This window comes from Lytechinus pictus, chromosome 12 (assembly GCF_037042905.1).
Source record: "Lytechinus pictus isolate F3 Inbred chromosome 12, Lp3.0, whole genome shotgun sequence".
Lineage (NCBI taxonomy): Eukaryota > Metazoa > Echinodermata > Echinoidea > Temnopleuroida > Toxopneustidae > Lytechinus > Lytechinus pictus.
The window spans coordinates 9,250,468-9,500,000 of record NC_087256.1 but is presented as its reverse complement, the minus strand read 5'-3'; the positions used below and the strand labels follow the sequence as shown (position 1 = coordinate 9,500,000).

The following is a 249,533-nucleotide window of genomic DNA, read 5'->3' as shown; positions in this document are numbered from 1 at the left end:
ACGCTTATTTACGACGTTAGTTGATTTTAGAAGAGACTTTTGGGCCCGTCGTCATGGTCTTAAAACTCTGTCCTGCAATGCAAATTGTGTGACATGAGATTTTTTTTTCGTTTCGCATCTGGAACGGAAACATTCAATTTGCGTTTCGTGTGCAAAACTCTGGTTGCTACTATGGTAACAGCGATATATCCGATTTAGGACGACTTTCCAAATCTACATTTGGTTCCTCCCAGAGCTCGAGAGGCCGCCCGGGGGGGCCACTTTCATTGAAGAGTGGATACCAGGCGCAACAACGCGTAAAAAGGGAAAGAGTGGGTAAGTACGTCACGTATAGGCCTATGTAACGTTATAAAGGTGTCAAAAACGATGATTAAAATACTGAAAAAAGGGATATATTTCCAATTTCACAAGCCAAATAATTGTTAAAAGATGCATTTTCATAATCTGGAAAAGACTTGCTTCCCTTGTTTAGGGTACTTTTGGAAACCCCATGGTCGTGCCTGGTATCCACTCATCAATGGAAGTAGTCCCCCCGGAATTTGAATCTAACCCCCATTTCTGGGGAAAGTAAAACATAATACCCTTTACATCGTGTGCTAGAGTCGTATCGTTTGTGTAAAAGGAGTGAACAAAAGAAACAAAAGAAACCCGCATGCAAACGTATTGCATACGATGTGTACATATGCGAAATGGGTTGGGCTAGAGAGGTGATCTGACCCATGGAATCAATTGCCAGTCATCCACCAATAATCCACATTAAATGCAATATCGATTCGATGGACTGTAATGATCTATATCTAAGCCTTAATTTAGTAACTTTTTCCTCACTCAATATGTACTCGATTTGTTTGAAAAACCACTTTCTTATCCATGTCATATTCAATTTTAGGTCCTGCATTTCGAATATTTCCAGCCATCAGTCGTAATACATGCATGTATGGCGCGCGGGTGTCGCGGGAAAGAATTTTGCACACGAAAAGCAGATCTGTAGGGCCTGTAACCCCCCTGTAACACAAATCTTAGCATTGATTGTAGAGCAGTTTTCTACGTTTGATTCTATTGACTATAATGTACAATCAATCTTAAAAATCAAGTGTATGATTAAGCGTCAACTTTTGTGTTAGGGGACCCTAATATTAGCGTCCGTGATGATTGCGAAAGGTGGCAATTATCTCTAATCGAAGAATATTTTGTACGTCTAGCCTCAAGAAAGGAAAGAAAGACTTGATTCCTTGGGTGTTTTCTTTGGAAAGAAAACACCTTTAACCAATTTCAACATGTTCAATGGCTGTAGGAAATCTACTCGGTGGCCATTATTCTCAATGTCGGTAATCAAGGCAGTGTACTTGCCTGTTATGTATTGGTGCGCTCTGTCAATTGCAAGTTCAAAAGACTAATACAAATAATGGACGCTGGAATGAACAAAATGCGTGAAAATGTTTACTATTTTTACAGACCATGTTGTTCTGCACATGCGTTCAATGGTTACCAATCAATCAAACAATAAATACATTTTGGTCGGACCATTCAGGACCTATTAGAGATGAACATTCTTAATGAGAGCATACAGGTGTTTTGGCAATAGCGACTACCAAGGCGTATCTGCTCACAAAAGATCTGTTTTCCTGGGTTTTTTCTTCGCTGGTGCCCTGTATAATGATATTCCTTACAATCAACTTCTTCAGATTTGGACCAGCAAAAGTGAGAAGCAGACGAATTTTGTGACCTACTGACATACAATGTGCTATAATTCGACCCGCAAACTCCCGCACACACATAATGAACTCAGAGCTCAATTTTGGAGAGATAACAGATCTCTGCTCGCTATGCCATGTTACCTTTCGAATACTTGCGGGAAACTTGGAAAAAATGGAATATCGCATCCGTCTTAAATAAACGTACATCTAAACAAATAAAATACAGGCAATAAGATTAGTAAAGGTAAACCAGAACTGCACATACAGTTCTGACAATATCAATGTCTAATCACAAACAGCTTCTTTAGGAAACCAAATCCCAAGAAGAGAAGCAATATTATTTGAAAGAGTAAAATGAGAGGAGCAATATATAACAAGTTTCATCCAAATCGGTTTATAAATAAGCAAGTTATAGACGTTTAAAAAGTCTTGTTGCATTTCTATTAGCCACTGCTTCAGAATCGTAGATTTTGTGGACAGCTCTCCATTTGTTTTGTACAAAAAAATCCACACTTTCCCCATTATCAGTTATGTTTGAAATTGCATCTTGCATCTTTCTGAGCATATGAACTATGTCATGGGAAAATATAATTCACACCACATAATGTCAAGTTTAGGAGATAATATACAATATGTAAAATGAAGGGGAAAATCTGAAAATTTGTGTACAAAGCAAATGGGGAGTTGTCCACAAAATCAGCAATTTTGAAGCACGTATGCCAATTTGAGGATCTCCATAGAAAGTACAACGAGACCCCTAAATTTCCACAACTCGCTCAATCTTTTACCGATTTTGATGGAACAAGTTTTATATTGCTTCTCTCATTTTATTCTTTCTGATAAAATGGATAATCTTCTTAAATGTTAGTTTCCTTTAACAGCGTAACACAATAGTGTCAAAGAAGAAAAATATGAAGAGAATGTTATTCAGAGGACAATGCAGTCAGATGTTAGTAAATTCATTAACTAAGCGATGAATTTATTTATGTTTCTAATCTAAGCTCTTTGACGGCTATGTTTTATTTTGTCTTTCTCCCGAGAAACATTGATCGTTGATTTTTTTTGTTTTACCTTCGCCGCATCATTTCCTCATTTTATTCAGTTTGCTTAATTTGTTCAGTTTGTCAATTTTCTTACATTTCTTCATTTCCTTTAATTTCTCCACTTCCTTCAGTTCTTTCATTTCTACATTTTCTCCCATTTCTTAATTTTCTTCAGTTTGGTCATTTCCTCTAGTTTCTTCATTTTCTTTTATTTGTTCATTTTCTCAATTTTCTTCAAATTGTTCATTTATTTTTTTCAATTTCTTCATGTTTTTTCCAGTTTGTTCATTTCCTCCAGTTTGTCTATTTTCTACTCTTTGTACATTGCAGTTTGTCCATTTTCTTCCATTTCTACATTTTCTTCAGTTTGTTTATTTACTTCCATTTCGTCTTTATCTTTCATTACTTCGATTTCATCTCTTTCTTAATTATTGAAAATTTGTTCCTTTCCTTTGGTCAGTTTGTTCATTTTCCCAAGTTTGTTTATTTTCTACAGTTTGTTCATTTTCAACATTTTACAATTCCATTATTCCGTCATTCATACCGTTATTTCATTTCCCCAATTTCTTTTTTTTCTTAGCTTCTTCATTTTCTTCAATTTCTTCATTTTCTTCATTTTCAACATACCCCCCCCCCTTTTTTTTTCATCACCATTCTGTCATATAATCATCCCGTCATACCAATATATCAACATCAGCTCACTTTCACCATTTCGTCATACCGTCATTCGCCACACAGCCATTTCACCATCCGTCAACAACCTCATTTCGTCACTTCCCCATTCCGTCATACCGTTATTCATTCCATTATACCGCCCTTTCATCATTACGCAAACCATCTTTCATACCGTCATTCCGTCATACCAACATTTCGCCATCCCGTCATAAAGTCATACCGTCATTTCGACATACCGTTCCGTCAACGGCGTCATCGTTGCTGTAATAGAAATAATGCGACCTCAATATGCGTATTTCGATATGACATTTGCCCGTTGGAACGAAATAAAAGACAAAACTTCCATTTTCAGCTCATCATTTGCAAGTTTGAATCCATTGCGTCAACATGAACACTCGCGATACAGTAAAGCGTTACGGGTGTTAACTGTGTGATAGGTCGTATAGTCGAAACTACGACTTGAACAGGCATCAAAGAGATGCACACCCTGAAATAGAAGATGATGGTGATGTGACTGAAAGTGATTACAGTGAAGATTCCAGCACTTTTTGAGAAAACGACGATGAAAACACTGACACGAGTGGTTCTGATACACAGGAAAGAGAAGATGAATCTACAAATACAGAGATCCACGACAAAGACGAACCAGCGGATAACCTGGCTTATCAAAATGGTACGAAGAGGCGATGTCAGCCACAGAGCAATTGAGGGATGAAAAGTACGATAAATATATATCCAAGGGCATGCGTGATGACGAAGCTAAAGAAAAGGCTCATGTGAAAGCACTGTGGGCTATCAAATGCATCTTTTTCGAACGCTACTCCAACTTCTTACGACAAAACTTTTTTCTTGAAGAACACGACACCAATCAGGAAATCATATCCGATGTCAACGAAAAAGTAGAAAATGGTATGAATGTGAGGAAAGCACTTAAAAGAGTCTTAGCCAGACATGGAACAAAATTTGACGGACTGTTACAGTATGAAGCTGAAGAGAATGATGATGGTGAAGAAAATATGGAATTGACTGAAGCAAGCGATAACTGAGACAAGAAAATGGATATAATCAATAAATACTCTTCTGTAGAGGATCTATTTATAAATCACATACCATGTGATAAATATACTTTATGTTAATTATGCTTCTAATTATCAAGTAACTGTTTATATTATCTCCGACGATTACGTTTGTATCTGTATAGTACAGATACTCCAAATAAAGAAATGTCCACATCCTATACATCGTATATTTCCAATAAGGAATGTAATAGGTTGGAATAATAACACATTTGATACATCAACATCATAATGTATTCATCATGTTCGTATTTTTTGTATTATACCCGAGTATATCATATTTGCAAAAGACCATGTAACATGAAATTTCGCAGACCCCTGTGACTAAAAAAGAAATATGTGGACGAAATGTTGAAATAACGCTTTGACGATTTTTTTTTCATTTGTCGGCATAACGAGTTTTTATATGTTGATATGACGAGATATTATGTATTTGTATGAGGGCCTGTGTGACGAATGACGGTATGACGAAATGGTGAAGTGACGGTATAAAAAACGGTTGGCGCAATGATGAAAGGGCGGTATGATGGAATGAATTACGGTATGACGGAATGGTGAAATGTCAGTATGACGTAATGACGGTATGAATGGCGGTATTGACTGAATAGTGAAATGGCAGTATAACGTAATGACGGTATGAATGGCGGTATAACGGTATGAATGATGGTATGACGGATTGTGAAATGGCTTTATGACGAAATGACGATATGACGGAATGGTGAAATGCCTGTATGATAGAATGATGGAAAGAATGACGGAATGGGGGAGATGACAAAATGACGCCGTTGACGGAAAGTGAATGGCTGTATGACGAAATGACCGTATGACGGAATGGTGAAATGGCTGTCAATGACGATATGAATGGCGGTATATCGGTATGAATGATGGAATGATGAAATGGTGAAATGGCTGTATGGCAAATGACCGTATGACAGTATGACGGATTGGTGAAATGGCTATATGGCGAATGGTGGTATGACGAAATGGTGAAAGTGAGCCGATGTTGATATATTGGTATGACGGGATGATAATATTATGACAGAATGGTGATGAAAATGAACAAAAATGGGAACCAAATGTTGAAAATGAAGAAATTGAAGAAACTGAAAAAAATGAATATTTTACATCAGATTTTGATGAAATTATCAGTGTTATGCTTGTTTGATTTTCTTCTTTTTTTCAAATCAACTTTTTGTTGGGGTGGACTTGTCCTTTAATCAACAATTATTATTTTCCCTTAAAATTCCATTAAAAAGTTGCTTAGATATCTTCCAATAACAAATTTTATTTTCCAGTCATGATCCTAGTATAAAAGCAATTAAAGTAACTGGTAAACTAGCCGCCGATTACTTTTGTATTTCAATACAAAAAAAGTCTATGTATTTTCCCATCTATATTGCATGTCGAGTTCTGTTTTATAAACAATGACTGAACTTTGATTTGGACCTTGAAATGTGTTTTTATCTGCATATGAACCTTTCCAACGTTGATAGAAATGACACTTGTAATTGTATTTCATTACTTGCGCATTGAGTGATAATAGATCAAAAAAAAAAAGAAATATGTATAGTATAGGAGATAGGGGGCTTTATTCCAATTTTGGTGCGGAAGCGGCCCCCTGGATCCGCCTATGGAACAGTATGTTTGCGTTAAATAGGATTTTAAAACTAACAACCCGTCATGGTTCCAAGTAAACAGAGGTTAACAACAGTTTCATGTACTTATAGGTAAAACATTTGGACCTGTTGCTATCTCGCAATCCGCGCGTCGTAAAAAAGTCTTAAATCTCTGAAACGACAATAAGTTGGAAAGGGAGAAGGGAATAGCCCAACATTCATTATGACGTCATCGAAACGGAGTATCATCTCAAATCTTTCATTCTTCATCTTGCTGTTTGGTGCGGTTGTGGCGGCTCGTCAAGCTCCTTTACTCAAAACACAAGAAGCCATCAAAGAGCAATATATCGTGGTCCTACAGGTAAATGAACGTGGAACATACAGTGGTCATGATTATGAATATACAGTACATGTACTATGAGCTTCGCCTTAAAGTCTCTTTTAAGTTTTGGGAAATCCCCCAAAATGGGTGTCATCAATGCAGTTCATTATTATAAATGTGCATTTCATAAAAGTAACGTAAATCAGATTATTTGAAATAGTATCGTATTTCATTGAATTTTTGGTAAAAACACCCAAACCACTCGAAATCATGGAATGGCTGGCAATTTGACTATGCAAATTTTGCTTCATAGCCTGATAATTTATGTTAAAATACTAGAGGGCATTTTTTGAGGCAAAATAAACCCATTACTGAGAGAGGGTAATGGAAATAAAAAATGGAGAAAAAAAGTCAAGTTAAAATTCTGACAAAGAATCAACAGATGGAAATACATATTGTTACCTTTGCCACAACACTCTTATAAACTTGGAAAATTACATAACACACGAGTATAATTCACATTATTGAACCTAACACATTTTAAGCAGGCTTCTAATCCATGCAATTCTGCTTCATAACTTTATTTACAAGTTTTATTCCAGCAAAATTAGTGTGTAAGATCCTCGGAGATTATATTATTCTTTTTTATCTTTAACAGAAATACGCGCCACTGCCAGCCGTTCTTCAATCCCTTCGCGAAGAATTCAACCAGAAAGTTATTACCGCGAACAATCCATTTAAAGAATACAACAGGGTTCTGAACGGATTTGCCATCTCACTTTCTAAAGAAGCATTAGCTGTGGTAAGTTACCCTTTTTTACTCTCATTCTGTCGAAGTAATTAGATAGTGAATCCATAGTGAAAGACAAAAGAATCACTCAACGAGTCGAATAAATTGTAACACATTAGATTACCCTAATCATTCAGTTCACTCTGTGGTTAAATCGGAACCGCCGAAGTATCTTCAGCTTCCATTCATCATTTTTTCATCCATGAGACTTATATGGAAATTTACACCACTCTCTCTATCTCTCACCCCCCCCCCCTTCTTCTTCTCTCTCTCAGACTCTCTCCCTCTCCCTCACTACCTCTCTCCCTCCCTCTTCTACATCTCCCCCTCTCTGTTAAGCTCTATGTTACAAAAATACATGTTTTATTACGTGTTTGGTACAAGGAAATTGATACATTAGTTAAAACATTTTTGTTCCATTTCCCAACATGACACTCCTCTTCCTTCTCCTCCTCCTCCTACTTCTTCTTCTACTACTCCTCCACCACCTCCTCCTTCTTCTTCTCCTCCCCCTCCTCCTTCTTCTACTACTCCTCCACCATCTCCTCCTCCTCCTTCTTCTTCTTCTTCTTCTCCTCCTCCTTCTCCTCCTCCTTCTTCTTCTCCTTCTCCTTCTCCTCCTCCTTCTTCTTCTTCTTCTTCTTATTCTTATTCTTCTTCATCGTCATCATCTTCTTCCCTTTTTATTCAGGTTCGGGGCCATCCATCAGTGAAGTACGTAGAGGAAGATGGCGTCGCCTATGGCTCGGAGACATGGGGTCTTGATAGGATTAATCAAAGAGACATTCCTTTAGATGACAGTTTCACGCCTATCGGTGCGATTAATTGCTTTATTTCCATCCTTCAAGAAATATTTAACACAAAATAATAACACTGTTTTTTAATGCAAAACATATTATTTCTTTCTTTCAACTTTTCTGAACGGTTTTCACCAACGAAAGTCGCCACACCATTTACAATCCACCACTTGTTAAACCAATTTTGAATACCTTGTACAAATGCGTCTGGCATGTGTAATTGATATGACAAAGTACACCCCCACTGCACTATTTTCACAAATTAACTTAAATTTAGGCGTAAGTTATACTTTGATAATAATTGTGGAGGCCGCCATACCACTAATATTCGTCTGTGGCATCTATGGATGTACATCTGCATGATCTATGCAGGGAGACAATTATTGACACTCAATTCTATACATGGGCAAAATGTAAATGAATGGAGCCTCATGGGTCTTGGTTCACGCTGGTCGTGCTGATTGACCATAGTATAATATTTTGACACCTCAGATAAAAGTAAATATTTGCCATAGCTTTAGAATTATTGAATCATCTTTTTCAGGTAATGGCAGCGGTGTGAATGTATACGTCCTTGATACTGGAATCAGAACTACCCATGAGGACTTTGAGGGCAGAGCTGAGTTCGTCTATGATGCAATGAACTATGCTATCGTAAGTGATCTTCCCTTTTTTAAGTCATAGGTTTTTTATTACTTGATTGCTAAAGTAATAAGGACGAAGACCTAAAGTTATTTCCTACTGACCTGGTAATGATGTTAAATGCCTCACTAAATGGCACCAGCGCAAGCCGTTTGCGACTTTATTTGGAGCAAATCGCATATCTTATCAGCTGGTCATAGCCTCGTGTCTGTTGGTGCCACTCCCTCGCCGTAATAATCCGTGTCATTTTTTTTAACCAGAATGGTTACAGACCCAACATGCCCAATTTTCATTCTTAGAGTGTGTAGATATCTCGCATGGTCAATCGTAATGATGAGACAGGTGACATCTTTACAACTGGATCCAAGGGACTACAAGCTAGCTAAATGGAACAGTCCCACTAAAATGATGTCATACAATAGCAAAATACCAACATACTGGAACGAAAAAGATGCTCAATGTCAATACCTTTTTTTTGGTTTCACTCATGCTGAATGCAAATCACTGAGACGGTAATAATTTGTGTTTCGTTTTTCTTCACCTATTTTATGTTAGAGGTGTTTATCTCATAAATACAGAAAATGATGATAACTCCTTATTTTGTTTTGGCAGGGTAATGATGGTGACTGCCAAGGGCATGGGACACACTGTGCTGGTACAATAGCTGGTAGAAGATACGGAGTTGCCAAAGCTGCTAAAGTGTATGCTGTACGAGTCCTAGGTTGCTATAATTGGGGTTCCTGGTCTGCTATAATCGATGGTCAGTCATTAAGAATCACTCCTCGACTCCCTTTTTTATGTTATAGGTGGAATTCAAGATGAAAGGTCAAAACAATGTCTTAATTAGAGAGTACTTATGTTTCGTCTCTGCCATCTTTAGTCAGTCACATTTACAAGCAATGATCATGTTTATATTTTTTTATCATGTTTAAAATTGTACTAGAACTTTAAAACATAACACCTTACCATCATCCCCCTTGAAAACAATGTTATTCAATTCATTATCATAATTAGGAATGCAAATTGATTTATTTATCCTTCCGAAGACCAGCCACTTTGTATAAAAGACATATCGTTGTTATTTTACATGTTTTTGTTTTATTTTGGTCGACGATTCTCATTATTTTTCGCTCTATTGACTGAAAAAATCTCGTTCTTTTGGCAGAATTGGTCTGTATATAAAACTCATATTTATTCAGTCCCAATCAGATTAGTATTTAGCAAGAACCCTGAAGCTGAATAATTGTTTACCGTGTTTAAAGTGATTCCACTTCCGGTATACGAAACTTCGTCAGATCATTACATTCAAGCTTTTTTGTAAGATCTTTCACTAACCCATTCCTTTCTCCTCCGATGCTTAGGTATGGATTGGGTCGCTAGCAATGGTATACGTCCTGCCATAGTGAGTATGTCACTTGGTGGTATAGGATCCAGATCGGTGGACGAGTCGTTAAGAAACCTTCACAGACAGGGCGTCACAGCAGTGGTAGCAGCTATGAACGAGGATATGGATTCATGCGCATTTTCTCCTGCGAGGGCCCCAGAGGTACTTATGTTGTTCTCCTTTTTATTTGCTTGCTAAGTGAAATCTTCAGGTAACCAGATCATAAGCTAAAGGCGCATCCTGAAAATAAACTTTGGTGAAAGATTTAGTTGCAAAGTCATGATTTGACACCCTTTTTTACTCCCTATATACATACATTTTTTCTCAAGATATGATCATGGAGCTCTGCAAGGAGTTATCGGATTGTGAAGTACTGTATTACAGTCATAACTTACATGTGTGAAAAGAGTGTACGTTGACGATCCGCGCACACACCCAAACTCACGCGCAAGCATGCACCCTCACTAAGCACAAGAATTGTACGATAATGAATTTTCTAATATTTCATTGTCTGATTTTTCTGGTTCTTCCCTAGGCCATAACTGTTGGTGCTATCCAGGATGACGATGCCAGGGTCTACTTTTCAAACTGGGGCGCATGCGTGGATATCTTTGCCCCCGGGTATCGCATTTTGAGTGCAGACTATCGATCTGATGACGGATATCGTTTGATGAGTGGAACCAGTATGGCATGTCCTCATGTAGCTGGTTCGTATTCATCTCCATTCACATAATGACAACCTTGTAACTGGGAGTTTGGAGGAGACTCCCAGCTTCACGTGCTTGTGGTTATAGCCAACTGTCTTTCTTCTTTCTCTCTCTCTCAATTGTTGTACAGTTGCAAATGGGAGAGGGCCGTTTCGCCCCCCCCCTCCCCCCCCCCCCCGACAAAAAATGTCACGAAGGCATCTCGGATGCTTAACACAAATATACTATAACCATTACACTGATCTATTTCATCTAAAAGAAAATCAGGTATGATTTCCATTGTAAGATTTTATAATCAAATTAAAAGTCGCCCTAGAAATATCAGTTTGTATCGCATTACTTGGTGAAATTCATCTTATTCGCTTTTCTCTGTGGACAAGTTTAGCGTTCGAATTGATGAGGGTTCCATGCATGTTAAACGTAAGATGCCGAGGAAAATGACAAAAACCAATGTCAAGGTTCAATCATCCTAACTCTTAAAGTTTGAACATGGATATATTTTTTTTCTTTTGTCAGGTGTTGCTGCCATCCATCTTGGTTTGAACCCAAACCTGACCCCAGATAACCTTCGTGACGTCATCCTTGGATCAGCTAGCAGAGATAAAGTCACGAATCTACACGATTCGGAAAATCTCCTTCTCTACGTTCCTAGTGAATACTAAAGTATTCAATAAGAGCAGAAAAATAGGGGAAATAACATTTGCGAAGGTTTAATTAAAATCCATCAAAGAGTGAGAGAGTTTTTATTTATTTCTTTTAATTTCTGACGTCATATGCAAGCAGCTCCCTCATATTCATTGAAACAGTTTTTAATGGAACTTTATGAATACCAACACTTATAGAAGCTGGGATGAAATGATGTGTAGGAAGATATACCTACTACACTAATGAAAACACTATATACATGTATATATTTTTTTAGAAATTACATTTTTTTATCACACGACATGATCTCACAAACTCAAAAAGTCACCAGAAGACCTGTGCAGATATCGCAGCATACAAGACATAAGAAAATTGCTGAAAATTCCCGGGAAGGGACGGTAAGGAAGAACATATCAGAAAAGCATTCAAGAAGGTCGCATCAGTAATCGTTTTGTAAAACCTGAAATTATTTTCAACATTTCGGAAATTAATAATCATATGCAAAATGTGAAGGGGATTTTATCAATAAATATACAGTATGATATAACCGTTAATAGAGATTGTTCGTGCCTCCCTGATAAATGTCAATTTTGGTATGTCTATATCGCAAAATATGGAGACAAAATTCGGAGAGAAAAAGTGACTAATTGAGTGAGTGGGTGTGTGTGTTCACGTGTTTGTGAGGGTGAATATAAAGACGAAGGAAGAAGGAGGGAAATAGATAGGTAGGCTAGATATCCACCTATTTACTAAGAGAAAAATGATAAAAAAACATGATTAACGTTATTTCTACTCATCTTTATTCCAGATAATGATACAAACCAAACATATTGACATTGACAATGAGATACATTAATTCACATAAAAACCGTTTCCATCCACTTTCACTCCAGATAATAACTTTAGACATATCAACGTATAAAGACTCTACTTATTTGACATTGGTCCCAGTTCAATGTATTTTCAAACATCGTCAATAAAAAAAAATGAAATGACAAGGATGCATGCTCCAAGATTATTTCATTGTCTTCTATTTCATATTATGCACTTCAAGTACAACTTGCGATTCATTTATATTTGAATGTACAGGATTGTCATTCTGCATTTATATTTTTATTTGGGCCGATGTTCCCTGCATGAAGCATTAAAAAACATGCAAAATCAAGAATATACAAACATTACAAAGTATAGAAATGAGACATTATACAAATTACGTATCACACTTTAAAATAAATGCAAAATACTTCGTTTTATAGATACATATTACGAAAATTGGATGCCCATGAAAGCAGTATGCTTGTAAGGTTGGGTCACCCGGAAAATATATGACTCAGTAAATAATAGAATACATAATATACAGTTATATGGAATACTAAATGGATAAAACTTCTATCAACGATAATGATATATTACATATTTATATGATACTTCATAACTAAAAGCCCGACCCACCCACCCACCCACCATGCACGTATGTTAAGAACAGTTATGTAAGCATATTAAGCTTTAAGGAGTTGCCTTTTTAACGGTTGTTTAAACGAAGATAATAAACATGATAAAGAGGAGTTTCTAACATCAATTGGCAAAGAATGCCAAATGTCTGGACCTGTGTGGCGAATAGATTTATATGCTGTGGTTGTGATTGGATTTGCTAAATGAAAATTGAGTGAATTTCTTGTGTCGTAGGAATGAATATCACGATTTAGTGTGAACATGGAATAAAAAATTTAAAAAATCTAAATTTTAAGATGAAAAAACCGAATATAGATTCAGTGACTCCAATTGGCAGTGTCGCTCTGTTCTTATTATCATTATAGTCAGGAACAAGAATGTTAACTCTCTTCAATGCGACAATGCTTTATCTTATCATCACAAGTCATGGAGAATAAAGCTGAGTGAGTATTTGTCAAGGCCTGATTGTAATGTTGACTCTCCAAATAGGCTAACAGGATGCACTTTAAGTAACATGATGTAAGTTAAGATGAGACCATAAAATTTAGTAAAAAAAAGGAGTTTAGAAAAAAAATGTTACCGTGGTAACGTAACGTTTGCAGCACGTCCTCACTCGACTTAATGATATAAATGCAAATCAAAATTAAGCCAACTAACATGGTCATCAACTGCGATAGCACAATTTAGTTTTTTTTTTAATAATGATAATAATTGGACAGTACGTTACAGGTCCAGCAAATACCGATAAGTTTAGCTCATTAATCTTATTGATCTTCGACCGCTGGTGTAAATTATTGATAAGTATTAGCCTAATCGCTTTATAGGGGTAAGAGACGAAGCCGGTATGGTTATCAGCTGGTTATTGAACATGTTGAAGGTGTTCGGCTATTCTTGAAGGCAGCGGAATCCACGACCCGGTTTTTCTGACTCAGTCTTATTCCAGGTACAAAATGTAAGTATTACGATATATTCTACCCGTGTACTGTATTATGTAAAGGCGACAATAGCTTAACACGATATTACAATATTCAATACAGGAGGCAATTGTTATTTTGCCACATTATTGTGTGCATACCTTTTAGTTATTTATGTGAATACTAAATAGATAACCCTCACAGTTTTTTCCATCTATTTGTACCAACATCAGCTGTGCTTGCCTAAAGATCAATGCTGATTAACTTTATTCAGCCTAGGAATTACTGTTTTAAGATAAATGTGATAAATGTGAGAAAAGCTACGGATTTTTCTTGAAATTAAATTTTGGACTTATTGAATGAGTACTAAAAATAAAGAGGATTCACCTAGATTTGCCTTCATTTGCACTAGAGGCGAAATCATAAAACTTACATTGGTACTAATTATTAAATGGTATTAAATATTATGCTATGAAATGTGCAGTATTGCCGTTCAAAAGGTTGTTTTATAAGCTTGGTGTGATCAAATATAACCGAAGGATAATTAGGCCTAATCATTTTGTTTAAGTAATAAATGGCAATTATCGCGTTCGGACTTTGGACCTTTGCATAAAGGGCAAACGCCCCATTTGAAATTTGTTCATCCAAAACTCTGTATTGCTTCCTTAATAAAAAAAAAATAAGCAAAGGACTGCCGTCAGAAATAATGCAAGAGAAGATATTGGGACTATTACACGCCTTAATTTTTTATTCATATAAAGTCACAATGATAAGATAGCGAAAATCATATCGGTGAAATTCGGGTGCGGCGCGAGGGAGTGCAAGGCGACTTTATATATGACGATTTTTTTTCTCAATAACAGAAATTATAGTCACTCAAAATAGACATCACTTTTGATTCTCTTCTTAGTTTCTTCTCCTCTGCCACTCACGTTTTTTTCTTCATTATTTTGAAATCATAATGGCAGTCACCTCCTACCCCCTGGATTGAGGAATCAATAGAAATGTTCAAGCATAAGCATACAAATGGGTAAAGCTTCCTATCATGAAGGTTGTTAAACCAATTATTAATATTATTAACGGACAATTCCCCTCTATACTTCCTCATAGCCTGGTTTATTTGTATATTATATTTACCCTGAATTTCTTTAGTAGAAATTCAATTCAAAAGATTTTAAATAATCAAGAATCCGAATATCGGCCGAAATATGATAACTATAATTATATCGATAGAATATCAGTTTGATATTTAAAGCAAGATAAGAAATCAAGGATTAAAAAATTATTTTTATCGAGTTCTATAATTTAATAGCTCATGGCAAAAACAAAATAACGGAAGCGTCTTGTGTCCTCGGGCAAAAAGCGCTTTATAAATCCATTTATTATTATTAATTTCATTTTCATCATCATTATAATTATCATCATCATTATTATCATTATTACTATTGTTGTTGTTGGTGTTGTTGTTATTGTTATCAAACAATTGGAGAAGACCATCCAACAACCTGTACACAGATACCTGATCGATAATATATGGAAGAATCCATGTCTCGAATGATTTTTAGTACTCTTTGTTACTAACTTCATCAACATTTTATTCATTAATATTATATAGATTAACCCGATGACGTCAATCATGCGGTGCATTGTCTCCATCCTCTCATTCTCCATCTTGCTATCTGGTGCGGTTGTGGCGGCTCGTCGAGCTCCTTTATTCAAAACACGAGAAGCCATTAAGGAGCAGTACATCGTAGTCCTGAAGGTAAGTACTGGGGAAATATATAAGTATTTCCGATAAGTAGACGAAAAGCATAATATTAGATTATTAGATAGTCTCTTTTTGTGTCGTTCGGATATTAGAACAATCATATACCTTATTGAGAATATGTTATTAGTATCTGGGTGACTTTTTACCGAAAAAATTGAAATGTATAAAAGCACGATTATCATTTGAAATTATGTAAATCTGATTTGATAAATCTATAAAATTGTCTTTCACCTGGCAGAGGAATGCTGTGCTTCCAAACGTTCTACAATCTCTTCATGAAGAATCCCGGCTGAAAAGTATAACATTTAACAACCCTCTGAAAGAGTACAACAGAGTCCTCAATGGATTTGCAATATCTTTATCAAAGGAGGCCTTAGCAGTGGTAAGAGTTTTTGTTATATATTTCATCAATTTAAACTGAAACATAATCAATCATTTAGGCCAAAATGCTTGAACATTGGCAAAACAAAACAGGTCATGTTGCGCTTTTAACCCTCTCAATGGGTAGCATTTCAATAATAATAATGTATTTTTTCCTGTTAGACTGGCACATGAAATTTTAAATCATTGTTGCAATGAATTCAACCCACACACCCCTTTTTTGGCACAGATGCAAAATAATTAATGACAGGAAGCGAGGTATGAAGCATAAAAAGAATAACGACTTTGCCTTACATCGAAGCTCTACATCTCTCTCACACACACTCTCTGACTGTTTCTCCCTCCACACACCCCAAACACTCTGTCACCCTTATATTCACCCACCCCTACCCCCACACACACTTACCTGTATTTTTTGCCACGCACAAATCCGTACTTACACACATACACGCTCACCCAATCCACTTACATCCCCACACACACACTCACACTCCCACGCACACCCTAACCAACACAGGTGCGAGCCCACCCCTCTGTGAAGTACGTGGAAGAAGATGGCCTAGCACACACTACAGAGATCTGGGGACTTGACAGGATCAACCAAAGAGATCTTCCTCTCGATGATAGTTATACTCCAGTCGGTAAGATATACCCATTCAATCTTTCATTGTCGTTTTGAAATGATTCAAAATTACCTTGATGTCTGCAGGTTTTCTTATTATACCAGTCTGGGATGGGTAGCTGTTGTTTTTGTTGCCAAACATTTCAAAAAATCATGTTCGACATTACTTTTATTCCTTGATGTTCATGATAAACATCGGTGGTAAGATCGCTGCGTTGTATTTTGTTTGGTGTATTTTTTACTGACTCCTCCATAACCATATAATCTTGATAGGTAATGGCAGCGGTGTGAATGTATACGTCCTTGATACTGGAATCAGAACAACCCATGAGGACTTTGAGGGCAGAGCAGAATTCGTCTATGACGCCATGAACTACGCTATCGTAAGTACCTTATATATCATAGACATCTTTCATGTCTTAAGAGTTGATAAAGATTCTAGAAAAAATTATGTTCCAGAAAAAATTCATTTCAGGAAATGATATAATAAACATAAAGTCAGTTTCCTTGAGGTGAATTATTATCTAAAATATAGAGGGGGGGGGGTAATTCACATAGATCTTCAACTTTTTCAAACTACATAGAAAATACCATGGTCAGGATGCGGCTAGAACCATTCGATACTAAAGATCGGCATTTTTTTATTTAAAATTCCAGGATTGTTATTCAGTATGTCCAAACGTGTTACTGAAATTACGTCGACATAAATAACATCAATGGATATCATGACTATTCTATAATAGGGTAATGATGGCGATTGTCAAGGTCACGGGACTCACTGTGCAGGGACTATAGCGGGTAAAAGGTACGGTGTGGCCAAGGGTGCAAAGGTGTATGCCGTCAGAGTTCTTGGGTGTTACGGGTCCGGTTCATCATCATCTGTAATCGATGGTGAGTTTGTCTAAAGGTCATAACCGAAAATATCCACTCTTCCATAAATGACAGGGCAACGATGGTGATTGTCAAGGGCATGGGACCCACTGTGCCGGCACGATCGCAGGTAAACGGTACGGAGTTGCCAAAGCTGCTAAAGTCTACGCCGTACGGGTTCTTGGTTGTTATGGGTCTGGGTCATGGTCAGCGGTCATTGACGGTGAGTGTTGGGTAATTTACCCACAAAATATAGGATGCTTTCTCTATTCATACCGACAACTTATATTCTTGATCGGCAGGGGAACGAAGGTGACTGCCAGGGACATGGCACTCATTGTGCAGGTACAATCGCAGGCAAACGATACGGGGTTGCCAAGGCCGCCAAAGTATATGCCGTGCGGGTTCTTGGATGTTATGGATACGGCTCGTGGTCTGCCATTATCGATGGTCAGTATTTTATACCATATCAATTAAAGTGCATTATTGCACAGAAGTCCAATGATTTCCCTCTTCAAGTTGACTACTACATGTCCTTCAAGTTACGGAGATTTTTCGCGTCACGATGAACCAAAGGCACGTCTTCCCAACTCCGAAGACTAATCTGCTTCGGATGATACACTGGGGATTTTTTTTTTTTAGATTTTTAGGATGAAGACTTACTCGCATTGACGCATTGAAAACATTATCACGTGACCCAAAAACTCTTTATTATGTTGTCGTTTTCAGCAAAACGCCTCGTAGCGTCGATTCATCCCGGAAACAGTTGTAAAACGGGAGGATCCGACGAAATTTCAAATGTGCAGATGGTTATGGTCATTTTATGGTCGTAGAAACATCTGTCATGTAAATCGAAAGCTCTGTGACGGATCGACATGACTTGTATGTCGACTCTAAAATGGTCATCGATTGTTGTTTATAAGTTTTTACACAATCACCTCAAGTTCAGTTTGCTTACTCTCTATATCTCGCTCTTTCCCTATTTTCCAAGTCAGTTACTCATTTGTTTACACTGTCCCTTTAGGTATGGACTGGGTTGCCGTCAATGGTATTCGTCCAGCCGTTGCTAGCATGTCTCTTGGAGGCGGTGGACTTCGTTCTGTAGACGAGTCACTGGGAAACCTTCACAGGGCAGGTGTGACGGTGGTGGTAGCGGCTGGTAATAGCGACTACGATGCATGCCGCGCTTCTCCCGCCAGAGCACCTGAGGTATTGTTGAAAGATCTTCTTCATGTTTCCTCCATATCTAAGAACAATTTTTTTTTCAAAGTTGCCTAGACCTCTAAAATCAACTGTTATGATTCCTCAAGATCAAGAGAACCATCCTAATTGATTTGCCGATTGTTTATTATGGCAGATGATAAACTACGGAGCTTAGAAGGTGTAATAAAAGGGAACCGTCCTAAAAAAGTGATAAACACATAGGTCAATTATCTTACTCCATACAGGGAACAGTAGATTGTGTGGAGGAATAGTAATTGATTATCAACGACTCATTCAGGGGAAATATTACAAATCTATATTGCTAGATTGCCTACACTCTTAAAACAAATCAGTCAAATTGACTAGACAAGTAGTCACCTGGGTGCAACTGATATGACAGTCACATTTCTGACAAATTAATATTCTAGTCAGAAATAACTCTGCTCTTGTAAAATACGACTAGAAAATAGTCAAATATGACTAGAATAACAGCTGCACCCAGCTGACCCTATTAACTAGTCATTTTGACTGATTTGTTTCTAGAGTGTAATTAATCTTATAATCACATAAAAATAATTATCATATTTTGTTTGTTTCAATTCTAAAGGCAATCACAGTCGGTGCGATCCAGGATGACGATGCCAGGGTCTACTTTTCAAACTGGGGCGCATGCGTGGATATCTTTGCTCCCGGGCATCGCATTCTGAGCGCAGACTACCGATCTGACGACGGATATCGATCGCTGAGCGGAACCAGCATGGCATGTCCTCATGTAGCAGGTTCGTTATAAATGATTTAAAATCTTGAATTATAACTTTTGTATTATAATCACCCTTGACTTTCTAATCAATCCGTTGGCCGAGGTTTCATTCTCACTTGGTGCGCTGGTTTCCTTTGATAAGACACATGTCCTCAATACAAGAGGTCCAACAGAGAGGGTCTCGAGCCTTCCGTTCCCTGGTTGTTTGCTTACAAGCATCCTAACTTTCTTGGGGGAAATAAATCACCTCCGCTACCAGGTGGAATCAGACTCTGTTGTATGCACATGTTCAAAAGAATTGAAATCCACTCTCATTTCAGTGGTATTACTTATATTTGAATGTTTTCCTATAACTTGAAAAGCTATTAGGTCTGTTGCCTATATATCGGTAAATCAATTTTGATATCAAGAATTACGTACGTCAAAAAGAAGACAGAGATGGCTGTCACTGGCATTTGTCGGCTACCCTCTTCCATATGGAAAGGCTATTAAGAGAAAGAGCCCGATTTGTCTTACTTTCCACTAACACTTTACTACTAACACCAATTCATATTGGTTGAACTTCTCATTTTGGCAGGTGTTGTTGCAGTCCATCTTGGCTTGAATCCTGACCTATCACCAAATGAAGTTCGTGACGTCATCCTAGAAACAGCTAGCAGAGACAAAGTCACCGAGTTGCACGATTCCGAAAATCTTCTTCTCTATGTCCCCAATGAATCCTGATTTTCATGCTAATTTATGAATTGTGCATTAGCGCACTACGTTAACATTTACAAACGAAAAACTCTTTTTTTATATATATTATAAAGTTAAAAAATTATAATTATCTATCTATTAATATAAATCAACTAATTAATATACATTTTATATGCATTGCAAAATAAAGCTATAAGCCTCCATCTCATTCCATGTTGTTCCTTTCTAAGTAAACATTCCTTTATGATAGTCCCATTCAACATATTTTTTAACATTCAGATCATTAGCTAAGTAATGAGTATATATAGTTGGTGTAGAATTTGAAACAAGACGCAAATACAGCTAGAAATCAACAATGAAAGAAAGTTTTAGTGCTACTTTGTTTTATGCTTTACCTTATGTGCCATGTTAAACATTTTATTGAATATTTTCTACAGTTTCAACGCAACTTCATGTATATGCGAAAATAAACTATGCCTACAAATTTCACATTCGTCTTACTTCCTTCTCAAGACTATTCGTTAAATTGAGTTAACTATGGTATTTTTGAGATGGGATAATACAAATTCTTCAATCAACTACAGTCTACATTTATAATGTGTTGATATCCACTTCCATGTGTACAATATGTTGAGTACTTTTGTTTCTTTACTAATGGATTTTATACCAAACAACATTTATTCCTGTTTTAACGATAATTGAAGTCTAAATATCTTAACATTGATATTTTGTCCCATCAAAAAAATAAGAAAATAAAATCTTGAAGATCAACTTGGCAAACCGGTCATCGAAGCTTTAAGGATTTCAAGTCAGAAATCAATCTAAGCCTGGTGAAGTAAATCATGTTTGCATCATACGTGGGTGACAGATGAATGATTGTTTGCGACAATATTTATCCTGATAATGAATAAATGTTGCTAATTTCTGAATGTTGATCTGAAGGAAACAGGTGCCTGATGAATTGTGTGGGCTGCGGAATTTTGGACCACCTGCATCTCAACAATGGCCTCAAAACCTCTTTGAACTGGTCGTGTTTTAGGCAGTATATTAAGGGATTGACACAGGAGTTACAATATACCACGACAGCGAAGTAGATATTGACGATGCTTCCACCAGGAATGGCAAGGCTTATGGAGAAAGGAACTAAACACACCACAAAAATGAAGAACACCACAAATAAGTTCTTTGTCAACTTTATCTCCCGCTTCCTAAATTGCTCCACCATTCGACGCTCTGTCTCGCTTTGATCTTGTTGATGATGCCCATTTTCCACCATATAGGAAAGACTGCGAGTGGGAAAATGTGTATCCCCCTCTGTCTTAGATCCTTCCTTTAAGTCAGAGTTTAATTCATTGACACGACATGAGTCGTTCCCATGGCTAAACCTCTGTGTAAACTTCCTGTCATTCTTGCAAACGAATAAGAATATAGAAGTGTAAAAGTAAACGGCAAGCATCACAAGGATGAAGGACCCGCAGCCTTGCACCATGCTGTAATATTTGACTATAAGATTATCATCTACGGTACAACATTGCTTATAGGTGATACTATAACCCAGGGTTCCTATTCCTAGACCGGGTGGAAGCAATGATACGATCAACGAGGTAGTCCACACAAAAACTACCATTGTTGCAACCTTCCTAGTAGTGTGGAGTCCTGTATGACCTCTGATGCTGTGGGTTATGACGTACCAACGCATGAAGGCAATCAGTGTCAGCGTCATCAGACTACAGGTAGTTCCTACGAAGGTGACTCCGCTAGCCAGGAGGCACAGAGGACGCGGAACCAACCTGAGGACATGGTCTGAGTTCAAGAGAACGACGATTTGGATGAGAAGAGACCAACAGGTAATAAAGTCGGTTACACTGAGATTTACCACCAGGATGTTGGTGGGGGTGTGAAGCTTTCTTGAGAACAGTACAGCCAAGATGACGCAAGCATTTCCTGTTTCAAAAGTCAAGAAGATTGTTCTCGTCATGAATGCCAAGCTATTTTTTGTTAACAAATACACTCATTTAAAAATATTTAGCCTAGAGGGCAATGTTTTTTCAAAAATCATTCTTTAAACTTCAAGTCTGCTGAAAGTATTTTTGTTGAATATAAAGACAATTGGAATAATGCAAGAACAACAAAGAAATATTCTTTAAAACTGATATAAGATGTCTAAATTACGTTTATTTTCTAAACTGCGATAAGCATAATAACGGCCGATATCCAAATAAGAAAGCATATCACGTCATGCACCCACCAAAGTATTCAAATTTAAATTTTTGAAGGGTCATTTATTTTTTTTCAAGGAATGATAAACTTTCCTGTTATCAAATCTAGATTATATTATTTTTTATTGATTTTCCGTCCAAAAAATACAAACATACATTTTGAAGTCAATTTGCCAACTCTTTTTATTCAGATATGTTGTGGAAAAAATGAGGAAAGAGAATAATGGTCAGCTTAGCATCAGAGTTCCCCAGAGCTGCACTCCATTTTGAAAATTAATGTATACATATATATATATATATATATATATATATATATATATATATATATATATATATATCTATATGTGTGTGTGGGAGGGTGAGGGTGTGTGTGTGTGTGTATATACATGCACACAAACACACACACATCATATATCGATACGTACCTGTGACACCTACTAACACAATGAGACAGTAAATAACAGAAACGCCTATCCTCTGTTTGAAATCAAAGGCGTACTCCTCACTTGCTGTTTCATGAGTCCATTCCTGACTGGCAGTATACCAGGTATTCAGGTCAGTGCTGTTAGCCGCCATGGCGGTAAATTGCAAAATGTCCGCATTTATTCAAAAGCATGTTTGGACAGAAGAAAAGTTGCGAATTGTCCATTAGTCATGTTAGTGTTGGTGTGATGAAGAAGATCTAATTTCCGATCGACATCAGACATCCAAGACAAGCTATTTGCCTCCATCACCTAGTCATGGATCCAGTAAATTTGTTGAGTAATGTCGCTTAAATTCGACATTGCCCTTAAGTTGAGCTACCGAGATCGCTAATTCCGCAAAGCCATTAGGACAGTTGGTTATTTAAGTGAAGAGTGGACTCTCGTGTTATGAATTACGACGTATCGCCAACGATAAAGTGAATTCGTGGCTAATTCGACAACAGGCCAAGCTATGAATCAGTCAGGCATATACACACTTTCATTCTATCCACCTAAAGTTCAAAATCATTTCGGCGGTGTTCAGTTTTCCATATCATATTCGAAGCCCTATATTGTTTCAAATGGCCTTGTGGTACCAGATTTTTATTGGTTCATAGCGTGTGTCACGAGTTTCTGTTAGAATAAGTGTTAATACAGCCAAATGAGTGGGAAGGAATACATGCAAATAGATCGAAATAACAAAGTTTTCATGATTTTAGTTTTTCGACCGTGGAATGAAGACAAATATTTTCTAATCCTTTTCTAGGGAACTGCTGCGATGAATGACCCCTGTGAAAACAGCTTGGGGGAATTGTACCTACGGTTCCACGATTAATATGCATCAGTATCTGAGACCGCTGGACCATTATCATTTTATTTTGGTTTTAATGCGTATACCATTCAGTGGTGAATAATCACGCTTATGAATGATTATTCATATATTTGGATCAGAAATTAATACATGGATTTGTCAGGAGTGCTTTAAGAACAATTCGTAGAAGGCCGCGACAGGCTGCTCATCACAAATCGTTAATTGTGCCCCTGTGATCCATGTGAACCATTCCTTGAATAAATATCCTGAATGATTTTTGTTTATTTTGTTAAACGATTTGATTTGACATGATAGCAAATTTATACAGATACAGGCTACTACAATTACAAGTACACTCTTAAAAATGTTGGGCAAAATACTGTCCACACAACAATTGGTTAATACTTTATCCAATTCTGGGTGTAGTTTTAAACCGATAATGTGTGCTTTGGGTGGAAACTATATACACAGTACTGGTTGAAAACTACCCAGAGTTGGATGAATTCTTTAACCAATTTTTGTGTGGACAGTATGTTGCCCAATATTTTAAGAATGTATAAAAAAAATATAAGATAGAACCACATGTTTTGTCACAAGTTTTTCAAGTTCTCTTTTGGAGTCACCGCAAATACCATCCTGTGAATTGAAAGTGGTGGGGATGCCGCCTTAAAAGAAAGCTTGTGATGACGGTTGTCACCGCTCTTTCCGAGGGTCACCTCTGAGCCTTTTTGGTTATAATATTAAAAAAAACTTCAGTCATGTCGAATGGCCAATATGCTTTACACCGCCCACAAGTTCCACATCCTTTTTTTTTCTCCCTCTCTTTCTTTCCTTACATTAAGTGCAATAAAAAATGATTTAAAAAAAGTGTACGTAAGTACCGAACCGGATACTTTCGAATCTAACTTTTGCTGGCATACTTCTCAAGCAACCTCAATGAGTCACGTTAACTATATCCTTCACACTCTAGACAGTTATCGTTTGAATGCTCTAACCAGCTTGTTCAGAATACAAATCGAATATCAAATTAATCAAATGTAGTAGTAGCAAAATAGTAGTAGCTTGGTGGCGGTACTTGTAGTACTACTATACACTCTAAATTCAATGGATTAGATGCAAATCTAGATTGGGACTATTTAGTATCCAACGAACATTTGACATTTAACAGTTTCATAGTGTGTTTTATACTGGAAAATCAAAATTTCTATTCTATTTCTTGTTCTAGTTGATGTCAATTATTGTTTATGAGTACATTAAACTTCTTGAAACGCCATGAGCACTGAAAGTTAGACATGTGCGCTATATAAGTAGCCACCGTTAATATCATTATTAAAGTTAAACCTGTAAGATTTTTATTTTAATCTTTAAAATCGATTCATTCGTTAGATTTAAGAACGATTTTGTTTGTATATTCACATGAAATCCAAAGCTCGGCTGTTATATATATATATATATTTGGCTACACGTCACAGTTAACTTTTGTTATTTTTGTTATTGTTGAAAATAAAGATACTGCCTCGTTTATGACTCATGCAAAATCTCGTATATATCTTACACTGCAAATACTCCGGTGTTGATTTACCACCAGCCCGCAATCTATGTCCACACCAGAGAAGTATTGAAACAACACCAGTTTGGAATCAAACCAATGCTGTTTTAATACTAATTGGTGTTGTATAAACACCTATCTAGTATTAGACCAAAACCAAACTGGTGTTCTTTAATACTTCTCTGCATGGTGTGAATATGTATAGATATCGGGCTGGTGCATTAAATCTACACCGCGTTTTATTTTGTTGTTTTTTGTAGTGTATCCAATTATTTCAATCACATTTTCCCTCTACATCAATTCGGTAAATTTTCTACCGGCAATTATTAAGGGGTGACCTTGCTCTACTGTCAGTGTTATAATGCAGACTAATTATTTAAAAGCCTGGCTCTGATATTATCTACCATCAGCAGTGAATCCAGGATCAAGGTAAAGGGCTGTGTTTCATGTATGGGGCCTAGAAAGAAAATAAGGCGTTTTCCTCCCCCGAATAAGCAAAGAAAGAAACACAAAAAAGGGCTATCAACAACAAAAATCGTTAGACAATGTTTTGAAATTTTCCATCACGAAAATTTGACAAGCAAAAATGGAAAAAAAAAAGCAAAGGATCTATCATGACCCCTGGATCCGCTACTTGACAAAAAAAAGAAACGTTGTCTATCACTTATATCACTTAGTTGATAAATTGCAAAATTCAAAGTAAATGGGTACATCAAGGTTTAAGATTCTTTTATTTCGATAAAAATAACATCTTAAGTAAAATTATATTAACCATAAGTGCCCTTATACCCCCCCCCCCCCTCTGACGTTTCGTACACTTGTTGCGAATTTCATGACTTCTCTATTTGTAGTCTCGAGACACAGACTGTCACTCCTCATTTTTTTTTTTACAAAATTTAACGGAAGATGGAAACTTTGAAGGTTATATTCCCTTTGATCTGATTAATTAATTCAAGGTTGAATCTAGTTTCAGAATGGTTTGTACGATTACTATTGAAAAAAAAAATCTTTTGAGATAAAAAATTACTTTCGCACTACTAAAAGTACTACGTGACCCCATCCCACAAAAAAATGCGGAAAAAAGGATTATAGGGGAGTCGTGCAGGGACTGTTACTGATGATTTAGAGATCTGTTGCAGATAACAACAAAAAGTGCATTTCTGTTTCACATTCTATTTATGAGTGCACTAGTGGAAATTTTGAAAAATATACATTTCTGCGCTAGTCGTGCAGGGATCGTTACTATGATTTGGAGTCAGGAAGCAGACCAAAAATGTATTTTCTATTTCACATTCTTTTTATCAGTGCACTAGTGGAAGTAGTAGTGGGAGACTGCAAAACGCGATCTGACCGATGGAAACAGAGTCTGAGAAGCTTGGTAGGTTGTGGAATGTTTGACCACCTGCACCGTAACATGGGCCTCAGTACCTCCTTGAATTGGTCATGTTTCAGACAGTACACAACAGGGTTGATACAAGCGTTTAAATACAACAACGCAGTTGTGTAGACATTGGAGAGGCTTCCTCCGGGTATTGCAAGGGTTACGGCGAATGGGATGAAACAAATTAAGAATATGCAGAATACAACAAGAAGATTCTTCGTGATCCTCCACTCTCGATCCCGAAATAGGGCATCCATTTGACGACGTTGTTCGCTTTGCTTCAATCTTTGTTCATGACAATCTTTCACTTCATCTAGCTCTATGTTTGTTCTTGATTCATGTACGTTCTGGATTTCTTCAGTTCTGCTAAGCCTTAACGAAAAAGCCCTGGTATTCTTTCGAACGAACAGATATATGGCGATGTAGAAAGAAAGAGCAACTGCGACAAAGGTAAGACATCCACCGCTCTGCAACATACTAAGGTACGCTACGAGTTTGTTTTCGTCGATCGTCAAGCATTGATGGTAGGCCGCGCTGTACCCTAGAGTTCCTAGCCCAAGTGCCGGTGGCAGTATCATGGACACCAACGAGAATATCCAAGTGATGATTATTAACGCTGCTACCTTTCCAGGAGTATGGAGTCCTCTTTGGCCTCTGATGCTGCGGGTAATGACATACCACCGCATAAAGGCTATCAGCGTTAGCGTCATGAGACTGTTAGACACACCCACGAAGTTGACTGCACCGGCTAGGACGCAAAGCTGAGTAGGAACTACCTTGAGGAACTTGTCTGATGTCACAAGAACTACACTTTGGACAAGAATACTGCAGCATGCCAGGAAATCTGTGATACTGAGATTTACCACAAGGATGTTTGTTAGCGTGTGGAGCTTCTTTGAAAGAAGAACTGCCATGAAGACACAAGCATTTCCTGTGGATTGAAATATGAGAAGGATGGATGATAGTATAAAGAATTGCTTGCATTTACTTACATTATGATACACGAACGAATAGATACCCAGTTAAATGCTAATGTAAATAAGAGATCATTGTCTCTAGCTTTCTTTTCGAGAGACAGCTGTTATGATATATGGTTCAAAGTATTCTATTACGGAAAAAATTATGTCGTGACGAATTACCAATTGCACTGTTCCTAGCGAAGTGAGGCATCTAAAATAGGAATTGTGTACTCTGGTCTCACGATATATGAATGACAATGGTGGAAAAGACAATATGCCCACACCCACTACCAATAATAATTTCAAGTTATTAGACCTATAGCCCTAAAAGAGAAAACCATTGATAACCTCCTATTCAAAATTCGAAATTGGTTGAAGGGGACAGTTTTGATCGAAAGGATTCGTGCTCATTAACTATAGAACCTGATTAGTTACTAATGGTTATACCCGCACCTTTTCTGTCAGACGTATCATTTTTGTGTCACTTAAGTCATGCCTCTATGGAGGACATAGGTAGATACTCTCTCTCCCTCTCTCTCTCTCATTCTCTCTCTCTTTCTCTGTCTTTTTCTTCTATCACCCTATATATCTCTCTATCCGTCTGCCCCCTCTCTTAACCCCCCCCCCCTTGCACCCCCCTCTCTCTCTCTCTTTCTCCTCAAAACCTGTAATTCTTATTTGATTACCTTATTTTTTTATTTGATATACATGTACTGTCGGTCTAATTACGACGGAATGAAAACCGAATAGAATAATAGATGAATAAGAGGAAACTATTTTTGTATGTAAATTGTCGATAGATTCTAAACTAAGGTTGTTCCATACCTGCTATTCCCGTTAATGCAATTAGACTGTAAACCACTGAGATTCCGATTCTCTGTTTGATATCGAAGCCATAGTCTTCGAAGACCGTTCCATCTTGGGGATCAAGATCGTCGATGTCACTTTTAGTGAAGTTGATAGCATTGGTTCCCATGGCCCGCGGTGGGTTATCAGTTCATGGAAATTAAAACAACTTCGTTCAGGTCGCTTCTGCCACTTCTGCATGGCTACACGTCACACCACGGACAGTCTGAGCATTTTGCTCGGTAGACTGACTAGGAACCAATCAGAATTGTTCTTTCAAATTACCGATCAATCGCTAACATTTGTGTTACGGGGCCCTCATGTCCATACACCTGTAATACCAATCACATGATCATAATACAGAACACTCCCCTTATAGAAAGGAGATTGCTATAACACGTTCCTGGTGATACGTCCGGGATTTATAAGAGGTTATTCGAGTTTTTAGTTATTGAAAACCCTGAACTTGACGCACTAATCATGCTAATAATTTGTGAGAAATAAGGGTAGGATTATAATATGGCGTCTCGAGTGAGGAGTATATACTAGGTAAAGAGTGGGGTTCAGTATCATGTCATTACAGCATTGATCACGAGCGTTATTGATGGGTTTTTATTTCAATGACAAGCATTGAGGGTGTAGAAGCAAGTTTTCCTTTATCTCTCAAAATGTTATTTTCCATTTTCTTTTCATTCCACAGGATTCCACACGACTACCCCCTTTTTGAGGAGCTGCCATACCTAAAGATTTTAACCAGCTATGCCGATTTACGTAGGCCATAGCAAGTCGCTTTCTTTGTCACATTTCTTGAAATGGAGAATTATCTTTGATAGACATTAGAAATGTTTTTATTCAAATAAATAATTTGTATGTTGTTGTATAAAACGAAAAGGAAAATTGATATCACGAAAATGGGGATGAAGACTGCTTGCCATATGAAATGTACGTCGACATACACCGGCTAACACGTCTTGATGTGAAAACATTTTTACAAACTTTCCTCACCCCCCCCCCTTTCTTTGTCGTTTTCATTTTTATTTTTTTTCGTAACCTCAAGTTACAAGTTAGCTGCGTTTGACATAGACACGTGTATTAGAACTTTAGTTCAGCTTTAGTACAAACAATTCATATTCATGTAAATAACAATTACCACTATATTTTTTTACTTCGGTATATTGCTTTATATGAATTTATAATTGATAAAAATATGACTTTATATGTTAATTTGCCATCATGTATTGCACAGGAGAATTTGATTGCACTTGTATCTTACATTAAATAATCGGGTTTACAACTTCTAATAATATTATCATGCATCTAGGCTTAATTTGCAATAACATTTCTAATACTTGACATTCTGTTCAAAATCAATTTAATTAGCACAGGTCCTTTCTTCGGAAATGCCAACATCTTTTTTTCTGTTAAAGGTAGTCATTAAACCCAAATTTGAATTTAATTGATCTATAGAGTAAAGCTTGAAGGACCTATATATTAACCCTATGTCCAGTTCAAATGTTTCATCATCCAAACAAATTACAAATTAATATTCAACCTCAGTAAGATCAAACTCAATAAAACTTGTTAAATCTATAAGATGTTTATTGAACTTTCCCTGTAATTATGGACCTTTACCCCTCTCCACCAACATCAGTACCTCTTCCTCACCCCCCCCCCCCCACACACACACTAAGAAATAGGGTTTCAAATTTGAACGGGAGGTGTTGGTACAATAGCATCAGCCCAAGGAGTGCTAATGAGGACAATTATGCTCATTTGTGCACCTTTTAGGGTTCAATTAGCTTTATTAAGCACCCTATAGGGTGCAGAAATTAACCATGTAATTAAGGTTCAAATTTGAACCTTTATTAATGTCAAGTATCATGCACCTTAAAAGGTTAAAATTTGCAGCTTGTCAGGGTGGAAACGAGCATTTCTTGGTGCAAATAATGATAAAGAAAATGTGGATTTTTGCACCTTTTGCTACTAGGTGCAAGATTACACTCAAATAGGTTGGTACAAGTGTTTAATTTAGGGTTAACAAATTTCTTAGTATGCGCATAAGACCGTTCACGTTTTACTGGTTTGGCACGTAGAGGAGTAAATTGGGTGAGCCCATCGGGTCAGAGACACAGTCTTTAGTTGCTCCATTGGATAGTACGCTGCGGACTTGGAGCGGTGTCAGGGATGGGTTCTCGCCAAGATACAAAGCAGCTGCACCTGATGGTTGAGATAAATCAAATCATTTCATTGGAAAATATTTATTTTTTGGAGTGTAACCCTCCGAACATCAGGAACATGCCGAAGGCAGGGTCGTCGTTTTAACGAAGTGGTAGGCAACTCTGCGCCTGGCATCTGACTTTAATTGTTCAACACGGATATAGAGAGTCAGTTGTAAAGTGGTTTTAAAAAATATTGTGCCACTTTTGGAATGTTGATATAATGATCTTGCGGTAGTGGACGAAAGTGTTTTATAAACATTTTTGTATAATATACCTTACTTGCCATCATTTTCTTAATGGGGGATTATTAGAAATTTATAATGAAACAAAAGGTAATTCCATTCTCTTTTGAATTATATAAAATCAATTACGAAAATTTTACAGTCTATAGACTGGGTTCATTCTTACAGCAAACTATGTAAAAACAAATTTCCATGAGATCTTGATCTTCGATTGAATCACTTATTAGAGGCTTTAAATGCACTTTATTATATCAATAGCCAGTGGTGATATGTAACATGCCATTACGTCGGAAACACAGTCTCACGTTATTTGGACATCATCAACAACACTTGGGATCTCATTCCTTTCATTTTATATAAGTACATGGCATGGAGTCATGTGCAAAACAAGTAATAGCTCCTCGAGCCTCTATAATGCATATATCAACGACTCACCTGCGACATGAGGCGTTGACATACTGGTTCCACTCTTGGAGGTATACTCGGTATCTGAACCGATGCCCGCACTAACGACGGATCGTCCAGGGGCGAAGATATTGACGCATCCGCCGTAGTTGGAAAACGACGCCCTCGCGTCGTCTTTCTCGGTGGCTCCAACTGTGATAGCCTGTAGGAACCATTATAAAAGGAAGTATGGTTTATTTTATTTGGCGATTAATCTCCTGGCAATGATTGTGATCCTGGAAGGAGGACGGGAGGAGTATAAACCAGTATAAAAAATAAACATCTTAACTCTTCCACCATGCCCATAATTTGGATATGCTTGTAAATAGCTGTCTGTCACTCATATTAAAAGATCTTCGAGAGTAAACCAAGATCTTGCTTCCTTGATTCCTATCACCTCCAAATCAATGACACCGGTACCTCGAAACGACTCTGAAAGTTGATCTTAAAAAATAAAGTAGTTCTATCATGGTGTTGCTCGATGGCGCCTGGACACGATGTGAATTGTGATTTTATTGGAGTAATTAAAAGAATGCCTCAGAGACAAAGGCATCTAAATTAGGCAGACAACTGAGTTTCAATTGATTGCGCCATATGTGAAACAGGCATAGGGGAAACTTGGACAGTAAATGTGTTCGTCTTTTCGAAAACAAAATTGTATAATGTTTCCTTTCATTTCCAGATTTATACGACCTCCCTTAAATTTGCAACAAATTAAACCGAGTCTGTCAGACCTACTACAACCATGGTCCGACCAATATAACAAGGTGTCGTTTGTGCGACAGACCACTTAAATGAGAAGAATATGGTCAAACAAGTACGAGATGGATATGTTCGGATATGTGGTGGCTAACTCACTTAACTTTGCCGAATTCGAGGCTTATATTGGAAGATTTATCTATATAGCCATCGGCAAGATTGAGTATTGTTTTTCTTGCTTTATTATATATAATTTCGTAGCGAATCAAGAATTACTTTACCTCCGGTGCTCTAGTTGGCATGCGCTGACAAGCATCATAGTTGTTGTTCCCAGCTGAGACGGTCAACGTAACACCTGCAGCCACCATATTGGCTACAGCTTCATCAACAGCAGTCCCATCCGCAGGACCGCTGAGAGACATGGAGGCTACAGCAGGTCGGTTACCATTACTCGCTACCCAATCCATTCCTATACAGACCGAAAGGCGGAGAAAGAACAAAATAATTCCAGAGACTGATGCGTTATAAGCCAAACAGTGTTTCGTTCATTTAGAAATTCCTTAAAAGAATGAAGACTTTAAGTGGTAGTAATGATGATGATGGTGATCTGTACGATGATGTTCTCGGAGAGGGATAGTGGTGGTGTACTGGCGTACGGTATCTCGGTAAGTTCGAGGGAGGAGATCCTCCCATAGACCTAAGAAGCTGTTCATATGATTTAATGTATAATTACTCAATATATACCCCTGTAATCATTTTTAAGGGGCATATAAAGGCGACCGCACACCTTACGATTGATCTGCGACCCGATTTCAGAATAAATGTAGTAGAATTTGACCTTTGATGCTAATATTGAGACTTGGAATATCTTACTGTGTAATGTTCTAAATCATCGTACGAATACCTATGTTCAAACTTGTGACTATGCTATCATCCTTCTTAGAATAAAAGCGAATTTAATATCTAGTCGTAATGACGTCATAGCAGTCGTACGATTGGCTACGATTTGAAACTAATTTGGCCTTTACATCAAAATAAAGGCTAGCAATCTTTTAAAATGGTTATATAAGTATTCTTTCAATTTATTTTAATCTCAAATAAAATGATATGTTCCATTCACATTTTCAGAAAATGAGCAAAACGCGATTTGTTCCAAAATCGGATCGCGAACAGTCGTAAGGTGTGCGGTGGCCTTATTTTATTTGTATTTCTGGGAATATGTGATTCCAGGCCTGCTTCTTTAAGAAGATCCGCTTTAAAGCTGGCTTACTCCATTAAAAGGTAATAATCAAGTTGACACAATATGTACACGTGACATTGCAAAACTAAGGAAAATAAAACCCACTCGCATCTGGGGCCCGTTTCATAAAGAGTTGCAACTGTTGTAACTCTGTAATTATGGCAACTACCATGGTAACCTTGATTTTGATTGGCTGCTGAGCCATGTTGCCGTGGTAGTTGCCATAATGGCAGCTGTAACTCTGTATGAAATGGGCCCCAGAACTGGGAGACATGCTTGGGAATTGCCTGACAAAGCAACAAGTAATATGTCTGAGAGGTGAATTTGAGGCTTTGTGGCTCAATGGATGTAATTTGTTTAAACACAGTACATGGTGTCCTTCAAAAATCACCTATGATCCAATGTATTCGGTGTTTTTTTAGATGGCGCTCTCCAACATTTGCCTCTGGGCGAAGTCAAGCTCGAGTGCATTAAAAGGGACAGCCACCAAACAAATACGTGCATACGTTGGTATCAACAATGCCTGCACAAATTTCACTTCATTTTGAATAAAAGAGCATTAGAGCAATGTAGGCTTATGATAAATGCATTGGTCAAGGGAAGGGGGATCAGGGAACAGAACCCCGGGCTTTCACATGTGTCGCCAGGCACCTTTGATCATGCGGCCACGAGTGCGCCACAGACCTCTACTTTGATATTAATAAAAAAAAGGGTGACGTGGATCCCAATCAAATAATTTGCTGAAGTCTATCACGTGACCAGTCACTATAAATGACAATTGAGCGGTTATGTCTTTAGATGAGGGCGGTTTATCAAATAACAATATAAAAATCTATAAAACCTACACCTGCATAATACATATAATTTTGCTCGGGAATTCGAATACTATTACATAGGCTTAGTACTTCTAAAACCGTGACCGTCAAAACGCCCTCGGTATTAAATGCCAAGGGAGAGTTAGAACTGATCCATATATATATCACGTGTGTGTAATTCCTTATAGTACTCTCGATGTTGTGTATTATTTGTATACAAGCTCACCATCAATGATTCCAGACCAAGCTCCAGATCCCTGGCATCCTAGAACCCTGACACCATAGACCATGGCTTTTGGTGCTACACCGTAGTCTTTTCCTGCTGCTGTCCCAGCGCAGTGGGTCCCATGGCCATTACAGTCCGTCCCAGTGCCCTGCAACACACAACCATTCATTCAATTGACTTTTTAGGCTCTCTCCTGTCACTCATACTGCAATCAATTCAACTAACCAGTAACCGACTCCACACGGATTGAAACTACTACGTTATCTTCAATCTTCAACATACCATCGGTCGGTTTGGAGTCGGTTTCGTTGTTTTGACTGAAGCATAACCGACTCTAAACCAAACGATGATATGTCAATGAAAATAGCTTTAGTCCGTCTTGAGTCGGTACACCAGCATATCCATAGGGCCTCGGATATTAATTTGTATTGGCATCTCGTTACTGTATAATAATTTGCTCTTTTGATTTTGAAATGAAAATGAAAATTTGTTTGTTGAAAGGAAAATAAACTTTTCACTTCAACAAAGAAAGTTTTTTTTTTCATTTCAATAAAAGAGCAAGTTATCACAGAGTAACGAGGTGCCAATACAAATTAGGTTTGTTACTATGAAACGAAATGAGGATCATTTATAGTTACATGCACTTGTAAGTATAAAGAACAATGAAAAGTTTTTTTCCCATTACATAAACAGTTGTTACAGTATGATTATACATGCTATGTACTTGTTTCAACTTAATCAGCTTAGATAGATTTCGAATAATGAACGATTTAAGTGGCATTCCTCCTATACAGATTCCCGATATCTCAAAGCGTGAGAAGAGAGCAGATGCTTCACCTAATCTAGCCATAATCACAAAAGTTTGTAAAACCTTCTGATAGGCTTGTTTGCTAATTTGATAACCGAAATAAATTTCATAACTACGATCCACATGTACGTGTATTACATCATTTTTATCTGAAAATTTTCAATGTGGTGAGATGTTGTCACTCAGAACGTAGTATATTGTTAAGATACATTTTAAAAATCTATGTTCCACTTTAGAATAAAACAAGATAAAATAAGACTAATAAAATTGATTATATTCATTTATCAATCATATACGTACGATCTCTCTATTTGTTGCGTCATAAGCAAATGTCCCCCTGTCCTCAAACTCGGTGTGAGTGGTCATGAGTCCGGTATCTATAATATACACATGTGCCCCTTCTCCATTTGCTATTGGGGGGAAAACAACATCAATCTAAACTTTAACAAGAATTGTATTTTGTAATAAAAGAAGGTATAGTAAAATATAATTTTTATAATGCTTAAACATCAACCAAAATGTATGGATAATATAAAGTATACACATTACGACACTGTCCACACTTCGACAAAAGGAAGCTGTAAAACACACAAATTATGTTTCTGTCATTTACTTAGACACCAAGGTACGATCCGTTGACCAACCGTATAACTCAAAACAGGATTTTTCTTTCTCTCTCTCTGAACATTCGCACAGAACAAGATATCAAGTACAAGCTCATTAAAACTCTATTTGTGTTATTATGTCACTTGTTGCCATTTGATAGAAAAACATATTTCGGACAATACGAGCCTATTCGTGTTATGCCATTGCTCTGAAAATCCAAGTTTTAAATATTGATCGAATATGGAAACATCTCCTTAAATCTAGATTGTCTTACCAAAAGGGATGTAAGAATCGTCCAAAGGTAAATTCCGCTGATCGATTCGATCCAAACCCCAAGTTGCCTCGTCAATGTACGCCATGCCATCCTCCTCCACATATCGAACAGATTCGTGCGAGCGAATCTAACGAAAAATGCCAGCAGTTGAGCACAGAGTTAAAATAAGAATTGAATGGGTAGAACATGGCGTATGAAACAACAAAACAAAAACAACCAAATTGCCGTGAGACAGCAAAAGTCTTTACTTCTTTTAAATGAAATAGCTTTTGACATAACATTCAGAAATAGTCTTTTATGTCACCCCTCTTCTTTATCTTTTAATTTCTCCTTTTTATTCTCAGTCGCGGAACTCTTTTGGTGGGGCGAGTGACCCAAGCCCCGCACCACCCCATTCATGCACCAGTGGATGCAAGATAATTATATTACTTTGAGAAAGTAAAGTGTGCCCTTGGTACATACCCAACCACATACCTGACAGATGATATTCATACATAATAAATGTCACAATACAATCACTGAGTGAAGATTATATTTTTTGAGGGACTACTTGGAGGATTCATGAGAATTCTTGCAACAGAACTATAATTATGGCAAATACTGAATATGATTCATAGACAAAATATAACATTTTTTAATAGAAAATTTACATTTCACTCTTTTCAATCTTTGTCTTGAAGTTATAATGAGTCGTTCGTTCATTTGATAAAACTGGAGAAATTCTAATATATTAAATTTTTGTAAAATTATATAGGTGAACCTAGCTAATGCTTAAATAAGTCTAATGACTACATTTGAATTTAGTTACCAATGATAGGAGTTCCTCGTTACGCAGAGTCACAGAGAATCCATTTAAGATGGATCTATACTTGTGGGTAACATCAAAAGATAGGCCGGATGCAGTTGCCGTGGTAACAAAAGAGGAGGTTATTTCATCTACGTCAACCCCTTCCTACAAAGTAGATTAAAGATAAAAAGAGGAAGAATAAGTAAAGGAAGATGAAGATGATGAAGAAGAAGAAGAAGAAAGAGAAAAAGAAGGAGGAGGAAGAAGAAGAAAGAAGAAGGATAGGATTAATAATAATTATATGATGATGATGATGATGGTGGTGGTGGTGGTGGTGGTGGTGGTGGTGGCGGCGGCGGCGGTGATGATGATGATGATGATGATTAAGGAGGAGGAGGAGGAGAAGGAGAGGGGGACAAGAATAAACAAATCAATAAACAAAAAAATGATGAATGAGTTATGAATATCAGGGGATGTTGAAAAGAGAAAGAATATTGAAATAGCATTATAACTTATTTAACTAAACATCCTATTGTTATTTGAAAAATCAAATACACATGTCGTTTTTGTTGTGGTACGAAATTCGAACTTCCCCCAATATGCCATTATCTTGGCGTTATGGTATCTATTGAACTTGATTGGACCATACATAATGCTGCCCAGTGCAAATAAGTTCATCATTCAGAGTAAATTGATGCAACGACTTAAAATATTATCAGACGTTGCTTAAAGTCAATGGATAACGATTTAAGATCCACCTAAGAAGATAGAGTTCCATTTTTGTTTGATGGTTGCTTATCGCCTCAACATTCACTGTAATACACTTGCTACATTAAGCCAAAACTATTTTGAATCTGATCATTAAAATTGCATAATTAAATTCCTATGTTAAACGTAGAGCTATGGGAATGTTTGAAACGTCACCTTTAGCACTATAATGTAGCTGTTTGGTGCTTTGTCGGCGGTACGGTAGAGTGGTGCCCAGGCCGATAGACACGGCATAAGTGCCGACAGCAAGACGGTGAGAACGCAGAATGAGTGCATCATGGAATACCTGGAATGTCGACTGATTAAAAGTAAAATAAAATCATATCAATCCAATCTATAATAATCCAATATATAAAGTGGATTCCTTCTGCATCAATGATAATAACATCATAATTACATAACTATGTTTCATACCAACAGCATGTCTCAGGAGTAAGGTGTCTCAATAATACTTTACTACTTCCAAACAAATAGAATCCTGAACTCGATGAATACACTTAAACAGTTGTACCGGATCAAGTTATTCACGTTTTCGTTTCTTATGAATTCGACATGTTGTCATATCTAGCTGATAGAAAGATAAATTCTGATGAAAAATGCATCAGTAAATAGATTAGAGAAACGCACTGTCTTGTAATTAAAAAAATATATATATATGTTTATCATCGTCTTATTATTATGTACAAGCACATAATGTTGTCCCTAGTTTGAAACCATGGCCCCCGAGATCAAAATCGTTCCCAGTGCCCTGCTTGAAACATCTCTTTATATATAGAATTCGATGATATCATGTTCAAAATAAAGGATATTCAGATTTGAGATTTATTCATTTCCATCCACAAAATATAATCAAAGTTACAATACAGAGTCTAGATATTACAATCGGTTCAACATTCAATGTCGATCACAAAAAATACAATGAAATAGAAATAATAATTATAATAATAGTAATAATAGTAATAATAATCATAATGATACAACATAGGCCTTATTTTATGGTGTTAGTATGAGATAGGAAATCATTGTTCATAAGTGAAATTGACAAAATGAGACTGAGATATATCAAACATATAAATTTATATTTTAAAAAAATGAAATTGAGCATGTCTAAATCATATAAATTTCAAATTCTTGCACTCCGAAACTCCATTACTGAAAACAGCATAAATGATTGAGCTGGTGATGGTAGTCTTACCTCCTTTCAGAAGATCTCCGTATTGTGATATTATAACAGATATCAACATCTTTATAACGCTGTATGGACTGTGAGAGCTGAACAAACTTCACCACCTGGTCCATTGCTCTCTCTGATTATCAGGGAAGATTACATTTTTTATCAAACTAAAATGCTAGAACAAATAGAAAATGAAAAATAAAATGATCATGATATAAAGGTTAAAAAAATGGTTTTGTTTTACAGTCATCGGATTCCTTTAAGTTCTTAAACATGATTTAAGAAATTATTCAACTACTAAATATTTTGTTTAAAAGTGACTAATTTGAAGATAGATCTCCTCTCCGAGTGGCACCAAAATCTAATTTCGCTCAAATTGAATTACTGACACTAATATTGTTAATATTCACAATTCCTTGTGTTGACAGAGGTATTCATTAAAATAATAAGATCGATCATGGGGGAGAACCATGGCGGTACGCATAACATTTGGCCGGGGGTGCAGGACACGTAAATTAAAAAAAAATCGAAAGCAAGAGAGCGAAGCGACCAAGCTTCTCATAAGGACGCTTTTGCATTTGCAAAACTTTGTGCATACTTTTGATGAATTTGGGGGAATTTTCAGAAAAATGTAAGTTTTCAATATTTATGCGGGGGAGGGGCAGCTGCCCCCTGCCCCCCCCCCCCCCATCTGTGTACGGCCGTAGGGAGAACGTATCCTATTCTAATAATCGATCCATATACCCTTACACCAATCAGTGGAAGTGATGTGAGTCGTTCTAATTCTTGCCATTCAATCAAAATTAATAATAAACAATATGATATTTTGGGGAGGCACATTTGACCACACATAAGCTCTTGTTGAATCCCGATTGGCTGTAACGATGGCAATTCTACATACTCATGGATGAACCTTGTTCCACAATGCAATGAGGAATATCCATTTCATATTTCATAGAACAATATAGAAATGAAATAGTTATAAGTAAGAAACGTCATTAGTGATGTCATCGGTTCCCTCATTGGCATAGGGCCTACCGACCAAGAGGTGCACATAACTGAAATTAAGAGGAAATATAAAATGTCATAACTTTCTTACCTTAAATCCGAGTTTGTGGAAGTTTTCAGCGGTATGCTTAATTTACTGTTATCTATTTAATCAAAACAGCTTTTTGTTGCGATGGACTTTCCCGTTGATTATATACGACAGATATTGTTGAGTAAGACATCATTACTGATGTGCTGAACTTGAAATGAATTGATTCGATTTACGTTGATATAATTGTCTGATATCATAAAATATCCACCGTAGCCTAAGGGCATCGATTTTCACAAGCATAAGGAAAGAATAATATTAAAATTAGTTGCTTTTATCACCATCAAACCTTGCATCATCAACTTTCATTCTCTTTATTTGTGTTTTTAATATTGAACATGATAATGGAGCAATGGAAGTGTTTTAAACTTTGTGTAAACCATCCGCTCCATCCCCTCCCCCTTCTCTCTTTCTTTCATGCACACATACACACACACACCCTCACTCACTCCTGCACTTCCCATATCACTACTTAAAAAACAACTGGTGGTGATAATGTTATCAAACGAACATAGGAAATATCCTTCACCTTTTATTTGATATTCAGCTCGTCACATTTCCTCATTTTCTACCCGGCAAACCAGATAACGATTATCAGTGACGAGATTTGCAGCCATCGATCTAGTAATTCTTATCAGAAATAAATTTGAACTTGACTTTGACCAGATTGTTAAAATCAATTACAGAAAACGTCTCTTGAAACCGGTGTGGACGAAAAATTCATTATGAATTATTATTCTTAAAACGTTATTCAATATTTTTCCCATTTCATTTGATATATTTCATGACTATACATGTAGCATGGAGTAACTAAAATAGAACTCCATTGTTATGGCGTTCATTGTATAAAGTATAGTGCCATTAAATGAAGACGCAGAGCAACTGTAAATATAAATATTAAATTCCATACGATTTCCATTATGAAGTGATTTAAAAGCACTGGTGTATAAGAGGGGGGGGGGGGAGGGCTAGGTCCCTCATGAGATTCCACAACCAAGAAATTAGAAAGAGAAAAGGAAAAGGAAAATTAGGGAAAAGTATGTAATATGGATTGTATTTTCTTATTATCATTATTACAAAGATATATCACAAAATTAAATGTTCATATTTGAAAAGGCAAGCATTTTCGCTCGCTCGCTAGTTTTGAGAGATTTTACCCCATACGTCATGTTGTGCGCTCTTTCGAAGTACATGTATTTGGCTCATTACGCCACTTAATCCCACCATGACCGAGGTGCCGTGGCCGAGTGGTCTAAGGCGCCTGGCTATACATGGAAAGTCCGGGGTTCGATCCCCGGCCACGGCACCTATGCTCTTTTATCCTGCATTAAAATAAATGGAAATGCTTTAAGCATTACTGGTAACTAGCTGTGCACTTGTTAAATAAAATCATGACCGACCAGATAGGAAGACGACATGTTGCAAGGGGAATATGAAATAGTCTCAGTCTTTTGTTTGTTAATTAATTCCATGACTTAACCTTTACTTTGAGATAATTATAATTTCGCTGTTAATCAACTTCATTCAATTCACATTTTTTCCCCTGTTTTCCAGGATTCAAACCTATAGCATATTCTGCTCATTGTTTTTTTTTACATTCGCAATTAATTAATGATCAAACTATTGATGGTTCAACAAACCGGTACCAATGTCTGGCTTGATGTTGACTTTAATGTGTCATGGAGCTAGCAAGTTTAAACCTGACTGCGCATGCACATTAGGATAACGGAGAAACTTAATTGATTTGATATTGAAGAGAGGATATTATTTTATAAAACATCTAGTTTCCTCCCAACATTTTGGTATTTCATTATAAGCATCAAGAAAAACACGCTTCATTTTTGCTGGATACTTTGTACAAACCTGTAAAGCACCACGACACACCTTAGTTACTACTTGTTGATGTTGCAGTCATACTAACCCAACCCATTCTATACGATCAGGGGATCGATCAAAACTTTTACATTATTTCCAATGGCAATGAAATGGGTCGGTTTGAAGTAGGTTTCGTTGGTGTGAAGGCGGCAGTAGTTTGCGTGCGCTAGCGAGAGTCGAGGATGGACGGGCCGATGTCAGCGCCCTTGTACATGTTGTTGGTAGTAACACCATGAAAACCATCAGATCCTGTGTCAGATTGTACTGTCAACGGATATGACACTTGGTCGAATGTGAGATAATGTAACCGAAAGATCACCCTTGGATTTACATGGATATATAAACCCGATCGCATTCGTCACAATGAGGTAAGTGATTTCGGCATCTTAACGGAGTCAAACAAAATTGTGTTTAAAAGTCTTTGAAATATTGACACAACGTGCGGTATATCAACACTTCGTTATTATGTAGGACACCTTTATTTGTTGTCGACCTATTTCTGTATTGGGACATGCATAACAACGGCCAATTGCCAAGCCAGCTAGTGCTGTATTTCGAACCAGAAAAATGATACACCGGGAAAGGCTGTGTATACACCAAGCGTCCACTTCCGAGAGTTAGACAGTGATTTTCCATCAGCAAATTTGGACGGAAACAACTGAAAACGGAGAAAGGACAGGTGACGAAACGTTCCAACAAAAAATGTAAAATAAATGAGAAGATTGTGACTAAAATAACAGAATCTGGCGCTAAAATGAATGCCAAGAATTGAAACAAGAAGAACTAGACTGATAACGTCAAGAAAAATGAAAACTAGGATACCAAGAATTACATGAACGATTAGATTTACAGCAAGAATATTATAGATCATCAACAAACGCAAGTCAATTCAGCAACTTGAAAATATACCAGTTCCCTACGATTACTGTACAGCCATTACTCTATATCCATACGAATCGATGTGCATTGACTCATCTAAAGATGTCTTGTATTTCGCATCTGCTATAAAAATGTACTTCAGTTTGAAAAATCTAATGACATTTTTCAACCTTCATCAAAATATGTAACCTTGTTGTTGGTTTTTGAAGATGTTATCAATCAAAGGAGAATATTTTCGCTGTTCAAAATCTTTTCTGCAGTGTATACTTTTGACTCTGCTATTGCTCTAGTGTGTTTTTAACTTCATTTTTAAAGATTGTTTATTCTTACCAGATTTATATTTTGAATAAAATGTCTTATAGCCTTTTTCTTCTGCAACGTTTTTGTTACTAATTGTATTTATAATTATCCAAACATTTTTTTTTCGTTCGATATCTATTGATCCCTAGCCTTGTTCGAGATCTTTTAGACGACCTACTGCCATCCGGACTCATGGAGAACAACAGTCTTTTCAAGAAAACGACTGTCCCAGGAGCCCAGGCATGGCAGAAACCAGAGCCAGATATCAATCGAATGTCTGCATACTACAATCGCATCAAAGTGAGTCATGACATGGTTTTGATATTGGTCATTTTTTGTTGTCTCTGCGAGATGTCAATATTGACCACAATGATCCAAGATTTAAAGCGTGTAGGTGGAAGAATTAGCGTTGCTTTTTCTTCTTGAATACATTACCACAATCCATGGACTAATTAATCACAGCAAAGACTAGGACTTGTAGGCCTAACCTCTTTGTGTTACAGTCATACCAATGAAACCGACTCCAAACCGACCGATGGTCGTCATTAGTAATTGAATAATATCCTTTGTCGGTTTGGAGTTATCTTCGCTGGTGTGACAGGTTATACTATACGACGGTTTGTGGGAATGGATTTCCGAATCACGGTATTTGATTTTCCGCGTTATGTACATTGAATCTAGATTTACGATATTTCCTGATTTCCTGATTTATGGTTTTGCTAAAAAGAAAACATGTCTTAAGAACGATGATAACTATACTCAATTGGCGTCACGGGATGTAATAAAATAATTCCATACAAAGGGCTAGATTAAGTAATCTAGAAATGAGATGAACTAAATGAGAATGGAAACAAGATTAACAAAATGGGTTAAAGGAATGAAATAAAGTAAATGAAGTAGGCTTGTGAGTAGATTGGTTGAACGATTCTGATTGGTTTAGACTAAATCACCCGACAGTAGTTCTTGACAATGGATAGTTTTTTTTTTTTTTTTTTTTTTTTTTGGGGGGGGGGGGTTATTCGAGACTTGCGCGCTAGCATTCATCACTTCAAGTCGAAGCATGTTTATGATTTATTTGTAAAGTTTAAGAGCATAACATTAACTAACAGACAACTTGATACTTTCCAATATTTTCATTTGTGTTCCCCTTTAGTGTTTCAAATTTCATTGCGAGGTTTTGGGTTTTATTCCTTGGCCTATATTTTGTCTTAGAGTAGAATGCAAGCCACTTGGCTGTGAAAGTGTCTGTTTGAAGCTTATGAAATTGGCGATACCACAAGAACATTGTAATTCCGTTACCAAGAGATTGTGGACCTGTCTTGTATCCTGTAATATGCCTACTGTCATTGGCACTCTTCCATTTTAAGAAATTTTCCATTTTATTTTAATGTATACACCGTTAGTAACAGATTTGCAGACCACAATCGTAATGATTATGCGATGAATACATGTTAAACATGAATTACTGATAAATGAATCGCTCTGTTTAAGTTTATGCCATTCAACAACATTTGGCTATATTACGGACTGTAAGTGTAATCGTTTTGTTATGAACTTAGACATGCGAGTGGGTTTCCTTTTTCATGTGGAATTCATAGCTGAATGTCTTACCATAATTTCAGGACCTGTGTTTCTATTCGTGTAAAATTATGCCCCACATGAATGAGCATGTTAGATTATTTTCTAAACTCTTTCCATCTGATACCACTTTTACTTTTTTGTGACGTTAGAAATGATTAATGTACATAGACATTGCTGTATATCTGGTACCTGTTTTTCACTGGAATGTGCAAAGTTGTTTATCACGCACAAAATAAATGTAGCAAGCGGAAATTATAAACCGGAAGCGATTCCTCTATGCCTAGGCCTCACATAAAACTTGGCCTGAACCTAGCTAGTCTTATTATTCCCTATTTTATATACGTCTTTTGGTGGAATCAAGTAACAAAAATATTTTGTAAGCCTAAGTTCTCGAACGGGGATACAGCTGCAAATGGCTGCAGCGTAATGATACCAACAACTCCCTCAAAACAATTGGAAGACCAAATATGCTTATTTCACTTGAATAGTCGTAATTATCGGTTGAGTTGTTCCTCAGACGTATAGTCGTTATCTTAAAGGACAAGTCCACCCCGACAAAAAGTTGATTTGAATAAAAAGAAAAAAATCCAACAATCATAACACTGAAAATTTCATCAAAATCGGATGTAAAATAAGAAAGTTATGACATTTTAAAGTTTCGCTTAATTTCACACAACAGTTATATGCACATCCTGGCCAGTATGCAAATGAGGGGACTGATGACATCACGCACTCACTATTTCTTTTGTATTTTATTATCTGAAATATGAAATATTCTGATTTTCTCCCCCATGTCATTTGAAATCGAGCTTTATTCCTCCCTGAACTTGTGGAATTAACATTGTTATGTAGTTCAGTCAAGTTTTACATTATTGTCAATTCTGTATAAATTGATATATTGTACAATTCAAACAATAAAAAACAAAAGAAATAGTGAGTGATGGACATCATTGACTCTCGCATTTGCATATCACTGAGTTGTGCATATAACTGTTTTGAGAAAAATATGCGAAACTTTAAAATGTCATAACTTTCTTATTTTACATCCGATTTTGATGAAGCTTTCAGCGTTATGCTCGTTAGATTTTTCTCTATTCATTCAAATCAACATTTTTCTGGGGTGGACTTGACCTTTAAGCATGAAACCTCAATAAACATTTTTTTTTTCGAAATGGGTTGCTTATGCAAAAATCTTTGACTTGCTTTGTATTCTATGATTATTTGTATACTCAATGTGAGAAATGAATCAACACATTTCGTCGAATTTCAAGCAACAAGATTTTGAGACATACTTCGATATACGTGAAATAAAATGTTGTTGGAAATGTGAATTTTATCATTTTTTTCTTTGAAAGTTTTTCTTATGTAATTTTAGTAAAAAAAAATCAAGTTCCCTTCATGTGAGTTAGGGACAACATTAAGGTAAGATACATTGTCAAGGAATACTCTTTAACTACCATCGTTACATTCGAATGATTTCCCCCAAAATGAGATGATCGGGTCAAAATATTCATTATTTGTGTGCAATTCAATTATTTAAGCAAGTGGATAAATTCCAAAGCCTTGCAAAATACATTATAATCAACAGTGGCCATAATCGCTTTGTGACAATGTCTTAACAGTCCAACGTCAATTTCTTCAAGAGTAAAAAAAAAAGGAATTACCTTTTACATGTTTAAGCGTCAACATGGTCAAAGATTGAAAATATATTCCTCTTGGGTCGATATGTTTAAATCATTTAGATTCGAGTAACAGAAAAACAGGAATTCCCTTCTTTCCGGGGCTCCTACATATCTTACGCAAATAGTGCAGTGACTGAAACCAAATTGTAGGTAATTGATACATAAACTTGTGTGGAATTAAATAATCGAATAAATATATTTATTCTGGGTTGTATTATGAATTAGAATATTTAAGATATCTATGGGCATTGGCATTCTGCACATGTGAATAATTTTGATTATGAATACATTTCTTTTTTCGTTTTTGTTCTCGTATGATTAGGAATATTGCCGACAAGTCTTTACAATCAACCAGTCAAGTGGACATATTAACAAAGATGTAAGAATGATGTTTTGCGAGGTTGGTACACCAAATATTTCTAACCCCTACCTATATTTACCCCGTGCTTTACCTTTCTCTCTTTATCCCCCTCTTCTCTCTCGTGCAATATCTCTCTCCACTTCTTTATCATCTCTACTATACTCTCCCCCTCTCTCTCTCTCTATATATATATATATATTTCTCTTTCTTTTCATTCTCTCTCTCGTCTCTCGCTGACCCTAACAAACAACTTTAAACTCCCTTTAATTTTTTTTTTCAAAGCAATACATTTTTATCCAAAACACACTTACCTATCCTTGCCCAAGATACATTTTAATAATCTTTTAATTCATTCTATCAAAACAAAAACATATATCATATTTCATCTTTCAATAACAATATAAACATGCATCATAATTATAACACAGTCATAATGGTATCATTTCTTACAAATAACGTCGTGTTAAAGTCATCACTCATAATTAGGCTTAAAATCAAACAATAACATTAGAAAATAAATGCTTACACCCACTTCACACACACACACGCACACCCACCCTTCCACCCCATCCGCATGCACAAACACCCTACCTCTCTCACAAATACTCCCTCACACACATCCTCACACACCCAGACGAGTTCACAACCATCAAACCAAAAATATACCTTCCCACACCATGTACACACACACACACTAGCACCCACACCCACATCAGACTCAAATCCCAAATGCAAACAAGCTCATCCTCACGCACCCCCACTAAATAATGGTCTTATATACACCATCAACCCCTCCCCTTTCCCTCCTCCACTCTCTCCCCCTTTCTCCTCTATCTCTTCCCCTCTCTCTCTCTCTCTCCCTCTTTATCTTCCTCTCCTCCATCCGTCTCCAGTCTTTCGTCTTTATTCCTTTTCATCGGATTTATTGTTCAATAAAGATCATATTTAGGCTATGATAGACGCCATCCTAACATAAAAATCTTAATGGCGTCTACCATTACATGCCATTTTTTACAACACCTCCCCAACCCAAGCACTTGCAACCATAAACACAAACACACACACCCATGTGCCCCGCCTTTCACACCCGTTCCATAATTGAATCGATTAATAAGTCCCATAAATCTGTGCATTAATATTATCCTACTAACATTATTTAGATGCGTGTAGAATGTATTTTCATAAAAATGATTCATATATTATGCTTGGGATTCGAAAGCAGTATTAAGGCATTATTTTTGTGCACTTTGTCTTTCGCAATGTAGGGTGCATCAAGCCATAGGGAGAACGAACTTCGACAGAAGATTTTAACCGAAACAAAGATATCTCTGGAGCTGGCGAGGGAAGATGCTTTCCGAAAAGCTGCCGAGCGACGCGGGAAAGACCCCATCTTATGCCGTGTCAAGAAAACAATGGGAAACTTTTCCGATTTTCGGGGGTACGCAGTGAAGCTGGAGAACAGACTCCGAGAGGAAAGGAAGAGGACCGGGGTTTTGAGAAGGAAGTGGGAACGCGAGTTTCACAGAGCAAACAAGTTCGAACGTGAAAAGGTAATAATAATAATAATAGGTAGATGAGCATTAAAATGGGGGGTAATCTTTCTTTAAAGGCCAAGTCCACCCCAGAAAAATGTTGATTTGAATAAATAGAGAAAAATCAAACTAGAATAACGCTGAAAATTCCGTCAAAATCGGATGTAAAATAAGAAAGTTATGACATTTTAAAGTTTCGCTTATTTTTCACAAAACAGTGATATGCACAATTCAGTGACAATCAAATGAGATAGTCAATTATGTCCTTCACTCACTATTTATTTTGTTTTTTATTGTTTGAATTATGCAATATTTCATTTTTTACAGAATTGACAATATGGACCAACTTGACTGAACCACATAGTATTAAACAATGCTAATTCCACATGTTCAAGGGGGATTTAATCGTTGTTTCACTTGACAATGAGGAGAAAATTAGAATAAGCCATATTTCATATAATGAAATACAAAAGAAATAGTGAGTGGATGAAGTCATCATTCTTCTAATTTGCATACTGACTTGGATGTGCATATAATTGTTTTTTTTAATTAAGCAAAACTTTAAAATGTCATAACTTTCTTATTTTACCTCCGATTTTGATGAAATTTTCAGTTTTATGCTTGTTGGATTTTCTCTTTTTATTCAAATCAATTTTGTGTTGGGAAGGACTTGTCCTTTAAATACTAGTATTATTTTCTCATCCCTTGGATGTATAATCACTTCACAATCTTTTTTATTAATCAACGATTCATTGCATTTTTATACTTTGTACTTCATATTTATGTGGTACCACATTTATGACGTGTTAATGAATTTCATTTCATTTCTTCATCATGTTTATGTCACACGCTAAACTCGCTATATCTTTCCTACTGTTCTTCAGAAAGTCCGTGACCATAAACTACGAAAATATACGATTTTTTCAATAAATTTAAAATATTAAGATATATATATTGTGAAAGAAATGGATGAAGAGAACAATGTTAGGCAAAGGGCAGATAGCTCTGGGGAACCTTGATTTAAGCTACGCCTACCATTGTTCTCTTCATTCATTTCTTTCACAATATTTGAAATAAAAAGAGTTGCCAAAGCTGTTGTACATGTATTATTTCACACACACACATATATATATATATATATATATATATATATATATATATGCAAGAAAATTTAACAATCGAAATAGCAATTAAGGATAAACATAGTCTCGAAGGAAAACATTTACAGATCAACTTGATACAGAAATTAACAAAGAAAAATATACAGACAACTTTCAAACACGAAAAAATAACAAATATGCCTATGCAGTAATTTATGTTGAATGTGAAGTGTATTTGAGTCTACCTGAATGATAATAAGGATGTTGTTGTTTTTCCAATTTCATTTAACAGCGAGAAGTTGAGAAGAAGATCAAACGGATGTCAGATATGCTTGTCAGGATGAGGGAAATGCTTGTCACCCTGGAGGTAAAAATCATTCCCTATTTAATATTTCTTTTCAATTTGTGTGACAATGTAATTTCCTTTGTCCGATTAAAGTAGCACTACAAAGACGGAATTACTTATATTTGTTATTCGCGAAAGGAATTACTACTCTTTCGTAAGCTTATATAGTATGATTTTTTATTGTATTTCCGTATTTCAATGTATGTTTTTTGTTTTATCCCCCTATACACTGTTAAAAAACCATGATTTTACAGAAAACAAAAAAAAGATTTTGCAGAAAGCAATAACAGAATCATTCTGTAAATTCATAAGACAGGAATTTTCTGCAATTTAACAGAACAGGTCTGTTTAAAAAGGGGAAAAGGGTGTTTTATTTAAGGAAATTTGTAATGTTACATACACCAACTGGTAAGATTACAGGTGTTCTCGAGACTCTGCTGCAGGAACTTATTTTATTTTAAGGATAAATTTTCTAGTGTATATTATAATTGTCACTAATACTACTTTATGATGACGGTAATTGTATTATTTTAATCATTACCATTATAATCATTGTTATCATATCATTTTAAAAATATTATTATCATTGTTATCATCGTCGTCATTGTCTTCAATATCAATCATCACTGGTGTTCATTAGAGTGTCGTACTAGTTGAAATAATAAGGATTTTTATTTCGCAACACTACGCAGACGCTTTCTGGAATGTACATAATCTATTGTCAATATCCCTTCATGACAAAGCAGTCTTTGTCGGAATTTGGTGAATCAAGACAGCAGTTTCTTCATTGACTCTGGACTAACGATATATTTGCAATTTTTCGTCAGCTTCGAATTTTACGACGATCCAATTTTCGACAAAGACCTCTCAGCTGTTTATTGTGATTTGACGGGTAGTTTTAAAGCATTTAATATGTTCTAGAATCATTTCTCTTGGTAACTGCGAAAACTCTCTAATAACAACAGTGGTGGGTAGTAACACATGTAGTTCTTTAGTTCAATGGAATGTAGGGGTAAGAATGAACCATCACATCATGATGCAAAAGAATGGAATTATCAGATTGTAGTTGGTTCAGGGAATTGCCTCACAAAATGACTTGGTATGGTTTCCTTCATACATACTTCCTCAATGACATGCACTGATACTCGTAAAGAGCTCTGCAAAAATAAAAACTTTTTCCGAATTTTCAACAGAATCGTTTTAGTTAAAGTCTCCGATATTAACGTAACTTAATCGTTATTTTCTTGTCCTGATTTCCCCTGAAGGAAGAGAATTCTAAATACAAGACCGATCTTGAAGAAGCTCTTCTGAAAGTACAAGAAAAGGAAGAAGACAACGAGTGAGTATTATGGATCATGTCATACAATTCTTTGCGACTTCCAAACTCCGGCAGACCATCGAATGATCGTAACACTTTTATTCATTTTAAAATCAATAATGATATAGATGCTCGATGAGCGTTCTGCTTCTTTTTGGCAGATGATAGAATTTTAAAAATGTGTAGGATTGCATGTATGTATTGTTTTTTTTTAATTCGCTTGTTTTTAATAGGTATAATTTCTTCGACAAGGCAATCCTAAGAAAATGAACCCCCGATTCTATTTTAGTGATGCTTCATTGTCCTATCCTTAAAAATAGTTTCAATATAAATTATGTAGTCACATTATACTGTTATATCTACTTCACAATAGGTTCCTAGAGGTTTCCTGGCATGAAGCCACTAAAGCAAAGGAAAAATTGGAACGAGAACTCATCAGGTATGAAATAATTATTATTATTAGTAGTAGTAGTAGTAGTAATAGTAGCAGAAGAAGAAAAAAGAAGAAGAAGTAGTAGTAGTAGTAGTAGTAGTAGTAGTAGTAGTAGTAGTAGTAGTAGTAGTAGTAGTAGTGTGTATTTATTGCATGGTTTATTTGTATTATGTCGGAAAATAAATATATGAAATTAAATGAAAATGAGGCTTTCCAAACTAACGGTCAGTGTGTGTTCTAAGTGATTCCCAATTAGGAAGAAGTCAACAGATATTATTTTTCCTGTGGCAACCTTTGCCAAAACTTAAACGAATAGTTATTCGAATTAATTGTATAAAATCAATCAATCGGTCAAACAAACAGAAACACTTAATTGCATATAAATTTGAAATGAGCTTCATTAAGTATTCAGTTGAATTTATTTTTTATTAAATTCCGTGTGTGCTTTTCAGTCCTGCTTCATTGAAACATGCACTTATTAATATTTCTTATTTCAGACTTTTGAAAGACACAGCGGACTGTCAGTTCAAAGACCTAAATGAAATTCATTTCGCATTACTCAGAAAGACTACACCCCTAGCGAAAGTGAATATTGCCGAGAAATACGAACCTATCGTTGACAAGACCAATTCTGTCATCACTCTTGGCGGAGGGGCCTTCGGGAGAGTTTTCGCTTACCGGCAGAAGCGTGGACGACAAGGAAAGACCGTGGCGATGAAGATATTGCACGCGACCGCTGACGACTACGAAGTACGTCGGCAGGAGATCATCCTCGAAGCGCGCCTCATCAGACTCTTCGCCGGCACCGGCGTATTTCCGCGCATGTACGGGGTCGGTAGTCTCGGGAATAATACTGCCATTGCAATGGAGTTTCTAGGTGATGATAGCACGTATAAGGTGAGGACTCTGAATACATGGACGCAAGAGGAACACGTCAGCATCCACCACGCAAAGACAGTGATGCTTGATATCCTTTCTGCCTTGAAGGCCTTACACTCGATGGACATCTTGCACAATGACATCAAGGGTGATAATGTAATCGTCAAACAATCCGACCACGACTTATTCAGTGGGTACCTTATCGATCTGGGTAATGCATCGACGACGCTCCTGTCCGCGATCTACGACTTTGGGCAGACCGAGAGAGATTATTATGAAGAGGATCCGTTGTCGATCCACTACGCACCAGAATTGATATTTGACAACGCAGCGACGACCCGAGCGAGTGATGTGTATCAGATTGGACAACTCATTTACATTATGGGATATGACTTAGGAAACGATGATCTTAAAGATATAGGAGAGAAATGCCTGTATAGGGAACCTTTATCGCGTATAAAGCTCTTGGACCTTATCGAACTGATATCTCAGTTATGACCCTAAAGGGAACTGATCTCCGATAATCTCTTCCTTTATCATTGAGAATAATATTAAAACATGAATGTATACCTTTCAAAAAGCAGTAGGAAATTATACTCAATGCTCAGTTAAAAAAATGTTCAAGTTGAAGGGTTAAAGTAAATATTGGTCATTGGATATGGGGTAAATATGACAGGGTATAGGACATGTGGTATATGATTTCTGGATAGTATGTAGTGCGCCACAATGGATTATAGGATGTGGTATAGGATATGGGGTACAGGATACGGTACCGGATATGAGGCAAAGGTTTTAGTACAGGATAATGGGGTATAGTATGTGGGGTTAGAATGATCGGATGGGGTAAAGGATATGCCAAAGGAAATGGGATGGAATGTGTGATTTTGGACTTGAGGCATTTAAAATATGGGGCAGGGTATGACATTGGTTTAGGATATAATATGGGGTGTATGAAAAAAGGGTGGCACTTTGAAATACAAAGGCTGAGATGTGGGAAAATCCGAGGAATTATAACGCTTTTCACTCTTAAATTTCTGCGACTCTTTGACCCTTTTGAGGGGTGATGCACCCCTTTCTACACTTTTATTTTCCAGAGTTCAGTCTCTAGGATAGATTTTCATATTATCATTATTATTATTATTATTAATTTACCTTTTTATTTGACCTCAGTTTAATTTTATCTAAACGATATAGAATTAAGACATGGGTTCTACGAACAAGGGAGAAACAAAATAATTTCGTGGACTGATATCATCGACCACTGCTTTCATTATGAAATTGTATATCATGGAAATGTAGCTATTCGATCTTAGTTGTAGAAATAAAAGATTTAAATTTATGTACGTAAGAAGAGATATTTTATATTCACTACAAATTCATATATAATACACTCTAAAACAAACTATTCAAACTGAATATGATCCAAATCTACTTGGGCTTGTATATTATTATCAAGTTTTTCAGATTCTGCTCAAATATTCAATATTCAGGCACTAGATTTTAGATTTTGTTCTGAAATTGATCTTTTTTTTAAGACAAAAGGAGTTGAATGTGATATGGAAACCATAGGTTGGTAGTATTAAGTTTGTTTAGTATGTTTCGAGAGGGTTTTATCAGACCATTTATACACTGCCTTAATTTCTCTTTTCAGTTTTGCGATTAGTTATTAAAGAGAAATGGGCCTGATTTAAAGCCCAATCTTATACAACGTATTTGATTTATTCACAATAGAGAGCTGCTGCCATACGTTATTCATCTTGAATATTATATCTACTAGTATTATTCTTGTATTATAATCACTTATCAATATTTTTTAAATCGTGCATATTATACCATCTTATAGGAATATGCTGATAATAATAATCACTGAAGTTGAAGCGTTGAGCCGTTATGATTTTTGTTTTATAACGATTAATTGCTATATACTGCTGCTTTTCTTGTAAAATCGTCACAAACTATGAACGAATATCGCAATTACACAGTGATACTAGTATCATTTATTGTAATACATCAAAAGATATTGCACAAACCTGAAAGTGAAGCGACAGCACGGGATAAATTGATCTAAAGACGAAGGTATATTGCAAATTGTTTTGAGCAGATATGAACTAAAATAGACATCTAGCCTATATCAATGTTGTGGTTGTCGAAATGTGAATTGCCCGAGTATATTAAGTGTATTTTGTCGTATTTTGATTGTCTTATTGTGTTTTGATACATAAAATATATACGTTCACCTAGAATCTCTACATATTGTAAAATACCATGGATCAGATATTGTGAAAATCTTTTGATGTTTTGAAATGAAACAATACTGTGTACATAAGATGCTATTATGTTCAATAAAGGATCCCCTGTAAAAGGGTTAAAAGAAAATAAAAGAGTGAGTAGGTTAACAATCCAATTTCAATTTATTTCTTGCATGAGAGCTAGAGATGACCCTGGGGCCGTTTCATGAAGCTGATTGGAAGTTATACGCGTGATCTTACTTACGACTGGTGACCCTTTCCTGTACCAAACATGGGCGGAAATCCCAGGGGGATACAGGGGACGCGTCCCCCTAGCCAAAATATTAGGGGACACAATATCAAATGTCCCCTACTATTTTTGGTCTTTTATGATGGAAAGAAATACATCATTCAAAATCGAATGAAACATGTATTTTGGACGAGATGACCTTACTTTTTGGGTGGTAACCTTTTTTTTTTTTTTTTTTTTTTGCTTGTCAAATTTTTCAGCCCCAGGTCCCCTACCTTTGTTGGAGAGAGATTTCCGCCCTTGGTACCGAATAAGATTCAAATAAAGTATAACTAGGGAGTTCGAGGTAGAATAAGATTGACCAGGGTTGCATAGCATACACAGATACAATCGACTGTATCCATATGGAGATAAGTTTCATATTTACAATTCATTGTATTTTACCTTTATCTCATTTATGAAAATGGAAGGAAAGAATGTGGTGTACTGTCAGAGGAGGGGGGGGGGCGAAGAGTCCCGGTGGCGAGCAAGAGACACAATACTGTTTATTCAACCCTTCAAAATAGTAAGCCTATGAGAATATATTTCTACAGAAATCGAGTTTCTTACAGCCATTGACGTGACTCAACATTTACGTAATATATGCATGAAAAATGTCTAGCCCAATCGGATACCATTTATCAAACAGTATAATAGTCAGATAGTAGAATGATCCTGCCCCAGCCCCCCCCCCCCCCAGGTTAGCATTTTAGAGCACTTAGTTTTTTATGGTTGTAATGTCTTTCTTTTCATTTTTAGTGAAAAAAAAATCGATCTATTCCCACACCCCTACTTCCAGGGCCTACTTCCTTTTTCTTCCTTTTCTACATGTTCTTCTACGCCTTCATACATATCTTCTTCTTGTATGTGTTTTTTTTTATCGCCATAACTTATTTGACTGTTGTATTTATTACCACTGACATTTTTTTTCTTCATATATTTTAGTAATCAAACCCACATTCCTCATCTATCTTCGTTCCAATTTGCCATCATTTTTGTCAAATCATAAGATTTTTTTTCTTTCCTTGATATGGTGTCTTCAAATCGGCTTATACGCTATACTCTACCATCGATCACAGAATAATCTCCAGTTTGACATGTAACGACCACCATTAGCTTGGGAACTTACGAAATCAGATAACCAAGAAGAAGTTCATCATTCAAATTCATCAGCCCTTCATTGAGTGAGTATGATTCATGTTTTGCGTTGAATTTGTTTGGTCTATTAGGCTACCAACCACGTACTTTTTTCTGCAGTGTTTTGTTGAAAGGGTACCAACCACAGCCAATAGGTCTAAAGAGATTCTCAAAGAGGAGAATTGATACCTCTAAAACAGAGTGGTGAAGCTCCCATCAGGATGCAAAACTTGGAACTACTTTTTTATTTTTCATTAAACATTAATATAGGTCTTTACTCAAAACGTAAATAGATCTGAGTAATACACTCTAAAAACGACATTAGAAATATGTATTCGGAAATGAGAGCAAGGACGTATTCTTACCCTCGTTTTTTGTACACGTAAAAGTTTTTCCTGTAACATGCCGAATCAAGAGAGGAATAAGACCATAGTTAAATGTTATCATCGTCATTATCATTGATTATTATTATCATAATCTTAGATTGACTTTTTATAAAAACATGGAAATAACGTACATTCAAGTAAAAATGTGTACTGTACATGTATATGTTGTGTATTAAGCAGAAAACACGTAAATATATCGAGAGTATACAATGGTCAACTCAGAAACATCATTCGAGTTAGCACAGCTAGCACGGCTTTATTGATCTTACTCCGTCTTAACTTCACAGAGGTCTTCATTGCGAAAGGATAACGATCGATATAATTCTTTTCATCATCGAACCTAGTCCAAAGAATCAATATTACCTCGAATGCTTTATGTCTGGGTTTATAATGCAGTTTGTGAACTTACGTGCATTTATCAACCTACCAAGTTCACTGTGAAGCCATTCCTGCCGTAGTTTCATGTTCAATCTTTAAAAATGTTAAGTGGGTCAACAATGATTTACACATCGCTGAATTTTTATACATGTATAAGCCTAATTACGCCTTCCATGATAACCACCACTAGCTCACTCGTAACTTAATGTACATGTATGTCTTTAATTCATTTTTATGATAATTGTATACGATGAATGACTGAATGTACTTTGAGTACATGTACAAACACTAAAGGGACTTTTTTATCACATTATCTGGCGTTAGGAAATTATACGCCATAATTCAATTCAATTCAATTGTTGTTCAATAGCGAGATAAATGGAGCCCTGTCTATAAAAAAAGTTGTAATCTAAGATGCATTTATAAACAAATTACGCAATTAGTGGTACATAAGTGGGGGAAATTCAGAACAGGTTTCTTCCCCGATCTCTAATCAAGAATTTAGTGGCTTTAAGGTAATTGGAAATTAGGAAATATTGGGGGACATCTGAATCAATGTAATGGTATTGACCTATCATTATTATTTTTAATTTAATATAACATGTATCATTTGTTCCGTTTGCAGACAATATACACGATATCATAAGCACTCGAAGCCTTCTCTTCTTGAACAAGCCACGTGAAGACGAATCGCTCGACCATTCAACATGCTGAAGTTAATATCCCTGCGGACAGTACTGAAGATATTCGGAGTTGTCATGTTTGTCATCGCTCTTCATCTAACTATTGAAGCTTACTCTCAAAGAAAAACGCATGCCGATTTCCAATACAACCAAAATAGTTTGACTGCCAATGAACAAGAGAGAGATGCAGGTGATACGGAGAAAGTTCAGACTTCCCACGACAGGCATGATTATTATGAATATATTCCAATATTGAAGAACCTCAAGCTCAGTTCCGATGCCCTCAAATTTGAGAGAACGAATCGTGAGATTAAGGGGGAACTGAACGATGGTAGGCACAGTAAATGGCTGGCAAATGCTTTGATAAGCATGAAGCACAATGTAACTTTCCAGGAAAACAGACTCTTGTACAAGATACACAACTCAGTAAGCCAGAGGCAGAACCACAAAAGCCCGAACACATGCGTCATCAAAGTTCTCCAATTATGTAGGAAGATGTGTAAACGAATGATCAAAGAAGAGAACAAAAGATGGACGAAATTTTACTGCAAATTTTCAAACTGCCACTTTGAAACCAAGGTTGGTGACACACTCGAAGACATTCAAGAGAGCGATGTCGTATTTCTCATTCCAGAAAAACGGGATTGGAAGTCGGTTATTGAATCTCGGCCAAAGGGACAACTCTGGGTTTTCCACTCAAAAGAAGCACCTATTCATACCCCGGAACAGTACCCACCTCCAGAATTCGGGAATCCATATAATATTTCAATTAGCTACCTGTCGAGTGTAGATATTGCTCCGGCGTATTACTACGTGGATTCCCACAACTCAGAAAAAAGTCCTATGGTTCTTCGAAAGAAGAAACTAATGTATTGGGCGTCATCTAACTGCAATCACACCAGCTGGGGAAGGACAAGATTTGTACACGAGTTGGAGAAGTACTTGGACATTGATACATTTGGTCTTTGCGGACGCTTGCAGTGCCTTCGCTACACGAATGGCTGTTATTCCATCCAATCGGAGTACAAATTCAACCTCGCCTTGGAGAATAGCCAATGTCCAGAGTACATCACGGAAAAGTTCTGGTACAATGCACTTCTCACAGGTTCTGTTCCAATAGTCTACGGACCTCCGAAGAAAGATTACGAACGTCTTGCGCCGCCTCATTCTTTCATCCACTTTGACGACTTCAAGACGGTCCAGGAGTTTGTAGATTACATCAATCTCCTGGATCGCAACGATGAACTGTACCTTGAATACTTTGCATGGCGGAGAGTCGGTCGAGTGGAGAAATCTTCTACGATGCTGACAACTCGTATCCAGACTGGGGATAGGTTGTGTTACATTATCATGACGTTGCTCAAGAAGTCTTTGAGACCTGGCGAGTATACATGGCAGGATGAACATCCAAACTTCCATGACTGGTGGACTGGACTGTGTCAGGAGGAAACCCAGAAGAAACGAATTATGGACATTGATACCTAAACATGGATAGGTTTCTTGCTCCTCAGCCTTATCTTTATTTGATGTAAGATTGAATTAATGTTTCAAGTCAAACTCAGCTCGGCAGTTTGAAAAAAAATATTGAAAAAAAAATTTGGGTTAGACATAAATGGTTTCGTTCCTTCTACATGTTCAGGGCAGTGTTTCATGAAAATCCAGTAAGAACTAATTTATCTCTCTTAAGTAAGGGTTTTGATATACACTATCCTGATGTGCGTTGAGTAGGGAAATGATGCAAGGCGTTCTCTCTCACACACACCTACATCCACCCCCACCCATTCTCTCCCTCACACACACACCCACACATCTCCGTCTCTCTTTCTCTCATAATTCTTCATTTTTAACCGAATCATTCTGATTCGTGCTTCGAGATTCGAAATTTTATTGAAATCAGTATCTGACTTCGACCGATCATGGCGAACTGATGCAGTGAAACTCAATTCTTCAACTATCATAGAATGATTTTTGGGGTTTGTGGTGTTTAATATATTTTTAACACATCAGTTGTTTCCAAAATCATGATAGCTAAGTTTCGATATTCACATTTCGACAAACATAATGACTTGAAATATAATATGGTATCTAAACATAAAATTATATACTGTATATATGCACGTTGTTATGTTGTTGTTGGGGGGATTCTAAATAAATTTAGCTAACTGGAATCATTACTCACTACTCTTACCTAGGCAGGAAAGATGTACCTTGGAAAATAAATGTCTTGGTTTTACTTTTTTAAAGTATAATATTACAGTATTCATCATAATTTTAGTAATCAATAAGTATTCAATAAAATCTCCGAAATATTGATAACCATTTATTTTGTTAATTTGTTTGAATAAGTGATATATCTTACGTCAAAAAACCTAATCGCAGAGGAGGAAAATTCTTAGGAAGGTAAAATAAAAAAAGGACCTGTATTCCACCGACATTGTTTTGCTCTGTGAATTGTACAACTGCAATACCCCCAAAACTGAGCCAATGAAAAAATATTACCTAAAACCAATACAAAGTAGATATAAGATTACAATAACAATTCCTATAAACAACCAATTTGTGTTATATTATTGTTATTTCCTTTTGCATCCGCTTGTGTGAGTTTATATAAAAGACGCACTGAAATTTGATATAATGATACAATGTTCTCAATTAAATATCAAACTACTTCGTAATTACTTAAGGCCTACAGGTGTATTTTTGTATCAATCTTCATTTCATTCATTCAGTAAAATGAACAATATGATTTTCGGTAGGATAACCATTATACAGTACCTAACATATTGAAATATAAAATATGTCCATACCATACACTGGGTCTGAAAATTGATTCTTAACCTTACATCTTAAAATTGTTCAGGCTCATAGGTTTAAGAATCGTGCATTTCAAGTTTTTCACAATAAACATTTGTAGTATTTTCTTTTTATTTTGAATTATTCTAATAAATTTGTGGAAATATACCAAAGCTATATAAGTCATTTATAATGTAAATCAGAGTGAAAATGGTGAAAAAGAACGATTTTCTTAAGACTTTATTATGACCAATGGACAGGTGTTGATGTATCAATATTGAGATCAGACCAACTCTCTTAATAAAATATATTGCGAAAGCAAGTTCCGCCCCCTTGACGTCATCAACTAATGTGCCCTTCTTCTGAACTCGAGTTTACCACAAATTCTGCTTTTAAAGGTCAAGTCCACCTCAGAAAAATGTTGATTTGAATCAATAGAGAAAAATCGGGCAAGCATAATGCTGAAAATTTCATCAAAATCGGATGTAAAATAAGAAAGTTATGACATTTTAAGGTTTCGCTTATTTTTCACAAAATAGCTATATGCACAATTTAGTCACATGCAAATGAGAGAATCGATGATGTTCCTCACTCATTATTTCTTTTGTTTTTTGTTTGAATTATACAATATTTCAATTTTGACAGATTTGACAATAAAGACCAACTTGACTGAAATATAAAATGTTAAACAATGGTAATTCCACATGTTCCGGGCGAAATAAAACTTTGTTTCACAGGACAATTAGGAGAAAATTAGAATATGTCATATAATAAAATACAAAATAATAGGGAGTGAGTGATGTCATTAGTTCCCTCATTTGCATACTGACCAGGATGTGAATATAACTATTTTGTGAAATTAAGCGAAATAAAAAAATGTCATAACTTTCTTATTTTACATCCGATTTTGATGAAATTTTCTGTGTTGTGCTTGTTGGATTTTTCTCTTTTTATTCAAATCCACTTTTTGTTGGGGTGGACTTTAAGTTATGGTTATACTATGGATAACCAAAATGTGACACAAATCTCTAACAGTGCAAAGTTCCTTTTACCAGGTAATCTAATAAACTAATTTAATTGATATACAAATTATTCATAACTGTCAGGAAGTTCCAATTGTATTTTCCATCATTAAGGCATGACGAAATAGCAAAGTAAACTTGTGAAACAAACAATGTGAACAAATATTGTGTCATTTTCGGCTGACCATAGTGTTAGCACAGAGTTAGACCAATGGACTAAGATAAGCCATAATTCAGAATACGGGCCATAGAGTTCTGGTGGGTGTTTCATAAAGCTGTTCGTAAGTTAAGAGCGACTTTAAGAACGACTGGTGATCCTTTCTTACGCGCAAAACCATCGCTAATGAATACCATTCGCCATAAGAAAGGATCACCAATCGTTCTTAAAGTCGCTCTTAACTTACGAACAGCTTTATGAAACACCCACCTGGTGATCGTTTTGGCGGGAAACAATGACTTTGATTCTTCCTCAAATTCGCTTGCTCAAATAATAATAATGCATCATGATTGCCACTCCTACCTTACATAATTATGATGTTTTCCGTGGTTTATCACATGGAAATACATGTGTTAGTGATTTAAAAAATTATAAGAAAAGGCGGTCAAAATTATTTTGTATTCAAAATTCAGTGCGGAGTACTTTATTATATAGAATAACACTTATTTTGATTAAAAAAAAACCAGAGTACTGAAATGATCAGATTTCCTGCATTCTTGTTTCCCTTTAGGAAATGAAATCAATTCAAAATATAACATAATAGATTTATATGAACTACTTGGAAATATATTAATCATGAGATAATTGAGAGTAAAAGAAGTTATGGTCACCTAAGTAAAATCAATATTATTTTTAATGTAGATTTATTCAATGAAAGGGAGTTGAAGTAAGCATTAAACTTGATAAGACTGTCAGTATAAGTGATTCCTTTCGAAATGCTGCTCAATATAGTTTATTTAAATGTGTGCAATTGATAACCGCAGGCGCAGATCCATTCACGGTATGTAAAGCAGAAGATTTGGTGACCCTGATTGGGGGTCACCAACTACATCAGTTGTTGCATCATCCAAGATCTTGCTCTTAAGAGCACTTGGAGTCAGGTTGTCGTCGTTTCCAAGTGCTATGGCTGCCGCTCCTAATTAATGACAAAAACGTAAAGTAATCAGGGACCCTTAATTGGGAAGAACAGATGTAGAGCCGATATGAAACGGATTATCCCTGCGATATGAATAATATATCTTCTATATTTTGTATTACGTTCATCGTTAGGGTTAGGCACTATCATGACTATTGTAACATAATTATAAGCATTTATATTTTGATCATATAATGTACATTTTATTTATATTTATGCATTTTAATGGTGGATAAAACCATACCAAACTATCAGTTGATTCAATCCATAAAGAGTAAGATATCAATTAAATAGTAAACACCAAGCTTTGCAATCTAGGTTTAAATTACAAGTTCAATATCTTTTATTTGACTCTGAATCACATGGCGTTAGAGAATACGAATACTTCCATGACTTGTATATTATTTCATTTTTCATTTCTATGATAATACTAACGAACTGGAGACATTGATCAGGGCTCGCAACCTGTATATTTTTATTTTTGAAAGAATATGGGCTGACAGTTTGGGCTCAGTTACAACTCCCCCCCCCCCGGTCGCCACACAGGAACATTTCCGAGACACCATGGACACAAGAAAGAGAACGTTCCCATTAAATGAAAGGGAGCATAGTGATCGAATATAAATTCGTCGTTTTTTAAGTAAACTTCGCACTTTAAATTGTTATGAACACCAAGGAGAGGAGAAGGAGGAGGGAATGTCTGTGACGTAACCCAGCAGGAAAATTTTGCAAGTAATTTTAAATGTGAATTTTAGAACACGTATTGAAGCCTTATTTTATCAATGACATTTGTCATGCTTTATTAATCCAAGGTAGTTGACGAAAAAAGGGGCTGCAGCCCCTCCGGTCTACCCAGTTCCGTGTCCCTGGTGATACAAACTTGAAACTTGATCTGACGCTTTTTTCCCTCTTTACGTTTTTATTCTTATTTGTATTGTTTGTATACTTTGATGATTGCTGATATATATATGCGATCAGGGGAAAGGACATGTCAGACGTTTATCCGACAAGTACCTTTTTATCCGACAATTACCATAGTAACAGTGCCTCCCAGTGGTCACTCAAAATCTAGGAAAGATGTCAGATATGACAACTTGTCGGCCAAAAATGTTGATGAAATGCTCCCCACATTCCAAAGATAATGATATTTTCTATATTCCTAGTTTTTTTTTTTACAAATAAAAACCCACCATAATTTCTGGTTTTAAAGCTGATCATTAAAGCACACAAGAGGGAAACAGAAATAGTATATACTCACCAGCTACATGTGGACATGACATGGATGTTCCGCTTATTGTGTTGGTAGCCGTAGGTTCCGTGTACCAGGTACTGGTAATGTCAACACCGGGGGCAAAGATATCAAGACAAGTGCCGTAGTTGGAGAAGTAAGCCCGTATATCTGATCTATCTGTAGCACCAACAGTGACAGCCTGTGTTGATAATGAATCCAATAACGTGATATGATAATGATGATCAGGATAGTGATGTTTAATAATAACATAAAATACGTATGATACCAACAGTGTCAAATGAGTCAAATATATATATTAAGGGGGTAGAACATACTGACATTACTGGAAAATGGTGAGATATCATATAGATGATTTTCTGAATATTTTGTCAGCTTGAAAATTATAATTTCTTTGTAAAGAAAAAAAAGAACAATTGCCACCCCCCCCCCAAAAAAAAAAAAAAATACCAGAAAGAAAAAATCTTATTTTGCGGTATAATTTGACATATCTAAAAGGATAGAGTGTTTCACCATATTCTCTTTACTATCCCCCACCCCCTTTATTTATCTCGTGGGGGAACTAATTTCTTGGTTTTCTTTTCTCTGTTTGTGTTAACGAAATTTATTTTACCACAGTCTCACATCATCCCAAATCTCTACCATGCCGTTTTAAACCGCAATACCAATACCTTTTCTACATATTCCACTAACAGCGTGTAGTTTTACTCCGACTTGGAACCATGTCTGAATATGGTGACGTCATGGGGTAACCTTCTTTAGATGTATACAAGCACATTAACACCCCATCCTCCCTGCTCCCAGGGGTCTGCACTTTGACCAAATGAATTAGAGTTTAATTGAACTATATTAATATTGTGTTTTCACCGATAACACTGCTTTGTATCCTCTGGAAAAGCGCTATATCAATCCAATCATCATTATCATTATTATTATCATTATTGTTACTTACTTCTTGGACTCGGGCTGGCGAATTATTGCAAGCATCGTGGTCATCGTTTCCCGCCGAAACGGTCACTAATACTCCACTTTTAATGAGCGAAGACACCGCCCCATCCAGCAACGGAGATACACCACCTCCAAGCGACATGGATGCTACTGCTGGTTTCTTTGCGTTCTTTTGTACCCAATCAAGACCTTTGTCGCGAGAAACCAATAGACATTACAATAAACAAATAAATCAGGCTTTGAGAAAGTATAGTGGAATTATTTATCCGAGGTTGGTCTGGCAATTACTATTTTTCCCGATTGGCGAAGCCCCGAGGGAAATATAGTAGTTTTGCCAGTCCAATCGAGGTGTGACGTCACCTTCATCATAGTTGAAATATATTTGGTCACATGATGAACCAATCACTATACAGGATTCAATCTATGTAGGATATAATATCAATTATCGCAACACATGATCTCAACGCCCCTCCATCACCCCTCCTTCCGCCCCAACTCTTTTAAATATAGGGTTGATATGCTCATGATAGTGATTTGTAACACATACGGATTCTTCTACGACCCGGATGATCACGCTTTCCTCAGATTTGCTTCGGAAAAGATAGTTGCATCGAGTTCACCTCGGAAGTGATAATCTACTCATCAACTTCACCATCGGTGATGATCTGCTTCATACTCATCAAAAATATAAATGTTCTAAGCTTAATGCGATGGGAAAATTCAAACATGACTGAAGTAATAGTTGCACCCTGAAAAGCCTTTTCTCTTATTATTTCACCAATCTATTCAGTTTGATCAAACCTCTATTTAAAAAGGTAAATCCGGTTCCATGATACTAAGAGAATAAATCCTTCTTTAATTGCTTAGGTTTACACATGGATAGAGTATGAACCAAAGCTTTCAAAACAGGCAAAAACAAGGAAGGAAAGAATGAACGTACATACCATTCATGATCTGTGTGGTCAGTCCGCTACCCAGACAGTTGAGAACTCGAACCCCAACCAATTCGGCTTTTCTAGCAATCCCATAGACATTAGACCCGATGGTTCCTGCGCAGTGAGTTCCATGTCCATTACAATCCACCCCTTCCTGGTTTAAAAGGGATATTATCATTTGAAAAGTTGTATAAGTCCGTAAGTTATCATAAGGCAAGTTATTCGGGAAGATTTGACATCCGATATGAAAGTGATCGATGATTTTGAAAGTTAATAGTGGAACTATAAAAAAAAACGGAGACCAACTAGTGTTGATCTTTGATATATCATAACTCAATAATTGAAAATACTAATAATAGTTACATTTATATAGCGTTTATAGCATTCTGTTTCTAAGCACTTTACATTGCAATTATTATTACCCGGTCATCGGACTGGCTTGCCCGCACACAAAATGTGCATTTTCTCCACTCACTGTGGAGCATTCCAACAAGAATTCTATTAGTCTCAATTGCTAGGCATATTACATAGGCTTTCACATCATATCGGCTATCAATTTAACACCTGGATGCAGAGTGGCAAAGAGTGGATTGACGCCTTGCCATTTTTACGCTAGGCTGCAGTGGGATTCGAACACATGACCCTCTGATTACAAGGCGAGAGTCCGATTCGCTACACCACGACGCTTCACCAAAAACGTAAAATAAGTTAACCTTAATAAATCGAATCAAATAAGCGGCTATCCTGATAAGGCGTCGAGCATCCAATGGTCGATTCATGAGTGAAAGAATAGCAAATACAAATTGACACCCTTTCAACTTCAGACTGTTCCAGAATCGAGCAGCGAGGTCATCGCATACCTTACGATTGGTCCGCGACCAGATTCTCGAATAAAAACGAGTAAAATTTGAGGCAAATATTTGAGACAGGACATCTTACCGCGTAAAGTTCTAAATCATCATACAATTTTTATGTTTGAATCTGTGATGATGCCAGTATCTTTACTAGAATAAAAGCAAATTAAATATCTAGTCGTAATTAAGTTTTGGCAGTCGTACGATTGCCTACGATTTGAAACCAATTTGGCCTTCACTCTCAAATGAAGGCTTACAGTCATCCAAATTGGTATAGTAGTATTCTTAGTTAATTTGAACCTCAAATAAACATAACATGTTTTTCATCATTCACTTTTCCACGGAGCTAACAAACGTTTTGCGAAAGTTTTGCAAGGCCGCGAATGCCAAAATATAGCAGAATGTTCAACAAACGCATTTCATGCACCGAAAGTACGTCAAACGTTATAGGTTGTCTTCGAAAGCTTTCGCTAATCGTAAGTGGGAGTCGTTTTTCGTTCGAAGAAATTTCTTTATAATAATGATTTAAACAAATCGTTAATGTTTCCCGCATCGTAGGACCCTTTTCAAGAAATGATTGGCTAAATAGAAAATGGAAAATGAGTAAACAGATAATTCTATAAACGAATAATCAAATGAATGCTTAACACATAAAGCTATAAAATATCAATCATTAGTTAGTTAAAGGTCAAGTCCACCCCCAAAAAATGTTGATTTGAATCAATATAGAAAAATCAGACAAGCATAATGCTGAAAATTTATGACATTTTAAAGTTTCGCTTATGTTTAAAAAAATAGTTATCAGATATGCACAATTTAGTTACATGCAAATGAGGGAATCGATGATGTCCCTCATCTGCTCATTCACTATTTTTTTTTTTATTGTTTGAATTATGCAATATTTCAATTTCAACAGATTTGAAAAACTTGACTGAACCATAACAAGTTAAATAATGGTAATTCCAAATGTTAAGGGAGAAATAAAACTTTGTTTCACAAGACAATGAAGAGAAAATTAGAATATTTCATATTTCATATGATGAAACGCAAAAGAAATAGTGAGTGAGTGATGTCATCAGTTCCCTCATTTGCATACGGACCGTATTGTGCATATCACTATTTTGTGAAATTAAGCGAAATTTAAAGATGTCATAACTTTCTTATTTTACACCCGATTCTGATGAAACTTTCAGTGTTATGCTTATTTGATTTTTCTCTTTTTATTCAAATCAACTTTTTGTTGGGGTGTACTTGTCAGTGGTACTTGTCCTTTAAGAAACAAAATGAACATGAGAAATAACAAACGTAGGCCTAAAACTGTTTTTTTTTCATTTTTCTAATTCGATGTGTGTATCAGGGGCCGCGGAAGCGGGGGGGGGGCTGGAGTGCTTCAGCCCACCCCCCCCCCCCACTTTTTTCCCAAACCGTGTACAAAAACGTAAAAATGACCATAGGATTGTGATTTTTTGCATGATCAGCCCCCCACTTTGAAAACCGTTCGGCGGCCCCTGTGTAAGGAATGTCATTTGTCAATTGACAATGGCTTGACACTAGAAAGTGAATTACGAAAGACAGGCAAGGATAAATCATACATTATTATTATTATTATTAGATTACAGAAATGTTAAATTCAGAACTAAAAAAAGACTATACCTGTCCTCCGCCTACAGCGTCGTATCCCACCGTAGCTCTGCCATCAAAGTATTCATTACCTGGGTATATCCCCGTATCTAAGATGTAGACCGTCACGCCATCTCCATCACCTTATACAGTACAAAGGATAATACAAAAGTAAATGCATTTATATGAATTAAATGTCTTTGCAATCCTCAGAAATCAATTGCTCTCAAAAATTGTAAAGAAATCCTCGTTTTCATATCAGTATACAGTGCGTATCAAAAAAACGGGACAGATTTGAAAAGTCTATAAAATTTTTGTTTCAATTTATGATGTCTATATTTTGGTGTTAATAGGTGCTCTGACGTCTTATCTTTCAAATGCAATTAAAAAAGATTAGTTTTGATCATGCTTGAGCGAACACGGAATGTTTTTTTGTCTGGGGTTAATAAGGATGCTTGCGCCAAAATGGCATAAAATAACAAATATTATGATCGGACTTCTTGCTAATCAGCAGACTTCCTCTTAACCTTTTCATTATCTTTGCCATAATTTTCGAATTATGCGGTCAAAATTCATTTTCAAATCTGTTTATTTGCTTGAATTGTTCTGCTGTTTTTTTAATATGTTCTCTTTTAGCTTTGAATATTCCTTCTTTAAGCAAAAACAAACTTTTTTCAACCGAAGTATGGGAGAGCGTGTATATTTTTCAAATCATTTGTGTGCTACAAAGGCTATGTTGCCTTTAAACAGACGCACACAGATGGGCGGGGGCTCGGGGGTGCTCCCTCCAATAAAAAAAAATCATGACCAAGAAAAGAAGTGGAAAGGAAATAAATGGAAAGATAGAAAGTAAAATATGATTTATTTTCTGAATATTATGTCAAAATCTATCACAAAATTTAATATCTTAATTAAAAAAGTGAAAATTTTTGCTTGCTCGCTTCGCTCCCTCACAACTTTTTAATACATTTTATCCGATCTGCCATACCTAGCTCCTTCAAAATTTACTCAATACACCATTGCCATTGAAAGACATGAATCCTTTCCTGTTTGTCTTGTCAAGCACATAACTTGGTCAAGGAATCAATAAACCCTTGAAAATAGGATTCATGCCTTTTAAAGGTACCATAACATTATTCGTTACACATAATAAAAGGATTTGAACAATTACAAGTTCAACCAATTAATAATGCAAATCTCCTTGCTCGGGATGACAAAAAGTCTTCTTTTCTTACTTATGAAGGAAAAATTAAAGGTTAAAGAAGGTTAAAGGAAAAGAGAATAATAATTCAAGTGAATAAACAAATTTGTAAATGAAATTTGACAGCATAATTCGAAAATCATTGCAAAGATAAGTCTGCTGATTAGCAAGAAGTCTGATCATCAAATTCCTAATTTCTACCATTTTGGCGCAAACCTCTTTTTGAACCCCCGACAAAAACGTTCCGTGTTCACTCAAGCATGAACAAAATTTATTTTTTTAATGGCATTTCAAAGTTAAGATTTAAGAGCATCTATTAACATCAAGATATAGATATCATAATTTGAAACAATTTTTTTATAGACTATTCAAAACTGCCCCGTTTTTTTTATACGCACTGTATAGACTATATACTGTATGGCTGAAAAAAATGATTTTCAATTTAGGATCTGGTTAGGATTTCAACTATGGTTGCAAAAAATATTTCAATTTAAGATCTGCTTAGGATTTTCAGGCTCACCTCCCCCCCCCCCCCATCCCTTTCCGCTATTTCTTACATATTACCCAGTATTATCATATATTTCAAAGTATTCACCAATATTTACCAGGTTTGTTGTTCTTTCAGAGAATATTTTGCCTATTCATTAAACAATGACAGAAGTTAAAACATTATCATGTTAGTACAATGACATAGAAAAAAACAGTACATACGACATACAAAAGAATGTATATCATAGATTCTCTGTCTTGCTTCGGTTCTCAAACTTAAAAAGGGACTATGAACAATGTGTCCAATATTTCCTGATATTTCCTGATAATTCTCAATACTTTATACATGTCTTTATATCTGCCAATCATCTTTTATTTTTAACCTGTGAATTTGGCTTCTCCGTCTAGCGGAAGATATCTCTGATCCACACGGTCGATCCCCCATGATCCAACTTCATGAGCTCGAACGATTCCATTTTCCTCTATCAAAGAAACCTCATGCGAACTGAGAAGCTACAAAGTGAACACACACAAAAAAAAATTACTAACTTGTCCTATTCTACATAAATAATACCAACTTCCAGTATAACACTAAAAAAAGGTTAAGAATATACACAATCGTAATCACCGATGTATCTAACGCCAGAGGTGAATCATGGGGCCCAATTATTAAAACATGTTATGATTACAAATTTCCGATAACAGTTAAAAACTACTGAAATCCATGAAATCCGTCAATACGATTGGATGATAGTGACCTTGTCATAGAAATTCTGCTTTGTTATTGTAAGAAATATTTAAGGAACGGGACCCATGATTGGCATGCAGTGGACCACGAAGGGTCCTATCTTTTATTCCAAAATTTAGTGACAAGCAAAACAAAAATAAGAGGGTTATCGATCCACCCCTCCCTACAGCTTTTCGCCGATTTCACATTTTCTATCCATGGGGAACGTTCGCAGACCCCCCTCCCCCGAATCCGCAGTCTGCTTCTATTTTTCTGTTCGAAAATTCACGTTATGCTAGTCAGATACGTTACGTTGAAAGTTTTGATCTAATTCTATAGTATCTTGCAATACTATCAATAAAATGATATAATTGTGTCTCCTTCTTTTGTGCAAAGCGGGGTGCACAGTTGAAAGCCACACATGACCCAGCTCAAACCATTTGATATTTACAGAAATCATCATCATAAAGTGAAAAGAAAAAGTAACGACCGATATGCAATTAGCGTAAGGGTATGCTGGTGTAATTGGAAAATGAACTACACCCCCCCCCCCCCTGCATCCCCACCATTTCCTTAATTCCCACACGCGCCACGAAAACATACTATTGTTTCTATTCACAAATAAATTAATTCAGAAACAGTGGGAATCTTTTTCGTTCTGCTATGTACTACAGTAGTTTTGTGGGCCCAAATTCTTAAGCATTTTCCACACAAGTAAACCTATACTTACTTCTTCTAGACCTTCAGAGGTAAGTTTGGCGGCGAATCCGTTGATGATGTTGTAGACGTGAGAGAAGGAACAATTCACAAATGATGGCGATTTTGCAGTTTCGACTCCAGAAACAAACGCATCAGCATCAAACCCAGGCTATATGAGTAACAAGAAGACACGATTTGAAAAAAATATATCTTAATCGCTCGGCAAACTCCTCAAAACAGGTATTACATAATGAGGCACGGTAGAACTATAAATACTGCGATTTTCTACTAAAACTCCTGAAACATACACGTAGTTCTAACCGGAGTTCAAAAAAGGCCACAGACTATATAATTATCATTCTGAATTTATATTTAACGCGTACAAGGTCAAATCATAAGGTAAAGGAAATTCGACTGGAATTATGATACTGAAAATGCAATGTAATATTTTGGGATTCTGTTAATTGCTTCATTTTTTCATCTTTGTACTGCAGAATGAATAAATAATTTAGTGGAGTGTGTTAGAGTAGTGTCTGTTGCAATAGCTTTTTCATACCTTCATTCCTTACAATCCACAATCCTTCTACGGCATCGTGATTGTGCTTTATTATTTTAGATTCCATGCATGAAACCTAAAAATCATCGTTTACTTGACTCGTGACAACGTTTTCTTTTTATTGTATAAAGCTTTAGCTGCTAAATTGATTGCTTTCTTCGTTTATTATATGTACTTCGAACATCACGAGATGTTCTATATTTATATTGCTTTCACATGGTCGTTATCTCCTTTCTTTTTCCCTGGGTGTAATAAATTGAAGTCAGTATACCAGTACTGTGGTCATCAGATACAAATTCATTCTCATTACAATCACTGATTATCGTACTAGGGTAAGAATCACAGCCGTACATGCCTATCTTTATTTCATTCATTTTTTGTTGAGGGTAGGGGGGGGGGGGCTTGTCAGAAAACCTCTCTAGGTTACGTTGTACGAAATTAATTTGGAAATTACGGTCTTTTTCAGAACAGAGTTGACTTCAAGCTGTTGCTGTCCGAAGCCAATATTTGATCAAGCATTCAGACATGGCAGAGTGATTAATTGATTTATACCCTGAAATAACAAACTTTCGGTTCACACTTACAATGCTTATCGGTTTTCTTATTCTTCCCTCTGAAGCCCCCCCCCCCCCCATTGGTCATGACCGCTCATCATAAAGGGTCACTCCAGGCTGAAAATAATATGATTTGAACAGCTAAAGAAAATTTCAGACAAGCAAAACAGTGAAAATGAATAACAAAATTATGGTATTTTGAAAATTTGTATTATTCGGGTGATACAGTTCTTCATGAATGTTCAAAGAGCAAACTGATGGCATATCCCCACTTGTTCTTATGTATTCACATTTATTTCCTCTAAGAACTAACAAAAAATGGGTTAATAACTGATTTAGTGCAATAGATATTCATTGCTGCAACTGATTTCATTGTAAGCCCAGAGTTACACCAAAACCGAATTCTCCCGAGTACATTTGGACCGATTCTTCCCGAATATGGCCTAATCCTTTCGGAACCTATTTATCTCTGATTCGGGGAGCTCCCCGAATAAAGACGAATGTGTCCCGAACAGGTCCCGATTCATGATAACGTCATGGGATTTTAATGAAATTTTCAGCATCTTGCTCTCTGAATTTTACATTATTAAGTGTGACCATTTTAACAGTGTGAATAATATGTTCACATGATTTAACGTATTCATTTAGATGTAAATATTTTCAGCCCGGAGTACCCCTTTAAATGACAATTGTCTCCCTTCTTCAACAGTTAGAGATGCATACATATTATATTCTCTGACGATCGAATTCAATACTGATTTTGTTGAATCTCTTTGAGAGAATTGAAGAATAATTGTATGTGGGGGTGTTGCCTCAGGATCGATTCAGCCATGGGCGGGGGGGGGGCAGGGGGACGTGTCCCCCTATTCTTTAGGCGGCACAATATCAAATGTCCCCCCTACTATTTCTGTTCTTTTATGATGGTAAGAAATTCATCATTCAAAATCGAAATAAAACATGTATTTTAGGACGAGATGACCTTACTTTGGAGATGATAACCTTTGCTTTTTTTTTTTGCTTGTCAAATCTAATTTCGTCGAAATGACCTGAAATTTGAATTTGGGGTGATAACCTTTTATTTTATTTATTTTTTTTTTTTTTTGCTTGTCAAATTTTCCAGCCCCTTGTCTCCCCCGACTTTTTGGGAGAGATTTCGGCCCCTGGATTCAGCACGAGTTGACGTTCTCTCTATGACGTATCAGCGGAACAACCTGGTATTTTTCTACATTTCCCTATTGGAAAGGACACAGTGTTCCACAGTGCATTCACAGTGTGGACCACTATATGAATCCACACTGTTAAATCTGAGCATGTCAACAGTGCAAATCACGTATTCACCCTATTCACTTAGTCTACTATGTGAACACACTGTGAACATACACATCATAGATGTAGCCACAGTGTGAAATTCTTTTTACATTTATTGAATTTGACAATTTTAATAGTGTGAATAATATTTTCACATATGTGAACACACTGTGATCACACCGTATGTGACACCCAGTTGTTTTCCATTAGGATTACTCACGTCGTAAAGATTAATGGTTTATCAAATGAGATCTAGAAAAAAACAAGTTATACCAACCATGTAAATTCTCCAACTCTTACTTTATTCAGAACCGAATGTAACTTTTCAATATGATTCATGAAATAAAGATGGCTTAATTGATAAAGATTGTTTCATAAGCATTTTAATTGCAATTACTACTTTTCAAAACTAAAGCACCCCTAAGCATGCTTAATATAGGTTTCACTCTACAAAACCACGAACTTCATAAAAACAACATTAGCTTGTTTTGTTTTTAGATATTTTTTTAATGTGTTTGCGTATACATATCCATATCTTTATCTTTGATTTCCAATAGAACTTTCTTCCGTTGGCACGTTTAGCTTCCTCGTTGCTCATGTTACTAATATTCGGATGGTTTCTATAGCAGTTGCGGAACAGGAATATGGGAATCCAAAAATAATTCTCTACACCAATTACTGCATCGCAACTTTTTTTTACAGACATGGTTTCGCAATTGCAGCGTTTGCCTAATGCTGTATCTGCATGTTCTTGAGCAAATCGGTATGTATTTTAATTTCACTTACATTACTCGTATTCTTTTGCGAAGAATGTCATATACCTATGTCAATTACTATGTATGAATTAGAAAGTCAAACTTCGCATTCAGCATGCAATGAGCATTGATGAATGCGGTGTGATTAATACCGTATCATGGTCATGGTGGACCTTTGAGTATGGAGTGCTTAATTTGTTTCACACTGCTCAGTACATGTGAGTTTTGAAATGCTGAGAGGATATGCATATTGTTCATTGTGCCCTAATTCACCTTAAAATATCCTGAAGAGTATATCAATTGGTTCATCATCCTGATAAAGTTATCAACATTACGCTCAAGATTTCAAGGATTTAGAGTAATCCCAGATCGTCTGTGGATAGTGGCCAATCGAAATTAGATTTATATTTAGCCTTGTGGATTTAAAGCTAAAAGATTTGAGTTCAAAGTTCTACAAATTTAAAGTTAATCCTGAGAATTCCTAATGGTCATCTGGTCATGATTGTAAATGGCCACTACCGATCTCAATTTATTTTAAATCCTTGAAATTATTTAGAGTGTACGAGAACATAACATAATCTCTATTCATTTAAAATGTTATTTATCTTATGACATTTTGAATGAATAGAGATTGTGTTTGATTTAAGAAGATATAAATATTTTACATGATATGAACAAAAGCAAGTGAGGTTTGATGAATCACTCCTACAGATATTTTCCTGCCATTTCCTTTTAACAATAAGAAAACCCACTCACACAACACACTCGCATGTACTACAACTTACCTTAAGAGAAACGATGTACTGGCCCGGTACACGATCATTTTCAGACTTCTTAAAGAGTTTATCCCAGTGTTTTGGCCTTGCTTCTACGGTAAGACCCAAAATCAGGGCCAAGACTAAAATCTGACATTTCATGTTTATTTCTCAGAGCCAACTTTGGTCACAGTAGCTCTAGCAATATGGAAACCAAAACTTAATGGTCGACACCAGATAGAGTCACGTGTGACATTTTAACACAAGGAAATGTTACTTAAATAGGTGATGTCAAATAAAGATTGTTTCAAAGTCAAAGATAATATTTGCAGTAGTTCAGCTTTATGGGTGACCGATAGATAAGAGGGGTAAAGGATTTGAAGTTTTTACATATTTATTGTACATAATGGAATAACCATGGAAAGTATTGAATACAATCAGGTGATTCGGGGCATTTACAATTGTTTGAGAGGTTATTTACCAATTCTACTATGATTTAAGTATCTCACTATTGTAAACCATGGTTCATCATCTCTAACAACAGTAATGTGAAAGAATGGGTGATTTCCTGTTGTTGTTGTTGTTGTTGATGTTGTTGTTGCTGATATTGGGGAGTTTTCACTCCACGACGCACGACAGATTCAAGAACACAGAAAAATGAATCCTGTCAAATGTCCTTCATGACAATGAGCAACCAAGAAGTCTTTGTCGAAAATTGTTGAATCAAAACAGCAGTTTCGTCCTGGACTCTGAACAAACGACATATTTGCAATTTTTCGTCAGCTCCGAAAACTAAGACGAAACTGCTGCTCCGGTTCACCAATTTTCGACAAAGACCTAATAGCTGTTCATTGTGATTTGCCTTGCGTTTACAATTAATTTACTGTGTTATTGAATTCGTTCTACATCACGGTACGAAAACTGTTTTCAACCAAGACGTTTTTAGTACTAAGTTAACAATAATGCTCAGGAAACTGTGGGAAGTTTCTTGGTTGGACGTTAGTTAGATTCCCCGTCCCCCGCCCCTCCAACCTGCCCATAATCTGGTTCTACGTCTGATCAAGGTTCATTTTCTGCAAACTATGTATACATACCCCATCAATGAAGGATGATGATAATCTAAACAAAACTTTGATGTATTTGTTTTATAATTATAGCCTTAAATGACCTAATATTTGCTTCCGCCCCTTGAACTTTGATGTTGTCATTAAAAAAATATATATTTCAGACTTGGCGTTGGTTTTATTTGCCCCCCCCCCCATTTTCTCTCTCCCCTCTCTCTCTTCTCACTCTCTCTCTCTCTTTCTCTCTCTCTCTCTCTTTCTCCTATCCAGATAGATGCCAGCCAATGCCATTTTCTTGAACAGCGCCCCCATTCTGACGATAGATGTCTGGACACAGAAAAACAACAAAAGTTTGTTTTAACTTCATTATATTGAAATGAATCTAGCAGATGGCACAGAGGAGGTGGATGAAAAGTTTCTTAAAATCATCATCATTGGGGACAGCCTTGTCGGGAAGAGCTCTTTCGTTGAAAGTTTTATTAACAGCAAGTTCAGACGCACCAAAACTGGTGGTAGGAACCTAAGGCAATCAAAAATATAACAACTATAAAATCAAAATATATTCCGATTTGATTAATTAAAAGCTATATACTAACGATATTAATTCATATTATTCATAACATATGCACCAACCTTAATTATTTTGGAGGCTGGAGAGCGGACTGGGCCTCCTCCCCTGAAGATATAGGGGCTGTTCGCACGACCGCGACTGAAATCAGCACGCACGTCACCTATGAAGTAATACGACATTGTTTATTTCATTTTTCCAAAATTAGTCAGATTCTATTCTAAATTATTCATTTATGCTAATTTATCAATGAAATAAGAATTTGGTCGTAAATGTTTTATATAAAACTCCTGCAATTTTTATTTTAACTGAAAAGCCTTGAAAGACAAGTCTCGAAACGACATGTTGCACATTGCAAAGATTTTACGTTACAGAATTATCGCGAAAATCTCGAGGGGGCCTTTTAGGACCCCCCCCCCCCTTTTTGTTCTCATAATCTTGTCTGTTGTCTGTCAATTAGGGATTAAAGGTTTCTTGTTGTTGTTGATATTAAGACTAAAGAGGTTTTCCATGCTCATTTTTTCTACTTAACAGTTGATTTTGCTTTCAAGATTGTAAAATTTCAGGATCAAGTAGTAAAGTTACAGCTATGGGACATAAACGGTAAGAATTGCCGATTCTTCGTCACAATTGAATGCTGTCATGATTAAGGCACTAGTAGATCAAGACTGCTTTGGGTATAAACCAAATTTATCCCAACGGGGAAGGCATTGATTGCTCAAATAGTTTTAATCAATTTATGGGGGTAATTATTTAAGAAACAGTTGAAAACGTACTTGTATCTAGGATAGATGTAGCTTTTTTTAAGTGTTGTAAATTGATCTACAGTGTAAACGCTATGATATAGTGTACTATGTATAGCGTTCCTAAATGCCTTATTATTATTATTATTATTATTATAATTATTGTTCAGCATGCAGTTGTTTGGAAGAATGATGATCGCATAGTCATCCCTATAATATAGAAGATTCGACAGTAGGCAGAGAGATCACCTGCTTTTTTATGAAATTCCATCATAATTTTTAAGACCAAAATTACCTCGACTTATTTAGTATTCCTTCCGTCTCATTTTCATCAGGTCAGCTAGAGAAATGCAGCTCCATCAGAAGACTTTACTACAGAGATGCTTCAGCATGCGTCATAATATTTGATGTGACGCAACGTAAAACATTCGACAGCGTCGTTGATTGGCGGAAGAATGTGACGATGTTATCCAACGTGAGATCCATACCATGCCTACTACTTGCCAACAAGGTAAAAGGTTTTAGATCACGTTGCTCATTGTCAGTGTGCGTCAGTCGATTTCAGTATTATGGCATTAGCGTATTTCAGCATCCACTTCGCAGGCGCTTTCTGCAACGTTCAAAATCTATTGAAAATGCCCCGCCAAATCACTATGGACAGATTAATGGTCATTGTCGAAAGTTGATGGACCGGGGCAGCATATCGTCTTAAGACTGGGATTCGAACCCCTCCCCCCCCCCAAAAAAAAAAAAATGCAAATATGTCGTTGGTCCTGATTCCAGGCCGACGCTGCCGTTTTGATTGACCATATTTCGGCTACTTTGCTATGAAGGGTTTTGACAAAGATTGTCTGCGTTATCAAAGGCGTCAGCGAAGTGATTTTAGACATCCCATATTATCACAGTGACTACGCAGACGCTTTATATGACGCAGAAAATCTTTTGTCAAAAGCCCTTTATGACAAAACAGCCTTCGTCGAAAGTCGGTGAATCAAAACAGCGGTGTCGTCCTGTATCGGCCGCACAGAAACGCTGTTAGCGTAACATTTCACTAACACTGCGCTAACGAATGGCCCTGTTACAACCGGTAATCTCGCCGCGATGGCTATAATGCATTATTTACATCTGGGATCAACGCTTGACATCACAATCTGTATAGTATTATCCATCAACAAATCAGCTCCTAACAACATGGGTAGAATTACCGCACAGACGGCACAGAAAGCTGTTGTTAGGGGATTAGAGTTAGGCAAAATCTATTATTTGTGCGTCTTGATCTAGATTTAACTTAGATTTAGTTATGATTATTTGCACATCCTACAAGTTTAAAATCTTGTCTAGGAAAGGGTAAAGGAATGTAATTCATTATCATAATTATAGGCCTACAAAATTGAATTATTATTACATTTTAAATATGAATTGGCAGCAGTTAGTAAATATATATTTACTAATTTAATTAAAAAATATAGAATCAGCTTCAAAAAGATTTTAAAAAATTAGCTTATCATGATATTACGATGGAGATTCTGTACAAAAAAAAAATGCAATCCCACTTTTCATCAGTTTCTTTTGTTTGAAAATGCTCTTCACAGACTTCACTGATCATGCTCATGATAGAGTATTTGCCAATGATGGTAATCATGCGATAAATTTCATCAGCTAATGTTCTTCTTTCTAATGTAGGGTCTATTTATAATAATGTCTTCAAACACCTAAATAAATGTTATATCTTGGAAGAAAAAAAATATTTGAAAAGGATCATATATCTTGGCACTAATCAACTCCCCCGCTATATACCTGTTCCTAAAGGGGTACTCCAGGCTGAAGAAAATAATACGGTTTGAACAGTAAAGTGAGACAAACAAAACACTGACAAATTGATAAAAATTGAAAATGAATACAAAAAATTATGGTATCTTAAAGTTTTGCATTAGGCCCTATTTCGGTGAAATTTATATTCATGTCTTCAGGAATATGCAATGAGGGTCTGTTGTATCATACAAAATTAGATTTATTTAAACTTTGTCTACAGAGAATATTGCTTCAAAGATCATCATTTTGTTACTCGGGCGACGTACACACATTTGTGACAATTACGAGTTCATTTCAATAAAATCAGAAAAAGGGGAAAGAGCTAGAGAATATGGCATTATCGTTCCATTTATTACATATTCATGGCCACATGCTGCACAGTAATACCAGTTGCAAAATACAGTCAAGAATATTCAATATTCAAGAATTTTGTTATTTTTTATAAGATTTTGATGAAATTTTCAGCAATTTGCTAATCTAATTTTACTCAATTTATTCATTTATTGTTGGGCCCAGAATACCCCTTTAATTCGGTCGAGGTATATTCTAAATTACTTGGTATAAGAAAGGGAGACAAGTTTTAAAGAGAGAAATTATTCACTAACATCGTCACTATTGGTGCCCTTGGCACTGTTAGTGATTTGTTTTAACATTAGCGCCACTGTTAGCTTCTGCTAAGCCTTTTATTGTTAGATTTTTAGGAATTCGGCTAAGCTTCTGTGAGTTTAACCATGAAGCTATGGTTTAACGATACCGGTAGGCCTACTTTTAGTGCTCTGTTAGTGAAAACAATGCGTCAAGGCGGTGGTCACCCGTGAAAGGTGTGACTGGCCTAATGTTAGCGTTTTGTTACGTTAACAACGCTTCTGTGCGGTCGCCACTGGACTCTAGACAAACGACATATTTGCAATGTTTCGACCGGTCCGAATCTTCGGACGATCTGCTGTCTAGGTCCACCAACTTTCGATAAAACCTCTCAGCTCTCCATTGTGATTTGACTTACATTTCAAAGGATTGGTGCGTTGTAGAGTGCGTCTGCGTTATTATTGCGAAAATACGCTATTAGTTACGCCTGCCTGAGTCAAGATTACGTAAAATGTGATTAGCGCTTGCGGTACCGTGTCCACCAATCGTCTTCTATACATACCCGTCCTCTAAATACACCAACATTCCCAATGAGAGATATCTCTTCAGAATCTGACCGACCTTTTCTGATTGTTTGAAATGTTATAACTCTTTGTTTTTGGCTACATCAAGTTTACGAAGAATGGGAGACAATTTCAGTCAACTTGAGTAGATTTGCTCACAATTTTCCTTCACTCACTGCATGATTTTTGTTTTTTTCACTCTCCATAGATCGATCTTCCATCACCAATTGTAAATGATGAGGAAATTGAGGAACTATGCAAACAAAACAATTTCATCGGATGGTGCAAGGTATCTGTTCCAGACAGGACCAACATAGATAAAACTATGCAGTAAGTCTGCAAATTATGATTTAAACAAGGACAGAGGGATGTTACTTGAGAGGGAAGGATGGGGAGGTGAGGGGTGGGGAAGAGGGTATGAGGATGTAGATAACCGGTTCCATAACATTGCTCCGTGACAAATTGTCTGAAAATTATTGGTCCGATGGAAAATATGGATGTTGAGCCAAACGTAAAATCCAACCTTATAAATGAAATAAACACTAATCATTACTCTTACATAATTCTGAACCAAAAGCTATATATACATTCCTAACTCTAACTCTATGCCCTCTGAGACCGGAGCATATCATGGCATATACTGGAGCAAAATGTCGCGTAACCAGAAATCCAAAGTTGATTGTAGCAGGTTTTCAGAGGGACTTACATGCATCATGGCGGCGCCACATGGGCAATGATGGGCCAGGGGGTACAGGACAAGCCAAGTACCCCCTATTCTTGTTCATGTCGGGGAAAATAAAGGGGAGGGATGAGAAAGGGGAATATAGAAGGAAGAAGAGCAGAGAAAGGAGGTGTCTGGGGCATGGTACTGTCCCAGGTAACAAGCCAACGTTGGCTCCACGTTGGAAACTTGAAAGTCGTTGGACGTTGGGAAAACTTGATGGATTAACGTTGAATCGACGTTGGAAACTAGTTTGATGGAAAGATGATGGACAATCAACAATGACACGACGTTGGCAACGTTGGAAACTTGTTAGTCGGAGAGTTGTTGGACAGTCGACAATGTCACAACGTTGGAAACACGTTTGATTGGATAGTTGTTGAACAGCCAGCAAAGGCACAACGTTGGCAACGTTGGAAACTAGTTCGCTGGAAAGTTGTTGAACAACCGACAATGGCACAACGTTGACAAAGTTGGAAACTAGTTTGTTGGAGATTTGTTGGACGGTCGACAATGGCACAACGTTGGAGACTAGTAAGTTGGAGAGTTGTTGGACAGTCGACAATGTCACAACGTTGGAGACACGTTTGATTGGATAGTTGTTGACAGCCAGCAAAGACACAACGTTGGCAACGTTGGAAACTAGTTCGCTGGAAAGTTGTTGAACAACCGACAATGGCACAACGTTGACAAAGTTGGAAACTAGTTTGTTGGAGATTTGTTGGACGGTCGACAATGGCACAACGTTGGAGACTAGTAAGTTGGAGAGTTGTTGGACAGTCGACAATGTCACAACGTTGGAGACACGTTTGATTGGATAGTTGTTGACAGCCAGCAAAGACACAACGTTGGCAACGTTGGAAACTAGTTCGCTGGAAAGTTGTTGAACAACCGACAATGGCACAACGTTGACAAAGTTGGAAACTAGTTTGTTGGAGATTTGTTGGACGGTCGACAATGGCACAACGTTGGAGACTAGTAAGTTGGAGAGTTGTTGGACAGTCGACAATGTCACAACGTTGGAGACACGTTTGATTGGATAGTTGTTGACAGCCAGCAAAGACACAACGTTGGCAACGTTGGAAACTAGTTCGCTGGAAAGTTGTTGAACAACCGACAATGGCACAACGTTGACAAAGTTGGAAACTAGTTTGTTGGAGATTTGTTGGACGGTCGACAATGGCACAACGTTGGAGACTAGTAAGTTGGAGAGTTGTTGGACAGTCGACAATGTCACAACGTTGGAGACACGTTTGATTGGATAGTTGTTGACAGCCAGCAAAGACACAACGTTGGCAACGTTGGAAACTAGTTCGCTGGAAAGTTGTTGAACAATCAACAATGACACGACGTTGGCAACTTATTAGTTGGAGAGTTGTTGGACAGTCGACAATGGCACAACGATGGAAATTAGTAGGTTGGAGATTAGTTGGATAGTCAACGATGACACAAGGTTGGCAACGTTGGAAACTAGTTCGATGGAAAGTTGTTGAACAACCAACTATGGCACAACGTTGTCAAAGCTAGAAACTAGTTCGATGGAGATTTGTTGGATAGTCGACGATGGCACAACGTTGGAAACTGGTAGATTGGAGATTAGTTAGATAGTATACAATGACACAACGTTGATAAAGCTGGAAACTAGTTAGATGGAAAGTTGTTGAACAACTGACACTGGCACAACGTTGGAAACTGGTAGATTGGAGATCAGTAGGATAGTCGACGATGACACAACGTTGGCAACGTTGGAAAGTTGTTGAACAACAGACAATGGCACAACATTGGAAACTAGTGTGTTGGAGATTTGTTGGACAGCCAACAACGTCACAACGTTGGAAACGCGTGTTTGATTGGATAGGTGTTGAACAGCCAACAAAGGCACAGCGTTGACTACGTCGGAAACTAGTTCGATGGAGAGTTGCTGAACAACCGACAAAGGAACAACGTTGGAAACTAATTTTATTGGAGATTTGTTGGACAGTCGACAATGGCACAACGTTGACAAAGTTGGAAACTAGTTTGATGGAGAGTTGTTGAACAACGGACAATGGCACAACGTGGACAGCGTATAATTGGAATAGTTTATTGGACAGTTAACATTGACACAATGTTGGAAACTATAGTTTGTTGGATATTTGTTTGACAGTCAACATAATATCCTGGTATAATATACACAGTGTTGAGAACGTTAGAAACTGGTTCATTGGAGAATTGATAATTGATAAAGTTGGCGGAGTACAGCAAGTCTGCATATGCCGACTTAACCCAAGACAAGACAAGACTACTGGCATAATTTCCAATGGGGCCAAGGGGGGGGGGGTCGATCAAGTAAGTTTGCTTGTCTATCCATGTCACCCTTGGTATCCCCCAGCAATAAGGGGAAAAGAAATCGAGAGAGAAGGAAAATAATGGGAAGGGAAAGAGGAACTAAAACTAAGTCTAAGGGGAAAACAAAAATAAAGATGGGGTAGAATAGAGAGGCTGCATGCACCTGGGGATGCAAATGTGTCGATTAATATAGAAAATAAAGAAGAAAAACAAGAAAAAAAATGTAGTTCAAGACCAGAATTTCCAGAAACGCCCTCGTCGATCCTTTGCAGCTGGCAAGGCCTTTCACAGTAAGTACGAGATATGTCATAGGCCTACCGTCACATAACTAGAAGAAATTGAAGAAGGAAATACAAGCATCAAATGTGCCTATTTAAAAATACCATACTATTCTGATGCGCAGAATTAGTCGCGACGTCGGACTCCTTCTGTCATGTCTGTGTAGTCTGCTTCCTTCAATTTTGAACTTGAAGAATCTGGCAGAATTTGGACTGGATAGTGGATATAGATAAGTAAATTCCAGAATATCTCGTGATCTGGAACAGTACTTATAAGCTGTATATTTAGGACCTACAATCTACAGTTGAATTTTCTTTGCACTTGCAGATAATCGGTAACTGCAACCATTGATCCCCTCCGAAAGATCCCGGAGTCAGCTTCTGTGTGCGTACAGTCCGACGCTAGTATATTCGTGTACTGTAAGTAGTAGTAAAGTAGTACTTAACACCAGCAGTCACTGCACAGTATAACATACTAACTAACCTCGTAATTAGCTTGTGTGAGTGACTAATACTAACCTCGCAATACGTGTGAGTGGGAACGAGTATGCGATACCAATGGCAAGGCAACAGTCATTGGATGATTTTCAAAATTCAAGTACGTACAGTGTTGAAATCTGGTGTTGGTGTAACCCAGGCACCCAAGGGTCCATTACATGCCGCCGCGCACAGAAAAATCAAGCCATAGAAGTCGTGTGTTGTGGACCCAAGAAGTGATACTAACCTGGCAATACGTGTGAGTGTAACCCAGGGAGCTCCGGCCCGCTGCGCGGGCCGGAGCCCAGGGGCTTACCATGTAATTCACCATACCCACGGTAGTAGCGTGAAGTATGGTCTAAATAATTATCCGAATAAATAGTTAAAACAGAAATTAAGCACTTACCACGATTATATGGACATGATGGATGAAGGTCTAACGAGTGGCAGCTTCCTGACATCGAGGCACAGACTGGAACCTAAAAAAACGAAAAGTTCTGTCGCGGTAGCTCTCCTCTTTCAGAATTCAAAACAAAATGGCCGATTGAGACCGAGACTAATATATAGCACTAGTGCATTAGTATACATCTCTATGATATAGACTTTGTCAAATTCGCGCATGCGCCCTACACCCTCGGTACCGGTCTCGAACGGCCATTTTGCTATGAATTCTGAAAGAAGGAGAGCTACCGCGACATAACTTTTTCGTTTTTTGAGGTTCCAGTCTGTGCCTCGATGTCAGGAAGCTGCCAATCGTTAGACCTTCATCCATATAATCGTGGTAAGTGCTTAATTTCTGTTTTAACTATTTATTCGGATAATTATTTAGACCATACTTCACGCTACTACCGTGGGTATGGTGAATTACACGGTAAGCCCCTGGGCTCCGGCCCGCTGAGCGGGCCGGAGCTCCCTGGGTTAGTGTTGGTGTTGTGACAACACCGTACTTGAATCAGGCTGGTGTTAAGATTGACCTCGGAAAATATGGTGTATTTCCGGCAGTTTGTGTTGAAGGCTGGTGTTGATTGTCATCTGCTGAACCCAACACTGCACTGTGGCTGCATGGTGTTGATGATCTACAAGCAATTTCCCCATTCAGCAACACCGACGTACCCCAGGGATTGGGAGAATCGTGATTTAAAGTTCAGTGTTGGTGTTGATGAACTGTAGCTATTACGAACAGGGGGCGAACACGACGAACCATCTCCGTAAAATTATCTTTTACATTTAAGATGAGAGCAAATCATTAGAGTTTTAATACATTTCAATGAAAAATAATATTACGCTTGGTGTTGGAGCTCAGTTCAGCAGCCCTTTCACGCTCTCAACACCGTACACCGTACTTGAAATCACCCAAATGACTTGCTACCTGGCATTCCTGCCTTATTTATTATACGCTGCCTTGAATTGACTTGGTCGGTCCTGCCTGGCCTAGCCTGGACCGAGTGTTTTCCAACTGCAGTCAAACCTGTAGTTGCTATGTGAGGCATGCTACACTTGACGCTGAAATATCATTTAATAGTTATGGCACGAGCGAGACTAGGCCATGGCCATGCATATTGAGATATCAGTTGACTTCTATCTTAATCAAAAAGAGGCACTCTTTAGTTACAGTAGGCAGTAGCTACGTTACTCTGAGTGAGGCCAAGTTACGCGACCTCCTTTTTTGATTTTGTAAATACTGAGAGACTGCAATTACACATGTGAGTTTTTGTGATGATTACTGACGTTGCAATTGGCATTGCATACCGAGTCATTAAACAATTGTAGACAGAAACAGAGATTGCAACTCGCAAGAAAATGTAATACATCTTAATTTTTATTACATATGCATATGTTTTTTTGGCATTAGTCTTGTTTGAGAAAAAGAGGATGTCAAAAAAGTTTGAATGCTACAAAGGCCTCAATAAATATCACACGTAATTATCTTGATTTCTCTTAATTATGTGAAGAGACTTGTAACAGAAAGAATGAAAAGAAATGAATAGCTGTAATAATAGTTGTAATGTTTTTTGATAGAATCATGAACAGATTACAGATGATGATGGCACAGTGTTGAAAACTGTTTGATGGAGATGGCGCATCGTTGGATTTGTTTAGAATTAGACCAACAAAGAATCAACGTTACAACAACATTTAACCGATATTAGACAAACATTGAATCAACGTTTACGCCAACGTTGGACTAACATTGGACTAAAGTTGAATCAACTTTCCATCAACATTGGACCAACATTATACCAACGTTGGATCAACGTCACCCAACGTTGGACCAACATTGGACCAACGCTGCCATACCTGCCTCATCTGGACAATGATTATGCACTCATGAATATTCATTACATCAGTAAATGACCAAAATTTTAGGTAATATTGCTATAATAATTAGAGTATTTATGTTTATTCAATATTTCCACCATGAAAAGTTTCAGAAAAGTATGTGGCTCCATTACCATATCATATATAATCAAAACATATTATTCTAAGTGAAATATTCAAGGTTAAGTGTGGAAAATGATATTAACTGTATTCTGCCAAGTATAGCAAAGTTGCTCTATATATAGGAGTCAATGACAGGTTACAGTGGATAGGTGTAGGATGATAGGAATAGGATATAGGATTAGGATGTAGGATTTTAGGATAGGATAAGACATATGATGATAAAGATTTGAGTGTAGAGTTGTAATGGTGGACTTCACCTTGAACCCAATTAATGTTTTGTTAATTACTGCCATACGTTGGAATAACGTTGGAGCAATGTTGGAGCAACGTTGTGACAACGTTGTAACAATGTTGGAGCAATGTTACCAGACAACGTTGGAGCATTGTTGCTGGACAGCGTTGAACCAACGTTGTAAACATAGTTGGACTGACGATGTATGCAAGTGCACGTCCATCGCTGCTTCAACGTTGCCCATCAACGTTGCAGCAACGCTGTTATTGATGACTCAGCCGACATTATACCAACGTTGGAGCATTGATGGTGGACAACGTTGAACTGACGTTGGAAATGTTGTTGGTCTGACGATGTATGGACGTGCACTTCTATCGATGATACAACGTTGCTTACCAACGTTGTAGCAATGTTGTATTTGACTATTTAGCCAACATTGGATCAACGTTGCCAGACAACGTTGAAACATTGTTGCTGGACAACGTTGAACTAACGTTGGAAATGTTGTTGGTCTGACGATGTATGCGCGTGCACTTCTATCAATGATGCAACGTTGGCCTGCCAACGTTGAGGCAACGTTGGGAAAAAAATTCCCAACGTTGATCCAACGTTGGTCCAACGCTGTATTGTTACCTGGGGTACCATTGAGAACAATAAGACGTCTCCCCCCCCCCCCACTCTATCAAAATATCCTGGCGCTGCCCCTGCGCGCAAGGGCTCTCGAGATTTGTATTATTTTTGCTATCCCCATGATCACGATCCATCAGCTTCCTTTGATGGCTTGTATTTTGGTTACTCTACAAAAATATAAATGAAATCTGTGAATTTAAATCGAGACGAAAATTTACAACGACCTAAAATTTCGCTGGTTGTGTCGAAAATTATAAAGAAATGAGCATTTTAATGTTAAGACAATATGCTATCTTTATTTTCTCCATTTGCTTCATAATCACAGATTCTTGGTGGAGAAAACTTTGATATCAAACGGATGAAACCCGGCTGGAGCTTCCTACAGCGGATGAATATACGGAAAACATACTTTCACGAATCTAGCACATGAACACAATATCCAAATTTGGCATGAATAGTGTTCAGTGAAATATGGCGTATTTGGCATAATTTATTGTTTAAACGCCATTTTTTAAAAGAAAATAAGGTCAAGTATTCTAATTCATTTGATTCCGTTCAATTCTTGTTTTGTCCTCGTTTCATATGTCTGTGTGCTTAATCCATACTGAATGACGTAAAGTAATAATGATGATAATATGCAACATTACACAGAGCTTAATTCATTGTTTCTAAGCGTTGCAAACGATCCCCCAGTTCAGGGGCGGATCCAGGATTTTTCGGGGGGCACATTTTTCCGAGGAAAATTTTGACTTGACGAAAAAAATTGACAAGCAAAAAAAAGTCGTCACTTTCAGAGGGGGGGCACACTTCTGTTTTAAAGCCATTTTTACATTACAAATTTTAAATGTGCCTCTCAAAGAGGGGGGGCACGGGCCGGGTGTGCCCCCCCCCCTGGATCCGCCAGTGCCCCAGTTATATAACACAGTCATCTTATCTGGCATTTCCTTTCTACGGGTATTCATTTACAACACCAGCATGACCAGGGTGGAAAGTAGAGAGCAAATGCAGATTACCACCTTGCCAAAGGATGCGAGAACTGCAGTAGAATTTGAATCCAAGACCCTGTGGTTCAAAGTCCGGAAACTTATCCACTGAACCACAACGATGTAATTGAATATCAGAGTTTATTATTGAGACATTCGTATATATGTACCACGTGTGCTAGATACCCCCCCCCCCCCGAAAAAAAAAAAAAAAAATACCGGACAAGGACAAGTCCATCCCAAGAAAAAGTTTATTTGAATAAAAAGAGAAAATCCAGCAAGCTTAACACTGAAAATTTCATCAAAATCGGATGTGTGTGTGTGTGTGTGTGTATTTGAGTTTTGTCAGACGTGTATCAATCAGATATGATTATTTACGTCTGGGACCGACCTTTAACGTCACCGTCCGAAAGACGTGACCAGGGCTCGAACCTCGAACCTCTGCATCAATTTGTAACTTCCCCACAGCTTGGATTACAGGCGCACGCCACAACCCCAGATGTGAAATAAGAAAGTTATGACATATTAAAGTTTCGCTTAATCACGTAATAGTTAAATGCACATCCTGGTCGGTATGCAAATGAGGAGACTGATGGCATCATCCACTCACTATTTCTTTTGTATTTTATTATATGAAATATGAAATATTCTAACAAGTGAAATAACGATTAATTCCTCCCTGAACATGTGGAATTAGCGTTTATCAATACTATATGGTACAGTCAAGTTTGTCCTTATTGTCAAATCTGTATAAAAAAAAAAAAAAAAAAAAACAGATACTGTATAATTCAAACAACAAAAAACAAAAATAAATAGTTAGTGGGGGACATCAACGACTGTCTCATTTGCATGTCACCGGGTTGTGCATATCCTTGTTTTGTGAAAAATGAGCGAAATTTTAAATTGTCATAACTTTCTTATTTTACATCCAATTTTGATAAATTATTCAGTGTTATGCTAGTTTGATTTTTCTCTATTTATGCAAATCAACATTTTTCTTGGGTGGACTTGACCTTTAAGAGCAAACGCCAATTTAAATGGTATAAATTATGTTGGTGTACTCAAGTGTAGTTAGTAAGTGATTCTGGAGTAAATTCACTATATTTTGATATTGACCGAATGCTAGCCATGGCTAACATGGTAATTCCTTCAAAATGACCAAATAACGTATGTTTATCGTATTTATGAATAAAACAGAATGATCAAGTAAAATTGCTGTCTACAGCGTTGTTTTTGGAGTAGGGGGAAAAGCTGCATGGTAATTCTAAAAATACATATGTATTGTTAAGTGAAACGACGGTGTGCTTAATTGATTTATCTTAAACCTTTTTACGTTAACATTTTTATTTTAAAGGACAGTTCTGTAATTCATCGCACTCACGATCTTATTAAATATTTTCATGGTAATCATAGGTTGGGGTGAGCAGGGTTCCAAATGACATGTTCAATGACCGAGAAAAAAGAAAGAAAACGAAGGAAAGGAAATGGAAAAGAGTTTAATACGAAATTATTTCTAGAAATAATGCTTAAATCTATGATGACAATCTAAAATTGTCACGCGCTCGCTTCGCATTCCTGCCACTATTCATTACCCCCCCCCCCCCCACCGTATAGCATGCATGTTCTGCTTACGCCATTTATTTTGATAGTGAATAATGAAACACTAAATTATTCGACAGTTTCAAAGTAACAATTCTCCTCGATCTCAGCCAATCAAATTAATCCAGGAAAGTTGTTCGGACATGTTATACAACAAATTGGTAAGAAATTAACGGTTACACTTCGTAATTCCGAAGGTTCGTAATTTCGAAGGTTCTTTATTCCGAAGGTTCCTAATTCCGAAACACGTAAATTGCCTATACCTCGATGTTCGTTAATCCGAAAAAGAAAAAGGGTTCGTTAATTCGAACATTTGTGGCGTTATTTCGAAGGTTCGTTAATCCGAAAACGAAAATAAGGGTTTATACCATTCAGAGAATTTTTTTTATTATCCCATATTGCAATATTCTTATGCGAAAATAAATTGTCACGATAAACTACCCTACCATGTGCAAATAAAATTGTGTATAAAAGAAATCTACCTGCCTTTATATTTTATTTTCTTTCAAAAAAATTACCTTTGTGGATCTAACCCCCTTTTGCAAACAAGCTGAAATGGATGTAACCCATTTTGAATAAAAGAGATTTTTCTTTGCCATTTTTGTCCACTTTTTAAAGGGAATTTTAACCTTTCTTTGGTATCATCAGAACGACAAGAAGTCTATACATTGAGACCAAAAAAATCAAATTTGATGAAAAATGGATCTAACTCCTTTTAGAATTGAGCTCCTCATGTAAAAATTGGCTTTTTGTTGATATTTTCGCCATAAGTGATGTCGTTGTGTATTGTGTAGAAGGCCTGATTAAGTTACGCAAAGCCTTTTTGAATTGATTTATGATTATTATTCTATATTTAGCCTTTTTACGCGGTTTGGAAAAAAAATAGAATCTGAAGTTCTAAAACTCGCTTTTTTATCAATTACGGGGTTAATTAGGCCATAGGCCTACTGTTAAAAGGGCATCCCGCGCGAGATGTTGCGAGCGCTAATCACAAGCTCAAACTTTTGGACATTTCAATAAGAAATGAAAATGAAACATTCCGAGCAGTTCTCGTTATGAAAAAGATGTACATTTTAATTAACACGAGCAAGAAGCACGAGCTGAAAATGTATTATATTCCTACCAGAAAACTTGACATTCTAAGCATTTTTAACCAGAAAAGGGGTGAGTTTTTTGTGCGAGCAAAAAAATTGTGATTTTCTAACCTAAAATGTATTGTGTTGTACTTCAAAAAGATTACCAGTATTCAATTAAAAAAAAAGCACATTTCATTTTGAAAAAAAGCATTTTCCCTTAAGCTGTTAAAAATGACAACCCTCCCCTAAAAAAAACCCTTATCTTGAACTCACATGTGACCAACACACAGTCCCCAATAATCCATTTGCTCGATCAGGCGGCAATTGTTCAGAGAATATCAAAATTAAGATGTTTGATCTAAGCGCCAATTCTTGATGCAATACATGCTTTGACCACAACATACACATGTATAATCCTCCGTTGAAACTATTACAGCATAATATCCTGTTATTTTTTAATAACAACGCCGCTTTGTTTAAAAAAATGAATTTATTTTCGGAACCTTTTTTTTATTTTCGAACTAAAACCTTCGGATTGACGAACCTTATTTCGCTTTCGGACTAACGAACCTTCGGATTAACGAATCTTATTGCGTCTTCGGACTAACGTACCTTTGGAAGAACGAACCTTATTTTGTTTTCGGAATAACGAACCTTCGGAATGAGAAACCTTCAAAATTTCGCACCTTCGGAATGAACGAACCTTTCGGAATATTCGAACCTTCGGAATTACGAATGTCACCCGAAATTAATTCCCTCTCATGTTATGGTCTAATTACGACATTTCTCTTTCGTATATGCCTACTCATAGTGCAAGCCCCCCCCCCCCCCCCACAAGAATATCAAGCGAACCCCGGGATCGAACCGTGCCTGGAATCATGCCCCATAGGGCAAAACGACATCGATATGATAATTTGTAAACAGTCGTGGTGATTGCATTGATGGGATATCCCCCTATAGCTGAACACGTTTCCTGAAATCAATAGCAATGAATAGCAATAAACATCATGACAAGGACGGGTACAAAGGGCGAAGAGGAACTGCATGTGTTATTCTGCCTTGTATTGTATCCTGTCTATATACATATGCGCTCTGCCGTGCAATATATTATTATATTGTACAGGCATACGTGTTTTGCCGTGTATTATATACCGGTATGATAGCGTTGATACATGCAGATAGGCCTAATCCATTAAATTCTTGTCTACCAATTAAGCCAGAGCATCAGACGATCATCATCGGTACGTATATGCTTCTGATCCATAATATCATTGTTACACAATTTTTTACGTTTTGTTAAAGTAATACGGTATCACTATGGTATACTATCCAAAGAGTTTTGTGTCTGTGTATATAAATATAACTATTAATAATCTAGAAATGTAATTAAATGTGTTATTGTCTTCATACATGTCTTCTTAATTAGATACGTACGTATACCTCATTATCATCTAGCTTTGAGTAGATTTATTGGATAGGCCTCATTATACTACCGACCTGCCGAGAATCAGCCACGTTAACTCGACTGATGTTTAACGACCTTGATGATTGATAATGAGATTGCCTGACGGGGAGTACAGGCTGCAGGGGGCACCCCACCCCCCTTCACTGACAGTATTAATGATTGCCGTTTGACCTCGCAAATTGAAAATAAATTGTGTTTACTTCATGCTGTATCACAATATTATTTTCTCAATCAGAGCAATAACGAATGCTAATTCTATATCCGTTGTTTTGAATTACTTGTATACTTGTTTTCGTTGTTTTATTATTTTTCTCCTTTTCTCTATTTATTTTCAAATTTCATCTTTCATGACAATCTTCCTCTTTGTGTTTTTGTTTTTCTATTTATGCTTCCCTGCTCTCCTTTATCTTTTTGTTCTTCTTTTCATTTCTTCTTAGAATTCTTCGCATGATTCTCTCTTTTCGCTTTCTTTCTTCTATGCATTATAACCAAACAAACATTTCAAATCTATCATTTCCTTTGAACAGTTGTATTATTGTCAATCTTGCTATTCAGTGATGCTTGCTTTTATCGTTATTCAACAGGATAATATAGGATTAATCTCTCGAAAGGAACATGGACCAATTCGTTATCATATCATGAACCTATTGGCTATTACAGGCATGCCCACGTCTAAGGATACACTTTCATCATGACTAAAACAAACGATGATATCGAGTTGGATCTTTCAGATGACCCAATTTCTGAAGATGATGAAAGACTTTTGAAGGTGATTATCGTCGGGGACACATCGGTCGGGAAAACTATGTTGAGTGACCGGTATATCCATGGCAAGTTTGGTATTGGTCAACCTACTATTGGTGGTAAGTACAGGGGCTGCCAAACGGTTTTATTATTATTATTATACCGAGGTTTAAAAGGGGGTGAGCTAAAAGTGGGGGGGTGGGGGTTACCATGCAAAAAGTCACAATCAGATGGTCATTTTTACGTTTTGTATACGGTTTTGAAAGAAAAGTGTGAGGTTGAGGCCCGCCAGCCCTCCGACGCCCTGTTTATATACAAATCATATATCACGGGTGGTGTTTGAGGTACTAGGGATTCGAATTTTTGCACAGCAGTCTGTCGGCAATGGTCCACTGCCCCCCCCCCCCCCCCCCACTTACCAGGCTGCCCTGACAGAGGGGCCAAACATCGCTGCACATGATAATTAGTCTGCAGACACAGACCCAGATTGAAAATTTGATTAATAAATAGGTCTGAGTATAAGACTATCCCATATAAAACTTGATGATACATGAAGAGGGGCGGTACCGGGGTATTCCAATTGAGGGGTGGGGGCAAGGTGACGTCATTTGTTTTCACTGCGTGAGCTACAAGACCAATACATGTATTTGTTATACTTCTTCTCTCTTTCTTTTTTCTTCATCTTAATTATTCCTTGTTTCTCTTCAAAGTATTCACTGAATACTTGAAAAATCAGAGGGTGCAATTGCACCCCTTCTTCCTTGTCTTGCCCCCCCCCCCCCGCCTATTTAGCCAAGCCAAACATGATTCCCAATCATTTCATCACATGTGTTTAAGTTCAAATATAGATGTTGCCAAACATTTTCACTGTTCACACACATTTTCAGTTTTTATTAATATGTTATGTTTTTTGCAAACATAAAATATTTTTACGTTATTTGATAGGATATGAAATACCTTGGGCTTTCATTTCGGCTCTTCCTGTCAATATCTGTAATTATACAAACAGCTTTCACGAAACACACCATGGACTGCCAGGAACCCCCCCCCCCCCCTTATTCATAATATTTTATTTTGGTTCTCTGTTTATCTACATGCTGCGATGAGTGCAAAACCTCAAACTGCTACAATGTATTTTCTCACCATCGATACTGAAGGGCTACTCGCCAATAACATCAGATTCATAATACATTGTCCATCGCTGTTTTAGTATGAGGTATTGACATCACTACAAATCAGGTTACAGATTTCTCAAAATTGTAGATTATGCGTGATTATGCATCTGCCATTTTATCTAATATTCATTACACTTTACGTAACCTTATTTTCAATTATATCAAGGCAGAAAACCTCTTCAAATGTATCTCCCTTTCTTTAATTGCTGTTCTTTTCTACAGCTGAATTTGCTCTGAAACACGTGACTTCTCGGGATATGAAGGTGAAGCTCCAGTTATGGTCCATTTCAGGTAATGTTCGAAAATATCCTTGAAATAGAAAGTGATATCAGTGTGTCTGCATGATTTCCTTATGTAAATTTATATTAAATAAAAGATTAACTGAAATTGATTGAAAAATAGAGAGTTACATGTAAATTAATGATAGAAGCTTCACTGCCTTTCATCTCCCGTTTTACGTTGTATTGTGTGCAAGGAGCATGAAATTAAGTAAAAAGGGGAAAAATAATTAAAATATAATATTAATCTGATAAACAACCATAGAGACCACCAGTACCAAAGATTGGAAGGATGCAACAATATCAGCGCTTGCCGCGTGCACCGACTTTCCAAGAAACATTATTTTACAGTATAATAAAAGGGAACAACAAAACATACCTAATCGAAAAATTCCGCTGATCCAATAGCCTACTCAATTGGTATAATTCGTTTTAAATACATTCATCAATATGTTTTGGAGTTTTTAAGTGAACGAAGGTCCATACTTACTGTACAGCGCGTCCCCCAAAAATGTCCCTCTGACATAGGGCTGAATTAATTCTAAAATGTGGTAGTATTCTCAAATTAATGTTCATGAGTAAAAAGCTCACTTCATGATCTAACTACTATGAAAATGTCATTGGTCGCGCTCCCGCGGTTTTGAATACACACTCTGTTACGTAACAGTGGTGCATTTTAGGCCATTCCAAATTTGCAGCATTGATGCATTTCTGCATTGTCTATGGCATATTAACCCCCATTTTTATATCTAGGATCTCAGCAGGGACATTTCCCTAATCATATCCAGGCTCATCAAATCATAAACCTTGGCATGTTCAGAAGAACAAGAAACATAACAAATAAGTTTTTTATGATTGATATGGGGAATCAGTGTACCAACTTGAAAGAAAATGTGAATGATGGATGAGTAAAATGAGCTGAAAAATAAAGGGGAATCCACAAGTTAATCACCCTTTGTGGAAAAAAAACTTTACCAGAGAAAAAATTGACTTTTTTTTCTTTTAAACAGTTACATTGAATTAACTTGACTTCCGTAGCTTATTAACTATAAAAAAAAGAATGAAAACCAAAATGCAGTATTGTTGGAATCAGGAATGAAACAGACATGACCCGTTGTCTCAATCATTGGGCATCTCCCGTTATCAAACATGAAATGAACTGTCAAATTTATACTGTTTTTGCCCTTCTAACTGGGCCTTCTGAACATGCTCAAGGTGATGATTTGATGAGCCTGGTTAGATAATGGAGATTTCCCTTGTCAGATCAGGGAATTCCTTGGTCAGAATGGTCAAGTGGGTTGATTTGCGAGAAAGTGCAGAACACACTGCAGTGCTGCATGCATGCAAACTTGGAATGGGCAAAAAAGCACCACTGTTACATAATAGACTGTGTATTCAAAACCATTAAAGCGAGACCAATGAAATTTTTATAGAATTTAGAACATGAGATGAGCTTCCTATTTCCATACATTTCATTGAGAATAAATCTTGTTTTTGGAAGTAATTAAGCCGCATATCAGAGGGGCATTTTTTTGGGACGCGCTGTATATAGGAAGTATTTCTAAATATTGTTTTTTTTTAAGTAATGCCCTTCTCTCCCATCCATTAACAGGATTCAAACCAACACAAGTAAAACAACATTCTCACGTTTTGCATTTGAACGTTTCCTCCCTTATGAATATGCCCTCCAATTACTCACTTCAAAGAGAAATGCTAAAATAAAACCTCAGTATTCTGGTATTTCGTTCGTTTGATTCGTTTGGTTTTTGTTGTTTATTTTCAATATTTGTCAATAAGGCTGTGAGAGAGTAAGAAAAATGACAAGTTTATACTACAAGAACGCATCGGCTTGTGTCATCTTATTCGACATCACGCATCGTAGGACGTTCGAAAATGTCGCTGTTTGGAAAGATGATATCGACAGTAAAACTTCGTTATCAAATGGAAAACCTATCCCGTGTCTTCTTCTTGCAAATAAGGTAAGGATGTGGATTTATTATATTCTATTAGGGGTGGAGCCAGTGGCACAGTGAGTAACCCCCCCCCCCCCCGCCCTCTCCCTTGTGTCAATATATAGTACTCGTCTATACCCTATACCCTTTTATGTGAAATGCCTGCTCCTGCCTTTTTTATAAGTGGTGTAATGAACCAAAAAAAATAGGGGGTACTAAAAAGTCCCGAATGAGCAAAGTCAACGAGCAAATGTTCTAACCTTTTTTAAATCTAATTTTGACATGATGTTAAATAAAATGATACATCTTGACCTAATTCCTTTTCTTTTTTTTTCTTTTTCCCCATTTTCTTTTTGTTCGTGGAACTGTTTTGGGGGAGGGGGCATGTTCATAAGGCCCCCATCCTTCTTCATGTATTAATATTGTTATTGTTTGTTGTTTTGTTCATCAGGCTTGGGCAAATTAAAATGTCTGAAAAATACCAAGAAATTGGACTGAATACTAAACTCAATTCAGGAAATCCTTGGCCCCGTAACACGGAGGTTCGCGATTAATTGCTAGTTTGAAAAAAACAATTCTGATCGGTTCATAGTCAGTCTGCTGAGCAAAATGCGCATGCAACGATGATCACGATAGGCTGTTTTATTTAACGATTAATTGCTTATCTTTATGTTACGGGGCCCTGGTCCTACTCATGTGATCTTTGTCAATGCATCACGCCCTCCACTTGGATCTATAGTTTACACCTTCTCTCTTTTAGTATATTGCTTACTCGACGCGATTGGAAAATGTATGTAAAGCCTATCGAATCGCAGAATTCAGAAGTCAATTGGTTATAGCGATTCGATTCCATTATTTTCTACCTAGACCGATAAGCCAGAGCACGATATAACAGATGAGGAGATCGAAGAATTATGTATGAAATACAATTTCATTGGATGGAGGAAGATTTCGGTCAGAGAAAATACAAACATAGAAGAATCCATGAAGTAAGTATTTGAATACAGGGGTGGGGGCATTGGCGACGGAAGCCAAAAATTTCAGGGGGGGCCACAAAAATATTTTGGCAAGCAAAAAAAAAAAAAAAAGGTTATCAACCAACAATTTTAGGGGTGACGCAGAAAAACAATTGACAAGCAAAAAAAAAAAAAGTAATCAACAATAAATATAGGGGGGGTTCGTCCCCCACCTAAAATTTAGGGGGGACACGCCCCCCCCCCCCCCCCCCCCCCGCTTCCGCCGCCTATGGATGGGGGCTGTAGGGGGTTGTAACCGATTATACATGATCACCATTTGTCATATACTAACAGTTACGATTATTGATTTTACAATTGAATGTATGTTACAGAGCCTGTCAAAATGATAAGTAGGTGATATATATCCATATTTATAAATAGGTAAATAGAACATAGATAGGTAGATAGATAGATAGATAGATAGATAGATAGATAGATAGATAGATAGATAGATAGATAGATAGATAGATAGATAGATAGATAGATAGATAGATAGATAGATAGATAGATAGATAGATAGATAGATATGGGTATGGTAGTATTCAAACAAAGTTTAATGGTGGAAGTGGGTTATATGAATTTATTTTCTTCAATCTCTGTAATAATAATAGTAATAGTAATAATAATAATAATAATACCACATTATTTCTGAGAAACACGCACATGAAGTAATTTTCAAGAATGATTATAAAGCAATTTTCCAGGGTTATAAAGAACTATATCTAATTAATTTGTTTGTGGTTACATTGTGATTTCACTATCGATTCTAATGTCATTTTACAATAATTAATTGAGAGTTCCATTATTTGCATTATTTGAATTTTCAGCTTCCTGGTCGAGGAGACTCTATTGCATCTTCCTATGTGACAAAGTGCTTTCATCTGGATGCCATCTTTAGCATCCAATGGAATATGTCATACAAGAAACTGTACTTATTATTTTATATTGTAATGCATGAATTCAACCTCCATTGTCAAGGTTGCATGTGCTGTTCTTCATTAAAATTTGTAATAATAGCATGTCCTGCTTCAATTTCAACTACCATGGCAACAGTGAAAATTCTGCGATTTGATTGGGTCTTTCAATAAAATGTGATATTCCAGGAAGAGTTGCTATCATTATAGCAACTCTTAATGAAACAGGGTACAGCAGATTTTTTACCCCTTGGAATCTAGCAACATCAATGGCATAATTTGCAATATCTTAAACATTTTTGTTTGAAATACCTTAACATACGAGACCTGGAAATGGACGCTCTGGCAAGGACCCCTTTTTGTTCAGTGTTCCTGCAAACGTTCCTTGCTCATAGTATAGTGTACAATGAAAAAGCAAAATGAGACGGAGGAGGATATCTAGTAGAATTAGTTGCTATTGAAAATTCACTATATTTTATAAAATGATCAATAACATTTACATTCATAATCATATTTTTATATAATATATGACAGAATATTTAAAATATTATTGTAAATAAATAACTTTATATATAGAATATGAACTACTTATTATAACTGAATCACATATAGTTTTTATTAGTTTTAACGTTGTTTTAATGAACTGTATTGAATTGAATTTCAGAGGTCGTATTTGTATGTTCTGTATCAGTGTGTGTCAAGTCTCTGTGACTATTCATCCACCATTTGTTACTTGTTAACATACATATATTTTATACATTAATATAGTAATGTCTAAATTTGGCCCTGGTTAGGTGTAAAACAAAATTGGGGGTTGGCAGAATCATATTTTCCAGGATCTTATCATTGTGTTATGTCAAGCACCCTTTATCCCCGCGCCCCCCATCGATTATGGCCAACACCCATCTCTAATGTGGTTAACAAAGTTCCCCAAATCGTTTTAAGCCAGACAACTAGAAATAAGTGACGGTAACCTATAATGCTTTATAAACAATTATGTGGAGCCTACGTAATATATTATGATTTAGTTGCATTTATCACTTATTTATTTATTCATAATGGTGTGCTCCGTCGTCATACAATGTTCAACTATTTACATGATTTTTTCTTGTTATGTTATCATTCCCTTGGAACTGGGGACAGAAGGCAAATGACATATTTTTCTGCCCCGGCGCGCCAGAATGAACCCAAAGTGCGCCAAAACCCATTATTCACACATTTGTACGATTAAAATTGGTAGATAGGAGTAATTTCACCCATAGAATTCAATAAAAGTATTTTCAAATATTGATGACGTCGTTAAAATACTGTTTTCTGATTGGCTGTTAACATTTGAGAAGAAATTACATGTTTCTAATTCTACAATAAATTTCAAATTTTCAGAAACTAGTTTTAGAGAAATTTCAGCAATAATTAAGCATATTAGCAAACGGCAAACACACAAACAGGCAAACAAACAAGAAAAGTCTGTGCTCGGGGTACAATAATTCAATTGGTGACTTGAGTATCGCTTAAAGAGGGCGCCCTACCATGAATCCGGAATTGTAAAATTCAAAGTGAAATTGTAAAAAAAAAGTATTTTCATACCCTGGGTACAATGATTAACCACACCTACATGAATTAAAATGGATTGATACCAGAAGTGGACAGTGAAACCTTTAAAATAATGATTCAAATGATAAATAATAGAGGCCGGGTCCTCTGCAGGTTAATCAGAACAAGGCCTACCTATTTCACCAAGAACGGTGTATTCAAAGTTATTCTGAATCAGAGTCTCTCTCTGCTATCTCACCAGCTATTATGTCTTTGGTGAGAGGATCTTTTAGCATACTTTGAACATCAGGGGGAAGAGGCTGTGATTGTTGTACTCTTAAAAACTTGCTACTAGTAATCACAATGTCACCTGTTACCATTAGTCTGTGGAATACATATGAAGTCAATGAGAGTCTGTCATAAACCAAACAATCCTTGAAACGATAATATACACTTCCTTCTTGATCGATAGTAACAATTATAGCAAATTTAGAATGAGCAAATAGATAAACGAATTCATACGTGTATGTGAAGTTACAAACCCTTTTGGGGGGATAAATACTAATACTAATAATGATTGCGAGACAAACGAATACCCTCTAGCGATTATTTCATTCCGCAATAATGAACCTATTTAGTATTAATGATAATGCAACTTATACATGTAATAGAGCCCACGTATATCCCATACACATTTTCATATTTTGTCAGAAAACTGCGTGAGACCTATCACATCCCTAGTCATATGTGTTATAGTGATATACAGTAATCCCTAACTTGGTTTATGAAGAACAAAACTAATATATATAATCTTACCCGGGAATCTTACCTTAAGAATTAATCTTCTCAGGATGTCAGATATGGAACACGGGATGGAACAGTTTGGCATCAAAATGAAGTCGTGTTACATGCATTATTATATAGTTAGTGGAATTGGAAATGAAAGCTTGCCTTTACGTATGTTTAACGAAAATATTTTAAAGGCAGACACCAGTCACAAGAGCCAGACACTTGAGCCAGACATCCCCCCTCTCTCTCCCAGCACGCGACGGGGAGTTTGTTTAATGTCACCCGCAACGTTCGGCACGCGCATAATGGGACACTAACTTGGAACGATTTTTGTGATAAATACGGCGAACATGTGGTTGGAAAATTGGTTATATCTCCAGAAAATGCACGTATATGCAGCTAAATTTGGTATCAGTGTAAAGCATGAACTATAACAAAGACCGTCACGGTATTTACAGCGCAGCAATCGGCAGCAATTTGTAAAAGAAATGCTCATGAAAAAATAAATTGCTAAAACCTCCCATTGTCAAATGGTTTCGTCCAAAATTGCCTCTGATGGGATTATTATTTTATCTTGAAAATCTCTGATCACTTAAAACAATCATTCATCAATAAGCACCGTGAATAAGAAATAAATTAAGCAATCCGTTTTGTTAAAACAGTGAAATATCTAAAACGTGTCATTTACACATGCGGTAGCCGTAAAGAGTCATTTTCCGGTAATATTGAATAAAAATGGGCAACTAATAATCAATTTAATGGAGAAATATTGTATGGAGGCATTCTACAGGTTCTTATCTTTGCTTAGAACATGAAAAAAACAAAATTTGTTTCATGACCAAAAACCAGTTTTGGCGCACTTTTGCTCTCTCCTGGCCCACTGTGCGGCGTTACAAAGGAAATGCATTTTTTTAGTTCTCATAATTTTATTGTTTTATTAATTTGATTCGCTGAGTAAAATAAAAATAACAATGATAATAATAATAATAATATTAATGATAATAGTAAACGTAATAAAAAAAATAATAACAATAATAATTTCTCATGTAGTTTATAACTTTGCTTACAGTGTATTAAGTATTTTCCTTCATTATTTTACATCTCATTTTATATAGTACCCCACTCACAAGCTTTGCTTCTTAGGGGTCCTAAAGAAACCATTCATATAATATTGTATGTTTTGTATCATCTGATCATTATTTTGTACTCATATATCTGTTTTCTGATAAACTAAACTTAAACCTGAACTTATTATATTTATTATGTATATCCATCGACATCTGCTTTATTACGTATTTCATGTACTTTTCAGTGAATTAGAACTGAAATATTTTGATAAGGGATTCAATAATTGTCATCTGGTTTTATCAAATAGTATTTTGTATGATTAAACTCCCGAGCCCTCTCTCTCTCTCCACCCACCCCCCTCCCCTCCCCCCCCCTCTCACCCTCTCTCCCCCTCCCCCCCCTCTCTCTCTCTCTCTCTCTCTCTCTCTCACGATCTTCTTTCTCCTCATCTCTTTCCACTATCCATCCACTGAGAGGTGCTAGAACTGGCACCGAACGATGATGATGATAGTGATGATAATGATGACGATGATATGATGGTGATGGTGATCATCATCAGGCAGGTGGTGATGTTGGGGGGTGAAAGTGGTGGTGATGGTAATCCAATTGGTGTATTGATGGTGGTGGTCGTGGTGATGATGATGAGGAAAAGAGAGAGGACGATAATGATGGTGGTATTGAAGATGGTTGTAACGATTGTGATGATGATGCTGATACAGGTGGTTATTTTGGTGGATGATAGTGATGGTGATGGTATTCTAATGGTTGTGAGGGTCCTGGTGATAATGACGATGATGATAATGATGATGCTGATGCGGACGGGATGTTGGCGGTGAAAGTGATGGTGATGGTAGTCTAATGGTGGTGGTGGTCGTGGTGATGATGATGAGAAGAAGGAAGAGGGAGTGGACGATCATGATGGTATTGAAGTCGGTCGTATAATGACATTAATGAGAATGGTGACGATAATGATGATGGTTTTGAAGATGGTCGTAACGATAGTGATGATGATAATGATGATGAAGCTGATGCAGGTGGTTGGTGGGTGATAGTGATGATGGTGGTAGTCCAATGGTTGTGGTGCTGTTGGTGATGATAATGAAGCGATGATGGTGTTGTATGGTGATGGTGGCAGTAATTACGTACTATGATCTGGCAAACGCAAAGAAAGAAAATAAAAACATTCCCTATAAAACCAGGCCCCTTGGAGCAACTAGAGGAGGTAGGATATTTGCCGTACCACTTTTTTTCCGGAATTACATAAATATGAAGGGAAAAGGGAAAGTAAAAATACATGAAGAAAAAAAAGAAAAGCAGGAACATATTAAAATATACAAAATCCAGAAATTAAATAAACAGAGAAGAAACAATGAGGGTAGTTCAGTGGCGTAATGTGCCCAAAAAAATTAGGGGGCTAGATATGGCATATCACGTAAGTTGCGTGCGAGCAAAAATTTCGACATTTTTATTACAAAAATCCAATTTTGTGATAGATTTTGACATGACATGACATTCAAAAAATGATACATTTCACCCTTTTCTATTTTCTTTTCTTTAATTTTCTCTTTTTTTCTAGGTCGTGAAAAATTTGGGGGGCAAGAGCCCCCCCCCCCCCCACCAATCTGTACACCAGTGGGGAGGTGTTGTTTACATCATTTTAAATTTCGTATTTATAAATTTGTTACTAAAGTTTCAAATTTCAAGCCGGAAAAACTTTGATCTTTCTAAACTTCTATAATTGGAGTGCTGATTTGGATTGAAATTTTGGTCCATTCTTCGCTCGAGTTTGCTTGTGATTGGGGCTCCAAAAAGTACACTGGACCTGGAATTGTGTGTTTGCACTGTATCCAAATATGACGGTTTCCAGTTTTTGAACCGATGTCAGCGGATTTTCTTCATTCATCTGTTGAATGTTAAAGGAGAAGTCCACCCTAACAAAAGTTAATTTGAATAAAAAGAGAAAAATCTAACAAGCAAAACACTTAAAATTTTTACAAAATAGGATGTAAAATAAGATATGACATTTCAAAACTTCGCTGAATTTCACAAAGCACATCCTGGACAGTACGCAAATGAGGGGGCTGATGAAATTACCCAATCACTATTTCTTTTGCATTTCATTACATGAAAAATGAAATATTCTAATATCTCCGCATTGTCATGTGAAAAAAAAAGATATTCATAGGCCACCATCACCCCTTCTGAAATGAAATGAGAAAGTGGGGAAGAGAGAGGGAGATCGAGAGAGAGTGGGAAAGATATAAAGAAATACTGGGTGCGCCGTTCTCCTATAATTTAAATGGTCTGGCCTCGTAGGCTCGTAATTCACAGGCCACCATCTCCCAGCGAATCAAAGGGAAAGAGAGACAGAGAAAGTAAAGATCAAGTCCACCCCAGAAAATGTTAATTTGAATAAATAGAGAAAAGTTAAACAAGCATTATGCTGAAAATTTCATCAAAATCGGATGTAAAATAAGGGAGAAAATTTGAATATTTCACTTTTCACATAATGAAATACAAAAGAAATAGTGAGTGGTGTCACCAGTCTTCTCATTTGCATACCTACAAGGTTGTGAATATAACTGTTTTGTGAAATTAAGCGAAACTTAAAAATTTCATAACTGTCTTATTTTTCATCCGATTTCGATGAAGTTTTCAGTGTTGTGCTTGTTGGATTGTTCTCTTTTTATTCAACTCAACTTTTTGTTGGGATGGACTTGTCCTTTAAATACTTAGTGTACCGTTCACCTACAACTTCAAAGGATAAGACCTCGTCGGGTTATAATTCACAGGCTACCATCTCCCCTCCTGAAAATTTTAAAGTTAAAAAGGTGATAGAGAGGGGGACATAGAAAGGAAATATTTGGTGTGCTGTTAACCCACATTTTTCAGGATAAGACCTCGAAGGCTCATAATTCACAGACTACACAGGTCTCCAAGCGAGGTAACAAGTGAAATAGAGAGAGCGAGAGAGATAAAAAGGAAAAACTGGCTGTGCAGTTTACCTACAATTTTACTTGTAGGCTAGTAATTCACAGTCCACCATCTCCTAGCGATTAAGTTAGAGAGAGGGGGGAAGAGAAAGAGGGTGAGATATAGAAAGAAATGGGTGCAATAGTTTTGAGGATAAGACCCAGTAAACTTATAGTTCAGAGGTCATTATATCCCAGCCAAGCGAGCTATGTATAAAGTGAAAGAGAGAGAGAGAGAGATAGAGAGAGTAAACTGGCTCAATTTTGCAGTTTACTTACAATTTAAAGGATAGGATCTCGTTGGCTAATAATTCACAGGCCACCATCTCCCAGCTAGGTATTAAAAGCTAGAGGTAGAAAGATTGAAATTAAATACTGGGTGTACCGTTAACTTACAACTTTAAAGGATTAGACCTCGTAGGCTCATAATTCACATGCCATCATCTCTCCTCCAGAAATGTTGGGGAGAGAAGGGGAGAGAAAGGAAGCACAGTGTGTGCCGTTTACCTACAATTTGAAGGATAGGACATCGTAGGCTCATAATTCACAGTCCAGCACCATCTCCCAACGAGATGGTGTTAGAGAGGAAAAACTGGCTGTGCCATTTACCTACAATTTTAAGGAGAGGACTTCGTAGGCTAGTAATTCACAGGTCACCATCACCCAGATAGGTATAAAGTGAAAGAGAGAGAGAGATAGAGAATGGAAATACTGGATGCTCCGTTCACCTACAACTTTAAGGATAGGACTTCGTAGGCTCATAATTCACAGGCCACCATCTCCCAGCGAGATGAAGTGAAAGAGAGGAAAAACTGGCTGTGCCATTTACCTTCGATTTTAAGGATAGGACTTTGTAGGCTAGTAAATTCACAGGTCACCATATCCCACCGAGGTATAAAGTGAAAGAGAGGGAGAGGGGGTAGAATGGAAATACCGGGTGTGCCGTTCACCTACAACTTTAAAGGATAGGACATCGTAAGTTCATGGTTCACAGGCCACCATTTTCCAGTGATATGAAGTGTAAGAGGGAGAGAGATTAAAGGAAATACTGGGTGTGCCTTTTACCTACACTTTTAATGATTAGTCATTGTATGCCAGTAATCCACAGGCCACCATATCCCAGCGAGGTTTAAAGTGAAAGAGAGAGAGAAAGAAAAACTGACTGAGCAGTTTACCTACATTTTAAAAGGATAAGACCTTGTAGACTCATAATTCACAGTCTACCATCTCTCAGCTGGTTATAAAAAGAAAGAGACAGATATAATGTACATTGTTAGGAAATAACTACAATTCTAATGATAAAAGACTCATCATTCACAGGCCATTATCTTCATTCCGGGAATAAAGTGAAAGAGAGGGGATGTGAGGGAGAGGAAGAGAGAGAAACAAAATACTGAGTGTGTTTACCAAGGACACTTTGCAAATTTCCTGTAGACAAAATTATGGCACTGATTGATTTCCATTAGAGTTACGATTGATTGGATCAATCGTAACTCTTTGTAAGACGGGGCCCAGATGTCTTACATGTCCGTGTGCTGTCTGTCTGAATTTGACTCTTTTCTATTCTTGATTTGAATAATTATCCCACCTAACGTTTGTCGTTGTGGGAATTACATTTTGGGACATGGGAATTCATTTTCCCCTGTGTTTGTTTTTAAAAAATCGTTACCCACGACCTCGTAAAGAAGGAAAACTTATCATGTTCTCGTTTTTTTTAATTAATTTGTCATAATTTTGTTTATATACCTGTCATTTCATTATCTTTATATTGTCCCGCATGCCAGTGTAATGGTTTTCTTTACAGATTAGGATACCCTTATGCATTAAAACTATAAATGAATACATGAACATAACTTACAGGGATGCTCCGGCCTGAAGATATTTTTTAATAGAGTAAAATTCACAGAGCAAAATGCAGAAAATTTCATCAAAATCGGATATAAAATAACGTAGTTATTGAATTGTAAAGATTTGCATTATTTCCTTGAAACAGTTCTAGGCATGTCTTCATGAATATTCATGAGGGGGGCTGATGATGTCACATTCTCATATACCTTTTTCTTATTTTATTACATGAAATCGTAATTTTTTCATTTTTTCATAAATGTGTAAATGATGTGTCTCCATTATGATGAAATAAGTTGCAGCACGAAATAACTAATGCACTTAATTACTTGTCAATCCAATTGTTAAGTTTTTGGTAGAAAATGTTTGAATAAACCTGATTTCTTATAATAAAATACAAAAGAACAAGAGGGGATATGACATCATCAGCCTACCTCATGAATATTCATGAAGACATGCCTAGAACTGTTTCATCGGAATAATGCAATTTTTACAATTCAATAACCTCGTTATTTTTGTAATCCGATTTTGGATCAAATTTTCAGCATTTTGCTAAACTGTGAATTTTACCCTTTTTATTGAGATATAGATATCTTCAGCCCGGAGCATCCCTTTAACAAAAATTATCAAGAAAGAGAGAATGTGGAATCAAAATGTTGATGTGTGGATGAAGAAGGAAAAGTGGGAGAGGAAACTAAGAAAAAAAAAGGAAGAGGAGATGAAGGATTAGAAGGATAGGCAACTCCTTATAATCATTAATCCCTGTTGCAATGGAGAGAAGGATATGACATAGAGTAATATTAGTCTTCCTACGAGGCCGATTTTTTTTCATATTTTTTCTCATAATAATTGTTTTTAACCTCAACTTAGTCAAATGGTCTAGGATATAATCAATTTCATTCTACATTGAAGAATAGGCCAAACCGGTCCAAGTATAATTTACGTCTATTGACAGGCATTTTGATAAACACGGGAAAACTCAACAAAAATGGGTTTACTCATTTTCTTTCGACAAAGATTATTAACATGTAAGGTTGTGTTTGTTTGTTTGTTTGTATTTATTTCTATATAAAATTAAAATATATACATGCTCAATTTAACATAACGTACAGATCATATGGAGGATGGCCCATTTCAGCGGTATTAATAAAATACCACTGTTCTTCCATGGGGTCCTGTGAGAAGACAGAAAATTTAAGCAAACAAATAAATGAAAGTTTGAGATACATTGTTTAATTCATAAGTTATGAGCAATTTCAATTGCTCATAACTTTCTTATTAATTATTGAAATTGCTGAGATCACTAAAAATGTGGACGTCCTCCTGTGGCGGGCAATGGGCCGACATGTCTTATATCACAGTTGTGCAACTCCCAACTACATATTATTATCTACATTGTCAAATTTATTAGAAATTTATCCACAGATCAAGTGGGTGTTTCACGGGGTGTTTCATAAAGCTGTTCGTAAGTTACGAGCACTGAGATGTATGATGGATAGATCATCAGTGGTTACAAGTCCACCCAACAAAAAGTTGGCCTTATTTTAAATAAGGCCAACTTTTTGTTGGGTGGGGTAAATGAGGCCATGGCCTCATTTACCCCACTCTCCCCTATTGAGCGTTCTCGTCAACACATTTCCCGGGTAATTTTGCTTGCCTTCATTCGTAATATTGTGGGTCTCACATGCCCTTGCATAGTTTTGTGTAATTTCCTAGAGTACCCGAGCGCTATGCCCGAGCGTTGCTGGTCTCAGAAGTTCTGCGAGACTTGAAACTAAAAAGTCAGAGCGCGGTCAAAAAAATCGCGCGGCGGATTATCGCGAAAATCAAATTCAGAGAGGCATAATAGCCCCCGAACTATTATTGTCAACTGAACAGCTTTCGCCTGTATGTATATAATTATGACCACCACCATCATCATTATTGTTATTCAAGTCCCCTTCTTAGTCATAACTCATATTCCCCAAAAGCTCTTCATTCCCTTGCACTTTTCGACAGTTGAGTAGTTAACGGGGGCCATATATAAATAAGGATAATAACCGTACAAGAATTATGATGGTGATGAAATAAACAAAAATATAATGATGATAAAGATAATAACATAATAGAAATAATCATGCATGACATGATAATAATAATGTACTAATTACATGAATAACCGCAAAAGCAATGCATTCTGAAATATTAACGCCTCAATTATAGAAAGACTAATGAAATTAAAAAAATCACGAAGTTTCATCCACTAAGGGGCAATTTCTGTTATAGCACAGGTGTACTATGACAAAAGGGTACAGTTTCACCTCTTTTTCCCGCTATTAGATATGCAAAATTTTCTAAGGATAGGGGCAGTTGCCCCTCCCCCCCAAAAAAAAAATAATAATAAATAGATAAATAAATAAATAAAAATGAATATATAAAACTAGGATAAAATAAATTAATTGATAAAATTAATAAATAAATAATAAATATAAAAATTGAAAATCAACATTGTTTACTAATAATTTTTACAAAATTCATCCTCAAGTGTGCACGAAATCCTCAAATTTCACAGAAGCAAATACAAAAGCGCCCGCCCACGAGTCGCTTCGCTCCCTCGCTTTCGAGTGTCTTTGAAACTTTTTATTCGTTTTGCCCCTCCCCCGACCCGCCCCGACCATGATATGGACATGTTTTTATAAGGGCTGAAGCCTAAACACGACACTCATTTTCCTAAAGTGTTGTTTTCGCAGGAATTGCACGAGCCACTAGGGCATTGGAATTTAAATTGCACGTCGATTGGCTGTATATGATAAACTATGAAAGAAGCTAATTTTACGGCCTTATTGTGAAATTTGTCACCTCTCTTCACTGGTGTGACGGCGTATGTGTGTGTGTGTGAGGGTGTGTGTGTGTACAAAGTCAATGGGAATGGAAAGATGTCACCATGCAGCGCTGACGAAATAAATGGCAGTGAATGGACAGGTGACTTATTTCACGATAATGCCAATTATAGGGCTATGCTAACAGGGTTCATAATTTCAATTATCTACTTGGGAATTTAAAAATATGATCACTTACTGTTTTTGTCGCCAACGCGCACTTGAATCCAATACCTTGCTGGGTGTCCTAGTTAATCTGAAGTCAAACCAGCCATCTTTCAATTCTTTCACGAAGTCGCAGATTCAGTAATCCACCAAACAACATGAACAAAGTAAGCCGAATCTTTAACGACGTGTGTGCATAATTACGTAACTAAATACAACAGTGTACACATTGTACGTGAAGAATTTGAACTGACAATTAGAATAGACCACGTGATTAAAGTAGGCGAACCAATCACGTTTATGTTTTCTTTGGTTTTAATGGAGAGTTTTCGCACCGTAACGAAGAACGGATTCGAGAATACAGTAGTATTGCAAAATGCCCTTCAGATGACAAGTGTCTTTGTCGAGAATTGGTGAACCGGACGATCCGTAGTTGACGAAAAATGACAAATACGTCGTTTATCCAGAGTCCTGAAACTACTGTTTTGAATCACCAACTCACTAAAGACTACTTGGTTATCCATTGTCATGAAGGGCAATTGACAATGCATTTCCTATGTTCTTCATTCCATCGTGCGTCGTGTAAGTTAAAACACCATATTTAGTCCAGGATAGGCCCCATAGACAAGGGGTCGAACCTTGTTTTTTTAGATATACAATGTTTTTTATGGTTTCTTGTCAATTCGAGGGTGCTGATTCCGAATCTGAATGATGCCACTCTTGTAACCTTGAGCATTTTCCGCAAATTGGCAAAATCCAATATGGCCGCCAAAATATGCAAATTACCCATGAAAATCATAAAATTGCCAACACATTAGCTATAAAATGCATGTAGTTGTTGTGCAGAAGCGAAATACCAATTGGAAAAGCGATATTTGACAAAAAATTTTTTTATTGATATTCAAAATGGCCGCCATTACCCCTGTATACTTTATTATGTAGAATATGAATGGGGAAAATATTTTTTCAAACAAGAGCACTATTATTGCATGTGATTGTGACCTGCGAGTGGACTACTGTCTGAAAACATGACTATTAACAAAACTATGTCATTTGTATACTATCTAATGTGATAAATGCTGTATTATGATATTCAAAATGGCTGTCATAGACCCCTTATACTGTGTACAATATATAAAAGGGGACAAATAATTTTCACAACCTTTGAATTTGTTTGACTTTAAAATGCCAATAACTGCGAAATATTGGTGTAACACTGTCTGACAACAAGGATTTCTAACGAAACATATCATTTCCCTTGCAATTTCGGTAATCATGCTGCATGTTGACATTCAAAATGGCTGCCATAGGCCCTATCTGTATTATGAACAAAGCGAATGAAGAAACTAATTTTCACAAGAGTAAAAACAATAAAATGAATGTAATTGTAATCTATACGAGTGAAATATTGTCTAAACACATGATTTCTGGCGAAACATATCATTTCATTTTTCATGCATGAGATAAATGCTGTATTGTAAAATTCAAAATGGCCCCTATGGGCCCTTACAGTATTATCTACAATGTAAATGGGGACAAATACTTTTGACAGAATTAGGATTTGCCTGACTATGAAATCCATATAATTCTGTTGTATAAGGAAAATATTGTTTGAAAACGTGATTTTTTTAATGAAATATAACATTTCCTCTCCCATAGGTGATAAATACTGTATTTTGACTTTCAAAACGGCCGCACAACCCCTACAATTTCTGTAACATGCGTATAGGGAAACTAATCATCACCAGAATGAGAACCAAAAACGCACGTAACTATGTGATGTATAGGTAAAATTTGGTCTTGAACATGATTTCTGACTAAATACATCACATAATGGTTGAGAAGGTAATAAAGGCCTTACTTTGAAATTCAAAATTGCTGCCATAGCCCAAAGTAGTATGTACATTGTAACTGGGGACAGATAATTTTGACAAAATTTTTACTATGAAAATGGCTTAATTTTGATGTAAGTGTTAAGTATTGTCTAAACCCAATGATTTCTAACGAAATATATCATAGCTTGTGTCACAAAGGTGATGAATGCAGCCTTTTAAAAATGAAAAATGGCCGCCATAGTCCCTTATCTTAATATGTAACATTTGAATGGGGAAAGATAATTTCCACAAAGAAACATATTGCAGCCATTTTAAAATTTAAATATAGCATTTATCACCTAAATAACATAAGAAATGATCTATTTGGTTACAAAATCATATTTTCAGACGATATTTCACTCATACATGCAACACCATTTAGTCAAGCAAAGCCAAATTCTGTTAAAATTATATGTTCCCATTCACAAAGTACATAAAAGGCCTACCGTTAGGGCCTGTAGCGGCCATTTTGACTTTCAAAATACATTATTTATCACCTACCTGGCAGAAAGAATGATATATCTTGTTAGGAATTATGTTTCCAGACAATATTTTACTCTTAAATCACAATTATATGCATGTTATGGTGCTGACTCATGTGAAAATTGGTTTCCCAGATCGATTGTACATAATACAGTCAATATCTTTTGGCGGCCATTTTGAAAGTCAAAATACAATATTTAACACAATTATGAAACCCGAATAATATATTTCGTTGCAAATTATATTTGAAGACAGTATTCCACTAATTTACCACAAAAAAATACGTTTTAGTGCTCACCTTGTGATTGTTTTTGTCCTCTCTCACATCGTAGATCATAATTTTAGGGCCTTTGGTGGTCATATTAAATATCAAAATACAGGGTTTATCACATACATGGCATGTTAAATAATACATTTCGTTAACAATAATGTTTTTAGTCAGTATTCCACTCGTTTATCTCAACAAAATGCATTTTAGTGCTCACTCTTGTGATTTTTTTTGTGTCACCATTCACATTGTACATAATAGTATTAGGGCTTTTGAAGGCCATTTTGAATATCAAAATACAGGATTTATCACATAACTGACATAACAAATGATATATATCGTTAGCAATCATGTTTACAGACATTGCTTCACTCATAGATCATAATTACTTGCATTTCAGTGCTCAATTTTGTAAAAATTAATTTTCCCCATTCATATTGTACAGGGGTCTATGATGGCGGCCATTTTGATATCAAGAAAATAAATATTTTGACAAAAATCATTTTTTTCAGATATTATTTCACTCCGGCAGCACAATTGCATGTACTTTAAAGCCAATGTGGGGACAATTTTATGATTTTCATGGGTAATTTGAATATTTTGGCGGCCATATTGGATTTTGCCAATTTGCAGAAAATGCTCAAGGTTACACGAGTGGCATCATTCAGATTCGGAATCAGCACCCTCGAATTGACAAGAAACCATAAAAAAACATTGTATATATAAAAAAACAAGGTTCGACCCCTTCTATCCTGGACTAATTTTCACATACCCGCGAATTAAAATGAGAAATTCCAACATTCGCGTTTTGAGAAGAAGTGAGTTCACCAAACAGCTTTCAACTCTGTTGGAACCACAGACGGGGAGGGCAAAAAGAAAAATGGGTAAAATCGATTTCTTTAAAAAGGGAACGAAGAATGAAGATGAGTATTGAAAACATTTTTGTTGCCATTGTCATTAGCAGAACGTGTTAGTAGTATAAGTGGTAGTAGTAGTAGTAGTAGTAGTAGAAGTAGTAGTATCATTATAATAATAATAATTATTATTATTATCATTATTATTATTACTATTGTTATCATCATCACCATCATCATTACCATCATCATCATTATCTTCATTTTTCATTTAATTTGATTTTCTTTTTCACCAAAAGAAATATAAAAGTACAGTAACAGATGAAATGTTTAAGTATACTTTGTAGGTGCATCTTGTAGATAAATTTCTGAGTAGACTTTTTGAGTCAAAGAATCGAAATATTGCAGCTCGGGCTCCCCGCCCGATTTGTCCATTTCGTGAGATACGTGGCTATTCATGTTTATAAATTTCTGCAAATAGTCCTCTAAAAATTAATTTTCAGGTTAATAAATTACGCTCGGGCTTCGCGCTCGCATGAAATATTTAGCGAGAAATCATGATATAAATCTCTGGCTTCATGTTTGCGATTGAAATGTTTTATATTATGTCTACCTTTCTCAGGCCATATCACAAATTCATCTCGCGCTTCGCTCTTGCATTAATGGGGGCCTATCATGTTCACGAATTTCAAGTCGTACCGTACTGCTTTTATATTCTTTCCGACGGGCCTATATTAAACTGCATGTTTCTAAAATAAGAATAAGAAACATGAGAAATTAACAACGATATATTGATTCTGAGCTTGTTTCAATGAGGCACATATTCCTATTTATGGACCTTGATTTTAATGCAAATTACTTGATTAGTTTGTTTTTTCATAGTGTTTACACACAGTTACCGTGGGTCACGGCATTGGAGGCACGAGCTAAAATTTTAAGTCGCCACTTATTGCAACTATAGACCTTGTTAACGATTAACGCGAGCCTTCTTTTGATGCAATCATGGGTGTCGATCGGTATTCTTGGTTGGGGGGATGATTGACACAAATGTTCTTGTGGATGGGGATCTTTCAACATTACCCCCACTAAAATCACAAGTTAGGACATTTGGGAGTGGTTGATATGCATGGTGTTCTTGCAGTGGCGTACCGTGAGTCACGGCATTGGGGGGCACCAGCAAAATTTTTGAGTCACTTAGTGAGCGCGCGAAGCGCGCTCAGTTGCCAGGTATACTGACCTAATAGGGACATTTTAAGGACAGTGCCATTAAACGGATATGTATCTCACTGCTCAAATAAAGCGAGCGTGAAGCGCGGGCTGAAAATTTTTGATATGCAGACCAAAAAGGACATTATAAGCAAATTTTTGTAATCATGATACATACCTGTCTCGCTAAACAAACAATGCGAGCGCGAAGCGCGAGCTGAAATTTTTGTAAATATTGACCCCAAACAATTATGGAATCCATTAAGAGTATACATATCTCACCATAGTCATCTAATGCGAGTGCAAAGCGCTTGCTGATTTTGCTACATCTAAACACATGAAGCACTTTTTGTAGTCATTGTAATCATGATAATACGCATGTCACTCATCAATATTGCGAGCGCGAGCTGAAAATTTAGGATATTCAGACCTGAAGAGAGGCATTCTAAGGCCTATTTGTAAGAATTCACTAAGACCATACGATACATATTTCACTGAACAAATGATGCGAGCGCGAAGCGCGAGCTGAAAATTTTTGATATTCAGATCAGAAAAAGGGACATTTTAAGGCTTATTATATTCACTCGCGTTCGTAATCACTCGCGTCGGGTTGGTAATCACACGCGTTTTTTATTTTTGGCGATTTTTTTTTTTTCGGTGCGATTTTTTTTCTAACGGTGTTTTCAATGAGACAAACGTACTGGAAAAATAAAATGAAATTGAAATTCGAGTTTCGTTTTATTTTAAGCTGGTAAGTGCCTTAAATAAAACGTTCTCGACCACTGTTTTAAGATAACAAGCAAATTTTGACTACTGTTTTAACATAATCACATTCCACATCTTAAATCTTAGAGCCATAGGCGGCGGAAGCGGGGGGGGGGCTCCCCCTAAAAAAAGAGAGAGGGGGGGGAGAAAGGAAGGGAAAGAGGGAGAAAAGAGAAAGAAAGAAAAAAGACAGACAGAAAGAAAGAAGCAAGGAAAAAAGGAGAAAGAAAGGAGAAAAGGAATAAAGAAGAAAAAGGAGGAAAGGCTACTCTCGATTTAGCTTTGCCTTTGGAGGATTTTCCTGAAGTCTGTGGTATTCTTTATAAAGCATAGTGAGGTGCTACAATTTCATAATATCACTATTTATTTGCTTCTTCCTTTCTTTGTGAATTATTCTACACTAACGTAAAAATCAGGGAGGAAAAAGTGCTGAAGAAGAAAAGCAAGAAGGAGGAGGAGAAGTAGAAGAAGAAAAAAGAAGATGGAGGACATAAGGGGGTAAAAATAAAATTAAAAAGAGAAAATTGAGGGGAGGATGTAGAAGAAGAGAAAGAGAAGATAAAATAAGGGGAAGACTGAGAAGAGAAAAGGAAGAAGTGAGAAGGGAGATGAACAATAAGGACAAATACAGAGAAATAAAAAAAAACAAATACAGAGAAATACAGAGAAATTTAAAAGAACAAATACAGAGAAATTAAAAAAAAAATTAAAAATGTTTGAAAAAAACTCCTCAAAACAGACTGCTGCCAGCTGTCTGGGGCGGATCAAGCTTGTTATCTATTCTTGGTACTTAAAACAGTAGTCGAGTACATTTTATTTCAAGGCACTTAATTGCCGGCTTAAAACGAAACTCAAATTTCCCTGCATGTCTGTTTCATTGAAGACACCGTGAAAAAAAAATCGCACCGAAATAAAAAAAAATCGCCAAAAATCCAAAACGCGAGTGATTACGAACCAGAACGCGACGCGAGTGATTATAAACTGCCCATTTGAAGGACTGAATTTTAGGAATTCATGAAGAGCAGACATTTCTCACCAATCTACTAGTGCGAACGTAAGCACGGACAGGAAATGTTTTATATTAACACCTTAAAATGGGGCAATCACTTTAAGTAGTCATGAAAAAGAACCATATGTCACTACATCAAACAATAATAAGTCGAAGTGCGAGGAAATATATGTGGTGTATATTGACTTAAAAACGTTAAACAGACAATGTGAGTACCGGGAACAATAAAGACATCTAGGCCTGAGCAAAATAAAGTTATGAAAAATGTTTCTTATGTATTATAACATAACATTCTTAATTATTATAATATAACATTATAATGAACAATAATTTCTTCATTCCCACTACGTTTCTCTTCCTTTCTCCCTCTTTTTCTCATCTTCCCAGTTTTTTTTCTGGCCAGCCGATTGGGGGGCACGTGCCCCCCCCATGCCCCCCCCCCCCCGTAGTTACGCCACTGTGTTCTTGGAAATTCCTTTATTGTTGCAGTGTACTGTACTTATATAATTTTTTTGAAAATTCAATTTGTGTTACAAGTAAGCCTATTCTAAACTCATATACGAAAGATAAAATGACAAAAATCGTCTGGACCATGTACAAAGTGATCTGTTTATTGAGCATGATGTATACAACTTCTCTCTTAAATCTAACCCGTCTGGCAATATCTTTTTTCTTCTTAATGCATGATGATAAAATGCAGAATGATAAAATGCAGATTCGGACAAATTAAGACTAGCACAAATTACAAACTGTGTGGCTTCTCGTGCGCCATCGGGCTTACCGTCAATCCTTAGACGATTTAACATGTTTTAAATGCTTTATAAGTGCATGAAACAAAAACAAACGTAAAAACAATAAAAACTCAACTGTCATGTTATGATATTTCTCCAACATTTTCTTGAACCATCAGTGTGTAATATCAGCTAATATATGTGTTAAAATGAAATTTACGTACCGCATGAGTGTGCTCATATAGAATGCAAAACTGTCATCCCTTTCCAAACTCGAAAGAGATTTTTTTTTTTGCCAAATTAAGAAAAAATCAATCAAGTTTAGTTATTCAAATCCATAACAACAACAAGAATAACATGAAAAAAAAAATCCGATGTTCATATCCGAAGATACGCTTTAGAGAGAAATGAATGATTATTCTTTCTGAAACCATTAATTGATTTCACTTATTAAATTGTTAAAATATGATCATATTACCACTGGTGGGATGGAACACCCTATCAACAAAAGTTGTTTGTCGTCGGGGTCCTTTTATGTCATGTGTTAAAAAATATCATATACATAAACATTTCATTCTTTTTCATCTTGAACCTCCACCCATCTGTATAAAAGTCCTGGAAAAGAACGTTTTTATTTAATATCAATATACACAAATTGCGAGGGAAACAAAATGATTGATAGCATACTATAATCATCACTATAATCATCATGATCAAACTTTTCATTTTTTCATCATCATTATTATAAATTTTCTACCCTAAATTATTGGGGGGGATATATCCCCCCATCCCCCCGTGATCGACACCCATGGATGCAATCATAGTCGCCGTGTTCTTATTATATGCATTTTAATGAGAACATACAGGTGTTTTGACAATTAGGCGTATCTGATCACTAACAAAGGTTTTTTCCTAGTCTTTTGCGTTTGCTGGCCATGTTGACTGATGTCCTGTATCCCGTTTATGTTTTTCCTTTCACCGTGTTAGATCTACTTCTGGGTTGGATTTCATTTTCCTGAGAATCGTTAGGGACACCGTAGAAAATGTGTTTCGCAAGGTATTTGGATAAGTTGTTTTTAATAAAATGGCTAATAATATGCTGAATTATCGATTTCTACAAGTAGTTCGCGTACCATGTGTGCATCGTATGATTAAGAGCTCATCATCTTTTCTTCCAGAAGTATTAGGTAAGAAAAATATGCTTAAATCGAACGGCTGCCGCTTTGGCCTGGCAATGCGGGTCGGCCGTCGGCCAACCTGGCACTTCCTTGCTGGTGCGGTCGCGGTGCGGCGCTAGCTTGCTCGCTTGTCCGTAGCCGTGGCGTGGCCGAGGTCATAGACATAGTGCCCTGCCATCCCCCAGACCCAGTCAGTGGCAGTTCAGTGGTTGATTGATAAGCAAGGCGAAATTTGCCATCAGTCATCAAAACCTGATAACCAAAATTAATAAACTATTTCGGTATATTCTGCAGTGCAGTGCTGCATGCTAAACTTAATAATTTTGCAAATAAAAATAAAATAGATCCAAAAATTCCAACTGTTAGGCCCAGGCCACTCATGGGATCAATGCATCTCGGGTGCGAAGGATTCATATGCACCTGGTGCACGCGAATTTTTCACACCCTTTTTACTAAAATAACTATGCCATTCCTTTTAAAATAATGTTTCTAATTGTGCTATGACACTTACCGAACCATATGGATCGTTTCTTGACTTCTCTTTGGTGTGTTTTTAAGAAAAAAAAGCATTTTCTCGTGATCTTCACGTAGATACCGCAGGGTCATCGTGGTTGTAAACTTTTGCTTGAAGAGGGCGCGCGATATTATTCACAAGATGTTTGTTTACGGTTCTGCAGCTTGTACTACTAGCTGCATTTTAGACACTCAGCATTATTTTCCTCTTTCTTTTTTTTTTTTTGCTGTCAAGCGGTATTTTCTATTGTAGCGCCATCAGCGATGATGAAAATAATGTAAAGAGTCGCCTTGAAATGAAGAAAAATTATGTCACATTAATTCGTTAGTTTGTTTCCTATTTTTTTGCACTTTTTTCTTCTTCCTCATCTATGATCAAAGGTGAATACCTTTTTTTGATATCTGTTCTAAAAGCTGGACATTTTAAATATTTTGTTCAAGTAAATAAATCAACAGAATAGTAATCAAAATGCGATAGAGCTGCCCGAGCTGAAAATTCTGATACAAGGACTTGAAAATAAAACATTCTGAGCACTTTTTATAACCATGATGAGGAGACCTATATATATATATATATATATATATATATATATATATTTATATATATATATATATGTATATGAAATAAGCTAACACGAGAAAAAGACGTTTTGGGGACTGTTAAATAAGAATTCATGAGTGGGATAGGTAACTATCTATTCTATTCTTGTTCGTTTTCTATTATTATTTGTGTGTTGTGTTTATTTTTCTTGAAGCACCAAAAGGTGGACATGTCCGCTAAGATATATTAACGAAGTCACCATTATTATCACAAGCTAACGGATCAAAATGCGAGCGTGAAACGTGAGCTTCTTTTTTTCTTAATTCAGTCTTAACGATACTTTTTCATCATATTTTAAAGGTGAATCTCATGATTCAAAATGATAAATGCTTGTCGCACGGGCAGAAATAGCGGGACCAATAGTTATTTTCAATATTCCGAACTGCATTCTGGACGTTGTATAAGCGCCTTTGTATAACAATTAAAAGGGTAGGCCTATTTACCTTACAAATTATGCGAGCGCTGAACTTTTGGACATTTAAACCTCAACAAATGGACATTTGTAAAATATGAACAACATCATAAATGTCACTTACAAAAATGATGCCAGCGCGAAGCTCGCGCTTAGAGTTTTTGATATTGATGACAGGACTGTATCTAAATGAAAAATAATGCGAGGGCATTTGCGCTTAAGATTTAAATTTGGGATTTGAAAAGTCCGACAGATTACCTATACTTTTAAAAGAGGAATGACCTCCAGAATTCAAGCGCGAAGCGCCAGTAGATTTATGTTGAAGTTTAGACCTAGAACAGGGACGTTGAACCTTTATAATCATGAAAAAGATGGTATTTTTACAAATAAAACATGGGAGTCTAATTTTGTTTTAGTGTTAATATTCAGATCTTCAAACTTGACATTTTCCTATCCCCTTCATCATCCCCTCTCCTTCTCCCTTTCCCCATTTTCGTTCTCCCTTCTTTTCTTCTCTCCCTTTCCCTTCCCTTTTTCGCTTTTCCTTTCCCTTCTTTTCTTTCCTTTCTCCCTCCCCTACTCTTTTCTCGCTCTTTCCATTTTTCTTTCCCTCTCCCTTCCCCTCTTCCTTTCTTTTGTTTTCTTTCTATTTTATGGTCTCCTTTTCCCTCTCTCTCCTCTACCTTTCCCCCTCCCCTGATCTGTCTTTTATTGTCTCTCCTTCCCTTTCCCGCCCCCTCCATTCCCTTTCTCGCTTTTTCCTTTCTCTTCTTTTGTTTCCTTTCTCCCTCCCCTACTCTTTTCTCGCTCTTTCCATTTTTCTTTCTCTCTCCCTTCCCCTCTTCCTTTCCTTTGTTTTCTTTCTATTTTATGGTCTCCTTTTCCCCCTCTCTCCTCTACCTTTCCCCCTCCCCTTTTCCTTTCCCTTTCCCTCTCCTTTTTTGTGCAAACATTAACACGAATATCTTGCTTCCTACACACACACACAAATGCCCGCAATCTAACACACGTAATGCGAAACAATCGGGACATTATCATTTTGTTCATATATATATATGTATATTTTCTCAATGAACATTTTCATCTATTTAAAGCTTTGAAAATTATTAAACAATGATTCCATAGGCGAAATCTCAATGATCATTAGGAAGGTACTTTACCCATTTTCATTTTATGTCATTGTGATTATTCCATACTAAGGCAACATATTTTGGATATAAAAATATGTGAAGGATATGTTCCTCTTCTGTTTTATACTTTAACAGAAAACATTTTGTTCAACCAAATTATGATTTGTATTTCCAAGTTCCATGTAATATTTTCATTGGAAAATCTCTTAAAGGTCAAGTGCACCCCAGAAAAAATTGTTTGAATAAATAGAGAACTATGTTGATTTTTGGTACAATTTCCTATTATGCGCCGACGACTTGAATCGAGAATGTTCGATAGGAAAATTTCGCATTTCGATTGTTGTTTGCGTAATTTCCACCGCAGTACGAAGGATGACTAAGGACGGACCGAGCGAAGTATCCTGGTTGAGATTTGGAGGTAAGCGATAAAAACACTTTAATAAATAATTTATAATTTCTTTTTCAAATAAACTTAAACCATACGATCAAGATTAACATAGTGGACAAATATTGAAAGGTTTGGCGTAGTTTAGTCCCTCACATTCGTGTGATGAATGAAAACGTCAAAATGCACTATGAAATCACATGTGTTGTGCGAGGTTAGTATACTAACCTCGCATGTTGTGTGAGTGAGGCCCAGGCCAGGGTGACCAGATTTTACAAAATGAAATACGGGACAATTGACAAAAAAGATCAACATTAAAGTAGGATACACAGTGTTAGACTTGTGAAAAATATAAAGAATTGGAAGGGAGGGTGAATGAAAGAATGAAGGAGAGAAGGAAAAGAGATGAATTCGGATTGAGAAGAAAGAGAGAAAAATATTATGAAGGGGAAAATGAAGAAAAGGATGAAAGAAAGAGAAAAAGGTTTCTGTCATTCTTTGAATTTAATTTAGATAAAATGGAAAAGAAAGGAAGGGAAGATGAATAAATGTGTGAACTTAGACAAAATAAAGGAGGAAAGAAAGAATGAAGGAAAGAAAATGTTTCCTTTATTCTTTGATAGAAAGAAACAAACAGGAAGTGAGGAAGGAAGGAAGGGAAAGAAAAAAAAAGAATAAGGGAAAAGAATTAGAAGGAAAAATAATATAAAGAATGAAAGAAAGGAGGAAAGAGAGGGAGGAAAGAATGAATTAAGAGAGGAGAGAATGAAAAAAACTATGGAAGGAGAGAAAGAACGAAAAGGAGAGGAAGGGAGGAAGAAGCAAAGAAAAGTTGAAATAAAGAAAGAAGGATGGAAATAAAAAAATTTAATTTAATAATAAAAGAAAGCAGGTAAGAGAAAGAATGAAAGAAAGAAAAATTACCACAGAGAGAGAAAGGATGGGGCTAGGAAATAAAGATAGATGGAACGAAAAAGGGCAAGCAGGAAGGATAGAAGGATGAAGAAAGAATGATAGAAAGAGGACAAATTTCAAGCTTCAAGCAACAAAAACAATCCAACCATCTAACAAAAATCATGATATTTAGTGTTTATATATATTTTTAAAAATTTGAATATATTTTTAAAATTTAAAAAAATTAAAATGTTTTAGAAATGAATAAAATTTCAAAGTGAAACCTTGTCAACATAAAAATTAGATGAAACATCGAAGCATCATACACAACAAGACTCAAAACGAAAGTTGAAACAACTAGATCTAGTTATGAAAACTCAATAACTTGTTCAGGACTCCGATTACATCTCCAAATCAGTAATCTGGGAATCCATAATATAATTATACAAATTTTTTGCCGACCTTGTGATTATTTGGGTGGAAAAACTGTTTATCATGTCATTGTTTGCACCATTGAGAATCTGCTCCGATCCTGCCTAGCTAGTAGCCTGCCACACACAGGCAGGAGGCCAGTTTGTTTGCAGTGTATTGGGTTAGCAAGAAAATCACCGCAGAACTTGCAAAAGTTTAGTTATAGATTTTATTGTTGTCTCTGCTTCGTCATTTGATGAAAATTTGTTACTTTTAAATGTATTAACTACATTTTGTTCAATATTCTGAAATACGGGACAAATAGGCATCCCGGGAAGGATTTGTCGGGACGCCGGGACAAAGGAGCAAAATACGGGACGTCTGGTCTCCCTGGTTAGGCCTTATTAATTTAGGATTAGGCATAAGCTGAAAATTACATCAGTCTTTATACATAGTGTTGACTGTTGTTGTTTGGGAGTTTAAAAAAAAAAGATGATTAGGCCCCTATTAGAAAATAGAAATTACATTTTTGTTTTCTCCGTCCAGCAGAACAACTGTCAAAATGGACTGCAAAGCTTTCGATCTACTAGGAGGTACACTCAAATTCAAGTTGGTTTTAGCAGAAAAATTATAAATCAACTCTGATTAGGACAACAGTTTGGCAAATTAATCTATCAAGTATCATGGGGGCATGCCAGCCCTTTGCTTTTAATTAAACAGTCAGTCCGCAAGCCCCTGTGTTATTGAGCAAATGAGCAAGATTTATCCAATTCCTCTCGTGGCTGAATTCATGTCCCTGCAAAATCTCGTGAATTGTGAAACTTTCTTTCTCAAAGAATTTAACCACTTTCTCCTTGAGTAATATTGATTATTTTTGTACCATGGGCAAGAGTAAATGTTACTCTTTTATATTGGTCATTTCTTTTGAATGAAGTATTTTGATAAATAAGTGAATTTTTTACCTGAAAATATGCATCAAACAGAATTTTCTTCCTCTGTTTTCACTTGCAAATTGTGCAACATTTTGTGTTTTAGGCACCAACATTATTTATATCATCAGAAAGCTCAAAATCTATACTTTCTTACAATGTCACTCTTGATATATGGCATCTTTTAGATGGGTCAGCAGCCAGCTTTTTCCATCAAGATGCAAGACGAGATTTCTGAAATTTCTGAGTAACATAAAATCCAGAGTTCTGATTGGCTGAATACTGTTTTCAAAACAAACAGGCGCGGGTAATTTGAAGAGATTACCACATGGTGAGTGTGACCTTGCAGAGGCCCAGTGTGGGGAACATTGGAATTTGCGTGGGTGTGTGGTCTCTATGACCAATCAGAGCGCAGTATTCTTGTTTTTGAGCTGCAAAATGTACTTGGCCTAGGAAAAGCTGGCTGCTGACCCATCTAAAATACATCTTCTTATAAAAATTATATCATATTAAAGCTTAGGTCTTCAGTTTTATCATGATTTAAAAATCATTTGTGCCCAAACAGAAATTAAGTGTGAAAACAACAACTTTTGTTGCATGAAAAAAATATTTCGTTTCATGTTTTAGATCAAAAGTTTTTCCTATATTACAACATTCTTTTAAAAATCAAAACACATGACCTGAAAGAATTATTCTTCTTCTTTACAAAGATACCAAAAACATGAAATTTGGTCAATATTTAGAGCAGCAATGGCCGAATAAAAAGAGGTGTTTTGGTTCGCACCAAGCTCATTAACTATGCAAAAACCCTCTAGTCATGAATATCACTTGGATAAAAGAAGCTACTTTTTCAGGGCTTGCGGACTGACTGTAAATAATACTATAGATCAAGATCTAGAATTCTAGTCACTTCAGGGGAAGGCAAGGAAAACACAGTCAAGGACACAAATGTTTTCATGGGTAGTCCCAGGAGCAGGGTTGGCATTATTTTTTATTTATTTTTAAAAAAAAATCGGATTTATTTGATTTAAATCAGATTTTTTTATATTTTTAAAACAATGCGCAAACACCACAAATATAATCCTTCATCGTGACATAAACTTTGAAATCATACATTTCACTACTAAAATCACTCTTAGCTTTTTATTTCATAACTAAATCTAGTCAAAATGGAATTTATAGAAAATATTAATGTCATGAAGATGCTAACAATTTCTGCTGTGTCTGCATCCTCTTATGTAGGGAGCTCTTATTGGTTCAATCCAAGTTGATGAACTGTCTTGGTAAGCTAATGCTGCATAGTTGGTGTCCCTATTCAAAGCTCTTAACATGAAATGAGGATCAGTTTCTCTGGAAGAATTCCATGACTCTGAGACTCGCATTCTCCATAGAGAAACATATTTACTTTCAAGCCAAGGACTGAAGATCATATGTTAAAGAAAACTGCATTTTTGTTTGTTTGTTTGAAGTTACCTCCTTTTGTTCTTTGAGCCATACATGTAGTTGGAACTTCTTGATTGTGTCAAAGCATTAACTTGCAAAGCTCTGACCGATTGGGTAAAAAAAGTTGCAAGTTGGTCTGAATACTTTCTTTTACAATAAACCTTAATAGTAGTATTTGGCAGTTCTTAGCAGTTTGGCTAAAAATGAGAAAATGGGTTCTACAGCTTCAACATTACTAGAGTGTATGTAAATGTACAAAAATAAATGCTCACTTTTGGCATAGGGCATTAAATGTATGGTTGTTGCCATGATTTAGTGTCATTTACCTACAGCATGCATACATTATTTTTTATACATGGATTACTGAATCTTTCTCAGTGTACCACAATCGTATACTTACAAGTCTGAACAGGCCTTGGTTCAAACCCATCCTGATAAAATTCTCTGATGGAATTCTAGCCTTATAATTATAAGTTCAGGGTTTCTTTTTTGAATTCCTCTTTAAATTTTTACATGTTTTTTTCTGAAGTACTATTGCTATATGGAAAGATATGAACAAGTTGTTAGTGTTGGACAGCAATATGTAGTAGTTCATGTGAATGATCAGAATAGAAGAACTGCCAATAACCCTTGACTTACTGTTATATATTTTTTTTTTAACTGTCCTCTAAAAACACTTGGATTTTGACATGAAAAACAAGGACTTTGTTTGCAAGCTATCAAAGAAAAATTTTACAGGGAAAATTTTGCTAGTCCACTCGTAAAAGTGGATTAAGGGTCTACATGTAGGTATTAACCACTTATAGGCTACAAGTACATCTTTGGTTTTGCAAGATTTATTTGATTTTATTGACTTGATTTTAATTGCTCTGAGTAGATATGAAGGGTTTATTAATGTTTGGATGATATAAAGTTGATAAAATCTTCTTTTGAGTCAAAAAATACAACTGCCACAAAAAAAATTAATAATTTGTATATGTTTCAATGGAAGTGATTTAAATCAATGATTTAAATAAAAATCATAGTGATTTAAATCGCTATTTAAATAATAATAATGATACATAACATTTATAAGGCGCTTACTACTGGTGTTTCTAAGCGCACTGTGTTCTGTTTATGGTTTGTACTTGGGTTAAAGAAAAAAAAAAAAAAAAAAAAAAGTGGCAGGGGATAATGAAACGGGTAATACAACTATACTAATAATCAAAAATCAAAACTGGTGTGCACCTCCAATTGACCGACCCACAACTGTGAATCATTTATTAAACAGGTAGGTTTTGAGTAGGGTTTTGATCACGATTTAAATCAGCCAACCCTGCCAAGGAGAGTCACAATTAATTCATTATTAATACTGCAAGAATCTTCAGAATTGAAGGAGGCAGTACAGCTTGAACAATAAGCTAAAGTGACTAAAATGAGAAAAAAAATGGGGAAAAAAAAAATAGTCCAAGTTTGACAATTTCTTCAATTGAATTAATGTTTAAAACCAAAATCAACATAAGAAGTGCTCTGGCAATGGCATTCTGCAAATTTTCATTTAACTAAATTACTGTCAAGATGAAGAGAAGAGAAGAAGGGGAAAAGAAGACGATGGAAAAAGGAGATATTACTAATTAGGAGGTGAAAGGAGATGTTTTAAAGGGGAATCCAACCCAAATAAAAACTTGTTTTTATAAGAAAAAGAAAAATCAGACAAGTTGATAGGTGAAAGTTAGAACAATGTTGGACAAACAACAAGAAGGTTATGAATTTTTAAAAGTTGTAAATATTGGTAATCACTATACTCATGGAGACTTCAAATTGGCCGCATATGGGATGTCATAGTGATGTATGGCAAGGACTACTCTTCCATGTACTCCAATACATATTATGGCTAAAATGTCATTTTTCCCAAAAGTTTTATTTCAAATTATATTTTTCTTTCATGAGGACATTAAACAATATACTACCTGGGTTATATTTAGATTACTGCCCCAGGGGAATGGGTACTTAGGAGAAAACCACAAATCACTGATAATAAAGTACATGGCCTATGGGAAAGTTGTCCTTGCCCCTTGTCATAATTTACTTACCCAGTTGCCAATTTGAAATCTACATACTACTAATGATCTCAATTTTAAAGCAGCTATAACTTTCTTATTGCTTGTCCGATTTCTTTCAAACTTTCACCATTTTTTTTTTTTTTCTTCTTCCCAACACAACATTTTACGGCCAAGGCTGGATTCTCCTTTAAGTAGCTCATTCGAATAGAAAATAATGGGGAGGGGAAGCTGGAAGAAGAAGACAAGAGTGAAAAAAGGGAATTAGAACTAAAGAAAAAGGAAGCAGAATACACCAAGTTCAGGGATCGTGTTACATTTCAGTTTTAAATGCATACATCAAATTGGGATAAATAAATAAATTCATGAAGAATAGTTTTTTTGTGCAGCTTGTTTATTTGATGTTAATTTAATGATAACATGCAACATTTATGTTAGGGTAGAAACAAATTTTATAGATGAACGAGTATTATCTGCCATTGTTGCATGAACTTTGGTAAGTATGTGCTCCATCCATAAACTAGGTCAGATCTGCTCTATTTTATGTGTATAGTTTGAGTGGAATCACTGATAGATTTGTCCTCCAATCACTCTGTAAAGTAGTGTTGTGAAGGGGATTTGAGAATATTGGGCAAATTAAGCTGTTCCATAGAATGTTCCTGAAGAATAGTTTTTGGGTGCAACTTGTTTATTTGATTCTAATTTAATGATAACATGCAACATTTGTGTTAGGGTTAAAACAAATTTTATAGATGTACAATTGCAATCCGTTGGACATTTGATTGTCTCTCTCTCTCTCTTGTGTAACTAGTCCATAACATATCACATAATGTGTCTACACTATTGGTATAACCTTAACTATTTTCTTCCAGGAAATCAAACGGGATGTTCCGTTGTCAGATGCATGCTTATCAGACTGAAACATGGAAGTGGCAGGGGAAGCAGGAGAGGACAGCTGAGCAAGATAGGTAAACACCGTACCCCAGGACCAAGACCTTCAACCACAACAGAGATAGTGACGGATGATGTTGCAGCAAGTGGTACTGAACGAGTCACTCATGAGATCGATAATCAGTACTTCGGTGGTATCCTTGATCGTCATTTTTCAGAGGGTGACCTACAGAGGGTGCCAAGTGGTGATTCTGTATCTAAGATGACACCTGCTGAGGACCTGAATGAGTTTGACTCGCAATATTTTCAAGAACTTGGTAAGAAGGATGTCAGTCACAATGACATTGGTCACAAGAGAAGTAGGATACCAACTGCAGTTAGTAAGTCAAGGAAACCCACACCAGGAAGAACTATAAGGGGACATTTTATGTTTAATGAAATTGACTTGAAATATTTTGATGACATAAGTTCTAGTTTTGTATATGAGAATACAGAGAGGAATTCAACAAGTGACCCAACTGATTTTAATGAATTTGATCAGCAGTATTTTAGAAGAGAACATGAACATGAGAGTAATCAAGCAACTAAGGCGTCATCGGAAACCCCTATGCCTGCAAAACGGTATATGGATACTTCTCTTTCAGAAGAAGAAATGTACAAACAACATTTATCAAGGCGCACACAAATCAGGAAGGGAGAAGAAGAAGAGTTAGAAAAGTGGAAGAGTAAATCATTTAAAGTACATGATCGGCCAACGCAGTATCAAGATATTTCAAAGGACGAGTTTGCGGACCATAGAGAGGTACATCTCATCACCAATTCAAGTATAGATGAAGTCCTTCTGGACAGCATCCCTCCTGATTTGAAAGGAAAGCTTCTTGCAAACAGGCAATGGGAGGAGCAGAAGGAAGAGCTAAGGGTATCCCACCATAATGTGGAGGATCTGGAGGAGAGTGTTGTATCCGCTCTTAAAGCTGTCAAGAAAAAACGTAACAAGAAACAGAAACCAAGAAGATCTAGAGATATGAAAGTGTTCGGCAGCGAAGACAAGGGTATTCCAGTAAGTGAGGTCCCCTGCTCTGGTTGCGGTGCTTTCTTGCAGTGTCAGGACAACAGCCGCCCAGGATTTGTGCCTAGTGAAAAATTCACAGAACTTGACCTTTCAAAACCAGTGAGTAACTCTGTCTGTCAGAGGTGTTGGTACATCATTCACCGTCACACAGCATTGAATGTGAGTGTTCCTCAGGACAGCTATTCGGACATCATCAAGGCTGTTCGGAAGAACCGTAGTGCCCTTGTGATCCTCATGGTTGACCTGCTTGACTTCCCTTGCAGTATCATTAAGAACCTCAAAGACCTCATTGGATCCAGTCGGCCCATTGTGATTGTAGGGAACAAGCTCGATGTCTTGCCTAAGGATGAACCGAAGCAGGAAAGGAGGTTGAAAGACCACCTGATGACTTCATGTGTGGAGATGGGAGTCTGTGATGCAGACAGGGTGAAGCATGTTGAACTCATCAGTGCGAAGTCTGGATATGGTGTGGAAAATCTCATCACTAAAATCCTGTCCTTGAAACCAAAGAAAGGAGATGTGTATCTTCTTGGTGAGTAGATTATTCCTGAATGCTTCATCTGCAAACAAAATAACATTTTGTCATTATGTTCGGAGTCTATTAGAGATCATATGTCTTTCATGCGTTAAAGTTCTTTGAGAATTATCAATCTTGATGAATTTAGATTAAAAGATTTGCATCTGATTTTGTCATTATGGATGAAGGGTCTTACATTTGAATTAATTTGACTGCTAATCTTAGTTACATTTTCTGTATGTCACTGTCTGATGATCATATAAAAGTTCTTGAACCCTATTGATATTTCTTCACAATTGCACGCTGTATTCCAGTGTGTTTGTGCATGAAGAAAAAATAATACATAGATCAGGGAAATGAATTGAGTTATGTTTGGTTTATCACATTGCATCAATTCCATATTTTTCTGATAAGACAGAGGTTGTGAAGGGCGATTGTTTTCACACAATGTTTCCCCCCTCCATTCCTACATCATTTCTGAACGTTTTGGTGCTGCTGTAGCACTGTGATGAAATTTATTTTACATTATCATCTCTGTGATACGTTCAAAACAGGCACAGCAAATGTTGGCAAGTCTACCCTATTCAACCGGTTTCTGGAGTCGGACCTCTGCAAATCCAAGGCTTCTGCATTGATGGGTCGTGCTACCATATCCCAGTGGCCCGGTACCACCCTCAATCTCCTGCGATTCCCCCTCCTCAACCCATCCAAGGAAAGAATGGCCCAGAGGATGATCAGATTGAAGAAGAACGCAAAGGAGGTGAAGATAAAGAAGAAAGAAGAAGAGACTGACAGGCTGAGGAGTAAGCTCGATGCTGAGGACCCTCAGCTCGTGTCATATGTGGAAGGTTTGTAAAAATACCACTCATTGATTTGTCAATTTATATCTTCTCTTCTCTCTTTTTCATACTCTAGTAGGAATTTTCTTTAAAATGCATTTACATGTACATATACTTAGATGGACAAGTCCACCCCAATATAAAGCTAATTTTAATAAAAATAGAAAAATTCAACAAGCATAACACCAAATATTTCATCAAAATAAAATGTAGAATAAGAAGGTTATGACATTTTAAAGTTTCGCTTAATTTTACAAAACAGTTATCTACAACCTGGTTGGTATGCAAATGAGGAGACTGATGACATCATACACTCACTATTTATTTTGTATTTTTTATATGAAATGTGAAATATTCAAATTTTCTCCTACTTGTCAAGTGAAACAACGATTAATTCCTCCCTGAATATGTGGAATTGTTTAATACTGTATGGTTCAGTCAAGTTGTTCCCTATTGTCAGATCTGTAAAAATATATTAAAATATAATAAGCAAAACTTTAAAATTACAACTTTCATATTTTACATCCAATTTTGATGAAATTTTCAGCATTATGCTAGTTTGACTTTTCTATATTGATTCAAATCTACATTTTCCTAGGTTGGACTTGACCTTTAAATAATACAATGTTGTTTATTCTAAGTTTTAATGTGCCCCCTAGTCATGGAGTGCTAGCTATATGACACATTTGATTTCTTATCTTACTCGTAGGTAATGTTGGGCAGACATTTAAGCCCAAATCACATGATGATGAGGAGAATGAAGGAGAAGAAACCTTGCTCCCAGAGGAAAGGGACCCGTTTGGTATGACCTTGGGTGTTCCACCTCCTGCAAGAGCTGTATCCAAGAAACAGGAAGTCAAAGTGCCATTCAGTCCCCTGGAGTTTGCAGAAAGCCAATGGTTTTATGATACTCCTGGCGTACTCTATCAAGAACAGGTGAGGAAATATTCTTCAAATGCTTTACACCCGTTGTACGACTGTTTGAATGACATGATGAAAAATAGTTTTGCCCTAAACTTAATCTTCTAAAATGTCAGATTTGGTTGATTCCAAAGTGATATTCTGATTGTGCTTTACTCATGTCATCAGTCCATCAGGATACGTACATGTACAGTATGTGATCAATATGTAGTTTGATTACAGACAATATGAAAGTTAATTTTGCCCTATGAATGTGGACAAGGGCGAATCCATGATAAGACGGACATGGCCAACAAATTGTCAGAATGATCAGACCTACATTTATTTGGTATCAATATTCAAAGTTCAAACGTATATTTTCAACATTTCTACTGTGTAAGTAAAATTTAAAAAACCTCCCAAATTCTCAATTTAAGGAAAAATGTCATGAACACGTATTTTTTATATATGACCTGAAAGAGTATGTTCTCCCAAATAATTTGATACCATATTTATGTGATATGCATTAATGCTTGGATGATCAGGAGGTATTCTTTGCAGCAATGTAAATTTTTAATTTGCAACAAAGTAAGGAAGGCATGACTGCAATGAATGAATCCAGATGTCAATGATGTCATAATCCTACATGGGTTGCATTAAAATCCATTTAAAAACACATTTCCAATGATTTACATTATAATTGCTTTTAGTGTCAATCCTCAAGACAATTTCATTGAAAAGGGACTTGCAATTATGTTTACTAACTCAAGTAGGATTATCACGTCATTGACATCTGGATTCATTAATTGCAGTCATGCCTTACTTTGGCGAAAATCAAAATTTACATCACAGCATAGAATACCTACTGATTAACCAAGCGTGAAGACATACCACATAAATATGGTATCAAATTATCGAGAGAAAATAATCTTTCCAGTCATATATAACGATTATGCGTTCATGACATATTTTTTCCTTAAATTGGGGATTTGTGAGGTGTCAAATTTTTTTACTCACACGTTATAAAGAATAATTTAGAGTGGGAGAATTGATTTTTTCTTTGTCTTTCCCCAGGTTGCCCATTGTCAGTATCACATCTAGGGAAATCGCTTCTGTAACCTAGAACAAAAATCTGAAGAAAAGATGTTCAGAATATTTCTTAGTCATTTGAAATGTTAAATTCTGAATGGTCTCATCGTTATCATGAAATAGTGTACCATTATTCAAAAGAACATTTTTTAAAATTGTATTGCAATTGTTTGTATTTCTTTTTCTGTGGCTAACAATTAACAAAGTCCATAAAGAAGGTAATATTGTGTTGAACTGAATCTAAAACTTTGTAAATTTTGTGGGTTTGGTATTTTTTTTCTGAAGGGGGGATGATAAAGTATAGCTGGATGTAACTCGTTTTTATTTCCTGTAATGAATCCTTATTAGGTTTTGACAAAGCTGAGCAGTGAGGAGTTGAAGTTGGTTGTCCCTAAGAAATGTATTCAACCTCGTTCTCTGGTTCTTAAACCTGGTCAGACATTCTTCCTAGGGGGTCTAGGAAGGCTAGACTATCTGCAGGTAAGTGTATTCAAAGGTTATAAAAATCATTGTGAATAGCAATTTGCCTTCAAGTACAAAGAGAATTCAAGAATTCAATGGAGAGTTTCTGTACTTTAATTATGTGAAATTACACTCGACTGTGGCATGCTTTTAGAGCAATGAAGTGTGACATGACTTTTTTTCTTTTGGTTGTTTTTCTGCAATTTAGCATTTTCATGACCATATTTCGTCTTGGGGGCCCATGGACCGATTCCCGTCAAATTTGGGTGCTGGATGTTTTTATTTTCATCACATACGATATCAAAATGCTGAAATGCACGATAGCTCAGTCGATAGAGGGGGGGGGTTTCAGAATTGGGTGACCAGGGTTCGATTCCCACTGGGTGCGTTAGTGGCCTTTGGTGGGGCATTTAAATCCTCATTACCAGGTCCCTCTGAGAGGATCTCAAGCTGTCGGTCCTCTCGTTGTTTCCTTGCAAGCATTCTTGCTTTCTTAGCAATCAGGTAAAACAATCACTACCATACTAAGCTTAATGAGAAACCTTCCACACACCATGTTTAACATGAATTTGTTCATGGTAGTAGCCCAAGGTTTGGCCAAGTGAATATCCAATAGGCCCCTTTAAAATCTGTCATTTGGCCTCATTCATTTCTGCCTGTTTTAATGGGGCTAAGTAGGTACTTATCCAGCAGCATCTTGGTGCCCATGAACCGATTCCCATCAAATTTGGGTTCTGGATGTTTTTATTTTCATCACATGTGGTATCAAAAATGTTGAAATGCAAAACAATATGTCACATATTTGAAGCCAAATTCAAGGGAAACATGAAATGCTTGTCCTTTATTAATGGATGGGATTTTGTATAGGAAGTTGTTAAAGATAAATTCCAGTTGTGGGAACGATCTCAAAATGACTTTTTACAGAATTTAATATAAGGATCACCAAAGTGTCTGTTTGTATGAATAAAAAATATGTGCCAAAGGATTCTGGAAGAAATTGTGTAATTGCTGAGAAATAAGCAAAATAAGCGCGGATTCGGTCACTTTCGTCGGGTCTTTATTCCAGCAATAATAATACAGTGTCCCACGTGTGCCTATCTGTGTTGGCGATCTTCAGTGTGATCGTTTTTTAGCTAGATATTATGATTTCACAAAGTTCAGTTTATGTAACTGTACCAGATCTAGCTCCACGATGATATATCACTACTTTACCTTGGTTTTACAGACTTTCTCACGAAATCAGTGTTTTACTGCAACTACGTTTATTTAGCTTTAAAGCATGTATGATTGTATATTTGTGTACAGGGAAAAGAATCAGCCTTTTTCACTGTCTTCTCGAGCCAGGCTCTTCCGATTAAGGTCGTTGACACACAAGATGCTGATGCTGTATATGCAGAGAAAGCTGGTTTCAAAACATTTGTGGTAAGTTTAATAGTGGAGACCAATCAACAAGTTGATTTAGAAAAGGAGAGATAAATTGAGCAAGCATAACACTGAAAATGTTATTAAAAATGGGATATGGTTAGAAAGATATGTAATTTTGAAGCTTTTGGTATTTTTAGAAAACTGATAATATGCTACACAGTGACACAACATTTTCTCCAGGCTTTATTTGTCTAAGATGTACATGTAGGGCAGGCAAAAAAGAAAAATTATTTACGGGGGCTACTTTTCACAACTTACTGCCTATCATCTGCAACATTGGATAAGCTTTAATATTACAATAAATGGGGATTTCTAGGGTTCCCTTTTTTTAGTTTCCGGGGCTCTTTTTAGCATTTTGGTGTTCTAAATCGCCCCCAGCCTCAGTGTAAATTTTCTCCTGATTAGGGTTGCAATAGGGTGTTGTGTTAGATTTTGGTAGAGTATAGTGTTAAATATAAGTTTGAAGTTGGTTAGTGTGTGGCATTTATAGCGGAGCAAATGTCATGGAACCATGGCAGTAAGCAGAGAGAAAGAAAGACAATATCATGTCACACACTATTTCTTTTAGATTTTATCACATATAATATCACATGTTTCCTTTTTTGTCTTCAATAATGTAAAATATGGTTTGAGCTTCTTTATTTTTATTGAATCAATGAAAATTGAAAATGCTATGAATATTAATTGTCTTTTAGTATTATTTTTTTTGGGGGTGATGTCATTGGTTCCTCATTCGGGTACCACTCGTACAACTGTTTAGGAAAACTAAGCAGAAATATGAAATAAGCATTCATTTCAATGTGTTTTCATAAATTGAAATTAATATATATATGCGTTTGATTTTCTCTCTATGCATTAAGTGATATTGATATTGGGATGCACTTGACTTTAGGACTTATATCTTGTTTATGAATACCAAGTGAAACAAATATAAAAATGGTCAATCCAGATAAGCACACATGGGTACATGACCTGTCAGCCTGACAGAATCCCAAGCTTGCTTCACTAATTACTAAAAAAGTACTCATTTTCTTTAAGAATTATTTCATACACATTTTATATTTTATAACTTGGGTAGTTATTGTTAAAAAGATTCTGTTCAAACTCATTTTGCTATTACCATCGCAAGAAGTTATGTTTAAGACAAGAGTAACTGAGAGAAGCTGAGCACATGTCATTGGTTATAAGTCCATCTTCTGTTATCATCACCAGGTTCCTATTGGAGGTCATGAGCGCATGGAGAATTTCCCATCATTGGTTCCGACAGACTTCACACTCACCGGGATTGGACGACACATGAGTGTGGCTGACATCCTATTCTCTTCAGCAGGTAAGTTCGATTTGTGGTTTCCCAACCTGAAACCAACAATTATGCCCTGTTTACATTAAGTCTCTGATCATCGCAGGGTGCCAGTAGGGTGTCATGTCTTACTAAACGTGCAATCTTCTTTGGGTGGCATACGACAATTGTACAATTTTCATACAGATATGAGAACATCGCAAGGTCTCCAAGCGTTTTAGTTGGATGTTACAATTTTCTTCAGAATTGTAAGATCGCATCCCCTGAATACATTCTAGGGTATTCTTAAAATCAATGCAGGGTCATAGTATGATTAGTTCAGGGGCGTTGTACAATGTGCGGGCATTTTACCATCATTGCAGTAACGTCATACAATGTTCAGACATCCTACGATTAATGCAGAGGCACCATTCAATATGTGTACGATCTCTATGAGGCCTCAGAACGGCATCCTCCTACATCCCTCTACAACGCCCAACACAGAAAATCGTATAATGGCTGTAAATGACTTAAACATCAAGATTGTAGCCCTTAGCCACCAACGATGCCCCCTGAAAAATTTATAATTTCCATCATATGATGATCGTAGTGCATATAAACAATGCACAAGTTACAAGGCAAGGTTCTCTGTAAAATGTCCACAATTTTCGTTTGCATGACTTGCAAGAGGGACCCTTCCTGTGTCCTTTGTCAAATTATGAAGTCATGAAAGTTGAGCTGAGTGTGTCAACAGACCCTGCAGAGGTTGCCCACCTGCTTGAATGTACCTCAAACCCTGGTAGGGTGTTTCACAAAGTGTTAAGTGTGACTTAAATGTCGCTTAAATGCTTACACGCACATGATTTGTAACGTGCTGTCTTTGATTAATACGCAGTAGTGCTCGTCATCTTAGCATGATTTGATCAATACAGTGATGCCTTTTATACAGGATGCATTAAGTGCAACTCAAGTCACACTTAGCTCCTTGTGAAACAACCCCCCCCCCTTTAGTTTTCTCGTTATTTAAGGCCAGCATTCAAAAGGGAGTGTTCAAAATGTGTATATACTGATGGATATGCAGGGTGCCTTTTGACTTCAACATGTTGCTCACACTCATGCCACATGCTGAAAGCCCTCAAAATGATACTTGTGCCCATACTCTGAGACAATGCCAGTACTATCAGCTTTCCTCTTGTATCGACTGCTATGATTCTGCCTCGCAAGATGTGCTAGCTATTGCAGCATGTACACTCTGCCAAACTGCTAGCTATACATATGGTTATAACAGGAGCGCAGCTAGTTCTTATGTTTCACACGGGTGAATTTGTACATCTCATTGGCTGGGCTGCGGATGCAAGTCTTCCCTCTGTCTCTCCAATTGACCCACACATTCTACATGTATGCAGATGCATGAGAGCAAAGTTTCCTCAGTCAGTAAAGCGTTATTTGCCATTCTCATTATCGGGCACACACGAATGTTCTTTTTAAAACTCATGGTATTCTTAAGATACATGATCTTTACCATTATAATCTTGGATCTTTTACGTACAACCTTAGTAGATATGAACTACCAGACGTATTCTATTCTATGTTTACAAGAAATATCAATATTCATCACTACCCTACAAGATCTGGTGGACTTTTCCATTTACCTAGAACAAGGACATTATTAACAAACAAACTGGTCATATCTTCTGGCATCAAACTTTGGAACTCACTTTCACAAGCTTTACGAAATAAGCCAACTATTCATAGCTTCAATAGAGCATTTTTTTAAAATGTAACTAATAACTATAACACTCAAATCATTCATCCTACTTAGGATATCTTGTGGATCTTCTGTTCTTCCGGATGTCCCCCCCCCCCCTCCCCGCCTTTATTTCGCTTCTTTTCTCGTCTGTGTCTCTTTTCATTCGATCTACCTGTGCATATTCGTTTTTTGTTTGTTCTTTTGTTTGCTTTCTTTTACTCGTTTTTTGTCCTTAGTTTTTTTGTTTTTTTTCAATTTGTCTGTTCTTGTACTATTTTGTATGTTTTGTTTAGGTATAAGTTTTTGTCATGCCTTGTTCTTGTACCGTCCTGTTTTTGTAACGTTTTGTTTTGTGTGTCCTTTTCACTTTTTCCTCATATCTTGTAATATAATCCAGCCTTGTTTATCTTTTACTTGGGAGAATATGTTAAAAAAATATATTTAACAAGGATTTACCTTTAATTTCTACAAGAAAGATATGATGATTTGTATATTTTGAACTTCTACAAGAAAGATATGATTTGTATATTATATATATTTATATTGAACTTATTGAAGGAAACCTTCAATAACAAGCTTTGCTTTTCAGAAGGTTTTTATTTCATTTCATAACGTTATATTATATTTGGCTTTACTTTGTAACTTTGTTGAAATTTTGGAATGATATAAATTTGTTATCAATCAATTTATCAATCTGCCTGTCGAACCAAAGGTCGGGGGGTTCAAGTCCACCCCGGGCAGATGATGACTGAAGCCTGTGTTCTGTGTAAATGTCTCTCCCTTGTTTTGTAGATGCAGGCTATGTTACAGTGGAAACACTTCATCTCTCAGATAGGACGTTAAATGGAGGCCCTGTGTAGAGGAGAGTCACCACCTTTGCACGTGAAGAACCCACTGCACTATTTGTATAAGAGAAGGGGGAAATCCTGGTGTAGTGGTCCACCTGCACTCTCTTAATCAGTTATATCGGGAGGAGAGACCTGCGGGTCATAGTGATTCAGTAAAGGAAATAATCTGTTGTCTCACGATGCAGCAAACTGAAATTGCGACATTTCGACTGCACCTGCTAGTCTTCGTCAGGCAATAAAGTGGACAATCGCTGCGTGTGCCTTTTATATCGTAAGCTGCGTGCCGTCGGTGCCGGAACCGCCGCGCTATGATTGGTCGGAGCAACTGACCAATCATGGCATCATTGCCATAATATCTTGTGCTGGTTGAATATTAATTATAATATGAAAATTCCAGTTTAGCATGCACCATCATCTTAAATGCCAGGCACAAATTTCTCCATGAAATTCTTTAATACTTGTTATAAAAGTTTTTTTCCTTTTCTTTGTTTCTATTTATCCAGGATGGGCAGCAGTCACCTGTAATCAAGGAATGGCAGTTCATCTTCGTGCCTTTACCCCTGGTGGCTTGGGGTGCATCCTAAGGACACCTGCTCTCCTACCCTATGGCTTCTCTTTGAAAGGGACGAGAAGATCCAGGAATTCTCCATTCTATAACGTCAACAAGCAGAAACTATTAATGTACATGAGATGATAGAGCCGGATTCCCTCTGCTATGGCTTTTAATTCGAGATGTGCAATGATGTCAATGGGTTCTGCTTCCTGGAATGTCATCAAGCAGGACTATCAGTGGACATAAGATGTTGGCACCTTGTACCTAGGCTTCCTGATCTGACTAGAAATTGATCCAGGATATCCGGATGTCGAGGCCTACACTCTACTGACTGCATTATCACACCTCAAGTACAAGGATGGCACATCCTAGATGGCATTTCTTGAGGAAATGCAAGACTGTCCAAGGCAGCCCCCCTTGTAAAATGTAGAAGCTTTCAACATGCATGATAAGGTGAAACCCACTCCCTCCTTTATTGCTAATTCTGTCTCCACTTCATATATTAATGATCAAAATCTCTTCATGTACATCAGATGCTAAAGCCTGCTCTAACATTTACAATTTATCCTTGAGAGAAAATGACAATTTATTTTATGAGCATCTTTTTGCAAGTCCTGCATAACAATTCTCCTCCACTCTAATGCCTTGGAAGAAGATAAAGTGTGCCATTAAACTAAAGTTCTTGTGATGACTCAACTGGAATTGAACCCATGATATCCCTTTCATGAGGCAGTCATGCTACCATGGAGCCATCATCACTGGTAAAAGATTGTATGAAGACATGCTGTTCGTGGACAGTAGATGAAGGAAATCCCTCTTTTGGGAAGAATGCATTCAAACAACATTGATGAAAGAATTGCATGTAAGTCTAGCTTTATTGGGTTTTTTTTTCACAGCTACATGTTCATAGTTGATTATTAAGGGCTTTTAACCTGTTGGAAATTGGCTGATTTTGTTATAACATGCATTTTCCTTTATAGACCTTTAGCCATCGTACATGAGGGTGCAGTTTCTACAGGACCCCTTGCTGGATGCCAATAGATGACCACAATGATAATGATTTTAATAGTCCAAGTAATGAGGAACGTGATGGTAATAATGATGATAAATATGCTATAAATTTGCTATAATAGAGTTTAATGTAGTGAATACTGGTGATATTAATGTTTTATGAATAATGAGAAGATGAAATTATATTGCACCATTCAGAAAGTTTTAATCAGTTCACTATTATTACCCCAGATGTACATGTAGCTGGATCTTTCTTTGTTTCATGTTAGTGATTTGAAACATCTTAGTTGTGAATGGTTTTCATGTAAAGGTAATGAACATTCTCAATTTAAGGGTTCAAGATAAAACATAGGTCATAATGAGAAAATGACAATTGTTGTAAAAGAGACAAGAGTGGACCAGTATTTCCTAACTGGTGGAGGGGGCACAAAAATGCAAAATTCATTGTTCAACTTGTAGTGACAAGGAAAATAACATTCGCACTTTGAAAAGCACACAATTGGGTTGGCTACCCACAAATCTAACAAAAGACGTTTTATGGGACAATATTGGGCGCATCTCACAGAAAAGAAGTTACTTTTAATGTTCTTTACATAATTAAAGAGGACGCATTTGCCCGTGTCCTTCCCCCATATACTATAGGTCCATAAGTAAAGTTTGTTTAACATGCATATATACTGTATGTAAATTCCCAGTTGAAATACAAGTGATAGTATAAAACTTCTATTAAAACACAATGAAGATGAACAAATATTGGAGAAATGATGTGATGCAAAGAACAAGAAATTGAGCCTCTTGACGAGAGTAACTTTAATAAATAAAGTATTGTTAATTACAATAACAAATACATATGATTGCTAAAAGGATGAGTCTATACTTGAAGGAAATATGAGGATGATTGAATAACATTGGTTTCTCAATTCCCACCTGTGTACTATTCTTGCTTTCAAAACAATCTCTACATTTATATAGTTAATATGTACATGTATGATAATCTTTGAAAGCAAGAATAGTACACACCTGGAAAATATTTGTAAAATTGCCTGGGAGAAATAAACATTATTTCCATCTGTCATTAAACTAATCATCAGCCTAAAATTCACTTTTGATTATTTGATAGTTCTAAATAAATAATTCTACATTCAATAACTTGTTTGAAAGAAATGCTACCGGATTTATTTTGATATGGTGGGGGAAAAGTAAAGAAAACAATCCTTGATTTTTTTTATATGGATTCATTTTTTGTCATCATCAAGTCCAGAGAATTTCCTGTTGAGACATTCCATTAATTTGATATCTGTAACAACTAAAAATGGATGAGGTTTATTTGTATAGTAAAGATCTCAAACACTAAACTAAAACTCTCTATTCACCTGTTTGTGTGGTAGTGTATAGGGGTTTTCCCAGTCTTTACAATTGCATTGGAAAATTATGTTACATAACAATGCCTTATTAGTACATGTCTCTACATGTAATTGATCTGGCAGCATCATATGGAATGTATACTTGTCAAACAAGCAGTGGTAATGTGTGACTGTTATCGATGCTGATGATATTCTATTTGTTCTTTCTATTGACATAGATCTTAACAGAGCTGAGGTAAAGCAAACATGACATACTTTCTTTCTCATATGTGCTCTCCTCCCCACCCCATCTCTGTCTTTTTATTTCTAATTTTCAGTGACTCTCTCTCTCTATCCCTCTCTTGTTGTCTTTGAAATTGATTATTTTCTTATCAGCTCCATTACAAATATGGATACAATTTGTCAACACAAAATTTAAAAGAGATGCAGAGAGAGAGGGAGAGGGAGAGCAGGAGGGAGAAAGGGATAGATATTGAAGGGAGAGAGAGAGAGATAGAGAAGACAAAAACAACCATTTCATATAATTATACATTTTGGATTAAACTAATACTTGTCTCTTGCTTGTTTCTTCTCTTTTTTTTACTAATAAGAGCTTACCAATCAGAATGATAATTGCTTCTTGTAGATTGGCACAGATTTCTATGCACTTAACAAACACTTGAGAACTTAAGAATGCACAAAGGTGAAAAGGAATGCCTAAGTTTATAATATTAATATATTTATATTACCTAAATTGATGTAGATGATCCGAAATGAGAATTTATGTTTGCATAATGCTTATGATATGTACTTTGTTATGCAGTCTATTTTCCTATTGCTATAAATGAAGAATTTAATAAGCATTTCTTTGATAATTTCTGTGTTAAAAGTGGTATTCAATTGTTCATTCCTCACACTATACTTCAAGCAAAACGATGAAGATTTCTTAAAGATGGAATTCAGTATTCTATTTTAATGATGAAACTACAGCTTAGAAATATAACATCTTGTTAGCATCATAAAATACTCCCAGTTTCAGATGAGCTCTTTCTTCTTCTGTTTTTATCTTCATAATTTTACTTGTCATATATCAATTGGTCAATTCAGTAAAAATAATTACTTAGTTTAGTGAGGTCATTTTGAAGAGAGAGGAAGAACAAGAAAAGAAAGATATAAAGAGATTTAGGATGGATGGAGAGAGAGAGTGAGAGGAAGGGATGAAAGAGCATAAAATGAATAGATAGCAGAATTAAAAAGGAAATAGAGGACAGGGAAATATAGACAATGTGCAATACATTATTATTAATTACCCTCTTCTGTAAAAAAAAATTATAGGGTTGATGATTTTGTGTACAATAATTAATGCTTTTCCATAAACATGATAAAGGAAGTCCTTAACCCCTTCACATTCAAAGCTAAGGTTGCGAAGTTATTCATATTTAACCAAGCTGTGAGCCAATGGGGGCAGCTTCCTGAAATAGAACTGTCCTTTTAAAACTATCGGGAAACCCTATTGACAAGAATAACACAACCTCTCTCGGCGTCTCCTATCCATCAAATTCCAACTCCAAAATGTCAACTACATGAAGTTGAAGCCGTGTATAGAATAGAAGCACTTAATCACACCTTGCCCCGGTCAAGTGCCATCTTGCGTGTTACCTCTCCGCTTTTATGGAGCCTCCTCCGAGAGCTGTTTATACAACGCTATTGCAGCAATGATGATTGCAATTCGTGGAGTTTTAACATTCAGTCTTTTGTAGAGGTTGTTACGATGAAGATTGGCGTGTTGGGTTGAGGTTTTGACCATGACTTGGCACTAGTCTGCTTCTTATTTAATTTCCAATATACTTTTGGATTGTGTTATTCCTTTGTATTTTTTTTTATAGTTCTATATTGTCTGGTTTCTCGGAGCCCTGTTTTATAAGAGCTGTTTATACATTGCAGCGCGTGGTTTTTATAGAAATGGGCGTGTAATCATTGTGTTTTAATGATAAATTAGGCTCATATTTTATCTTTATATGATTTACAATACACGTTTGAATTTTATCATTCTTTTGTATGATCTCTTTCTTTTATGCCCCAATAATGGTACAACAGTCTTCGATCTTACGATGCCTATTTGAGAGCTGTTTATACATTGCAACTTCTTATGGACTTAAACGTGAAGAATGGTGTAGATTCCCTGATTTCCCTTTTTTTCATTCGAATATTTGCGTGTTAAGGTTGGGATTTTGTTAAACATAAATCCAGACTGATTTTATTAGTATTTCATTTTCCTCTCTTTCACAGGGTTTGTTATCCCCTGCCCCCCCCCCCCCCCCTACGCCCCTGCATTATTTTCTGCACCCGTCGAATCCATTATTTTAAAGTCGCATCTTATCTGCTCTGCTGCCATCTGGCGTTGATAACAGCACAGTCTTCGCCAATCGAGATGTAATTAGCCACAGCCACAGACCGACAAAGTGCACTTGTGACATTATCACGTTGAGTGCTATATACTCGAGGAAAGATTATTGGCTCACCGGACGAAAAGATTTGACCGACACATGATGTTTCTTACGTCATAATGGTGAACCTCACTAACCAAGGTATTAACCTATCATACCTATGTTTAAATACTCCCCTTGTAGTTCATAATTTTCTTCGCTTCTATCTTTATTACTGACTTCTATTCTCATTATTACACGTCAACGAAATGATGTGAGAGCATAGCGGAAACTTAAAGATATATGGACAAAACTGACAAATTAATGGCTGAAATTACTCTGTAACAAATTTAAGCAAGAGGTCAGACTTGTATTTACAACGCAGTGTATCAATCCACATGCACTTTTTAAAAAGGTCGCAGAGGCCCGTTGCAGAGCCGTTCGTAAGGCCAAGACTATTATCTTAGTCAGGTATGCCTTAGACAATGTTATTATTGATAAGGTCAGTATGGGATAAACCCTACCAAGGGAGTCTATATAGGCCGACTTATACCGGTCCAGATGGAGAGGAGGGAGGATAACCTTCGTGATGTCATAAACATGATTAGATTGGAAATCGTAATAAGAACCAGTTTTAATTAACCCTCTCAAATTGGCACAAGAAACCAGCGGTATATCAGTGACGGGTGTTGACGGACAGACGTCCGCGTTCACACATTTTGGCGCAAGTTCGGATAGGTATAAAATTGATACAATTGCCCATAACTCGTCTGATTGTGGCAATTACTGGGCTTACATTAAATCTCATCTTGGCGAAATTACATCTGTACCACTCAGATCGACATACTCCGACAACTTGATTCGTCGATCGCTATAAGGCATGTAGTCGAACGCATACGTCAGGAACAGATGCACCGGGGACAACAAATTTTATATTTCAAGGTTTGCATTCTAGTTTTAGTCTTATAAAACTCAGGGGAACATTTTCAAAAGTAAGAATTTTAAATTCATCATGTTCATTAATCACTTGGATGGTCAATTTATGTTGTTTTGGGGCTGGCTTAATATTGTTTGATGGCTATTAATAATTTGGTGACTGTTTTTATTTTGTCGTACGTCTACGTTCCTTATATATCCATCTGTCATACATTTCGTCCCGGATTTCGTCCACTTTGGGGCGACACAACTTAAAGCATCACATGTGAATGTGGTAGATGTAGCTTTAATGGCGTCCATTGTGATCAAGTAGGAACACGTCTGTAAGGTCATCTCTTGTAAAGCAAGAGGTCATTATAAACTGCATGGTCAATCAAGTCTGGCGAGAAGGAACATCGTCTGCCCATATCACATTCACAAATTGTGTTTATCTTGAGAAGGCAGAGACAGGTCGTAGAATACTGCTGTTCTCCCATCAGTGATTCGTCCTTCAGCCTTGGTGGAGTTCAAGCAAGCATGTAGCATGTCGTGCCTATTTAAGTACGCCGTCACTTTCTAACGTGAAAATGTTACTCCTCGCTGTATAATGGGCCTGTATTTAAAGGCTTGTCTTTTTACCATTTTCTCTCTTTTCAGGGAACTTGCTCAAGAATGCTTTGGAAATGGTGTAACTGCTATCAAATATCGCACGTACCTGTATAATTTTTATGTCATTTCATGTAATGTTTGATATTGCTTTGTAAATCTTGAATATGTTTGAAGTGCCGAATAAATAATAAATAAATAAATAAATAAAGAGATATCAGAATTAGGAGTGAGCACATCAATCCCCTTTTTCTGGAAAAGATATATTCTGATGGCCTTACAAATCGGACAGTCAGTTTCACTTTTCCTCTAAGGAAATGACAAGCAAAAAACCCTAACAAACAAAATAAAAATGGGGGGGCTATGGCGGATGGAACAACATTTTTGACATTTTGAATACATTCTGACATGATATTCAGAAAATAATGTATTGTACTCTTTCCCTTCCACTTCTTTTTTCTATTTTCTTGGTCGTGACACTTTGGGGATGTCCCCAAGCCCCCCCCCCCCCCCCACCATTCTGTACGCCGCCACATGGTTCCATTGTTATTGAAAAACTTTGATTGTTACAGTGCATTTTTATTTTATTTGACATTGTCAACGAAAATGATCTTGTCCTTTTTCTTCCTTATTCCATAAATTATCCTTCATCGTCCCATTGGATTCTTGGTTTTAGGCCTTTATTATTTCATTTAAAAAATAAAGAATGATAGAGATGACCATATGGTAGAAAACCGCCACTCCTTAAAGTGATAACGATGCACACGTAAATGTGTGGGTTTGGAATAAATCATTCAAGACGAAATTGTAATGCATAAATCCTAGAGGGGCATTATACGAGATTTAATACAAACATCATCCCGCTCAACGGATATAAATACATAATTTATCCCAATCCCTAACGGCTGTGACAAGTAGAAAGGATGTCCGTCAAAGAATACATTTTAAAAGGTTACATTTTAAGGACATTCTATAATGGAATCCTCCTACGAATCCTGTTCTCCATAAGATACTGTTTCAGCCTCAAGCACTGTATTCTACTTGACAGAAACCTTTGCATACAGCTTGTAATTTGATTAAAGGAGAATGAAACCCTTGAAACTAGCTGAATCCATATCAAAGAGAAAAATCAAAGAAACATATTGTTGAAAGTTTGAGGAAGATTGAATGAATAATAAGAAAGTTATGAGCATTTGAATATTGAGATCACTAGTGCCATGTAGATCCTCCCATCGGCAATGCGACCAAGATCTGTGATATCACACACGTACAACTCCCTCATTACTTTAGTACTTATTTCACTTATATTCTCACTTTTATAGAGTCTATCACAAGGTTAGGTGTTTTCTTTATGAAATGACAAGTACAGAGGTTTCACAACATTATATCATTGATGAATCGTTTGTCATATGATTAGAATGAGCAAAAAGAGATGTTTTGGGGTATATTTTCAGTGTCCGAATGGGAGAGTTGTACGTGTGTGACATCACAGATCTTGGTCGCATTGCCAATAGGAGGATCTCCATAGCATTAGTGATCTCGACATTCAAATGCTCATAACTCTTTTATTGCTAGTCCTATTTTACTCAAAGTTTTGTTGATCTTATTCTTTGATTTTTCTGCTTTCACAAAAGCTAACTTGCTCCGAGAGTTTCATTCTCCTTTAACTTATCTAATCCAATAAGTATATGATTAAAACTCAGATGAGGCATTAATCTCTCTGTGTTATCGCTTTATCTGATTTGCCTGTTTGTTAATTGAAAAACTCGATCAGGTTGAGAAGAAATTTCTTGGCGGGTGAACTTGATGTCTATTGTGAAAGATTTTTTTCCTTCCATTAACCCAATGACAAAATAGAGTGAGGGTAAAAAAAATGCTACTTACGCAGCCCCTCCCCCCTGAGCCTCCCCCCCTCTCTCTCTCTCTTTTACTCACCATTCAACAAGAAACTCTCACTTCCTAAAATGGCGGATAATCAAGCTTTTCATGTTGCATTATCTGGATCTTGTGACGCACGTTAAATCGTCAAGTTTCATAGATCGACCTGAATAGATGCCCGCAGTGAAATTCAGTCTTATTTTGGTTACAAATTATAACTTTGATTTGATGTAATACATCAAGCGGATTCCTTTTTTTCTCTCTCTTCTTCTTCCTCTTCTTTTTCTTCTTCTTTTCGATTTCTTCTTTTTCTATTTCTTCTTCTTTTTCTTCTTCTTCTTCTTCTTCTTTTTCTTCTTCCTTTTCTTCTTCTTCTTCTACTTGTTCCTTTTCTTCTTCTTCTTCTTTATATTTAACTTCTTTATCTTCTTCTTCTTCTTCTTCTTCTTCTTCTTCTTCTCCTCCTCCTCCTTATTCTGTCCCATTTTTTTACTAATCCGAAGAGAATGGAACAAGGATACCATGAGAATAATCCCAATCCTAGAATGAAAAGTAGGCCTGTATGTGTACTATATCCCCTTCTTGTGACGTGGTATGCAAAGATGCTACCCCCTCCCCCTCCCTATCGATGGTACCGAGGGCTATGCCATGGGGTTTGTAGCCGTGCATGTGGCGTGTGATGTATGCCATGTTTAATCCGGAAACGATTGATGGCTGGAATGATAAAGTATTCATCATGATCGGTTCTGAGGTGATGGGTTCCATTCTCTGAGAATAATCATCATCGGTTTATCCTAACACGACCTTCTAAAAATCTTCATAAGGACATCATTGAAACGGGGGAAACTCCTTACACCCATACACATAATACCCACTACCCCCTCGTTCAGACTCTTCACAAGGACACAACCTTACCCCATCCCCGCCCCACACACGCACCCTTACCCCTGTCGCTGACACAAGAGTATGTCTGCGAAGTTACATAATCCGTAAGTTATAGTAATATGAGACTTTCATGAAATGTCTACAAAATTTGTAGTCATTTGTATGTATCATTCATGTGATAAGTATCATTATGAATGATACAAGGCCTATCGTTGATATGATAAGCTGTCCGCTAAATCATGATAGGCCAAGTTGTAGACAGCTTCATCTTTTGTTCTTGTTTTTTAGTGTGTCGTCGACGCAGCATCATTCTGCCTAGTACCATTTATATTAGGGAAAATTTCAATTTTCTTCCCTTTCTTAATCAAGATCTGAAATGATTTAGGTCCATTCTCTTTCAAACTCCTACATGAGAACACAATTTGAACCTTTATAACTTTCAGAATAATTTCAATTTATCATTAATTATGCTGAACAAGGCATTTTCATGAAGAAAAAAAAACTGTTCAAACAGAAAAGAAAATGCTACTTGTTCTGCATTCAACGAAATCTTATCATTTTAATGAAATCATCCCTGTCTTTTCTCAACGTATGATTCAGAACGTGAACCAAATTACTACTGCTATGCTGAATGTATACGTCTACTCATAAACACTTGGACTTGATTCCCATTATGAGCAAATTTGTCATTATCATACTTTACCTGATATTTTATTATGTTACTTCATACACAATGCCTTTAAATCCTTGAACTGTTATTAAAGTGGGTTTCCCACCGGTTATCAGGACAAACTCCTTTCATTCCTAATGAAGCGTTTACTTTTAAGAGGAGAAATATAGTGCACTGTCATATATCGTAACCCCTGTATGCGGCAACAGAAAGCTTTTACTTTAATGGTAGAAGGAGTATTTTGTCGAATTAGGAAAACAATGCCTCTTTAAAAGGAGTGATGGGAGTGAATGCATATAGGGTAAAAAAGATAATAGGCGAATTGGACCTACGTTCTTTCGAAAAGGAGCAACATGAACTAGTTTTGGGGGGTTGTAAATCCATATTCTAGACATTTATCAAGCTTAAATGATAAAAGTATCATAGAGATGGCTGCAAGAAAGATATTGTAATAAGGAGAGACAAAGATGATCTATAAGAAAAGATTTTAAAAGGTACGGTAGAGACAGGTGGAGATGGGAATGTACGGGGGGTAGAAAGACAATGGGGAGAGTAGAACGATGGAGTGAAATGAATGGGTTTTTTGATTGACGAATTTGCCGTGGGCCAATCAGATGCAAGAATTTCGGAAGCTTATAATGTTCAATGAAAATCACTATTTCTTTAAAAATACCCCCCCCCCTCACGTCATAACGTGGGATGAAGAGGGGGAACTTGGAGGGAGAGAAGAGCGAATGATTAGCCTGTGAACGGGGGCGAATACATTGAGGTGATCAGGGTGTTTCGTAAAAACATAATGGGATAAAAGACACGATCGATGTCAATTTATATGCGACTGCAAAGCATAAGTTAGAATTATGGTCTTAACATGAGGATTGTATTTTTAAAGAGAAATTCCCAACATGGCATACATTAACGAAAGGTGATCTTCTTTAGATATTAACTTACTATAAAAGGTTTCACATGGGACTGCATGCAAGATCGTTGTGGTCTGCGGGTATTAGATGGACTCATCAAAGTGTCAGTCTAGAGAGGCATGAAGGGCGGAAATGAGATGAAGGTTGAATTATAGAAAGATAGATAGATAGAAAGAAAAAAAGAAAAGAAAGTTAGATAGAAAGAGTATTAGAAATATAAATGCATTTCTTGGGGGAAAACAAGAACAACAGCAGCGATAACAAGATGGGCGATGAGCAAAAGGAAGACGATAAGATGAACAGAAGAACAATATGGAAGAAGAAAAGGCAACATGAACAACAGCAGCGATAAAAGAAAGAAAGAAGAAAGAGGAGCAGGAGGAGAAGAAGAAAAAAAGAAGAAGAGGAAGGAGAGGAAGAAGAAAAAACATGAAGACGACGAAGTAAAAATACCGAAGGAGAAGATGACTATAACCCAAAACACTAAAAGAACAAAATAAGCAATTAATAGTCTTCGGTGTAACTAATTAGTGGCAATCCAAACCTTAATTGTTTGAATAATTCTCATCGGTTTTCCCCTATACCACGTGACCGCAGAATGCATGGTGGGATTTTGTAAAGGAAGAACGTGACAGGAGGATTAATGACTTTGGTCACTCCAATCGACAGTGGTTCAGTGGTTTTCATCCCGATGATGGGGGATTCAGGGGCCGATAGCATGAAACATGTCTTTACACGGACAGTCTTTCGTCTATTCGTGTCGCCGATGATGCGCCATTATTTGGCACCTTTTGTAAGTTTATCAAAATCATTTTGCGTACTTTGAAATCCAATTTTTGTAAGTGAAATTTGTTATGTGAATAAACAACACCCGAGACAGGTGGTATTTTTGGACAAATTCATGTAATAGTATGTCAACCGGAAGTGCAATTCATGGGAAACCCCACATTATGGTCTTTCACAGAGAGGGGTCCTTCCATGCAGATGGTCGTCAAAGAAAGTTTGACTTATTAACAACATTTTTGTTAATCAATGGATGAATGGAATTTTTTTATTAACGATTTGATCAACATGCGCTTCGTACGGCACCAAAATATACCTTTTCACGCAATCAGCATTAGGTAAAGCTGAAAAATAGTCTTTATGTTGGAAATTTCTAACGTGTTGTCTTAGATTAAAAGACATTTCTCATCCTCTTAAGCTTCTTCCTTTGATACAGAATGTTAAAAACTAAGACATATTTTCAGCCAAAACGTGATTTTAAGGGGGAAAAAATATGTGCAATCAACGGAAATCGCTGACGTCATAGACGGGGCTTCTTTTTCATAATAGCAACGTAAATCAGACGATCGTGATCGATTTTTAATCCACTAATCAAGGTAAAGACGTAGAATGTATTTCTGTCGAGAATAAAACTGTAGGGAATCATTTAATCAGTGCAGAAAACTCATTTTTTTCTCACTTCAACCAAAAACGATGTTGCTCATTCGATGTGTATGCATTATTCAACCATAATTGGCCTTTATCAAAGCCACGGGCGTCTTTTGTTTTGCTTTTATTATAATCTATTTTCATCCACCATCATTTTCAAGTTCATCATCGATAATCATCGACATAGGCGGCGGAAGCGGGGGGACGGGGGACCTGTCCCCACCTAAATTTGGAGTGGGGGGACGATTTTTGTTGGTAACCTTTTTTTTTTTTGCTTGTCAATTTTTTTTCCTGCGTCCCCCCCAAAAAAAAATTGATAAAAATTTGATGGCCCCCCCTAAAATTTTGGTTGATAACCTTTTTTTTTTCTTGTCAAAAAAATTTAGTGGTCCCCCCTAATTTTTTTTACTTCCGCCGCCAATGCAATGATCATCGACGTCATCGATGCACACTCTCGTGCAATGTGACCACCATATACCCATCACCATCACCGTTTTCATTGCCACCATTCCTGTTTTCATTATTACCACCATTTTCACCTCTCTCATCAGATCTACATCACAACCTCAATATCCTCCTTCCTCCTTCTCTATATATCTTCTTCTTCTTCTCCCCCAAGAATCGAAATAAGATAGATGATAAATTTGATAGGTTTTCTGAGAAAATGAGGTTCGTGGTCTACTATGTCAATTGGCGATGAATGTTATGCATCATTAAAGGACACATATTAAATGCCTGAAGGTCACATTCAGACAAGCAAATGCATTATCCAGATGATTATCATTTTGCGTATAGATGACTTTAAAACTAACAGAAATCTATTTCAAAACATCGATGATTACTGCTCTTGTTTATGATGTGACGACATTTCATGTGTACACATTAATTTGTAACTACCAACCCCCACACAGGACAAGATAAATTGTGTATGTAAAGATCACTGTCTTAAATTCTTAAATCTTCAGTTATTCGCGGATCAGAAAAGAATATGAAGGGAATCGAATGAACACTTGTATATAATTAATTGAAATATGAGTGATAAGTTATCATCTACCTTAGATCTGCACATAGTATTTCACTAGCCAATTCTCTCTCTATCTCTCTTTCTTTCTCTCACACCCCAACACACCTAAACACTCACACACAGTCACTCTATTTATCCCCTTCTCCCTCTTTTGAAAAGAAAATCTTAAAATACATTCAAAATTTGAAAATGAATATGCCTTACTTTGATCTCCATAAGACTTTAAGCGTTAAAACCTTGCAGGTTTATGAAAGTTGCCCGAAACTGTACTCTGAATGTCTGTCGGTATTTCCACGAAATGTTTATTAAACTTAATAGTTATACAATTCTTCATTATAGAAGTTTTGAGAGCAATTTTGGTCATTGTAGCCAGCTTTACGAGAATCGGCTGCGTGACACGAATTCCAGTTCGTACACTGAATAAGTGGATACAGTTTCAATTCAAATACAATTATTATTGTGTCGATTTCGACTTGATGATTACTAATATACTGCCATCGATGTTTTTGCCTTTTTTATCTATTTTTTTTATTTCTCTGACTTAGATTAAGCAACCTTGTTTTCTCCTTACCTCTGGACAACCCTCCTCTAATCGAGCCGAAAACTAGGCTCATTAGTGTTCACTGGGACCTTACTGGATAGGATTACAAACGTGTAATATGGATGTAGAATTCAGTTTCGTCCCGGGGGAACGAATGAATGCTAAGCGAAACTTCCGCTCTCTGGATAGTACTTATACGGGGGAGAATCGTTTCTCCGCGGAGTGGATGATCGCGCGTGGGAGTCAAGGAAATCTATAGGGAAGATGGAGTCAAGATTATTCTGGGTCGCCATGGATATAGGGACATCCGAAAAGATGGATAAGTTTGTAGAATGACTACGGTGAGGGTTTAGATATGTGTAATAATTAGCTATATGAGAAACTGTAATGCCTAATAATCATGATTATAAAGTATAATTCCCGTATACATTCCATACAAAACACGTCAAGTTTTGTGTTTCTGGAAGGATAATTTGAACAATTCATCTCCTTCTCTTTCTTTCTGTCTTTCTCTTCCCCTCTATGTCTTTCTTTCTCTGTCCCTCTTTCTCCTTTACACTCTCTATTGTTCTCTATGTCATTTTCTCTCACTATCCCTCTCCCGTCTTTTTTTTTTTGTTCTTCTTTCCCGCCGCCCTCTCTCTCTCTCTCCACTTTCTCCTGTATGAATACCCAGTTTCAAATAGTGATAGTTACCATGGTAACACAAGTAGGCTATATAGACATGATAGGTATGCACCTGTTAAACGGGATTTTTCTCCGAAATATTTAGTTGACAAAATTTATTTGGTTTTATTTACTGCATTAGTCGAAAATGTCTACTTATAGGTCTATATACTTCTTTCTTCTGTTTGCGTTTCTTTTGATTCCATCTTGGATTTATTCATTTTTTAGTTCATGCATAATTACATACAGTCGATAACTGAGAAAAAGTGCATTTTGTCTCACAGTCAAGGTTTATCAAATTAATGCTCATGTAATAGGACTAATAAATAAGGTCAGGTATTTCTATACTTGACAATAAAGTAGCTCTTCTGTTCACGCCATACATGTAAGCATGTCTGTGATTTAAATCCGTGTTGAAATTCTATAGGAGGGGCATACATTTTTTTTTTTACAAGTAAGAAAAATTGGGCATCATGATTTTGCGGGGGATACACTGTCCGGTCAGTTACACTAGTAGTTTATGCTAAAAATCAAAATCTTGCCTTTTTCTGGTTTTTTTTCGACAGTAATCACATCGCAAAAGTTTATGACAATATTAATGTAGTTAGGGTTTCCAGACATATTTGAATAAAACAGTCTGATACAGAACATGGTCATGCTGTTGGGTCAATCGCCCCTGGTTAGAAATTATGTTATTTCTAGTTATCTATAGCTTGATATTGAATTTAATCCATTATTTCAGTTTATATTTTTTTCCCAAAAAATATGAGATCGTTTCGAAAAAAAAAAATCTACACCATGAACTCGTATATAATTATGCAACTGATGCGATTGTGTGATTATTGATCGCATCTCAACTTACAATCAATATCAGTATCAAACACAGACTTATCCAATACCATACCATTTCAGATCAAAAGAAAGTATTTTTGAGAAGGGCGCCAAGTTGGCTTGTAAATAGTCAGAGATATATAAAACGGAGGAGTGTTGGTATGCACATAATTTATGTTAGCCACTGTTGCCTTCGATTTAACCTTGGTTTTTAAGAGCCTCGCTGTTTGTTTGTTTGTTATGTGGTTGTTTTTTTTTCGATTTTATTGTTAATATTTCTTCTGTAAAAGTTCTGATTTCAGATCATACCTGTTAGATTAGCAGAAGCATACTTTTATCATAACATTTAAAATGATTTTAGTATGTATTAATGCAGTCCTAAAAATGTTAATTCATGTTTTGATCAAAACGACGATTTTAAAATAGTGCTTGTCTTAAAGGTATGTTATATATACAGTATATCTCTAAGGGTATATTGTACCAACAGCCTTTTTCATAGAGAATTGGACCAATGAGGGTTTTTATCTTTATTTGTAATTTGTTTGACATTAACTATATAAAACGGTTCTCAAAACGACTAGACACATAGGAAATTAATTAAATTTGTGTTGTTTTTTTTTCTTCAAAACTTATGACTGCGCTACATAGTTTTAGCATTGTTTCAAATGTACATTTAAGATAAATTTGACCTGTACATTCCATCAGACAAAATAATGTAAGACACCTATATTATTGCCTTACTTTAAATTAAATGGCAGCAATCATACCAGAGACTCACTAACGAATCCCTGCTCATACACAATTGCCTTTACTATAAGCCACAAGAAGGAATTCTGATTTTAGTCTAGAATATTGATGCCACCCACCGAAGAAAGAATTCTAGTCTCCACAAAATGACGATTCAAAGAAAGACAATGCCTATAGGTAGATTTTGTTCTTTCTAATCAAAATCCTTTGAGCTGATACTCAAAGGGAAGACAGTTGTTTTTATTTTTGACTAACCACTATACAGCAAAAACATTCGACTCGACTTGCATGATATTAATGATAAGTCAAATTTGAAAATCCGATTTTCGCACGAGGGATTGCGGCTTGTGGAATACGGCAATCTTTTTCAGAAATGGTTGTTGGAGTTAAGTGATTATTTAAAGTAGGCATGTCAATAAAATCAGTCTTGACTTTATCACTAAACACTGCTGAGGGTCTGAATCTTGAGATTATGTGAGCCAAGGGAATTTCCCTAATCATAGTATCCGGAAAGATTTTTTTATGGGAGGAATTGGAGCTCGCTTTTCAAACTTTACTTGTTTATAAATCTTCAGTTTCGAAAAAAACATATTTTTAATTAAAGAGACACGCAAGAGAAACCAAAAACCTAAATATCAGTACCGTTAATTTCTTTGTTAGTTTATAAGTTATTGGGGTTTGTTCTTGTTGGGTTATTGCGTATGCCTACTTTCTAATTGCAAGATATTAATCTGGTCCCTAATCTCGGAGTGAGACAAACTCGCTCATTTTCGAGTGAGATCTTTCTAGAGAGAATTTTACCTAATTTTAAAAGATGCGCAGTTCACTCCAGATGCATGAGCTATGATAATTTACTCTATAAGGAAGTACAGTTCACTCCAAAAGGAATTGGTCCCTATACTTTCAATCCGAGAAGAGTGATAGTAGATGCATGAGCTATGATAATTTACTCTGTAAGGAAGTACAGTTCACTCCAAAAGGAATTGGTCCCTTTACTATCAATCCGAGAAGAGTGATAGTAGATGCATGAGCTATGATAATTTACTCTGTAAGGAAGTACAGTTCACTCCAAAAGGAATTGGTCCCTCTACTATCAATCCGAGAAGAGTGATAGTAGATGCATGAGCTATGATAATTCACTCTATATAAGGAAGTACAATTCACTCCAAAATGAATTGGTCCCTTTACTATCAATCCGAGAAAAGTGATAGTAGATGCATGAGCTATGATAATTTACTCTGTAAGGAAGTACAGTTCACTCCAAAAGGAGTTGGTCCCTATACTATCAATCCGAGAGGGATGTGATTAGGGTCATTTGCATTTAGATAGTATATTTTGTTTTGTTTACTTATTGTTCCTGGATTTGAGTTGTTTATCTATTTCATTGTCTTCATTAATTTTATTAATGTGTTTTAATTATCTCTTTCTACTGTCATTGTTTTACTTTACTCGCATTCTTTTTTTTATTTGTTTTAGCTAGTTCAACCATTTAACGAAATTAATAAATTACTCTTCAAGTCTTGTAGTTTTGTATGCGATTAAAACATGTTAAATGTGTTTACGTAAGATACCATGCAGTTTGTCAATGTTATACAATCATTAGATTACAGAAGAGACGTTATAACATTGATATAATAATAATAATAATGATAATAACAATGATAATAACAATAATAATAATAATAATAATAAAGGTTTATTTACCCAGGGAAGCCACTTCAGTTCTGAAAACTGTTCTCCCAGCGGGCCCTGCTATCATTATAACCCCGGATTTAGCTGGGCTGCCTTGGCGCTCAAGCATTCAAAGAATTTCTTCCTACCGGGTACCCATTCACCTCACCTGGGTTGAGTGCAGCTCAATGTGGATAAATTTCTTGCTGAAGGAAACTACGTCATGGCTTGGATTGGAACCACGACCCTCTGTTTCAAAGTCAGAAGACTAATCCACTGGGCCACAACGCTCCGATATACTTATATGCAGACAAGTTTAACGAAATATAACCATTCTAAAATGTAATACAAATTCTGAAATGTAAGGAATTCATGTCGCCGATAAAATTGTTTGTATAAACAAGAGCAATAAAAAGACAAACAATATATTCCGTTTTCAGAAAATTACATTGAACCCCCCCCCCCCCCCCCCCAAATCAAGGCTAATGTCGCGCCCGCAGTGAACTTTGACGATAATGTTAAGCAAACAAATATTCTCCGATTCTTTGTATTTCTTGAACATATTAATGCCCCTGATTTGGGTTCTTTCCATTCACATTCAAATGAGATTAAAGTTATCCCATGATCATAATTGTATTCCCTTTATACTTCATTAGTTTCTATTCACCTCCTAGGCTTATCGCACCTAGAGCCAATTAGCCACAAGAGTGTAATAATACAATTAAATTTCCATTATGAGATTATTGACAAAAAAAATATAAGCCTGACTATTTGAGACAGAAGAAGGGATAACTGAAATTCATTTTAGTTGTGGTCGTAGCCAGGGTAATTTTGTGCTGCATTACTGTAGATCGCGTAAATATAGAGATTTCTGATTAAGTAGGTATTAAGTGGTATATAAGGAAGTATGATTATTGTTTTTAATTCTTTCATTTTTCTTCTTTTCTTCTTTTTCTTTTCTTCTTCATTATCATTTTTCTCCTGTATCTCATTCATCATCAAAATCATCATCATTATTTTTTCCTACTCCTTCTTCGCCTTCTTCTTCTTCTTCGTCGTCGTCTTTTTCTTCTTCTTTTTCGTCTCCTTCTTCTCCTTCTCCCTATTCTTCATCGTCTGCTTTTTCTCATGTTCATTCTTCTTACAAATACTGAATGTAATACATCGACATTGATCTTTTTCCCCGTCGGCCACAAAATCCTGAAACAATCTATAGGCTGGCCCTTAAGGGATACCTTACTCCTCGGTTGTTCTGTAGTGAATGTCAAACAAAATAATGACAATAAGAAGGACTGGATTTTGTTACCAAGTTTAAACAGAGATTCTCGCATTACTTGTTAGACAAGATAATATGATCCGTTTGTGTACATGCAAGATGTAAGGTAGCTGTATGTGTAATACCAGATTTACCAAATTACAATAATTTAGGCCTCCGTCTGGTTAAGAAGGATTCGCTCTTTTAAGGCCTCGCCTAATGCAGACGATAACATTTCCAGGGCTCCGTAACACAAAGGTTTGCAATCAATCGTAAAATGGCAATGACCAATCAAGATCTTTCTTGCATTCGTATTTTGTTCGACTTTCTCGACCAGGGGCCAATAAGAATCGGTCTTTCATATTTGTAATCTATTTCAAACCTTGGAGTTACTAGGCCCTGTTGTTCGTAGTTATTCGTATTTATTCCAAAGTCCAAACATACAAAAAAAATCGTCAGTATTGTACTATCGAATGTAATTTTGCATTTAACAATTTATTATAATGAGTTTTGTTGAAAATGTATGCATACATATTTGGATGTTGGACGACAATGATTTGGATGGTTACCAGAGAATTAAAAAAAACACTGTAAAGAATGATTTAAATAACACTGTTTACTATGTGAATCGCACAGTAGTTGTTTAAACATTTTAAACAATTGTTTAAAATCTTAAACAACAAAGTTCAATTCAAATATTTAATTAGCAATAATTTAAGCATGGTTGTTGACGATTTTAAACACTTGTTTAATCTGTTTAAACAACTACTGTGCGATTCACATAGTAAACAGCGTTGTTTAAATTATTTTTAACAGTGAAGTGACAGCTGGCTGTCTATCATGTCTATCCGATACGGCAATGCCGGATCCAGCAACATGAAATCCATTTGAATTAGTATGTAGCACTACTAAAAATCAGATGGCTATATATTTTTAATTTTTAATTTTGGAGCCTAAAAAACTGTATATAAGACTGGAGAATGTTTTGATATATCAATATATATTTATCTTGTATCTTGTCTAACTGGATTCTTCTGCAGAGGGTCAGCCCATGTTTTTTTTTTTTTTCCTTTTGTATTCTTTTCTTGTGTTTCTTTTACCTTTGTCATGTTTTGTTTTTTTACTTTACTATTATTATTTATACATACGATCGTCCTCTTTTTTTCATGCCATGTTATCCATACTTATTTCCTCTTCCATCATATATCACTTAATTATATCATATTGTTGTTAGTTTATTAGACTTCATAACTGTACATTCAAGCAATGTATTCTATTAGTGTGTGTTTTTTGTCATTGATTAGTTTTAGTTTGTCTTTTTTGTTTTATTGTTGCATTTTTTTTTATTTTGTATTTTTAAAGATATTACATGTCAACACTGAATACTATTCAGTCATGTACTTGAAACAAAGGAGACCCTAGCCTTACAAGCCTTGCTTTTTCAGGGGTTCTCCTTGTCTTTCTCTCAATACGTTTAGTTATTTGCTATGTTTCTTTTTTTTTCTACTGTAACAATGATTTATGGTTAATTGATTTTTTCCATCTGTAGAATGTGAAATCATACTTGTAAGATAAAATGTATGTGCAGAAAGAAAGACGAATAAATATCTTATCTTATCTTATCTTATCTTATCTTATATAGTTGATTTGATATTTCTTGATTCTTGCAATATATTTATTCCGTTTAATCAACATGTTATTAAACATACTGATCGGGGGGATCTGAACTTGCTGAATAACAAGTTGCAATATTTGCATGAGACGTTTTATTAACATTTTGATTGCATCCGAGACTAAGAATAAATCCATTTTAGACATAAATCATACTAACTATGCAGCTACAATCTTCCACCAAAGAAGATGAGATTACATTGTCAATTACTTGTTACTCGTATATACGAAAATATATGGAAATTTAACCACTGAATGAAATTATATATTTCTGTACATTGTATTTTTAAGATGATATGGGTGATCATGTGGGAGGAATTCCAACGATCAGTAAAGTGTGCTGCTATGGTAACATATATTCGTGTTATATGATAGCTCTGCATTACTAGTATATTTTTTCTTTGAGTGACCACTTTGGTGACACGACATTATTTTGTTCCGACGACAATATTGCTCAGGGTTTTATTCAGGGCTGGGATTAGTGTTGCAATATGGTTTTATGTTAGGTTTGGGGTTAGGTTTATGGCAAGGTATAGTGATAATAATTATGTATATGTATGTTGGTAAAAATATATATATATATTCTGGGCAATTATCATCCAATTGAGCAAATTTATTACACAATTATTGGTTTTTATTACCCAATTTGCACTACTGATTTTAATCAATAGTTGTGTGGACAGTATGTTGCCCAGTGATGGTTATAAATTGGGCCTTTTTTAGCCCAACCTTTTTTTCACCATTCCATAGAAGAATCCTATGCTACACTGTTTAAAAATCATTATTATGACTTGCATAGGCTAACATTATCAAACAAGAATCCGTTTTTCATTTCGAGAAACTGTTCCCCATCTTCGTCACCAATCTGTAGTGGTAAAATAAACAGAATTAGTCATAATTTGGACTGGAATTTACCTCACATCATCTACGTCAGTTACCGTTAAGCGATGTTTACTTACCACAAATTAAATTAATGATGAATTGACACGAATAAATATTATTTAATAAGGACAAATATCTAAATATCGTTATGTTTCAAAGGACATTCAACTGCCCGAGTTGATACTCCCATCACCTCCTTTCAGTAAAAAGAAAGGATGCACCTGCTGACTAGTATCGATAATTATATTATATATCTCGTTATGATGAGAATCATATTGTATGTGTGTTGGCTGGAATTATATCCGATATCGATTGTGACGTCATATCGATCTGAATATTGGGTTGCAAACTACGTCGTTCCTGATCTTTATAAGAGAATGTCCATCTTTGCATAATGGGGTTGTTCTCTGTGAGATAAAGAATTAGAAGAGCTTGTTGGAAACGAATTCTGATCGAGGTCTGAAAGAATAACATAGATCGTTGTGACGCTTGCTAATATTTTCAGAATAAAAATGGGGTCTTAAGGTCCGCGCATATATATACTGCCATTATTCCGGATTCACTCACGACAGACCACTTTAATGAATACGTGTATCATATTAAGTCGTAAATTGAACAAGATCGTCAAAGCAAAAAAATGCTGTGGTATTTGCCTTCTCCCCCTACACACATTTACACCCCCCCCCCCCCACCCTAATAACGGAAACTGGTGATTGATCCATTGCAATACGTTTGATTAAATGATTCTAAAATCACCTTTTATTGATAAAAAGGGAAACAATTACAACAGAAAGCAAAAGTTGTAATCGAAATGATGCAATTCGGGTCAACCGCAACTTTGCGGGTGATGTCTTACTCAACTTGCGATTTATCGCAAATCTTCGTTGCAGAAAAAAAAAGTTGCGATCGATTTCAACTTGCGTTTGATTTTAGGACTTGCGTTTAAACGCAAATCTTTCTGCAACAGGACCCTAGACGAACATGATACAGGGCAACATAAAATGAATAAACATAAACTAACATAAAACAACAGATAATATGCACATATCAAACGGGTCGATTGGATTCATAATAAAATTCAGTAATGAGAAGGGGGAAGGAGGGGATATATGCTTACGCGTGGTTTAACTTGAGTTTATTGTTTATACTTGAATTCATAATTGTACTAACATATTGGTATTACAAAAATGTAAACATTATGCAAGTATAAGTATACGAAAAAAAATAAAGTTCAAATTGACATTATTAGGCCTATTTCCTGAGTTTTTATTATATACATAATTTGATGTGATTTTTCGGTAAATTATAATAATTATGTAAATATCTGAACAACCTGACATACATAGAATGGTAGTACTCATATCTTAAAGAAGATCAAGATCGAGATCAAGAATATTATTTATCGTATTGATCAGTCTTATCTATCGCATTGATTTGTAAACTTATCTTATTTATCATCTTGAATTTTATTCACTCGACTCTATTTACTTGATTTTTTTTGAAAAAAAATACATTAAAAAGAATGGAATAAAATACGCGTATCTCCTAACGATGTTAATCTGCGGTTTTTCAAGGTAAAGATATAGATTTAACATTATTTAACATAATTATGTTATTATAATTATGTCAGACGCTCTTGTAAGATTTCAGTCATTTCCTGTCCGAAATTTATCAAGCTAAACCTTTTCCCTTGTGAAACTACGTAAGTAACATGGGTAGGCCTCATGCAAGAGTAAATCGCGTTAGTGGTGATTGAAAAAGAAAAAAATATATATAAGATCAATTAAAAGAAGACTGATAGACATTACCATCTTCATGGATATTCCCATTAGATCCGAGGGCAACCTCTAACCTTTTCAGGAAAGCTCGACATTGGAAACAGCTCTCCGTCAAATATCAAGTACATTTACTCATGAATAACCCGACAAGCCGAGTCCAATTAGCTCGTTTTAGTTTACATGGAATTTAGATGGAGAATCATTGTTTCCCATTCTCTTACCTGCTCAGGGCGCAACATGGTGATTCAATCTTGCAATGACAAGAGTGATTTGATAGTCACAGGCAGTATTTTTCTACGACTGATATTTTTGACGTATATGCCCCTTTATGCACGCGGTTCAGACTTGAACATTTTACCAAGAGGGTGTAAAGGTGTGATTATTGAACAATTAGGTAAAAAGGAAAACAGTGACATTGTCATGATTATTCAGAAATACCAAACGAGGATCCTTTCCTATTCTAATGGGGACATGCGTAGGCGAAGAATAAGTGATATAGCATAAGGGATAAATATAGAATTTTATTCCTGTTTTCAGATATTACATCGCAGGTTGCAGATAATCTCGAAAAGGATTATCAACATCAGGAAAAATCGCGTCGAGCAATGACTCTGATAATCTGTACGTGTTGGTTGATCTTCATTAGATGTAAACAGTCTAACTCTAGATTTATAGCATCTGGGCTTTATTTTATATTTCAGTGATGGGTTCGTTAGAATAAACACTAGAAAGAGGTTTATTTTATATCTTGATGTCCTAATTGCAAATCAAACCTCATACGCTTCTTAAATCTCCTCAACCGTGCTTGTTGGAAGATGATATAGTATTTAACCAGGGGAACGTTTCATGAATATTTTTGTGAGTGACTTTCGCTGACAATCCTTGCTCCTGATTGGCTGAGAGCAAATGAGTCGTTGAAAAACACTGATAAAACTCTTCATGAAATGCTCCCTAGAAGTTTAATACCACGTTCTTCGAGAATTTCAAGTTAGACAACTGCACGCCTAGTTGACAAAATTGTATGTAGCATTTCCAATTATTTGATGCAGGATAAGAGAGCACTGTCGAAAACCTCGGACTGCCAATGTCTCGTCAGGCGCCTAGACCACTCGGCCACGGCACCTCGAGAAAAGCACATCTCACATCTATAGCGCCCTCTCTGATCGAGCTGCATCAATATGGACCTATTTCAATTCATTCTCAGAACCATGCAGTCTATCATGTCGAATATCATCATGTCAATATCGGTGTGATAATGCTTTACAAAACAAAAACATTTGCAGGGAATCATTTGGTGAAGCTGATTGTAAATTACGCATGAGTTTACGTATAACTTTTTGCCCTGTCCTGTCCTGATAGCTGTATAGCACTTCAGAAAAACACGTTTTAATAACAAATGTTTACTGTTAAAAGTTTATAAACTTATAATAAGTTTTATGAAATGGGCCTCAAAAACGTTCCAGTCGTTCACAAAGTCATATGCATAATGCGTCTCTATTATATGTAACTTACGATTAACAGCATGAATAATATTGAACGTCCCACCCTTTTCTCCTCTAGCACTGACGGATCCAGGTGGGACACATCCAGCCCGTGCCCCCCCCCCCTCCCCCTTGACCCCCTTTGAGAGGCCCTAGAATGATTTTTTTAGAGGAATATGGCATGCTACGCAAGTGAGGACCTTGATTTTGTTTGCGGGGGGGGGGGTTGTCAAAATTACCTACATAAAATTGTGTAGTTGGTATAGTGAAAACCCTTTTTTTTTCTTGTCAAATTTTTCCTGCAACAATATGACCTCCATTTGATGGTGAAAACCCTTTTTCTGTTTTTTTTTTTTGGGGGGGGGGGGTTGTCAAATTTTCATGTACATTAATACCTCTTCCCCCCCCCCCCCCTTTTGAAAAATCCTGGGTCTGCTCCTGTCCTTCAGGGAAGCAAATCCATCTATTTGGTATATCATCTTCGCATCTTCGAACGTTTGTGTTATACATCTTATAATTGTATTTCAAATTATTATTAATAAAATCACTTTCATTCCATGTTTATGCTTTGGAAAAAATAAGATTGTTTCACGAGCTGCGCTTCAATGCTCAGGCGTTTAAAAGTTTTCATCCAAATGTTGATAAATTAGTTGTAGTTATAACGATGATATCAAAATCACCAAATGGACTTAACGGCATTATAATTTTAAAAATATGACGTGGTGCATTTTATCTAATTTTACTCGGTTTTTTTTTCATTTCATTTGTATAATAAGGGGACGCTTTAAAAAAAAACCCAGATAGACAGATTTCCTTCACCTGAACAAAAACAAAGTCATCATTTATTCCGGAATCGGCTTTCTTTCCCGTCCTGGCTGTTCTAATTTGGATTGGCTACCTACATGACAGTATCTTCCTTCCCAATACAGGCCTCATTTATCTCTCAAAACAATTCTTATTATTAATTCATTTCACATAAGACAATTTCAGGTTAGAGGCTGAAAAGAAAATTCCCAATGTATTCATGACCGTCTGAATGTTGTTAGAGTGATACTACAGTCACACCAACGAAACCTTCTCCTGACCGATCCAAACTACTACGTTATTTCCAATGACACACTATTGGTCGGTTTGGTGCTGGTATGATGGGTCTGACTGAATCATAAGGCTAGAAAAGGCACCGCGTGAAATGTCTTACATTTGTTGGTTGAATCATGTATCATGTGTAAGTTAGACGTGATGCGTGGGCAGAGTGAAAATGAAGATCGGCGTGGAAAAGCTATAGGTTAAAAGGAACCCCCCGTGCGGCTGAATTTCCATCATGAAATGGTGGCGCCATTAACCCCCCCCCCCCCCCCGTAGATGTATTGGTGTTTGTTTTAATTCCACCTTTGATCAATTTGTATCATGTTTCGATTTCATCACTTAGCCAAATATTTCCTTTTTTCTTGGCCGTGTACTCAAGTGTTATTAAGGGTGTGATTTCCCAGTCTTATGATACATATATGTAGTTAGGAAGACGTTAGGAGACATTTCATAATGATAATGAAATATAATAAATCTGTAAATGCTTTATTCAGTGATGAGATTGATCATTGTCAAATCAGTCATAAACTATACTTAATAAAAAAAATCAACACTTTTGTGATAAGTTATAGGCTATTATAGAGTGTAGGCTTATCTTTCAAGCCCATAAGAGTAATCTTCAATATCAGATACAGGAATTTCATTTGTGACCACTGATAACCATGTAATTCAAACACTTTATGAAATTATTGTATTTATTTGAAATAAATATATGATGTTTAATTGTTTTTGTAATAAACCTACATACCTCTCTCTTAAGATTTAGAAGAAAAAAATGAAATCTTATGTACATCATTTCATTACGCTTTCGTTTTAGTGCTGTTCCCTTTCCCTCCCACCATTTCATTTCATTTCTTTTTTTTTCTTGTTTGTTTAATGCAGGCCACCGTAGCACCTTCACTGAAAAGAAGTCCTCGACCTTTCCTCAAATCAAGCTTTGTATTTGAACTGAAACAGCTGGTTCAATATACTTCAGATATGACGAGAATGACACCATTTTTATTGATCTCATTACTTACTCCGCATGATGCGCTGGTTGGATGATTATAATAATACAGTGTAATATATCATTACTGGATATCACAACACTCTGGTTATCCTTTATTTATATGATAATTCGTTTCAAATACTTGTAATATTTCTTTTATGAAAACATCACTGACTTCGAAAACATGTATACTTTTCACTTTTCTCATTATTCATGTTATTTATTGTGTGTTTATAAGATACGTACTTCAACTTCTGTGCTTAACTTCAGTTTTTGTTTCTGTTATTGAGTTTGTTATACTCCCGCCTTTTCGTAATGTCCAATTTGATATGTTTGCATAATTTTCTAAAATCTGTATTCAAACATAATTATGAAATAATGTTTTTCATAATAGTTTGGATTGAGGCAGATTATAATTCTAAAAAATGTGGTATACTTTGTTTACGTTTGTTACATCATAAAAAGTGACGCTGTTTACTTTGTTTACTTTGGCGAGTAAAAGTACAATTTTAGTAAAGTCAGCATAAAAACATCCCTTTTTAAATTTTCTCTCACTTGCAAGCCTTACTTTACAATGGGCGAACGGATAGACCTAAATTCCTACTTTTCTGTTTACTAAGTATCTCATTTTTTTAAGTAGATATATTTTCCGCTATAGATTTAACACGTAGGATCATAGCACATAAACATTTTGATGTTTACTTATTATTAATTATTCATAATAGTGCACTGCCATAATTTGGGTTGTATTGTGTTGTTGCCAATAAAAAGGATTCATTTCTCTTTTAGTTCTTGCACCGACACGACTGATATTATTTTGTGTGTATCATTATGAAACTGTTGTATTAGTTTGAAGTTTAAAACCGTGTGGTTCTCGTTCTACCAACACCACCAAGACAGTGCTTGTCTGAGGTTCTCACGTCGGCATCCCACACACACCATGCCTAAAAGCTATTAACATGATGATGAGAGGTTGAACTTGGTTGATGTAATGATAAGCCTACGGTTCTCGTGTCATGACATTTACATCCTAAATTAGGTTAGATCGTCTCAAGCCCTTAATACATGGCTATGAACATTGATATTATGAAAATGATTAATCAGTCGTTTATAAATGTAATTGATCGATCCATCATCGTCTAATTAGATGAACCATTTATTGTCAAGTTGTGTCAAGGCAATCGATTTATCATTCGTAAGCTGTTTCACCATCCCATCACCCCCCCCCCTCTCTCCCCCTACCCCAACCTCTCTCTTTCTCCCCCTCTCTCTATTTATCTTTCTCTACCCCCTCACTACCCCTCTTACTACCACTCTTCAATCCTGTCTCTCTCATCTCTCCTCTCACTCGACTACATGTTCTGTCATCCTCTTTCTATTTCTTTTTTTCTCTCTCTAGTCTCTCTCCTCCTCTGTCCCCCTCTCCCCCTTCCATCCCACTTCTGCCCAACCCCTTTTCCTCACACTTCTTTCTATTTTCTCTTTCTTTCTCTAAAATACTTTCCCTATGCTTTTTTACGCCTCTCCTTTCACGTCACTCCCCATCCCCCATACACTCGCCATCCTCTTCCCTTATTGTTCGACACCCCTGATGAATGGATATCATTCAGATAGTATCTCGCATCCCTCCTCTCCAATATGAACCAAAATCTGTCATCCAATGTCGTCATCTCGGAGCATATTCCATCTTTGTCAAAAATCAAAACGAAAATTATTATCCTTTCCTCGTTCGTGCAAACCCTCCATCATGATCAGATTCCTCGATCCTTCGATCTCAAGTCTCCTTCCAACTCCTTTCCTCCCATCTTCTTCCTCCGCCTTGTGCTACACTCACACCAACGAAACCGACTCCAAACCGATCGATTGGAAATAACGTAATACATTACATCGATCTGGGGTCGGGATCTTCCGTGTGACTGCGGCATGACACCTATCACCCGACCTATATTTCACTCTCATCCTCTCTGCATCTCTCCAATCAATCCCACCCCTCCTTCCATTGATATATCACCTCAAACATTTCTCATCTATCTGTTCCGTGCCTCCATCTTATCGCAACCTCTGGGACAATTTCGGAATGCATCCTGTGACATTTCAACGGTAAAGAATCCCAAAACGGAAGGTGCCCTTACCTCCATCCCGTCTTCTCCCTCTTCTTTAACAATGCAAACAAAAAGACACTTACGTCCACCAACATCGCACCAAGGTTCTATCTATTTGGGGATTGAAGTATCCCTGAAATGTACAACCCAAACAATGGATAATGCATCCTTTAGGAAAGAAGGAAATCCGCACCCGTCTGCTCTTTTAAGCCTCCCAAATACCAATGCTATATGATGAGAAGGAGGATGCATAGGAATGCATCATTTATGACTGTGCACTTCCCGCCAAGACAAGTAATATCTCACATGTATCATGTTCAGCTCTTCAAATCTTATGAAAGAGAATGCCAGAAAACTCAAAATTCATCCGTACAAGGACTCATGTTATTTTATTGAATATGAAGTGTCATAATTCATCCTCATTCATTTTCCTGTCTCCGTCTATCACCCCTTCCCTCCCACATCCCTTCCCCCGCTCTCCCAATCCCATTTAAATAAAAACTTTATTTCATATTTTGTGATTCCAAATTTTGAATTAAAAAATTCTGACTTATGATGAACATTATAATCAACCACATGAGAGCTTTTTCCCATAAGATAATGGCTTATAATGGCAGAAGTTTATCCTTTGAAATGTAATGATCGATGAATATATTTTAGAATGTACGTACCCAGTATTATTCCAGGTATTTCAAGACAAGAAGCGGATCAATGATTTTGTTTTTGTTTTTTCAGAAAAAAAATGTGGCTTATTCTTCGTTGTTGCACCCCAGCCCTGCTCTTCGCACGAATAAGATATTACTCATCCTTGAAACAGTTTCAAACCCGTTTTTAAAACGGCTTTACGTTATTCAATTATGTTTCTATGGAAAACCAATCATCCGGCAATTGCTCATCAATATCTTAATGCAATAATAGTCACTCCATACATTCTTTCCATTTTCCTTTTCTCTTCGCGGCGACGGTATAGCGACGCGGGGGAGTCGAATCGATTTGATTGTAATGGGATGAGAAAAACAAGTATCACACTGCCTTCTGCTGATTGGATAATTATTGATTTGATTCTCATGATAATTTTCATCACCGTCATGTCGTACAGTATTTTTTATCATCAATGTTGTTTGATGAGATTGTATCGGCTGTTTCGCATCTTTCATTGCTGATTATGTTTTCCGGGGCGGGTTCCTACTCCTGGTTTCACTCTGGACTATCAGCTCTCTGCAACATTTATATTTGTAATCTGTGCGCGTACCTCACATTCAACCTACTGTTACTTAACCCTCTCATTCTGCGACAACGCTTCTGCCCCCCTCTCCACCCCCCCCCCTCTCTCTCTCTATCTCTCTGTGCACCTCTTTCTTCTTTACTTCTCTCTCTCTCACTCTCTTCATCTCTCATCTAACTTTCCCTGCCACTTTAATCCCTCCTTCCTTTTTTCCCCTCATCCTCCGCAAACTTAAAGACACGACCTGATCAAACATCACCTTTTAGCTCTCAAACCGAGTACCTTATACGAGTCCTCCTCCCTGGATTATGGGTGCTTGCCGCATTAGAATTCCTATCAGGACTTGTTTTTTTGTCCAAGATGCTCTTCACGTTCTCTTAGGCCATATTCTCATCACACCCACTCAGTTCTGTTGAAAATGGAAATGATCCTACTGTTTAATCGACGGGAATATTGCCATTCCAAGTCCCCTTGGCGATGTATATATAAGATTGGCGTGATAAAGGAGTACACAAGTATATTCCTTATTCCAATTGTTCCAAAAGAAGAAGCCGGTGTCGATAACGGTCTTGAAACTATTTATTGACACTGATGACTCTGAATACTATAGCATCGATTCAAAAGCATGATTGATGATTATGACATCAGCAATGCTATTGGTAATGTAATAGGTGATGATGATGGTGATGATGGTGATGATGATGATGATGACCATGATGATGATGATGATGATGATGATGAATGATGGTGATTATCAGGATCATCATGATAATGATCATGACGATGACGATGATGGCGATGATGATGATGATGATGATAATGATGATGAATGACGATGATGATGATCACGATGATGATGATGAATGATGGTGATGATCAGGATCATCATGATAATGATCATGACGATGACAATGATAGCGATGATGATGGTGATGATGATGATCACAATGATGATAATGATGATGATGATGATGAAAAGGGAAGTTTGGGGGAATAGGATTATAGTGGTGATGATTTAGGGAAAGAAGGATGAAGGTGATGGTGAGGAGGAGGTGGAGGACGTCCACAAAAAGGAGGATATCAATCATGATGATAACTCATCATGATTATGATGGTGGTGGTAGTGGTGTTGATAACTTCACATCTACCGTAGATCCCCATGTACATGGCATCCTATATGTGCTAATAGAACCATTATTGTTTACTCACAGGTGACATGCATGGCACCTTAGCACTCCACACTAAAAACGAAGATGTATACATTTCCATCACTTCTTCTCTTTCTCTGATTTTTTTCCTTAAGTATTTGTCATTTATGCGTGCTATCAATTGTTTTGATGCTGGCATGCAGGTATGTATGTCTCCATTATTTTTTTTTGGCTCAGTATGTAAGCTCATATAAAGATATAAAAACATGCTCTTCATTTGGAAGTGGATTGCCCGAACCAGGGCGGATCCAGGATTTACCAGAAAGGGAGGGGGCAAAAATTCTAATATACCCCCCCCCCCCTCCTCCTAAAAAAAAAACAGCCAAGTATTTACCACCACTAGCACTTTCGCTTGAAAAAAATATCTGAAAACGAAAAAGTTCTTAAAAGTTAAAATGGAGTGCACACTGCCCCTTTGCTCCAACCCCCCTCTTGATCCGTGCCTTATCTGAATATTTTATGATCTATTCAGACGGCATCCTGCATGGTCACATCTGTCTTCACAGTTTAATGAGCCTTTTCTGTATTTTTACCTCCTACGTTATACTAGTCAAGTGAGAGTAAATAGCGCGTGATGCTGTTATTCGAGTTTACACGTGATGATAATGAGTTACACTCTCAACACCTGATCACTTTAAGTTCTCTACCTCAAGCACTAAATGAGGATATCATTTTGACTTCAGGTATTCCGATAACAAAACTTGGCTTCTGCAAGATCGAGAGAGAAAAAATATGGAATATGATTATCTACAGGTCATTCAAATTCCAGTACCTGATCGAACTGTTATTATTGAAAATTGTGATATTGGAAACATTTTATGATAAAGACAAATTAAGAAAGACTTTAAAGGCTGTGGGGGGAGACAGAAAGAAAACGTAAAAATAGCAAAGAGAGTAGGGGTGGGATCAGAAAGAGCAGATGCTTGGAGGACAAGAAGAATTTTGGAGGGTAAAAGTGAGAGGTGGAGAGAAAGAGAGAGAAATCGTTTGAAAGAGGAGAGAGAGAAGTGTGTGAGAGGGTGTGTGTGTGTGTGTGTGTGTGTGTGAAAACTGATATAGAAAAGATATAGCAAAATGAAGAGGAGAAAGGTTGAGCAAAAATGAGACGCAGAGAAGAGGGAGGGGGTGGTTGAAACAGGAGACGAATATAAAAAGGAAAGAGAGAGAAAGAGAGAAATTGATAAAGATAAATGGGGGTGGGCACGTACAACATGCACCGAGAGTCAGTGACAGTGACAAGAGAACATTCCTTTAGCCACTCTCGTTCCTTTACAATCATTACCACCATACACCACAACCTTGTGTGGTAGTATACACAATGTATACTTGCCTCGGGCTTCAAAATACAGACATCGAACCCCTGTGCTTTGAATTTTTCATTTATGATTATTTTAAAGTGAGCAGTGGGGCATCGACTATGAATGCAGTCGAGAAATCCCATTGCCGATTTAATGGATGAATCACTTGTAGCCGAAAGGGGAATGATTAAAGAGACAGTTTGAGGTCTAATGAAAAGTGAAATATCATTAGTGATTACTTATCATCTTTGTAATTATTGACGAGTGGTATATAGGACGAATGAACAAAACAATGTAACCCCTGAAAATATTTTCTTTAAAATGATGAACAGGATGAAAATGGGTAGCTAATTTTTTAATACTCTTTTTACCTTTTTTTTTTGTCATATCATAGGTTTTGAAATATGTGACGTTCAATTTTTGAATTTGTATATAAATTTCACACTAAACTTCATAATATTGTACATTAAAAAAATACATTACGTAAAATTTCATCTATAGCATATAAACACGACCTTTATGCCTTACTGAATAGTATACTGAATAATCACTAATTTGTTTACTAAAATATAGCCTATTATTATTTTATTCCTCGCAGAAAATATTTCTTAACGATGATTGTTTTTCATGGAACATTACTTGCTGCGATTAAATATTAAATGTTGCTAAGAATTCTTTTCAAATTTGAATCATTATGGGCCATGAGGTATCTTTATATCAAACGACTCTCCCTACGAATTACAATCAGCAACTTTACATTTATGTTTGGACTTTTTTTCATAAAGCATTTCAATATTCATATAACAGATCAACTTTCATTTTAAAATTTCATAACATTGCTCACCGTATTAATCATCGTAAATCTTATCGAAAATATACAATTTCATTTTAAATTTTCATGACACCACTTTCTCTGTGTAAATCTATATCATTACTTGCATGCAATATCCCCATTTTCCCTTTGCAAATATTGTATGCCCCCAAATCCAACTCTGCCTTTAAGCAACCTGTGTTTTCGCCCTGTGTCAACCCAATTAACTTTCGATGAAGCATATTTTCGGAATATTATCGCAGGGGAACTAGAGTGGAAGCATTTTGAAGGGCAGACGTATGGTATCATGCATGAGATTCATTCACTGTCCATATAGGGCACGGAGATGGAAAAATCATGCTCAACTTCCAGTTCATGTCTTTTCATTCATAAAAAAGTAAGGAAAGGAATGTAGATTGATCACCAGCATATGTGATTGAAGTACATACGGATCAACATATATTGAATGAATAAATTAATTAACAAACCAACCATGATAGAAAGAAAAACAAAAAAAGGAGTAAACTTAGTATGAAATAAAGAAAGAAGTGCAAAATAAGATCCGAAGAAAGACCAAAATGAGATGAGAATTTAGATTTTTTTAATGCGATTAACAGGTGAACAACACAGAAGGAAAAAAATAAAAAAAATAAAAAGAACAAAATAATTTTCGAGAAAAGTGTAAAGGGGAAAATGTTTAGTAGTAAGAGTTAGACTTATAGGTGTGAACAGGGGCCCGTAACACAAAGCTAAGGAATGATCGTACATTTTTTCTACGATTGATTGCAATGACTACAATGTACAATCAATCGTGAAAATCAAGCGTACGATTAATCGCTTACCTTTGTGTTACGGGACCCTGGTTTAGGAAAAGAATTTATAGAGGGAGGGGTATAAAAGAGAGAGAGAAAGAAAGAAGAGAGAGAGAAAGTGGAGTGGTCAATAGGACAACTGGCTGACTTGTTTAGCTGCATTGAATTGAATGGATAACTTTATTATCCCCTGACGGGAAATTTGCCTTTCACTGATGCATTACAAATACAACATGATGCTTACCAGGAAATGAAGCTTACAAATGAGATGACAAATATTTATAAATCAACAAGTAAGAAAGGAATAATTAACTTAATTTAAACATAGGGTTAACATGGTCAATGTCTTGTAACAGTAATTATAACTTTCGAATAGAGATTAAAGTATAAAGAATCAAGAATCCGGGCATACATTCATTCGGTGGCTTATTGTCAAATTGATCAGTATCTTTGTGCAGTAGCGTTGAAGAGGTGGATCGAGTTTGGGGTGAAAGATTATCTCGTCCTTGCTCGGGCAGATCTCGGTATATACGCAAAGATCCGACCTATTGTAGTTATAGTTATGACGGAGTGGATGGGTGGGGTCATCTATGATTCTTTTTACTTTAGCCACTACTCTTTCCTCATATAGAATGGTCATCGAATCTAAATCATTGCATCTTATGACACGTTGGGCTACTCTCCTCGTTCTGTTTAGCTTTGGCTTTTTTACATCTGCCTGCGTTGCATTACCGAAATCAGTGGCGTACCGTGAGTCACGGCATTGGGGGGGCACCAGCAAAATATTTGAGTCACTTAGTGAGCGCGCGAAGCGCGCTCAGTTGCCAGGTATACTGACCTAATAGGGACATTTTAAAGACAGTGCCATTAAACGGATATGTATGTCACTGCTCAAATAATGCGAGCGCGAAGCGAGAGCTGAAAATTTTTGATATGCAGACCAAAAAAGGACATTATAAGTAAATTTTTGTAATCATGAAATTTTTGTAAATATTGACCCCAAACAAGGACATGTTAAGGACTATATTTTAGGAATCCATTAAGAGTATACATATCTCACCATAGTCATCTAATGCGAGTGCAAAGCGCTTGCTGATTTTGCTACATCTAAACACATGAACCACTTTTTGTAGTCATTGTAATCATAATACTACGCATCTCACTCATCAAATATTGCAAGCGCGAAGCGCGAGCTGAAAATTTAGGATATTCAGACCTGAAGAGAGGCATTCTAAGGCCTGATTTTTAGGAATTCATGAAGAGCAGACATATCTCACCAATCTACTAGTGCGAACGTAAGCACGGACAGGAAATGTTTTATATCAACACCTTAAAATGGGGCAATCACTTTAAGTAGTTATGAAAAAGAACCATATGTCACTACATAAAACAATAATAAGTCGAAGTGCGAGGAAATATATTTGGTGTATATTGACTTAAAAACCTTAAACAGACAATGCGAGTACCGGGAATAATGAAGACATCTAGGCCTGAGCAAAATAAACTTATGAAATAATGTTTTTTATATATTATAACATAACATAATTATAATATAACATTATAATGAACAATAATTTTTTCATTCCCACTACGTTTCTCTTCCTTTCTCCCTCTTTATCTTCTCTTCCCCGTTTTTTTTTTGCCAGCCGATGGGGGGGGGCACGTGCCCCCCCATGCCCCCCCCCCCCCCCCGTAGTTACGCCACTGACCGAAATAGCAGATGGTGTTGTATGTAGCAACACTTTCAATTATTGATCTGTAAAAGATAATTAGTATAGTTTTATCTACGTGCATTTTTTTCTCATCATTTTCAGGAAATACATTCACAGCCATGCAGGATGCAACGCTTTGTATCAAAATAAATGAAACATTTCTTTGAACAGGATGACCGATCTGTTTCTTTATATTATTATAACATTTCAATGATAGATCCTTTGAATGATTTATTGGACATTCTCTATCTGTTTTGTTTTTATAAACCCTAATATGATTCGGCAATAATACGTTAAGAAATGTAATCAGGCTATATTATGCTGATCATCTAATATTGCCTTAAAGTTTCTCGCCTCCAGAGAGGCTTTCAAAATGATTTATCGAGTAGACAATGAAAATGATATGGCTTTAAAACATACCTTATCATTTCATGAAAAAAACTAATGCACAAACATAATCTATCACTACATTTCATTTCTCTTTATCAAACATTTTCCAGACGATTTTTTTCCCCACCATCCTAATGTGCTTGCTATTTTAAATGCAATACACGTAGTTTGTGGAGGTGACGAGTCCTTGTTTGTATTATGTTATTGCTTTCTATAGAGGACTCCCCCACTTTCATAGTCTTTTCCCTCTCCATGTTCTCTTCTCATTCTCCTTTAGTAATCTCTCCTGCTATTCTATAAATCAGCGTCTGGGTTAGAATTAGTCAGTTCAAATATTTTTAATCGAATTTAGTAAATACCCACCCCTCCCCCCCCCCAAAAAAAAAAAATAATAATAATAATAAGAGAGAGATAGAGTGAGACAGACAAAAGGAGACTTTAAACAAACCTAAATCCTTAAAATTATTTTTCAGTTTTTATATATTTTGTTATAGTATACAGAATATTCATTCTGTGATTATCATGAAACTACGTATATAAGCCTAACCCTTTTTTTACATTTTTGGAGGGGGTTGGCTAATTAAAATAAAATGTTGTGATTTTTCATTAAACATGTATAAATAATCCTTAATATCATTTTGGTATACATAAAGCAAAGTCTTGGTATCATTTATTTTGTAAATTTAGATGAAGTAAAAGCATTTTTTTATCGAGAAGCACAAAAAATACACCTTACAGGGGCCGCGGAAGCGGGGCTGGGGCTTCAGCCTCCACATTTATCCAAAACCGTGTACAAAAACGTGAAAACTACCATAGCCCCCACATTTTTCCGAAACCTTGTACAAAAACGTAAAAATTACCATAAGATCAGAAAAGATAAGAAAACCGTTCCGCGGCCCATGCCTTACACACTCACAACATTTTTCTTCATTCTTTCTTTCTCTCACACTCGTCGGAGAAAATGAAAAACGTCGCGACGTTTCATTTTAGTACTTGTACATATCCATTTCTACTCTCATTTTCCAATTTTTATTATATTGTTTTAATCTCCTTTATGATATTTTACGAAGATATTTTACAGTAATCCAACAAAACATATTTTTATTCAATAAATCATAATTTGTCACAGGCAATTCACGATATACCTGCTCGATGGGTGAATTATAATACAACAAAAGCCAAGTAATTTGTCGATAGAGTCACACTGAATAAAAATGGTAATAACTTGTGGTTTTGTGGGTTTTCTGGGTTTTACTCCTTGAAACCGCATCTTAAAAAATACGGGCTCGAGTCAATAACAATCATCATTATTATGATGTGATCTGCGCTTCCAAAATCTATTGAAAATCACCTTGCTTATATAGTCTGATAACCAAATTCATATTCAAGTTGATTTATTTCACATTTCGTAAAAAACAAAATGCAATATGTCGATTAAATAAAAAATCAGAAGATTTCTGAATATAACGAATACTACACAAAATAATGGTACACTAATAAAATACCTCATGAAGTAACTGTGAGGATGTAGTGATAAAAAAACATTGACCTATCACGACATATTCTTGATTTACATTCTTCAATAATCATTAAAAAAAACCTTTACCAATCCACTTTGATATGAAAGAACAAAAATCAACAAAATTACCTTTGTTTAAAGTAACTTACAAATAAGTGAGCAAGCTTATCAATGAAGAAGGATGAAGATACCACATGATTAAAAAACTCTCAATTTTGAATATATGAAGACAAGAATGCCTAAGTCCACCTCCCCCCCCCCCCCCCTCCCCCCTCCTCTCCGGCTCCCCGACCCATCCTCCCCGCCACCTTCCAATTATGCATGATGCATCGGGCCTGTCCCACAATCAAAGCCTCGCTTGCAAACTTGTATCGTTAATGATATAAAAACATAGGCCTACTCAGTCTTCACCCACTCGACATTGGAATTCAATTTATAAACGCCTCTTCACGCTGGCTAACTTTGGCATCCAAGTTATGGAATTTAATGCAAATGTCATATCTCAGGAGTTGAATTAAACTATACATGGGCGCCCACCTCCTATAATGAAACAAGAATGATATTGCATTAAGGGACACAGGAGAAATACAGGGGGAAGATTTTCATTTTCTTTGTATTCTTTAAAATATATTTTCTTTTTTGTGTTTGTGTGCTTATTACTATGATCAATATACATCTCTCTCATTTAGTAAACTACTTTGTTTTTTATTACTGATATTCGCGTTTTAATGCTGATTGGTACCAAAAAATAATTATATAAAGTTATGACATTGGTGTTTCTATACACATGCAGGTTTATCATATAATAAATCTTTATAGGATTACTTTACGGTATTGAAAATATTCCTGATTGCATTAATACAATACAGGACTGCTACTCAAAATAAAAGCAATTTGGATTGATCTAAAGCACTCATGAAGTGCATATGTCTGTAACAAAGAGTAAGTAATGGAAGTATTTTCGTAATTCTAGCTATTTTCCCCAGGGTTCCTGAGAATATGAAAATGCCATAATAAGATTATTCATATATATCTATACTGTATTAGAGTTACACTTATATTTCGTTGGGGCTGATTGTGGCATATACAGTTCAAATCACCATATTTCTTTGTCACAACTTAAAGACAATAAATAAGAGTATAGAGAGAGACAAAAACGAGTTGCAGATTAATTCAACGGGAAGCCGCCCCCACATTTTCCGGGGGCGACTTCTGGCGCACATATTTCGAGAAACAACTTACACGACGAAGACAACTTTCTAATCGGGATGCTTGTATTCTTTGCATTACGAACCTGGATCACATATTAGCCACGTCAGAACAGATAAGACCCGAGCATATCAAGGAAAATAAGACGCATAGAGAAAGTATATATTTCCATTAGAATTTCACCGTTGGAAACGCAATATTGCTAGATTACTCTATGGATTTGTCCGCCTGAGTGCTTCGAAATGTCAAAATACTCTCATATTCTCTATATTGCGCCGTTTTCCAGGGAAAAAGGGAATATAGAATACCCCCCCCCCTCGCCATTGCCCCGATAGCCTCGGGCCATATTGTATGCATTGAGATTTGTGAATAACAGGAAAACACCGATTTGCTTTTTAAAGGAATTTTCTAATAAGCCCTGTATGCCTTGACTTTGAAAAGGGTATATAATGTAAACAACTATTTATAGTTTCTATCCCAATCGTAGAGCAAAATGTTATTTTGGATGGGGAGATGGGGTCACTTTACCTCAAGATTGGGTTGAATATTTTGTAGGGCAATGGGCCCTATATTTAATGAACTCTGCCCCCTCCCCAACTTGATTTCTTATTGCAGGTCAAAATTCTTGCTAAATCGAATTGAAATGAATACAAAATACTAGTAACCAGTTTTGCTACCAAAAGTAAATACATTTCATATTCGTGTATATCTATATAGCAAATATATGCAAGCACACAAAAAGAACGTCTTTGGTCTATGTTATCAATTATGATACATTAATCAAACTTTTATCGAGATTGTGTCAATTCCCATCTTTTAATTGTACAATATTTTATATCAATCTCAGTTTGAGTTTGATTGAATCGATCGGAACTGTCCGTAAGACGAGCTAAAGATAATAATTTTATGTGTTTGTTAAAACTCTTGTAAGATGGTCCCTAGATTCAAAGTTTAATTCGTTTTAGGAACTTTGATTATCTTAATGCTGTTAAAGGGATCGTTTAACTTTGTGAGCAGCTGATTTAAAAAATTCTCAAACTGAGTTGAAACGTGCGTATGAGTGCCTGTCTTTGTCCTCAAAAACCCTGAAACGGACCACAATATAGGATGAAAAACTCTAATTTAGATACAAGTAGCAATTTATTAGCCTGATTTTGAGAACCGTCTAGTAGACGGGTTCAGCTTATGACCAGTTTTCTCCAATTCAAAAAGTCCGTTGGCTATTTTGACTGCCTTCTGTTGTGTGTATCTCCTATACACACACTATTAGCTGCACTGTACATTCAGTGTATACCTTGTACACACTGTATGTAGGTCATGCTGTGTTCATCTAGAATTAATGTGTTGTGGTGCACAGATTCCCTGTATACACATAGTCATTGAAACCAACTCCCAATTATTTCAAACTTTGGTTTACATCACCAAGGTTTTAAAATTGATCCTGTAAATATAATACTTTGAAACTTTTGGGATGGTATTTTTACACTTTAAGCCTAATGTTTAGCCCATTTTCAGGAACCAAAAGGAGAATTTTTTAAATCAGAACAAAGTGAAATGATCACTTTAAATAATGTATTGCATGGAAAGGCCTCTAAAGTACTTCGATAACATGGCAGACCAAAAAAAAAACATCGTTGATAGTGACATGTATCGTTATTACGTAAATACAACTGAGCATGTTCGTGATTCTAACAATAATAACACACGAACATGACGAAGGGTACGATGGAAATCGATCCCAGATTATACATGATTATTGCCTATAATTAATGCAAACTGCATTGTCGCTATAGTAACATGCTTTTTAAACGATATTCTATGGTTGACAATATTTAAAGGAAGGTAAAATAATATTTTTGTGCCTTGGGTTTCTGTTAGGCGATGGTGGGTAGAAGGCAAAAAGCACACATTCAGTGTAAATGGGAAATTTTGCTCAGAAGAGGAAAGTTTACACCATTAATACGTTGGCAACCAACTCTTTATATTTGATGATTGTAAACTGGTTCCTGAGTTCCCTGGGTTTAGATTTCCAGAGGGATATTAAAATAATTATAATAACGAGAAAAACATTCTGACTCGTTCACTCAAGCAGACACTATATTTATATCGATTCTTGTTGAGAACTTATTAGCTTAATGGGTTTGCTTAAAACAAAAACTTCAAGAGGGAATATCTTCGTTGGCAAGAACTTTTATATGAAACAGTTGAGGAACGCGATCCTGAGATGCTATAATTATCAATAGCCGTCAAATTAGGTTGTCCTGGCTTCTTCTGAAGCTAAAGAATTGAGGCTAAAATGTGAGCTTATTTGAAGAGGCAGTTGGGATTTTTTTTTGTTATTCAGGGTGTAAAGTTTGATATAGATAATAAACGATTATTTTGAAGGAAAAGCAAATACAAGAGGTAGGCCTAGTATCACACTGTCATTCTTTTCTTCATTTTTTTATCCTCAGATAATGTTTACGCTTTCATTCTTCCCTACAAGACTATGGAATAGGCAAATAAGAGATTCATGATTAAGAAGAGGGGATACCAAAATGGAATCTGAATTTATTTAAAAGGGGTGGTCAGCAAACAGCTATTCAAAGAGATGGTAAATATAAAGAAAATATGTGATGTGCTGGAGAGAGACACAGAAAGGAGATGCGAGAGTGTGTGTGTGTGTGGGTGTCTCAAATTCTACCGATGTAAACATGATAGATGGGTTTTATTTATCGTTCCTGAGTCATATTGACCTTCACAATGAAGACAAATTCTCTGAAATCACAGAAAGCTTGTACGAAAATTTATTACCAATCTAGTAAATTCAAGTAGATTTGTGCCTTTCTCATTGAATTCTACTACATGACTTGTATACCGACTAATGTATCAATGCACTCTTCGGTCTACTATAACGTGCACTGAAAGCTACTTTCCCCGATTGTTCATTATTTTATCAAAAAATTGAAAAGTACACTGTAGTTTTTGTCATAAACAACGAGATTTATTGGTTTGTTTTGATCAGATTGATATTACAGCCAACCCCACGCAGTTATCCAGTATAGTAAAAATGAATAAACAATAATAATAATAATAATGAATAAACAAAGAATTGTGCCATGAGGCATTACTTCATTAAATTGTCAAGTTTTAATCAGTAGTTACAATTCTATGAAACGCAATTTTCGAGATTTATGTTCTGCAATATTTGGTATTAAGGCGATTATGGCTATAATTAGTCTTTTATTAACCTATACGCATATCTTTCATTTCTCTAGATTCTAGTTTGTATCTATACATTCATTATTGTCATTATTTCTGATTTTAATTTATAGAAGCATTTTTTTTTTATAATAGGAGTTTCGATTTTTTTTTTTTTTTTTAGGGTAGAAAAGCATCAAAAGCATCAAAAGCTGATCAGTTTCCCCTTCATCTTGGATGTAATAATCTAATTTTCTCGAGATTCTTCGTCTTTCTGGATTTCACAAGAATTACCTAAATTTCCTTGGGGTATCCCTACAAGCAGTGGCGTACCTAGGATTTTCCAGGATTTTTGTCAGGGGGGCAAAAAGGTCTTTCAAGCTCGTCAGGGGGGGCAGGGATACATGCATGGGTAGTGGCTTTGCATGGGTGGTGGCTCGTCAGGGGGGGCAGACTGCCCCTCTGCCCCCCCCCCCCCCCCCCCGTAGGTACGCTAGTGCCTACAAGTATATATCCCCTTTGTGGTTTTCTAGTGGTGGTTGAGATGAAAAGAGGAATAAAGAAGATAGGAGGACATAAAGAGAGACTTAGGAAGTTCTTTTTTCTCAATTTATGATAGGCCTACTCCTTTTATTCCATTGATGGCGTCACTGCATGATAGGTTGTCTCTCCCTTTATCGAATATCACTGGTGGAGGTGCCGTGGCCGGATGGTCTAAGGCGACTCTTCTGAAAGTTCGGGGTTCGAGCTCTGGCCACGGCAGCTATGCCCGTGAGCAAAGCATTTAATCAACAGTGCTGTTTTATCCTAGCTCCATTCAAATAAATTGTAATGCTATGCGCATTTTTTTTTTATTATAATTTTATGTGCACTTGATTTTTTTCCTTTCTTTTTAACTGATATTGCCTTATAGCTTTTCGTCATTCGAATAATCTGCATTACACCGCCATCAATATGGCTAATATCCACCAATATTATTTAACACATTATCATATATTATGTACCATCCACGTCAATCATCCATATTAAATAGTAAAGATTTGTAGTTGCAATTTTTCACTATTCGATGTTTTTTTTGCTCTGTTTAATTAATATGATACGTAATAAAGCGGCGATTTCATCACATTTTGTTCAGTGTTTACTAGTAAAACTGTTGAAGAGGTTAATAATCTGGACAGGAAAAGAGCAACAATTCCAGAGGGGGCGGGGCATTACACCTACAGATAGTATAGCGTAACGAGCCAAGTGAATTAAGGGACGCACCATTAGATATCCAGGGGGCTGGAATTTTTCGAAAAAAAACCTGACTTGCTATATGAGCAACAACAAAAAATTGTCAATTGTCAATGGAGTAAGGAAAAAAGACTCTGCTCAAAGAAGAAAGGGAAAAAATGGAATCGACCCAAACTTCCAGCCCCCCCCCCCCTCCCTGGGTATTTGGGTGTGGAGCGTTGTGGCCCAGTGGATTAGTCTCCGGACTTTGAAACAGAGGGTTGTGGGTTCGAATCCCAGCCATGGCGTAATTTCCTTCGGCAAGAAATTTATCCACATTGTGCTGCACTCAACCCAGGTGAGGTGAATGGGTACCTGGCAGGAATTTATTCTTTGAAATGCGTGTGCGCTGTAATCTTAGTAATTACGGCTGCCAAGCTACAGCTGGGGTAATAATATCCAAGTCCTTTGGAAGCGCATAGAGACATTATTCATAATCGTGATATGCGCTATACAAGAACTGTTTATTATTATTATTATTATCTAATATCTTACATGGGTGCGTCGTGGTCTATAGTGGTTCTGACTCTCGCCTTTGAAACAGAGGGTCGTGGGTTCGAATCGTAGCCATGGCGTGTTTTCCTTCAGCAAGAAATTTATCCACACTGTGCTGCACTCGACCCAGGTGAGGTGAATGGGTACCCGGCAGGAGTAATTCCTTGCATGCACTGATCGCCGGTGATGGTAGCTCGAGCTAAAGCCGGGGTAATGATAGCAGCGCTTTGTATCCTCTGGCAAAAAGCGCTTTATAAATCCAGCTATTATTATTTTTATTATTAATGGTGCGTCCCTAAGAGGGTACAACATGGCGGATGTATGTCTCAGGGAATGTTGCAAGAAAACATTATTTTGCAATCAATAAGTTGCAAATTTACAAGTGATCAATCAATTTCAGCAAAAGCAAATTGGTTTATACATGTTACGTTGTCTATTGATCAATTGCAAATTAGCAATTAATCGTACGACTTACGATTGATTTGGGACCTTGCAAGAGTCCTGCAACACTCCATTATAAGTCACAAAATGCACGAGAAATCAACAATTTCGACATTTTTTAAAATGTGATTTTGTGATGGATTTTGACAAAATAATGTTCAGAATATGATACTAGTATCGTATTTCATTTTTTGCCTTTCATGCACTCTTAAAAATAGTTGGGCAAAAAAAATGCCCAACTTTCAAACAACCCTGGAAAACATATTGTCCACACATCTATTGGTTAAGATCTGCCCAAATTGGGTAATAAAAACCAATAATTAGGTAATAAATTTGCTCAATTTGATAATGTTTGCCCAGAATATATATATCTTTTACCAACATACATTACCCAACACAGTGGACATTATGTTGCTCAACATTTAAAGTGTGTGTGCTTCCTTATTCTTCTAATTTTTTCCCTTGGCCGTGACGTGTTGAGGGTTCAGTGTCCCACCCCCCCCCCCATGTATACACCAGTGCATACATACATAGTATTTCCTGTATATTGACCAAAGAACAGTTCTCATGTTCAAGGTGTCCCTCTGTGTGGTTCTGCTCCGATGTTGACTGAAGATCTCCAAGGAGGATGACATTTCAGCCGAGAGAGAAGAAACCCCATGAAAATTCGAAAAATATATCAAGCATTTGCGAATCCAGTATATGTCGTCCATCACCACTAAATGCACGATGGTTCCATGTTGTAATATTCAGGGATAGGCCCTAATGGAAAGGGCACTCAATGTGAATAACTACGTCTTTTCAACAACATGTTATATAGGCACTCGTCTTCTTGCCATCGTCACCCAATCCGCCACGCCCCCGTGTTCATCCACTCAAAATCTTTTCTTTCTTTGCTAATTTTGAAAACGATTATTTTGTATCCATTTTTATCTGCAAATACTTATCATCTGCAAAGCTGTTAATGTGTTAACTGTATAAATCGTGCTTAAGTTTCCATGAACTCTATTGCTCATTCAGACCAGCAATGATAATTATCTTGTCTTTGACTGAGTGTTAATAGACGGAAAGCTAATAGAGAAAGAGATAGATATGTAAGAGAACGACCCCACTAGACATCCAAACCTCTCATCAGATCTTATGGCCTTCATCTCTCTGTCATGTACGCAGCGGAGTTGAGGGGGTCGCTGGAAAGAGTTACCCCCTCCCTTCCTCAATATAAAAAAAATACATACTTTCATTTCCTTTCAACTGCAAATTATTGCAGAATGCCCGTAAAAATGGGCATCAAATCCTTTACAAACTTATAAAAAGGTAACCTCGCTTCCTTCACTCCCTCACTTACTTTAAAAAATCATTTCATCTATCCTTGCCCCCACCCCTTTCCGCATGGAAACGAATTTTGCGTATGGACTTGACCTCTTTCATTTTCTACTGAATAGAAATGAGTGTAACAAAAAGGGATACAATCTTCCAGATCTCACCGTGCACTATTAAAAACTCATCGTGCACTGTTAAAAGCTCTAAGTCAGATGTGTCTGGACTATAATTCACTCCCGCTCTAAAAATTACCTGCAATATTTTGGTAATGACGACTTGTTACCGGGTCACAGTTTTCTCTACCGGTATACACTGTCTGACCTAGGAGGTCATGGCCCCAAAACCCCCAACAGACTCTTTTCCGAGTAAATCTGACTCGAGTCGTCCATATTATATTTAAAATATGGACGATCATGACTATAGTCGGATTTAATCCACTCGGGGTAAAGTGGTTTGTTTAAAAAAAAATATTAACAATGTAGTGGATTATTTGTGATATCATTACATTATCAGTGTCACGTGGGAAGTGACTTTTTTAAATTATTTACTTACTGCTGCTTGACACCAAATAAAGAATACGTAGAACTGATGAATACAGTTATTAAAAAGATTTAATCATATCTCTTCAATCTTTCTGATGTTCTCTTTTGATGGTTTTACAATAATTTGTACATGAAAATGTACATGGATAAAACAAAATACAACTTAACTTAACGGTAATCGTTGACTCTAGCACCCACTTAACGGTAATCGTTGACTCTAGCCCCTATCGTCTCATCTGGCCTGACATGCCCCACTCGGCCCTGGTGGTCGGTCCAGTTCCTGGCCTCCGCAGCTAGCGATGTCTCTTCCACTCGGCCTCGGCCTCCGCAGACTGTTGCCCCTCGATGAGTAGCCCCCAGATCAGAGAGATGTGGCTTTAACGAATTAGTGGACGAGATCGAGCCCCCAATGATGACATGAATTGTGTCGAATCATGTCGGTGGAGAACCGGTGGCAGCTGGGGTCGTTATCTCGTCACCGACGTAGTCCCTCAGTTTTAACTTAGACTGCCTAAACGAAGATCTGTAGTCTATTCTAGCTTAGGTGGTTCTCCCTGAATTATTGAAACTAACCTCCTAATATACCCTACCGTTACTAGGAATAACTGTAAAATTTCTATAACGTAATTCAAAGAATTTCAATAGCAGATGAGTGCATAAAGCAACACATTCTTAATAACAAAAGACTTCCTGTGCATCTCTACATCTACATTCTTCAATGCTAAAGCACAGTATTAACTATTTATGACACCTGTATGAAGATGCTAAGCTAGTACGAAATATTTCTAACACTTGAACAAAATATGGCATCCACCTGATCTTGTACTGGGGGGGGGGGTATCAAACGTTTCCAACGCTTGCTTTTGAAACATTCAAAACATATGTACATATACAATTGTCTATAGGCCTACCATAAGCTGGACCAAGTAAATATTTTAAACACATGTCTGAACTTAACTGAAATACTCTAAAACTAAATTTCTTTCCTGACAATATCCCCCACCTTAAGATGAAATTAAGGGAACCTTAATTATATCCGTTAAAGAAATTTACTTACAAAGCATTGACTAAGCTTTCATAACACTATTTCCAAAAACACAAGTAATATTGATTTCTATACCAACATATATGCCAAATGTATTATACAAAACCATTTCATATCAAAATCATCTAAGCTTTTCTTTAGTTTTGTAAAAGATCAAATTCACTTTTCAGTTTCAAAATATCAACTTGAGTTCTGCCAAATACATTAAAATTTACAATCTCTGTGAAAAACCTTTCTATGAAAAGCTTACTTTGATTTGTAAAATATAAAAGTTCAGTAATCTTTCTTCATACAATTTTTTTTTCTTTTTAAACATGCAGTGTTTCTTACCACTTTCATAGTTTTAATAGTATTCAAATAAATGAAAGTACTTCATAGTTCTTAAACCATTGCTTTATGTATCTAAAATCAGTATTCTTCTCAAAACCAGCATTTTTTTTTATTCAAACATTCAAGTAAATTAAAATTACTGCAATGCCATTTCAGTTTTCAAAGATTTATATATTTTTTTTAAACATAAATGGTTACAAAGTTTTAACGTTTCATGTTAATTATATTTAAATATTAATAATCGATTATAGAACATCCTAAACATACAGTTACTGATTTGTAATATTTTCATCAAACGCCTTGAATAGCGCTTGTACAAATACAGCATCTTCTAACACATAAATATATACTCTGTATAATGAAAGTGCCTGTTATAAACTACTTTAAGTCTAAGACCATTTTTTTTTCAAAAACTTCTTACGAACAAGACAATTGTGTGTTTTTTTTTTTTTTTGTCATTGCATACAAATTTCATATAAAGAGAAAAAGAAATGTTTTACAATCTTATTTCCTAAACTAAAGGACCTATAACTTTTCCCTATTCTAACTAAATTTACAGGTAAGCCCTACTAACTTAAATCCCTCTTCTGATTTCTAATCGCGAATTGTAAGACTTGCGATCGTGATTGGCTTCGAAGATCCAAGGATATCTGGAATAAATGAAAAAAAGATCATGAATAATCTGCGAAATACATATGTATAAAACATAGAATTGCGAAAAAAATGGCCCTATGGCTTCTTTTTTTTTTTTATATGACATGAATATAGAAAATATTATGATTAATGAGCGCACAGATATTTCATAAAACGTTTATTTCATGAAAGCGTGTAGTGTATAATATTGTGTATGAGTGTAAAATGTTTAAATATATATATTCTGAACCATTTAGCAATATTCAACATCCTAGTGAACTAAAGCTCTCTCACACCAGCTCATTTGATATAGACCCGGGATCAAACACGGTTATCTTGTTAAGGTGCCGGACATCTATCCAAAACCAGTCTGAACTATCCGGTTTCCTAACCAATACAATCGGATGCGCATAAGACGGATCCGAAGGCTCGACAACCCTTGACTTTAGCATTGACTCAACCTCGACAACTTGGGGTACTCTAGTGTAAGGGGGAGAACGAACAGGTCCATCACTTGTCAAATTAATTTTACACTCAGCCACTGAAGTTCGCTTAGGAACGATCGTGAATACATCCTGGTATTCGCATAACAATCCTCGAACCTCATCCTTAGAATCGTGAACACGACTCACAAAGTCCCTTTGAAATGAGCCTGGCATATCATGAGTATCTTTGATACACTCATTCGTCATATCTTCCTCATCTCCAACCTCATTGCAAGTATCGGCATCAACACTTGGATTTCTCTCATCCCTTTGACAATGATTCATCTTACTCCACAAAGCCTGAAGTGACACATCAGTTTGCTCTCGCAAAAAGTCTTCCGACTTAACTTTCACTCCTGAGTCTTTCGCTCTCGAATCAGGGTTAGATTTATTTTCCTTCTGTGCCCTAGATTCAACACCCATCACTTCATCCACGTATGGAGAAACATCATCCGAAATCTCAACTTTAACTTTCGGAACCGACTCACTAAGTTTGGAAAACCGAATATCTTTCAAACTATGCGCATCTCCAGAACTGGACACAACTTCCGAACATTGCACATCTTCGGAAACCCGAACATTATTCGAACCAGACACAACTTCCGAACTTTGCACATCAACAACTTCGGAAAATCGATCTTCCGAACTATCCACATTCACTTTGGACATGTGATCATATATAATCTCCTTGCGATCTATACTAGGCATCCATTGCAAGTCAGGATCCTTGGGCTCACGTGCCCCCTTCACATCATTACCAATAATGACGTCACACAAACAATTAGGCACACACAATGCATTGACCTCTCCAATGAAATAGGGACTATCAAGCATGACCTTTGCCCTAGGAAAACGCCTTAGAGTGCCATCTATCAGCTTAACCAACTGAATCACTCCCGTGAACTGATTGTCTAATACTAAACTCGTTCTCACTATACTCGTGCTACTCCCAGAATCCTTCAGCACGGAAACGGGCTTGTTCATGGGTAACAACCTACCCGAAACAACCGGCATATCAGTCATCGCACCAACTTTTTCATACGCCATACCAAGCGTTTCAACACTTGCATCACTCTCTGATGGAACTTCACCTATGAGTATACAACCGGCTAAACTTTCTACGAATCTAGTGGATTTCGACTGACTACTTGCCATATCGTCTGAACGCAAAGTTCCTATCGGCCTAAAACTTTCATTCGAATGCAAACTAGACTTGTTTGACCTAATGCTATCAATCGGAGTGTCCTCCACACTCATAGCCTGAGCTGAATGAACTATGGGCTTCATTGGACAATTCCGTTTCAAATGATTCGGACTACCACACATGTAACACCCATACATTGTACCGCCACTATCATAACTAGGTTTTGTGTTATATTCCATTGAACTAGCATACTTAGGTTTCCTGTCTGTCTGTGGACCTAATACTGATTTAGGGTTTCGGATTGGACTTGATTTCAGATTTTGATTCTGTCTTTGGTTCTGATTCTTAGGATTAAATCTATCATTTCTATGACCAATGAAAGTATGCAATCCATGCGCATGCACATATATCTCAGCACATTCAACCATCTCGTGCAATTTCCCACAATTCCTCTCCTTCAAGAATCCAACTACCTCTCTGGGACAACAATCCAAAAATTGCTCCCTAACAACCAAATCGACCAGGGAATCGTAATCACTAACACCAGACAAATCCAACCATTTATCAAAGTACCCTTTCATCCTAACAGCAACTTGTTTTGGTCGCTCTTCCCTATTTGATCTTACTGACCTGAATTTCTTCCTATAACCATCATCAGTAAGATGGAAATATTCCATAAGCTCACGCTTTACCCTATCATAATCGGTGCGATCAGTGCTATTCATTCTATTCACTACATCCAGTGATTTTCCAGTCAGATTCGAAATCAAATGCAAGCACCTAAATTGTTTTGGTATATTCTGACTATCCATTAACAATTCAAACTTTGTTATGTAAGAATCAAAACTGTCAGTTGATTCATCAAACTTTCCCACTTTTAACTTGATTCCGCTGAACTCAAGAGGGCGGTCCTCTAGTTTTGTCTGTTCTATTTTGATTCGGGCTAAGCGCAATTCATGAGCTTCCTTTTCTCGTTCTCGCTCACGTTCGTAAGCTTCCTTTTCTCGTTCTCGCTCACGTTCGTGAGCTTCCTTTTCTCGTTCCATAGACTCTGTGACAAAACTACTTAATTCGCCACCACTAAGTCCCATCTCTCTACCTAGAGTAGAAAACTCCTTCATTTTCTCTATACTACTAGCCATATTGACTAAATTCCAAAACCTAACAACCAGACTTGAATTGTGAAAGGCGTCCGCAAAACCAAAGCAACAATAGCTTTAACCTGGCAACCAAATGCCAAACCCTAGTACAAGCACCGCACTAGAAATCGTATCTCCACGAGCATACAATTATTCAACCATGCGAACAAAGCCTACTTCACACATACAAATTCACAGTCTGTAACATTCAATACTTGCTACCATGCCAACGAGTTACCCGTAAGAATGGACAGTAATTATGTGAATTAAGAACAAACAGTTCTTCCCGACATATCCTTTATCCTAACGACCAACAGCCCACTATATACCATAGCATTAAAACAGGGTCTGCCTTCCCTAAATGCTGTTTACCCGGCCGAAAAAAAGGTATGAATTATATTTTCCTACAGAAAATTTCCCACAATAATTCACCGTACTATCAAAATGTAAATTCAAGCATAGCAAGTATGATTAGTACCAAGGCTTCAATGCACACCTTGGGGAGAAATACTTTAAGAGCTATTACCAATAGACCATCAATAAAGTATCCATTTGGAAAGATGACTACAGATTAATTTCTTTCCTAAATAATTTTGAATTATTTCAAGCAGCAGTGGTCTCGGTGGGACCTCCAAATTGTCACGTGGGAAGTGACTTTTTTAAATTATTTACTTACTGCTGCTTGACACCAAATAAAGAATACGTAGAACTGATGAATACAGTTATTAAAAAGATTTAATCATATCTCTTCAATCTTTCTGATGTTCTCTTTTGATGGTTTTACAATAATTTGTACATGAAAATGTACATGGATAAAACAAAATACAACTTAACTTAACGGTAATCGTTGACTCTAGCACCCACTTAACGGTAATCGTTGACTCTAGCCCCTATCGTCTCATCTGGCCTGACATGCCCCACTCGGCCCTGGTGGTCGGTCCAGTTCCTGGCCTCCGCAGCTAGCGATGTCTCTTCCACTCGGCCTCGGCCTCCGCAGACTGTTGCCCCTCGATGAGTAGCCCCCAGATCAGAGAGATGTGGCTTTAACGAATTAGTGGACGAGATCGAGCCCCCAATGATGACATGAATTGTGTCGAATCATGTCGGTGGAGAACCGGTGGCAGCTGGGGTCGTTATCTCGTCACCGACGTAGTCCCTCAGTTTTAACTTAGACTGCCTAAACGAAGATCTGTAGTCTATTCTAGCTTAGGTGGTTCTCCCTGAATTATTGAAACTAACCTCCTAATATACCCTACCGTTACTAGGAATAACTGTAAAATTTCTATAACGTAATTCAAAGAATTTCAATAGCAGATGAGTGCATAAAGCAACACATTCTTAATAACAAAAGACTTCCTGTGCATCTCTACATCTACATTCTTCAATGCTAAAGCACAGTATTAACTATTTATGACACCTGTATGAAGATGCTAAGCTAGTACGAAATATTTCTAACACTTGAACAAAATATGGCATCCACCTGATCTTGTACTGGGGGGGGGGTATCAAACGTTTCCAACGCTTGCTTTTGAAACATTCAAAACATATGTACATATACAATTGTCTATAGGCCTACCATAAGCTGGACCAAGTAAATATTTTAAACACATGTCTGAACTTAACTGAAATACTCTAAAACTAAATTTCTTTCCTGACAATCAGTCGGATCGATATATTTGGAAATCCGAGAGGATTTTTTTTCTCCCTAGAAAAGATGATGATTTCCAAAATTCAAAACAACTTTCTCAGTGCAGAAAGAATGGACTGAAATGAAATGAAATGAATTGAAATAAATATGGGCACTTGTGAAGTGCTTATATACAAAAGAAATGTACATTTATCATGTTCATATCAATGAAATATAATTGAATTCTTCAAACATGAATTCCATGGCTGGAGTTGTTAGCCAGGAGAATGTTCTTATTCTCTCCTGTTTAAGTCATAAATAACAACGCCACCCCCTCCCCTGTAAAGATTCGCCACCGCCAAACAGTGTAGACTGACCTCCAGTCGTATACCTCCTGTCATTAATACCCACGTGTATATCGTAATTAGTTTCTCGTGCGTTAAGCTGACGTAGAGATGATGCTTTCGTGACGCAATGGCGTTAAAAACGGACAAGCTGTAATCGGGAAACATCTTAAATAACCTGAAATGCATTTTAATTTCCTTTTGAGGCAAACCAGAGCGTGATTTATTTCGTTAACTTTGAAAGGAAAAGTATAGGGATTCTTAAGGAGCAGTTAACAATGATATGGTAAAATCGTGTTTCATGTTATATTTGTTGAAAGAAAAAAAAGAGGATGAAAAGTACCATGGCCTTTTGGTTACTGCTTGATATATCAATGCAATATTCCTTTAACTGGTCAATAAAAATGAGCCAATAAGCTTTAAAATTTGACTAGTCCCGTTAGTCTACATAGTGCCCTTGGAAGTGAGGAGACCTGAAAGATGAAGCACTAATCTATAAGCCACTCGAATATGGGTGCATTACCACTCTATTACGAGTGAAAGACAATTCCCCAGAGTGAAAGAAAGACAGATTTAACTCCGTTAGATTTAAAGAACATGTTCATATCTAATGGAGATAGGGTCATAATACTAGGATTTACTTATGTAGTAGATTGTACCCTCAAAACAATTTTATCATTCTGTTATGAGTGAAAAATAATTCACCCGATAGAAAGAGTGACCGATTCACTCCGTTGTATTTAAATAGTACATGTATGTTCATATCTAGTGGAGATAGCTCATAGGATTTACTTATTTAGTATATATGCCTTATATAACCTCTAAAAATTTAAACTCTCAGAATTTATTTAACCACCCTTTGAACTAATTACAACTTGAACTCACCAACCACTGGGTGCAATAATTCGCTGGCAAACGAACTATGAATTTTGTTGATGAACAGTCGTCTATAGCAAGTTCATATTTTAAGAACATTTTAGTTTGATTAATAAAAAATTAGGAGTGCGTGTGGTAAACATGTCAAAGTGAATTCGCAGTGAAAATGCGTGTATTTGGAGTAAACAAAATCAATTAATCAAAGATCCTTGAATAATCTCTTTAGTCACTCTAGATCAATTAAAGTTAAAAGAGATCTATATTATATCGAGTAGTTGATAGGAACTTTCAATCATAATGTCTGATTTCCAATTCGAAAATCAACACTTGACGCAATATGGTACTTCTAAACAACTGTATGTCTACCAAATTTGCTCCTTTTTCTACCGCCAAACATGTCAATGTATAGTGCGGGCTTGAAAATCAAAATTTTATCGGCTATAAGTACCGTTAACACTCCTGTCTGCCAATTAGATGAAAGTGTGTCGGTGATGGACCCGTGTCACCGGTGATGGTCTTTCGCCAATGATACCTGTCCATGCCTGGTCATAATGATTCATCTATTGGTATGACCTTGGCATTCTCCCGAAGGTGTACAATATAAATGAATGAATAATAGCAAAGTACATCACGTGACCGCTCATCCGTGTGATAGTATAGATTATATACCTAAATGGGTTATTTCCGATCTGCGACAAGAATGCAAATTTCTATCTCGTATGGTCAGTTTTCCTTGGGGATTACCACGAAGCAGCTTTTGTCACCATACGGCCATCGCGTGGTCAAACGACACTGCGCTGATTAAGATGGTCATTATCGTTTGATCGATTTTGAAAATTATGAATAACGACTGTTTTTTTTGGGGGGGGGTTGCAATGAATACATGAAATAAGCATTGGGGTTTCTTTAACAATCCACTTTTTTTGTACTTTTCTATTGATCTTAATTCGTTGAAATAACAGGAACTAGGAGAGAAAATGTTTGTCCACTACTCTCTCTATCTTCTCCCCTCTACTATCTCTCTCCCTCTCTGTCTGTCTCTCTCTATATATCTCTCTCTCTGCATGTGGCTATTTTTACGATCTACCATGCTGTTTTATATACAGGCCATGCGTGACACCCCGTCTGTTACATGATCACTGCTTTCATGGCTTTATACCCCTAAACGGCCGGAATCGCTGCCATATCGGACACAATATGGCCGAAAATAGGCCTATAAGCCTTGCAGGTTTTAATTTCATGGGCCGATTGCCGTATACCTTTAAAGTGATTGGAATATACACTTGGCTGGTGAACCTAACTTAAATTCGGCATGATTGGATTTGGGTTTGGTGATACAGTTTCAAGCTCAAAGGTATACACTTCTCCATGGGTTTGCCATTAGCCAATATGATGGACATGCAAGCAACAATGTCAAAACAGTATTATTACATAGGTTGATTAAAAAATCTGAAGAGTATAAAGTATGAGTCACGAAACCAGTGGAGATGGGGGGGGGGGGCTTCACCCACATTTTTGTGACTGTTACATGACATAAGACAAAACATACTTTAAAAATACATTTTCTAGCATTAATGCCCCCCCCCCCCCCACCTCCCAGTACACTTCTTTTTCAATATATGTATATGGGGATCCCTAATGATTGATGTCCAATTCTCGGAAAGGGTCTTCTCGTTTTCCTGAGCTGTGGCCCTGTTTACAACAGAATTCCATTAATAAGTAACTGTCAATATTTAATGTATTGAAATGAAATGGGGGCCCTATAAGCCAACCATTGACTATTTATCATGATTGTGATTATCATTTTTTTTGTTTTCTGCCCACTATCCGCATGGTCCATAATATCTTGGTCACATTTGCTCTTCGGCGGCCGTACGGCGAGTCGACAACAGCCGTTTTATTAATTTTAATTCAAACCACCTATGTAGTTGGACAAAACAAAAAGTTAAAGCGGCTGTTTTCGACTCGCCGTACGGCCGCCGTAGAGCAAATGTGACCAAGGTATATAAGGCGCAACTTCATCACCAGCCCCATACCGACATATTCGATGTCATTCACAAGTCATTAGTGATTGGCGATAATAAATAAGAGAGGGCCTGATGGGGGTGAAGGTGGGGGATGACTAAAAAAAAGATAGATAGATAGATAGATAGATAGATAGATAGATAGATAGATAGATAGATAGATAGATAGATAGATAGATAGATAGATAGATAGATAGATAGATATAGATAGATAGATAGATAGATAGATAGATAGATAGATAGATAGATAGATAGATAGATAGATAGATAGATAGATAAATAGATAGATAGATAGATAGAGGTAGATATATATCGTGAGACAATGGCAGAAATATGGATGAAAAGAGAGAAAGAGTGATTCAGTTTAGCTCATTATATTTCGTTCGATCGAAAAGAAAGAAAATGTGAATGTGAAGGACGTGTGATAAAATGCGAACAGAGAAGAATGTTGTAGGACAGAAAGACGGAAAATCGAGAAATCGAAAAGACAGAAAGAGGAGAATGGGAAGATAGAGAGAGAAATTGAGTTCCTTCAACATCATTTCATTTCATTATATTTCAATCGAAACGTACTATGAGCATTTATTTTATACTTGTGAATTTTCAAAATCGCTTAGGGAAAATGTGCTTAAATTTTGAAATATATTTCAAAATTTAAACACATTTCCCATAAAGCGATTTAGTTGGCAGGAAATTCTTTTTCACTTTCCCCTTCTTCTTTTTTCTTTCTATCCCCCTTTTTTGGGCTCCGCCAATAGGGGGGCGGGCCCCTTGGCCCCCCTGGATCCGCCTATGAAAGAGATGAGATTTTTCATTTGTTATATGTATTTTATTATGTATATGAATTGAAGTTTTTATCAAATAAAATCTAGACTCTATAACAAACTACTTCAAAATCCCCTTTTTTATAATAGTTTATCAAAAATTTCGGCTCACGATTTGCACTCACAATAATTGTTAAAAATACCCAAAATCTAAACAAAAAATTCGGAAAAAGAAGAGGATGAGTCTGAGTGGAAAGGAAGATGGATATGATGGAAATATAAATAAATTGAGGGAGATATAGAAGGGGAGAATGAAAGGGGAAGGGTGACATTGAGAAAACATTTATCCAATATTGGGTAAAAAGGGAACAAGCATGTTTGCTGTTGATTTTTTACCCATATTGGGCAAAATGCAAGTTAAAAGGGTAAATTTCAACGCAACATTGCGTAAACTTTAGAAAGTATTTGGTACCATTTTACCCAGCAAGCATACATGTTCCCATTTTACCCAATATTAGATAAACTGTTTTTAGAATGTGCAATGTATGGTGATAGAAGGGTGTTTTTAATAAGGATACAAATATCATTATAGGGATTTTTAAATAATTGCGTCAATATACAAAGAGAAAAAAAATAATACCCCATAATTGCCAAACGCTAATCACCGAAGTACTCGACTATTTACCACAATGAATTTGATATAAATCTTATATCTTGATAATCTCTACGGCATAGTTAGCACTTTGGAAATATTATTATCGAGATATAATTGCATTTTGCTGCGTCCTGAATAGCCCATGAACTCTTTGGGATATCAAATATACTTGCAACGACGTGCAAACATCTCGGTTTTTTTTAAGAAACAGAGCAGTTTATAAGATATACAAATTTCATTGATGTTTTAGTTTGTACCAATAATAGTAATGACTGTTTAATGTGTATGCCATGACGTATGTGACAAGTCCTAAAAATTGTGACCATTCTCTTTATGGTTTTTTTTATTGCATTTAGCCAAACCCTCTTTTTCATTTGTCAGTATTTTTGTACAATTTTCAAACCATTTTCTATAAAATCTTAATGTGCTTCTGCAATCTAAAATTAACTAAAAGATTTTAAGAACATCATATTTTCAAGATATTTGTTTAAGTATAACTCAAATGCCTTCCAGGAATTATCATGGATATACTGTAGCTAAATCAATCTGAAAGATATAAATATTATAATGAATGTATAGCTGTACTCGATCGGGAATGACTTCGAGCAATTTGAAAGTAGCTTTAAATTATTGATAAGTAGTATTGAATTGCAATACTTCACCTCAGGTTGAAAGAAATGATTGAACGAACTGATTCGCGTTCATCCAAGGAGTTTAAGCGGATAGTGAGCACGTACTATATCAGGGGCGGCGGAACTTATTTTCGTTTGGGGGGCAAAGCCAAAAAAGGGGCACTTATATGCTAAAAGGGGCATTTTGGTGCAAACAGATATTTTCACCATGAGATTATCATCTGTGTGAAGAAGTTGTGTGTTCTGTAGTAATTAAGCTGGGTAGAATTTTTAAAAGTGATTTCTGATTGATAAGATTTTAATTTAAGTTTTATTTTTCGCAAGCGAGCGTAACGAGAGAGCGGTTTAGAAAAAAATTAAATCTGAAGTTGTAATACTTGCTTTTGGGTCCATTATAGACCTAATTACTGTTAAAAGGGCATCCTTAGGAGCCGTGTTGCGAGCGCAAATCACGAGCTCAAACTTTTGGAAATATCATGAAATAAGACATGAAAAGTAAACATTCCGAGCAGTTTTGTAATCATTAAAAAAAATGTGAATCTAACTAAAGAATTAACGCGAGCGCAAAGCGCGAGCTGAAATTTTTAATATACTTACAAGAAAAGGAACATTTTAAAGACTGTATTTAGTGACTAATAAATAGGATACGGGCTACATATCTCACCGATCGAATAATGCGGGCGCGAAGAGCGAGCTGAAAAATAATTGTGATAATCTAACCAGAATTCTAGGCATTTTATTTAACCAGGAACAGAATGACTACCTTAATAAACAATAATTGGTGCGAGCACAAAACACGAGCCAAAAATGTGTGGCATTCCAACCTGAAAACTGGACATTCTTAGCATTTTTGTATGAACAGGGTGAGCCTCTTACTAAATAATTTTTTATGCGAGCCAAAAATTTTGTGATTTTCTAACCTAAAGTGTATTAAAAAAAGGGTATTTCATCTTGAAAAAGGGCAGATTTCATTTTGAAAAAGGGCGTTTTTTCCTACGGGGATTTTTTTTTTTTTTTTGGGGGGGGGGGGGGCACTTGCCACCCCCGCCGCCCCTGACTATATACAGCATGGATGGATACTTTGGAAGTGCATTTATGACAAAAGAATATTGATAAGAATTTTCTTTATTGAAATTGAAAAAAAAATCTTTTTCCTGATCTTCCACTCTTGTTCTTTAAATAACCTCTGATTTTGTTTCAAGATTAATCAGATTCCTAATTTTCGAATCTGAATATATTTTGCAGGTGTTGATTACTAACTTGCTAGACAACATATATTTGTATAAACAAAATGATTGATAGGTTATGAATGATTATCTATTTATCGGTTATTGCAGTTGTCTTTCGGATATCGAATCCATTAAGAATTAGGGAAATTAATGGCCTACGCATATCCAATTACCCGTTAAATTGAAATGAAATATGGCCTGATTTTTTTTTACCAACATTTTCATTGCTATCAATCTTAACAACCGTATGGTTCAACGACTTGACTTGGTTGAATGGGAATTGGGCCCGACAAAATTATCTTATAGGTTAAACCACTCCATTTTATAATTATGATTGGTTTTTAATCCTCTTTTAAATAAATCACTATATATAACTCTATTAATAATTACACTTAATTGTTATTTTAGGGGGCGCTCGCTGTTTCCTTTTATTTAGAAATTGTGCCCGTTCTATTAACCAAAAGTTTCCAGACCTTTAAAACATTTCGGATCACTATGCCACTAGGATGAATAAGTCATCATGATCATAAAACCAAGCAACGTACACGAGGGGCATCCTCTTGAGTTTTTGAATGATGAAAACATGGAAAAAGAGTAAAGAAGAAAATGGTTTTGTTTTTTGAAATACCTGCATTCATATTTTGAAAAATAAACCAATTACATCATACCAACATTAACTGTGATAATATATTGGCGCGGCCCCTTCATACATCAGATTTTGTTTAAAGATTTCAACTAATGAACCATGTAAAGACTCATTAACCATTTGAGTATTAATTTTATTCAATTATTATCCCTTTATCGCAGAGCTCACTTTACGATTGTTATTTTTTTATTTGATCCCTAGAAATTTTTTTTTGGGGTGTACCGAAAACAAAATCATCACTGGCCTGTATCATATCAAAGTTATTTGGAGGCCTCTCCTATTCACTTGACTTCCAATCTATCATTAGTTTATCAGCCAACAAACGGTCGTAATTTCCTTCCTATTTTCTCAATCAACATCATTCTTCTTTCAACAAACAAATTAAATAAAACAAAACACATATATAAACATATATCTTCCATTGCTTTGGGATATGCTCGATTTGATTTTCACTGTCTTCGATATCGATCCTGAAGCTCAGTCACACATACGCGAACCCCACTCCAATCGGTAACAACCCTACCGATATGTCAGTATAACAGATTTGATCGGTTTCAAGCGGTTTTGTCGGGTGTGGGTGGGTGTGCCATAAACGAAAACCCCATCATGAGACAAAATGGTGCCATTGATAGGTCATCTTCTTCACGCTGAATTGCATTGAGTGTACAATCGATCGAACTTTATAAATACATCATTTGAAAATGGATCACGAACCTCATACAGCCTTTATCATGTTAATTATGATATCATTATAATAGTATATCGAGGCATATGATTAAAAAATCAAACGACTCTCTGTGACAAACCATTCACAAACTAAGCTCTTCTGCTCATCCTTTACATTTATTTCAATTATTTTCTCTATTATCTCATACTGAAAACAGTTTTTCAGAATTTTTAATAACAGATCCTCCTAAATTATCTTGATTTCTCCCTTCCACATAATTTTCCTATTACTTCATCATTTCTTTATTAATATACTTTCGATGGATGTTGATTTCTGCGAAAATAATGCTAAGCCTTGTGTCCCCCTCCTCCTCCTCCCCCTTCTTCTTCTTAAACAGATAGCATTCTTTCCATCTTTGTAATGTTATCACCATCATCTTCACATCATCATCACCACCATCATCATCACCACCATCATCACCACCACCACCATCATCACCACCACCATCATCATCACCACCATCATCATCACCACCACCATCATCACCACCACCATCATCATCACCACTATCATCATCACCACCACCATCATCACCACCATCATCACCACCACCATCATCATCACCACCACCATCACCACCATCATCATCACCACCACCATCATCATCACCACCACCATCATCACCACCACCATCATCATCACCACCATCATCATCACCACTATCATCATCACCACCACCATCATCACCACCACCATCATCATCACCACCATCATCATCACCACTATCATCATCACCACCACCATCATCACCACCATCATCACCACCACCATCATCATCACCACCACCATCATCACCCCCATCATCACCACCACCATCATCATCACCACCACCACCATCATCATCACCACCATCATCATCACCACCACCATCATCACCACCATCATCACCACCACCATCATCACCACCACCATCATCACCACCACCATCATCATCACCACCACCATCATCATCACCACCATCATCATCATCACCACCACCATCATCACCACCACCACCATCATCATCACCACCATCATCATCACCACCATCATCACCACCACCACCACCATCATCACCACCATCATCACCACCACCATCATCATCACCACCACCATCATCACCCCCATCATCACCACCACCATCATCATCACCACCACCACCACCATCATCATCACCACCATCATCATCACCACCACCATCATCACCACCATCATCACCACCACCATCATCACCACCACCATCATCATCACCACCACCATCATCATCACCACCATCATCATCATCACCACCACCATCATCACCACCATCATCATCATCACCACCACCATCACCACCCCCGTCGCCACCACCACTATAATTATCTATTAATTATTTATCATTATTCACAAAATAATTTCTCTTATCATGATTGATCTTTCTAAACCCCCCCCCCCCCCTCATCCCCTCCCCTTTCCCTGTTCCTCTTTCCTTCCCATCCCTTTCTGCTTGTCCACCTCATTCTCTCCCCCCATTTTGACCCTTTTTCTCCTTCTCCTCACTTCCTCTTAAATAGTACCATCACAATTATGTTAAAATGAGATCGAGGCAATAATTCAAAGATACAATAATATTCTGACAGGAACCTAACGATTTTACACTTCTGGATGAATAATGGCCCAATTATAACCATTAATCTTTCAGATATCATAATATCAACACAATCGGCTTGACAATATAATTGCTCCATATACACAAAATGCTAAACTGGGATTACAAATAGAAAATTTTAATTCCAAGTAAAATTGGATGATTTTAATTCCCATAATCCACCCGAGCATGTTTGATATGGGAAGCTTTTTGTTCTATTGTTTCTATTCATATACAGTAGAGGGTCTAATGTTAGAGGCAAACAGTGCCATATACAGGAAAGGAATATGCATTTTCTAATCATTTCCAAACCATACCCCTCTGTCTTAATTTCCAAAATTTAAGAAAAATATATACATATTGCAAGAAATATTACGAACTCGTGATAATGCATGCCCGCTGAAATAAACCTAATTGCTTATTGATCGCCAGATCATTATCAGCGAAAAATGATATATAATTATTTCCTTTTGTGAGTGACCTTTAAAACTGCAATATGGCAGGGACCTGTTTTATTCTGCCAATCTCCAATTTCAGACAAGCGCATGCCTGACATATTTTTTGCTGGCGGCTTCGAAGATAAAAAAAAATATGGTTGAAAGGAAATGAATTTGATGTTACCCCATCCATTACAGTCTCCTAGCTATAATCGAGGACATACGATATCTCTTGTTGAGCCATCATGATTGATTTTGTATTCAAATGAGGCACTTAAACTGAATCATTGATACATTTTGTGTTTGACGTGTTTAAAAATACAGCAATAATTTCTCTCTCTCTCTCTCTGATGTATACTTTTTTCTTTGGAACGACAGTTAAGTTTCGTTGCTGTACAATACCTCCTTCTCTGTCATGTCTATCTCTTCGTAAATTCTTAAATCCGTTGCCCAAAGTCTTTTAAAATCATCCTGTATTTCAGGAACATATAAAGAAATATGGTATTATTGCACTCTACATTCTTCGGTTTATTGGGGGGGTCCATGACCGTCAACCCCCGCCCACCCCCCTCCCCATCTGTACTCAATTATTTCTATAAATCTGTTGCGCCAGAAATGAGACCTTGTGAAATAACGCATAGGAAATGTATATATTCATTTTTCTAATGCATAATAATGTAGATTAACTGCGTAGGATTTTGTTTGGAGATTTAGATTCTTAATTTCTTTCTTCGTAAACAAGAGCATTTTCGCCAATACTTTATAGACTATTAGGGTACATTTATATAAGTTAAAGGTTAATAAATCCTTTCTCGAGTGGATATAGTTTGCCCTCTGGATAAATTCTCAATTATAACAAGCGAGGGAAAGTTATTTTTCAATTATAATCATGATATCGATTTCTGTGTCACCCCCCCCCTTATTTTGAAGAAGAAAAAAAACAGATTTCCAGGTAAACGTCATATCCTAATCAACGATTAAAACAAAACAGAATTAAGTACGAAGGTTAGAATTAATTTAGAATTATTGAATAAATATTTACCTTGGCCATGCAACAGATGGGTTCTATGCAGATGACACCTTTTTTATGTTGCTGCTTTCTGCATATTCCTCACATAAAACTTGCATATCTTTCGGTTATAACGACTACTCATAATGATCTCGACTATTGGGTTATGATTACTATGTTATTCCTGGGTGAAAAATAAAGATGAAATTGAAGGGAAAATATGAATATCGTACATTGATACAGGTAAAGCAATGTGGGTTTTTGTGGCAAAACGAGTAAAAGAACACGAGGCAACAGAGCTCATTATTATTAATATTTTAACAGATTAGGCATTTTAAAGGTCAAGTTGACCTCAGAAAAATGTTTATTTGCAATATATAGAAAAAAATCAACTAGCATAACGCTGAAAATTTCATCAAAATCGGATATAAAACAAGAAAGTTATGACATTTTAAAGTTTCGCTTATTTTTCACAAAACAGTGATATCCACAATTCAGTGACATGCAAATGAGACAGTCGATGATGTCCTTCACTCACTATTTTATTTTATTTTTTTATTGTCTGAATTATACATTATCATTTTTTTTTTTTTTACATATTTGACAATAATGACCAACTTGACTGAACCATATAGTATTAAACAATGCCAATTCCACACGTTCAGGGAGGAATTAATCGTTGTTTCACTATGACAATGAAGAGAAAATTAGAATAGTTTTTTATTTCTTATGATAATATACAAAAGAAATAGTGAGTGGGTGATGTCATCAGTCTCCTCTCTTGCATAACGATCAGTATGTGCATATGATTGTTCTTTTTTTATTTTACAGCCAATTTTGATGAATTTTTCAGTGTTATATGCTTTTTGGATTGTTATTTCTTTTTATTCAAATCAACTTTTTGTTGGGGTGGACATGTCCTGGGACCTACGACATATTCAAGGAAATTCGATGAAAATAGTAGCACACCCACACTTGCGTACAGAATCTGGGCCTAAGTGTTCCGCGATGGGAAAAGGAAAGAAAAGTAAAGAAAAAAAGGTGAAATTTGATATTATTGAAATTTACTATTGAATGTTATTGTGAAATCTGTTATAAAAATAGACTTTCCTTCAAAAAAGGAAAAATATTTTCGTTGACTCGAAACTATTTAGAAATTTCCCCACATACGCTGTGGTGTGCCCCCCCCCCCCCCCTTCAACATTTTTAGCTTATTACGCCACTGCAAACCAATACAATATAGAACGACTTTGTATTAACCAAATTAAATAATAAAAAAATGCAGGGGGCTCCACTTGCAGACAAATGTAATTTCATTTGATCTTAACTATGTTTACACTCTGATTTGAGATACTGAAATCGGTCTACTGTAAAAAAAAAAGTCAAAGTCATCTCGTTTATAAACCCGACTGAAATGGAGGCTTGTGTAAGGCTGAAAATTATAATGCTGAAGTGAAGATGAAGTTGTTTTTCGTTTCACACCGCAGTCGAGTAAATAGATGACTCATGATGTACAATATTTTATTTGATTGTATTTATCTCTTGCATTTGGAAAGTCAAGCACAGTTGAGGAAAAAAAACCTTGTCGTAAGAGGAAAAATTGGAAAGATGCGACAGGGTTCGAATTCATGGCGAAGTGAGTACTTATTCCTTAACCAAGAGAGAGAGAGAGAGACTTGGTTGTTCTAAAAAAATAATAAAAAAACATTTTACAAAGATTAGCGTTTTACAGAAAGCGGGGCAATGAGCGATTTATTCACCGCCCTACAAAATTCACAATTGCCATTTCCAATTTCCTGCCGTCCATGAAGAAACAAAGAGGACAAGGAGAGAGGAAGAGAGAGTAAGGGAGAGGGGGAGAGAGAAAGAAAAACTAGAGAATGTCGACAGCTGTTTGAATTTGTGCTTTGGAAATCAAAACACACAAATATTTAGACAGGCAAATGAAATATTCTAGATATTGAGGGTGTAATTGCATTTAAAGGTTGACAAAAATGAGCTGCCAATCAAATTATTTTATCATCTGTGGACTTTGCGCATTTTTCAAACTCAACGGCCCATATTCTGAAGTCGGGTTTAACTTAGACCATGGTCTAACTCTGTGCTAAAATTATGGGAAGCCAAACGTTTCAAAATTTTGTCTACAGCGAATGCTTCTCATTTTTACTGTGCTCTACTAATTCTTTAATGGTGAAGACAACTGTCATACTTATCCTGCACAGGCAGTTAATAATGTTTTGGGAGTCAAATGAGCTGATACATTGAACCTCTACTGTTATAGATTTATGTAACAACTGGCTTTCCATAGTTAAACCACAACTTAAAACCAGAGTTTAAATTAAACCAGAATTCAGAATACGGGCCAACATGTTTATCTTTTCTATCAGGAAGACCAAGAAATTAAGTGATTCGAGGAATGTTAATCTGATGGCTCCCTCTAACCCAAAGACCCCTTTCTGCCCCGCCCCTCCGGCGCACCCCACCCTCCCATTTATTTCCGTTTGTTTCTCACCTTCTCCTTCGCTCTCGCCCCCTCTCTCTCTCTCTTTCTCTTCCTCTATCCCCATCATCTAGCTGCTCATCTCTGTATCTCTCAAACGTAATCCAGAAAATGCAATAATGACAAATCCAAAAGATTAGCGTTCAACATTTATTTGAGGTTTATCACATCAAGTTTCAAAGCAAACGAAAACAATGCTCAACTTGTGTATGGAACGCAACCGTCACGTCAGAACAGGGCGTCACCTAAAATGATGTTTTCCACTCGATAATGGTTCAAGACTTCAAATGCAAAGCAGGTAATGTATTGAAACAAGCTTTCTATCTCTCTTATCAACTCAAAACTGTCACACAAAAATAATAAATTATTTTAAAAAGTTATGCACTGGATACCTGCAGCTGTACAGTCATAGTGACCGGCCGATACCAAACTGACCACATGACCACACAAAGGGCAACACTATCTTAGTTTGGAATCGGTTTAGTGGTATGATTGCAGACACAAGGCAGGATCTGTTTGAATTTTTCTTTTCCATTGATGTGCTTTCATAAGTGCACTGAAGTTTATATTAAAAACACTATCATCCACACAACTTGCTTATATTTTGTTATAAACACATAGCTTTCTTGCTGTAGACAACCGTCAGAAGTTATATTGTATAAACATACAGCAATGTGGTTATCATAACAATTTGGAATATATTGCTTACAATGGATAATTGGATTTGTCATTTGTCTTGTGCTAGCAGCAGTTACATACACATCAATATGCTGCTTGAAAGCTTGTGGTCCTGTAATATGCTTGTATAATACCATAAACATCAATCTCTTTTTTATAGTAAACTATTACATGGGACTGCATTTGCACTTCAAGTCTTACATGAGGATAACATATTAAGTGAGGTTACCATTCCCCAAGTTCGTACCTTGAACATTGATATAAATACGTAATAAAACTGTGAAAAAATACACAACTAAACTGCACAGAAAAGAGTGCCTCGGATCTTTACATATTAGAATAGGAATGTTGTAAAGCGAGTTCAAAAATAATTCTCAATTTTCTTTTTTTTTATTTCAAATACTCTACCTAGAGAGGAAAAAAAATGCATTCAAATCATGCTCCACTGGAAAAATACAAACACTTCATTCAAAAGATGTATACACTGTACTATATATATAGTAATAAGAATAATAAATGTGACAAAAGTTCTATGAAAAATATATCAATATAGCTACTAAGAGTTGTATAAAATGCTGCCCAAGAAAAACAGGCAAAGAGGCTGTCAAGCTCTAATGAAAAACAGAAAGGAAAGAAATGTAAAAAACCAAGCAACAAACAACTGTCATGTAATAGCATAATCACACTACAAAAACTACGAAAATTTTCAATGATTCAAATCATTTTTTTTTTCTTTTTGGTAGGAAATTTGAAGCTTAAAAATCACACTTGTTCAATATCTCTACTGCCCAAAATCATCACTCAATCATGTTTTTTAAGATAATAACTATTCAATATTTCATCACAATTAAAACAAAATGCCAATTTACCAACAATGAAACCAAGCAAAAATATCAGAGCAAAACAAACTCAAACTAAATAATAACTTATCATCATGAATTTGGATGAGTCAAAATCAATGAAACCCTCAACTTTTTCCTAAATTCTGTTTACGCCAAAAGATACAGTTTAGAAAAAAAGCTAAGCTGCAATCAAAATTCTGACTAAATTATTTGAATCCATCATAAACAAACCTAACATTGCCAGATGACCCAATGAAAAAAATTCCCCATTGATATTAATAAATTGAAGATGAAGAAGGATGCAATTGAGGTCAAGTAGGCTTTATGGATTTATTGCAATTTTTAATGCACAGCACTATGAATTTATCCATATTTGATTCAAACTGACAAGGTGGTTATATAGAAAGATGAGTGTTACTAAACTTAAAGTGAATGGCTGCTGAAATAACAATTTCCTTCATTAATTTTGTACTGTCCTTCCAGTAGATTCATCAATACACACAGCTATCGAATAGCTCATACCTGGTTTTCATCCCATAGAAGGGATGCACATTCAACAGGGATATAACATGACAACTGCCCCAGTTCTTTAATGAAAAAAAATACTGTATGAGGGAGAGAAAACAGAACTTAGAGAATGACAATGAGAAAGAATAAAATGAGACACATGACATGTTTTACTTATTTACATTCAGTAAATAAAATCTTTAACAATAAAAAAAAAATGCATTCAGAACACTTGTATGCAAAAGATCATCTTTAAAATGATGAAAACTGTAAAAAGCTAGCAAAGATATCCTTCATATAAAAGCTAAAGTGAAAATATCTTGTTATGCAAAATTGTAACAAAATGGAAGAGCTATGCTGAACTCTGCAATAGTCATTATGGCAAAAAAAGCAAACACTGTTTGATTACAAAATGTTAGGTTTCAAAATACCTTTGTATCACATTGATAGGCAAATTACTGTTTTAAAAGTCATGAATATCTCATGTCCAGTTAACACAATTACAAAGTAAATTCTTAGTTTTAACCATACAGAAATAATAAATTTGATTCAATAGATTAAGAAGTATCAAGAAAAGTTCATGTGGTATTTTTTTTTAGCTTCCCAAAAGACCAACTGCTAAATGATCCCCCATTAAAAAAAAATCAAATTAGTATGGATGAAAAGAAAGTTCATATCAAAATCATCAGGGCTAAAGGCAATAACTTAAAAATAGATTGTAGAAAAATTATTGATTCATCTTATATTGCACTGAAAGAAAAAAAAATGAAACAAAACCATTCAGAATGCAACATACACACATGAATTATATGAACATCTGACCTCTATACGCTCACACAAATCACATACTACATTGTACAGTGTAGCACCAGATATATAATAAAGACATGTAATAACTACTCCATACATACACTACTACCCGCTTAGTGTACAACCCTATATGAAAACATTGGCAAAAATTGTTCAAAAACACACAAGAAGGTAGAAAAGATTCACAAAGTAAGCAGTTTAATAACACTTTGCTAGAAAAATGCAGAAAATTGATTACAACTTCTGAAACCATATATATTAACTCTGTCTTTATATGAACAAACTATCCAATAATAAAAAGTTTAATACACACTCTGGAAAACGGGCAATGTGAAAATGTTCTCAAAGGTTTTTTTTTTCTTTTTAATTTTTTTTATACCATTAAAGAAAAATAAAAAATTACAAACTCTGAATCACTTCACTTTGCAAATCGATAATGTTATATAAATAATCAAAATACATGCATATATATAAATTTCAGTGTGAAAGGATTTTTTCTTCAAAAATGTAATACTAAAGCATTTGCAAAATGTGTACCAAATGTTATAGTCTAAATTATTAAGAAATTACTGGTTCTGTATAAAAGTTAAGAGAGACAAATATATTGTAGCAATTGTAAACGGATACTAAAATACTGTACCAAGAAAAATAGGTATAGATTCAAACATATATATGAAATACATTTGTTCCATGAGAATATATGCTAAGAAATATTTATATAAAAAGCAAAAGCTGAAAGTATTTTTTTATTTTTCTCCTCACTACATTCAAACACTCATGCACACATACAATTATCACATAAATTCAATAAAAATATTGTTCTACAAAAACTTCAAAATGACATCTATTCATTTGCAATCTGTCGCCAAAACGTGGCATTAAATACAATAACTAGAAAAAATAAAAGGCTGCAATATCTGCAAATCACACAAAAGTAACAATTGACAAATCTATTGCAATGAAATGTCAAAGCTGTAATCACATAGAAAATCAAATTTGTATTATTAAATTCAATAATGCATGTCCAATATTCTACATTAATATCGGGCAGAGACAACCCCATACTGAGACACATGTATGCCCTCTTTTGTAAATAAATATTTGTCTCACAGCTGATAAATACTAAACCTTGATTTTGACTGTAAAACCAAGAAAATCATTCACAAAGACGTGAATACAAGTTACAGTGGTAAAGATATTGAGGGAATATCGCATAAATGTTCACTAACAATGCCCAACGTTCATTCCACCAATCTACAAGTTTGTCACAAATATATGAAGTGATATTGTGTCACATTTTGAACTGTTTGATTATACTTTCCTGCAATTACTCACACATATTACAGGGAAGGGTGCTATCATGTACAACACACAGTGAACACGTACCTGTACACATACACTTCACCTGTTTTATTTATTATTATGCCTAAGAACAATTACATGTAGAAACACTCCAAAAACACATACCAAACAATTACCTTGTTAATATCTTTGCTTTCGTCACACATTGACAGAACATTGAAATCTACATGGCTCCCATATCATTTGTTTCACTTCATGCAGTACATGTATATCAATTACTTTAGTAATGTAAATGACAGCGCTATTATGACTTATCATCTTGGCGATGAGCATCAAATATTGATAAGATAAATATTAGGAAAGGACAATATTCAGTCACTTTTGCTATATTTTCTTCTTCTTTTTCATACTTCTGTTTTTTTTATTTCTAATAACCACTTTGCTTTCTGTATTTCAGAGATCATTTCATCTTGTTTTCGATGCAGCAAATCTTTTCTCAATTTATCTGTATTCTAATGTATGCTGTAACAAAAAATAAAGAAAAACATTGCACAATGGACTAAATAACTTGTGAATTCGAAAAATACTCTGAAAGGTTACAAGATAATCTATCTAACCACTATGCCACTAAGATCAGGTCCCTTTGAAAGAAATCACCACTCATTATAGCTCCCTCTCTGGAAATACTCTGTGTTTTTTTCTTCCGAAGAATGTTGATAATATGTTGACTATACATACACACACGGACACATTAATACATGAATATAACAAAGATGTGTATGAGCAGCAGTGTATGAGAGAATGATTAGATTCTACAGTGAATATATACCTTTTCAATCTGATATAGAATATACTGTGCACACAAATACTCACTTTTTTTCTCCTATCTAACGTACTCTCAACAAATCAATGTGATTACCGACACACCATCCCATTTCCAAAACAAAATTCATCAATCCCTGACACAATAAGCATATTTCTAATCACTTCATCTCCTCTTTAATATTTTTTTAATCACTGAACCAGCGACTGTTTTATAAACTTTTTTTCCAAAATAATTTTTGAAATATATATATATAAAGAATACATAAAATACGAAAATAATGAAAATGGCATTCTCTCTGTTCTGGTGTGTACTGTGATTACACAAATTGCACTGAAATAATATTTAAATAGAAGCTTTGGCATTAACGTTCAATCTATTTTGATTCAGGAAATACAGATCATTCCTGGTCTCAAATGAATTAGTTTTTTGAAAGCAAAGAATGCTTTATTTTTTCTTTGCTCTTTAAGTCTAAGAAAAACTTTGAAAACTGCCCAATGCTCCATAAGGTCCACGTAAAAAAAAGAATGTGTGCAACTTCTTTATTGAAAAAATAAAATCTGTCATATATTAGATGTCTCCTTTGCACAAATATGGCAAGAATCCATTCCTATATAAAAGGGAAATTAAATAATGGAGAAAACAAAAACCTTGACTTCTCTTGATAGCTCATTTGAGCAATATTTCTTCTTCACAAGGTATTTCACATAATAATTTCATCAGCAAAATACACGAGATTGGTGTGACATGTTAGGAGGAATCATATACCTGGCTATGGTAAAGTTGAAAGAACAAACACACCACAAAACATCAACATCAATACCGTAGGGGCACTACGTCAATTATGCCACACTAGTTGTATCACTGTCCAAAAATTTAAGTCAATCAAAAATTGAAGAAAAAAAAAGGGGGAAAATAAGGTAACTGAAAATCACATCACACAAATGCCTCATCAAAAACACTATTTTTTGTTGATTTAAACCGAAAAACAAAAGATGGCAGACAAGATTCATCTGAACTAGTCTACCACATGGAACTACACTTGACTTTAAAAGGTCTGTCGGATCCATTCATATCATCATCCTTTTATCACGTAATCTGCAGTAGATGTGAACACTCCCTCGCCCATAAGGATGCTCTCAGGCTGGGATGGGGGCGAGGGGAAGGGGTCGGGGTCTGTCTACCAACGGAAAGGGAACGAGCGTGGTCTATCTCCCCCTTCCTTGACTAGCGGCTTATGGAACTCCCTGCCTGGACGAGAGTGGATGGTGGCCCAGCAGAACTCACAGTAGTATTGTAGGCAGGTCACGTTGGCGCAGAAGAAAGGCGCAAACTTTCCCCCGCACCGGGTGCCCTGGCATTCATCACACATCTGATCATCAAGCACGTATGGCTTTACCTCAACCTATATGGATGAAAACAGGAAGAATTTGACAGAATATTAATTTAAGGTTATCATTTAAGGATTGATATATATATTTATCTTCATTTAGGCCTCATCAATATTTTAATACACAAGTGTTTTGCTGCAATAAGAATTATAATAAATCTTATGGGACAGGTAGAATTTATAAGACCTATATGATCATATAGGCCCTATAGAACCTTAGAGAATAGAGATAGGAATAAATTATCGAACAAAATAATTTTCCCAAAATGGCAGCACAGACATAAATCCTCCTATCATACTGAAACAGTAAGATCCACCTTATAGTAAAATCAGAGAACTGTTGGCACTACCAGTCCCCTGGTTAATGCTGTCCATGTACAGCAACATTTACTGAAATAAAATCTTCTGTCCATTATTGAAGTACCCACCCCCCCCCCCCCATTCCATTTTAAAAAGAAGGATTGATTTTTTTTACTGTCTATGTGAGTTGTATGCATGCAGCCATATGGTAGTCTATCTCTTTTACTCCCACTCGTCTCTGGTAGATGACTACTCACGCACTTGTGACGTAGACCATGGGATTTTCATTGCACTTAGCATTCACTCTAATGCATCTGTGTCCTATATTTAGCCTTTGCACTCAGGCAATGCAATGTGAGCATGTAATCCCGCATGTAACGTACAAGGCTTCAATAAGCAACATGAGAAAGAGGGCTGGTTATTACTTTGGTACATACTCTAGCATTCAAGAGCAATATGGGAGGCAGCTTTGTGATCTTCATATGTCAGCTGAAGCATTTTAAGTGTCAATGTAAGCATCAATACATGTATGTCCCTGTCTGAACATCAATATACACATGTACTTAATTCATATTCCCATCGTTAAAGGTAAACGACAATAGTTGCAGCAAACAATTATTTTATGAGAAAGTCTTTTAAATCAAGGTTAATTGTCAAAATATTTTCATACATCTACATATAGATCTGGTACTATATGTAAACTTATCTTTGTAAAATCATGAAATCTTAGCTAAAATCAATAATTCTGTTCAACACTAACACAGAAAAGCATATTGTGGGACAGTGTATTAATATTGCTTCAATAAATACCCGACACTTAATGGAATTCCGCGCTTATTTTGCTCATTTCTCAGCAATTACGCATTTTCTTCCAGAGCTATTTGGCACATTTTTTATTTAAACATACAAACACTTTGGTGATAATTTCATCGGATTCTGTTCATCGTTCCCACAACTGGTATTTATCTTTAACTGCTGAGTGAAATATACATGTACATTGTGTAACTACCAGATAATGCATGAACCGCATGCAATGAATATAAAATCTAATAAAAATTGGAAAGGGTAGTATCAAATTAACTACATATGGGTATGTTATAATCTACAGAGAATTGAAATCAAAATCCTATTTCAAGGTCAGGGTTTTTTTTCTTTTTCCTTCATAATGTAAAATTCTGAAGAAAAAACATCATGATGCTTTTCATGCAGCACAATAATCATTCAATAACTAATGAAAGCGAGTGAAGAAACCATAGCAACCAAAGAACAGTCATTTTGCCATGAAGCAAGCTCTCATTGTTATACATGTACGTTTAATAAAGGTTGCTATATCAACAGCTCTCGGTGGTGAGCTCCATCAAATATAATGGCTAAGTTATGGAGCAGAGTGAGTGGGTGTAATTCAATTTTGGCAGTGTGTGGGCAAAACTTTTCTTCACTCTACACTCTATCAATTTCACTTTTACTGAATGCATATATATACTTGTGTTGAGTTACATCATTTTGCCATGACCAGTTTGTTGACAAGAGGTGAATATTCTGTCAATTCATCAAATTGAATGAAAAAAAAAACACGTATTCATTTCATGATACCAGAAAAACTAGAACATCAAACATGAATAAACCTTGGTTTCATAAACAAAACAAATTTATTTATATTTAGCCACCCCAGAATATTCCCATAAAAAATAAGACCCCCACCCCCTGAAAAAAAGAGAGAAATGAGACATATTTATATGCAGTATGATTTTCAGCATCCAATCATTTAATTAAAAAAAGAAAATTCTAAAAAATAAATAACTGATCGACAAGTAATTGACATTCGATTGGCTAATTTGAAATATGCATCATTTCTTGTATCACTTTGAATAAAAGATCTGAAATGTGCCCTAGTTTGTACAACTAAAATGTATTTTGATCTTGGTAGTTGGCTTAAAATAAACCGTATTAACAACAGTATGTATGAGTGCAGTTTGGTGCGTAACTGCCTATACCCCGAAGTACCTGTGTGTCCTTGCATATTGAAAGCTGAATTTAAACCATAGAGCTACCTACATGTACAAGCTGCTCATCTCCCATACATCCCCCCACCCATGTCAAAGAAACACATGTCTACGATTAGCCAAATGCATAAACATATCACTCACCCTCTTGTCAATGTCGCCATGCTGAAGCTGCACAAAACGAGCACTGATGGCGGCAATGTAACTCTGCTGGCTGGCGAAGGCCACGCGACCTGCTCCTTTGGGGTACTTCAGCTCCGGGTCGGTGTCAATACCGGCGTAGCATACCCCGCCGTACAGCCGATCCATTATCATGGCCAGTTCAACTGCACATGGGAAAAGACACAAATCAAAATAGAAATGCATGTGTGAAGGGATGTTGTTTTTTACACATGTTTCTTCACTTAAAATTGAAGAGATGGCTTTTCATCAGGTCAATCAATAGCTCGGTGTCAATTGATGCCGACATAAATGGAGTGTACCGGTAATAATACATAATATAGAGTACAAAGGAAATACAAAAGTAGGTTAAAAGCTAATTATGTCATTTCAGTGTCCAGCACAACAGGAGCTTCTCTCTCTAATTAAAAATGAATCTTTGATCAATCAATAAAATGAAGCATTGCAAAGTACCAGAGTAAGATATATAAAAAAAATATACACAATGACTAAAATGACAGTATGGTAATACAGTTAATCTGCATATATTTTGAGAAAAAGCACACAAAATGAATCATCAGCTAACATTTTTACAACACAGAAGAAAGTTAACTTAATAAAGAAAGAAAAACAATGTTCTCTAGCTTTGTCAATACAAATATGAAGAACTACATGTATACAGTAAAGGACCTACAGTTGTGTGTGTTGTAACATACAACCTGTATCAATTCAAACAAAAATACATTTTCTTTTAAATTGTCAATATGCTTTGAGGTTTCTTAATAAGAAACCACAGATGAATATACAAACATTCTACATGTATTTTGAAGTTTATGGTTTTGTGGTCACAGTGCATCTTGATTGTATATGCTTCAATCCAAGGGAGGTTGGGTGGATCTATAGAAAAAAATCTACCATTTAGTATTATCCTGAAAGCTAATGGATGGTGTATTATTGACATGTAGCTGTCCCATTTAGAGTGGGGGTCCACTGTACATGCAGGTCTGACCACACTGCAGTACATGTAGGTCATGAATGTTCAAAGTCTATAAATTGGTGTTGCATGCATCAGCTACATAAAAAAAACATTAACACATTCTACATCACATCGTGTTAATCAGATTGCATAACCCCAGGGCAAAGTTGTCTGCATTATGAATATCATGTACCTACACATCAACATGTTCATGTGGATTAGGAACCTGGGAAGTCTATTTCAGAAAAACCACTATCCCCAATTCAGATTTATATATTCACATAGTCATAGTGTGTCACTGATGTGCGGTATCCTAAAGAGACACTTGCGGGCTCAATACAGGAGAGAGAGGATGAGAAATAGAAAAGAAAGGGAGATAGAGGGGGAGAAATAGGGGGAGAAAGAGGGAGTAGAGAGGGGAAAAGGAAGAGAGAGGGAAGTGGGAAGAAAGGGTAAGAGATATTGAGGATGGTGTCAGTGGTAGAGAAGGAAAGCTGGAGGAAGAGATGAATTAAAGGGAAAGACAGAGAAGGAGAGGAGGAAAAAAGTAGGATAGGGACTACAGGATGAATAGTGTGTGCCTGAGTGTGTGTCTGTACTCATACATACATACATGCATGGCATGGCCGGCTGTGTGTGTGTGTGCCCCTTTCTGAGGAATGAATGCAACATGAAATGAAATGCCTATGCATACACCACCAGCCCCTAACCAGTGCCATCCTCTCTTCACTTGATTGGCATCCAGTAAAATATCATCACCCTGACAGCTTCTCAATGCAGGGAATTTCACACAGGTACATCGTCACCACCGGAGACATGCCGGCCGGCCAACACAGCTAACCAGCCGGCATCTTGTGTGACGTGCAGTCACCATCCCATATAGCCCACACAATGATAAATGAGGGCTCTCCATACATTAACATCTCATTTGCATTGGGGTATTTTGCATGGGCCACTGTTTTATTGATGAATTAGAAGAGGGAAACAGCTGTTTTACCTCCACTGTTTTTTTGTTTTCTAATGGCACCATGCATGTATGTATATATGGGATGTGGCAGTGTTGTAACATATGGTGGCTCATGACAAAATTATGATTTTCAGGTGTGGTTTTTATGTAGACACTCCCAACATGAAAAAGAGTATGTGATTATGCACTTTGTGAAATTACACACTACCGCTCAGGTGTGGTTTTTATGCAGACACTCCCAACATGAAGAAGTGTATACGATAATGCACTTTGTGAAATTAAATGTGCATGTACTGGCACTATCAGTCTTACATGTACACCTGTACTATGTGGGGTGGGGGTGTTCTTCAAAAATGTCTGTCCATAAAATGCCTTTCCATACCCAAGAACATATTGGAAAATAGTGTTGCATGTGTATGCTCATATATTGCAGTTAACAAGTAGACCTATGTGCATGTATATACATGTATATAGGTCTATATGTAAAGTATGGAATGGGCATTTTATAATACTACTATTAAAAGTAACAAGGAAAATAATGAGATCTTTTATTACACTACAGCTTGATCAACCTTAAACCTGAAATTGAAAAATTAAAACTCGGAGCAAGAAATGTTGAACCCATAATACATTGACGATGCAAGATGATAAGCTATCTTTATTACTGTCAGATATGCATTCTAAATTCAGCATTACTGTGTAAACAATCTGTGTTATCCATTATAATTTCCCATGCCAACTGTTTGCACACTTATAATGATGGACAAACTAGTCTAATTCTCAGGAGGTTTATAACCCTGCTATCAGGAGTAGATGATAACACACAGCTGATCCCAACTGATGACCACACCATGTACATGTAACATCACCCATTCATCTACAGAAAATGCCATTTCTAATGACCAGTACCGACCGCACAGAAACGTTGTTAGTGCTAACAGAGCACTAACAGCACTGTTAGCGAGGTTTTGCCCGCACAGAAGCATAATGTTAGCCCAATCACTAGCTAGCGCTGTTAGACTAACATTACAAGGTCGCACAGAAGCTAACATTAGCGCTAATGTTTTAACTATTCACTAACAGTGCCAAGGGCACCGATAGTGACAATGTTAGTGAATATCTATTGCGTGTCTTGCGTAAAACTTGTATATCAAGTGCTTTAAAATAGACCTAGATAGAATTAAAAGGGTACTCCAGTCCAGGGGCGGATCCAGTTTCTTCCAAAAGGGGCCCGGAAAGGGGGAGGGGGGCACATTTTCCCGAGAAAGAGTATGACAAGCAAAAAAAAGGTTTACGTCTAAAATTGAAGGTATTGTTGTCCCAACAAAAACTGACATGCAAAAAAGGGTCTTTTATTGCTTCAAAGGGGGGGGGGGGCACACTTGGGTAAAAATGGCTGGCATGTTTATATTAAAAATTTTGATTACTGCTTTGGATCCGCCAATGCTCCAATCCCCAATACGTGTGGGAGAAAACAGAATGAAATTAGATGAGAAGGCTGTAATTACAATCAATAACATAATTCTTAAATGGAAAATAATGAAGAATAATAAATAAAATATGAATTGAATGAAGTGAATACTGTACAGTATTTTTGAAAACATTGATGCCTATCATGCCACCATGAATATCCTAGAATAGAATTACGAAGCCAAGTCCGATTTTCTTATGATTATTATTACTGTTGTTATTACCTTGTTTCCCCCCATTATGTACATGTTGTGATTATGATTGTGATTGCAAAACCAATATAAGTCATGAATAGAAAAGGTCCCATACCCCATTCCCCTTTTCCTGATTTTACCGTGAACTGGTAAATTTATGTTTCAACACTACACGTAGGCCTATGTAAAACTTGTAAATGGTCATGATGATTACTGAAGCAGTGGTCATATTTACTTTCAACTGTAAGGAAAAATTCAGTTTAAATGAACACGATTTCATATACAAACATGGACCTATGAAGAGATGGACATCCATCGCTTAGATAATGAATTCACTAACAGGTGACTGTAATTGTCATCTGAATAACATTCTCTTCATACTAGTCTTCTTTGGTCCTATGATGGTCACCGTGAGAAGGGACTGAAGCAGTTAGTGATTGGACATTTATATTTCACAAATTATATGCGCAGTTGATAACAAATCAATGAAATAATGGAAAATTGATGTGCAGTTTTTTTTAACCTTTGGTAATCTTAGTTCCATGTGTTTTATTTGGGGGAAATGTCCGCATATTTTAATATAGAGGCAATATTGTGATTGATTGTTTACCATTTAAAATTCAATTTTCCCAAGTTTCTCCATAATATTCCAGATATACGTGGCACACAACATTTATAGATCGTGTATCTCTCAGTGTTATTGAGGTCCTTATGTCTGAGCGGTAGTTAGCGGATCGAATAATATCATATTTTATATCATAAAAATCGTCTGCTCCTCAAGTTTGCTGCTCCATTATTATGAAGCATGTTGACTGAAAGGCAAATGCTGAAACAGGGTATCTGCCAACAAAAATCAGGACCGGGAAACTGTTCCGTATTTGAGTGATCAGATACCCTTGGTAGTCATGGTAATTGCTAATGTAACAACACCTGTATGTTCTCATTAAGATGCGCATAACCAGATGACGGTGACTATCATTGGATCAAAGAAATACTCGCGTTAATCGTCCATCTTTTTCATTGGTCCATGATAAAAATTATGAAGTGGGGAAATGACAAATGACATCATCATGCAGCTCGCCTATATAGTAAATATAATATGTAATATAATTTTTACGTAAGTTATGCAAAACTATATCACATATCTTTAAATGCCTTTTTTATTTGATTAATGTTCAATTGTTTGTATGACTATACTCCACATCATGCTTCCCGATATACACCTCCAAAGACGGAAGTCATTCTTCCACTACGAGCAAACATATACAGCCCCCTTCCCCTATCAAACAATTATTGACTTTTGCCGTTAATATATAATTTTTTCATCGATGTTAAGGTCTATGTATTATGTTAAAACATGGACCTACTATGGTTAAAATAATCAGAATTCAGTAATTAACACCGCAGTACAATGTCATCACAAAGTTAGAATTAATGGTGCAAATCCGAACCCTGGGTTAATGGGAATAATACATTGAGCCTATGGGATAAAGGCCCTTATATTGTATCAATCCACACATAGATCACTATAGTACGTCATAGATTTTGCCTAACTATAAGGCTCAAACCCACTATCAACACCTGTGCTTAACAGCGCTTTCTGTGCGTTCATTCTGCTCATGGTGTTAGTGGCTGATTTGTTAGTGACTTGTTAGCACTAACAACACCTTCACTAACAGTGTTTCTGTGCGGTCGCTACAGGAGAACACCCTGAAATTACAGAATGAAGCTTTTACAGCTTTGCAGTATAGCAGCGGTTATAAACAACATGTAAACATTGAATACACACCACATCCATATGAGTGGCACTGTATACATATACATGTAGGCCTACATGTTGTCCCTGCTAGTGCTACAAACAGCACCATATGGCAAATGAATGCATTCTGCATTCTCAATATGTGTTTCATCTTCTCTGCAGTATAAATGCAGTATGCTACACTGTAGTACACTGGTCAAATGTACATTTTACAAGAATCATGGAGTGCTTTACAGTGGGCAACTGAAATGTACTTTCTTTATAATTATATTTTTTTATTTTGGCCGTCAGCAATACAATTTTGTTTAGTGGATCTATTAGTTTGATCTTTAAAAAATATATTGCACTACAATATTATGTGCTTGTATGTATGTATACTATCATAGCACTATATTGTGTTTCCCCATTAGCTGATTATAGGTGGTATGCTTTGTTGTTTCATTATGAATAAACATCATACCTATTTCATGATCATAAATTCATTTAATCCCTTTTTTAAAGTCCTATTAAATCTCAATGCAATGCCTTGAACCATGCAATGACTGAATATAATTTGCTTAATAAATAGATCAATAAGTATGATTAATAATTAGCATTGATAAATTTTAGATTAAAACAAGTTGATGAATATGGGTATTTGAAAAAATGCATTAATCAATTAATAAATTTATTTAGATAATTCTGCAAGGACTTCAAATGATACAGCAATGAAGCTTTGTCATTTTATGGATTCTCTGAGTTGTGAAATAAACATAAAAAGCTGTTACATCATGTATCCCATTTGAAACGGATATAAATATTGCACATACAATAAACTTTCAAAGACGTGCATTCTACATGCAATAGGAACCTGGCATGGAGAACAATATCTTCAATTAACTTTCCCCAGGTAGATGAAGCGAAACCTACAGGCTGATTCACTGCATCAATACAATAAAGGCATTGGCGAGAAAACCTTTTTTTTTAAATAATCATTTACTTTTTTTACTCGGGGGGGGGGGGGGTAAATTTTGGGGGAAATATTTTCCCTATTCAAAATTGAGTGATGCTTTGTCCACATTCAAGTCATTATTGGCATAAAAATGTAGAAAGATTGGTTTTAAAGTGCAAGAACAGAAAAGGGAAAATTCGTCCATATACATTTTTTTTTTCCCCAAGCAAAACTGAAAATACCCCCTCCCCCATTTGGGATGAATAAATAAACTATTATAACCCTAAAAATAGAAATACAAAAATAATTCTTTAATCTGTCAATCTCACTCATTGAACCCATGAATTTCCACTCTGCATAACAAATCTAATTCAAACAGAAAACTATACATATTGTAATCTTATACATTGATAGCATAAGAACCAGCAGAATGAACATATCAGGAAGTTACAGAGAGGGAAGGGGGTGTAGTACCAGTATTTAAATTAGTTTCCATAAAAACAATCATACGTGAGAGGTTATGATAGATCTAGTTATTTTTTAAGTCATCTCAATACTCTACAATCAGTTTAGTATGTAGTAAATTGAGTCAAGATCATACATGAAAATTGATGCATTAAAGATCTACAGGCAGCCTGCATACATGTACATGTATGTGGATAATGGATTGACAATGTTTACCTCAAATGTGAATTTCCTTTTCTAATTAAACCTACACATGATACATAAATGTTTGAAAATAACACTCATGAATGTTCAATATTGGGGTCCAAGCAATGAATGTAAATCAGGAATTTAACTTGTATGTGCATGTATCTGTATCTCTGCACACGTACGCAGTATTGCCTACTGGGTAGGTCTTGACTCCATTATACAATACAGGCATCATTGAAGACACCATAGTACTCACAGAGGTTATGGCAGCTATTGGTGTGCATATGATCTACAAGGCATGATCTATTAGCTTTGCAATGAGGATACATGTACATGTGTTTTCGGCTGTCTTCTATTTCCATTACTATGATCAGAAGATCGTATGAAAGTAATACCACCTGCTTGCACGGATGAGCAAGACGAGTCTCCCATGGGTGCCTCATCTACTCACAAGCTTTTAACAAAATTGCTTTCGTAGACACCATGCACACTGTACAGGGTTATAAGATGCGAGCTATACTTTTAAGTAGCAATAGCACTATGACGGCAAAAGGGATATGTGTGCAGGTTCAAATATATTTCACAATGCGAAGAATCTTTTAGGTTTTAATGGAAGCATGTATAGACATGTATAACACTGCCCTTTGTGTACAATGAACAGTAAATATGACCATTCTAGTATTGGATAATTTCTCTAATTGTTTGATAAATTTTTTCAGGACTTGCAATGACAATAAATAAAATGAATATTGCCTTCATGATTGTGAATTGATAAAAATGAAGAAAAAATATCTTCATACAAAAGTTTGTTATCAGACGAAATTAAATCAAGGGGAAGATGAGAAATAAAGGAATTTTTTTAAAGAAGAAAGAGAGTGAAGTTGAACTTAAGTCAAGGGAAGAGGTAGAAGGAAATGTAATGTATGGTAGTACAGTACATGTATGTATGTGTGGAAGCTAGGAGAAATACAGGGAATTCCTAGAGAGGGGGTGGGGCAGGTAGCAATAAGGAGTCAGTCTCAACAACAATAAAAAAAATCCTCCAGAGAATCAAAACTGTCAGGAGATGATGGAAATGATGATGATTAATTCATTAATTTCACATGAAAGACAGCGATGTGCACAACATGTACAGCAAGTAGGCCTCATGATGTAGCCCTACTGTAGAGGCAATTTATGAAAATGCTACAAAAATCAAATGTGATACAAGGACAAGATGGTGTACAAATGCACATGTACATGTACACAAAGGTTACTGTTCTAAATTATTCTATCATTGATTTTTAAGAAGATTTTTGAAGAATGTCATAATCATCATTGGTTATATATTCATAAGATTAACTGAAATACAAAACAAAACACCTCTAAATGAGCACGTTGGCTCCAGTTTTATGTGATTTCAAGCCGTTTTGTGAGACTAATGATCTTGTGATTTTCCTTCGAAGTTCATTTGGGAATGAGGGTGGAAGGAAGTTGGTAATTGGAACTTCCTATGACTCTGACATTGGTAGGCAGCACAATTCACTTTCACCAAACACACTCTTGACCACTTGTTAAAATAACCCTTATAATTCTTTACTCTTTTATACAACATGACTTCACACAAAGGATGTTATTAAAAGGAGTGAGGTTCCCTCAAAGTTCAAATCTAATCTTTCTCTCTCTTTGTCTACAAATTATTATCATCCTTTCAAAATACCCCTTACCCTTCAACCATCAATTTCCTCTCAATTTTCTAACCATTTTACCAGGGTGAAGGGTCAATTTCAATGGTGATTTTTGTAACTATTTCCTATACAATATAACAAGCAAAAATTTTGAAATAGTTTAAAGACGTAATTTATCATATGTTACCAAGCGAGGAAAATTCTCTATTAAACTACCCAACCTCAAACGACAACAAAAGGGGCAAGCAATATGATGTACTAATGTATTACCATAATAACAAAATATGTCAGAAGGCACATGTAAAACATATTTGAAAATAGACATTTTCTTTGCTTTAGGTGAAAATTGAAATTCATATTTTGTGCTGTAATTTTCAGGCCAGCTCTGTGCTGCTCGTACACATTACCCGCATGTGTTGTTGCCTGTTGTAAACTGGCCCACTGTGCGATGCCCCCACATTATAGTTGTTGCCTGTTGTATAGTTGTTAGTACCAAAAATGGGCATTGTGTTCAATATCTTCATGGATAAATACATGTAGTTATGGCATGGATATTTTGAAGAAGTTTATTATTAAAATATATTAAATCAGGTTTAATAACATGAAGATCAGCCCTTTTTTTTTTGCATTTTATTCAGTGTAGAATATGAAACAATTTGATACATTTTATCTTCGCCAATTACATGTAAATGGAACCATTCGGGAGCTTGTAACTGAAAACCCCTCAATCAATATCAAACAAATTCATCAAGATAAAGTATAACAGATTGTGAATGTAAACAATGTGCATAATAAACAATGTGATTGTGAAAAAGCTATTTATAAAGCACCAAGAACTGGTGTTCGCTGTAAAACAATGAAATTACCAAAATGATAACAAATTAAACAAATTGACTTCATTCTTCTGAAGGCCACATACACTGCAGGTAGCTCCAAGCATGCATGAAGTTACATCCAATTGTCGGCCAATGGTTTCAGCTCTTGCTTGTTATACTGTATTTTGAATGTGAGGGCATTTGAAGAAGAATCCTTTGCAATTGATAATTTTATCATGATATTCTTCCTTAATACCACATGTGAGAATAATTTGATAGCTCACAATGAATATTCCCATCATTCTAACAAACTTTATACAATCTTCAAATATTACTACATTGCTCTCAGGGAAGCAAGTTCAAAATGAGCTAATTATCCCCTTCTGAAAATCTTGAAATTGACCACTATTACATTGTTCTCAAGTATGCAAGTTCAAAATGAGCTAATTATCCCCTTCTCCTATGAAAGAAAATCTTGAAATCACAACACAGGATGTTGGCAAGGCCAAGCAATCTTTTGGCTCCTTGTCCATAGTCATTCTAGGCCGGATAAGATCCTGTGTTTCTTCTACATACCATCCTCATAAAGAGAAGCCAGGGCAGGCCAGAAACACGCTGGCTGGCTTGTTTGTTGAAAGACAGGATGTACATGTAACCATAGCATTAGTCTAACTAAAACAACAGGCAACAACACATGCAGGTAGTGTGTACCAGCAGCACAGAGCTGGCCTGAAAATTACAGCACAAAGTGTGAATTTGATTTTTCACCTAAAGCAAAGAAAAAATCAATTTTCAAATATGTTTTACATGTGCCTTCTGACATATTTTGTTATCATGGTTTTACATTTGTACATCATATTACTTGCCCCTTTTGTTGTCGCCTGAAGTTGGGTAGTTTAATGGAGAATTTTCCTCGTTTAGTAACATATGATAAATTACATCTTTAAACTATTTCAAAATTTTTGCTTGTTATATTTTCTGTTTCTTTTAATATGTATCATTATTAACTGTTTCTATATTTCAAGTCATACACAGGTGAGTACATTATAGTAAGTACATGAACATGATTAAGCCCCAGCCATCAGCCCCCCCCCCCCCCTTCTTCCCCCTCCAAACAAGAGAGAAAAAACAATTCATTCAAAGGAAAGTATTAATGCATGACTGAATAAAGCAAATAAACAAGAATAAAATGGTGTATCCTATAAAACAAAAATAAACACTGAAATAATACATGTAAAAACAAACAAGAAACAAATTCAACAATTTTTAACAACCTATAAGAAATACAGGAGCAATAGAAAAAAATGTGAAACTTCAAAGACAAAAATAAAAAAAATGGCAAACCAAGATATATAGATATGTTAAAAAAATACGTACCAGCTCTGAGAGGCCTTGGAACACCTCCTACAAAAATTGTCTTCCTTGGGTCTAAGGGCTGGGATCCATCTAATACAAAGTCACTATCAGCAAGGTTCCAAGGTCGAATTTGAACCTATAATCACACACAAAGAGAGAACAAAGGTAGATTATTATATGAGAATCTAAAATCTATAAAATCTGCCTTTGTGCAGTTACCCAATACTTTTGATCATTTGGCACTAAGTTTGTGTCACGAAAGGTTAAAGGTAATTTGGGGTCAACCTATTTTGGTAATCGCCAATCTCTTTTTTATTACAATCCAGAACTCTGTGGCGAAAACAGGCAAATAACTTTAGGGGCAATGGTCAACAATTTGGCTAATTTGTGTTCCAGGAAAGTAAGCAAGCTAAAAATCAATTATTTCAATTTTGAATCGATAATTTTTATTTTTTGTAATGAATTTGGTGTACATGTATTTAAGGTCATCCCCTGTCTGGGATTCCATAATTGTCTGTATAATATTAAAATTGATATGTAGAGCTGTAGACTTGTAAGCAAACAGACTGCACTGAACAATTTGGCTAATTTGTGTTCCAGGAAAGTAAGCAAGCTAAAAATCAATTATTTCAATTTTGAATCGATAATTTTTATTTTTTGTAATGAATTTGGTGTACATGTATTTAAGGTCATCCCCTGTCTGGGATTCCATAATTGTCTGTATAATATTAAAATTGATATGTAGAGCTGTAGACTTGTAAGCAAACAGACTGCACAAAAAGCTAATAATCATCTATTTGTAATAAAAAAGAATTGTAATAAGATTTGGAAGGAAATGGTTAACGAAAATTTTATTTCATATTTTTGACTACTAGTATGACTTCTTTTTTTCTTGGGGGGACTGGCAAGTTTGAATTACAAGGGGTCTTTCCCATTGGTTTTTCACCGGTCAGTACTTACTGGTTTGTCTTTAATGGTTGGGCTTGACACACAGAGATATAGCTTGTCTTCTTCCTTGATACATGCATCTATCAATGCCTGTACTGACCTCTCATCTTGGAACAACAGGAATGCATAACCTGGTGACAAAAAAAAAAGAAAGGTAAGTAATTTGTGTACTTAAAAAATATCTTCATGAGCACCTTTCACAGAAGTAAGAATCTCTCAAAGATAACCTGATAGATGAAGTAGCTGGTCACACACATCGAATCATACAGAATTTGTCGCAAAAAAAGTCTGAAATCTCTGGTTCATATCACACCCTACAAAACCTTCATATCATAAACACCATTGCATATATAAACAAGTGGAATGCCTCTGGCCGTCTCACCTGCATCACGCGATTCAATATAGCAGCAGTGCTGATTTTGAAAACTACTATAACTCGCACAAGATGTTCAGTGATACTTGGTTACTCTTATTTCCACGTTTTATGAACTAGACCAATACACTTATAGAGATATGATGGCAATTCAACAAATACCCCCAACGTGGCCAAAGTTCTTTGACCTTACATGACCTTTGACCTTGATCATGTGACCTGAAACTCGCACAGGATGTTCAGTGATACTTGATTACTATTATGTCCAAGTTTTATGAACTAGACCAACACACTTTCAAATTTATGGCTGTAATTCAACAAATACCCCAATTTGGCCAAAGTTCATTGACCCTAAATGACCTTTGACCTTGATCATGTGACCTGAAACTTGCACAGAATGTTCAGTAATACTTGATTACTATTATGTCCAAGTTTCATGAATCAGATCCATAAACTTTCAAAGTTATGATGGTAATTCAACAGATACCCCCAATTCGGCCAAAGTTCATTGACCCTAAATGACCTTTGACCTTGGTCATGTGACGTGAAACTCACGCAGGATGTTCAGTGATACTTGATTAACCTTATGTATAAGTTTCATGAACTAGGTCCATATATTTTCTAAGTTATGATGACATTTCAAAAACTTAACCTTAGGTTAAGATTTTGATGTTGATTCCCCCAACATGGTCTAAGTTCATTGACCCTAAATGACCTTTGACCTTGGTCATGTGACATGAAACTCAGGCAGGATGTTCAGTAATACTTGATTAATCTTATGGCCAAGTTTCATGAACTAGGTCCATATACTTTCTAAGTTATGCTGTCATTTCAAAAACTTAACCTCAGGTTAAGATTTGGTGTTGACGCCGCCGTCGCCGTCGCCGTCGGAAAAGCGGCGCCTATAGTCTCACTCTGCTATGCAGGTGAGACAAAAAAAAGGATAACAATTTCATGATACAGTTGAAAATCAATATAGAAAAATAAAGAAACAATTTCCATCTCATAAGATTTAATGTTGGCAGTCCAAACCAAGAGTGGAATGTTCATTTCTTCAAATCATACTTCAAGTTTCGATAAAACCTAATGACCAATCATATCTCTAATCATTTTTTCAAAAGCGTGTATTCTGGGGGGGGGTTGTTAATTTTGTTCATCTTGTTTCCAATTACCATACAATGATGATGATGATGAAAGTGCACATACATGTACATGTATCAACTCTGCACAGGGCGTATGCTAATTATCATTACGGTACTCATTAAAGCCACCATGGCTTACAATCTTAGCACACATGCATTTCAAATTCTAATTGTCATTCCTGCGTTGAAACCTGTGTTAATATTGGTAGAAAAGAAAGGGTTATTTTTGGTGATATTCTTCTCATCTACATGCCATGGTAAATAAAAACTCCAAGAAGATGCCTTGTTTTCATTGTTTGGAAACAAGCATCTCAAGAATGTTTCAACAGAACAAAAAGGCCTAAGATACAAATAACAAAAAGATATGACTCTACATGTATTTGTCTGGCCTATTGCCCTTGTTTAGTAATACAGGATATTTTCAGCAGACATAACTCAACAGAGGGCCTAAAGGTTGAGATAACAGTGCAGGTTAGAAGAATCTTTAAAAGGCAATCCCGATTTGTTTGTCCTATACTTGGAAGGGTATCTTTATAGCATCAGAGTTCATTTGAGGATCCCCATTGGTAATTCTGTAGGACTGTATCTACACTTAACAAATATCAGTCAATCCTAAAGCACAAGAGATAATAGCACAAGTAGGCCTATCTTGTTCTTATCTTAAATTGGATTTAAACTCTTCTGACCTTTACTTGACTCTGTAGCTGATAGTACATGGACAAAGAAAAACTAATTAAAATGGTGTACTAACTCAGCTTGAAGATCGAACATGAATATTATGAGGCACATCATCACATGTACATGTATGTCCATGTATGGTCCATATGATAAAGAAGTACATGTACATGTATGTACATTTTTTTTTTTTAATAATATGATCTACATGTATAGTACACACATCCAGGTTTCAATGAATTTTCACTGTCAAATCAAATGTATGGAATGAAAGGATGAAAAAAAGAAAAAGAAGACAATATACATGTATTCACACCCCAACGCCAGCTACTGCATACACTGAAGATGACACATTGCACATCTTCACACAAAAGCATACCAGTCTGCAATGCCTGGATTTTTTTGCTTTTATGGATGCCCAAACATGGACATTCTGAAATACAAAAGTATGCTTCATATACACATGTATATTGCCTGTATTATTAGGTATTTTATTTCAATTTTGCACTGGTGCATTTAACAATACCGGTACCTCTTAAGACTGGTAATCAAATTAAAAAGATTTTCTCATTTTACCAGAACAAAAATTTGAAGTTGCTTTCCTAAAAATAAAACTTTAAATTTACTAGAGTTTAGGTATGATGAAAATCCATTTAAAAAATAACAAGACTTAGAAATTGTTAATGTTTTGTGAGGTCACAAGAAAGTAGAGCTCTGCCCTATCAATTGATATAAATTCCCATGTAATGGTTCATGAGGTCTGGAAATATTTTTCTCATTTCATGTCTAAAATGTGTCTGAAGATATATTGAAAAGAGAGAGATACATGTATTGGATCATTTTATTTTTTTTATTTTTCCAAAATAAATGCATTTAATATAGAATTTCAACATCGGGCAAGCTGTTCTTGAACTTCCCATCTTTAATAGTAATGTATTGATTTCCAAGTGTATATTACATATAGGTTTGAAAATAATAACTATATTTACATTGTACTTCTACCTTATTTCATATTTACAGTTGTATATACATGTAATTAAAGTAAACATTCGAGAATACAATGTACATCTAATCTTTAGTTGACATAATCTTTGAAGGATACCTATATAACAGCAAGGGTAATATTTCATTAAAATTGTAAAGGTGCGTATCAATATCTTGTGTACTTTGCAAGCACTCTCTGTACAGAAGCTTATCAATGTGGGTCAGTTGTATATTGACAAAACTTATTGAACAAAGATTTATCTTTTCTGCTGAGGTTCCTGCAGTGATTGTGCAACTGTTAGATATGCTTGTATGATGGTGATAAAGAGGAATGGGAAACAATTGGAAGAGGTTAATGGGACCCTAAATGATGTTCTTATACACCAAAGGCATGCATTATCGGTCAAAGGGTTTTTGCGATGACCGTAATTGAATCTGGATGATAGTTCTATTTTTCTGTGATTGTATGCTTCAACAAACAATATTTGCTCTTCTGATTTTTTCATGCAAAGTTTCTTTGTATTTTCATACAAAGTTTCTCATGTCCATCACATATTATTACCTGAATGAGGCACATTGGAGACAAGATTTAAATGCATATTTTGTCTGTCTGATTGAAAAACTCAACACAAAATACGTCACAATGGCCCAGCCAGGGTACCGGTGTGCGACCAGGGACTGCAATATTCATACACCCTCGAGCCGTGAATTTGTAATTTTCCTTTTGCACCTATGTAGTAAATCATCGGTCCATATAATCCATATTCTATGATTTTGGTCAGTAAATTAAAAAACTTAACATCACAATTCACTTATACTAGTATTGGAGTAGCAGAGGGACATTGGTTAAACAGTTAGACATTTACCTTTCATGATAAACATGAAGATGTAGGCCTACATGAGTGTTTCAATTTGATTTTAACCAAAATCTCTGTTTTATTACTTATAATAACAGACATCATCGATAGTAATCCATTTTACAGCACAAAGGAAAAGCAATCACTAATGGGATAATCCTGATAATCTTGTCAAAGCCAAAATGTCATTAAGGCATATATATCTGCGCCTCGCTTTAATGTAAGTGCTTTTAATGGACAGGCATTTTATTGTCTGGACTGCGGTCTCAACCAAACTACATTAAGCATACCAACTAGGGTCACTCATAATGCCAGTCACCCTGTTGATATCAGATAGTCATTTCGGCAGTCAGCGCAAAAGGGCATTAGACCATATACTGAAATACATGCACGCATACTTCTGACTCTGAACGGACGAGATAGAGATCCTATTAAAACACATAGCATCCCTTCACCAGAATATCACATTGAAAGTGCAGATCTAATTAGTGTAATACATGAATGAACGTTACGGTTCAGTAATGATGAAAGAGAGGCGGGGGAATGAGCAGGCATGCAATGTAATTACTGATTCATTGGCAGTCAAACTGAAATAACAATTAATATTCAAAGAACATCTAAATGAAAAAAAAGGTAAATACACATAAGAATTAATGAACAGACAGAAAGACAAAGAGACAGACAGAAGAGACAAACAGAGACAGAGAGTGATGAAAATCAAACCATCATACACTAACCTTTTGGAGGAAAGTATGATTTGCTCTCTGCCTTGTGAGGCCAATCGACAACCAGGCTTCCAAAACGTCTGAAACTGGCAGTTATTTCATCTGGATAGTGATTTAGAAATACAGGAAGATAAAATGGATTAATTCCAAAGTTCAATCTTTCACATGAATGTATCCTTCAATAGCACAGATAAGAAAAATTTTTATGTGCATATGAATATGAATTAAAGGTAAAAGACAGTAGTTGCAGCAAACAATTATTTCATGAGAACGTCATTAAAATCAAGGTTAATTGCCACAATATTATCATACATAGATCTAGATCTGGTACATTGAAATACACTCATCTTTGTGAAATCATGAAATTTTAGCTGAAAACCGATAATTCTGATGATCACTAACACAGAAAAGCATATATGTGGGACAGTGTATTAATATTGCTCGGAAAAATACCAGACATTTGATGGAATTCCGTGCTTATTTTGCTAATTTCTCAGCAATTACACATTTTCTTCCAGAGCCACTTGGCACATATTTTTTATTTTTACATACCGTACATGTACAAACACTTTGGTGGTAATTTTATTGGATTCTGTTCAAACTCATTTTGAGATCATTACCAAAACTGGTAATTATCTTCAATTCCAAGACCATTGTGTGTGTCAAGTATCAAGAGCATTGGGCAAAAACTGAGCATGAATTAACTAAATAAGAAAATGCATTTGCATCTCTAGTATTCATTTTCTGTGAATAATCATACAAGAATCAATCAATAAATTTATGATTACATGTATTGAGGGGAACATCAAATATATTGCCAACAAAAGAATCATATTTGCTCGAGTTTAGACGAGGGCAATATGGGTCTCTTTTAAGGGCAATATATTTGATGTTCCCTGAAAGAAGAGCCAGTCAATATTTTTATTATCATCCAAATCAGATATCTAGAGCAAAATCATGATAATGGTGATATTTCTTTTAAAAATAGAGATCTATTGTGTCATGTTAATATCAGGGTCTAGGTTCTGCACTTTACCATTATGACGAACATGTACTTGCAATCGCCCGGATCCAGCGTTGTCTTTATTATGACGTATACTGTTGGTGCACGGATCATTATGAAGTGTATCTCTTTATACACATCCTCAAATGCCCGGATGTCAGACCGGAGAAAATACAAAAGGTATATGTTGCGTTGTCTCTGCATGCAAAGTAAATACCTGTACGCGCACTGAGACCAAGGAAAATACAAACAATATAGGCCTACCTATCCCTTCCCGATATTAAGAAAATGTAGGGCAATATGGTTTTGTAAATGACCAGCTCAGATGTCTGATACGGATAATAATGGGTATTATTAGCTGTTTCAGACATCTGAGCAGGGAAACTTTAATACATTATTGCCTGCTTATGACTGTGATCAAATGGTGGGTAAAGTTTCCAGTTGTTTATTCACGGACGCAAATTATTAAATTATTGACCGCTCAGTAAAAGTCAATGAGAAAATGCATTGAAATGTAGTGGGTAAGGCAGAGCTAAAATCAGGTTCTACGCATCCTATTGAACCGTGCAGCAACAATATACATCAAAATGTTAATCAAGATGAGACAACGCTGAATACATGTACTGCATCCCTAGGCCAGGGATGCGACATTTCAATTACGTCACAATGGTTTAGTTCAGAGGCCCAGTCTGCTCAACATGACAAAATAGATTCCCAGTCTTAAGGGGTAAAACATCTTAATTTTCACGATTTTTGCTCTAAATATCTGATAATAATAATAAAAATAGGGACTGGCTTTTTTTTTTCAGGGAACATAAAATATATTGCCCTTCATCTGAAGACTCAGGCCAATATGATTCTATTGTGGGTAACTAATATATTTTATGTCCCCCTCAAGGCCAGTCAATATTATATATATTTCAGCTACATGAATATGTAGGCCTACATTAATCTTGCATTTTCATCTTTTGTTTTTAAATGCAATGCATTATTGTATGAATGTTTCTGTGACATCTAGAATGGCTAGACCTGCATTCACATTATACATGTATGTACTACAGTATATTGTAATAGTTCCAAGATCAAGGCAAAAGAATAGATAATCTCCTCAAGAAGCGATGCTTGCATGAGGTGACTAGGCAATTTGATTCCTGTGTTTTATCTAGAGCAACAGTACTCCTAACCCAATGAGAATTGATCTAGGTAGAGTTCAGAGTTCATATTTGTGCTACAGGTAATTCATGTTTGTCTTAGCACCACAGCAATGACTCTGTACACACCCTGTGTAATGCAAGTACCAGTAATTTCAGACCTCCAATACCATCTTTACATAGTGACTCGGCTTGAGTGTTGAATCCTCAAGCCAAGGCGAACATTGTAAAGAGGGCAACCATGATCGTGTTTACAGCAAAAATAAAAGGTGAGGTCAACACCGCCTGAAGATCACGAACGTAATTTCTTTGATATACGCTAGGATAACACAAAATATTCTGCAAAGCACTTTTAGAAGGCGTCCAATGTAAAAAGCATTAATTACTAAAATTGCAATGTGATTATTCAATTCAGAATTTATTTCCAAATTCATTAAAAAAGAACAAAATGAGAACAAAATTGTATATACACAAAGAAAATATAAATAACATAAAACAAAAAATAAATAAATAAATTTAAAATATGATTATTTCTGCTGTTGTAATATATTTTGGGCAAATTATATCATTCACTTTAATTGAGATAAAATGATTTACAATACAGTCATTAGACTTTCTCATTGATATTTCAGTGGTTTAAGCTGTGTATAATTTTACAACAGCATTCTGAAACACCTACATATTTGAAATAGCTGTTCAAACTCCTTTGCGAATTGACATTCCCTTCTTTTTGTACGGCTGTAGGAAAAATCCATATTTACTTGAACGCAAAAAAAATGAATATTGGAGTTGGATCAACAAACATTTACTCAAGGGGGTGGTGGATGGCCTACAGTGGACCAACAGTTTTTAGCTTGTCCATCAATCAAGAATGGTTGTTGAGTATTTCATAAGACTGTCCATAAAACTACCCTTGACTTTCACACCCCTTTTCTACTCGATCAAGCTTTTTCCAACCAAAATCTATGCAACTTACAGTGTATGCCTTCACTTTAAACAGGTTTTAGCCGGCAAAATCAATTTTGTTTCTACTTGATGGCCAAAGCCCCAAGCTCAACCACACATGCACATTTACATGCAGTTATTCAACAACTGAATTCTTTTTCTAGTCTCACCTCACAGAATCTTTAAAAGGGACACCCCCAAAAAAATAGGCAATTAATGCAACCACTTCTAATAAATAAAGATCACATTTCAAATGTTTCTATTAATTTGATACCCCTTTCAGCATTTAGGCCTATTGACTAGTTGATTATCACTTCATGATGTTCTTTAGTGAATCTCTGATCCTAACTATGTCCACAAAAAGTCATTGAATTTTGAATTACTCAAAATAGCATTTGATTCCATACAAGTAGTCCCAAAATACCCCGGTAGCTTTTTATTTACACCAGGTATTCAGCCCTCCACGCCCAGTGGGTCGGCCACATTTTATATGACATTGAGCTGCTCTTGAAAACACTGTTAATGCCCTTGACTACATAATAATAGCAAACACTATGCAGAGAAATAATATGTTAAATTAATTTCTTTGTATCTCAAGGTTCAATGTGCATAGGGTATTATCAGTGAACTTGCCTCTTGCAGAACAGAACAAGCAAAGGCAATACGGCCTACATACATGTAATAGTAAATTTATTTTTACATTTCAAACATGAACAAACCAAGAAGGGAAATTGTGAAAATTTGAGATTTCCTAGTCATTTTCAATTTTTTTATTCATATTTTCTAAAGTGCAACTGAAATACAATAAAAGAGGGACAAATATTGAGAGAAAAGATTCACATTTTTAGATTTGTAATCCCAATTATTTTTTATTCCACAAAATGCATGTTGATGGAAAAATTTGTATTTTTAAGAATTTTTGAAAGATACTGCTCTGTTGCATGAAAATGAGTGTGAAGTTTCAGGACCCCTTTCAAAATGACACTTACAGAGGTGTATATAAAGACTGATATTTTCATTTAATTGAGACTTGCACTAATATCAAGACTTTAATACAGAATATTAACATGTAGGCCTACATGCTGTACATTGTAGATTCAATTCAAGACAACCTGAAAATATCATATTTTGTTGTCTTTTATCCTATGCAAAGACTACATGTGATCCTCAAATAATAACAAAAATTAATTTGGGGCAAAAGATGCATCCAATATGCACAGTGCTGCACACTGAATGCACAATGCTGCACAAAATATTCCCAGCTAGAAAGGGTTATTTTCAGTTGGTCTAATGCCAATTCGTCCAATTACCAATGTCTATCATCATTTCGTCTACCATCAGGTCGTCTACTATCATTTGGTCTACCAGCCATTTCGTCCACTCACCATTTCATCTAACAACCAGTTGGTCCAATAGCCAGTTCTAAGTCATTTGGTCGGAATGAACTACATTAAGTGTTAATTGGGCGAAATGAATGAAAATAAAGTGGCTATTAGACCAACTGGTTATGAGACAAAATGGTAATAGACGAACTGGTGATTAGACGAAGTGATGATTGGACCAAATGGGTATTGGACCAATTGGTTGTTAGACGAAAAGTTGATGGACGGAATGGCATTAGACTATCAAATGAAGGTAGACCATGTGATGAGTGGACGACTTGGCAATAGACTTATTGGCAATTTACCCTAGAAAGTTGCACAGAATTTTAATGTATTAATACTATTATCCTCATTGTTAATATCATAATGACTAAAAATCATCAATATCATGATTTTCATATCATTGGTAATTATCATCATCGCCATCACCACCACCATCAGTATTATCACCACCACTGCCACCATCATCACCATCATCCTCATCATCATCATAGTCATTACTATCATAATCACCATCGTCATCATGCTTACCACCAATCTTCTTACCTTCATCAATATCAGGTGGAAGTCCTCCAACAAACACCTTTCTTGAGTACCTCTCTCCAGGGTAGTCTACAGAGCGGGGTGAGATGTGACCCGGTGAGCTGAGAGAAGGAACAATCTGATCATGACGCCCATCATCCAGGAGATTATCTGAGCCTGGGAACAAAGCTGAGCTCCCTACAGATCAAAGTAATTTTGAAGAAAGAAAATAAAAACATGAAAACGGAATGCCAAGAACACCTAGAATTGAAATTACATGTAGAATGAAATAATGGGTATAAGATATTGTTCTATGAACATCTTAATCATTTTTAATTATCTTTGATGCCCTCTAGGGATACAGAATAAAACTCATCTTGCTCATTCTATTAAGATATTGGAGGGATGCTCTGGGCTGAGAATAATATGATTTAAACAGATAAAGAAAAATCAGACAAACAAAACACTGAAAATTTGATCAAAATCGAACTAGGAATAACAAAGTTATGGCATTTTAAAGATTTGCATTATTCCGCTGAAACAGTTCTAGGCATGTCTTAATGAGCAACCTGATGATGTCATATCCCCACTTGTTCTTTTGTATTTTATTATTTGAAATGAGGTTTATTCAAATTTTTACTGCCAAGAACTGAAAAAAATGGATTGACAACTGATTTAATGGATTAGATATTCATTGCTGCAACTTATTTCATTATAAAGGAGACACATTATTAACACACGTACATGTATGAAATAATGAAACAATTATGATTTCATGTACATGTAATAACATAAGAAAAATGAAAGTGGGGATGTGACATCATCAGCCCTGCCCACCTAATGAATATTCATGATGACGTGCATATAACTATTTTCACAAAACATTGCTAAACTTTAAAATTTAATAACTTCTTATTTGTTATCCTATTTTGATGAAATTTTCAGCATTTTGCTCTGTGAATTTTACTCTATTTATTTAGATAATAAATATTTTCAGCCAGGAGTTCCCCTTTAATAAAATTGAACATTTCACAAACTATATGCACTTCAACATTAAATGTAGAGCTCTTTTATGGAATATTTACCCCACAGGCCTATTCAATCCAATTTAATATATGACTTAAGACATACATGTAAGTTTTCTAGTTAACGATTTGCTAAGGGTTCACACAAGAAGTCTCCATTCTTGTTTCAAATAATACCCAGTACATTAGAGGTTGAGCACTGAAAACATTGCATGGCTCAATATCAAACATTTAAAATTGAACAATTTATCCACTTTTGCTATTAAGATTTTCATAATTCACCAGCACAGTGTAATCTACATTTATGCTTCTGGAGTTCTACATGTACAGGCCTTAACAGGCCTACGTGTACCTGTACATGTACAGAAGTAGAATATACATTAGTACATGTATGCACACACAAACGTTTCTGCTACTGGAATACACAATTTTAGGCTCATATAGAACGTAATTAAAACATGGCATCCCATCTCTCTCATCACAAGATAATGTATGAGAGCAATGTTTGTGGAAGCAAGCAGCACTTCCAACCAGACATGATTGATGTACATGCATGCATGTCATCTAATGAGTGGATGACGTCAATGAACGCTCCACTGTATTCATTACACAAATACGATGTATGGAATCCAAATGGGATGGATTACAAATTATCATACTGTAGAAATGATAAAATGTTAATAAATGCAATGCCAATAGTTTACAATGTCAACTGCATGATAAATGAAGTGTAAATATGTGATTTAGTGTCCATGATGATCTGCCAAGCATGTGATACAGGCCTACAGTGTACACGGTACATGTTGTACAGTGTGTTGACTACAGTGTACTTGATTGTTATTTCTTACCGGTACTTTAACTACATATGTTGGCCCTACCTAGGCATGAAAATAAAACATCCAACTACACACATCTATCTGTGTACAAAGTAAGATTTAAAATGTATTGTACATCCTACAGGGACCTAGGAGATACATAGGGCACTGCAATTTTCTCCTTATCACTGCCCAGTTCAGCCCTCAAAATCCCCAGATGGATTGCTAAGGGCTGTAGAAGGGGGCAACCATCACTATCCTACATACAGCAGAATGATATGTACCACATACATTCCACAAAACAGTAGCCCTTCTCCTTCAAATGACAGAAATAGCCCCCAGAATTCATAAATACCCATGCTAGGAAACAAAAACTATTTCATGTACCCTGTGGTTGTGTATATCATTGCATTAAAGGTCAAGTCCACCCCAGAAAAATGTTGATTTGAATAAATAGAGCAAAATTAAACTAGCATAACGCTGAAAATTTCATCAAAATCGGATGTAAAATAAGAAAGTTATGGCATTATAAAGTTTCGCTTATTTTTCATAAAACAGTGATATGCACAACTCAGTGACATGCAAATGAGTCAGTCGATGATGTCCATCACTCACTATTTCTTTTGTTTTTTATTGTTTGAATTATACAATATTTCATTTTTTACAAATTTGACAATACGGACCAACTTGACTGAACCATATAATATTAAACAATGCTAATTCCACATGTTCAGGGAAGAATTAATCGTTGTTTCACATGACAATGAGGAGAAAATCAGAATATTTCATATTTCATATAATAAGATACAAAAGAAATAGTGAGTGGATGACGTCATCAGTCTCCTCATTTGCATACCAACCAGGATGTGCATATAACTGTTTTGTGAAATTAAGCGAAACTTTAAAATGTCATAACTTTCTTATTTTACATCCAATTTTGATGAAATTTTCAGTGTTATGCTTGTTGGATTTTTCTCCTTTTTTTTCAAATAAACTTTTCGTTGGGGTGGACTTGTCCTTCAGAATTTGTTGTAAATAGAGTACCGAAGTGATGACATCACAACAACCTTTTTTGCAGTTCAGCATATTTGATACCACATTTTGGTAGAGCATGATGAAATACAAAAATTTGGTGCGAATCGGTCCATGGGGGCCTGAGATATGACCTCATGAATACTTAATTAGCCCTAATGAAGTCAATGTATTATTGGCCTGGTTCTAAAAGTTAGGAACCAGGCCAATAATACATTGACTTCAATGAGGCTAATTATGTATTCATGAGGTCATATCTCAGGCCCCCATGGACCAATTCGCACCAAATTTTGAAAGTGGAGATATTTCATCATGCTCTACAAAAATATGTTATAAAAAATGCTGAAATGCAAAATTGAAAAATTGATGTCGATTTGATTGACGTCGCATTTTAGTACTATTCATTTAGTCATAAACAATGGGAGGTAAACTGCGGCAACCCCCCCCCCCCAACAACAGTCAACAAACATGTATACATACTGTACACACAGTATATTCAGTTGAAATATTAAAGTTGAGTATTAAAGTGACGAACATTGTAATCTAGTAAAATGTGATATTTCACTAAAAGCTCTCGGAGCAAAACAAGCAAACCAATCAATAATGACCACTACAATATAATGCACACCCTCCTGTCACTCTTCCAGGCTGCTCAAAGGCCAGGACCCAGCCAAGGGTCCATATGTGATCTTCTTTAGCAGTATGTCCATGCACATAATCAATCACAAAGCCATATCCATGGGCATACTTGTTTGGACATTTGACCAGGTACAGTGTACATACATTAGATCAATAATGTCTGTAAATTACAATACATGAACCTTGCAGAACATAACAAAATGCAAACCACATGGCCGTTGAAAACCCCCTTAATAATTGAACATAAACAAAGAAGATCACCATGCCCTGTATTTGGCAGAGAAATAAGAATAGATAGAGTCATATTCAATAAATTATATTGATTTGACAAACAAAAGAGAACTTATTTCAGACAGACCATAGAGTGGTTTAACAGTTGACAAATTATTCAAAAGCAACATGATGTAAACAACATCGGTCATTACATATTCTTCCAGTTACTGAGGGTGTGTTCAATGTCAGTTTCCAGATTTAAACAGCAACTTGAATCATGATTGCAAATGCTATGACAAAACACGATATAATGAGAAACAAAATGGTGTGTTCAGTGTCCTCCAATCCAAGTACAGTAAGAGTAAACGTCTTTCAAATCATGATCCGGAGGAAAATTTAAACGTTGAAAAAGATGAGTGACCCATATTCAAAATCAAAGAAAAGGACCTTTTCAGGTGTTCATATGAAAATGGTGGTAACCATCACTTTTAGAAAGTACTAGTAGAAAACTATTGAGTAAAAACACTGAAAGCCTATGAAAAATAAACATAGCATGTATACTTGAACTTGTACCATGTACACTTTAATGAGCATGTTGGGTCAACTTGATAACTTTAGCCTAAAGTTGGCTGTATTTATATGATTTCTGGCCTTATAATAAGAGCATGTAGACATACATGCAATATGCAAGTTATACAAGAGAACATGTGCATTTCCAGCATGTCTTTATAAACTTTTAAATCTAGTAATCAGGGCTCTTTCATCAAGTTATTTTCAGAATTATCAAACCTACCAGGGGTATTCCATTGAGAGATAGCTATGCTTACTATTGGAAGTGTGACAATAGCATAGTGTAGCGAGAGTAATGTGGCAAGTTCAATGAGTCAATCACATCTGAAGAGGTGCTTCTCCATCAGCCTCAGTTTGCTCAATCTTGGAATTCTAGCCTAATATGCATTCTTCAGGATTAAACTAGTGCTGTAGCCGAACCGCCGAACCGAACGGTAGTTCGCCGAACATGGCACTTCCGAACCGAACACTAAGACTTGGTTCGGAAGTTCGGCCAAAAAAACAAACAAACGGCTTTCAGCTAATAAATTCATAAGTTAACACCCTTTCTAATCATTATATTTGCGCATTCTCTATTTAATCTTCTTTGCAATTGTATGTTGAAAGTATGCCCTTATTTTACGGTTACTAGATTTTGTTTTCATTTTCATGTTGACATTGTGGTTTTTACAGCCCTGATTAAAGGGGAAGTTCACCCTGAAGAAAACTTTGTTGCAAAAATAGCAGAAAAAATAGTAAAAAATATTGGTGAAGGTTTGAGGAAAATCTGTGAAAGAGTAAGACAGTTATTAGAGTTCAAAGTTTTGGATTTGTGACGTCATAAACGAGCAGCTGCCCCATGTGTTATGTAATATAAAATGCATGAATTTCAAATTTTGCATGGTTCCTGATGAATTAATTTTGTTTTCTATTCATTATCGGGTGTGAAATAATTTGTCTATTGATATACAAAAGGTACAGTGAAAACCATTTTCAATTTTCTAAGAAAATGACATTTCATTGAATTTTTACCATTCGCTATGTAGGAATGCTGCTCGCATATGACGTCATAAATCAAATAATTGAAATTTTAATAACTTTTTAATCATTTGATGAATTTTTCTCAAACCTTCGGCAATATTTTCTATTATTTTTTCTGCTATTTTTACAATAAAGTTTTTATCAGGGTGAACTTCCCCTTTAAGAAAGGAGATCCGATGAATGATGTTGCGCGAGCTTGCGCTATAAACATTTTACTGGCTTTCAGCATCTCTCGCTCTGTGGCCGAATCGCCGAAGCATGGTAAAGAAAACCAAAAACTGTATGAGTGTTCATTGGTTAAATCTAATTATCTAAATATTGTTGTTTTAAGGTGGCGAACAAGATCCTTGTTTGAAAATCTTCAAAGTATTTTGAATGAACGAGCTCAATAAACTGAAAGTGAAAGATGAAGTACCATAATATTACGAATTACGATACGATGTGATTAAGATCGTAACTCGTGTATTGTTGCGGCGGAGAATAAAGATCTGATTGAGGTGATTGACATTATTATTGAGGTGTCGGCTCGCTACTGTCTAGTTTTCATGATTTTAGAGAGAAGTAAAGAGTTTTGAAAACGAGAGATCCAGTGAAAGATGGAAATAAAAGTGAGTGACCGTTAGAGATGGAAAGGAGAGACGCAAAACAAATAATATAGAAATGAGATGAGGTGAAGTTATCTTTTTTATTATTAATAATCAGATGAAAATAAAAATCAAACACTCATGAATGATTACGGTATACATGTAGCATATAGCAAGATCCCCTTCCCCTCGTTGAAAAGTTGAATTATGATAAAGCCATGCGGAAACATTCATCTCTTGGGGGAAAATGACCCCCAATCTTTACTTTTTTTTCCCTTTCTTATCAACTTCTCAAATTAACCATAAACAATTCGATGATCACTCTACTCCCCGTCCCATTACAGTCGTAAAACTTTGCATCCCACTTCACTTGGTCTGTATGTTCATGGTCGAATGAAATCTGACCATGGAAGTATCTCTCACAGGGGCCGCGGAACCGGGGGGGGGGGGGGGGGCTGGGGGGGCTTCAGCCCCCCCCCCCACTTTTTTCCAAAACCGTGTACAAAAACTTAAAATTGACCATATGATTGTGATTTTTAGCATGGTCAGCCCCCCCACTTTTGGCTCAGCCCCCCCCCCCCCACTTTGAAAACCGTTCCGCGGCCCCTGTCTTAATAGCTCCATGATCTGACCAATGAAATCATAGAAATCTCGGCAATTGCTCTTCAATCGGTGAGCTGAGTTTCGCGAGCAGACAAAGCACGTGGCTGTATGTACGGATGCGACAATCAGCGACATGCGATTGGTGGTTAGTTCACCCATCGAGCCAATTAGCGAAAGGCGCATTACATAAGCACGCTTTCTTCGACACGCCCCTGGCCCTACTATGCCTACAGTTCAGTGCACTGGCGCTGGCCACCTCGTATGTGATGCAATGGCCAATCACGTTTGGCCGGACTGTATATATAAATATTCATGAGCTCAGAGTCCCGCTACAAGGGGACTGCATGCGCTGGCCTAGCTGGTACGAGTGCGAGCGTAGTTAATTTGGCAAGTATCCAGAGTGTGGTCCAGGTATGGACGACTAGGAAGAGTCGCCATTTTAGAACTGTGAGTTACCCAATAAATCTGTCATCAGATTATCAAATTCGAGATAACAGTTGATTCGTTGAGCGCTATAACTTTAATAGTTTCATGTCAACAAGATAGAGATAAAATGGTTTGATGTGACAGAGGACACGCGAGCACATGCAGTCAATCAAGTACAAATTGTCTACCGGTACGCTACGTACACCTGAATGAACTATAGCTTTATCAGTCTATCATTACCGAACCAATGTTCGGCAAATTTCTGCCGAACCTTGCCGAACCGAACCGAACCCGAACATGGCGCCTGACTTGCAGCACTAGATTAAACTTGAGATTCAGGAAACCTCACTTTGATTTAATAGTCTGAACATTTTATTTTCTAGGGCTCAATTTCAAACTTATTATCTGGAGCTACTTTCCAACTTTCAGGGGCTCCTCCATTTGGAGGGTTTTTCTTCAAGGGCTGCTCTTCATCAGTTCATAATGATTTTTTTTAGGTTTTAACTACATGTATATCAATTATGTTACATTAAAATGTATCTTTAACTGTACATATCACACCTCCTTCCAACTGGTACATAGCTTTGTTAAAGGTCAAAGGGTCAATCACATGATCCAATATAACATAAAATGCAGAGGCCATGCAATTTTTGTTGATTCTCTGGGATTTTTGTTGTTTGAAAGGGGGGATAACTAGTGCCCTCTCTACTTTTTTTTTTTCAAAAAAGGACTTTATAAAGAATTGAATTTTGCAATGTGAGTGTCCAGTCCATGGACTACTGGTCTGAGCATAGGCCCTTGGCCTTTGGGCCCATTGATGTATGCGTGCAATAGTTGTGAAGTTGAATTAAGTCACCAAACTGCTAGTTACTGGACAAAAAATCCCAGTTTGACTCCGGCTTGTAATATTTCAGTCAGGGCCCACATTAACCAAAGGCAATGAATACAGTAAGTGGTTTCAGACCGCCTCAAAGTTTGTCAGTTCCAGGTATTTTGGCAGTGAGAAAGGAATTTACACGTAATACATGTATCTCCAAAAGAAAATACCCGCTAAATAGTAGGTACTTGTCAAATTTACGAAAACTTTCTCAGGGATTTTTCCAAGGTCGCAGGTATTTCAGCAGCATGAAAGCAAATTACAGGAACTTTCTTAGCCCAGCATGTACTGGGCGTGGGCACTGTTGGTTGCTGCTGAGCTAGCGATTTTGAATATCGCGCCTTGCCTGCTTATCAGACCATACTGTGCATGCTCATAACTTCAAGAACTTTCCCTAAAGGGTATGATTCAGGGCGGTGTGAATGCGTAAATAAATTATCGGTATTTTTTAGCCTGAAAAAGTTTTCGTAATTAAACAGGATTCTTGTGATCAACACGGTTTGAAACAACCTATTGTGATTGCCTTGGGTGTACATCTAAAATTGCCTGTTGCGCAACTATCATGTTGCTTTCCTGAGGACCCAGGGGGGGGGAGGTACTTGACCAAAAAAGTGGTAGGTATGTGCCGCAGGCGAGACAAAAAACGGAGCGGGCTTATTGTAAAAAGGAGGGTCCTCGGAACGGGCTTCGGAACTAAAAATGTTTGTGAAAACGGGTCGCCTGCGTCAGTCCTTCATGTTTATAATTTTGTGGAGCTCAATAAATCGCTCTCCTTATTTTTTTGAGGAGCTCAATTGAGCTCCTCAGAATCGCTCTCCTTGAGGAGCTCAAATCAATTCAATACAATACATGTATGATAAATTGTAGATTTTTATTAACATCGTATATATGCAATAGCTGTGTAGCTATTAATTAATCTGTGGTGAAACTAGGCCTGGGTCAATACGTTTACAAAATATCGCGCTCCTGCTAAAAAAAAAATAAAAAAATAAAAAAAATTGCTAAAATTTCACATTTTACATCTTTAAATCCATGAAATGGCCATCTATTTTCCATAATTCCTTGAAATTATTTTGATATAGTTGAAAACTATCAGAAAAATGAAGAATATTCACTTCTTTCCCAACTCTGATTTGAACTTACACTCGGTAAATAATGTAGTCCCACATGTAGACTTCCATGGTGATCGCGCTCCTCAAAAATGAAGGTCTGCTGCGTGTGAGTGCATATGCATCCCTATTGAACGGGCATACGTGCATGCAGCTAGCCCGGTGGTACGGGCACCGGGTGCGCTTGAGCATAGGCGATGGACGGACATCTCTCTGCGGCCGCTTTTCACCAAAATTGCAGCTCAATGTAGTGGATCAATGCAGCCGGAACGGCGTAACAAAAAATATGAGAAGCTTTGGAACAGATTTATTTTTTCTCGATAAGAAGAAAATGCTATGCTTTGGAGTGGCTTTCTCTGTTCTTTTTCTCAATAAGATAAAAATGCTATGCCTTGGAACAGAATTTTGAGTGTAAAAATGGGGGTCCCCTCCGCGGCACATACCTAGGGACAGTGATTTTCCGTTTCAAAAAATTGCCTTTTCCGTTTCAGAAAATCTCAAATTCCGTTTCAGCATGTCAGAAACAGAAAATTCTGTTTCTCCATAGACTTTTTGTGTACATAAAAAAAGGGGAATTCCGTTTACCCATTGAATAGCAATATCACACTCGCGCTAGTCAAAATTTGTATCTGCCACTGTACCAGCAACGCAATAGAATCCATTCTAATCGGATCTATGCGGGTACACAAAATATTTTGACAAACGTATTTAACATAACTACATCCTCAGGCTCACCTTCCGAATTAATAGCATTATTTTACGGTTTTATCAATTTTTATCAATAATTTGGGGTTTTTTTGGACATCGTTTCCAGCAGTCAACGAGTTTCGCCTATCTGCCATTTTGGATTTCAAGACCCCGATATCATGCTGTTACATCTTTGAACATAGAGGGCAGCAACACACGACCGTGTTGTTGAAATCAAGCGTGTGCATGTGAATGTTTTCGATAAGCCCAATACAACCCCGCCCGGGCTGGTGCCGGGTACGGGCGGCGAGTGAGATGAAGTCGAGTGCAGTCACGATGTGTGAATTGTCATGATTGTAGCGAAGTGAGATCGTGTTTTCTGGGGTTTTGTGGCCATTTAATATTCATATTTGTTAAGATTTTGAGTAATTTCTATTGCTGTTCTGTGTATTTTTGAGGAAAAATATGTTTTCTGTGATTTTCCATTTGAAATGCAACTTTCCGTTTCAAAATGCCTTTTCCGTGATTTCCGTCAGTTTTCCGTGATCGCGGAAAATCACTGTCCCTACATACCCACCACGCATTATATACTGAGTGCCCCTTCCCCCCCCCCCCCCACCCCCGGGCCTGAGGATGTACTACATGGGCTGCTCCTGATGAAATAAATGAAATTTCCCACAATAACGCCTAGATATTCAGGTGTAACATCATTAGATTTGAAATGTTTTGATTGGGATAAGAAATAGCAGGATAATTTGCCAACTCTGGCTGATGGAAATGGGCCCATTGAGCCTGTGTACTGCACGGTTTGTTGCTCCATTTCTATCCCAGGAAAAACCTACCACGGTACCTAAACCCCCCTCATTCCTGTGACTAAATATGAGTAGGCAGAAGCAATCATTAAGGGCACAGGAAAGTGGTAAATTGTCTGGCACGTGCAACTCTCAGACTAACATACAAATGATGAACCCCAATGGTAAGGTGGCGAGGACAAACAAAACATACCAACAGATTCAAATTGTGCATAGAATTTATGTGGTTTTTTAAGTAGTATACAACAATATGGAAATTCGCCATCACCAGTTTGGAGCAGATAAATAACCAACAATTCAGATCAACGATTCCGATTGGGTTACAAAATATTTGTTTCTAATTGTCATCAATTTTTGTCACCCTGGGCACTTCATAGAAATAGTGACCTGTAAATCTAAGTGTGTACATTTACAATGTACACACACTGTACTTTTCCACTTCTCTGTGATTGAGTGAAGACCAATTTGCGATGCATGCTCACATGTTTGGAGTACATGTACACTGTCACTCATACTTCATAGATTTTACAGCATGCTACAGTGTACATGAACATGTAAGTTGATTAACGCTTCAGAAATCAGCTAACATGCATCCACCATTTCAATAGTTATACATGTACAGTCTAAATATCTGTACATGTATAAAGCCGAGATGTAAACAAATGTGCATGACCAAGGAGCAACACCACACGCAACTGGGCAGATACTCACATGTACCACGTGCATTGAATTCCATTGAAGGTTGGTCTGTGCCACGCATGATGTCAAATAGCTGATGTTCCAGGGAGGCCAGTTTCAGATGGTCCATGCCAGTGTTCTGTGTCTGATGACCAGGGTTATCCTGTACAAAAAAAATAACAGATACCGTATTATATAGATATTATAACAAATACGAAAAAAAAAATCAAAAGACAATCTACACGTACATTCAATGCATTTTAATAATCTTCTTGACAAAGTAAATACAGATACATGTGCAAAAACAGTGAAATTTAAATGATCATGTATCAAATTCATAATACAGTACATGTACTAGGTACTACATGTATACTGTATTAAAGGTGTACGTGTACATTATAATCTCTTTCATCCTGAATTTTTAAAAGAATACTGATTGGATCAGACATGTATCACAGTGTCAGTATATTTTCTGATAATTTGAAGGAAAAAAATTTACGTACATGTTACTTTTAATTTTGGGGGTCTTACTCTTTAGATACTGCTGTCTGCTGTTAATGTACATGTATGATGGAGACACTTCTTGTAGTTGTACCAATATGTACAATTTAGACAGAACATACAGTGTAACTGCATGTTTAACCCTTTGAACCCGAAAAGCCGGAATACCGGCTTAATCATTAAATGCGCATATACCCGAAAAGCCGGAATAATGGCTTCAAGACATGTGATTCGAAAAGCAATGGTTTTAGTTATCAGGTGACCTTTAAAAATGACGTTATTTTAGAGATATTCAGTCGATAACTTCAGTTTATAATTTCGTCAATGATTGGCTTTCATAAGGTTTTAGCATAAAAAAATGACCAAAATATACTACCCTACCAAGGAGGCTCGTGCGATAATACACGCCACGGTTTGGCATATACGGACCATGCGTAAGCTATTGTTGAATTTTACTTCCATCAAAGCAGTAATTTGAGACAAAATTTGAGAATATCATTAGTACAGGAAGCTTAACAACATCAGCCGGGCCGGGTACAAGCAGAGTTAGGTGCCGCTGACATGGCTGATGGCTAGGCTCGAATCATGAGAATAAGAGATTATTTATTCAAATGTCATCTGTTCTTTCATTTTGCCGATAATACCTAAATAATTCAAGAGTTATAGTCATGACAGTCACAATTAATTCAGGGTTCAAAGTAATGGGTTAACTGTATTCATTTCTGATAATTTTCTATAATTTTTTATTAGTTTTTTGTTTAAACATATTTGTTGTTTAAATTCATTTATTTATAATTTTGGGGTGGGGAGTCCCCCGAGTTTGTTCCTCTCCACTGTTGCAATACTCAGGGTGCCCTTACAATTGTCAGATCAATGTCTGCACCTTGGTTCATTTTCATGAGATACATATACATGTAGGTGTGCATGTAGGACTATAGTACAGACCGAAGTGTACTTTTTTGTTTATCATTACCTATAGGGACTTTGCATCTTTGGGGAAGGTATACTGCTTTGTCTTGTTCATTATAAATAGCTCATCCTGCCTTACCCTCAAACCTGATGAAAATTGTAAGCTCCCCAATACAACATGTATTATCCTTCTTTCCCCTTTATATGTCCCCTCATTATGAGGTACATCCTCAACAACTAACTCATGATGCATTCTGTTTAGATGTTAATCACTCCAACTTTACCTATATGACTGTGTTTCCTTTGCTCCCTTTCAATTGCTTGTTGCTACTTTGCCCTCTCATTGCAACTCCCACGTTACTTTCCCAGAAATCGCGCAAGGAAAATTGGATTCAGGGGTTTACAGAGGCATTGCTTCATGTTTCGGAAATAAATCACAAGCCAAACAGGATAGTGATAGGTTTGCTGAATCTGGTTAATCTAGTAATTAGCCATGATGGCCACCAACCAAAAGCATACATGAGCGAACATATATCTACATGTATGTTGCCTAGAAAAATTAGCCTGCAAATTAGAATGATATCAATGTAAGAAATTATAGAAAGTTAAGCAAAATTATCAAGTAAAAAAAAAACATGGGAGGTAAAATCAAACCATATAGAGATGACTACAAAAGAAATGCTGGGAACAAGTTTGACAATTCCATGGGAAGATTTTATTGATGAAAATTAGATTGATTTGTGTAAGATTTTTTATACAAAAACTGAATTTGGAACTATGTAGGCCCAAATGAAAATATGCTTTGTTCAAATCTAACAAAGCAAAGTTTCTTTGTACACATGGGCAACAGAAGATGCTGGGTAGGAATATAACTGAATTTCTAGCTCAGTAGTTGTCCTCAAATGCCAAAATGAAAGCTTGCTTGGAATGTTACATTCTCTGGATGCTTGTCTTGGTATTCGTCTAAGCAAAGAGATGCGTGCCTTGTTGTAGTTGAAAACCCCTGACAAGCAAACAGCACACTGCACAAAAAGAATGCACAAGGAATGCACTGGCAAAGCTTTAGGCCTGGTATTAATTTCTGCATGCACGACCTGGTTAAAAAATTTCAAACTGGGACTTTACTTCAATTTTATAGTGAACTGTCAATAGAGATTTGCATGGTTGATTATAAATGCTGTAAAATGGTAACTATCCATCAAAATAGTACTGGAAGCATATTTCATAGGATTTTTTCATTCATATGGATATATCCATGTAATTATGAACTTCAACTCATTGTGACAACTTTTATTCACTTCTATGCAGAATCCCCCTCCCCCTATAACCCTAAAATATTTTGCTACATGTATCTTTCCTTTGATCCCTTAATACAAGTAACCCATTAGGTGATTAACTATAAGGGCCCATATTATGTGCATTCATGCATTGTATCTCGATCTTTGAAATAAGAAAAAACCCTTGGGAAAATTATCATCTGTTTTTGTTCACATGTGTTGAAACAAAGAAAGAGCTCACCACAGGCCACAGAAACTTGGTAAACAAAAGGGTGTTTTAACAAAACAAAAAAAACCCTGCTGGTATTAAAAAGGAACCCTAAATTGCATAATAACCTGTACAATACACTGTGCAATAGCAATACAAACATATTGTTGCAAGCATTGTTTACCATGCACATTGTTAACTATTATTAGCCTACAATGCATACAATAAACCTATAGTATTTTATGCACGCTGAAGTTCTACATGTACAGGTACATGTATGTACATGTATAGACTGGTTTACGTTGCAGTACATATGCCTATACAATGAAGGCTTTTCTTTAATATTACTATTTATACGGCCTTTGGATTGTAATGCAATTTCAAAATGTCCAGGTACATGTACATGTGTAACTACATACATGTAGGTGCAGATTAAATCACTCTGTGATTTAATCTGCATACATTATAAGGTAGGCTACATGATTGAATGGATGAGAAGATGACCATATGCTTGTATAAATTGTATTGTAGGGCTATACAGTGTATGTAAACTGTATTGTAGGGCTATTTATTGCTAGACAGGAAATGAAACTTATCATCAAATCAGAGATATGGTATGGATGAAAGTGCAGAAAAGGGATTTTTCTATTTCTGTTGCTTGATTGAACTGTTCACCCTTCTCCCCAAGTCTCCACCAGTTTGTAATTTTGTACGACTCAAGTCATGTACACACGGGCCTACACGTACACGTAGGTCAATACAACTGCTAATGCTGCACACTACTGTACTCGCTCAAACTACCCAAAAAATATAATAAAATAGAAAGTTGTGAAATTGTGAAAAAGTATGA

At 36.2% G+C, this 249,533-nt stretch overlaps 14 protein-coding genes across 20 annotated transcripts in view; 7 read left to right on the top strand and 7 right to left on the bottom strand.

Moving 5' to 3' along the window:
* The first annotated feature begins 5,976 nt into the window (after positions 1-5,976).
* On the top strand, positions 5,977-11,948 carry LOC129272909 (aqualysin-1-like). The gene is made up of 8 exons (XM_064107450.1): positions 5,977-6,468; positions 7,088-7,231; positions 7,911-8,034; positions 8,561-8,670; positions 9,271-9,418; positions 10,020-10,204; positions 10,578-10,749; positions 11,266-11,948. Exons 1-8 carry the CDS (start codon positions 6,331-6,333, stop codon positions 11,409-11,411), a joined length of 1,167 nt encoding a protein of 388 aa, XP_063963520.1. The 5' UTR covers positions 5,977-6,330; the 3' UTR covers positions 11,412-11,948.
* A 1,726-nt stretch (positions 11,949-13,674) lies between these two features.
* On the top strand, positions 13,675-20,549 carry LOC129272908 (aqualysin-1-like). 3 transcript variants are annotated; one of them, XM_054909991.2, is made up of 9 exons: positions 13,675-13,798; positions 15,376-15,522; positions 15,767-15,910; positions 16,427-16,550; positions 16,805-16,914; positions 17,477-17,624; positions 18,426-18,610; positions 19,212-19,383; positions 19,942-20,549. In XM_054909991.2, exons 2-9 carry the CDS (start codon positions 15,385-15,387, stop codon positions 20,085-20,087), a joined length of 1,167 nt encoding a protein of 388 aa, XP_054765966.2. In that variant the 5' UTR covers positions 13,675-13,798; positions 15,376-15,384; the 3' UTR covers positions 20,088-20,549. The 3 variants fall into 3 exon arrangements, with proteins under 3 accessions (XP_054765966.2, XP_054765968.2, XP_054765967.2); XM_054909993.2 differs by lacking the exon at positions 17,477-17,624 and adding an exon at positions 17,275-17,422 and having other exon boundaries at positions 13,682-13,798; XM_054909992.2 differs by lacking the exon at positions 17,477-17,624 and adding an exon at positions 17,704-17,851 and having other exon boundaries at positions 13,708-13,798; positions 19,942-20,181.
* Positions 20,434-23,278, bottom strand: LOC129272907 (somatostatin receptor type 2-like). Its single transcript, XM_054909989.2, has 2 exons — positions 22,705-23,278; positions 20,434-22,004 (listed from the first exon to the last, which is right to left on the bottom strand). Exons 1-2 carry the CDS (start codon positions 22,853-22,855, stop codon positions 20,953-20,955), a joined length of 1,203 nt encoding a protein of 400 aa, XP_054765964.2. The 5' UTR covers positions 22,856-23,278; the 3' UTR covers positions 20,434-20,952.
* A 1,106-nt stretch (positions 23,279-24,384) lies between these two features.
* LOC129272906 (5-hydroxytryptamine receptor 1D-like) lies at positions 24,385-29,455 on the bottom strand. The gene is made up of 2 exons (XM_054909988.2): positions 28,269-29,455; positions 24,385-27,415 (listed from the first exon to the last, which is right to left on the bottom strand). Exons 1-2 carry the CDS (start codon positions 28,417-28,419, stop codon positions 26,391-26,393), a joined length of 1,176 nt encoding a protein of 391 aa, XP_054765963.2. The 5' UTR covers positions 28,420-29,455; the 3' UTR covers positions 24,385-26,390.
* On the bottom strand, positions 29,110-109,784 carry LOC129273275 (aqualysin-1-like). The gene is made up of 10 exons (XM_064107991.1): positions 109,582-109,784; positions 38,613-38,766; positions 37,574-37,715; positions 36,671-36,814; positions 35,863-35,989; positions 35,283-35,392; positions 34,175-34,322; positions 32,175-32,362; positions 31,186-31,357; positions 29,110-30,506 (listed from the first exon to the last, which is right to left on the bottom strand). The coding sequence occupies exons 2-10, from the start codon at positions 38,714-38,716 to the stop codon at positions 30,364-30,366; spliced, it is 1,278 nt and encodes a 425-aa protein (XP_063964061.1). The 5' UTR covers positions 38,717-38,766; positions 109,582-109,784; the 3' UTR covers positions 29,110-30,363.
* On the top strand, positions 41,667-54,354 carry LOC129272905 (uncharacterized). Of its 4 annotated transcripts, none has more exons than XM_064107701.1 (8): positions 41,667-41,930; positions 42,891-43,041; positions 46,327-46,404; positions 47,631-47,915; positions 49,290-49,364; positions 50,609-50,682; positions 51,035-51,100; positions 51,592-54,354. In XM_064107701.1, the coding sequence occupies exons 1-8, from the start codon at positions 41,926-41,928 to the stop codon at positions 52,469-52,471; spliced, it is 1,614 nt and encodes a 537-aa protein (XP_063963771.1). In that variant the 5' UTR covers positions 41,667-41,925; the 3' UTR covers positions 52,472-54,354. The 4 variants fall into 4 exon arrangements, with proteins under 4 accessions (XP_063963771.1, XP_063963772.1, XP_063963774.1 ...); XM_064107702.1 differs by having other exon boundaries at positions 41,736-41,930; positions 46,327-46,383; XM_064107704.1 differs by having other exon boundaries at positions 41,900-42,241; positions 46,327-46,383.
* LOC129273494 (glycoprotein 3-alpha-L-fucosyltransferase A-like) lies at positions 55,429-60,204 on the top strand. Its single transcript, XM_054910534.2, has 2 exons — positions 55,429-55,674; positions 57,017-60,204. The coding sequence occupies exon 2, from the start codon at positions 57,099-57,101 to the stop codon at positions 58,557-58,559; it is 1,461 nt and encodes a 486-aa protein (XP_054766509.2). The 5' UTR covers positions 55,429-55,674; positions 57,017-57,098; the 3' UTR covers positions 58,560-60,204.
* Positions 58,930-75,005, bottom strand: LOC129272903 (aqualysin-1-like). Its single transcript, XM_064107992.1, has 9 exons — positions 74,703-75,005; positions 70,776-70,913; positions 69,702-69,831; positions 67,662-67,771; positions 65,164-65,308; positions 64,224-64,408; positions 63,281-63,452; positions 61,317-62,022; positions 58,930-61,144 (listed from the first exon to the last, which is right to left on the bottom strand). The coding sequence occupies exons 1-8, from the start codon at positions 74,832-74,834 to the stop codon at positions 61,883-61,885; spliced, it is 1,152 nt and encodes a 383-aa protein (XP_063964062.1). The 5' UTR covers positions 74,835-75,005; the 3' UTR covers positions 58,930-61,144; positions 61,317-61,882.
* On the top strand, positions 73,763-88,850 carry LOC129273273 (ras-related protein Rab-7L1-like). Its single transcript, XM_064107993.1, has 6 exons — positions 73,763-73,925; positions 76,007-76,248; positions 76,839-76,907; positions 77,383-77,558; positions 80,216-80,337; positions 87,441-88,850. The coding sequence occupies exons 2-6, from the start codon at positions 76,113-76,115 to the stop codon at positions 87,475-87,477; spliced, it is 540 nt and encodes a 179-aa protein (XP_063964063.1). The 5' UTR covers positions 73,763-73,925; positions 76,007-76,112; the 3' UTR covers positions 87,478-88,850.
* LOC129273493 (ras-related protein Rab-7L1-like) lies at positions 91,795-99,606 on the top strand. Its single transcript, XM_054910533.2, has 6 exons — positions 91,795-92,014; positions 92,823-93,101; positions 94,380-94,448; positions 96,233-96,414; positions 97,255-97,376; positions 98,231-99,606. Exons 2-6 carry the CDS (start codon positions 92,930-92,932, stop codon positions 98,268-98,270), a joined length of 585 nt encoding a protein of 194 aa, XP_054766508.1. The 5' UTR covers positions 91,795-92,014; positions 92,823-92,929; the 3' UTR covers positions 98,271-99,606.
* Positions 109,785-117,741: 7,957 nt separating the features above from the next.
* Positions 117,742-141,694, top strand: LOC129273492 (nitric oxide-associated protein 1-like). Of its 2 annotated transcripts, XR_010295236.1 has the most exons (9): positions 117,742-117,924; positions 127,545-129,167; positions 129,707-130,000; positions 130,701-130,927; positions 132,329-132,460; positions 133,748-133,864; positions 135,080-135,197; positions 138,248-140,177; positions 140,322-141,694. XR_010295236.1 is itself a non-coding variant. In XM_054910532.2 (8 exons), the coding sequence occupies exons 1-8, from the start codon at positions 117,822-117,824 to the stop codon at positions 138,436-138,438; spliced, it is 2,805 nt and encodes a 934-aa protein (XP_054766507.2). In that variant the 5' UTR covers positions 117,742-117,821; the 3' UTR covers positions 138,439-141,694. The 2 variants fall into 2 exon arrangements, 1 of the variants encoding a protein (XP_054766507.2); XM_054910532.2 differs by having other exon boundaries at positions 138,248-141,694.
* A 65,906-nt stretch (positions 141,695-207,600) lies between these two features.
* On the bottom strand, positions 207,601-213,367 carry LOC135156111 (cytoplasmic polyadenylation element-binding protein 2-like). Its single transcript, XM_064107337.1, has 2 exons — positions 213,188-213,367; positions 207,601-210,755 (listed from the first exon to the last, which is right to left on the bottom strand). Exons 1-2 carry the CDS (start codon positions 213,356-213,358, stop codon positions 210,531-210,533), a joined length of 396 nt encoding a protein of 131 aa, XP_063963407.1. The 5' UTR covers positions 213,359-213,367; the 3' UTR covers positions 207,601-210,530.
* A 9,078-nt stretch (positions 213,368-222,445) lies between these two features.
* LOC129273490 (cytoplasmic polyadenylation element-binding protein 2-like) lies at positions 222,446-236,261 on the bottom strand. The gene is made up of 5 exons (XM_064107861.1): positions 236,255-236,261; positions 234,723-234,896; positions 229,708-229,797; positions 224,952-225,070; positions 222,446-224,127 (listed from the first exon to the last, which is right to left on the bottom strand). The coding sequence occupies exons 1-5, from the start codon at positions 236,259-236,261 to the stop codon at positions 223,786-223,788; spliced, it is 732 nt and encodes a 243-aa protein (XP_063963931.1). The 3' UTR covers positions 222,446-223,785.
* A 6,084-nt stretch (positions 236,262-242,345) lies between these two features.
* LOC135156173 (alpha-protein kinase 1-like) overlaps positions 242,346-249,533 on the bottom strand; it is a 9,627-nt gene continuing 2,439 nt past the window's right edge. Inside the window, exon 2 of the mRNA XM_064107789.1 lies at positions 242,346-245,951. Coding sequence (XP_063963859.1) covers positions 245,712-245,951 — 240 coding nt within the window. The 3' untranslated portion in view covers positions 242,346-245,711. The remainder of the gene's footprint in view (positions 245,952-249,533) is intronic.

Bases quoted from the DNA above. Each gene is read 5' to 3' on its own strand.
- LOC129273490 (XM_064107861.1), bottom strand. The intron at 229,798-234,722 runs GTAAGAAGATTG...ATCACTATCCAG, and splicing joins TCCACCTGATATTGATGAAG to ATGAAATAACTGCCAGTTTC. The intron at 224,128-224,951 runs GTAAGTACTGAC...GTGTGATTATAG, and splicing joins CAACCATTAAAGACAAACCA to GTTCAAATTCGACCTTGGAA.
- LOC129273493 (XM_054910533.2), top strand. From the start codon at position 92,930: ATGACTAAAACAAACGATGATATCGAGTTGGATCTTTCAGATGACCCA. The intron at 93,102-94,379 runs GTAAGTACAGGG...TCTTTTCTACAG, and splicing joins TGGTCAACCTACTATTGGTG to CTGAATTTGCTCTGAAACAC. The intron at 97,377-98,230 runs GTAAGTATTTGA...TTGAATTTTCAG, and splicing joins AACATAGAAGAATCCATGAA to CTTCCTGGTCGAGGAGACTC.
- LOC129272907 (XM_054909989.2), bottom strand. From the start codon at position 22,855: ATGGCGGCTAACAGCACTGACCTGAATACCTGGTATACTGCCAGTCAG. The intron at 22,005-22,704 runs GTACGTATCGAT...CTTTTGAAACAG, and splicing joins TGTGTTAGTAGGTGTCACAG to GAAATGCTTGCGTCATCTTG.
- LOC129273492 (XM_054910532.2), top strand. From the start codon at position 117,822: ATGGCTAATAATATGCTGAATTATCGATTTCTACAAGTAGTTCGCGTA. The intron at 117,925-127,544 runs GTAAGAAAAATA...ATTTTCTTCCAG, and splicing joins TTTTCTTCCAGAAGTATTAG to GAAATCAAACGGGATGTTCC. The intron at 130,001-130,700 runs GTTTGTAAAAAT...TCTTACTCGTAG, and splicing joins GCTCGTGTCATATGTGGAAG to GTAATGTTGGGCAGACATTT.
- LOC129272908 (XM_054909991.2), top strand. From the start codon at position 15,385: ATGACGTCAATCATGCGGTGCATTGTCTCCATCCTCTCATTCTCCATC. The intron at 17,625-18,425 runs GTGAGTGTTGGG...CTGTCCCTTTAG, and splicing joins ATGGTCAGCGGTCATTGACG to GTATGGACTGGGTTGCCGTC. The intron at 19,384-19,941 runs GTTCGTTATAAA...TCATTTTGGCAG, and splicing joins GGCATGTCCTCATGTAGCAG to GTGTTGTTGCAGTCCATCTT.
- LOC129273273 (XM_064107993.1), top strand. From the start codon at position 76,113: ATGAATCTAGCAGATGGCACAGAGGAGGTGGATGAAAAGTTTCTTAAA. The intron at 76,908-77,382 runs GTAAGAATTGCC...CATTTTCATCAG, and splicing joins ACAGCTATGGGACATAAACG to GTCAGCTAGAGAAATGCAGC. The intron at 77,559-80,215 runs GTAAAAGGTTTT...CACTCTCCATAG, and splicing joins GCCTACTACTTGCCAACAAG to ATCGATCTTCCATCACCAAT.
- LOC129272906 (XM_054909988.2), bottom strand. From the start codon at position 28,419: ATGGGAACCAATGCTATCAACTTCACTAAAAGTGACATCGACGATCTT. The intron at 27,416-28,268 runs GTATGGAACAAC...TTCAATCCACAG, and splicing joins TGCATTAACGGGAATAGCAG to GAAATGCTTGTGTCTTCATG.
- LOC129272903 (XM_064107992.1), bottom strand. From the start codon at position 74,834: ATGAAATGTCAGATTTTAGTCTTGGCCCTGATTTTGGGTCTTACCGTA. The intron at 63,453-64,223 runs GTAAGTAACAAT...TTATCAACACAG, and splicing joins CGCCAGCCCGAGTCCAAGAA to GCTGTCACTGTTGGTGCTAC. The intron at 62,023-63,280 runs GTGAGTATATAC...GTCATTAATTAG, and splicing joins GTCATGTCCACATGTAGCTG to GAGCGGCAGCCATAGCACTT.
- LOC129273275 (XM_064107991.1), bottom strand. From the start codon at position 38,716: ATGGACCAGGTGGTGAAGTTTGTTCAGCTCTCACAGTCCATACAGCGT. The intron at 35,393-35,862 runs GTAAGACAATCT...TCCCCCCAATAG, and splicing joins CGATTCTTACATCCCTTTTG to CAAATGGAGAAGGGGCACAT. The intron at 30,507-31,185 runs GTGAGTCGTTGA...CTCAACCATCAG, and splicing joins GTCAACGCCTCATGTCGCAG to GTGCAGCTGCTTTGTATCTT.
- LOC129272909 (XM_064107450.1), top strand. From the start codon at position 6,331: ATGACGTCATCGAAACGGAGTATCATCTCAAATCTTTCATTCTTCATC. The intron at 6,469-7,087 runs GTAAATGAACGT...TATCTTTAACAG, and splicing joins AATATATCGTGGTCCTACAG to AAATACGCGCCACTGCCAGC. The intron at 8,671-9,270 runs GTAAGTGATCTT...TTGTTTTGGCAG, and splicing joins ATGCAATGAACTATGCTATC to GGTAATGATGGTGACTGCCA.
- LOC129272905 (XM_064107701.1), top strand. The intron at 49,365-50,608 runs GTAAAAATCATT...TTTCCCCTGAAG, and splicing joins AAATGCTTGTCACCCTGGAG to GAAGAGAATTCTAAATACAA. The intron at 50,683-51,034 runs GTGAGTATTATG...ACTTCACAATAG, and splicing joins GAAAAGGAAGAAGACAACGA to GTTCCTAGAGGTTTCCTGGC.
- LOC135156111 (XM_064107337.1), bottom strand. From the start codon at position 213,358: ATGATAATGGATCGGCTGTACGGCGGGGTATGCTACGCCGGTATTGAC. The intron at 210,756-213,187 runs GTGAGTGATATG...TCATCCATATAG, and splicing joins ATGGCGACATTGACAAGAGG to GTTGAGGTAAAGCCATACGT.
- LOC129273494 (XM_054910534.2), top strand. From the start codon at position 57,099: ATGCTGAAGTTAATATCCCTGCGGACAGTACTGAAGATATTCGGAGTT.